The 258,388-nt window shown below is 38.7% G+C and overlaps 4 protein-coding genes across 6 annotated transcripts; 3 read left to right on the top strand and 1 right to left on the bottom strand.

The window, feature by feature from the left end:
• The first annotated feature begins 8,962 nt into the window (after window positions 1-8,962).
• Window positions 8,963-14,544, top strand: LOC114646067 (islet amyloid polypeptide). The gene is made up of 4 exons (XM_028794053.2): window positions 8,963-9,071; window positions 10,350-10,462; window positions 10,737-10,871; window positions 14,283-14,544. The coding sequence occupies exons 2-4, from the start codon at window positions 10,383-10,385 to the stop codon at window positions 14,470-14,472; spliced, it is 405 nt and encodes a 134-aa protein (XP_028649886.1). The 5' UTR covers window positions 8,963-9,071; window positions 10,350-10,382; the 3' UTR covers window positions 14,473-14,544.
• Window positions 14,545-44,961: 30,417 nt separating this feature from the next.
• pyroxd1 (pyridine nucleotide-disulphide oxidoreductase domain 1) lies at window positions 44,962-106,922 on the top strand. The gene is made up of 12 exons (XM_028806703.2): window positions 44,962-45,230; window positions 58,022-58,102; window positions 69,294-69,413; window positions 74,896-75,024; window positions 77,829-77,902; window positions 78,723-78,883; window positions 97,474-97,574; window positions 99,973-100,111; window positions 100,440-100,552; window positions 103,787-103,906; window positions 103,999-104,136; window positions 106,212-106,922. The coding sequence occupies exons 1-12, from the start codon at window positions 45,156-45,158 to the stop codon at window positions 106,458-106,460; spliced, it is 1,500 nt and encodes a 499-aa protein (XP_028662536.1). The 5' UTR covers window positions 44,962-45,155; the 3' UTR covers window positions 106,461-106,922.
• Window positions 106,923-108,491: 1,569 nt separating this feature from the next.
• Window positions 108,492-182,423, bottom strand: recql (RecQ helicase-like). 2 transcript variants are annotated; one of them, XM_028806690.2, is made up of 16 exons: window positions 182,226-182,423; window positions 166,631-166,698; window positions 166,333-166,530; window positions 162,204-162,383; window positions 156,874-156,980; window positions 142,938-143,136; window positions 141,341-141,507; window positions 139,732-139,813; window positions 138,936-139,084; window positions 138,444-138,561; window positions 137,306-137,444; window positions 128,086-128,177; window positions 117,125-117,344; window positions 115,871-116,000; window positions 109,736-109,925; window positions 109,324-109,466 (listed from the first exon to the last, which is right to left on the bottom strand). In XM_028806690.2, exons 2-15 carry the CDS (start codon window positions 166,644-166,646, stop codon window positions 109,761-109,763), a joined length of 1,962 nt encoding a protein of 653 aa, XP_028662523.1. In that variant the 5' UTR covers window positions 166,647-166,698; window positions 182,226-182,423; the 3' UTR covers window positions 109,324-109,466; window positions 109,736-109,760. The 2 variants fall into 2 exon arrangements, with proteins under 2 accessions (XP_028662515.1, XP_028662523.1); XM_028806682.2 differs by lacking the exon at window positions 109,736-109,925 and having other exon boundaries at window positions 108,492-109,466.
• Window positions 182,424-182,659: 236 nt separating this feature from the next.
• On the top strand, window positions 182,660-211,571 carry golt1ba (golgi transport 1Ba). 2 transcript variants are annotated; one of them, XM_051923599.1, is made up of 6 exons: window positions 182,660-182,831; window positions 183,516-183,607; window positions 202,500-202,678; window positions 205,357-205,438; window positions 205,664-205,698; window positions 210,706-211,571. In XM_051923599.1, the coding sequence occupies exons 1-5, from the start codon at window positions 182,807-182,809 to the stop codon at window positions 205,670-205,672; spliced, it is 387 nt and encodes a 128-aa protein (XP_051779559.1). In that variant the 5' UTR covers window positions 182,660-182,806; the 3' UTR covers window positions 205,673-205,698; window positions 210,706-211,571. The 2 variants fall into 2 exon arrangements, with proteins under 2 accessions (XP_051779559.1, XP_028662548.1); XM_028806715.2 differs by lacking the exon at window positions 205,664-205,698 and having other exon boundaries at window positions 182,661-182,831.
• The last annotated feature ends 46,817 nt before the right edge of the window (window positions 211,572-258,388 follow it).

Here is a 258,388-nt window from a genome sequence, read left to right on the forward strand (position 1 = left end):
TCTCATAATTGGACACACCTGTCTATGAAGTTCAAGGCTTAACAAGCTAATCCAACCAATTTGGTGTTGCAAGTAATCAGTATTGAGCAGTTACATGCATTCAAATCAGCAACATTACAAGGGAACTCAAAGTTTTGCACAGCCAGTTTTTCACATTTGATTTAATTTCATACAACTAAATACTCCTTCACTACAAATCTTTGTTCGGAAAACACCCCAGTACTCAGATGTTCATAGGAAATGAAAGACATATCACTGTTATCTTTTTTGTTGAAAGTAGAGTAAACTATTATGCTGGCTGAGCCAAACTTTTTCATATGACTGTATGTATATTTCATAGCAATTTCACAAACTAATATTGAAAATCTCCAAAGTACTCCAGCTGTGGCTTATTGATATGAGCATAAATGTAATAACCAACAAATGAATGGGTGTGGTACTCCATTTCAAAAGATCAATCCTGTTTGATGATGGGAAAACAAGACACGTTGCTAACAGAGGAGTTAAAATGGTAGCACCTGTGGTAAAGAAAATGACAGAGAAAATGCAAATTAATATAACTTTCAACATTAATAACACTTGAAAAATGAAAAAGAATATGTCTTCAAGATACAAAAATTAAAGGTATAATGACAGAGCAGTGGGTAGCGCTGCTGCCTCGCAGTTAGGAGAATCGGGTTCACTTCCCGTGTCCTCCCTGCGTGGAGTTTGCATGTTCTCCCCGTGTCTGTGTGGGTTTCCTCCCATAGTCCAAAGACATGCAGGTTAGGTGCATTGGCGATTCTAAATTGTCCCTAATGCGTGCTTGGTGTGTGGGTGTGTGTGTGTGCACGCCCTGCCCAGGGTTTGTTTCCTGCCTTGTGCCCTGTGTTGGCTGGGATTGGCTCCAGCAGACCCCTGTGACCCTGTAGTTAGGATATAGCGGGTTGGATAATGGATAGATGGATAATGACAAGAGCCCCCAAATCTTGGCACCTTTGTAATGTGAATCGAGCATATCTCTGTTGCTCTCTGGCAGAATGTTTCCATTAACACCTCAGTTGTCATTGACAAAGGAGCTGTCAACCATTTACTGTTGCTTTACAAGTGCAGTTGGGTCCCTTGCTTTTATTGTGATGGATTTATTCACTGTCTTTGCAAACCCTCTCCAATTTTCAGAGCGCACAGTAACAAGGGAATAGAAAAGATCGCGATAAAAGATTTGGGCCATCACCATGATAACCCCATATGATTGAATGGTTTTAAACAAAGAAAACACTCAACAATTGCAGAAACATCTTCACAGATATGAGTTCATAACAGAACTTCCGCAAGATGGCAGATTTTTAGGTTTGAAGTCCTTCTGGCAGGAAGAGGCGGGTCCAAGTTGACAGACACTGAAAGTCACATCAGTGGTGTTATAGCTGTCAATCATCTGGTCTGCAGAGGGAGGAAGAGAAAATGCATTAGCTTACAGTGGTAATCCCTGAGGTGGCAGGGACATACAATCACCAGAATCCTTAACCTGTCCCCTATATACACACATGTGAGAACAGTTAGGCCCTTCAATTTTCTCAATTACTCAAATTATAACACATTTGTTATCCATATTGAGCATGTTCACCATGCAGTTTAACCAATGCTTCTAATATATCCTAGCAATCTATTTGTCGAACTTCTAATTTCTTCCCTTCTTTCTAGCCTGATATAGTCCATTGCTTCTCACTTACAATTCATACCAGATTCTCCTGAAACCTTATTGAAAATAACTGCCAGTGTTTCAGTAAATTTACCTTTCACTTTATTGTGTTTTAATTTCAAAGTTTTTAGCTTCTGGATAGGCTTCTTTTTACTCTTTCTCATGCTTCTTACCAAAAGATCACTTAATTTGACCCAAAATTGTAATGCACAGTCATTTTCCATTGAGCACCCTTACATTTATCTATCTGTTTCTTCTTACTACAAGGTAGACTTTTGTTTTCCTTACATTGGAGGTTTCAGCTACTAATTTCTACCCTACATGTCTAAACAGGATAGTATATATAATATTCACTAAATTCCAGACCATCCTAGATAACATTTGAGACCAGAGATTTTAAGAGATTGTTATACCGTAGTACATCTATTATTATGATAACACAAACTAAGCCTTTGTTATGGTCAAGTTCAGCAGTGGTTGATGACTGATAGCTGCTGTATAGACAACTTCTATGTTAAACTGCAGTCTTTGCTGCTTATTAACACTGAAGCAAGCAGTTCTTGGTATCTTCTTACATTTCAGTAAATGATACACAGATACAACAGCCATTATTCTGAAGTGTCTTTGGTGCTTTGCAAATTTTGTTATGCCTAAATAACTCTTTTGTTAAGATCTTATTAGATAGCAGTATTTGACTAATACATTCACCTACTATTCTCTTTTTGAAACTGTATCGTACCTTCCTCCATGATGTTTCTTACACCACATCAAATTCCCTTTCAATCATTTTTACAAAATTTTCTTTCCTTTTCTTGTCTTGTTAACCTGTGCGGCATATTCTGACACTTGTTCATCATGTCAATACCCACTGATGTCAAATACTTTATCCACAAATTGTAAAGTAGCAAATGCATCATCCTCAGCTGTTACTATTGCTGCCCTCATGTCAGGAAAATATATACCTGTTGCCTGCCACACTAAACACTGACTTTCATTCCATTTCTTCAATATTTCTCAATTTATCACATTCTCATTTAATGTTTCTACTATTCCAACTGTAATCCTTACTATTTCTTATATACACCCCCTTTCATTCAGTACCTCCGTTTCTTTTTCTGCCCCATGGTGGAATCATACCTATGCATTTATGAGACTGAAAGAAATGTTTTGTTTTGTTTTTTTACATCAAGTTCATGATTACACCATTCTTCTTTGGTTACTTTTATAAAAGGCAGAACAACCAGTGCTGACCAAACCCCAGATTTTACAGTTTCCTATCCCTCTTTACACAGGCTTTAAAATATTAATAAATACATGTCAAAATATTTTAATAAAGTGACTCACAGATCTCTGTTTCTTCACTCATGGTAACATTTAGAAGATGAGGCCTACTATGTCTGCACTGGACCCCATGTCCACCACACTTATCAAAGCCTTCATTCAAGCCATAATCCCAACTGTTATGACAATAATAAATACACCCCATTCCATCGGCTCTGTGACATCTACTTTTAAAATCACTTCTGTAACCCCAAGTCTGGTCTTGATGGTGACAATGTGAACAATTTTTAGGTTTTCTTTCACTTACATTTCTGTCTACAGTTGTCAAGCGTGCTGTGGCCTCCCAACTCACCAATTACTTAATTTGTAACAAATTTATGAAGCTGTTTCCATCTGCTTTCAGAGCACTGCACAGTTGTGAAACTGCTCTATTTTGACTAACTAATGATTTGCTAATGGCAGCGGACTGTGGACAAACCACTATATTAATTCTGTTAGATCATAGACCAGCATTTGATACTGTCAAGCATGATGATCTGCTGTCTAGAATGGAGAACATGCTGGTATTTCAGGCACTGCCCTCTAGTGGTTTAAGTCATATCTCACTGATAGGCAAGAGTTTGTTAGTCCTGGCAACTGCAGGTCCACCTCAACACCAGCCACACAATGAATTTTTCAAGGCTCTGTCCTTGGACCATTGCACTTCTGTATCTACATGCTTCCCCTTGACCATATAACTCCTAGCTTTAGACTGGGTTATCATTATTATGTAGATGATGCTCAGGTCTATTTAAGTGGTAAAAGTGAAAGTTCATTAGAGCTTTCACAGCTAACAACTTCCCTCAGTGAAATTTAAACCAGGATGAAATATAACTCTTTAAAATTGATCTGTAACAAAACCAAAGCCATGCTAATTGGCACTAAAGCTCCGCTTAAGTTGTCTTCTTAGTGATGATGTCATCAGACTTTCTTCTTCTGCTAGAAATCTTGGTGTTATTTTTAATTCATCACATTAAAAAACGTTCTTACTTCCTCCACTGTAACATATTCCATGTTTACTCATTCATCTCCTTTTCCAATGCTAAGAAACTTGTCCGTGCTTTTTTTCGTTGCATCGACTACTGTAACTCCCTCCTGGCAGGTGCCCTTTCCAGTCTGTTATCACAGCTCCAGTTGGTTTAAAACGCTGCTGCAAGAGTCCTTACACAGACCCGCAACATCATCCATTCAGCTACCTTCACTGGCTCCCTGCATCTTATAGTATTGAATGTAAAATTTGATTAATAAATCATAAAACTTTAAATAGTCAAACATTGGGCTACATCAGAACCTCTATCACTGTGATCCTGTTCACCTACTAAGGTACTCTGATTCTGGTAATCTTGTTGTGCCCCAAAATGCTTGTTATGCTATGTGGGAGACACAAACTTCAGCTCTATTGTACCGAAACTTTAGGAATGACCTTCCAAAGTTAATGAGATCAGCTGATTCAATTCATTCTTCTAAAAACAACTTAAAACTCATTTGTTCATGATGGCATTTAACTGACCTGAAATTCTGGTCCTTTTTTTAGATTACCCTCTCTGTCTCTACGATCAGGATGATTTGTGTTTGTATCACAAATGATGAACAACAGAGCTGCTCTGCCCTGTATGCACATCATGCACTGTGCATGAGGCCTATGATCAAACCGATTTTTTTCACACACCACTGCAGTTCAGGAGCTACTGTACATGGGACAGCCAATTGGATTTCACATTTTTATCACTTGGTTTACTTGACTTGAGTCAGATCACCCTCCCTTAACCCCAATCTTAAACCATAGTTCTTATCGCGTAACCTTGCTGTTGTGTAATGTACAACAACAACCTCCTCACTAGAGTGGAGCTCTGGAAGTCTTAGAATCTACTGGTTATTGATATTTCATGAATCATCAGATTTACATTGTTGACAGTTGGCTGTTATGATAATTTTCTGTTATCAAGCAGAGATATTGTTTTAAGTCAACAACAGTCAGGAGCCCAGAAAAGACAAAAAAATGAAAGCATGAAGAAGCAGTACATGCATGTGGTTATGTTTAGAAATCTAAATTTCTCCAACTTCCAGTAAGCTAGCTAACGTTACATCCGTGCCACTACACTAAAGCTATTTACTGGAATTACAGTGTAGAAACAATCGCATTGTGTGTAATAGTTTTAATGTCAAGATATTATCTGATGTTACAGTACCTAGCTGACACATGGCTGTGGATTACTAATTACCATCATAAAGACTTCTGGACCGCTACACATTGTGAAAGTGAGGACATGTTTGTACTTTCACCAACACACATGCTTTTGGTCTTACTAGTTAGTTATTTGCTAAACTGTGGAAGAGCGCCATGCAAGCAGGTTGACATACAAAAAGAGCAATTACCTTAGGTTACGACCCCCGTATCCCTGTAGTTAGGATATAGTGGGTTGGATAATGGATGGATGGATGGGTAAATTCAATTGTTGGTTAATTTTATTGGTAGCTAATGTTACTGATTTAGTTAATGCCTGATTGCTAGCTGCTGTTGTTGGAAGGACAAAATTAAGTTTTGATAAATTCATAAGTGTACATGGTACATTCAGATGTTCATTTTTTAAATATCTAATTATTCAGCTTCATTTTGAACCAGTATTTACTGCACAACATAGGTTTATTAAGCACATTCAGCAGAAGTTGTAGTTTTTGTTGTATTTTACATTACTTTTATTATTGTTAGTAGTAGGAGATAGATAGATAGATAGATAGATAGATAGATAGATAGATAGATAGATAGATAGATGGATACTTTATTAATCCCAAGGGGAAATTCACAAATAGTAGTAGTATTTCATATATTATTATTAGTAGTAGTAGTAGAATTATTAAAATTGTTGTATTTGTTGTTATTGTATCAGATGTCACAAGTGATACTGTTGGAAGTATCAAGTAACAAAGATTAACAGTACATTGGTACTGTGGACCATTATTGTTTTTATTAGTAATTATGCCTTATTAATAAAGGAAACAATTCAATCGGTATACCATTTCCATTGAACAGTGTTAAAATCAGGCAGTGTGGTGTAGTGGTTAAGGTTTTGGCCTTCAAATCCTGAGGTTGTGGGTTCAAATCCTGCTACTGACACTGTGAGGCTATGAGTCAAATCACTTGACCTGCCTGTAGTCCAGTTGCAGAACCAAAGAAAATGTAACCACCTGTATCATAAATGTTGTAAGCTGGCCTGGATAAATGTGTTAGCTAAATAAGTAAATGTAAAGCAATTCTTCTGGATTGCAGCAACCCTTCCAGTTACCAGTTTTTCAAAACTTAAGCTCATCAAGACATACTTGAGGTCATCCATGGCACAACAATATATATATATAGACTGCCTGGCTATCATCGGCATCAACTCAAACTTTCCACAGAAGCTGCTGTGTGATGACATCATACTTTGCTTCAATAAACTTTATGTATACAATTATTATTGCATATGCCAGGCTGTTCACACTGAATTTCTGTGACGCACTTTGAGCATGGGAAAGGTGCTATATAAATAAAACATAATAAATAATAATAATAATAATTATTATTTTTTTTTTTTATTAATCAAAGACCAGATGCATTATTCAAAACATGACACCAGTTCAACACCCTTAATAACTAGGATAAAGAGGATATGGGTGGCAAAGTCGATATTAAGGATGCTAGTGTTAAGCCTAAGGGTACCAATAGCAACCGTTACCAACAACCATGCAGGCCAGTTGGGTAACTATTTCATCACCCCCCTGCCACCATCACTCTACACAACAATGCTCTATCACTCTTACAACAAACTCATATCAATTAATGGCATCTTTACCACCCTAAGCTGAGCTTACCCCTTGAGATGGCTGTAAGAACAGCAATGATGGAAATGAGTGAAAAGTCTATAAACTGAAATAGTCTGAGAAATGTCCATAAAATGAAAAGCAAAATCCAAAATATACGTGGACAGAGAGGTAAACTGAAAGAAAGGGCAGAAAGTTAAGTTAAGTTAAAAGCCTTCCTAAATAGATGAGTTTTAAGTTGTTTTTTAAAAGAATGAATGGAGTCAGCTGATCTAATTAATTTCGGGATGTCATTCCAAAGTCTGGGTGCTATGGAGCTGAAGGCCTTGTCACCCATAGAGTGCAGGTTAGTGTGAGGCACAATAAGATTACCAGAATCAGAGGACCTTAGTATGTGAACAGGAGCATAGTGATAGAGAAGGTCACTGATGTAGTCCGGTGCAAGGCCATTTAAAGCTTTGTAGGTTATTAATAGAATTTTATATTCAATCCTGTAAGACACAGGGAGCCAGTGAAGGCGAAGCAGGATGGTTGTTATGTGCTCGCTGCTGCTGGTTTGTGTAAGGACTCTTGCAGCAGAGTTTTGAATCAACTGGAGCTGTGATGTAAGATTAGAAGGGGCACCTGCCAGCAGCGAGTTACAATAATTGATGCAGGATGTGATAAAAGCATAGATAAGTTTCTCAGCATTAGAAAAAGAGAGGAATGAGTGAACACGGGATATGTTACGGAGGTGAAAGTAAGAAAGTTTCTTAATGTGGTTTATGTGGGCGGAATAAGAAAGGGAGGAATCAAAAATGATACCAAGGTTCCTTGCATCAGAAGAAGGTCTGATGAGAACACCGTCAAGAGTGACTGAAAAGGAGCTCATTTTCTTAAGTAGCGCTTTAGGGCCAATTTGCAGGAGTTCAGTTTTGTTGCAATTTAATTATAAAGAGTTCTGCTCCATCCAGGTTTTAATATCACTGAGGCAGGTTGTGAGCTGAGAAAACTCTGATGAAGTTGCACTTTTGACATTGAAATAGAGTTGAGTGTCATCTGCATAATAATGTTAACCCAGTCCATAGCTACGAATAATATGGCCAAGGGGAAGCATATAAATTCAGAAGAGAGGAGGGCCGAGGACAGAGCCCTGAGGAACTCCTTGTGTGACTGGCGCTGATCTAGATCTGCTGTTGCCAAGACTAACAAACTCTTGCCTATCAGTCAGATAGGACTTGAACCACTGGTTGGCAGTGCCAGAGATACCCAGCATGTTCTCCATTCTGGACAGTAGAATGTCATGTCTGACAGTGTCAAATGCTGCACTGAGGTCTAACAGAATTAATATGCTGGTTTGTCCAGAGTCTGCTGCCATAAGCAAATCATTGGTTACCCAGCAGACCAGTTTCATAGCTATGCTGCACCCTGAAACCAGACTGAAAGGGTTCCATCAAATTATTAGAGGTTAAGTAATTGTTGAGCCGTGAGGCTACAACATGCTCAAGGACTTTTAACAGAAAAGGTATGTGGGAAATAGGCCGAAAATTGTTAAGATCGTCGCCATCAAGACCAGACTTTTTTAACATGGGGGTTCCACCATAACCTGACAACTTGTGTTTTGATTAAGGCACAAAGCTCTCAAGAACATAGAAAAGACATCAAAAATCCACATAGAACAAGTGGATGATGAACATTTGTTTTCTGCTGTAATACTGCAGTGGTACTCATTGCACTACTATGCCATCCTTCAAGCTGGAAACATAGCTATACAGAGACATTTTAACATTGGCCATTGGTGTACTGCATTTAAATGAAAGTCTTTGGCCCCATCACAGAAGTATGCTGCTGGCATTTGGGTTAATACAGAGAATTTAAATGTAAAAACTGTATTTCACCTATTAAGCAGCAGTTTCAGAGCCTCTGCTGGGAGTCTCATGTCCGTCACAGTGGTCGTCAGCACTCAGTCACTCAGTGACAGAAAGAGGAAGCACAACACCTCCACGCACACTCATTTGAGATGATATATTAATGTGCAATCATGATAATGTGACATGTGCATTGACCTGCCATGTGGCTCCTGCTTCTCGCCACAACCTCCACCGATATAAATCCAAATAACAAGCTATATTTGGAATGGGTGATGTCACCAATGCTCAAAGTGTGAAAGATATATAAGACCAACACTGCTATCCAGACATGAGATTCAGAGCCAAGTGCAGCATCACAGGGGGACCTGCAGCAGAATCAAACTGAATCAGCTGTCTGGCTGCACTTCCACACAGAAGTACAACAAGTAAGTAAGTAAGGAAGCTGGAGAGGATCTGCTTCTATGCTGGAGCAGACATACATGCCAAAACTACTCAGCTGCCTGCTTTCTCATTTCATTACTGTGTTCATATATCTGTAAAGAAGGGGTGGGAGGATAGGAAACTGAAATCAGGAGAAAGAAAAAAAACTTTTCAGATATTTATATCTAATAACATGGGTCTCTTATTATGTACATATATTTATTTACTGTAGATGAAACAAATGGATCAATGTGTTTGAAATGTTAATTAAAATAATACAACTTTAGATATAACCTTTTTGGTTCTAATTCTCTTTTATGCCATCATACCTGAGTAAAAAAGTAAGATTAAAATTGTGCATGTAAAACCTTGGTGACTGTATATAAAAGCAATCATGAAATCTATGCAAAATGCATATTGGTATATACATAAAAGTGGAATATGTACGTGGACATAGATCTTAAAAAAAACAATATAAGAATGTCTAATATTTTGGCATTTCAGTACACTAAAACTTTTAATGTTTATTGGGTAAATTATTTTTATAAATTAATAAATGATGAGATTTCCCTCTGAGTCTCTAAATTTGATCTATAATTTCATCTCCAGCAAAACTGCAAAAAAGATAAAAGACTGAAAAAAGGCAATATTTAAGTAGAATAACTGAATACATAGATACAAATATATATATATATATATATATATATATATATATATATATATTTAAATTACTCTGTGATGCATTGGCATTCAGTAAAGGTTGGTTCCTGCCTTGTGCCTCGAACTGTTGGAATTAGCTCCAGCTTCCTGAAACAATGCAATAGATAAAACATGCACAGAAAATTGACGAAAAATATATTTGCAGGAACCTTTCTCAGAATGTTTGCTTTCTTGAAAAATTCTCTTATTATCATGACATTCTAATTCCATTTGTCCTGGTGAGGGCTACAGTTGTACATCAATGCTATTATAAATATATACTATCACATTTTAAAGCTTTTAGTATTTTGTAAATTCAAATTCTTGTTTATTTTGGAATTTATATTATTTTTTGCTGTATTTGTATTTAATCATGCTTTTGTGCATCTTTTCTTAAAATCATTTAGAAACTTGATTTAAGTTAATATTGCAAAGTTTAAAATGATAGATAGATAGATAGATAGATAGATAGATAATGTATATGCTCCACAACCCTAAAATGGATAGGCACCTCTGAAAATGGATACATTAAGTTACATTGCATTGCAAAAAATATTCTATTTTACATTTCTTTTACTTTGCAGAGCTGCAGAATTACTCTGGACACGCAGTAGACAATGTACTGCTTGAAGCTCCCTACTTTGTTGATGTTACTCTCTGTAGCTCTGAACTGTCTTAACACCGCACCAACAAACAGGTCAGTTTGTTTTCTTTCTTTCTTTCTTTCTTTCTTTCTTTCTTTCTTTCTTTCTTTCTTTCTTTCTTTCTTTCTTTCTTTCTTTCTTTCTTTCTTCAGTGAAGTTCTATTCAAGTACCTGGTTAAAGGTAGGTTGCAGTTGAAAACAGAAAACTATCTAATCCTCTCTTCACTTTATTAGCTGAGACATTGTCAGCAAAAATGTATCATCATCTGCTTTATTTTTTCACACTTGTTTTTGAAGATCATAGGTTGTCTTTATCTCATTTTATAGATACTCCACTGTTTCTAGGGAACAATTGGATATAGATCCACAGAGGGAGAACTGGTTGTTTCCTGGCTTTTCCAAAAATTCATTTCTCAGTTTTTCTGCTGCATTTCCAGTAAAGGAACCACTAACAGAAACCAGGTATGTTAGCTTGACTGTTACCTCTCTGTTAATTCTCAAATATTGCTGGCTTCTTTGTATGCCAAAGCAGATCTATAGCATATCCTAAACGTAACTAATTGAAATGCTTATTGAATTCAATTAGCATTATTTCACTGCTCTGCAAATCCCCTTTAGCTTAGAACTGATGTACTTTAGGATAAACAGGTTTGGAGATTAAGTGATGTGCTCATATTACAAAGCTAAACTTTACCTTAATAAGGCAGTGAACAGTTTTTAATAATATTAATATTATTTTTAATATCAACTTATCAAAAAAAATAATACATTTATAATGAGAAGTAACTGTACTCCTTTGATTTAATATGTTGTTTTTAAATCCATGAAAAACATTTAGCTTTTTAATTTGTGCTTTAATTTAATAAATACTGTATATATCTTTTAGTTTGTATTTTCATGGAAAGAGAGTAATTTCCTCTATTCCTGTCTAACAAGGTCAGCTTGTTATACATTTCCTCTACAATAACGGATGGCTATTTTTGCCAATTTTTTTATCTTGTTGTTTTATACTTTTTATTTACCTTCACTAGAAAAATGTAAATAATAATTTCCCTAATGAGCTTTATCTGCTATGGTTGTTTCTAATTAAAAGATAAATGCTTCCTCTAGCCTTCTCTAACAAGGTTTATCGTACACATAGTCACTCTCAATAGCCTTACTGAGCCTGCTTAATTATTACTAAAATTACCTGAAAATAAAAATAGATTTTTTTCTTGCCCTCTCTTATTAACTCACAGCTGATCTATAAGTCGAAGCATGCTCAAATAAAATGTTTATTTTTGCTTCCTTGCTGCTTTATTTTATGCATTAAAAATTGCCAACTTACCCCTTTGTCTGTGGTTTTTACTTCATGAAATACTTCCATTGCCTGTAGTTGTCTGTTACCAATTAATTAGTTTTAGATTATCATAAATAAAATTGAATAATAAAAAATAATAATTCTTTACATTTATATAGCGCTTTTCTCACCACTCAAAATCGCTCTCCACACAGGGAGGACCTGAGATGCAAACCCATTTGATTTGCTTAATCTTTTCAGTCTAGCTGGACATTTATTTATTTATTATCATTATCATTATTATTATTATTATTTATTATTACATTCAGGATTTTTGAGTAGATAAAGTTATGTATTATTATTGTCCCTTTATATAGTCATTGGAGTTGGGCAATTAAGCACTTTATTAATCATTTCAGTGCATATTGTACGTGATAGTAAAATTTGATTTGTTTGAATATGATTTGGTCATATTGCCATAAGACAATATGGCTGAAAGACCTTTTCTTCTTGTTGAGTCTTTTTGCTTTTGACCACCTTTTATTTAAACTTGATTAAAGTGACAGTATGTAGTTTTTAAGAACAATATCACTGATACTATAAAGCTAAACGATAATGATAAAAACTTTTAAGCACTCCCCCAATTATCTTTCTTGTCTCTCTCTGAGAAGCTCAATGTGTAGTGCTTTTTTATTTATATATATTAATTAATGAATATATGTAAGTTAATAAAATCAAATAAAACACCCTGTGCATGACCTATCCTGCCTCATGGCTACTACTGCAGCTCTCCCAAGAATGTGAATTAGTTCGTGCAGCTTGAAAAAGTTATATTATATTATAAAATGATTATTGTGTAGCTCTGAACAGCACTCCAAGTATAAAATCTGTAAGCAGACAAGAGTCACTCTACCCTGCAGAGTGGTTCAAGTGTGCTACTTTTCACGTAGGTGTAAAAGATGCTGAAAACAGAGCAGGCAGGCACAGTCGGCAGGTTTACTTAGAGAGAAAGGTGAGCTTCATTGCCTTCACCCCTTACTCACATGTATTGTATTGTCTCATGTATAAACGCAATTCTGTTAATAAACTATTAACAATTTCAGCACTCTAAGAATGCTAGAATGATGTGAATCTTGGATTAATTGGTACTAGGAAATGAAAATCAGAAACTTTAAACATTCAATATAATGTAATGAGTGTTTATGTAAACATTATGTTGGCATAGTAGTGAGCTGTGCTGTCAGGCACTGCCTGTGTGGAGCTTGCATGTTCTCCCCATGTCTATATTGACTTTCCTCTAACATTGAAAAACTTGTGTGTTACATATTATAAATTGACCAGTGAACAGCAATGGATCTGCCTTAACTAGGTAAATGAGATAAATAAAAAATGGAAGGATGGACATGTATATGTTCATATGTTATTTTTGCCTGTCTGTTGTCTGTAGACACAATTTCACAGTCAAGTGAAAATGTTTAAAAAATTTGAGCTCATCTGCTACATTTTCGAAGACTTAAGTGGTTCTTGAAATTAAAAGTAACTGGAAACCATGTGAAATATTTCCCTGATTCTAATGTAACATACATACCATTCTCAGACCCCTTTAATCCAATTGCAGGGAATAAGAGCCTATTCCAGCAGCATTGTGCCTAAGGCAAGAACCAAGCCTAGATAGGGTGCCAGTCCATTACATGGCCCATTCATGCATAAACCCACCGATATTCCTACTTTTTAATTATATTATTACTAGCTGTGTAAGCCCGTGCTGTAAAAAGCCTGGGCTCCTAGAAACCGTGGATTCTGGCACTTCAATCAATCAATTGCATCGGTTGTGCATTAGCAGCTAAGCGAGTTTCTCTCTCCTTGGATGTTTCATTTTGCCGATGTGCTTGCCTCACTTGTGTATTAGCAGCTAAGCAAGTTTCGATTGGTGATATAGTCGATTTCTTTGAGCTTCATGCTGAAACTTCCTCAGATCTCTCCTTTTTGCTTTGCATTACTAGACACCTTTTCTCCTGGTAAACAAATCATCTGCCTCATCGACTGACACTCATTTGGAGTTAATAGTCACTCTTAAACATCTATCGTTACTTGACAGTATTGAGTCCTGGCTGCCTTGAGCACATTATATACCTGCTGTCCACCTCTGATACTTAGGGCTGCTGTTGTGATTCTTGTAATTGCCTGAATACACCCAATCTCAGTTTTCCTGTTGGAAAAAAAACACTGCTGCTCCTGTAAACGAACCATAAGTCTGCACTTGGAAAGCTCAGGAGACCCCCCAGATTGTGTACCCCATATGTTGCTGCCTATGATCGAATCCCCAGTTTCCCCAAAGACAATACCTGGACCCACTGCACTCCTCCAGTTTCCAGGCTAAGACTGGAAATCTTTGCCTCTCTTTTGTTAAAACCCATTTCTTTGTTGGGATTAAACATTTCCAAGTTCAGTCTTCTAGGACATAAACTCCATAGTAACCACCTCTCTAATACCGTTCACTTTAGAAGGTTACAAATAAAATAATGCTAATTCATTTCCTAATACCCAGTAAACTAATTTAATGCTTTTTCCTTTTTCTTGTATTGTTATTTCAGCCATCACATGGAAAAACGGAAGTGTAACACAGCAACGTGTGTGACGCAACGCTTGGCAGACTATTTAATCCGATCAAGCAGCAACAAGGGCATGCTATATGCTCCAACAAATGTGGGCTCTAACACCTATGGCAAGAGGGACAGCATGGAACCATTGATTCAAGAGCCTTTGAAATATCTACAATATTAGCGGAGAATGTAGGGCCCTTCCAACAATGTATAACATATATTATTTTCTTTGTAAAATAAAATGCGAGATATATTCTGTTGTTTTTAATTGTAAGTTAATAGTGCCTTTCTTGGTGTGATATTAATGGGTGAATTTACTATACACATTACTTTAAAAGAATGTGCTGTTTTTAAGGTATTCATTTGTTATGCATTGTATGGCTTTATTTTATAGCTCCCATAGTAGAGAAACATTATAAAAACATCAGAAAATTACACATTACAGCCAATAACACATGTGTTGGTCTATCCTTAAATGTTAAACCAAATGGTATTCTAAATTCAATCAAAAACTTTTTTTCACAATAAGACTTGCAATTCATGCACTTCCCTTGTGATCCTTTATGCAGTTTGTTGTGTGTTAGTTTCAGTGTTGTATGATGTACTCTGCAGTCATACTTGAGTAAAAATAGAGTTGCCGTCCTGTAAAGTTACTCAAGTAAAAGTAAAGTTTAGCCATGAGAAAACTACTGCAGTAAACGTTGAAAGTATCCAGTATTAATTATTCTTAAGTTTAAGCAAATATAGGATCTCTCCCCATTTTTCATCCATGCATTAATTTTTGAAACCTGCTTATCCAGAGCAGGGTCTTGGGGAAGCTGGAGCAAGCTGGAGCACAAGGTAGGAACAATCCCTGGAGAGAGCACCAGCCTATCGCAGGATGAACACACACACACACATGTATCAGGGGCTAGTTCAGCATTGCCACTCCACCGAACCAGCATGTCTTTCGGATGTGTCAGGAAACCCACACAAACTTGATGAGAACATGCAGACTTCATAAGGGGAGCAGCAGGGACTTCAACCCCAGTCCCCTTGTTGCAATGCAGCAACTCCTCCATACCACGCCCCATTCTCTGAAGTTTTCGAACACTTAAAATAGTTCAGATTGCCTTCTTTTTGCATGTAATTTCTACTACAATCAACTAAAATAGGAGCCAAGTACCTTCAGCTTGAAGCAATGAGACTTTCTGTGAGATGACATCTTAATGTTTGTATCTTAATTTAGTTGGGTAGGTGCTAATAGGAGATGGGTGCAGTCTTTCCTCCCCCTTTAAGAAGAAGCTAATCCATTCTTCAAAACCCCTTCATAAAGTAAATTTTCATAATGCAAGCATCAAGTTACAGTTTCAATGGAAAACATTTTTAATGTCCCCTGGCCCCATTTCTGTTCAAATAGCAACATACTACATGAATATTGATTTAATAGAATGAATTTATTTAATTGAAACATTAATCATGAAGGTCTTGAAGCTGTAACCCATCAGAGGGTAACCTACAAAACTGGATCTCAGGTTTGTCAACCAGCAGGAGACACAAGAGTACAGACAATAGAAGAATACTCCACATGGATTAAGAACATAAATGGAGTCCCTCAGGGATCTGTCCTTGGTCTGTTACCTTTTCTGATTTATATTAATGACATAGGTTTTGGTATAGTTAGTAAATTTGTGGAATTTTCAAATGATACTAAACTAGGAGCAATAGCAGAAACAGGGAAGGCAGCAAAAATAATTCAGAAAGTCTTAGACAAAGCTCCAGAATTGGGGAAACCTTGGAAAATGCTTTTTAATGTAAAAAAGTTCTAAGTGCTACACTAGGAAGAAAGGGATGTTATTCTAAATACAAAATAGGCGACACTGTCCTAAAGTAATGCATCCTCTGAAAATGATTTAGGGGTTTTTGCTGACACAACATTTTCATCATCGAAGCAATGTGCAGAAGCAAGTAAAAAGGCAAAGAAAATGTTAGGTTATATCATTAAAACTACTGAATATAAATCAAGGGATGTTAATAGTGAGAACACATCTGGAGTAGTATTTCCAGTTCTGGTTACCACACAACAAGGAAGACATTAAAGCTTTGCAGAGAAGAGTAGCTAGGTGCATCCCAAGACTCAAGGACATGTCGTACTCTGACAGATTCAAAGAATTAAACCTGTTTAGTCTTGAGGAGAGGAGACTGCATTGGGGCCTAATCCAAGTCTTCAAATTTCTTAAGGGCATTGATAAAGTAGATCCAGCAGAATTCTTTTAACTTAATGGTGTGACCACAGGGGGGCACAACTGAGCTCCAAACCCAAGACACAGTACTACAACACACATTTTAGAATAAAACAAAATATATTTATTCTTCCAAGCACCTCTTCACAAATTAAACAATAATAAACAATTCCTAATGTTGAGTGTTGCCCGCTGCCTCCCAGCCCTGACTCCAATGAGGCAGTAGACTCCTTTTAAGTTGGACCCACAAATACTTCCAGCGTCATGCTGTGTCCTCGTGGAAGCACTTCTAGACCATAGAAAAAGTAGAGAGGTCTTCCACGAAAAGTGCCCTCTATCAATCCCCAGGCACCATGACAGGGCTGCACTTCTAGAATCCAAGTCCTAAGCACCCCTGCTGGCGACCCGATTGACTTAACATACGAAGATCACTGCCACTTAGTGTATGGAATGGAACCACTCACAATCCTCAGCTTTTCTCCATTCATCCAATAAATCATACCAGCTGGGTACAAATTTATTTCCTTGCTCCGCCAGCCAATCCACTTGTGTCAGTACACTGTCCTTCCATCCGGATAAAGATCTATCTTATGATCTGGCCGGGATCCAACTACTATTTCTTGGGCTTTTTCAAGTAGTTCATGATCTGCTTTGGATGCATGAAGCCTAGGATAATGTAAGGGCAAGGTGGGTAAACCACAGCACAGGAACATACAAGAACACCTTACTGCAGCCTGAAGATTTGTCCCAAACAGTGTGGCAGGCTGCCTTGTGGACAATGCCACAACAGAGCATCATCAGCTGTGGAAATTACTGTGAGTGGGATTGCACGTCACCAACGCCCATCCCCTCCCCAAACATTCAGCCCCACCTCATTCTGGAGGTTGAGGCAAGGTGTATGAGAAATGACTACATAGATGATCAAGATTCTTCAAACTGTATATATGATATATATGTTTTAAGATTCTTCATATATGCAAACTTTCCCAAAGCCCATATTTTAAGAAATTGACTGAGTAAAGCACTGTACATATTTGTGTAGGCCATTTGTTTTTTAAATACTAAAGCATAACAGGAAAACATCTTTTAATACATGTAAACATACACAGTAAATATGCAGCATAATATATGTAACTGGATTACATGTGCACTATACATACAAATCTATATATATAAAATCCCTATGTGCGTCCAGGTGTCCGTGTGTGGGTGTCTTCTGATGAAGTGCACATGCGCGGGGCACGGTGTGATATTACTGTCAGAGAAAGTTAGAGGCGTTTTACGGAAATACAAACCAGTATTACTGCGAGAGGAAATTAAAGGTACACAATACAGTGACGCATATTACAGCCACATACAAGCCAGTATTACTGTCAGAGGAGATTAAAGGCATATTACTGACGCGCACGCCTGTATTACCGCCAGAGAAAATTAAAGGTATATTACAGACGTACAAGCCAGCGGACGTACAAGACGGTATCCTTCAATAAGGGTGCGCACAAAAAGACGAGCCTCAAAAGGGCGACCTCAATTGGGCGCAGCAAATAAAGGCGCGCTCAATTGAGGTCACCTTTTTGAAGTTCGCCTTTTTGTGCTCGCCCTTATTGAATACAGCCGTACAAGACAGTATCACTGTCACAGAAAATTAAAGACACACAATACACGGCGGCAGCCCACGAAGAACGGTCAGCTCAGCAAGTAAACATCAACAAAAGAAAGGCTGAAATAAAGAAAAATACGACCAACAAAAAGAATGAGGTCAAAGTCCCTTGCCATTTAATATAGACTGTTCCTACTAATGTTTATGCACTACTGTTCTAGCGCCTGTTATTATAACGAGCTAAATGACTAGTATATATATATACTAGTGAGCTGTGCCCCCTACTTGCTTCGCTGAACCGGGGCACGCTTTATGCTTGCCATTTCGCATCTCTGCCGCTTACATTGTAAAGGGGGAGAGGAGGGGTGGCTGAACGCATGCTAAGGATATGCGGACCAATCAGCTGCTACTACTGAGCTGCGTGTTCTGCATGTTGCGCTGCACGACGATCATTTAAAAGCCTGTACAGCAGCTGCTTGTGCCGTGGTGTGTGATCTGCAGGTTGTGCTGCTCGTTGATCATTTAAAAGCCTATACAGCAGCTGTCCTTTTGTCTTGCGGAACGTTAAAGTGTCTCCGAGAAATTGTTTGTAAGTAGGGCGTGATGTACAAGTAGTCTTGTGGGACTTTAAAGTGTCTCTCCGACATGATCACGTCTCGACCCAAGATTTTTTTATATAAGATATATATATTGCTAAGGGGCAAATGAGCAGAGAAGAAAAACCTTGGTGACAAACCAGGCCAATTCGTTTAATGCTAAAGTGGTAGCACAAGAACAGAAAACAGGCTCACATACTGCCTGGTTAGCCTGTTTGACTTCTCAATCTTTAATACTCTCTCCAGCTGATCAGTTTCCGAGATTTCCAGTCTGCTTCTCAACTGACGCTGTTCCTTCCTGGGATGTTGGTATTTATAAGGCTTGACCAGAAGGGGTGGGGTTTTCAGGAATGTTGTGGGCAGAGCTTAGTTTCCCACACTAAGTGTTTTCTCACTACTGCAGAGGGGAAGAGAGATAATACATTTATCTCTTACACTTACTGCAAGCATCAGTAGACTCCGATGGATGATTCTCAGACGCTCATGGGTGACAATATATAAACTAGCTGTGTTAAACTGGGTTTGCCTGGGAAATTTCCTAAGACAATGGTGATAAACCTGTCCTTTAAACATTTGGCATGAGATTGCCTTTGAAGATTGTTTGCACCAAATAATGTCATTTGAAATACTTATATATATATATATATATATATATATATATATATATATATATATATATATATATATATATATATATATATATATATATATATATCTATACTAATAAAAGGCAAAGCCCTCACTGACTGACTGACTGACTGACTGACTGACTGACTCACTCATCACTAATTCTCCAACTTCCCGTGTAGGTAGAAGTCTGAAATTTGGCAGGCTCATTCCTTACAGCTTACTTACAAAAGTTAGGCAGGTTTTATTTTGAAATTCTACGCGTAATGGTCATAACTGGAACCTGTTTGACTGACTCATTCATCACTAATTCTCCAACTTCCCGTGTAGGTAGAAGGCTGAAATTTGGCGGGCTCATTCCTTACAGCTTACTTACAAAAGTTAGGCAGGTTTCATTTCGAAATTCTACGTGTAATGGTCATAACTGGAACCTGTTTTTGTCCATATACTCTAATGGAGGAGGCGGAGTCACGTATCGCATCATCACGTATTACGCCTCCTACGTAATCACGTGAACTGAAAACGAGGAAGAGATTTACAGCACAAGTCAAACGCGGGAACGAAGGTAAATGACGTTAATTGTTGACTGTCTTTTAATACTGTGTACTTGTTGAGTGTCTTTTACTGTGGTTGTACTGTCAATAATGCATCACCGTAATGTGATTCACCTATGCTGTATAATTTGGACGTGTAAGGATGACGTTCGTTTAATACGGATCGTTCGCCCGTGTCACTCTGGGGTCCCCCACTATTAATACGGAGCTCCTTCCGCACTATTATGCGGTGCATTATGGACCACTGCGGACTCTGTAGTGTTTCCCGTTTCACTTTGTATCTCGGTCAGCTGCTTCCATATTATGCTGTATAGTTATCACGTGTCAGGATGACGAACCTTTAAGACGGAGTGTCCGTTTATTCTTATTACCCATCAGGTGTTGTGCCTGTGTTTTGTGTGGTTGCACTGTTAATATTGTATCACTGTAATGTGATTCAAATATGTCGTGGAGTCCGCATTTGTGGGGTTTCTGTATTACATCGTGTTTTTGCTTGCGGGTTATTAGAGGTGCGTGGATCATGCTGTGTAGTGTGTTTGCGTACCATCTTGCGCTTTCCGTACTCCAATTGATTTGTGAACCTTTCTGGACTCCGTAGTCTGTCCTGTTTTACTCTGGGGTGGGGTGCTGACTCCTGTTGTTTGTGTGGTTGTGTCGTTCGTAGTCTCTGTGGACTCCGTAGTCTGTGGGGGGGGTTTGTGTGGCGCCTGCGTGTTGTTCGTAGTCTGTCCCGTTTCACTCTGGAGCTGGGGTTTTGTATGACGCCTGCGCACTTCGTAGTCTCTCCCGTTTCACTGTGGAGAGGGGGGCTTTGTGTGGCGCCTGCGCACTATGTCTCCTGCATCCACGGGCATACCTGCTTCCATATCCGGTTTATCATTCTCGGTTAGTAATACAGATATGTACATATGTACTGTATATATATATATATATATATATATATATATATATATATATATATGTATGTAGATATGTAAATTTGTATATGTATATGTGGATGTGTATATGTATGTATATACAGTATATGTAGATTTGTATGTATATGTATATATATGTTTACATAACCTCTTTAACACACTACTTCTCCGCTGCGAAGCGCGGTATTTTGCTAGTATATATATATATATATATATATATATGTAGTACTAGGGTGTTGTACCGTGTTAGCCATTATGAATGTAGAGAAAAGCCAAGCAAAATGACACCTTTTATTGGCTAACTAGAAAGATTACAATATGCAAGCTTTCGAGGCAACTCAGGCCCCTTCTTCAGGCAAGATGCAATCAGCCTGAAGAAGGGGCCTGAGTTGCCTCGAAAGCTTGCATATTGTAATCTTTCTAGTTAGCCAATAAAAGGTGTCATTTTGCTTGGCTTTTCTCTCTCTCTCTCTCTATATATATATATATATATATATTATTCTCAAGGGCTTTGTACCCAATACTTAGGAACAGTGTTGCTTAATGAAATTGTCCTATTATTACTGGCAATGAAACGGTATCACTGCCAGTTTCTCAACCATCTGAGCACTTCACAGCTTGACTCCTGTCATGTATTATGGCAGCTCTCTTTTACAAAATATAAATTCAATATTAGGATTCAGCGGGTTAGATAATGGATGGATGGAAATTCAATATTATTACAATGATGCTTCTACTAAGATCTACTTTGGATATATACAATAGCAGTGTGACACTTTTGTAACTTTCATTTTAACATGGATGTGTGTTCTTATGTTTGGCAGAGAACAAAGCTACTCATCTTTCCTTTCAAAGAGAAGCATTCATTTGCAGTAAGTCAGATTTTCCAACAATGTATTTTTACTGGCTTAGAATGCATTACATTTCTGAAAATGTAATTAATTAAAGCAACTACTGTGAAATGAATCAGAATTATTTTGTCTTTTTTCTCTCTCTTCATCCTGTAAAGCACTTTGAGCTACATCATTTGCATGTGCTATATAAATATATATTGTTGTTGTTGTTATTAGTATGTCGCATTGAAATCAGAAAGAACATTTTTTTATGGTACGCTGGCTGGAGATGTGTCTGCATACATCTAAGGCACTACTTGTTGGAGATTATTTTCTCATGAGAGATTGTGCTTGGTACAAAGGCCACATTGGTGATTTGAAACATAAAATCTAGATTACAGAGAATTGCTCATACTTGGCTTTTTCCTTCCATTTTAAACGTGACATAAAATCTTCCGAGTATATTGCTCAGTGGCTCTTTAAAGAACACACTCAGTTTAGGAGTTGACTTTAGAAATACAGTAGTAAGCTTTTTTAAAATTGTGACTGTGACCACTTTCAAAAGGCATTCTTCTTGTAATACAGACTCAAAATCTTTACTTACTGTTTACTACATCATGTAAGTCACCATCCAAACATTTAACTGAAAATAGTTAAATCAGCTCAGCTTAAACTCTTCACGATATAATAGGCCAAATATTCTAGGATCAAACCTTTACACCGAGAGATGCATACAGTACAGTGCAGCTACATGTGAGCAGATGAACAGTCATTCATATATTCATACAAAAGTGAGACTGTCAAGTGTCTCACTATCCCAAAGTGCGTGCGAGTAGATTCAGGCTTTTGATTTAGATGGCTCCTGACTTGATGCTCGTGATTGGCCATTTGTTAACAAATGTAAAAGCAAGATGTGAAAGCTACAACTTCAGCTTTCTAAAGGTCTTCCGCTTTGTTTAGGACTCTTGTGAATTTTCACAACCTTGACAACCTCTCATCTGGCAGGGTGAGATTTTCCTAGCACAGAATTTTCCACTCACACAAGTGTGAAAAGCCTCCTTTTTCTCATTTCTTAGATTTTTTTTTGCTTTGTTTGTTTGAGGTAAGCTGGCATTGTGCTTATCAGCTTAGTAAATCAATCAATTCTGCACTAAAACCATTAACACCTTATGCCTAGAGAAGTGTATTGAAACAGTGTGGCAGGGTTCAGGCTTAATTATCTGCAGAATAGAAAGCTCTTATTGCTGAATGGAGAGCATCATCATTATAGCTGTTTTCGGAGGAAAATTTTAAAATTGACCCAGTTGTGTTTTCTCTGCTGTATTTCTTATAAGATTCAGTGAATCAATCAATGAATCAATTATCCAAAATGATTTTTGTAACACATTATATATTGTAATTTGCTTCACAGGCCAATTAAGCCTAAAATATGAAAACTCAGAAATTTTCGCCTGGAAGTTACAGCTCAAATCCCGTCATCGCCATGGCCCCCAATTATTCTACCTGCTCATTAATTATGAGGAAAACTAATGTATCTCAGTAAAATGTGTTAGCTTGCATTAAGCAATTTGGAATATAGTAACAACAGGTAAAAGGAATTAAATCAAATAAAACCTGATTGAAGAACATAGCATTTGAAAAAATAACACAGTTCAGGCTGCCTCAAAAAGACCTGCATATCTGTGCATTTGATGTACTGAAGGCAGCACAAGAAATAGTCAGTCAGTCATTGTCTATCCCACTTAGTCCTGAACAGGGTCACAGAGGTCTGCTGGAGCCTATCCCAGCTAGCATAGGGCACAAGGCAGGAGCAAACCCTGGACAGGGTGCCAGTCCATCACAGGGAGAACTCACACATTCACACACACACATCAAGCACACACTAGGGCCAATTTAGTATCACCAATCCACCTAACCTGCATGTTTTTGGACTGTGGGAGAAAGCCGAAGCACCCAAAAGAAACCCATGCAAATACGGGGAAAATATGTAAACTCCACGCAGGGAGGACATGGGACATTAACCCTGGTCTCATTACTAAGAGGCAACAGTGCTACCACTATGACCCCGTGCCACCCGCACAGGAAACAGCTGAAAAATATTCTAAAGAAAATATTGTTATGAACTGTTTCATGAAACATTTTTTCAGACTGCAGACAAAACTGGGCTTACAGTTTGAATTGTAATGTGTATTGCTGAAAGCTTTCAATTTTCCTTTTTGTTTTTAGTGTTTTCAAAGTATGTCTTCCATCATTGACTTCTGCTTTTAGTTATAAGTTCTATTTTTGTTTCATATATGGGATTTGTTCACCTAAAATTTTATCTATAAAGAACTCTACCAGTTGTGAAAGACCAGCCTTGGCACAGACAGACATGAACTCCAAATCTTCAAAACACGCACCCTTTATTGTGCAACACACAACACCACCACAGTGTACAAATCACCACACTATACTCTGCCCTTTTCCTTCCTTCACCCACCTCTACTCTTCACTCCTCTCTCGCAAGCTCTGTCCTCTTCCACCAGACTCAGGCTCCCTGAGTAGTGGCCGCAGGCTCCTTTTATAACCTTCCCGGAAGTGCTCCAGGTGGTAATTGACCTAATTAGGCTGCACTTCCAGGTGTGGCTGCACTCCAGCCCTCACGGGCCCGTTAAGCCATGCAGCTCCTCTGGGTGGTGGCCACAGAGCCCAACAGGTCTGAGCCTTGAAGTCCCATGCCTGTGGCCCCCAGTGTAACCCAGGAGGGTTGCCACCACGTGCTGCGGGGGATGTAGTGTGCATCCCATGGCTGCTCCCCCAAATAAACCAAACTTTTATTTTCTTCAGCTCGAGGGCACGTCTTCCCCGTGAACCCCCCAGCCACAACACAGTCCCAAGCACAAGACACACAATACTTCTTTCTCTTTCTCTCTCTCTCTTCCACCACCACTCCTCCACAAGCTTTGTCCTCCTTCCTCCTTCCACCCGACTCTGGCCGTTAAGTGGTGGTTGCTGGCTCCTTTTATGGCCCACCCCGAAGTGCTCAAGGTGCTTGATCACCTGTTTCTGGTTGCACTCCCGGGTGTGGCAAAAGATTAGTCCAGATGGGCTCAGGGACCCATACTGCGCCCCCTGGCGGCCAACCCAGACCCCAACAGGGCTGTGGAGAACTCCAAGCCCTGCGAGAGACTGAGGCACCGCTCCAACCCACTATTTCCCATTTAGCTGAAAAGCTGAAATTTGGCAAAATGGTACAGCTAGGGCTATATGTATCCACTAAGGACCACATCCAGGACCACTTACTGCTTTTCACCCAGTGCTGCTAAGATAGACCTCTGGCTTTGATGAAAACATTTTAAAATGTAAAAATAAATGGAATAATGTTTTAACTTGTATTTTCCCCTAAATCTGATATAGTTCTCTGAGCCTACCCTCAGTAAAGAGAGCTATAAAAAATGTAACTGAATTTAATTTATTTGACTTCATGGTAGGTCTCACTGTAAAAGATGAAGCTGATGAAATGATATTTAAATTGCATTGTAAATCCCTTTATATTCACATCACTGGCTTCCACTGGTGGCTGCTACGTGCCACCCTCAACCAGGACACAAATGTTAATCCCTTTAACTACAGTCACATGTATCTCTAGACATTTCATCAATCCTTGAAGTGCCCTGAATTAATCTTTGTAAACTGTTGGATCCACCGCTGGCAAATATTTTAGGCAAGAATAATCCAAGACCAAAAAATTACTTGTAATTTTGTAGCTTAATCAGCGAGTGTTCATTTTGGTGTTGCCATGCCTAGAACATTTTTCTCCTGTAAAGACCCCCTTTAGGAACAAATTTTTAAGCAGTATCCTTTTAATAAAATAAAAAAGAGGTTTGGGTTAGTGGGTAGTACTGACTTTTCAACTCTACTTTTAAATACAGTGTTGCAGGCTGGGAAAAAATAAATTACCTTGGGCAACATCAAAAGAGTGTCATGCTGCTTACCGACAGGGAAATGCCTTGACAAGAAACTGGTGCTAATTGTGGAGTAAGTGAAAAACAAAAATCCTTCACATTAGTGGGCTTGTCATGTGCAATTAATGAAATGAAATGGGAAAAAAAGATTCATAACAGGAAGTCATGACGTAAGCATGCTAAAAACATTCATGAAAGATTAGTTTTGCCAGTCCTTTATCTTTACCTTTTGTAACGTCATTTTCTGGGACACCATGGCTGGGTGACACGATACCACAATCAGCTTGTTTTTGTCATGGTCTTTTGATTACTGTATTTAACATGTCATAAATAATTAAAATGGATTCAAAAGAATGGCCATGTCTTGCTTCTCACCTGGACCCTACCAAATGCATTTGCAATGCCCAGTGAGTCCTGGGAAAATGTATAAGAACAAGAACCTTTAGCAGTTCATTCTAATCAGATTTCAGTATAAAAGAATGTTATTTTGCTCTATAGAAAAAGCATTCATTGAGTTCACCTCTCATGGAACTGAGATCAGTTGCATGCTGGGTCACTGAGACTGTGACATTTTTACACTGTGCATGTCTATGTGTTTTTTCAGTATACTCTAAATTCCTCTCTGTTAAAGACATGCATATTAGGTTAAGTAAATTTGCTTTGCACAAGCGAGTGTGGAAATAAGTGTCTGTTTCAGAATTATTCTTGTCTTGCACACAATACTACCTGGAAAGATTCCAGTTCCCTATAACCATATAACAAACAAAATAAACTTAAAAGATGGATACATGGATTGACAGAGTTGTGAATAAGCTACTCTGGTTGTCTACCCACAGTTATAACTGTGATACCTCCATATTATGCATCTACTTGTTTTGTCCTGGGTTTGTCCATTCTGCCTGTGAATACGTCCATCTCATAGTGTTCCATCAAGGAAAAAAATGAAGGGTTTAAGCCATTCAGCATTCAGAGAGATATTACCTGTTCATGCAGGTCTGTTATATTCTAATAATACATATACTGCCTGACTCTGTCCATAACTTTGGCAATTGCAAGTGAACTTCATAGATGGTTAGCAATATATAGTGCATCCAAAACTACAACTTACTTGATAATAACATGCTGCACTTACAGATGTTAAGGCTCTATGTTCGAGTGTTAAGCTAACTGCTTGCTGGTGGTGTTTTCCACAATATCGACATTCAATGGAATGAGCTAAAATGGGAAACCTACGTCATGTGTTATAAATGGACAGCAGGAGCAGGTGGCTAAGAGACACAAATATGAAAGAGGTATGTGTATACAATACACCAAAACATTTCAAATTTGTGTCACCCGTTAAGGACTACACATCAGCGCTGTCACAAGTAATTCCATATCAGTGATTCCCTGACACCCACTCATCCACTATTTTATACAGGTCCACAGTCTCAAGGACCAACTGTTGACAGCCCACAGAAAACCTGTCACATTTGTCATAGCTCTTGGTTGCTCTGAGCAAGAAGATCTAGACTGGTGACAAGGAAGCATTATTCCCATCATAATTTATTTCTTTCTTTTGGCAGAAGGGGCAATAGTGTAAAATAGAGAAGCAAAGGACTCTTTTGCAATTTTTTTTTTGTGGAACCGAGAAACCACTGCAACAGAAGAGTAAATGTCCTTCCCACAAGTCATCTATCTATTATCAAACTCCAGATCAGGATTGCATTGGATGCAAGGCAGGAACCACATCCATGCATTCAGCTGTCAAGTTTATACCTCAAGGGGGTAAACACTAAGTAAAAGAAAACTGAACGTGGATGTCAGTTAAATCTAAGTACGCACAAAGGAAAAAAATCTAATTTATACTGTGTGAATGTAGTCATTTCAGGAGTCAAAAATAATTCACGTACAATAAAAACTGATCAAATATATATTTTATGCATAAAACATAGTATGCAGCTCAGTTATAGACGTAGCAAAAAGTTAATAACCCAAGAGAACAAAAAATCATTTGCAATTCAATTTAGTTATTAACAGGAGGAGTTAAATTCTTGATTATTATTTAATCATGTTGTCTTATTCTGAACTCTTTCTTTTAACTATAATCTTTTACACGTATTCATGCAATCTCCTTTTCAATCAGTCAGTAAAAAAACTTCCTTTGTCCAATTCAAGCAGCCCTGGGCTGCACCAGGGGTAAGGCAGGAAGCATGAAGCAACCTTTAGACTTGCAACCCATTACAGAGTACACTCACACACACAGAAACACACACTCTCAAATTTCAATTAGTACAATTAAGATTTGACATTCCTTTAATTTATTTTCCTTCCGATCATTTTAATATTTTGTAGGCATTAAAACCTTAACCATTTTGAACTAAGTACTTTACTTAGTAAAAAGTAATTTAAAAAAATTATTATTACTAAGGTGCAACAGCTTGTGAAAAGTGAATATATACCTGTAGTTAATATTAAGATACAGCTTGCACAGTACAGATACACTTTAGAAAAGAGAGAGAGAGATTAGGAGCACACGCTGATACAGCACATTGCTGCACCCAACACATGACAAACCAACTCAGGATCCCAGATTAGGACCTGAGTGCAGCCATGCATGGGTGACACCTCAGCACCACACTAGTTCACTTGGAATGGAACAGTGTGAGGTTTTTTAGGGTTGCTGGAGTGCCAATTCTGCTACCAACCCCTAGGTTTTTTCCCTGCAGGTTAGAGGGCCTACATGCAGGGCTGGATGCAGATTAACTTCTGTGAGGAACAGCCCGGACACAGACAGGTAGACATGATGTTTCTTCACCACACACGTTTATTGACAACTATTATATACAACAGAAGTGAACAAACCCAGTGCCTCAGCACCAATCACCCCTTAAGTCCTGGCCACACTCACAATGCTTTTCACAGTCTCTGGTCCGCCTCCACTCCTCTCCACCAAGTTTTGTCCTCTTCCACCCGACTCTTGCCCCTGACTGGAGGGAGGCGGCCCCTTTTATACACTCTGGATGGGCTCCAGGTGCATCCTAAGGGCTTCTGTAGCCACACCCCTGTGTGGTGGAAGCTCTGTTGGTGTATCCGGAAGTCCACCGGGTGTCCCCAAACTCTCCCCCCCAGCACTCCCAAGGCATTGGGGCGCCCCCTGGCGGTGACCACGGGCCCCTGCAGGGTTCAGCTTCCAAGCTCTGTACCCGTGGTCCCCAAGGCAACCAGGGAGGACGCCCCCTCGTGTCCTGGAGGAGGCACAAGCCCTCCTCCGCTCCTCCTGGGCGTCCCGGCCGGGTGACAAACCCAGCCGGGTACCACACATCATACTCAGGACGGAGCAATTGCAGGTTAAGGGCCCTGCTCAAGGGCCCAACAAAGTACAGTCACATTTTGGTGTTTATGGGATTTGAACCGGCAACCTTCCGATTGCCAGTGGAAATCCCTAGCCCTCAGAGCCACCACTCCACCCTACTATAGAAAAGAATAAAGAAATGTATTTAAATTTCAGGGGCGGCACAATGGCTAATGTAGTTATTGTCTGTGTGAAGTTTACACTTTCTCCTGATGTCTGTGTGAGTTTTCTCCACATTCTCTGGTTTTACTTTTATATCCTAAAGATGTGCAGGCCAGGTTACTTGGTGACTTTATAAACTGAGACCTTTGTTTTGAAACAATTATCACTAATTTTAAATTTAAATTATCTTCATGTTGCATCCATTCTATTTTAAATATAAAATGTATGCAGATAATATGTTATTTAAGAACAAGGCAGGCTGTATATGAACTCACATATCTGTGGGTAACACCTTTGGTTGGCTTGTCTTATTGTAAATGTGAGTGAGAGAGCATGCCAGAATTTTTCAGTTAAACAAGAAAAAAATTGTAACCTGCTATACAATATATATATATATATATATATATTATATATATATATATATATATATATATATATATATATATATATATATATATATATATATATATATATATATAGAGTAACAAGGCGCTATACAGTGGGTACGGAAAGTATTCAGACCCCCTTCAATTTTTCACTCTTTGTCATATTGCAGCCATTAGCTAAAATCATTTAAATTAAATTTTTCCCTCATTAATGTACACACAGCACCCCATATTGACAGACAAAAAAAAAGAATTTTTGAAATTGTTGCAGATTTATTAAAAAAGAAAAACTGAAATATCACATAGCCCTAAGTATTCAGACCCTTTGCTCAGTATTTAGTAGAAGCACCCTTTTGAGCTAATACAGTCATGAGTCTTCTTGGGAAAGATGCAACAAGTTTTTCACTCCTGGATTTGGGGATCCTCTGCCATTCCTCCTTGCAGATCCTCTCCAGTTCTGTCAGGTTGGATGGTAAACGTTGGTGGACAGCCATTTTTAGGTCTCTCCAGAGATGCTCAATTGGGTTTAAGTCAGGGCTCTGGCTGGGCCATTCAAGAACAGTCACAGAGTTGTTGTGAAGCCACTCCTTCGTTATTTTAGCTGTGTGCTTAGGGTCATTGTCTTGTTGGAAGGTAAACCTTCTGCCCAGTCTGAGGTCCTTAGCACTCTGGAGAAGGTTTTTGTCCAGGATATCCCTGTACTTGGCCGCATTCATCTTTCCCTCGATTGCAACCAGTCGTTCTGTCCCTGCAGCTGAAAAACACCCCCACAGCATGATGCTGCCACCGCCATGCTTCACTGTGGGGACTGTATTGGACAAGTGATGAGCAGTGCCTGGTTGTCTCCACACATACCTCAGTGCAAGACACATGACAGCCCGCATGGAGTTTGCTAAAAGACACCTGAAGAACTCTGAGATGGTGAGAAATAAGATTCTCTGGTCTGATGAGACCAAGATAGAACTTTTTGGCCTTAATTCTAAGCGGTATGTGTGGAGACAACCAGGCACTGCTCATCACTTGTCCAATACAGTCCCCACAGTGAAGCATGGCGGTGGCAGCATCATGCTGTGGGGGTGTTTTTCAGCTGCAGGGACAGGACGACTGGTTACAATCGAGGGAAAGATGAATGCGGCCAAGTACAGGGATATCCAGGACAAAAACCTTCTCCAGAGTGCCAAGGACCTCAGACTGGGCCGAAGGTTTACCTTCCAACAAGACAATGACCCTAAGCACACAGCTAAAATAACGAAGGAGTGGCTTCACAACAACTCTGTGACTGTTCTTGAAAGGCCCAGCCAGAGCCCTGACTTAAACCCAATTGAGCATCACTGGAGAGACCTAAAAATGGCTGTCCACCAACGTTTACCATCCAACCTGACAGAACTGGAGAGGATCTGCAAGGAGGAATGGCAGAGGATCCTCAAATCCAGGTGTGAAAAACTTGTTGCATCTTTCCCAAGAAGACTCATGGCTGTATTAGCTCAAAAGGGTGCTTCTACTAAATACTGAGCAAAGGGTCTGAATACTTAGGACCATGTGATATTTCAGTTTTTCTTTTTTAATAAATCTGCAACAATTTCAAAAATTCTTTTTTTTGTCTGTCAATATGAGGTGCTGTGTGTACATTAATGAGGGAAAAAATGAATTTAAATGATTTTATCAAATGGCAGCAATATGACAAAGAGTGAAAGATTGAAGGGGGTCTGAATACTTTCCGTACCCACTGTATAGGCGCCTGACCCGGCACAGAGAGACACAGAGGCACGTATGAACCACAAAGACTTTTTATTTTTCTTCACCTGTGGGCACACATCTTCCCCGTGACCCACAGGCAATACACAGTCCCAAAACACTTCTACAACACAACACTCTTTTTCTTTACCACCACTCCTCCTCAGGCTTAGTCCTCCTCCTCCCGACTCTGGCTCCTCGAGTGGTGGTGGCTAGCCCTTTTTATATCCCACCCGGAAGCATTCCAGGTGCTTGACCACCTGGTCCTAATTGCCCTTCCGGGTGGGGCTGAAGATACGTCCACCTGGGCTGCTGATTCCATGCAGCTCCCCCTAGCGGCCATCCGAGCCCCCAACCAGGCTGTGGAGGACTCCATCTCCCATGGAGCCCCCCCTGGGAGGCTGCCACCAAGCGTCCCGGGGGAGGTATTGAGCTGCCCATGGTTGCTCCCCCGGAACAGATGCAGAAGGGGTGTCCCTGCCGGGCATGGGACCCAGCTGTCCACCACAATATATATATATATATATATATATATATATATTCACGGCATTCGTAGTCTGTGTCACAATCTGATTGTATGGGTGGTTACCTACCAGGTAACGCTTGTGGTTGGCCAGCAATCTGCTAACATCTGCCACGGTGCCCTCAGTTTGTGAGGAGCAGATCATAGAATGGTTGATATAGTTTACTGTCAAATAAATGCAAAGAGTACACGACACGTGTTTCGCCCTCATTCTGGGCTCATCAGGTGTACACACTCCACTGCACTCCCTCTCGGGAATCGAACCTCGGACGTCAGCGTCAGAGGCGATGCCCCTAATGTTGCGCCACGGCGTGTGGTTCATTTATTTGACAGCATGTAGATCGGGGTAATTACATTCACGGCATTCGTAGTCTGTGTCACAATCTGATTGTATGGGTGGTTACCTACCAGGTAACGCCTGTGGTTGGCCAGCAATCTGCTAACATCCGCCACGGTGCCCTCAGTTTGTGAGGAGCAGATCATAGAATGGTTGAAATAGTTATATATATATATATATATATATATATATATATATGGAAGAGAAGGTCTGTGATGCGGTTTGCATATTTGCAGCTGGAGATCCACAAAGAGAGACAATGAATCACATATCATAAAGTAGTTTTTTATTCCTGAGCTTTCAGCCCCTACCAGGGGCCTTCATCAGAGGATAATGCTTAGACTTACAAGAATCAAAGGCAATATATAGCAAAAGTTACTTGGAGGAGGGGCGGCAAGGTGGGCAGGGCTAAGTCAGTGTGAACGGGGGGGGGGGAGGGGTTATTGGTTGTAAAGATTTTATTTATTATGCACATGTTCTTCTTAAGTCTACATATGCTGGATTTATGACATTTGGACAATCCAGCCAGCCAAGGGCGCAAGGCAGGAAACAAACCCTGGGCAGGGCACCAGCCCACCACAGGCCACACACACACACACCAAGCACACACTAGGGACAATTTAGAATTGCCAATGCACCTAACCTGCATGTCTTTGGACTCTGGGAGGAAACTGGAGCACCCGGAGGAAACCCACGCAGACACTGGGAGAACATGCAAACTCCATGCAGGGAGGACCCAGTAAACGAACCCAGGTCTCCTAACTGCAAGGCAGCAGTGCTACCCACTGCACCACCGTGCCGCCCTATATACATACATATATATATATATATATATATATATATATATATATATATATATATATATATATATATATATATATATATATATATATATAAAATAGATTCCGATTGTTTCAAATGGTAAGAATTTAGGGAAACACACGGAATTTATCTTTTGAGGAACATTTTGAAAAGACAAAGACCTCAAAAGCAGGGTCCCCTTAAGTGCTGGGCCTGGGATGGCCACCCCACTTGCCACCCCCAAACGCTGCTCTTGTTAGGAAGTATATTTTACTGTTTGGTAATGAAAACTTTTCTATAAAGTAACAAAACATAATTTTCAAACCCTTTTAACTGAATTCAAGTAATTAGGCCTCAACCCATTGGAGCTTGTGGTGTAAAACTGAAACCAACCCTGGAAAAAGTGTCAGTTCATCATAGGGCCTACACACAGATCCACACTTATGCTAGGTCAAATAACTAAGTCAACAAGTGTTTGGGGATGTGTGACTTATGAAAATACTCCTCTGTTTTCTATAATTCATTAACTCATCCATCCAAAATGCAGAATACCTACAGGATCCATTTAATCTAGAATACAGTTCAGTCTTGCTCAAAAAAACTGAAATAGAATATATAGAATAACATGGGCAAATTATGTTCAGAACCCACCATCATTCTTCATTATTTGTTTCCTTTTAGTCCTGGTGATGCTGTATAGTGTGCAAGTATTTGTCTTTAAACCAAAAAAATTATTTTCTGAGTCAAAACTGTCTCGGTCTACCTTCCTGTTTACCTTCTACACAGCAGACGTTTAATACAATACCAGCACTTGCCTTGTAAGAAATTTTAAGATGACTCCTCCATCATAGGCTGCATTAAGGAGACATTTCAGAGTACAAGAAAGTGAACTTAATGTTCCGGTGCAGGGACAACAACTTGCAACTCAACATTAGTAAGACAAAAGAGCTGGTGGTAGACTTTTGATGTGCCAAGATGCCTCAGAGACCAGTCAAGGGCCATAGCAGACTGTACTTCCTAAGGCAAATCAGGTCTTCTGGTGTTTGATGGAAATGTCCTCTCAGTCCATATTAGCCAGTGAGTTGTTCTACACTGCAGTGTCCTGGGAAACAACTTGAACTCAAAAGAACCACAATGCCTAAACAAAGTCATCAGGAAAGCTTGCTCTTTCACAGGGTGAACCCTGGGACACACTGGAAACTGTTGTGGAAAAGCAAAATATTGGATGCCATCATGACAAATCCCCTACATCCACTCCAGGAAGTGCTCTGTTGGAGCACTTTTGGCCAAAGGCCAAAGGCTCATTTCACCATGGTGTGCTAAGAAGCACCTCTGGGGGTCTTTTCTGCCCACTTTTCTTTCAACCCGATGTGCTTTTTAAGTTTATTTATTGATTGATTGATTGATTGATCGATCGATTGGCTGTATTACTTGTTTTGTGAGTCTTTAACCTTATTTTTTATGTTTCTGCTTCTGAATTTCACCATGGGATTAATAAAGTTGATCTCATCTAATCTAATCGAAAATATTTTCTTCAAGAAATTGTGCTATCACAAAAAATAAAATTAAAAACACTGAATAGTAAGGGTGCCCTGCACTAGACTGGTGTCCCATCCAGGGTTGCTTCCTGTCTTGCATACGATGTTACCAACCATGGTTAGGCTTCACCATGGATTGCCTCATTTTAATTTATGGTATATTTTAGGGTCTTAAACACAAGGTAGCATAAACTAATTTAAAAAAATGTTAATTGTTTCCAAATGCAGAGAGGATTTGAGAAAAGAAATATGACTATATGAAAAATGTAATTAATTTTAACTAGATGATTTTTGCTCAACATCACTTCACACAAGGTTAGAAGGTCCAAGAAAGACATGCGTCACTGCACTAACAGTCTATAAGTACCAAACACTTAAAAGCTCAATACTAGCACATAGAAGAGATCAACATTATTCATCCTTTCTGAAGGAATACAATTTTGTGCCAGACATCAAACCACTTCAGATTTTACAGTACCCTTAGTCTTACTACTTTGTATTCTTTTTGTTCTTATTACTATCATTCCTTTTTTAAAAAGGGCATTTCAATCAATGAGAGATCACAATCCTCTGCCTTTTTGGGAAAGTTTATACCAGAGTACTGGAACAGGAACTTTATCCAACAAATGAGCTTCAGATCCAGGAAGAACAATGTCTGTTCAATTCTGGCTGTACAGTACTGGACCAGTTCTTTAGACTTGCAGAGGTATTTGGGGGTCAAGTGAATTAGCCAGTCCCGGCTACATGTGTTTTGTGGATTTGTAAAAGTTTACGTTACATTTATTTATTTGGCTGATGCCTTTATCCTATGCGACTTACAACATTTATAATACAATTGGTTACATTTCTTTTAGCTTTCCAATTGGAGCACAGGCAGGTCAAGCAACTTGTTCAGGGTCACACATTGTCAGGGGTGCGATTAGAACTCACAACCTCTGGGTATGAAGTCCAAAGCTTTAACCACTACATCGCACTGCCTTCCTCAAAGGCTTATGACATTGAACTATGTTGTATATTGTAGAAACTGTGAATGTTCAAAGAAGGCATTGGACTCCATCAAGTATGCAGTTTGTATCAGCTACTGTTTAAAATTTTCATTAACAGTATATTATGGTTCAGCCAAAGAAATAATAATATCTAGTATGGGAAAGTACAATTTGCAGATGATGATGTCCACTTGACCTTATTAGATTGTGATCCCTGGTGTGCACTAGAACAATTTGTTCCCGAATGTGATACAAGTGGAATGAGAAATAGCACCTCCAAATCTAAGGTTACTAGGGGGCTCCGCCCCCTGCTCGCTTCGCTCGCCAACCCCTGGTGTTGGGAATGACAAAGAGCGTGATGTATGAATGAGATATAGAATAGTGTGACGGTGTAGATGATGCAAATAGAAATCAAACAATAAAGTGTGTGGCACAGTGTAAAGGTTTATTTGAAAATGTCTTTGTACACGCCGTTTAAGTGTAAAAGGTAATTCCAGCTCAGAACTTGTAAGGTCATTTAAGATGGTTATTGTTGTGATCAGAGTCAAGTTTGTCAGAGCTTAGAAAGAGTTGTGTCTCTCCAGGAAGTAATGGAATGACTTGGGTATTTATGTTTTCCACATTAATATTTTTTGGACATAATATAGTGCGTTGTGTTAAAAGGGGCATTTGGTCTAATGAGATTGCTGTTCCAAATGTCTCTGTAACTAAGTCGTCGCAGATAAAGGCTTGAGGAATTGTAATAATATGTGGCTGAAGTCCATCTGTATTGGTGAGTGTACCATCTCTCAGTTGTAATAAGCAATTGTTATGATCTGGTTCTGGACATCGTATCTTTTTTACTAACTGTATCTTTTGAAAGTAATGCCAATTGTCTGCGTATTTTAAGGTGCACTGAACAATAGCTGAGTGCATGGCATCTGGAAGAATAGCTAATCACTGTCTAAAATCTCCTCCTCATAAAAGTACCTTTCCTCCAAATCGAATATTATTATTCATAAACGTTTGTAGAAGTTTATGAATGGTGTTGAGTAAGTGACTTCATGTCATTGAACATTCATCAATAAACAACATTTTTTCAAGACGGATGTCACGTGCAGTGCCACCGTTAATGTTCATAGTGGATACCGATTTGTAGGATCTAATGCAGTTGATAAAGATTTAAATTTCAGGTACATCGTCAGTTATAAGCTTCTGTAGATATTCAGTATATGAATGTAAAGAAGGCAGTCTAATTTGACCCTTTTGACAACAACGTGTAAATGTATAACTTGTATTGCCAGTTGTTTCTTCAGGGAAGTGAACTGAATGACAATGATTGCAAATGACATTCATTAATCCGAATGAATTTTCCTGGTGTATGTTTTCCTTGTGCCGTTTGAGAGGCGCGTTGTTGCATGTGTAGTATTTGGGACGTGTTGTTTTGGAGCTGTAATCGATTTGCCTGTGCTGTGTGAGAAGCTCGTTGTAGCCTTCGCTGCCATTAACGTATGTCTGAGACGGGAGGTGTTTCGTTTTGAATCCGTGCCTGTTGCGATGCAACACTTTGATTGATAGATTGCGTAATGTGGATCTAGGATGTAGATTTGTGCATATTTGCGTTGTTGATTTGTTTCAGGGTGCACTGTTCCAATGCGATGCAGTATTTGTGCACATATGCGAAAGCAGTATGGTCCATTGCCTTTTGGTGGCCTGATATTTACTCCGGTATATGCAAAAGCAAATGAACTATTGTAGGATCTAATGCAGTTCATAAAGTTTTTACTTTTAGGTACATCGTTAGTTAGAAGCTTTAGTTGAGCTTTGCGTTTTTGGAGTCGAGACATTTTTTCTTTTAGAAATATGGATAAGTAATAAGGAGTATTGCACTCACTGTTAATATGGAGCCTTTTCTGCGGTTGAATGGTTAATAGTGCCTTATTGTAATGAGATCCACCTATGCTGCATAGCCGTCTATTTTGTTGTTTCTTTCGTGTTCGTGTGTTTGTTCCTGTTATCATTTCCTTTTCGTTTTGTACCCGTGACCGTGTATTCATGACTTGTTTCTTTCTCAGCATGCGAAATATGGATAAGTAATAAGGAGGATCGCAGTCACTGTTAATATGTTTCCTTTTCTGCAGTTGAACGGTTAATAGTGCTTTATTGTAAGGAGATCCACCTATGCTGTCTAGTGTGAAGGTGTTGACGTTCACTTTAGAATATGTGGCTTTGGGTGTCACTTCTTATGGATGTGTGTGTGTGGATGAGGATTGTTGTTGCGCGAGCGTCTTCTTTCTTTTTGTGTTCCTGTGTCTTGTTTGAATCCCCCTCTTTGTGTGTGTCCCGTCCGTTGCTTGTAGGGTCTGTGGGGTGGTTTTGTGTTCTTTTTTTTGTGTTCCATGGGCTTGTTGAATCCCCCTCTTGGTGTGTGTCCCGTCCGGTGCCTGTAGTGGGGGTGCCTTGCTGTTGTGCGCGAGCCTCTTTTTTTTTTTTTTTTTTTTGGGTCTAGTTTCGTGTGCAATGTGTTTCGTGCTTTGCTTGCGTTTGAATACTTTTTTATGTGCCTTTTCCTTTTTTCGGTGCTCTTTGCGCCTCATTTCTCCATTTTTCCTGTGCTCACTCCTTTTTTCTGTGTTCTTGTCCGCCTCTCGCGGCCCCTCATCCGCCTCTCTCGCCCTCTTTTGTCCGCCTTTCTCGGCTCCTCAGCCGACTCTCGCAGACTCTTTTTGCGCCTGCGCAGTACGTCTTTTTGCAGCTACGGCCCATTGCCGGATGTGCCTGCGTCCATCATCCGGTTTAGCATTCTCGGTTAGTAATTGAACCATGTTGTATATTGTAGAAACTGTGAATGTTCAAAGAAGGCATTGGACTCCATCAAGTATGCAGTTTGTATCAGCTACTGTTTAAAATTTTCATTAACAGTATATTATGGTTCAGCCAAAGAAATAATAATATCTAGTATGGGAAAGTACAATTTGCAGATGATGATGTCCACTTGACCTTATTAGATTGTGATCCCTGGTGTGCACTAGAACAATTTGTTCCCGAATGTGATACAAGTGGAATGAGAAATAGCACCTCCAAATCTAAGGTTATGGCCCGCTCCTGGAAAGAAGTAGCTCTTTCTCTCCAGGTAAGTGGTGAGCAGTTGTCGAATGCAGAGGAGTTCAAGTGCTTTGGAATCATGAATGTGTGAAGAAATCATAGTGAAATAGAGCAATGGATTGTTGCAGTAGTAATTTTGTGAAATGGGAAAAATAGTTGTTGGTTGAAGCTGTAGATTTTTGATTTTGATTTGATGTATGAGTTAGTCAACTTCACCATTGTCACATATAATTATAAGCTTTACGTAGTACCTGAAAGTGTGAATATATGTAGTTTAAATGATTGTGTGACTATTTGTTAGCCAAACTTACAAGTGAGAAGTGAAAGAACTGCCAGATAGGATACTACTCCTCTGGGACACAGTTGTATTTGTGACATAGCAGGTTTGGGGCTCATGCATTTGATATAAATAAATAATGCACTCGTCTTTTCAGGTGGGGCATAGGTAACATGGCGGATGTGGGAGTGGGTGATCCTGCATTCACGTGTATATGTGCAGGACTAATCTGTTCCCTCGTTTGTGCTGGAGCCAAGACTGCTGCACCTGCGTCCCACAGGGTTTTAATAGGGAACCAAGGCATTAGAGAAAAAAGTAAAGAGAGAGAAAAGAGTGATGAGGAATTTTTATTTTTTATTTATATAAAATGGAGGTTAAAGGAAAGGAGAGAGAGGCAGGAATGGGACAGAGACAGTATGGTATATGAGAAGAAAGAGCAGACAGGAAAATGAGCCCTCGACAAATGCTCAAGAGTGGAGCAGAGGTGTTGCTCCTGCTGAGCACCCTTATGAACAGGAGAGACCAAGTACTTTGGGAGGCTTCCATGGCAGCTGAACGAGCAGCGAGGAGAAAAACAGGGAACAGAGAACAGGAACCCAAGCTAGATTTAAGGGTTGTCTACGCTGCTGGTAGATGTCTCTTCATGCTCAGCAATTCGGAAAGGATAAGCCAGTTTTTAGAGAGAAGCTCAAAGGCTGATGGTTTTTAAAGAAGGATGATTTCTGCCCATGATTTTAACCTCTTTTTTTATTAGATTTATTTTTTGACATTTTATCCTCCACCACTCACTTGATTTTATCATGGATTATTTATTTATTGAAGAATTGAAGAGTACTGAACTATTTGCACCCAGGTTTTGGTTACAACCAATCCCTTTCTGACTGTATGTGTCATGTGTACATTATCAATAGTTCTGGGTTCAAGGAGTTCAAGAAGCTACTAAGGAATGTGGTGCTGACTCGGATCATCACAGTATTTCATTGTAAAAAGAAGGATGTAAAAAGAAGGATGTGGACATGCATACAGTCCGAATTACAGGGTGATGATAGGGACACACCACCTTCACAAATTGATTTTCCTGAATGCATGAAGAAGTTGTGCCCTAAATTCCTACAACAAAAGGATATCAGTCTGTCTTGATGGGTACCAGAGAAAGACTGAAACCACTGAAAAGACTGTTGGAAATGGAATAGATCTTACAGTAACCAGGGTTAACACCCTCCTGGTGTATATGATAATAAAAAAAACAACTTCAAAACAATCTAAACTCAAGAATAGTCTAAACCAAAAATAGATAAGTAAATTAAAAAATAAAAGCAAGTTAGATAATATATTTCTTTCAGTGGGTGCGACGAAGATGGACAGGATTAGAAATGAGTACATTAGAGGGTCAGCTCAAGTTGGATGGTTGGGAGACAAAGTCAGAGAGGAGAGAGTGCATTGGTTTGGACATGTGTAGATGAGAGATGCTGAGCATATTGGGAGAAGGATGCTAAGGATAGAGCTGCCAGGGAAGAGGAAAAGAGGAATGCCTAAGCGAAGGTTTATGGATGTGGTGAGAGAGGACATGCAGGTGGAGGGTGTAATAGAATAAGATGCAGAGGACAGAAAGATATGGAAGAAGATGATCCGCTGTGGCAACCCCTAATGGGAGCAGCTGAAAGAAGAAGTGTTAAAGAAAGTAACATTAATTCTAAGAGAGGATAAACCTGGGTGAGCAATGCTGTAAGGCTGTTATATCACTGCTTTAGTGTTAAAAATTGTTCTAGGAATCTCCACCTCAAAATAACCCACAGCTCTGCAGTCACGTTGTCCAGCAGAAATTATTTCTTTCAAAATGGGTTAAGAGATAAATTGGATGTGTCTAAAAAATTAACACATATTGCAGAAGGGAGATACACCCAGATGGCATGTGCTGGAGGCCACTAATAATATGTAATGTATGAAGTACACAAACCATTAAAATATCAATGATGATGTTATGTAGGAGACAGCTTCATGCTTTTGTGGCATATCTTCTCTGAAGTTGCTTAAACAAAGCAAATTGGCATTTAGGGATTCTGGAACATAATGATGCTTTCCTAAATATAGTATCCCAACAGTAAGATTGGCTGTTGCAATCACTAAGGGGCAGGTGTGGGTTAATTTAAATTTTAGGTAGTATATATTACAGAATAAATAGTAAATTAGTAAATACATGAAACCAATCTGTTACCCGACTGCAAGAGAATTTAAATTTGAAATAACTGCTATACGTGGGTTTGGAAATGGATGAATTTATGAGTGAATTAATGATATAGTAAATCTGGGTAGTGATACAGGGGGTTGCTCAAGGACAATTGTGTAGTATTAGAAGCCCTGTTGAGGTGTTTGAGGTTTTCTAGGCCACTAGGGAGCAGTGTGTTGCGGCCTCACATCTGTACTGGGGAGGATATTCAATCTGGCCTTGGCCAGTGCACTTCTACAATAAGGCTAATGTGGTCAGGTGCAGCTAGAGGAAGTTCTGCAACCCCAGAGATTGATGATGGCAACCTGGAACATGAAATTGATTACAGAGGAGAACTAAGATGCAGTCTGGGGCACAGTAGGCCTAGTGAGCTTAGAACTGGGAAGCAGCTGGTGACAGTGACTCCACAGGAGGAAGGAAAGCCAGAGTGTTGGATGGTGAGAAGGGAGAACTTAAGTGACAGAATAGCCAGGGATTACTGCTGTTTAGTTAGATCCAGAGGGCTATGGTATTTATTGCTTTACTCTTTTTTTTTGTACTTTTTTATCCCCTTGCAATTTGTATATTTATTACTATTCGGTTTGTTATTATTTTCTCTCTTCTTGTCTTTTTGTCTTTTTAACTCTTATTCCTCACACTGAGTCGATTGCACCTTCAATTTCGTTGTTCCTTTGTAAAAGTGACAATGACAATAAAGATCTATCTATCTATCTATCTATCTATCTATCTATCTATCTATCTATCTATCTATCTATCTATCTATCTATCTATCTATCTATCTATCTATCTATCTATCTATCTATCTATCTATCTATCTATCTATCTATCTATCTATCTATCTATCTATCTATCTATCCAGTCTTTCATTAATAAAACCCCTTTTCTTTTTGTAATTTTGAACTCCAGTGTTGCTGTTTGGTGTATAGGGACACCTCGAGAGCCTCCTGCAGTCCACAATGTATATTTGAAAGATTTTTAAATAAAGGGTTAACAAAGTTAGCCTATAAAGTGGCCTAAAGGTGGAGATAAAAGAAAAAGCAAGAGAAAAGGGCATAAAACAGGAAAATTATTTCCTATAACATGCTCAGCTTTAAAGTAGTGACCGGAACACTAGGCGCATGGATCTCTCTGCTTGACCAATGTGATCTGACCACCAGTTAACAGACCTCCAGTTTTAAAGACTGGGGTAAAAGAATACCACTTAAATGTTTATCTGAGCATTCTTTACACACTGTGCTTCATGCCAAAAAAGAGACCAAATTAATTAAATGTTCAATGAATATCAAAAGCACAGCTCTTCTATGGATATAGTGTTCTAAGTTTGAATTCCATGCTTCTCTCCATGTCTACATTGGTTTTCATATCACATCCCTAAAGAATTATGTGCTAGGTTAACTGAAAATTTCTGTATTGGCCCCTTATAAATGTATGCATGGGATTTTGCATGAGTGGCTCCTTTAATGTATGGTCACCCTGTCCAGAGTTGTGTCCTACCTTGTGCACATTATTGGTGGGATAGACTCCAGCCCCTGGCTGAATTTAAATATAAAATGTCAGTGCCTTGGTTGCCAAAATGTACATACCCATGGTAAGGGAGGTTGTTAAGCAGGCTTAGATTTATCAAGACACATTCCATATCACACACAAAATTACCTTTTCAGTACCTGTTGTTAATCAAATTAATTTTAATGAGTCCTAAATAAAATGAACTGACATTTGACAATTTCTTTGAAGATTTCTTGATCACATAGATAACAATGGTTCATAGTCAGTCATTGTCCAACCCACTATATCCTAACACAGGGTCACAGGGGTCTGCTGGAGCCAATCCAGCCAGCACAGGGCGCAAGGCAGGAACAAATCCCCAGGCCGAGCACCAGCCCACCTCAGGGCACACACACACACACACACACACACACACAGACACACACACACACACAGACACACACAGACACACACACACACACCTATACACCAAGCACACACTAGGCACAATTTAGGATCGACAGTGCACTTAACCTGCATGTCTTTGGACTGTGGGAGGAAACCAGAGCACCCGGAGGAAACCCACTCAGACATGAGGAGAACATGCAAACTCCACGCAGGGAGGACCCAGGAAGCGAACCCACGTCTCCTTACTGCGAGGCAGCAGCTAATCAGGACAGTAGAATTTGGAAATAAAATGCTTAAATGTATGAAGAAATTTGTGTGGCATTTATACTTTTTAAATGTTGCATGGTGCTCTCATTTGTTGAATCAACATTAATTCTTGGTGTTTTTTGTTTGTTTTTTGTTACCTTTTTCTTTGTTTTATATTTTTATTACATAGTATTTATAAACGGTCTATAGAATGCTGGGCTATATATGAATACATTTAATTGAACTGAATTTTATATACTGAGACAGGATTTTACAACAGCTTAACAGTCAGTATCAAGAAAAAGTTTTTTTTTTCTCACTGTTTATTATTTCTTATTAAATTAAGTCACATTTACATTTAAATAATTTGGTTTTCTGCTTGCTTCTAAACTATTACAATACATTATATAATTTTAGTTAGATATGTGAATGTTAATATTTGCCTATTTATACTCAGAAAGTGCCATAGGGAGTCCATTTAGCATTAGGCCACCTCAGTCCGATTAAACAACAAAGCACTAAGCTGAGGGTTTCACTTATGCCAGACCAGAAAAAAAATGGAGTACTAGTAAAGGAAACATTCATTTAACTATAACATTTTTAGATCAGGTTTATCCATTTCAGAGTAAGACAGGTGGGCTGGAGCCCATCCTGATGGCAATATGTGCAAGTCATGAAACAATCAAACATCAAACCATTTTTTCTTTGCAGGATATGGAAATTTAACTTCAGTGACATTTTTAAAATATAAATTTTGGGGAAATGTAAAAGACATTTTGAGAAGACAAATGTTAAATGTAAAAAATGTTCTGATTTTCTTTCGATAAACTCTTGGTTTAAGTGTGGCATGTTGGTTAAGGATTTGGACTTCAAATCCTGTTAATGACACTGTGTGACCATAAGCAAGTTGCTCACCTGCCTGTGCTCTGAATTTGAAAAAAAAAAAACAACAAAATAAATCTAACCAATTGTATCTCAAATGTTGCATCAACCAAATAATTAATTATAAATTAATAAATATTTTATTTTTTTAAAGATTGCTTCAAGCTTAGGTACATGTTATTTTAGACCAGGGGTTGCAAACTCAGTTCTTGGTGACCATCATACGGTCCAGTTTTCTGCATGCTCCCAGCACATATGTACCAGGAAATCAGTAACAGTGCACTAACTCATTTGGACCCCATATGCCCCTTGGGTGCACAATTTGATGGGTCTCGTATGGGTTACCAGTGTGGGACCCATATTTTGATCTATATGGGACACAATTTGAGATCATATGGTCTTGCTAAATGAGTTGATAGCAATTAGCGTCACCAGTTTAACATGACCTGCATACTTTAGGGAATGTAGGAGGAAAGCTGGTGTACCTGGAAGATAAAGCCATCCAGACTTAGGGTGAACATGCAAACTCCCCATGGATGACAAGTGAGCACAGGATAATAAATCCAGATGGTGATCCCTTGTAACTGCAGCACTAAAACCTGCTGTACTAGACATGCATCCATGATTGAATGTGTTTGTTGTGTGGTGGGTGCGGCAACGCGCTGTAATCAGCGCATGCTCCCAACCTAAACATCATTTAAATTTGGTAAAAGCAAATTACACCCAGGAATTACACCCATACCAACACAGAAAAAACAATAAAAGAAAGACAACACGACAGAATGTTAACCTTGCATCGAACACTGCAAATGCAATGAATTCTGTAAAAATTTGACTATTACTAGAGCAACAGAATAGCATATAGAATTTCCAGAATATGAATGAAGCACAGACTGACGTTTTCCGTCGCTGCCAGTCTGCCTGCGTCCGGTTGCTAAGCAACTGCATGGACCACGAGCTCGAGCTATTTTGTCCCATTTAGCAGTCCGTAGCAGACTCGTGTCGCAACATGCTGAGCCGGAAGAATATGAGAAGAGTGGAGTTATGAAGTTGCTTTAAGACTATTTATACATGTTTATATTTTTCGACAAATCTTAACGTTGTCAGAAGTAGCTTTTGCAAAGCGGCACCTATCTGGCTTAATGAGTGTTTGCTGACGTAATGGAGGAAAGAGAACAGCGCTACGAGTTTATCATTGTAGGAGGGGGCATCGCAGGTGTTACTTGCGCCCAACAGGTAAGCTGGAATGCCAAAAATAAGAAATGTATGTTAGCAACGTCAGAGACACGATTGAGTTATCTAACCAAATAAAACTTGTGCCAAGTAGTGTGTTATATAGACCACGAGAAAGTGTACAGCCAAGCAGAACAGAGTTGGTCACCCCTTAAAAGTTGTAGTAAGGCTGTTAGAACATTTGCTTTGACAACTAGGGACTTCTTCTATGAATCAGGACAAGAGACCTTTAGAGGGATGCGTATGTGTAAAAAACGTGGTAGGGGTATTATAGTGCAAGTTTAAAGTCATGTTTGCAAAGTAACAGTTTTTCTACACATGTATAGTGATAATGGTATGATAGATCAGACAGTGATTAAGACATCAGCCAGGGGAGGACCAAAGTTAGAAGAATTTTGGTGCAATAACTGCGATATAATTTGTTTCTCAGTTAAATGTATGATCCATTTAATAGCACTTCACAACACATTCAGCACCCATGTCAATGCATTTGTTCATGTGATAAACCCATTTTTCAAAATCCTGCTGACAATCGTCTTTTTCAAGTTCTTGAGCTATAGTTTGACTGTTGTGATGGACCTCTTTTCAGTACTGAAACGGCATGCCACAAAGCAGTTGCTTGATTTTTGGGAAGAGCCAGAAGTCGCAAGGTGCCAGGTCTGGGGAGTAAGGAGGAGACTCAAAGAGGTTGATGCCAGTCTTTGTTGAAGTCAAACAGCTTCTTGGAATGGTGCACTGGTTGTGAAAGGTGAAGTCGCAAAGAGGTGGTTTGGGGCAACCAATCTCTAGCTGCTTAAAAAAACGGGTCAAACAAGTTTCTATATAGGCGTCTGATATCATTGATGTTACTGTCTGTCAAATGGAATTGCCTCAACAAGGTCATCATGATGGAAGAAGATGGTGAACATGACTTTTATCGTTAACTTCATATGTAAAGCTTTGACAGGAAGCGCTTGGCCTTTCTTGGTCCACACCATGGACTTTTCCTTGGTTTCAGCAACCATTTTGTAGAACCAAGCCTCATCTCCAGTCACCAGATTCTTGAACGTCAGCAAAATCCATGAGAAACCTTTGCCAGAATTTGACTTGATGTCCCTTTCTTTCTGCGCTAAGCAGGAAAGGCACCCATTTTTTAGATTTCTTTCGTGTAATCCAACCACTTGTGAAGATGGAAATGGAGGATGGAGTAAATGTCTTTTGAAGGATGAAACATGCAAGGAAAAAAATTAAATTGGCATACAAAAATTTTAACACCAAAATTTTTGGTGGACTCGTGAAAAAGGGAGTGGTAAAGTTATCTTAGGAGTGGCAGTTCAGTAGCCGTATAACCTGTAACCATTTTGAATGAATTCCAGACTACACCTATAGAGGGAGCTGAGCACAAATAGGTACAATCTAGCCTTCCTAAGAAGGAAGTATGGAAGTATGAGAGTGTGTTCTGCTCACTGATGTATATGACCAGCTCCTCAGATTTGTTCATTTGGCACCATTCTATCTGTAATCTGGCCGATTGTGTTAATTCAGAGCAGGACATTGCATAAAGGTCCTAAGTGGGTAAAGAGTACAGCAGTGGGCATGTTACACTGCCTGTTGGCCGTGTTAAGGAACAGTGGGCAGGAAGTGATGCTGGCATTGCACAAGTGCATGGGTTAACCAGTTACTGCAATGATAACTCCCAAAATGCAATTCCATTTGGTGTCATCTAATTTCTCGTTTAAGTACTTGGTAATCAGTTGTGATGGAATGATAATATTAAATGTTGAACTACAGTGCATTCAGAAAGTATGCAGGTCTCTTCACGGTTTTTCATATTTTTTGTGTTTCAGCCTTATGCTAAAATCATTTAAACTATTTTTTTCTTATTAAGCAGCACAAAATATCCCAGAATGGCAACACGAAAACAGGACTTTACAAAAATTTCCTAATGTATTAAAAAATAATCACATTTACACAAGTATTCAGACCTTTACTTAGTGCTTTATTGAAGCACTGTTGGCAGTGCTTACACCCTGAAGTCTTCAGATTTCGAGACTTTCTGCCATTCTTCTTTCCAGATCCTCTGAAACACCCTTAGGTTGGATGGAGATTGTTGAAGGCAGCTATTTTCAGTTCTCTTCAGAGATGTTTGATTGAGTTCAAATTTGGGCTCTAAGGGACAGTTCTCTTTGCTTTGTGCTTAAAAGTCACTGTCCTTTTGGAAAGTGAAACCTCGTCTCAGTCTTAGCTGGTTGTCATTAAGGACACCTTAGTACTTTACTCCTTTTAGCTCTTCCTTGAATTGGACTAGTCTGCCAATTCCTTTTTCTGAAAAACATCCTACAGCATGATGCTGCTACACTCGTGCTTCACTGTTCCAATGGTATTGCACAGGGAAGAGCAGAGCGTGGTTTCTTCTAGACATGTATTTATTTTAATATATTTTTTAAGTTTTAATAGTCACATGTATGAATAGTAATTGTCTTACTATATGGTTACATTTACTTCACCTCCATATCTGCACATAAATGGAAAACTCTAGGTTCATAATACTCTTCCTAAAATATATAATGATAAATACATAACGAAGCAATTAAGCTAATTGTTCTCACAAGCCTTCTAAACATCCCTTTTTATTAGCTAGAAGAAAGGGAAAAAGTATTTTGATTACTCTATTGCTTATTTGTAGATTTCAGAATTCCTCCTCAAACTCCCCATGTCTAAAATATTCTACTTCATTCTTCATGTCCTGCACAATTGATAGGGCTCGTTTATACTTCATGCTCAGAACGCGTATGCGCCCGCATCATGGCTGCCACTCGTTCCCAGTGTTCATTTGTTGCGTCCTCTTAGCAGGTCCTCAGAAATTAATGTGACGCGTGCGCGAGTTGCTGTACCAGCAAAAAGTTGTGGGGTGCAGTGTGCTAAAAGTTGGAATGTGATGTCAGAGTCTCTGGTTACTATCTAAATGTGACAGAAAGCCGCTTTGCGGATCCTATGAGATCGATGTGCGCGCTTCGATGTTTGATGACTGTTTCGATGTGGTGAAGCAAAATGCCGACATACAAATTCATTCGTGGTGCTTTTATATTCAAGCGTTGCATATTCCCGATTGTAATGACACGATACATTTTAAAAGTCTCACATACCGTCTTCTGTGCCGTCTTTTTTTTCTGGAGCTTCCTCCTGACCTGACAGCAATAGATCGCCACACAGAACACATTAAATGTATGATATTCCAACTGTCTGCACATTTTAAAATCCTAAGATTTATACTTTATCACTTTCATGATGAAATACAATAAAATATGTATGTTACATTTTACAGATAAATCATTAATTTCATTTAAATAATGAACACTGTTAATTACACACATGGGGGGTGACACGCTGGCAGAGCAGTAGCACTGCTGTCTCGCAGGGAGTCACGTCGCTGGTATTCTCTGCCTGGAGTTTGCATGTTTTCCTGCTGGGTTTCCACATTGTGCTCCGGTTTCCTTCCAAACATATGCAGATTTGGTGACACTAAAATGACGCCAGTGTATGTGAATGCTTGTATTCACCTTGTGATGAGCTGATGCCCGTCCAGGGATTGTTTCTGCCTCGTGCCCAATGCTTGCTGGAATGGACACATCCCTGGATTGATGGAATTAATCATTAAACATGCTTTTCAGAGATATTGCGGTAAGATGTCATTGGAATTTAATGGATGTACCAGGCAATTCACAACACAGCGAAGCCGAACCGCTTCTCACCATGATAATATCTCGCACTGCCACCTGGTGGATTCCTCCCTATTTACGTAAAGTACTCGCGCAAGTATAAACAATACAGTGGAACCCCGGGTTACGAGTTTAATCTGTTCCAGAACCGAGCTCGTAACCCGATCTGCTCGTAACCCGAACGAATTTTCCCCCATTTAAAATAATGGAAATGAGATTAATCCGTTCCAGCCCTCCCAAAAAGTCCCCAAAATATCATAAATAATAGAAAAAAACAATGTTTTTAAATAAGAAACAAACATCAAAATACTGTATTAGTAAATATAGTTAAATAAAAGATAAACCAACTTAAGAAAATGTAACCTTACCTTGGCGGCAGATAACGGAGAGCGGCTGAGGAAGGAGGGAGGAAGGAGGGAGGGAGGACTGGCTGCATTTTCGGCACCTTCACATCAAAAAAAACTAAAATTGCACTTGTAAAAAGTAAAATTGCAATTGTAAAAAAATAAACTTTCTTAACTTTAAACTTAGCCTAACACTTAACATTACGTCCGTATGATTTTTTTTTATGCTAATCATCTGTTTTTGCCTTTTTGGCTGCACTTTCGGCACCTTCACTTATAGCAGTTTCAGTTTTAGTATAAAGATACCTATGCAACGACGTTTGCTTTTGCCTGCTTTTTAAAAGCTTACGGAAGTGAGCCAAGCAGGTGTCATCATAATTTGCTGCAGAACGACTAGTTGCAACTTTTTCTGGATGTTTCTTTTCAATGAAACTTGTAACCTTCTCCCACATTCCCAGCACTTCTTTAATTTCACTTGTCGAAATTTCCTCTGTCTCGACCTCCTCCTCACTACCGCTGATCTCTTGCAGAGCCTCCGTACGTTGCATGTCCTGCAGCTCAAGCAACTCCTGTGTTGAGAGTTCCTCCTCATGTTCCTCGACAAGCTCGTTGATATCACCCTCGTCAACCTGCAGACCCATCGACTTGCCGAGGGACACGATTTCATGCACTGGATCTACGTCGGGCACGTTGGTCTCGGTCTCAGTCTCGGTCTCGGTCTCGGTATCAAGACCAAATCCTTCAAAGTCCTTCGCTGCAACCGCATCAGGCCATAACTTCTTCCATGCAGAATTCAGTGTTCTTCTGGTCACTTCTTTCCACGCCAGGTCAATCATGCGTAGGCATTGCACGATGTTGAAATGTTCTTTCCAGAACTCTCGGAGTGTTAGCTCCGTATTTTCTGTCACATCGAAGCATCGTTTGAACAGATGCTTTGTGTAGAGCTTTTTGAAATTGGAAATGACCTGCTGATCCATCGGTTGCAGGATTGAAGTCGTGTTGGGTGGGAGGTAGAGGACTTTTATGAATTGATATTCTTCCCGGATGTTGTCTTGGAGACTGGGCGGGTGGGCTGGAGCATTGTCGAGGACGAGTAACGCTTGCAGAGGCAGTTTGTTTTCTTGAAGATACTTCTTCACCGCAGGTCCAAAGCAGAGATTTACCCAGTCGATGAAGAACTGCCGCGTAACCCATGCCTTTGGATTGGCGCGCCACATCACTTGCAGTTTTTCTTTAAGAATCCTGTGAGTCTTAAAGGCTCGAGGATTCTCTGAATGATAGACTAGCAGTGGCTTCACTTTAAAGTCACCGCTAGCATTTGCACACAATGCAAGGGTGAGGCGGTCCTTCATCGGCTTATGTCCTGGCATCTTCGTCTCCTCTGCTGTGATGTACGTCCTACGGGGCATTTTCTTCCAAAAAAGCCCTGTCTCGTCGCAATTAAAAACTTGCTGGGGGATGTAACATTCTGCCTCGATGAGCTGCGCGAAACGTGTGATGAACTCGCCAGCTGCCTTCTGGTCTGCACTTACTGCCTCGCCATGTCTTACGACAGAGTGAATGCCTGATCGCTTCTTAAATCTGTCGAACCATCCATGACTAGCCTTGAATTCTGGTTCTACTACATCCGTAGATGTGGATGGTTCTTTCTGCTTCAGGTCATTGTAAATGATGCGAGCTTTCTCGCTTATGACTGTTTCAGTAAGCATATCTCCTGCCAACTCTTTCTCTTTTATCCACAATAACAGCAGGTTTTCCATTTCTTCGTGGATAGCCGACCTTTGCTGTGTAATTACGGTCATGCCTTTTGCTACTTTTACACTCTTTATGGTCTCCTTTTGCTTTAGTATTGTGCATATCGTGGACGTACTGCGGTCGTAAATTTTGGCGAGTTCCATCACATGCACACCTCTCTCATGCTTTTCTATAATTTCCTGCTTCAACTCGACTGACAGCATCCTATTCTTCTTGCTGCTGTCCTTTCCACTTCCTACCTTCTTTGAAGACATGGTTAATGCCCAATATGTATGATATGGCTCTGGGTAGAAGGGGTAGAGGTTTCCGGGTAAGAAAGTCAAAGCGGAAACTAGCGGTGACGTTTCGGAGCTCGGCTCGTAAAACGGGCAGGCCTCGTAAACCGGGCAGAAATTTTGCTCGGATCGCGGCTCGTAAACCGAATTACTCGTATACCGAGCTGCTTGTAAACCGGGGTTCCACTGTACAACGCTTGCGTAGCAGGAGTGACCGCTGCAGCATGCGTCGCGTTGCGTGAAGTATAAACCTGGCCATATACAGCTGTGAGATTCAGGGCTTACTGTCAATCCCATTACACATCTCTTGGCAATTTCTTCTTTTGCTTTCTAGTGTCTACAACCAGGAACCCTCCCTCCAGACTGTATGTGAACTTTATCCATATACATTTAATAATGGTCTTTTGCTACTGCTAACTTGTCAGCACCTCTACAAGTCAGGAAATAAAAGTAAAATCATGTTCTTGACGTCAGTCTTCAACCATTTTGGTTAAGATTTCTTGAAGGTTCCACCAGGATAGCCTTTTGATTATGCAACAACTGTCATATTCTTTTTTTGCAATGGAAATTTGACTTGGAATACATGATTGCCCCCCCCGCAAGACCAAAATTCTGCTTGAGATAATAATGCTAATGCATTTAAAATCCTTTACCTTAATGTAATGCATGGAAGAATAATACCAATCCATTTTCCATAAAATTTTGATGTATGAAATGTACTACAGTCAGTCAATCCTTATGGTTTATTTGATAAGTTAAAGGAACATCTTTAATTTTACACAATAAAATTGTCGGTTGCAGGGTCTTAGGTTATTTTGATTCAATTTATTCAGACAGCTTTTATGAGAAAATATGAAAGAAACTGACAGCTAAATAGATGGGCTGCTTGTTTCGTGCTGGGTTGACCCTTCATTGATTGGTCACATTAAGAAATGTGTTGCTCCCTGAAGGCTCATGACATTGCCTCCACGCACATGCACTTACCCCAAATAATCCTCCAATTTTGCCAACCACACTTGCATGTCTGATAATAGATGAAAGGTAAATGCCAATTATCTCATTTTAGTGAACAAGTTAAACAATAGAAAAATAGCAGTTAATTTAATAAAGTTAGGAAATGCAAAACAGGGAAAATAAATACCAGTATTCAGGTAGATGCAATAATGCAATAATGTTCTATTCTATGAATAACTACTTAATAATGTACTTTCAGCTTCAGATATTTTCCATCCCTCATATTTTCTGTAACTGTTTTCTTAATAGAAACTGATTCCATAGAGGGAAAGGAAAAAACCCACATAATGATGCATTATTTATACAATTACAGTGTCTAGCGTGTTTTAGCCGGGCGCTGCGCCCGGCTTTCATCTTGTAATGTCTACAGGCACAGGCAGATCTAATGATCTGCAGAGATGGCAAGGGACGAGCGGGCGGGTGGGCAAATATTTTAGAAGCAGGATTGCATGTGGCGAGGGGAGAGGCGCAGGGCGGGGCGGGATGTTCCCGATCACTTAATGCTGAACAAGCTAATAGTGGGGACGAGGTGGAGTGGAGTTCACAAGCAAAGAGTATGGGGAGGTGGGCTTTCAAGAGGGGGCTGTACAAGGTAATAGTGGGGGCAGGGCAGCTTAAAACAGTAGCAAGGAGTATGGAGAGGTGGGCGGGCGAGAGGGGGCTGTACATGCTAATAGTGGGAGCGGAGGGGCAGTTTACAAGCAGAGAGGATGACTGATGAAATAAAAAAAGTCTAGTGGAACCAGCCTGTCAGATATCAGAAAAAGGGTGTCAGGAAGTGACGTCTCTGTCCTCAGTGTCAGTGCAGTCTGTGTAGTGCTGCTAAGCGTACAGCTGCTCTCTTCTTGTTCAGTACATAGCAAACCAATATATATACGGTTGTTTAAGCATTAGGTGTGTTCTGTGTGCAAAAATCCTTGTAGCACTCACTGTTGTTCCTGTTAAAGTGACTCCCTCTACTGTTTTTATATTTGCTTATACTGAAGGTTTTGTTAAAGTGACCCCATCTGCCGTTCTTATATTTGCTCATATTTGGACCTGCGTCAATATTGCAAAAAGTGTGCAGTAACTCTTGCAGCATACACTGTGTCCTGAACAAAAGTTTTGTCACCGAATTGCTGAGGGTTTTGTTAAAGTGACCCATCTGCCATTCCTTTTTTTTGTTCATATCTTGCCCTGCCGTAGTGCAAGTGTGCATTGAATATCCAACAGGCTCCCACTTTCCCACTCAAAAATCTTATTCATAGGTACTTTTAATTTTTTCCACACGTTTTACCAACATGAGTAAAAAAAGGTTTCAGAAAACAACACTGCTCAGTTTTTTCAGAAAAGAGACGTCACAAACTAATGAAGGTGCAGTGTCAACTCCTGTTGTGACAATTTCAGACAAAGGCATTGCAGAGGCTGGTCCATCCTCTTCAGTACACACTCTGCCAATTGATAAATCTAAGCACCACTTATCCGGTATAAGTAAGCAATGGTTTAAAGATTTTGATTGGCTAATAGTTAAAGAAAATGGTATGTGGTGCTCATTGTGGATGAAATATTCAAACAAACACCCCCCCCAAGGAGGGAGTTACCTTGGGTAAACGTGCCATGCACAAGAATTCGAAAAGAAAGCTTGCTGGACCATGAAAAAAGTAAAATGCACATTGAGTCTTCTGTTGACCTTTTAGGAAAGCGTGTACTAGAGCAAACTGGAATCGGTCAAATTGAAAGATCTGTATCTGTGTTAAATAACTTACAGAGAGATGCCTTTGTGGGAACACTGTAAAGAAATGGGTTGTTCCTTTTTACAACATCTCAATGTTGGTAAAAATGCACATTACACCTCTGGATGTCTTAGCATCAGAAATAAAGTCTAACATACTGAAAAATATACATGCTGAAAGAAACATGTGATGAAACCACAGACATCTCAGTTGTAAAACAATTAATTATTTATATTAAATATGTTTGCCAGGTCACTAAAGAGGTCAGAATTAGTTTTGTATCAACCCGCAATATGATTGATGGCAAAGTGGAGACTATAACCAACACACTGAGTGAGACTATGGACACTCTAGGCTTGAAAACTGCTAATTTGGGTCAGATGGAGCAGTTGTTATGATTGGGAAACAGAAAGGTGTGGCAAAACTCCTTAAAGATAAAACATTTGGACTGTTGGTCAACTGCCACTGTGTAAACCACCAATTGGTCCGTGCAAGTGCCCAAGTAGCAGCTGCTGTACCTTATTTATCAAAACTGAACGACATCTTAAGACAGCTGTTCTATTTCTTCCAAAATTCTTCAGTTGGATGGCTGGTTTAATAGAAATTCAAAATATTCTGAACATTCCCCAGATTAAGCTGAAAATGGCCGGTGACACTAGATGGCTGTCTCATGACTTTGCAGTGCAGTCACTACGAACGAAATGACATTACAGCTGGAGGATTAATTAAATGTATTAAAACGTACAATTTTGTTTCCTCTCTGATGATGTTTTCAGATTTATTACCTTTGTTGTCCAACTCATCTAAGGCTTGGCAAAGGCAAGATGTCAAGTTTGCCTGCCACAAAATTGTCCATCATGGAGTTGAAAGACACTCCTGGGAGATCTTTTCAAAGCCTTCATCATTGTCTGACAGAAGAATGGTCAGATCTCTGCATTGTTTATACACAGAGTGATGTAATGTCATTCAAAACTGCAATATATGATAAATACCTAGAGACAGTTGTCAAGCACCTAGATGCAGGATTCTCTGACATGCCAATTATTTCCAGCTTTTCAAACGTTTTCAATGCAGAAACTCACGACTCAAGTGAGTCTGCTGAAATTCATTTTGGTAATTACTCCAAAAATGGTAGCCCTCCAATTTTAAAATATAAAAGTAGCAGGCAAGAATGGACAGTTTTGTCAAAAATGATCAGAAATCAATCATACAAAGACTTCAGTCCAAAACAGATTTTACTAAAAACGGCAACGACAACAGAGCTCAAATAGTCGTTTCCAAATTTAGCCAAACTAGCTCATATTGGGCTAGTGATCCCAGTGAACACAGCTGAATGTGAAAGGGGGGTTTCTGCACTTAAAAGGATCAAGACATGTTTGAGAAATCTCATGAATCAAAGCATGCTAAATAATCTCATGCTGATCTCCTTGGAGGGCCCAGATCATGGGGACTTTGATTATGGGAAAGCTGCAGGCAACTGAGCCTCCAGGATGAAAAGAAGAATAAATATTTAACTGAAGACGCCTTCTGCATATGCAAGTTGGCTATTTTTAAATTTTTCTTCATTAGGTTTCCCATACTTTTTTTTCATTGTTTTCACTTTTCTTCCCGATAGTGACAATACTTGTGCCTCTTGGTTTATGTCATAAGAATTGTTGTTTAAAATTTGTGTCAAAACTTAAAAAAGGAAGCCATATTGAGCATTGGAAAATAATTAATAATAATTAACTAATAAAAATAGTGCACATTTAATTTTTCCCACCACCAAATTTCCCCGTCCCACCCCACCCAGCTATTTTTTTATGCCACCTGGCTGGAAAAACTTTCTGGGGAGAACACTGAATTACTTTATCCTTATGCTGTGTATTATTTTCCTTTCTCCAGTTCATTTCAGTGCCCTTTGTGGGTGCATTGCTTTTCCCACTTTTGTGATAGTATTGACCCTGGCATCTTCTACTGGACACTTTGTTATTTAGCCTTGGATGCTGCTTATTTCACCAATATATTACACATTTTTGTCTAACATATACTGTAGTTCATCATTTTTATCATATCATATTTTTACATCACTGTATCATTTTACTCAAGCCTGCAGTGTTTTCCAGAAGTCCAAGTACATGAGATTGGTAATACTGAACTTTCTGTTTAGGTGCTGAGGAAACATTAGTTAATGTAGTCACTGTCCATGAGTTCTTCATATGTTAAGCATTTTATATGTAGGAGTTGGAGATTTTTGTTGTATTTGTTTGTATTTAACATATCTGGTATTTATTTTTAACTATTTGTTTAATTAACCTCTCTAGAGTACTGCTTCATGATTTCACAGTTTGTACCTTCTACCTGTGTTCTTTCTTTCCACCTTCCAAAGACATCCATTTTCGGTTAGTTAGCATCTCTAATTTTTTCCACATGACTGAAACCTTTTCCACATGACTGAAACCACTGCCTCATGCCTGATTGGCTGCTGGCTGTAAGCTGATTAGGCATTGGCTCCCAATGATCCTGATCTGGGTAAGGTGATTATAAATCGGATCGATGGTTGGATTGATTATAATATTTCATTGTGGGAAAAAATCAGATTATTTAATGTGCTAATGAGTCCACATCTGGAGCATCATGTTATTGTCTCCTAAACATACTACAAAATACATAGCAGCTTTTGATGTCATTCAGAGAAGAACAATCAAGTACATTCTTGGACTAAAAGGCATATTCAGCTCTGACAGGATAAGGGAATATATTTCTTTAGTCTTGTGCAGAGAGGGCTATGTGTAAACCTAATCTATGACTTTAAAATTCCCAAAAGAACTGATTAAAGTGATCTTTCTGAATTGTTTCATTTCAGTAGTGAATCATGTACTCAGAAATAATGGTGAAAGAGAAGGAGAAGTGCATTCAAAATGAAAATCAGGAAGCATTCAAAGGGTCTGACATGCACTACCCAGATACTATATGTGTTTGAAGCAGACACCATCACTTTTTAAAAAAAATGTCTTGATGAGATTTTGGGATAGCTTATGTAGCAACTAACTTTATAAGCATGATGGATTGAATTGATTCTTGTTTGTCTTATTGTGTTGTGCCCAAAATAAGATGGTAATCATGTGTTGCTTTTAGGGGATAGTGATCATGCTGCCATTTCTTGTTTTTATCATTGCTGTCATACTTATGAAGTTCCCTTTTTCAGAGACATTTAAATTTGATCGTAATGAGGCAATTAGCACATTTATACCTGGTTTACTAGGCATTTATACAGCTACATCAAAAAGAAGAATATCAAACCTGTCCCCTAACTTGATGTCAAATCTGATGGATCTGGATGCATACCTTTATTTCCTCCTCTAATGTTCACACCCCTTGCTTTATTTTTCTTTCGGTGATACTGGAAATTCTACTATTTGATTATGAGGGGAAGTGATTTGCTTAGGCATGCATACAGAAGGCTTTTTCTGTATTTAAAACATTGTCATAGTGAACTTATTGACATGAACAACAATTTAGGGTACTGTGACATTTTATTGGTTTATGTTTTGGTTTTTATTTGTCTACAGAATGCATTGTATTGTTCAGAACATTTGAGGAAGTGAATTGTCTTTTAATAAAATCAATCAAAATCCTCAAACCATCAAAGATTGACCACTTTATTTGTTTTTTATTCTACTTAAGCTAGTTCCAATTCATTAACTGCATTTAAACTCCTCTGAAAGAACCAACGTAATTTCATGTAACATATTCTTGAATGTTTGTCCTTAGTAGACCCTAGAGGAAAAGATACATTTCTGTTACTTAGAAGCTTCAGGTGAATGAGTACTGGACGAGACTGTATAATACAGAGGATTATTGTGACAGTTCCCTCTATACAGTGGTGACATTCTCAAGCTTATATTGTCATTTATATTCATGAGTACTTGTTTCTTAATCAGAAGTGTTTCTTGAATCAGTATGACATCATGTGAAGTGTGGTAAATCAAATTAACATCTTAATATTTTTTACAGCTTGCCTCTCAGTTTCCATCAGATGTGGTTCTGCTTCTTTCTGCTTCACGTTTAATCAAGGCTGTAACAAATTTTAAACAGGTAAGGTAGAAGCATATCTTGGACCGCCGCCATGGTGATCTTTTTTTAGACTGGTGTAATTTCAGCAGACTTATATTTACAGTACTTATGATCATTTAAATAGTTTTCTTTTAAAGCTACAGTGTTTGGATTAGAAAGATGATGTCCCTAAAAAATTAAGTTTATTAATAGGCTTTAAATTGCAAAGTGAGAAGTGGCAGGTGGCAAATGACCTTACCTTTCACAGGTTAGTGTACTTGGGATGCTGCCATCTTGTTTGGTCACGGCTGGTGTCGTATGCTAGAGATTATGTGACAAGAAATGTTAGTAGCTAAATTAAGAAACCGTTTTACTGCTTGGGTTTTGTAATTTTTTTAAGTGCTTTTTAATTTTGATCAGTATGAAAGGCTCTAAACAAAATCAACTTTATTGCTTTTACCTGTATATTATCAATGTACTAAATGTAAAAAATGACATGTTGAAAGTTGTTTGCCTTTAGAAAGTATTTAATATGAAAATAATATATAATTTTTTTTTGTTAACTTGTACATAATTTTTGTGATTGTAGTTTAATACTGTGAGTTAGGACTTGCCAGTACATCATAATTTATGATTAAATCAGTAGCTCTTATGTATATTTAATGTTGAGCAATAATGTTGTCAAGTAACTGTATATCTTGTCCTTCCTTTATGGGAAAACTACAGATCTAATTTAGAAACAATACAGATTTTGAAGAAAAATTATACATATATTAAAAAAAAGAATGAGATGTAGGCAATGGTGTTGTTTTAAGCACAGTCAAGTTAACAAGACCATATGTGATGTTTCATTTAAATTTTTTTCTCTGTAATGCATAGCTGAAACATATAGGCTGCACCATTATCAGTCTTTAAACTGTTAAAGACTTTGAATTTTTTTTTTGCATTTCTCTGTTTCCATTAATATTTACCTTCTACATTAGCACATCTCATATTTGCAAAGGCTCACACACAGCACTTATATTGGTCCTCAACACTATAAAACCATAAATATATAGAAACAAAGTGTTGGACACTAACCAAATGTGACTATTTTCCAGTTTCGAATTATAGCACCCACATGTTTCGTTTTTATGAAAATTTATATTCATTTATTTGCTTTCAGGTTCTAAATTCAACTTAGTAAAACATCTGAAAAAAAAAACATCCAGTGCCCTCCATAATGTTTAGGACAAAGACACATTTTCCTCTGATGTACCCCTCAGTTAAAACAATTAAAATGTGATTAAAGTGCACATTGCAGACTTTAATCTAAGAGTATCTGCATACATTTTGGTTCAAACCATGAAGAAATTGCAGTAGTTTTTCCACATGGACCCCATCATTTCTGGGCTCCATAATGTTTGTGACATAGCAATGATCGGTATATTAAAGCAGTCATATATAGTACTTTGTTGCAAATCCCTTGCGTGCAATACCTGCTTGAAGTCTGCGAGTCATAGACACCACCAGGTGCTGAATATCTTCTGTGGTGATGCATTGCCATGCTTCCGAAGCAACCATCTGTAGCCCCTGCTTGTTTCAGGGGCGTATTCCCTTTCTCTTCAGTATATGGAAGGCATGCTCAATTTGATTTAAATCCGGTTACTGGCTTTTCCATTTAAGAATTTAAGAATTTTTTAGCTTTGTAAAATTCCTGTGTTGCTTTAGTAGTATGTTTGGGATTATTATCTTGTTGTAAGATGAAGCACTGTCCAATGAGCTTTGAGGCATTTACTGGAACGTGAGCAGATAAGATGTTTCTGTACACCTCAGAATTCATTCTATGACTTCTGTCACCAGTTACATCATAAATGAAGATAAGTGTGCCAGTACCTGTGGAAGTCATACCTCCCTAAGTCATAATATCCTCACCACCATATTTAACAGATGAGGTGTTCTGCTTTGGATCTTGGGTAGTACCTTTTGGTTTTAATACTTGCTCATCACTATGATACAGCATCTTGCAGTGTGTCCTCTGTATTCCTGTTAATAAATTTTTATGTGGATAGAAGTCTCAGACACATACACATCTGCCTCATGCAGACTGTTTCTGATCTGTTGGACAGGCATTTTGGGCTTTTTTTACTTTGTTTTTACCATAGTGAAGATTCTTCTGTCATCAGCAGTGGAGGTCTTCCTTGGCCTACCAGTCCTGCTGTGATTACTGAGTTCACAAGTGTGTTCTTTCTTCTTAATGATATTCTAGACAAATGCTTTAGGTAATACTAAGGTTTTACCAATGTATGTAATGGTTTTTTCTTGTTTTCAGCATCACAATGGCTTCTTCGACTTTCATTGGTACAGCTCTTATCCTTGTGTTGAACAATGGCGACTACAGACTCCAAAGGTAGTCTGTAGGTAGAAGCAAGCCTAGGTATCTCATGCCTGCAATGAAACACACCTGAGTAATCACAAACTCTTGTGATGCCAATTGTCCCAAACATTTTGGTGTCCTGAAGAGGGTGGAACATGTATAAAAAGTGTTGTAATTTCTACATGGTGTGACTGAAATATACACAAATACCCTTAAATGAAAGTCTGTGATGTCCAGTTTCAAATCTGTATTGTTTGATTTGTAATATTAAACTGTAGCAGGTAAATCAAGGAAAAATGTGTCTTTGTCCCAAACATTATCGAGGGCACTATGTAGGATTTGAACATGTACAGTTTATTTAAACTGCAAGCTTACCTGCGTTAAGGAAACACACAGGATGCACTGCTTACCATCCTGGTTTCTTCTGCAAAGATGACTTTAAATTTCAGGTGCCTTCTTGTTTAGATGTGATATTTAGTGTGAATACCTTCCTTATTGGTAGTGTCTCATTTAACTTTGCAAAACACTTTTAAAACTGACATTCTGTAAAAATAAGAAAATGAGGGGTCTGAGGTGGGATGACAACAGTTTCTTATATCAGTTTTAAATGTAGTGAGGCGCATGTAGTGTTGCAGTAAATGGGCAATGTTAGAACTAGATTAATTAGTGTGAATGTTTCCAGATCTTCAGGACTTTTATACTCTAAATAACATATTCAGTTTAATTTACATTATTCTTTTATATTGCTTCAGTGTACAAAGGCATAGATTGCTTACAGAGGTTTCCACCTTAATAAAAGGACAAGTGTCTGTCTGGGTGTTTAATGGGCTACTATATCTCTGCTATCCAACAGATGGCACTTTTACAAATCCTGTACCAAAAAGCAGACTCACTGCACTATAAACATTAACACTTAGGTCGACATTATTACTTAGGCTTCAACCTGTCTTAGATGGGTAGCACAGTTAGTATAAATATAATAAAATTAACATTAAAGTAAAAAAAAAAAATAAACACACATCAAATTAAATAAACAGTTAAACAGAAATTGGTTTCATTGGTTAAATGTAAACAAAGGTATGCTGTTATACAGTATATTCCTATTAATGCAAGAGCTGAGCTAAGGCCAGTTGACTGAGTAGAGAAGGAAACAAAAATTCCAGTGAACATTATAACTAGAGAAAGCACACCTTTGGAGCCTTCATAACCCTTAATGTCAGAAAAGTTTAAAGTTTTGCTGACTTATGCCAGACCACAATGCTTCCCCTTTTGTATGCACATGCTGTGGTCCATGACTATGTAAACTCTAGTAAAATTTGATTATTAGGTTTTGTGCCAGTAGCCAAGTGCCACAGCAGTATACCAATGCATTTCTACTTCTAATGATACTGCCCAAAATGACTACCAACCAAAGACTGATTGAAGGTAAATATTTTGTCATGTGTAAAGTCCTGAGCTACCTCAGGAAATACCTTTGCAGATATGTTTTGTATACAATTCACCTTCTGTCATCATTGTATCTGTCTGCATGAAACAACCTGGTTCCCAGTACACCAAATCTGTTGAAATTTGACATACTTACACTTTAAGGAAATTTATTGTAAAAATTATTTTCAGTCAGATATTGACATATTTCCAAACTCATCATTCTTAAAACAGAGAAATATTCTGTGTAACTTTTGACAATTATGGATTAGTATATCTTTTCAGATTTCCCAAAGGACAGGTTGCTTTAACTGGAATATTTTGTATATGATAGTCTTTTACTCATTTGACTGCCACTCCTGCCAGCAAAATTGTGAAATACCTATTGAGATTCTTCCCGTAGAAGCAACTCCTGTGGTTGCATTACAGGTTGCATGATCATCAGTTGTAGCAGTTCACTTCTCCCACTCCTTGAAATCACAGCAGGTAAGTTACATGAAGGTCCTGACTGTATTAGTAAAAAATACAGGCAGCTTGTGTAGAAATGAATAAAAGAGGAAATGAGCTACCTAGCCATAGCTTGATGACACGTTATTCATACAGTGAATAAACATGTACTCGTGATTTCCATTATACCTAAAACAAAAACCTGTACTATACTATTAAAAACCTCACAGCTACATTTATACATTATAAGGATTCAATATTTCTCTGACACTATAATTTATTTGCAAAGCTGAGCAATAATCTCCTGTTCTTTACAGTTGGATTCAGTCAACACTTTTAGCTTAAAACTTTAAACAGTACTTCAAAATATTTGAATGCTAGGAAATTTAAACTACAATTTTCAAAAGACCCTTCAAAAACAACAACTAACAACAGGACATCAATCAATTAAATTTTTTCATCACATGCTATTGTAAAGTGCTATTAACAAACATTTTATATACAGTGGAACCTCGGGTCACGACCGTAATTCATTCCAAAACTCTAGTCGCAACCCGATTTGGTCGTGACCCGAAGTAATTTCCCCATAGGATTGTATGTAAATACAATTAATCCGTTCCGGACCGTACAAGCTGTATGTAAATATATATACGCTCGCTCGTGCTCGCTCACTCCTTGCGCTGTCTCTGTCTCTCGCAATCACTCTCGCTCCTCGCGCTGTCTCTCGTATGTAAATATATATGCTCGCTCGCACTCTCTCTCTCTCTCTCGCTCGCTCCTTGCGCTCTCTCTCTCTCGCTCGCTCCTTGCGCTTTCTCTCTCTCTCTCTGTCTCGCTCCTTGCGCTCTCTCTCTCTCTCTGTCTCGCTCCTTGCGCTCTCTCTCTCTCTCGCTCGCTCCTTGCGCTCTCTCTCTCTCTCTGTCTCGCGCTCGCTCCTCGTGCTCTCGCCCTCACGCTCTCTCTCGCTCACTCCTCGTGCTCTCGCCCTCACGCTCTCTCTCGCTCGCTCCTCGTGCTCTCGCCCTCGCGCTCTTTCTTGCTCGCTCCTTGCGCTCTCGCCCTCGCGCTCTCTCTCACTCGCGCTCTCTCTCGCTTGCACTCTCTCTCTCTCTCTCTCCCGCTCCTCTCGCTTGCGCTCTCTCTCTCCCGCTCCTCTCGCTTGCGCTCTCTCTCTCCCGCTCCTCTCGCTTGCGCTCTCTCTCTCCCGCTCCTCTCGCTTGCGCTCTCTCTCTCTCGCTCCTTGCGCTCGCTCTCTGTCTCTCTCTCGCTCGCGCTCTCTCTCTCTTACGCTCTATCTCTCTTGTGCTCTCTCTCGCTGCACAGGGAGAGACAGAACACGTGTGGAAATTATCGGCGTGTACAAACCGGAAGGGAAATTGGCTTTTTCGTCACTCGAGTGTGTGGTCGTGAACAGATGCAAAAGTTTGGCAAACTTTTTGGTCGTAACCCGATTTGTACGTGGTCCAAGGCATTCGTGACCCGAGGTTCCACTGTATTCTGTTATAAATGTTATTACAGTTTATTATTAGTGTTATTTTTTAATATGACTCTTTACGAAAAATATTTAATGAACAAAATGTGATAAGTAACTGTTTGATGAAGTTACTAAAAAACTGAAAATGCTTCAACTTGCAAAGTTAAAGTCTGTGAATGGACCTGATCATTATGTCTTGTGTAAGCTTTCTTTTTTGTGTATTGCTTCTGTGTTTATTGCACAATCCAGATTACTGTCTTGGTGCACCACTAGGTACTTGCACAGTATTCTTTAACCCCGGATAAAGATTAGAGTTAAGGCAGCCTTGCTTTTTCTTAAAAGCTCTACCTTCTTTAGTAGTTTTACTAATTTTTAGAATGTTTTAAATACTGGCATTTTGAGGGATTATAAAGTTCACTCTCCAAGGTGTGCATTTATATGTTCTTTTGTGTAAAGGGGAAGGCAATGTCATTTAAAGCTTTATACAGTAGATATAAAAATCACAGATTTTTTTGTAATAAAAAAATGAAACCAAGATAAATTCTGTCAGAACTTATTCCACCTTTATTGCAAAATTGCAATATATACAAAAAGGTGAAAACAAATCAGAAACTGTTTAGTAAAAAAAGGAAAAGAAAATACTACAAAAACCTGGTTGCATTATTGTGCACACCTCCTAAAGTAATAAAGTAAGACTATCAGTTTGGCACATCTGGACTTGGCAATTTTTGCCTATTCCTCCTTGTAAAAAGTTTCCAGATCTGTCATATTACAAGGGCATCTCCTGTGCACAGCTCTCTTCAGGTCACCACACAGATTTTCAGTTGGCTTAAGGTCTGGACTCTGGCTGGACCATTCCAGAACATTGATCCTCCTTTGATGAAGCCATTGCTTTGTTGATTTTGATGTATGTTTTGGGTTATTGTCATGCTGAAAACGAAGTCCCTCTTCATCTTTAGCTTCCTAGCAGTTGCTTGAAGGTTTTGTTCCTAAGTAGACTGACACTTGGAGCTATTCATGATTCCATCCACCTTGACTAAAGCCCCAATTCCAGCCAAAGAAAAGCAGCTCCAAAGCATTATGCTGCCTCCACCATGTTTCACAGTGGGTATGGTATTCTTTTGATGATGTGCTGTGTTATTTATGCACCAAACATACCTTTTTGAATTGCGGCTAAATAGTTTAACAACCTTGGTCTCATCAGGCCGTAATACATTTTTTCTAAATGGTTGTGCGAGACCTTTTTGCAAAGTTTGTTTTTCTTACCCCACAACCCAAGCATATGAAGAATACAACTGATTTTTGTCACATGTAGGGAACAATCAGTACTTGCCAGGAAATCCTGCAGCTCTCTTTAATGTTGCTGTAGGCCTCTTGGTGGCCTCTCTGACCAGTTTTTTTCTTGTCTTCTCATCAGTCATGGAGGGATATCCTAATCATGGTAGAGTCACTGTTGAGCAATATTTTAATGCTCCATGGGATGTTTAATGCTTTAGACACTTTTTTGTACCCTGTCCTGATTGATATCTTTCAATGATGAAATCCCGTTCATGTTTTAAAAGGTCTTTGCAGACCATGGCTTTTGGAGTATGTTGCAACCAAGAGGATATTGGAATAATCCTACAGGAACGGCCAAAGTTTATGTGAGCTCAGTCAAAGCCACTTTAATTGAAGTCAGGTGTATAGTAAATATTATTTGAGATGAGACTTATTGTGATTGGCTGATTCTGAACGCAGCCACATCCTTGATTATTAAAGGGTGTGCACACTAATACAACCAAGTTTTTGTATGATCCCACCCCCCTTTTCACTAAACAGTTTCTGATTTATTTTCATGTTGGAAGGTAGATTTTCAGTTTGGCCTTAAATGTATTAGTCAGTGTAATGACTTATGCATAACCATATAATTTCAGTTTTTCTTAGCACTAGTAATGATTCTAACAGCAGCACAGACTCCTTGTGACCCAAAACTGGATAAGCAGGTTAGAAGATGGGTAGATGGATAAAATGATAGAAATATAATGATTTAAATGTTCTGTGAATAAAGAATTGCAGTATTCAGTTTTGCTTGAATTAACTTTGTATTCTGCATAGTGATTAACTATCTAAGCTTCTTATTTTGTAAATAAAAAACAAATTATGACACATGCAGTTATATGAGTGCTAAATGTTATATATGCAGCTGGAGATCCACAAAGGGAGAAAAATGAATCACGTATCATAAAGTACTTTTTATTCCTGAGCTTTCAAAAAAAAAAAAAAGAAAAGAACCTACTTTATGATATGTGATTCATTTTTCTCCCTTTGTGGATCTCCAGCTGCAAATATGCAAACCATATCACAGACCTTCTCTTGCATATATATATATATATATATATATATATATATATATATATATATATATATATATACAGTCATGGCCGAAATTAACGCCACCCCTGGAATTTTCACAGAAAATGCACCATTTCTCCCAGAAAATTATTGCAATTACAAATGTTTTTGTATATACATGTTTATTTCCTTTATGTGCATTGGAACAACACAAAAAAACAGAGAAAAAAAGCCAACTCTGACATCATGTCACACAGAACTCCAAAAATGGGCCGGACAAAATTATTGCCACCCTTTCAAAATTGTGGGTAAATCGTTTTATTTCAAGCATATGATGCTCGTTTGAACTCACCTGTGGCAAGAAACAGGTGCTGGCAATATAGCAATCACACCTGAAGCCAGTTAAAATAGAGAAAAGTTGACTCAACCTTTCTGTTGTGTGTCTGAGTGTGCCACACTAAGCATGGAGAACAGAAAGAAGAGCAGAGAATTGTCTGAGGACTTGAGAACAAAAATTGTGGAAAAATATCAACAATCTCAAGGCTACAAGTCCATCTCCAGAGATCTTCATGTTCCTTTGTCCACTGTGCGCAACATAATCAAGAAGTTCACAACACATGGCACTGTAGCTAATCTCCCTGGACGTGGACGGAAGAGAAAAATTGATAAAAGACTGCAACGAAGGATAGTCCGAATGGTGGATATACAACCCCAATCAACTTCAAAACATATTCAAGCTGTTCTGCAGACTCAGGATGCAACAGTGTCAGCTTGAACTATCCGTCGACATCTGAACGAAATGAAACACTATGGCAGGAGAGCCAGGAGGACCCCACTGCTGACACAGAAACATAAAAAAGCCAGATTGGAGTTTGCCAAAATGTACTTGAGGAAGCCAAAATCCTTCTGAGCAAACGTCTTGTGGACAGATGAGACCAAGGTAGAGCTTTTTGGTAAAGCTCATCATTCTACTGTTTACAGAAAACAGAATGAGGCCTACGAAGAAAAGAACACAGTACCTACAGTCAAACATGGTGGAGGTTCTAAGATGTTTTGGGGGTGTTTTGCTGCCATGAAATCTTAAGACTACCAAAAGATATTGGGGCGCAATGTAGGGCCCAGTGTCAGAAAGCTGGGTCTGCATCAGAGGTCATGGGTGTTCCAGCAGGACAATGACCCCAAACATACCTCTAAAAGCACTCAGAAATGGTTGAAGACAAAGAGCTGGAGAGTTCTGAAGTGGCCAGCAATGAGTCCGGATCTAAATTTGATTGAACACTTATGGAGAGATCTCAAAATTGCTGTTGGGATAAGGCGCCCTTCAAATCTGAGAAACCTTGAGCAGTTTGCAAAAGAAGAGTGGTCGGAAATTCCAGTTGAGAGGTGTAACAAGCTTGTTGATGGTTATAGGAAGCGCTTGATTTAGTTATTTTTTCTAAAGGGCGTGCAACCAGATATTAAGTAGAGGGTGCCAATAATTTTGTCCAGCCTGGTTTTTGAGTTTTGTGTGAAATGATGTCAGATTTGGATTTTTTTCCTCTGTTTTTTTGTGTTGTTCCAATGCACATAAAGGAAATAAACATGTGTATACCAAAATATTTGTAATTGCAACAATTTTCTGGGAGAAATGGTGCATTTTCAAGGAAAATTCCAGGGGTGCCGATAATTTCGGCCATGACTGTGTGTGTGTGTGTGTGTGTGTATGTATGTATGTATGTATGTATGTGTGTATATATATATATATATATATATATATATATATATATATATATATAAACAAAGGTGTATATCAAGACAGAAAATATATTAAAGAATTTTTTGGCATTTTTAGGCAGAAAATTTGTGACATTTTAGCAAAGGCTTTTGCCATGTATGTTAGGGTATGCATCTATTTGTACCCCATCTTTCTCAGGATTGGAACTCACACTATCATATTAAAATGAACATATTTCATTTGCTTTGAAATTTTAAAATCAGATGCTTTCTCAATGCCCCTCAATAGATTCCTCTATTCAAATTTCCCTATAGCAGATAATCAGTGAAACTTCATTTCATACAACATATTTTCCATAGTACACCATTACAAGGTAATTTACAAGCAACGTCAGATATAATTCATAGCAGCTAAATAAAGATGAGCTTTACAAACTGGTGCGTTTAAAATTTTACTGAAAATATTGTAATATTCTGGCAACCAATCTTTCCCCAATATCCTTAGATGCTAATAAAAAGATCAGAGGCAAGCAAGTGATATAACCTATAGTGATACTGGTTGTATAACTTGGTCATGCCTTTTAGTCTGGGAAAGTGAGAATACACCTGACTGAGCTTCTGTGTACCATGTTTAATTTTTGCTTTGTCCTTTTTCAGTGGCCAGATCTGTATAGAGTATTTCAGACATGGTCTCAATGACATGTTATAGACACAACAGTGTTTTCAACATACAGTAGCATAACATTTTATTTTACATTGTGTCATGCATGTTGCCTAGAAGATGAAAATATTGATGTGATGTAAGTCTTTTCAGAATTTGGTTTGTAGATCAGTATTAGCCATCTTTTTTGATAATTAATGACCCTTAGATCTCCATGAACTGTGTGCTTGTCTATATTAAGTTTTATTTCCTTCAGTGCTTCTGAATTGCTTTTATTGACCTGTTAGTACATACTATCTGTCCAATTTTGGTATGATCTGTAAATTTATCTCGTCAGAATTGTTATTATTAATATAAATTAGCAAGGGTATCCTAGAGATATATCACATGATCTCAGTTCATGTGTAGCTTTTGCCTGTATTTGTTTTCTTTCTTCATTTGTATAAACAGTCTGAAATCTAGGTTGTAAGTTAGCAGTGATACCATTGGCTTCTAGCTTCAAAATGAATCTTCACTACAAAATAACAAATGCATTTTACAAGTTTGTTATTTTTTTATTATTTTTTTCTGCTACTTCAGCAACCTTTTTAAGTACATTTATTTCTGTCCGTATTTTTCATAACCTTATGCAAAAAAGTAGAAAGGATTATTGGTCTATAATTGCAGGGATCAATTTTTATTTCTTCCTGTCGTTTGGAGTTGTATTTGTACATTTGTAGTCATCAGATTCTTCTTAAATCAGAAGTGATTAAAGGAATGTGCATACATAAATTTGTATAAATATTGCCTTTCATTTTCATGCAGTATGTGAATCTTTTGTTTGAAGGTCTCAAAAACTCTGGAAAAATTTGACATTGAAGAGCAATCAGCAAGTGTCTTTCAAGAAAGCTACCCCAATATTCTAGTCATCGAGTCCACCGTAACAGAACTAAACACAGCTCAACATGTAAGAAACTCCTTTCAGTACAACTCCTCTTTATCTTTGGAATTTTTTATATTTTCAGTTAAAGAAGTGTTCCATTTAAATTTCTGTTGTCCCAGTGCCTTAAACAGAGGGACTGTTTTGACTGAAAGAATCGGCCTTCTTGACATTCAGAGTAATTATCTGTCAAAGTTTGCCTTGTACCGCTTGATGATTTCTTTTTTGTTTACTTACACTTAGAAATAAATCTACCTTTTTGTTATTAAGAAAACACATGAAAATGTCCATCTTTAATTTATTTGACCAGCGTTAAGAACATCGGTGGAAATGATCAAACCCACTTTTTTATTCTAGGTAAAATGTTGTTCGGATCAAACTTCAGTCTCATTACTTTGCATCAGTTGTAATGTTTATATGAATGTATAAATCTAGATTAGCACTCAGACCAATTGTTAATGAAATATTAAGATGCATGGAATTTTAGCCATTGTCTAAATCATACTGCATATTGTATTCTGCAAACACATACAGTATACATTAAACATGCCTCCTAGTGACTAGTTGATGGTATTTCACGAGATGCCATGACTTCTCTTCGAATTAGTACTGTGTTTAGCCAAGTTTTTTACTACATAAAGTAATATATATGTTTTGGAATAGTATTATTCCATTTTTATTTAGGAAATACTACATACAATTAGTATGTTACTACAAAGAATAAAAAAATGACAAATTTCATAATATTTAAATATCTTGGCTGGGAAAAACACAAAATTTACCAAATTCAAATGATCCCATCACATGAATAAACTCTAAAAGGTTATTACTGTACATACTCAAGCTGTGACAAACATCTTTTTGGAGGAGTGACAGGGCATTTTGCTAATTGATGCTAGGATAGGTGTTTTTTCCTTTAATCACAAAAAGGAGAATCTAGAAATTGGACAAACTAATGGATATTCTAATATTCATTGTTTTAAAAATAGTACATTGCTTTGTAGCAATTTCCAGATAAGTGAATGCAATCATCACCATTCTTGTTTTGTTTTTAATTATATCATAATGTTCAATTTGAACTTTAACATTAAAAAAATGCTAAGATATTAAGTCTTTACATGTTGTATATTCATTCCCTCCTTGCTGTTTCCATAAGGAAAGTAGGTGTGCACAACATTTGGCCTGCAGGCAAAAGAAAGTGTACCAATAAATGTCATTTATTAAATTTATTTTAAAAAACAATTTTAAAATAATTCTCAGTTTTACCACACTCCCAAGTGCACAGCTTATATTTGGAAATTACAGTAGGCATTTGATGTAGTCTGCAAAAACAGGGTTTTACTTATTTTCATATGATATCGTCTAGCTTTAGTCACATTAAAATTTTGAATAGTTAAAAATGCAGGACAAGCTGTCAGTTATAAATGATAATAAGTATAGAAATTATTTAGCCTTGTACATGTCATTTTTCATGAAATCTGCCCTTACTCTGTACGAATACTTAAAAAAACATGTTTTGAAAAATTCAGAGTAACCCAAAATTGACTATTACAAATTTACATTTTTTTTGTAAAAAATATCTACATTAAATTTGTAGTTATGAGTACTAATAAGACATAGATAAATAGCTAGAATCTCTAGAGAGTAAAATGTTATGCCTTTTACTAGGCTAAGGTTTTCTTCGGCTATGGACAAATATAGCTAATTTTATAATCTTTCCTCCAAACACACTCACCTCAAAATAGGCAATAGGAGGACAAATCACTAAACCATTAAAGAACACTTAGGTTGACTTTTTATAGATATGTTTCTTATTTGTTAATGAGTAAATATATTTGTAAGATTAGTGAGTGTGAGGAGTAAGTGTTGAGGAAAAGTGGGAATAAAGTGAAAGACAGTCTGTTTTGAAGAGCAATTGGGTAGCTGTTCTTAGAAAATGTGAAAGAAGCTATCATGATAAGACAGATTTTTTTTTCCTTGAATGGAGCATGTTGTTGCCTAGCAAAACTATCTTTGCACCTAGTGTTCATTTTGACCTTGCAAAATTATCAGATGTCAGTGTTGGGTCAGATTTTTTCCCTCACATACTGCATTAACCACATTAGAGTGGGAAGCTTACTGCATTAAGTGAAGTGCATTGAAGTAATAGTGACTCATTTGCTTATTAAAAGCAAAGCAGCTTTTGCTGTTAATAATGGCCTTTGTTAAATATTGTAAACATGAGAAAATTATTTCCAGTATTTCAAATAAAGGGTTAATAGTATTTTATGATGAAATTTCACAGCTGCTGGGAGATGCCTGTGAGTTAAATCAAATTTAATTAGGAATACAGTGTGATTCATGCAAGGCCAGTAATGAATTAATTAAACAAAACAAACCCATAAATGTGTCCTTAGTTGGACACATTTTTATTTGTATATCTTATGTGTGTTTAGCTACAAATGAAGTTTATATGCATATTAAAGACAATGAAGTAAACAAAACAAAAAAAATCAAGTTTGGTCAGATCGTTTAAAAAATTTAAAGGCATTTACTTTTCTTGAGAAGACAGTTTAGAGACACTTAAGAATAACAAACAGAACAAATGAATTTTTGTCTAACTACCAGATTTAAAATGTATATCCGGATCTGCAGCCTTATGTGTTCTTGTCCTGTCTTTGAGGTAGGATAGGCATTTTCCTATTTCTTTTTTTTCACAAAGCCACACCCTGTAACCTCCTAATTTTCTCTGTGTCACTGTCTCTCTCTCTATACACACACACACACACCTTTGCTGACTTCATCCCACCAGTGAGTACTATCAGAATTTTTCTGTACATACAGTATTGAATTTTAAACCATCAAGGCATTTGTGCGAGATGCCGCATTGCTAGCCTTTATTACAATAGGGTAGCGTAGCTTATCTGTACTTTGCTTCAAGGAAAAAAAGTCTAAGGACTTTTAGTCCATTTAGTATAGCAACGTTTCCAAATTTTGGTAACACTTCAAGCCTTTCCTTACTTTCATATTCTGTCTATGAAAGTCATGTACAGGAAACAAGACAGGATGCATCACTTGCAGACACATGCTTACTTTGAATGTGCTCAACTTAATGGCAAGTATGCAAATTAAACTTGTACCCCACAAATTCTAGGAGAGTAAGTCATGTAGCAAAACCAGGAAAATCTACAAGTAAGTCCTCAAAGTATATGTAAACAGGATTGGTAAACTTCATTAATGCCTGTAATAATTGTGTAAAGACAGAATTGGTCCACATTCTACACCCAAAACAGAATTTGCATTTCACCTCCTTGAATATAAGGTTCAAATATCAGGTGGAGTCTCCATTCACATACCCCCGCATCAGCCTTCCTAGGGAGACTGGAAAGTGTGATTCTTTAATAATGTTAACATATTCTGTTGTTCCAATTTATAATATTAGGACCATCACCTCAGGCTGCCAGTCCTAAGGACATTGTCCTATGTTTTTATAAAAAACTGAAGAGACATGTCAGCCAAAACATCCGCACAATATTCCATGCTTTCACCATCTCTGGTTGGATTTCATCCACACCTGTGGCCTTGCCACTATGGAGCTATTTAACCACCCCAGTAACCTCTGCCACAATAAGGAACCCAGGGTCAACAAATGTTTTTGACAGTGTCTTTTCAAGGAAATGTAATTATGCTTGATTTATGAGTTCCTCAAAGTGTTTCTTTCACTTGATGATATCACCAAGTTGAGACCGTTTCTCACACTCTCGCCAAGAACAGCCAAACAAATTTCCACCACCCTTTTAAAAAGTTGTTTGCCACAGCTTCGAGGCCACCCGAACGTTATACTCTATGGCCTCACATGGGCCTTTGCTTCGGCCACTGCTACCTTTTTGAGCTAGTGGTATCTCTCAATTAAATGTAAATGCAGTTCTCCTAATATTGTGTGGAAGAGCCCTTTTTTGAACCTGATGTCTTCCCTCATCATTGGTGTCCACTAACCAGCCTTAGGATTTCAGTTATGGCACATGCTAACAGTTCTTTAGCCAAAGCTGCACTGGACACAGTCTGTTTAAATGCAATGTCCTTGACCACTCCAGAGATGCTGGATCATCTCCTTGGAAGGTGAAAGCTGAACTCATTCCAAAATGAGACACGTGCTAATAATTCCTACCATACCCTCTCCTCGTACTTGGATTTTTAGGCCTGGCCAGCTGATCCCATATTTGTTTATGCCAGCTAACAATCAGATGAGAGGTAATAACCTTTTTTTAGCCTAAGCATCCAAAATATACAACCTGAAATCAGATGACAGAGTTATAAAGTTCATCATTGACCCTTGGCAAAAGGTACTGTGGTAGCAAGTGCACTAACATGAAAAACCTTTTGTTTAAACAATGTGTTAACTAGTGTCAATCCTTGACTAGCATTGAAGTACAAGTATAGTCCACTTCTTGGATTCAGATCTGATAGGACATTCCCATGAATTTTACCTCAGTCGTTTCCTGCGTAAACATTAAAGTCTCCCAGTAGGACTACAGCGTTAGAATATGATACCCTTTCAGGGACCTGATTTAATGCCTGTAAAAAGAGTGAATACTCTGAAATGTTATTTAGTGTATAGATTCAAAAAACAGTCAACATTTTGCAACTCTGCAGCTTAAAGTCATATGGATGCCACCCACTTGTCCACCAGAGCTTATACAAATTGCACAGTGCCCCCCTCCACAGCAAAGAATGTACAGTACTTCCTACTTCTCAAGAGCCAGCTCCATTTGCCATGGACTAATCCCTGTGTTTGGATCCATCCATTACTTGCTTGTCACATGACAGACATAACCATAACCTTGCCTTGTGAGTGATAAACACAGATGGCAGCTTTACACAGTTTTTTTTATGGTTGATTTTGAGCTGGCTACATGGCTAATGAAACATTAACAAGTACAAGTGCAAAAATATCAAAAGTAAAAGTTAATGTAGTATTTTGCCTCATTTTAACTTGTTAATCTTGATTCCAGATTACATATCGATACAGCAAAGCTAACAGTTTTAATTTTGCTATTCCAGTAGTTGTAGAGGTCACTGTAATATGCGTTTCAGTTTAGATTAAATGTTTAGCTGGTCTATCAGGATGTTCATAGGTACTAAAAATAGATTTTCTTTCAAGGAAGGTTTTTGGGCAGATCCTTCCTGGTCATACTGTATTTGGCAAAGGAGTTTTCATAACAATTAGTCACTTTTTACTGCAAGAAAATCTCCTTAAGGAAATGTTTTAATACATTCCTTTAATTGGATTTATGTGTGATTATTTCTGCATCTATATTTGTGTCAACTTTTTACAAAGGTAAGGTGAAACTTGGTCCCATCAGTATTTCATACAATAGTTATATATGGTGCTTGTATGCACAACAATAAATAGACATTCCATTATTGTGCATCCTTTAGTTGTTTTAGTTTAACTGTCTTCTTTCTATGTGGTGCCAGCAAGTGTAAAATACCCTATGTTTACTTAAATATTTTTTTATCTATAATTTAGAGAGTTACTGCAGAAAATGGCAAAGAATATGTGTATGGACAATTATGCATATGTGCTGGAGCCAGACCTAAACTAATTCAGCAAAATAACCCTTATGTGCTTGGAATTCGAGACACTGACACTGCAAAGGTTAGTACTGGAGACTGGTTTACTTGAACAATTATGCAAATGATAAACTACTTATGGAAATTCATCATATTATGCGAAGCAAACCATTAATATCTTAATTGTGAACTAACTTACACAAGGCCAGTTTTGGTGTACTTTGGAATACCAAAGGGACCATCAATAATCATGAACCAAGGATGAGCCTGGCAATGCAGTGCTGCTTCTAATAAATAAATCATTCCAATAAAAACAGTGATGAAGGTGGAGGTTAAAAGCATCAATAAATAAATAAATCCAAAACAGGGTTAAAAGCCAGGTTAAAATGTAGTCAGGACTTTCACTTTAAAATATATTAAGAGCCTTTGTGCTTCTTTGTAAAATTCATGTCCCTGCTGCTGTCCCCTTCTGTTTTTTCAGCCCACAGAGCCACCTGCCGACAAGTACAGTCAACCCTTACATGAGCTTACTCCCCAATCTCACAGCCAGTGCTGGGGTACCCCAAACCCAAATTGTTTCCCTCCTCACTATCCTTCAGTGTCTGTCACTTCCATCATCTATCACATGGTCTCCACTGGGAAGCCACTCTGAGTGGTTGGCAGGGTCACTCCTGCTCCCTCCTTTTGGGGCCACTACCCAATCACTTGCTACATGCTCTTGCACCTGCTTATTCCAATCCTGACTCTCCATTCACTTTTATTTCTGGGTAACGTCTGTTTATTTTCTCATTTATATTTTCTTTGTCTTCCTCCTGTCTCCCACACTCAGGCTCTCCATTATATCTCCATGGGCGTGGTGTCCTAATTATGACCCATGGATGATCAATGAGGAAATTGAAACTAACCGCACCATCATATGAAAGTGGGATCAGCACCAGTCTCTTCATCAAACATCCCTGGGCTGCACGAACAGGCACATCCACAGTGCTCTGAGCCATACATTTTTATTTAAAAACCTGCCCCAAGCCATAACATTTTCATCACCATGCTTTATTGCTGGTATGAGGTTCTTCTGGTCAAATGCCATCTTTGGTTTTCACCAAAAATGTTACATGGTACTGTGGCCAAATAACTTTGCCTCTTTTAGTAGAAGATTAATGCATTTTGACATCAGCAGTGGCAAGAACTACATGTAGGTCCCATTATGAAGTTCTGGGGTTTTTAGAGACTTTTTTGAGCATTTTGCATTCTGCTCTTAAGCTTAACTTGCTGGAGTGGCCTGGCCTGGAAAGAACACCTGGTGCACCTGATTCTAATTATATGTATTAGATGTAGTCATAAATGTAGATTGTACTTAATTTTTCCTCATGAAAAATAAGCATTTATGTTTATTTAAATTGTGCAGTGGACTTCAGAATGTAAATATAATATAATGTTTGTTGTATTATATACCTTTAGCTATAAATACAGGTTAAATTAAGATCAAATTTCGATATTGAATGTCCACATATAAAAAAACCCCACACATTTCATGGTTATGTACTTACTTTTTCGTATGATGTATGAAAGAGCAGTGCATCATTATTAACATTGACAGCTACATCCCATAGCATTTTGCTGGTGTGCTTATCCAGTCTTCAAAAGGTTAAAAGTAAAATAAAATACATAATTATAATAATTTATTCTCTTAAAATTAAAAAAAGGATTTTAGCTGTTATGTGTGCTTTCTTATATCCCCAGATGTTTTGTTTATTCTTAAATTTAAGTGTAAAATTGGAATCTTTCACACTTCATACATATACTGATCAGCCACAACATTAAAACCACCTGCCTAATATGAGTAGGTTCCCCTTTGTGCTGCCAAAGCAGTTCTTGCCCATATAGACACGGACTTCACAAGGTGTCCTTTGGTATCTGTCACCAAGACATTAGCAGCAGATCCTTTAAATCCTGTAATTTGCGAGGTGGGACTTCCATGAATTGGACTTGTTTTTCCACAACATCCGCTCTTTGTTATTTTCCTCAAACCATTCTTGAATAATTTTTGCAGTGTGGCAGGGTGCATTGTCCTGCTTAAAGAGGCTATTGCCATTGCCAAGAAGGGGTGTTTCATCAGACCAGGCTGCCTTCTTCTATTGGACTATGGCCCAATTATGGTAAGTGCCCATTGTAGATGCTTTCAGTGTTAGCCTTTGGACGGCATGTGTAGTCTGACAGGTCTGTGGTTATGGAGCAAGCTGCAATACACTGTGTGTTCTGACTCTTTTCTCTCATGGCCAGCATTAAGTTTTTCAGCAGTTTATGCTACAGTAGCTGTTCTGTGGGATCAGACTACTGCCAGGCTAGCCTTCATTCCCCATGTGCATCAAAGAGCCTTGTGCACCCATGACCCTGTCAGCAGTTCACCAGTTGGCCTTCTTTGGACCACTTTTGGTAAATATTAACCACTGCATACCAGGAACACCCCACTAGACCTGCCATTTTGGAGATGCTCTGGCCCAGTTGTCTAGCCATCTATATTTGGCTCTTGTCAAAGTCATTCAGGTCCTTCCATTTGCCCATTTTTCCTGTTTCCAATACATTGCCCACAAGAACTGACTGTTCACTTGCTCCTTAATATATCCCACCCTTTGACAGGTGTTCATTGTAATGATGTAATCAGTGTTACTCACTTCACCTGTCAGTGATTTTAACATTGTGGCTGATCAGTGTATATTGTACACAGAATGTTTTGACTGTGCATTTACCATCTGGCCATGGTACCATGCTCTAATGTAAAAACTGTAGCTTTCCTAACACTTGACACTAACTCCAATAGTTAGATTTGACTCTTCCTTCCATGCATATAGCTCTTATTTTTATTTTTTTTAATTTTTTTTTTTTTTGAAGGAATTTCAGAAACGTTTGTCGGATGCCAGAAGAGTCATTGTGGTTGGTAATGGAGGCATTGCTTTGGAGCTTGTGTAAGTTAAAGGAAAGCAAACATTAAAATCCAAAACATAACATGTCCTGGAATGTCAGTAGAAGCTTGAGATAGTAGTTCATCTTCATTTAAGTTTTATGAACTACTGAAAAATATAATCACAAATACAGTAGGCAAAGATTTATTTCTATCCATGCAAGTGTTTTATTATACTTGGGAAGCATGAACTGTCAGCTTTTGTTTTGTACCAAAAGGAAAGTAAAACAAGTAGGTGGTATATACCTTGTGGGTACATAGGAAAGTTTGTGTTTTAAATTAAAATTTCTAGTTTCTAAGTAAGTTTTGTTTTGACTCCAGAGTAAACTTTGAAGGGCCATCTACAAAAATACTAATACTCTCACAATTTACATCTAACAGTTGTTGAATTTGAACATAATTTATATTCCAAAAAAAGAACAGAATTCTTGAACTGTCTTACAACCATCCAAGATCACAAGGTGGCTGGAGTCAGAAACCAAAAATATATGTACTCTGTATATGTATGTTGCTAACAATGTGGTTGTATATCCATTTGTTTCCTGTACGCGCTTATTCTAATTGAATGTTATGGAGAAAATAGGCATGGAAAAATACTTTTTATTAAAGAAAAATTGCATTGTGATATATTACTTTAATTATACAGTTGCTACTAGAATTCAGGTTACATTAGTGTTTCAGAGGCATAGACTGAAAAAACACCAAGGCCGATAGCTTTATTCAGAATGGAGGATAATTTGTCATTTGTTTTTCAGTATAGGCTTCATTTTTGAGATTTAATTTTTCTGTGAATATATGCTGTGGCTTTTTCTGTTTTACTCCAGTTATGAAATAGAAGGTTGTGAGGTCATTTGGGCAATCAAAGACAAAGATATTGGTAACACATTCTTTGATCCAGGAGCAGCACAATTCTTGTTGCCAAGCCTGATGGGAGAGAAACCTGATGTTCTCCTGCAGTGTAAACGCACTAAGTTCACCACAGAAGGTAATAAGTACTTATTACTACTTTTTTTAAATACTGTTCTGTCCAGATAATCTTTATATACAGTGGAACCTCGATTATCCGGTCTTCAATTAACCGTGCATTTGGTTATCCGGGATCGCCTAGAAAAAAAGTGTGAGACATCACAAGACCGCCAAGATTTTGCCACCAAGAATTCCGACTACAGGAATGTACATTACGTTTGTCACAGCTTAAGTTTTCTTTGTCGATGGGTTTCTGAGAATTATTCTAAAAGGATTGAAAGTACAGTATAGCATCTGTGCACCAGCCAGGTGATCCCCTGCTATGAAAAACCGTTACACTTAATCCGATGCAGAGGACTCGTTGTGAACACTCTCCCTCCCCTTTTTCCAAATTCAGACGACTGCCAATAAGTTTTGTATGGGTCGCACGGTCCGTGTACGCGATGCCTTGTTCTGGGTTCATTCAGTTGGTGTCCACACCTTGAGGTTAGAAAGCGGTTTTGCGTAAGTTCGTGCCGAAATGTCGGGGTCCAGTGCGGGAGCAAAAAGAAAAAGAGTTGTTTTGTCAATTGCTACGAAACTGCAAATTGTTGAACGTGCTGAAAAGGGGGAATCAATTGCTAAGCTTTCATCAGAATTTAACATAGGAAATCAAACAGTGCGTGATGTTGTTCGGAAGAAAGATGAACTCTACAAGTTCGTAACTTCATCCGATACATTTAACTGGATGAGTGCGAGCAAGACAACAAAGGGTTCAAAATTTGACGATCTGGATAGAGCTGTGTTCGAATGGTTCAAGCAAAAACGCGCCGTGGGATGTCCTGTATCCGGGTCATTGCTGCTCGAAAAAGCAAAATGGTTTCACTGTGAGATGAAGATTCCTGAACCATTTGCTGCGTCTCAAGGATGGCTGCAATGTTTCAAATCTCGCCATGGAATTAGACAGTTGGATATCCAAGTTGAGAAACTAAGCAGTGATTCTGACACTGCAGCACTATACGTAACAGAATTTAAACGTCTTGTCGAGGCTTTCTTGAGCAGGAAGCGGATTCAAATTTTAGTGACAGCCTAACACTTCGCAAGCTCTGCACGTCAATAAAAGTGAAGCGCTGCAAGAACACAAAGCAGCGTCTCCTGTCTGATTTTGTCAAGAAAACTTCATAAACAACACAAGAAAGGTAAGAATTTCACTGTACAGCACCTATTCTAGCATTTGTGAATTTTTATAATTATTTTCGATTATCAGTGATTTTTGATTATCCAGATGATGGCCGCCGGTCATTAAACCGGATAATTGAGGTTGTACTGTATTATTCTTGTTTTTTAATAGTACTAGGGGGCTCCGCGCCAGCTCGCTTCGCTTGCCCACCCCTGGGTTTGTTTAACCGGATATACAATGTAAAGAGATTGTTATTTTCATGGGAATTGTTACATATACATTATTTTCACTTTTACTTTAAAACTTTAGTAAAAACAATATTTTGAATTAACTTTTCTTCAAGATTGCATTGAATTTTGATTCTGTGTTTGGGCTTACATCGAGACAACGCAACGTATAACTGCCTATGAGTGAATATCGTTTCTTTCTCTCTAATAAATAAAATTTCTTTTTAGAATGTTTGTCCATGCTCTTTCTTCTTTGCTTTGTCGTTGATGTATCATCTAGAACGTATAAAATTATTGTCCTGATAAAATTTATGAGCTGAGAGCACAGTAAGTGTGTCTGCCAAAAGCATTCACACGACTAAGAGCTGAGAGCACAGGAACTGTGTCTGACAAAAGTATTCACATGACTGAGATTAGATGACCATGGTCTTGTTTGAAAATAGTTGTAAGTAGGGCATGACTTGAAAGAATCTCATGTTAAAAGTCTCCGTCTCATGGGACTTCATACTGCGCCATCATTTTTAGAATCTTTTAATTCTCGCTGGCAACACGAATTAGACAATCTACAAGTCTCCGACTTAAAGTTTAAATCTGAACAATATATTCGATCTCTTTTCGCTGTTCCGTAATTTCACTGAGTAATAATTTCCGTTTGTTTGCACTAATGCGATCTTTACTATCCTTTTTTTGAGACTTTTGAATTTTCGTACATCCATTATCTCTAACCTGCTCTGCATGTGTACCGTGCCAGCGTTTTTGGAATCTTATAATTCTTGCGGATATGCCTCTTCATTGGGAAGAAACATTACTTTTTTTTTCCCTGATGGCAACACGAATTAGATGATCTACAAGTCTCTGACTTAAAGTTTAAATCCGAACAATACATTCTATCTCTTTTCGCTGTTCCATTATTTCACTGAGTAATAATTTCCATTTGTTTGCACTAATGCAATCTTTCCTATCCTTTTTTTTTTTGAGACTTTCGAATTTTAGTACTTCCTTATCTCTAACTTGCTCTACATGTGTACCTTGCCAACATTTGTGAATTCTTTACGACGTTCTACTTTGTTATCTACTCTTTGTCCTTTATTTCCGGCCCTGGGTGTGGTTAAATCTCTTTCTCGTGAGACGTATAAGTGTCTCTCTGAGAAAATCACGTCTCGTTTCCTTTCAAGATTTTTTTTTAATAATAGAGAGAAAATAAAGTAGCTTACATAGTGAGTTTTAAAGAATTTTTAATAATTTGGGTCAAAGCAATACTTTTTGATGTGTATGTTGCAGGGGTTTGTAGCATAGTATAATTAAGCTTCTTATTGCCTTCTAGTACCTAGTATGAAGCTCTTATCATCGCCTCATTGTCTTTTATTTTTCTGAAGATTTTTTTTTTTACTGGTAATGTACTTATCAATTGTTTACTCCAGTTTTCCCACCACCATTCAATCAAAGCTCATATAATGTATTTCATAGGGTTCTTTAAATAAACCTACAGATAAAAGGAATCACTTATTGCATGATTACTTCACTGATTTCTCCCTACCTTATTTGATAAGGAATATTGGATCACTTCCCTTCTAAAATTAACTGAGCTTTCCTTTTTTCCCCAACCTTCTCTTGTTTTTTTCTACTGTTTGTGAATGAGCTTATAGATAGATAGATAGATAGATAGATAGATAGATAGATAGATAGATAGATAGATAGATACTTTATTAATCCCAGTGGGAAATTCACATTCTCCAGCAGCAGCAGCATACTGATACAATAAACAGTATTAAATTAAAGATTGATCTCAATCTGTCAGTGGAGCAGGACAGTGACAGCAGTCTGTCGCTGAAGCTGCTTCTCTGTCTGGAGATGATACTATTTAGTGGATGCAGTGGATTCTCTATAATTGATAGGAGCCTGCTGAGCGCCCGTTGCTCTGCCACAGATGTTAAACTGTTCAGCTCCATGCCAACAATAGAGCCTGCCTTCCTCACCAGTTTGTCCAGGCGTGAGGCGTCTTTCTTCTTAATGCTGCCTCCCCAGCACACCACCGCGTAGAAGAGGGCGCTCGCCACAACTGTCTGATAGAACATCTGCAGCATCTTATTGCAGATGTTGAAGGACGCCAGCCTTCTAAGAAAGTATAGTCGGCTCTGTCCTTTCTTGCACAGAGCATCAGTATTGGCAGTCCAGTCTAATTTATCATCCAGCTGCACTCCCAGATATTTATAGATCTGCACCATCTGCACACAGTCACCTTTGATGATCATGGGGTCCATGAGGGGTCTGGGCCTCCTAAAATCCACCACCAGCTCCTTTAACCAAAGTACTCATGTTATATATGCTCTTTTTGGTTCTTCCTAAAGATATTCTCAGTAGTTTCTGTTAGTGAATTTTGACTCTGACCTAAAGGTCTCTGAATTCTAAAAATGTCAAATTTTGCTGCCACCAGCTGGCTTAAGCCACATTGGACCTTCCAGATATAAGATAATTTAAAGGACCATTTAGGTGCTATATACCTACAAAATCTCTGCCCTTCTTTACCCTGTTCTGAGTTGTTGAATACCCTAGGTGACCTTGTTACATCAATGGCACAGTGTTCAGCCCATAGACGCATGCTCAGTACCAGGACAGGCCCTGGGCCCCTGAAACCATGAATTGGATTAATCAAATATATATGTAGAGTAAGTAGTGATGAGAATTATACTGGCCAGGACCGTATTTCCTGTGGGAAGACATTGTAGTGGTATCAGCTAATGGTTAAATAAATTTACAATATATGTCAAATCTCTAGTATGAGTGTTTTTAACCAATTGACACTAACATTTTTTTTTTCTGTGAACACTATTCAAGATCTTCAATAATGCAAATAAAATGTAATGATAGTCTGGAGAAAATATTTTGTTTTAGATATCCAGATAAAGAACTTTTAAAGTTCCTTAAAAGTGATAAGGACAAAATATAATTTTAATAGTAGCAGAGATGTCTCTTTCTAGGATAACCTTAAGGCTGGTTATTTTTGAGTTTTGGAATAGCTGCCAGAATCCAGCATTCAAGCAGAAACAGTCCAGCTGTTGTGATAGAGAAAGTACAGAAAACACTGTTTTTTCTGGTGTTACTTCTGCTCACCAACAAGTCACTGTCACAGTCTTCCAGGAGGTGGACTCAAGATTAATGCAGAGTATGACTTATCCATGAGTATTCTTCTCTCTCCGTCATGCATACTTGAACTTTGCAGTTCCAGCTGTCCCGCAATATCCTCCTCTGCTGCACTAGGGATGCAGTTTCTTGACTAGCAGTAAACTAATGTAGTGTTTATACGCTTATTTTTGTATGGTGAATTTTACTGCTGTCCTGAAGCATAATATGTTTCTGTTACAACACAATTTACATAGTATTACAATTTAATCAAAGGCAAAGAGTATGTCTTATATTCATTTCATACCCTGCATTTTTGTCATTTTAAGCCTGTCTGTGCCCCATGTTTTGTAGACAACTTCGCTTAAAACATAAATAACCTTTTATCAAATGTACAGATTTTTTCCCTGTGGTCTACAGCTATATGTTACACCTCTGGTTCTACTCCTGTTTTGTCCATTCTTACACTTGCCAACCTTTAGAGATATACATTTCACAGCTGCAATGCACTTGTACCTAGGACTATAGTCCACCACCTTAAGACTTCACCCAGGTTTGACTGCCACTGAAGCATATTTCATTCACCCTTGATTGCTCTGGCAATTCCTACCCCTTAGTGGCAAAAATAAAGTAATACATACAAGCAGGAAAGCAGGCTTAATAAGCTTTAATCTTTACTTCTATAATTTTTTTCCCCACTGGTATTATTTTTTTTTTTTATTGGTATTTATTTTGTTTACTAGCATCATTGAGGATTGCATCTAAATTTCATTGTACTGTTGTGTAATAACAATAAAGTTATTATTATTTAAACACTTACTCCACTAGTGTAGTAATAACATACCATTGTGCCATGCTGCTTGTTAATGATTCCTCTAGGCCTGGGTTGCAGTGGCACAACATCTATCTGTATGGAAGCAAAAGCAGGAAATAATGAGGATGGTGGAAATTTCATTAGAACTATTGAGGAACATCAATGACTTAGAAATTTGATGTTTGGGTTATTTCTTTATTTTTATTCTATTTGATTTCTCTCTAAAAGGAATATGGGATGGGGAGGGTTGCATCTTTGGTTGAAAAATGCAGAACATTTCTAAAACATGTACCTGAATTCTTTAAAAACAAACAAACAAAAAGATACACGACCAAACATTAGGAACATCATAAGAATTATTCTTGTGCATATGAAGTAATTTCCTTATGGGAAAAATGTTTCATATGAGACATCAAATATCATATGTTTCCCCTTCCCATCCCATTATATTTTAATCATTCACTTGAATTCATCAATTCAGTTTTATGGCTGCAGCTTTTTCGTTGTTTGATATAAAGTGTAGTCAAAGTAAAATTATGGAACTATAAATACCATGGAAATGTATTGTGCCTGATTATTCTGTGCATATTTTTATATTTGAACAGACAGTTATTAAATATGATGTTCTTTTGTGTGTTTCTTTCCACATTTAGTGGTTAAGGTTTTTGATTTTATCAAGAAGAAAAATGAAAATATCTTTCCAGTGCAATAAATTACAACATAAAGGCATACTTTTTTTTTTAGAATTTCTAATGAGGCTGCATGGCAATAACATTATAAATGCATTATGCAAATGACAGGGAAACATACGTTTCCTTTATTTTTTGACATTTGATGGCGTTAGAATAATATCAAATATTACTTTTAAAGAAGTCAGTCCCTCACAGAACATCTTCATAGTGACTCATTCATACTGAGCCATTTCAAAGATGTCGGCTAACCTAATGTGCACATATTTAGGATCCTGAAGGAAAATAAGCAACTCGTAGGGGGGGCGGATGACGGGGGATGACAAAACCATGGAGCGAACATAGAAACACCACAGAGACAGACAGTGAACAAACCCACTCCCATGGAAGTATAAGGCCGCAGTGTTACCTGTAAGTGCTTCACATGAAGTGATTAATTCCAAGGCCCTTAAACCTCTTGCTGCTCTCTAGATAAAGACAGGAAATCTGTCTCACCTGTTGTGGCGTTCAACAATCAGGCATACATCCATGTATCCATTTTCTGTGTGGTCTTATCATGGCAAGACTGTGAAGAGCTTGATGATATTCTAATAGCAGAAGACGGAATGTAGAAACTAAGCTTGAATTCTTGATGTGGCATTCCACAGAACAAACCACAATCATACGTGTCTGGATCGAGTTTGAATCCTGGTTTTAGAGAACATTTGTGGAAATTATTATTCTCTGTATGTTCATGTGGGTTTCCCCCCATGTTCAAAAGAAATGAAATTACTGTATATACTCACTTATAAATCGGGTCTTGAAATCCGAAAAATCCCCGACTTATACGCCTGTTCAAAAATGCGACACATTTTTTTTTTTTACATCTTCTTGCCTCCTCCAATCTTGTATCAATTTCTCAGACACATCAAATATTGTTATAGCAGTGCACTTACCAATTGCTTTCGCTACTTCAACAAAGTTTAATTTAAAACCAGCTTCATATTTTCTTCTGATCGAACGCTCCATCGCAGATAAGGGATGGTCTTACGGTAAAGGTGTATGAGGGTGTGAGATACAAAAATCACAAATCGGTGCAGATGTTGCTTTAGAATAGTTCGGGGTATTACCGTGTGGTCACGCAGGCACAATAGAGTGGGCGGGAGAGAGAGAGGTTAGGAGCACACGCAGATACAGCGCATTGCCGCACCCACACAGAATAAAAAGTCAAATGGCAGCTGTAAACTGGTCCAGTCTAAGTCTAGGTATTTGTATAACTGTGTCATGTTATAAACTAGTACACCTTGTTTGTATGGGTCTTGACTTACATTTATTTCTACCAGAAAGTGTCAAAATCCCAGTGTCTATATACTGGAAAATTGTCTTCAAACAATGCTTATGTAGACTTTGAAACCTTTACATTCCATTATATTATTACAAGAACTGTTAAAGTGTCAAATTAGCTGTCATGCTATAGGCTGTTCTTAGCTTATTTAGAAAATGTAAAACTGATGAGAAATCACTTATTATCAGAAGTGAAAATATCCAAACCTTATTTGACCAGTATCATATCTACCTAATTCTGTTCAGGGTTGCTGGAGTAGCACAAGGCAGAAATTTCCATTGCTTGGCACACTCATGTGCACCTCTACTTTCATTCTTACAAGATCAATAGAGAGTTGCAAATTAACCTAACTGACTTAATCCAGTTCAGACTTGTAGAGCATCATTTGGTGCAAGTAAAAGCCAACTGTAAATTTAAAAAGCAGCTATAATATTGCAGATATTGTTGTCAGTCACTACACACCCTTTGCATCACACAATTTACATTTTTTCTGTGTGGGATCGTCACATTGATGCTTGCCGTCAGAGTTGTGCTGAAGTGATTCTATTCCTGTGAAAATTAACATCTTCAGAAACTAATGACAAAATTAGAATGGCTTTTTGTTGTGGTCACAGCATTTTACATTATTCAGGGAATAGGGGCCACGGTTTGCTGTATTCAGTTCATCGTCTGCAACATATCTATTAGTATCCAGCCTGAGATTGCCATGTTTAAAGCTGTCAGCAGTCTTGTGCCAAACCAATTAGCACAAGTTTCTGTTTCAGAAAATTCTATTACATCAATATTCTAGTTCAAATTGACACAATGAAAAAGACATACAGTGTGCTTGGTGGTTCGATTGACATCTATATAAATTGTGTTAGAATGAGTGTGGCTATGTGCATGAGCATCCTTGTGATGAACTGGCATTAAGTCCATAGATGTCTACTGCCTAATTCTTACATTTCAGGTTAATTAAAACAATAATAGGTATAGTCTTTTTAGAAATTATAACTAAAATAATATGCAAATAGAGCATGTAGACTTCACCCAATGTATATAAACCAGGAGACCATATTTCACATGTGTTCTTGCCATTGTTTGTATGGACACAGGAATTCTGTTTCTAAAACACTACTTTAGAGGTCCCCTCATGCGATATGGTTAATGGTTACTGTTAGTATGTAACGTCAGATGGAGATTAGAGTGTGTGTAAAAGCTAAGTTATCTGAACAAAGTTCTGATTCTGAGCTCAAATGAGCTGTGAATCTCTACCAAAAAAAATCAAATAGTAATGACTGATGTCTAAATTTGAGCATTATAAACCTGTTCATTCATATATGTTTAAGGAAAGTTCATATATTTATGTGATGATTAATTCTCAGAAAGAGTTTTCTTCAGAAGCTGAAACATGCATTTTGATTTCTGTATGTATCATTGTAGCCTCATTGGAAGGCAGCCAAGGAAGGAGCGGGCCTCCAGTAAACCTCATGAGTGGGAGAGATACTATGTTTTCCGATGTGTTAGAGAACTAGCACTAGTAATGTCTGCTGAGTAATGCTGTAAAATAAAGAAACAAAGTAAAAATCTACGAACATATTGTATTGACACTGGCTTTCCATCATCCAGAACTGATATTAGCACTGAGTCAGCAACAGTGTTAGATAGAATTTAATGTTCAATTGAGCAGCATTGTTGTCAGCTGCAGGGTAGCCTATAAAACCTCCCTGTGTGGATAGCGCTTTGAGTACTGAGAAAAGCGCTATATAAATGTAATGAATTATTATTATTAAAAGACAAACTAAAGCAAGTGGTCATTCTAAGGATAACCAGCTAAGAGAACAACATAGTGGCACCAGGCATCAAGAAACATTCAGATACTCCAAAAAGAAATATTTTTACAGGTAAGAAATTGCATTCAGTATATCATAAAATATGAATGTGCTGACTAAGTTGAGAAAACTGTAAATATTTTAATAATATGTATAATTATTCTATTACCTGTCTTTGACAGGTACTGTAGCTAGTAATTTAATATACTTGTTCTCTCTTGCTCTATGTGAACCTAGGTGCCTTTCCTCTGTACGTGTATTTGCATGTTTGAACATCTCTTAACTGGTGCTCCCTCTCTCAAGTGTGTTCCCATAGAGCTTGCTTCTCAGACCCTGTTTGTCATTATTTTCAAGGCACCATTCTCGCGTCCTGCCTGGTTTTATAATTTTAATCTTTGAAGGGACTCTTTCAGCATGCAGCTTTATTTCTCCTCATGCATCTCACACTTGTACTTCCCCTATCATCATGTCACCAAAACCAAACTGACCAATCAGATTGCTCAGAGGACCTGGACACACCATAGTGTTTTATTATATAGTAGAGTCAGGGGAGTTTACTAATTATTTAATTTTTAAAAAGCAGCACCACATGCAGAAGATGGGGGACAGTGTCCCACTGGCCCTTAATGTAGAGATGCCACTATACATAATCCCTTATTTTGACAAAGTACTAAATATTTGAATAAAGAGAATATATAATTTAATTCCACAATAGTCTTACTTTGTATGGAAGGGAATGAGGGCTTAGGAACATACAGTAGTTAGGGTAGGGTATCCAGGGATTGGGAAATGAGGGACTAGTCCTAGCATCCTTGGCTAATTTCTCACATTTTCTCATTTTTCTGTCTATTTTTCTGACCTTAGCTCTTGGAAAACAAATTAAAATAACCTGGAGTGAGCATAGCCCTCTTCCTAACCTGTTTTTTGTCAGTAGTAATGCTATAAATAGGATGCTATGTATTTTGCACATGTATTAAGTATTTGTGCCCCATTGTAACGAGGCAGTTATGGTTTTTTGGGCAAACTGAAGAAAACATATTTTAGGATTAGATACACACACTCTTTCTGTTTTAATTTATGGTATTTTATGTAGGCTTTTGTATGTATTTTATATTTGTGTGCTTTCTTCAATGGGGTGTTGCTGCTTCATGGTGTTTGGACTCAATTTGATTTTAGGGTGTCCTTTCTGTGAATTTCGAATCTTCTTCCTGTTTTAGTTTCACCAATGATATCAAAAGAACCAACATAAATTGACCAGGGGTGAGTTAGGGTTTATGGATGAATGTATTTTGTTATGCATTCTTTTCATCCCAGTCTGGTTCCTGCTTTACAATGCATGATGCAAGGACAGTACTTCTGCTCTCTGCAAATACACATTTGAAAAATAGATCATACAAGGTATAGATTATCTTTCAAGGTAAATAAAATGATATTGCATCTATCACCTTGAAATTTCAGTAGTGGGACTGAGTGCAATATGAACTTTAATTATTTTAAGACCAGGGGCCTCATGTATAAACGGTGCGTACGCACAGAAATGTTGCATACGAACGTTTCCACGCTCAAATCACGATGTATAAAACCTAAACTTGGCATAAAGCCACACACATTTCCATGGTACCTCATACCCTGGCGTATGCAATTTCTCTGCTCAGTTTTGCAGACTGGCGGCACCCAGTGTCAAAGTAGTTGCTACTGTTCCTGTGTAGTTTCCCTTTCTTTCTTAGACCCACATTCCTGACGCGGCTTTATAAATACACTGAAATTAACTGTATATTGTTTATTAGTGTAATGCATCTGATTGTAATTAACCTGTAGCAATATAATGGTCCAGGGAATAGCCATAGTATTCCAAATACCATAACTGCTTTAGCATAGTTACTCTTACTGCATCATCTTCTCCTTTCAGCTGCTCCCGTTACGGGTTGCCACAGCGGATCATCTTTTTCCATATTACTCTCACTGCACCACTCGGAGTATTTATATCACTGTATCTGAGTGGGGAATCACAGCAGCAGCTGATTGGAAAGAGAATTATCGGGATACAGCATCAAGCACAAGCTGCGTCAGCCACGGCAAAATGCTACAGAGACTTTCCTGTACGGACCTCGCGGTTCAGAAACAGTTTCATCCCAAGAACTATAAATGCACTCAATCAAGTGCTCCTTGTAGAACTGTTTGTACTTATAAGTACAATTACCCCACTGTAAACTTGCACTACAGTTATAATATTGCACAACCTGCGCCACTTTATAAAACAAGTATGATGACGATATCATTTTTAAGATGAAATGCAGCAAAATATGTTGATTATAGTATACAGATAAAACTAACTCCAGTTAAATAATCTGTGTTGTTAATAATTAAACATGTGAGGACACGGTGCCGCAGCGCTAGCTAGTTCACGGATTGCTCCTGCCTTGCGCTGTATTCTTGCTGGTGCTGACGCGACACTGGAAGGATAGACAGATAGAATAATTAAACATGTACTACGAAGATATTTCCATGTTCCTTAAAAGTTTTGAAGAATCGGCGTTCTAAGCTTATTGATGGCTTAACGTCTATTACAGAGCTGATTGTGTGGCAATTGGGTATTTGGAGAAAGAAAAGTAAGGACAGGAATTGGAGGTTAGTATGTTTGAAAGAGACAGTACTTCTGTAATAAATTATTTCATCAAAGGTCGCGCATGGCGCAGCAAGCCTCTTGCGTGAGATATGAACAATCACTGCGCCACCATGTTCCCATGTTTAATAACATGCTTTCATTCCTATCATCATGAAAAAGATACCACGTATACATCTCAGTATTTTAATTATTCAGAGAGCTGTAATATCACAAATGTAATGGACTCTGTGTCCTGTTGGAGAAAGAGAAAGAACAGAAGCACGTAGTGATTCACACACATAGAAGATCAAACACAGAACAAAGCATTTAACATGCTACTTTAGTTACGATGGGATTTGAGAAACTAGTAAAATAAACGATTTTAAGATGAAGTTTATGATGTTCTACTTTAATGAAAAAATATACTACGTGATTAAAGTGGAAATTTCGAGATTAAAGTTGACATTTCGTGCTTTTTTCCCACTGTGTGCCTATTTTTTTTCTCTGTACCCTAATAAGCTTTCATATGACACTCAGACGGTGGGCTACGACTCGCCTTTTCACGGCGACTTTGATACGTGACAACTTCTTTTTTTATTTCAGGCACTGTGCGACTTTGTGAACTTGAGCTTTCGAGTTTCTCCGACACTATGTCACTCGATCATCTTCCTTTTGTTGATTATATCACTGTTTAAACCAACAAATAGTACGTTTTTCCTTTGCCTCCACTTAGTATTCGCTGAAATTCTTATATTTTTCCCCGTGCTTTTCCCATTATCTTTTCACAGAAGGCTGAGTTTAAGGGCTATATATATTGATTTGCATATTCAAAGAGGCATTATTCTGGGAGGAGTTGGCGTGGGACAGATGGCAAGTGCGTTACTTTTCACGCTGATCGGGATTTATGTAGCGGAAGAACGTGGAAGTTTGCGTACGCACAGATTCCTGCATCTGGATTTTTCTGTGCGTACGCATATTCCTGCTTTTGTGCTTACATCATGTTATAGTGTGAGTTCTAAGCACGGCGTTATACATGAGGCCCCAGGTCCCTTATAAAGTGGACTGCATTCCTGAATGCCATGGTGAAGATTTTTTCAACACCATATTACAAATCATTATGCCTCTGCAGGGATATTAGTAAATGTTTTCAAGTCAAACATTATAAACTGGAGAGACAGTTTTGTTTTTCATATTTCTGTCCATCTACCCATCTATCCATTCCTGTACCTCCTCTGTGTAATTCAGGTTGAAAGTGGACCCCATGCCTGCAGCATCTGGCATGAGGCAGCAACCCACCCTGAAAATTACACCAGTCCATCTCAGTGGCTCATTCATGCACATAGCCTGCTCACTTAGTTTAGAGTCCACAGCTAACCAATATATCTTTGCATTTTGGGTGTAACACCAGCATAGTTTTTAAAGAACTTACCAAGACAGAAGGTGTACATGAAAACATAACACAGATAGTTTCAGGGCTCTGTCACCTACAGCTGTGAAGCAGCAATGTTAACTATTGCTACACTTTACAAAGGTATACTGTTGTAAATTACAAAATTATGCAAAATATTGTGTTACTGCATTTGATAAGTGTGTTGGCTCTTTGTTATATCAAGATTTAATGTTTAGATGATGTGATTTGCATTGCTTTCATTTGTTATGTTGTTGCACATTTTTTAAAAAGCACGTTCACACAGAATTTGTTGCTGATATACATGTCATGAACAAATGCAATGCTGCCATCTTGTGGGTGTTTCGTGCACTGTTTCAAATCAATAATGCTTTATTGGCATGATAAATGTTCACGTGTTGGCAAAACAAGGACAGCTCGTCCAGTTCCATACGAACTGAGTAGTGTACTATAAATTAAATAAAGATATTCACAATGTATATTTTAAATGTATACATGCTTGTGTGTTATTAAATAGAATAGTAATAGTAAATGTAGTAAATATCCAGCACTCCAAAAATATAAACTTTATTTGAATGCAGACACTGAGAGAAAAGTCAAGAGTTATATTAGTTTCAGTAAGGAGCAACTTCACTGACCTTTACTGGCTTTACTCCTTGTGAAGGTGCTGTGTTGCTGCATTGCGTTTAATCTTGAAAGTTTCTGTTTGTTATTATTATTTTATTTATCATTAGCAGAGTAGTGGTTTGTTTTGTCAGTGTAACTGATTTTCATCTCCTTAGATAATATTCTTGTGTATGGCAGTAGATGTAAACAACTGTGTAAAGTAATTCATAGTGCATAAAGAGACTTAGAGATATATAAAATCAAATTTGAGGGACATAATCACATAACAAGCTGTTCTGTACATACAGTATGCTGAGGCTGAAGGTCTGATGAGTGTAAAACTACCCGCTCCATACCCCATAAGATGAGGATCAGTAGTTGGGTGAATACCTAGATGTTTTTGAAGATCACTACAAACAGAAGGTCACAGTAACCCATAATCTGGTAAAGATCGGTATATAAGTTAAAGTCCCTAAATAAAAACAAGATACATCAGTGCAAACAGGCTGTTCAAAACTATGTAAAAGAATTGCACAGAGACAAGACAAGCTGAAATGAGGGTGTTTGCCATTACCATTGGGAAGATGAGTGGGATCTAGGGCTATGGTTACTCCTGCCATGATGGATTAAATGCATTAAACGAGGGATATATACAAAGAACTTTCATACCTATTGGTGATGAGTCACTGATGTTATAGGGCAGTTCTCATTATACAGCTTCTGGGACCATATTTAAGTCAGTGATACTATGAACTCTCTTAAATATAAGGATGTTTGTAGAAAAGCTAGTTGTCTCTGTGAGAAAGCTTTTTTTTTATATAAAGGCAAAAAGCCAAGCATTTAAGCATAGTTTAGGTTTTATCAGCAATTTTGTCCAGAGCCAGAGATGACACCTAATCATAATTTATTCTATATTTTCAGACATGCATCTGCAAAAAGAAAAATAGGTACAGTGTATTTCCATTCTGAAAAAAAGAAAACGAGACACAACATTTCGGCAGTATAGGTGTGTGACTGGGAAGAAAGAGCAGGATACATACATAAGGAGGGGAAGGACACAACAAAGCTGGGGGAGATAAAAGAGCAAAATAAGAGAGAGGGACCAAAAATCATCTATTCTAGATAAGGGTGGAGGAGATTAAAATGTTAATTGTTCAGTTACTGCTGGGTAACTGTGTGATCCCAGTTTGAGTATGTGTTTAGCCTGTTCTGTTATTCAATGGTGCAGTTGAAATCCTGTGACAAATAAGAAAAGAGAAATCAGCGTGTCTATGATCAAGGAGTGTAAAGTGTACTACAGTAGGCTTAGTGGGGGGGGGGGACACTTTGTTTTTAATGATTCAGCATTCTCCTTGAAACAGTCTACAAGTTCTCTGTTTGTTGCGCCTATGTGGAATACCTGACACATTTTTTACAAAAAATGTTGCAATCACCCACCTCATTTTAAATTTCCCAGAGGGACCACATTTAATGTACAGTGAATATAAAAGAAGAGTGTCTTTTTCCTTAAGTAAAGTAAAACATTTTTGGTTACTCCAAGACAGTGTCATAAAAAGGGATATTACAGTAGTTTATTTTGGTATTTTAGCAGTTTTAGAAGAGCAAAAGTGTATTTAGGACAGGTTTTAGTAAAATATAAGATATAGCAATGACGAATATGCATCATTTGCAATTTTGTTAAGTTTTCACCAATGAAGGATTCATTGTGATGCTATTCACACCAAAAAAAATTAATGCTAGTTACTGCTATGCATTTCAAAGTTTAAAAAGACTGAAAACCTATATATTTTGATGTCTGGGCAACATTTTCCCTAGAGTATTAAAACACATCCTTAATTATGTATATGCACTGTTAGCGTGTATTTTTCAGAGGTCACTGCAAACTCAGTGAATTCTAGTGACTGAAGCCTTTATCCAGGATTGTGCTGTCCCTAATAATAACAGACTAGTTAGTTTTAGTGGGTGATTTTTAAGATGCAATAGAGTAACACCTATGCAGCAACAGCCTGGGGTTTTATGGGGAGGTATCAAAACATTTTAACAGTAGTAAAGCATATATCATGTACCTTTAATTTTTGATATGATACCTAAACATGAAGTTGAAAACAAGAAACAGATCATATCATATCATGGTGTGCAGACAGGCTCAGAAATGATAGTATAAGGAAACCCCAGGCATAGTCAAGTAGAGTCCAGTAGAGGGGTTTTTTTTAGTTGATGTAAATTTACAAATAATAAATTAGAAGAATTACAAAATGCCATATAGTCAGCAAAATATTTAGAGATGGACGTAAATACAATTCACACTTTACAAGATGTGTAACTAATGAATTTAGCGCAATACTGTATTGTCAAATCCAGTTCCAGGTAGCTGGGGAGGGTAAAGCCTTTCCAAGCAGCCTCTAACGCAAGGTAGGAAACAACACTTGACGGGCACCACCATTACAAGGCAAATATACTCACCAGTTAACCCAAGACAAACATTATGGAGATCTGGAAGGAAAACAAAGAACCAGTGAAAACATCGGACCTATGTGCTTGGAATGTTTAAATTCCAACAACAACTGGGCACAAGACACTCTGTGATCTGTGAGGCAGCAGCACTAACCATTGTTCCACCCCTTTTTATCTGAATTTATTGTGAAGAACTGTCAAATTTTACATACAAGAAAGTAAAAATTGAGAAAGCCACATACTTGGTATGTGCAGAAGTTAAAAGTATAGCTAATGAAGTAGACATGCATTTCTTTGTGAACTCGTTGCTTTCCTCAGCCAGTGTAAAGACGTGTGTGGCTAAAAAGGATGCAGGGTTTTTAGCATGTGGTTTGCAAGTCAAGAAAAAAAATATGCTCAAACTATATAAAGAATTTGTGAGATCGCCTGCTTACTTGCATTCTCTGTTTTACAAAGCATACACAAGTATATAAGAGTGTATTTTTTTAAATTCTGAAAATGATTTGTTAGACTTAAGCTATTAATTTACTTAATATGTTAGGTCATAGTAACATGTTGAGCATCTTCACATCTCATATTGCTATTTGGTGGATATGTGATGACAAACTGTGTTGGGCTTAATGGTCTGTACTGATCAAACCTAAAATATCCTCTTTAATAAAACCCCTGTGTGCATCCAATGTCCGTGTGTGTGTGTCTCTTCTGGTGAAGTGCGCATCCGCGGGGCACGGTGTGATGCTTCAAAGGCCGCCTGACGCATCACACAAGACAGAGAGGGCGGAACCTATAAAATATTGCGCGGCCGATCCAATCGGATTTCTGGAAATGAGGTAAGACTTAAAACAAAAGGCATGTAAAATCCAATCAGGTACTGAGAAGCGGAGACCAGCTTCCCCAAAGAGGTGGGATTAGTGTTTGTGGTTGTGCAAGTGTTCACTCTGAGGATGTCAGATTTGCGATTAAGAAGCCTGGCCCGCTAAAGTGTCAGTTGTTGAAGGGGTTTTCCTAAATATACGAATTTTCATGATATAATAGGATGACTTTTAAAATTAGAATTATTTTCGCGCACATAAAATCCGTTGCTGGGGAGACGCCACACATACAATGATCAGCTGCATGCCAGCAGAGATTTAAATACTTGCTGGGGAACTGCACAGTACTTGCTGGGGAAACGCCACAAGCATGATTATCAACTCCACGCCACACATTACATCAGCTGCTGGGGAGAATCTGCTGATTGCCCACTGTTGTGACAGAAAATTAAACGCATATTACGGACATCAAAGCCAGTATTACTGTCAGAGAAAATTACTGGCATTTTACGGAAATACAAACCAGTATTACTGCGAGAGAAAATTAAAGGCACACAATACAGTTATGCATATTACAGCCACATACAAGTCAGTATTATTGTAACAGAAAACATTACGGACGTACAAGCCTGTATTCCTGTGACTGTCTAGTAACAACATGCCACCCAAAAAAGAAGAAAAAGATAATGAGCATCAGAAAAATGCTAAAAGAGAAAGACTCGGAAGAACAAATAGATCTATAGAGGAACAGGAAAATGAGCGTAAAGAAAATTCTCAGAGAATGCACTACTGTTCTAACGCCCGTTATTGTAACGGGCTTAATGTCTAGTATGTCTATATTTTAATACCACTACATTTCTTATTGCTGAATAGTTTATTGGGGATTATTTGAAAGTAAAGTATAAAATACTGAATGTGCAAACTGCCTAATTTTGGAGACACCATATGCACAATAATAATTAGCTGTGCCATTAGTGTGACCCTCTATATTAACCATACAGCACTAGGTGCTCCAGTGTGCTCTGTGCTACAAATCCAGATAGGTTTTAGATGTCTTAGTGGCTGAACAATTGTGACGCATATTTGTATAACTTCTACATTTCTGTTGTATCACAGTCTAAAGACATGTGACATGGATTAGTAATGGAAAACTGGTCCTCTGCAGTGTGTGTATGTCTGAGTATGTGTGTGTTGATATTATTCAGCATCAGGTTCCTGCCAGTCACTGTTTCTTTCTGGGATAGGCACCAGGTTGTCATGACCCTGTGCTGGAAAAACAGTAGTAAGAAAGTGGATAAATAGGTGGATTGTGGGGGTTTTACTGTTGTTACGTACTCTATTACACATTGTAAATTATATTGTCCCTCTGAACAAACTCTGTTTTTAAACAAGAAGCAACTGCAAGTGCTTAGGATTATCACTGACTAAGCAGGGTTTAATGTTTGCACTAATTAATATAATTATACTGTACCTTCATACATGTATTTAAGGAGAATTTAAAAGGCTATAAATGATGAGACACAGAATGCGTTTGTGTATATATACTATTGCCTTCTCTCAACTAAAGTAATTTGTTGCAGGTGGTGACCAACAGATGGACTCTTCTACCACAAATAGAACTCTAGGTAGTGCCCTGGGGCCAGACTGGCATGAAGGAATGAAACTGAAAGGAACAAGACAGGTACAGTAGAAGACAAACACAAGGTCTGAAAAGAAAGAAAGTTTTTTTTTCTACAGATTGCCGTTATGTCTGAAAATATAACATTTATTATGTTGGACTCGTCTCATGCACGGAGCAGCAAAATATACAGTATACTGATTTGTAGTGTGGGTGCGTTGTAGAAAGCATTTTCATGCTTGCTGTTTATTCTTGAATTGTGCAATACTTTTAATTTGTAATGTCCTTTTTTATAATTGAACACATTTCATGAAACAGGTATATTTAGTCAGTTGGGAAATAATCTTTTAAGATGCAAGGCGAAAAAACTTTGCAGTTGGACTTTGAACTTAGAGAGGGAGAGGCAAGTTCGTTGTACAACATGGACGTCACTAGGAGAATAAAACTGAAAAGTAAAATAAATAGCAGTAACTTTTACAAGTAGCCAAAATTTACACCTGGTGTTACAGACTCAAATCAAATGTATGTTTTTATTATATTATAGTAGTAATGATAATAATAGCAGCTCACTACTCAAAACACAAAGCAGCAGGACTCGAACCTGCAGCCTTTCAGTTATAAGGCATCAGCTCATACCACTGCACTATCCAGGTATATGTATTCGCTTTTTATCAATTGATGTTTGAGCATGGGTTTGTAACTCATTGAGAGCAATATGTAAATTGAATGTTTTTTTTTGTTTTTTTTTTTAACTTTGGTTATATTCTTGAATAAAAGCACATGTTTATTTGATATTTAGACTAAAGTCTTCACACGTTATACACTTCACGTCATTAAGAGTATAACATGGAAAAAGTTTCTGCTTTAGGTGTGTGTTCAGCATTTCTTGCCTCGGATTTCCTTTCATCCTATACTTACCCAGATCTTTGTAGACATGGAACACACATGAAATGCATGTATTCCAAATAATGATATATTGTATTATTTATCCTATGCAACTCCAGGCATATCACAAGCAGATAAACAGACTTGAGCTAGAGGAACTTTTTTCCCCCCACGAGTTGAGCTCCGTCAACAGGGGGTTTGGAGGAATGGGACAGCAGGCTGCTTACTGCTTATATTGATTTACACATTTACAAAACAAAAGATGTTGATGGAGAGGTGTGAAGGGATTTAAGGTGAGCTGGGATTATGAGTTCTTTCGTAGGCTTCAGGGATTCTAGTGTTACGTAGCTGTCTGGTCATCCTGATAAGACAGAGCACCATGACTTCAAAATAAATAATGTAAAAAAAAAAAATGCTAAGGTACAGCAGAAGGAGAAGCAAAGGGAATTCCTAAAAATGCAGCTCCCTTTTCCAAGTAGCCAGCAATGCAAGTTACAGCTGGCTGGTCTCAGAAATGCTAACATAACTATAGCAGCTATAGTTTGGGTGGAATGGTGACCACCACTGACCAGTAATGTACAACAGTATGCCCACTAGGAGCAGGTTTGACAGCAAGGAACTCTTTGACACTTGTTATAGATAGATAGATGGATACTTTATTAATCCCAAGGGGAAATTTACTTTACAGCCTTATATGATGGCTGAGAAGAGCAGTCACCTGACAAGTTACTTAAAGACAAAATGCCCTCATTTGTAAAATATAACAAGGCATGTCCATTGAACTTCTTTGCTAATAACGTGAAAATACACATCACTTACTCATCAAATGCAAAATCATTGAGTTTGGTGAGTCACATGTTGATAATGGATATAAAGTATGGTTGGATGAAGTTTCTCACATATTGTACATTTTCATTACGAAAAACAAAACTTTAATGCCTTGAAGCAGAAGTTTGTATACTGATGTGTGTTTAATAATACGAGTATCCTGAACTCAAGCACAACCAAATCTTAGTTCTTCCTGACATTTTAGAAACTTATTTGTCACATTTCCTTCACCAGTTGATGGGGCCAGCATGATTTAACACTTGCACTAAGTACATGCTCATAGTTCAATAACGTTTGCTGGCATAAATTCTTGGCATTTATGAGGCGGTCTCAATGGACTGCAGTGAAAAGAGGAGGTGCTTGTAACAGTTTGGGTAGACAACACTGCACACTGGGACCTGGAAAGCTCATTCTGTAAGGGAAAAGTGTAAGAGCAAATATCAGAGAAGCTGGAAGAAATGGGTATCATGCTCACTCACTCAGAAAGTACAGGCAAAAAGAAGCCATTTGCACTATATTTTCCATGTGGTGACTATCCAAATATTTGTCACTTATGAGATAAATGATGTACAACTAACAACTCCTTTAACATTCTACCTTATAATGGAAACACACTGGAATCCATGTTGGTAGCCTTCTTCAGGGTTCTAAAGCAGAATTACATGTGCATAAAAGCTTTAGTATAGCTTAGAAATGACAAGTAGTTTTCAGTTTCAACTAGACCATGTAAACCCCTCTTTATTTCCAGGTTTTTCACAAGGTTCACATTGAATACCAGTGTGAAGTTGATCAGCTTTACCTTAAGGACGACTTCTTAAAATTGAAGAAAACAGCCATAGCATTTCCGGAAAACAAAGAGGAGGAAAAGATATCCAAACCAGATAATGGTTAGTGTTAATAGTTGTGTTTAAGCATTTTAACCATAAAATACTCAAATGTGCAGTTACATATTGTAACTTTTGTAGTTAATGATGTTACAAATTTTGGAAATCATGACAGCCAATTGCTGGATATGAGTGTCAGTCATGCTTTGTAGTTCAAGGCAAGAAAGAATTAAATGTAAGAGGCTGTTTACCTTGAGTGTCAGAATTTACAAATACACTTAAAGAGTAGTCTGCATTATTAACAGAGAATTAAGAGATGGTAAAGCCTACCTTAGATATACAGAAAGCCTTTTATAGATTCTAGACATCATTCCAGTTTTATTCCTTACAGATCTCTGGCCAGTATACATCTGCCTCACCAATGGGAAGATCTATGGCTGTGATTTCATTGTCAGTGCAACTGGTGTTGTCCCAAATATTGAGCCCTTTGTCAAAGACGCTACTGTGAGCATCACTATTTCATAAATATATCTGGTTTAGTCCTTTATTAAAATGTCTGCTTTTTTGCATTATTGTGCTAATCAATTAACTATATTGCTAAGTTAACCCATTTTAAATGGTAGCTCTATTTCTTATTGGCTGTTCTCAGGGCAGCTCACTTGTGATTTTTACTGTAGCAATTCGTAAACATGTCTTCAGGGTTTTATTCTAACAAATAGTTGCTTTTAAGGAGGCATGTTATTGGTTGCGGTATGATGCTTTTATTCTTTTGGATCAATAAATTAACAAAAGCAACTTTTATATTTTTTAAAGTAAGATTGAGTAGGTTTTAGGATGATGTTATATTCGTGCAATTTATGCTTGCAGTGTTTATTCACCTGAACTACACAGCCTAAAAGTAACAAGGCAACCGAGAACAATGCTTTTGTGCCAAAATATAGTGGAATTAATAAGAGCATTCGTGCTTTGATAATCTTAGGGTGACACAATCCTGCAGTGGTTATTACTGCTACTGCAACGGGTACCGTGCCATGGGCTCAAATCTCTTTCCCAGTATCAGCCTGTCTACTTGGGTTTTCCTCCCATATCCCCTAAGACACATGTGTTAGGTTAAGTGGCCCTTGAGAGTCTGGGTGGCATGATAGACTGGCACCCTGCCTAGGTCTGATTCCTGCCTAGGCTGCCAAAGTAGACTCTGGCCTTCCTTGACTCAGAATTGGATTAGGTTGGTTTTGAGCAAATTATGTTACAGTGTCTTGTTTGGCTGGTCTTGCGTTCCAGTTTTAATACAGTAAGCCTTCTAATTTCTTCATTTAAACTGATCTGTACTTTTTACAACAGCAGTGGGTACATCAGCAGTGTACATAATTTTAGCACAGTTCTGAGAAGTAAAAACTACTGAACATTGTGCCTTAACAATTTACAGAGTATTTTATGAAGTCACTGTTTAGAATGCCTTAGGATATATGCAGTTTATTAATAAAGTTTCATGTGATGCATTATTATGGTCTGTACTTCTTGTATTTAGAGATTATAATCTTTCTATTATAAAAAAAAAAATATCCTGGGAGAGAGAGACTAGGGAGACGAGATGTGATCTTCATGTGAAGATCACGGAAGACACTTAAAAGACCCACGAGAGAGAAAGAGATTGGCCACGGAGTGTCTTGCGGGGACCTTAAACATGAGACTTTGTGCCAGGAGATTGTCCCAGGACTGTCTCGCGGGGACGTAGAACATGAGATTCTTGCAAGACACGCCCTACTTACAACCAATATCAAAAAAGACCACGGGCAGCAAAACACTCAGTCATATAAAGACTTTGAGCACACAGATCCAGGGCTCTCAGTGCATATAAAGCGTATAAGGACAATATGTTATTGATGAAACGTTGACGACTAAGCGAAGATGAAAGAGCAGAATGGAGAAAAGAGACTCAAAAGCGTTGGAGAGAAAAAAATGCAAAAAAGAAAAATAATCTAGGTGCAGATTTAAAAATTAAGGAAAGTAATTATCAGCCCGGAACAAGTGGAATTGAAAAAAAGCACGTCCAATCAGGCACAGAATTAAAAGACAGAGTAAAAAACAAAGTAGAACTTCATAAAGACATTCAAAAACATTGACGCTATACACATGAAGAAAGGCTGGAAAAAAAAAAAAAAAAAACGATGGCACGATACACATGTAGAGAAAGTTAAAGAATATGAAAGCAGGAAAATTAGAAAGTATAAAAAAAAAAGTAAAGATCGCAGTAGCGCAAACAAATGGAAATTATTACTCGAAAAAAGGGAAAATAATCACCACTGACCAGGTGTCATTGGAAAAAAAAAAGCAGGACAAAGCGAGGTCAGAAATAAAAGACAAAAAGTAGAAAACAAAGTAAAACGTCATAAAGAGGTTAAAAAACAAGGGGGCCAAACACATGCACAGCAGGTTAGAGAATGAAAACAGTGGAATTCAAAAGACTCAAAAAAAAAAAAAAACATAGGGGCGAAACACATGCAGAGCAAGATACAGAATATGAAAGCAGAAAAAAAACGAAAGTGTCAAAACAAAGAAAGTAAACATCACATTAGCACAAACAATGAGAAATTATTACTCAGAGAAATAAAGAAAAGGCGAAAAGAGGTCGACTATATGGACACAGGTGATATGTCAGAAGTATGTAAATATTGTAAGGCTTTGAAGTTTAAGTCAGAGAATTTCAAAAACGGGGTTTACCTCACATGCATTTATTGGTTAACGTCTGATGATGTCGATCGCTTTGTCTGTGCTGAAATTCCAAACAGAGAAACCTATCCTGAATTATGGTACAAAGTCATTAAACACATGTCTCACTGACCTCATTTAAAAGATTCAGCATGTTGAGACTCGAAAGATTCCAAATATTGTTTTTACATAAGTTCTGAAATAAAAGTGAAACTAATGAAATAGCAACAATTCAAAGAAAAAAAAATCTTATATGAGTGTGTATCCGGAAAACCAAACATGGGGGTTGGTGAGCGATGCGAGCAGGGGGCGAAGCCCCCTAGTTTTCATAAAAAAAAAAAAAAATCCATTCTAGTTGTAAAAGCCAGTGTTCCTAAAATTAACCATGTCGGAACTTCTCTTCTTATTTAGTAATGCTGGTGTGTATTTGAGTGGATTGTTATTGTTCTTTGTTACACAGCGTAATAGTTCTTGAGCTGCTGTAAAAAAACAACATTTCCCTCTTGGGACAAATAGAATCCTATCTAGAGCTTGACCTGTGTGACAAATTTGTTATTCCATTAAGTGGTAGTTGGGAACAGAATTTAAACTTAAACTTAAGATAATTAGACAAGCTTTTTTTCCATTTTAAATATTGTTTTTTAGGGCCACACTAAATTTGTGTTTTAATATACATTTGTATTCACTTGGAGGAGTTCTACCGTTCTTTCTAGAATCAGAGATAAATAATAGCTCAGGGTGTCAGACGTGTTGACTGATTGAGGCCATTGCATACTCTGTCTTGTGATCCTCATTTTCCTGTGTAGCTCCTGGCTTTCCAAGTGAGGCAGAAGAGTGTAGAACATTAAATGATGTCCTCACACTCTCTTGCCTTTTGTGTGGTTTCCTATATGAATACATATTGTAGCAAATGTCACTAAAGGTAACAAGTTATGATCATTCTATTATCCTGTGGTTAAAAATTTCACTCATCTCTTCTTCATGGAGACCAAACTTTTTGATAAAACCTACCTCTTTTTTTGGACACAGCTGGAAGTAATTGGCAGTGGCATCAAAGTTGACGATCATATGCGCACTACGACTACAGACGTGTATGCAGCAGGTGATATCTGTACCACCTCGTGGCAACCAAGTCCACACTGGCAGCAGGTATTGAAATGATAAAGAAAACGTCATGTTTTGTACCATGACTGCATGTGGACATGTTTTAGGTTTAAGAGTGCTGTAATTTGTTTCTGCAGATGAGATTGTGGACCCAGGCCAGACAAATGGGATGGTATGCAGCTAAATGTATGACAGCAGACAGGCAAGGGGAATCCATTGATATGGACTTCTGCTTTGAACTTTTTGCTCATATCACCAAATTCTTCAATTATAAGGTAAGGGTAGAAGATGAACTGATCACCAAAAGGCATAAAGTTAAAGACGACACAAGATTAGTGTATTGTTTGTGTTTTGTACAATTGTACAGGGAAAAATGTAAGGAAGCTCAGGAAGGACAATCATCACAAATTAAGCATATTTGAATGTGACAAAAATATGCAAAAATTGAAATGATTAATACTTTAGTATTTTGCCCATCTTTACAAATGTGATAGGCACTATGCAAAAGTTTGGGCACCCCAAGATATCTGAGGTCTCAGATCTTAATTACCTCATTAGAGCTTTGGCTTGTTCAGTCACCTTTAGGAAACCCCCCCCCCAGGTGATGCAAATTGCATAGCTGTTTAAATTCCTGGACTCCTCAAACCCTGTCCCAACAATCAGCAGCCATGGGCTCCTCTAAGCAGCTGCTTAGCACACTGGAAAAATAAAACAATTGATGCTCACAAAGCAGAAGGCGGCTACAAGAAGAGAGCAAAGCATTTTCAGGTAGCTGTTTCATCAGTTTGTGATGTTATTAAGAAGTGGAAGTTAACAGGACCAGTGATAGTCTGGAAGAACAAGAAAACTTTCTGATAGAACTGCTCATTGGATTAGGAGAAAGGGAAATAATACCCCCATATGACTACAAAAGACCTTCAAGGAAGATTTTGCAGACACTGGAGTGGTGGTGTACTGTACTGCTGTGCAGCTATACATGAACAAATATGACATTCATGGTGGACTCAAGCAGAAGAAAACCTTTCCTGCGTCTTAGCTACAAACTTCAGCACTTTAGTTTGCAAATGAACAAGCCTGATGCATTTTGGAAACAAGTCCTGTGGACGATGAAGTCAAAATCGAAGTTTTTGGCCATAATGTGCCGAATTCTAGGAAAAGAACACCTCTCCAACCATTAAGCATGGGTGTGGATCGATCATGCTTTTTGGGCTTGTGTTACAGCCAGTGGCACAGGGAACATGTTATTGGTAGGGGGAACAATTCAAATAAATACCAGCAAATTCTGGAAGCATACATCACACCATCAATAAAAGTTGTAGTTAAAAAGAGGACAGGTCCTACAACAAGACAATGATACGAAACACACCTTAAAATCTACAATGGAATACCTCAAGAGGTGGAAGCTGCCGGTTTGCCATGGTCCACACAGTCCCCCCAACTTAAACATCATTGAAAATCTGTGGAGAGATCTCAAAAGAGCAGTGAATGCAAGATGGACCAAGAATCTTGCAGAATTAAAAGCCTTTTGCAAGGAAAAATGGGTGAAAATACCTTAAGTAATTACTGAAAGACTCTCAACTTGGATACAAAAAGCGTTTACAAGTTGTGATACTTGCCAAAGTGGGTGTTACTAAGTACTGACCATTTCAGGTGCCCAAACTTTTGCATGCCACTGTAAATAGATTTATATTGGACACTTAAGCAAGGCTGTTATTTGTGTGACTGTGATTCACAGAAGCCACCTGAATCTGGACTAGATGAAAGTTTTTCAGGTCTGTGAGAACAATTTTTTAAATTGGGCTAAATTGAACGAGTGTTTATTATACTTAAGATTCAGGAAGCATTAGTGATGGGAGTGCATATGTTCATACCATTCACAAAACAGGATTGCTATATACAAACATTCATTAACTTTAAAAATTCCAAATTTACTTTACGTGAAGAATCCATTTCCTTTTGCTGATAATTTTTATAGGGTTTTTAGGCCACTCAGCAAATTAAATGCTGGCAAGAAGTGGTAAAAGAAAACCTTCACTCTGCTCACATCCTTCCAAGTCTTTAGACCGTATGACACAGACTTTCATTAGCCAGCTTCCTTTAGCTGTAACCAAATAACTTCTTGTAATGGAGTGTTTCAGAACAGAGAATCTCTTTAAAAGATGTGTTGTCAAAACTCGTTCTGAGTGCTTTTGTGACATAAACCTGCATTGTGTGCTTCAGCAACCGCATTTTATGATACTGCAGGAAAGCAAACTTTCAGAAAGTTTGGATTGGATTCTTTAATTTATACTGTTAAGAGATTCTAAAGTACTAATTCAACTGCTACAGAAACTTTATTTCTTTTCAACAGGTGGTCCTTTTAGGCAAGTACAATGGTCAAGACTTGGGCACAGACCAGGAGCTGATGGTGCGATGCACTAGTGGACAGGAATATGTTAAAGTAGTCATGCAGCGGGGTAAAATGATGGGAGCAGTGCTTATTGGGGATACAGACCTAGAAGAGACCTTTGAAAACCTTATCTTAAATCAGATGGATTTATCTGCCTATGGGGAAGACCTTCTTAACCCTGGTATTGATATAGAAGACTACTTTGACTAAAGAGTTAAAAAAAAAAAATCTCTTCTTAAAAACAGGCAGATGAAATCCATAATACTGCATAAACCAGTTCTCACTAGACGTGGTGTTCTTCAAGACCCAGGTAAAGGTACTCTGTCATGCTTATGTGGTGGGAGTCTGACATGCAGTTACCTTGAAGCTCTTAAAGATTCAGAAGTTGGACTTGAGTTTATTAGCCAACTTTGGAATCACAGAACTGGAAGTGTACATTTATTATCACTTAAATAATCACTGCCTGTGAACATAAGCCAACTTAGATTTAAACATGTCAGCTTTATGACCTTAAGTATAAAGTAAAATTAAAAGGACAGGCTAAAGCAGACATATATAAAGAGTACTTACTGACTGATGTACAGGAGAGAAACTTCAGTATTTTTTTATGAAACAGATGGATTTTTCTGTGAATTGAGGATAAGAGATAATAAAATACTAATGAAAAATTAAAGCACTTTCACTTTTCTTTCTCTCATGCCTGGCATTGGCAGATTTGGTCAGCAGCAATGTTATAAGAATTTACCAGCTAGATTCAATCATAAACTTTAATTAACCTTTTTTATAATTTAGATTCAATCATAACCTCATATATTTGGAATTAAAAAAAATCCATGCTTTCAAAAGGCGACCCTACGAAGACCTAAATCAGAAGGCGGCATGGCTCTATTTAATTTTCAATTTTATTACTGGGTGGCAAACATACAAGCTATAAAAACCTGGACTTTGACACAAATAGATAAACACACACAAGCCTGGTCTGCAATAGAAATGAAATCCTGCAGTACCTCTTTATATTCCTTGCTTTGTGCACCAGTAAATACAAGGTATCGTCAATACACTAACAGCCCAATTGTCCTTCATTCATTCAGAATATGGAACCAATGTAGGGAGCACTTCAAGTTAGAGAATATGTTAACCACCTTTTTCCACCCTCTCAAACTTAATAGTTTTTAATGTTTGGAAAACATATGGGATTAAACCATTTACAGATTTGTGTCTTTGCATCCTATGAACAATTACACTCCAAAATGTAATCTCCCATCAATGCAATTTTTCTAATATCTCCAAATTAGAAACTATGCTAAATGAAATCTGACCAATTTTCCTCACCTACCACCTATTTCTATTCTACATGATATACTGATCAGTCTTAGGGACTCGCAACAGCATTTCTATAATATATAAAAACATTTTAAAGTCCCTTCCTTTCAAAGATTCCAGAGTACAGTGTGAAAAGGATCTCTTACTCAGTGGAAGGCAGCCATGCACAGAATTCACTCGAGCTCCATATGTGCAAAGCATTAAATCATTCAACTTAAAATCTTTTATCAAGCACATCTCTCTTGTTTAAAATTGTCCAAAATGTTTCCAGGGCAGGATCCAACATGTGAACGTTGCAATCGAGCTCCAGCCTCACTGGGCCACATGTTTTGGCTGTGTACCAAATTAACATCATTCGGGACAAAAATCTTTAAATGCTTTTCAGACAGCCTTGGTGTCACAATCCCTCCTAATCCACTAACAGCTGTGTTTGGTGTACTCCCAGATGGGCTTAAAGTGGAGAAGGACAAACAAACTGTAATTGCCTTTACTTCACTATTGGCACGCAGACTTGTCGTGCTCAACTGGAAGAATCCTAGCCCACCTCTGTTAAGTCAGTGAGTAATTTTTTGTTATATATTATCTGAAATTGGAAAAAATCAAATTCTCACTTAGAGGATCTGTGCAGAACTTTTTTAAAACCTGGCAGGACCTAATCAATAACATTTTAGAATAAGCATTTATACTGGGGGTTAAAGACTCCTTTCTCTCTTTACTATTCTCACCAGTTTTACTCTGGCTGTTGGCCTTCCTCTCTTTCTCATAGGTGGGGGTTGATTTGAATTTAGTTTTGTTAAGTTTGATTTGATTGTATGGAATGTTATATGCTTTTAACAAATTCAATAAAAGATAAAAAAAAAAAAATACCAGCAAAAGATAAAAATTGTTTTGTGGTAGAATCAGAAAAGTAGTGTAGTGTAAGAATACAAAAACATTTGTATTTTATTGAATTTTACAACTTGGGTACAGATCATTGAGCCACACTGAACAGTGCAGATCTACTTGGACAGCATTTGGTAATGTATTCCAGTCCAATGTGCCAAGCTGTACTGACTTTATATGCAGAAGCCAGAAGTGCTTGAGACTTTGTAGGGCTTGGACCTGTTGGGAGAAATGGTTGGACCTCTTCAGCTTTCAAAGCTCAGTGCCTTTGGCAGGGGCTATCCTGTAGCTTAGTCTCCTATTAATTGGCCACAATGCTCAGGAGCGGAGATTCTCTTAGGGAGTGCCCTGATTTGGGGGTTATGCACAGTGATCAATAAGTCACTTCCTTATGAAATATTTTCTCCGCATACTAACACGTGTCCAAAGGCTCCTTGCACCACGAGCTAAGGAAGGCCCACATCCGAGTCTAAAATTTTTTAGAAGACTCTTGTCACAGCGTACAGCGTGAGACTCCAAATCCTGGAGGTTTTCCCTTGAAATATAATTAATTCTCTGCAGCTGTTTGCAGTAGTAACTGCGTAAGTCACTCAGTTCCTCAACTGCTGCTGCAGACATTATGGAAGCTTCAGATGCAGTGCTGCTTAGGTTTTCTTTTGGAGGACACTTTCCCTGGTGGGAACTGTCCTTCATTTGGCAGGATATTTTCTTCTTTTTGGGAGTGCTTATCTTTTGTTTACCTTGAAGAGGTGAAATCTCGTTGTTGATTTGTACTTCAACCTCAATTGCCGCCTGTTCAGTGTCACTCTGTGTCATATACCCATTTGGCAGATTCTCCTGTTTGGCTATCCTTATAATGCTGATTTCTGGCAGCTTCTCTTCAGACAGGTTAACATCAGTAGGTGGCAGTTTAGGTTTTTTTGAAGACCGTTTCTTTTTCACAAAGGGTTTGTTGTTGCTGGCTCCTGAAGGAGATTCCTCCACTCCAGGTTTAGACGCCAAATCTTCTTCCTAAGGAAAGAGCACTAAAGAATTAGAAACTGTGATTTACAGCAACTTAGAGCATGCACCTTCATGCATTATTCCATCATGCACCACCGTGAGTTAGTTTACATGCAGTAGCATGAATGGTCCCATGCACAATACGCATACTCACAGGCAGCAGTGTTCAGCTTTTTTTTTTTTTTCTTTGTTGGGTGGGAAAAAAAAGTAAACAAGCAACTGCCTTTTGTGAAAAATAAATGTATATAGAGATAGTGGAAATACTTAATACACTGTACTTTTTTGGTTCTTCTGGATGCTCAGTCAAAGGACCTCTGTCTTGATCCTTTTGGCCTTGGCGTGGTCCTCATGTTGTGGTCTCTTTCGATCACCCCCCTCCTTCTTTACTCCTGAACTACTTTTACCTCCTCCTTGTTTGCTTGTGCACGGGGACAGGGACCTGGGCTTGCTTGCCTGAGGGGGCTGTGCCTGTGGATTATTGGTACAACCCAAAACTGTAAAAACTTGTTTTGAAAAAGGCACTAAGAAATGAGGGGGTTAAGTCTCAGTGTTAACAGTCAAAATCAAAGCACAAAATCAGCAAAATAATGTCTGCCTGAGGTAATGCAGCACACTACATCCAGTGCTGCTGTGTGGATTGGAATGCCCAGCTCTTCCACAGAAAAATCTGAAATTAATTACCTTGCAGAGGGAGAGGGAGCAAGCAGTGAGAAGCACAGGCAAAGTGGCAAAGAAAGCCTTACGCATGAAAATTCGTTTAACTTAAGTATTTTAGGACTGCACTAGCTCTTTCATTCTTTGTCTGCACTATTGCTTGCATACTCAAATACCATCAGAAACCATACTTGTACACCAAAAGACACGAGCGATTGTAATTAATACTGTGAGAGACAATCTGTTGTACTCCACCTCTGAATATCTCATTAACATTCAACATTTCTATAAATTAGAGGATCAAGCTTTCTTAAAATATATGCTGTTTCACATATAACATTTATGTTACAAGGGTAGTCATGAGAAGTTGATCAAAATGATACATTTTATTGGCTAATTAGAACTAAGATTACAGTATGCAAGCTTTTAAGGCAACTCAGGCCCCAATTACATCTTGCCTGAAGAAGGGGCCCGATTTGTCTTGAAAGCTTGCATACTGTAATCTTAGTTCTAGTTAGCCAATAAAAGGTGTCATTTTTATCGACTTCTCACTTCATCCATAATGGCTAACATGGTACAACACCCTAGACCTAAGGCTAGTCACGATGAATTAAGCAAAAGAAACAGAAAGCAGGCTCAGAATATTTTGCCTCTAGTAAGACAAGAAGTTCAAAACCTTTACATATAATGAAAATGCAACAGATTCAAAATGAAACTAACAATTTTTAGTTTTAGCTCAAATCTAGCCCTTTTGCTGTTCCAAGTGCAAAAAGAAATTTAGAATTAAAGTGTTGTATGAACTTAATGAGGCGGTTGTTGTCAGAAAACTCTTATCAGGGAGTGGGACAAGGAGACCATAATTTTATTTTTTAAGCAGCAAGGTAGAAAAATTAAGCTTTCTGGAAACAGAAAAGTAGCCAATTATTACATTGATGATTGGCAATTCAAAAATCATAGAACACATATTTTGAGGCGTTATTAGGTGGAGACAAATAATTTTTTTTGTTTTATGAATCCTTCCATTACTTTTCAGCTTTTTACTTATATATAAAAAGATCAGTTTCCTAACACATTTCCATACCACTGTTGTTACTATCATAGGACTAAAAAAAAAAAAAAAATCATATGTCAAAACAAAATGGCAGCTTCATTAAGAGTACAATAAGTTCAATTACAAATAACTCTTGTGACATGAATCGCACTGAACAGTGTTAAATGTGTTCATGAAAGATCTGGTACAGCTCTAAATTATGTAAATGAAATCACAATCAACAACAGTGCTACAGTCTACATTTTGAAATTGCACTTACAACTTTCATAATAAACACTTTCATGGAATATTATTTTATTGAATGTGCATTTTTTTCTCTTTTATGTTTTGGGCCTGTAGGTAGCAATAAAATTCAATCAGTATTCAGTGCCTCATTGTGGTATGCAATTGAATAAGCTTTGCACATAACCTTCTTATGAAATATTTTTTTATACAATGTGTACCATTATGTTATTCCTTGTTTTTCCTTTTTTATTATATGTTCAAATTTCTTGTAATTTGTTTTCACTATTATGCTGTCACCCATGGGATTAGGTTTTGCCAGCAAAAAGCTAATAAACTTTTATGAGAGATTTCTAGCAAAAATGGTGACACTCCTAGTTAAACACTATGTAGTCAGTTTATTGTATGAAAATAATATTTCAGAGTTACAAAATGTGTTACCAAATCTTGGCACTTGGAAAAGCCTGAACAACTGCTGGTTTCCTCAGCTCTGGACTTTTGAATTGTTGTCCACCATAGCCTTCCACCCTCCTCATTTCTGCACATCCTGACAGAATCTGGAGAACGTAATGGCTGGAGTACCAACAGCACTAACTGCTGCATTCATCTTCATCAACTTTTCATTTAGGATGCCCAGAAAAGCCTGGTGTGGAATGTATGCTAAATGATCATGCAATACAAGTTAAGTAAAAAATTATAATCTGTGCCGAGATTGTTTTTTTTTTTTCCTTTTCTTTATTGTTGTGATTATTTTGTCACTGTTAAGGTTTTAAGGAAGTACTGTGAACAGAATAGCCTTTCCATAGTGTGTGTCCCAACACTAAACCTGGTACAATTTGTGGAGTAAATGCTCTAATTGACATAACACCTTATAATGAAAACTGGAAAACTACAATTTCTTGTAGTATGAGCCAAATTATACTGAATTAACATACTTTCACTGTAACAAATTTTCAAATAACAATTGAGAGGCCCTGAGAGAAGTCTAATTTTCAATATAAAACACCAGAGAAAAATTTTAAACTGACTGCCAGTCTACTTGAGTAAAGTGGAGAATATCTGTATGAATTAAAAATACATCAGTAATTGTGCAAAGGCAAATTAGTTAACAAAAATACGTAAGGAACAGAAATCGAGAGATGTAGCAAGCCATGAAGAACAGAGGCTGAAATAATGTTATACAGGAGAAGTAGAAATATGCTCATGCACTTTGTAGTCTAAGATAGAAGTACCAGCTTTGCTATGAAGTAAATTTACAACCAGCAATTACAAACAGAACTATAAAATGTGCACTCTATATTTACTACTGCTACATAATATTGCAACATTATAGTGCTATTGTGAATTTTCAGTTTCCTGTTTACGTATTTCACCAAAAAAAACAAACACAACAAAGAAAAAAAAAACAAATAAAAAACCTGATTTTTGTGCAGTTCAAGTGAAGTCCAGAAAAAAAGGAAGGAGTGACTGAAATAGGAAAAGGAGGGGAAAAAGTGAGCAGAAGAAATGCAATGACAGTAATAAACTAATTCTTTCACAATAATACATAATAATATATGTACTATGAAGCCAAAACACAGACACACGTAGGATATGGTTAGTTATATGTATTGTTTGAAGTGTATTTTTTGCTGGTATTATTTCACCAGCAGTTTGCCATGCTTTTACTAAAAATGACAAGAATGCAGTATTACAAATGAGAGGAGATGTGTAATACTGAACAACTTCAGAAATGGAATGCCCTATATTAAGGATGCAAAAGTAAGTGTGCTGCCACTTCATAGCTCTAATTTGATTCATGTCTCGGGTCCAGCTATAGTGTGTCCACCCCGTGTTTTGCATGGGATTTCTGGAATAAGGTAGTTTCTTCAAATAGCTTAAAGTCTGAATAACATCTCAAAATCTGAATGGCGTGACTGTGCTACACTAATTCAGAACTCCTTCCTGATGCATCATAGAGGCTACCCAGATAGGCCATAGCTCCATGCAAACTTGCACTTGAAAAGAACGTGTTCAGAAAATGTATGAATTGGTTCCTTTTGACATTATGATTGTCTCTACGTCAAGAGTAGACCATAGCTGAAAAGGCCTGGTTGAGTCAAGTTCAAATGCTTTATTTAACATCATTACATCAAATAAGGAAAAATGAATTTAGTATATACTATACATGCTGATCCACATCTACCTTTAGCAAACTCAACAGTTTTGTATGTTTACCAGTGGATATTTACCACGACATTTTGGGTTTCCACAGAATTCTACAGATCCTTAAGAGGATCCAATAAGTTAAATCTGACCCTGCCTATATGAGCCAAAAGCAGTTTTTTATGTGTAGACCAACATGGCCAGAGACTGAGGACTTAAAAATTAAGCACCCGCTTATTAAATGTAAAAAGGTGTTACTGTATGTAGCTGGTTGTGTGTGTGTGGGCTGTGTTTAATAAACCTTCACAAGTGCCCCTGGCTGTATTATATCACAAAAAAAGGATAACTGGATGAACAGGTGCCCTGTGATGGAGGTAGAGGAAATGAGGCACAGAAAGGCCAAAGACGACATGTTTGGAGGTGGTTGTGGATAACATGAGAAGAATGGGTCTCACCCTAAAGGACATGAAGGGCTGTGGAGATTGGAGGAAATAGATTTGAGGGGTAAACCATGAAAATGGCCATTAAATGATGATGGGTGCTGCTGCTTCAAGCCACTCCTTCCAAAAGATATAAGTAAAATATATACAAATTAACAAAATTGGGACAATGCAAAAGTCAATACTACTGCTTCACAACTCGGGTTTAAAACCTTGCTGGATCACTGCAGAGTTTGTGTTCTCCTAGGTGTACTGCAAGTATGAATAAAGGAGGGTGTAGGCGTGTATGATAACATCCACAATGCTATAAACAAAGTTTAAAAACAAAAGGGAAGGGTGACACAACATGCATCCAGTTCTTCCTTGCTATGTTGTATCTCACCATGAATTTCAAATATAGCAGACAGCTAAACAAAACACAACAACAAGGACTATTACAATGTTTAGTACAAAATTCGTATAAATGAAGAGAACATACATCAGAGTCAGAATCATTTTTGAGGACCCTCCAATTCATTGGCTGTACTACATTTGTGTGCCTCTGTAAAATGTAGGTCGTGCCACTAGAGGTTAGGAGCACGTGCTGATACAGCACATTGCCGCACCCACCACATGACGAGCCATCTCAGTATTCCAGATTGGGACCCGAGTGTAGTCATGCAATGGGTGACACCTCAGCACCACACTAGTTCAGATGGAATGGAACCAGTGTGAGGTTTTTTTTATGGTGGCCGGAGTACAATTAGTGTTGGTTTAAATAGTAAAAGTGTAAAAACAAGCTCATTTTTCCTCTGTATGAATGGCTGTTCCAATGTGATAAGATTATTAGATTTAGTTACGGGAGGAGTTTTTTTTTAAATGTATCCTTTTTTCCATTGCTTTTTTGTATGGGATGTATCCACATATTTCCTTTAGACTTTCAAGGGCAACCTCCTGTGACCTTATATGTTATTTATTTAAAATCTGAATAGTCGCTTGCTTTGACACACACAAGCAAAAGAAGCTCAGGAAATGTGGAGATATAGGCAGAGTATGCTACTGGGAATAATCTCATGTGACAGACATGAAAGTGACTGAGCAATTCGTTTAGGAAATGCTCGGCTTAAAAAGTAACTGTCCCTCGTTGAAATTTTGTTAAGTACTGTTTACCATATTGCTACCCCAACAAAGTGGAATTAACACATGCTGGGAGTTTGTGGGGCATATTGTGGTGGTAACTGACTTGGATCAGAAGTTATAGTGTAAATAGATCCTTACATTAAGCTAAACATGTTATATTTCCTTGAAGTTTTGTTCCTCTGAATATTACTTTGCACTCTAACCATAAACACTGCCGGCTTTTTTCATTTCCTTTTTGACTTGAAACACTCTGAATGTTTGATGCTGGTTTTAGAGAAAACTAAACAAACTCAAAGGGTTGCATGGCCCCCACTGGTTTGTCAAGCTCCTCATATTCTTAAACAATTTAAGAGTAACAGTGACACGCCTTAGACATTTGAATACCAAAGAGGCAATGCACCATGGACCTGCAGTGATCCTTTCTTACACTATTATATATTGCACCTTTCCAAAGTGAATATTATCCTATGTTGTTATACCTGGTATAGCCCGACTGTTCACACTTTTACTTTAACCCTGCACAATGACATGCTAATGGTCAGACACTGAGGCAGTGGTGGGGTCTGAGTTAAGAGTTAGCAGTTTATCCTACCAGGATACATTTCCTGTTTTAAGTATGCATTATGTGACTACTGCTTTCTCAAAATTTTAAAGTAACACCTATTTATAAACAGTTTCAGGATCTTAAAAGACATGTAGCTTCTTAAAGGATTGTTGAGCCTCAAGAGTTCTACACCGCAAAATCTTTTACATAATAAAAGACTGGCAATAAAAGCACTCACTGAATTACTGGGTTTGCAGCGGGTTCTCATTTTCATGATGACTGTGTGCTTTTCATTTTTCAGTAAGTCAGCCTTGGGTCCCAGTTTAATGTAGGAAATGGTTGCATATGGAGTAAAGCTGAAGTCTTCTCTGCTCAGACAAAAAAAAAAGACAAGTAGAATTTTTATCATATCAGTTAAGTGCTCACTAAATTAGTATCTTAGAGTAAATGGACTAAAATAAAAAAAAAATCATGTAGTAATTTAAACCAATCAGAGAAAACAGAGAGGCTGGGCATGGACTCACCTTGCCCTTGTATATTCTAATGTTACTTGTAACAGAGAAGTAACCAAAAAGCAGAAAACAAAACAAGAAAACCCCTGCCAGTCCAATAAAATCTTTTTTTTTTTCTTTCAGAAGAGGGCTCCCACTTTAACATTCCCTTATTTTCACTATACTGCTCACCGTTCCTCACTTGTGGATGACCCATTTTCTGCTTCATTCCAACCCCATGCATATGACACTCGCACCAGGCAGCCATTTGTACTCCTGTCAGATTTAAACCTGGTGTCTTAGGGCAACCTGAACATGGAGCCTTCTGGCAACCCCCTACCTTGTCTCCATCTTATAAGCCTTCTAGTTGATCAGTGGGAGGTATTTGGCAGAGCAACACATTTAAATTTAGAGTAGAATACATTAAAGTTTATTACAAAATATTCTGTGGTCCTGAATAATGTCACAATAAAGTATGCCTTCTGCCCAGGACATATACAACACTTGCTGCCTTAGAGAGGCAAACAGCAGTAGTAAAAATCACTACCATCCTGCACAATCACTTTGCGGTCTTCTCCATTCTGGCAAATGGTAAAGGACCACAAGCACTCACATTACTAGCTCCAATGGTAGGGTTTTCCATCAGGTCATGAGGTTACTCAACTGATCAACTGACAATCAGTATATATTATCTAATATTGCATATAATGTATGATGTTGTATTCACTGTCTATAGTACTGTGTAACTAGCTGCCATGTCATGCAAATCAGAATTTCATTTTATGAAAACATGACAGTCTTAAGACTTGAACAAGCAGGTAATCTGGTGAATATAATGAAGGTGTTTCTTTTCAATCAATCACCAAATGGAATTCTGTTCTCTCACAAATCAAAGTAAAATATCAAGTACGGTATTTAAATAACAGACTAAATCCACTTCTTCTTGGCATCTTTCAATATCAGAAAGAGAAGTGCCACAGACACTCTCTTGAATTATATACCTCAAGTACTGGTGCACAAGCAGGTAAGCAATGACTGCTTCCATCTCCAGCCGGGACAGTTTGGGTGGAGCCACACACGAGACACGGTTTTTGGCAGCACCTTTTCCCAGCCATGAGTCGATTAGCTTCAGGGGAGTCAGTTTTTCATCAATTTGCTGTGTATGTTGAAGTATCTTAACCAAATTCCTTCCATGGTCTGCTACATCCACCGCCTCACAGGCTGCACAAAGGAAGTAAGAATTACAAGATATAGCAGAGTAAAATTTAAGAATTTTATAGTTCTAAAACTAAGATAAGCACAGTTCCCATAAACAGGTTGGCATCATACTGTTTTAAGGCTTGCTGCCTCTGCTCTTCTGGCTCAGTATCTGCTGGCAATGAGTACCAAAATGTCTGCACTGTTCCAACCAGTAACCATTCTGAAGGACCACTACTACTCATTTTCAGGGATCAAAATATGGTCCATATAAATTTTGGCTCAAAATAAATAAGATGGCAAAGGAGATAATAAAATAAAAATACTGTCTATTGTCTACCAAAAAATACTAACAAAAACTACTACTATTGAAAATATTTTGAGCAGCATAATATCATTTTCACCCTACCCACATATTGTTCATGCAGATGAAGGACTGTGAAAGCACCGCTGGGTGACATAGCAGCACTGGTATAGGTTCATGCACAACTGACATTTACTGTAAACACTGTATATTGTCTTATCTTGATAGTCAGAACCAGCTCAGGTTGGATGGTTGGTAGACAAAGTCAGAGAGGCGAGATTGCGTTGGTTTGGACATGTGCAGAGGAGAGATGCTGGGTATATTGGGAAAAGGATGTTAAGGATGGAGCTGCCAGGTAAGAGGTAAACAAGAAGGCCTAAGAGAAGGTTTATAGATGTGGTGAGAGAGGACATGAAGGTGGGGGGTGTGACAGAGCAAGATTGAGAAATAAGGTAGATATGGAAAAACATAATCCACTGCAGCAACCCCTAATGGGGTTGTGTAATGATACACAAAAGAAATGATAAGCTGCTTCAGGATATAAAAGACCAAGAGATAATAAAGTTTACATAATAACTTTGCTGAAACCTTTAAAGAAATTCTACCTAGAACTGATGAAAATACAGGAGAATATGAGTAAGTCTGAGAATAAAGTTAGTATCCTTGGTGCTCAGCTTGAAGAAGTTAAGCAAACGTTTATAACTGGTATTGAAGAAGTTGAACAAATGACATCTACTGCAATGCAAAGTGCTCAGTGATAAACTAGCTGTGCTGGAAGATAGATAGAGAAGGAACAACATCAGAATCGAAAGTCTCCTTGAAAACCATCAAAAGTCCAAACCCAGTGAAATTCATAGCTGAATTATTCTCTAAAATAATTGGAGAGGACTTTAAATCGGACACTGAGATCTCAGTAGCTTACCACATACGTGGATTGAATACCTTAAAACCGAAAATCCTGTGTCATATACGTGTGCTTAGGGGGTAGCCAATGGGTCCAAATGGGGATGAAAGTACAAGAGATAGGGGATTGGAAACAAGCACTAATTCTTTTTTCCCTCTTTCAAAAGAGCAACAGAAGAATAACCATTATTTTCTACTTCTGTCTCCCTTTCGATGACATCACTTCCGGCTCCAACAGATGACATCACTTCCACCCACAACCCCCTGGGGACATCACTTCTGGCTCCAACCAATGACGTCACTTCTGGCTTCAATAGATGATGTCACTGCTATTTCCTCTGATAACGTCATTTCCCTTTCCTCTAATTTCTCCCTTCTTGCCGTTTCAAGATAAAAACTCCATCCGGTCTATATTTTAGTTGTCTATTGTAATCCCTACAAAGAAACCATTATCAGTAATTTTTAACTACTCAGCACTCCAGACATTATACGGGGAGGCTTCCCCAAATCTTTATACTTGTTTTCTCTGCTCATTTCTTGACACCTGATTGTCTGTTTTGACAAACTACGAGTTAAAGAAAATTTGATGTTGATTCTCAGACAGAAAGAGGAGACTGATCTTGACATCATTTAAAAGATGATCATGAGTCATATCGTGTCTTGGTAAGGCAAAGAAGATTCTGGTTGTAACCTGGTCTATTTTTAATGCGACATTTGCTGTACGTTCTATTTCCTTTTTGGCCAGCTTTTTTTCTTTTAAATCATAGTAATGAAATTTCTTCTTTTAAATATATGTACATTTTGGTAACCTCTAAGTAACTAGTTATTTACAGCGTTATCAGACTTTCTTTTATTTTTGGCCAAGGGGACTGTTTAACACATACCTTAAATTTATTGTATCTGTACTGTACTATCATATGTTCTCTTCATTTCCAAGGGGACTACTTAACATCATTCCCTAGATGTATTGAATCTGGACTGTATCATCATAAGATATCTCAATTTTAATCTTTACCACACTGTTACTGGGTGTTTTTGTTTCATTTTGGACATGCTCTATCTCTTGGCATGTCAGAGGACTCGGACTTTGCGAAGTGTGGTGTAGCCTCACTTAGGGTGGAAAAACTTAATTAACTTCTTATTTATCCTTTTTATTTTTTTTTAACTGTGTAGACTTTACCAGAATGCCTCAAATCCCACTGCCTTAACACTGTTTATAAAGGTACTGTACTTTAACCGCGATAAACGAGGGTCGACTTTATAATCAGTTCCAGACTCTACTGCGATAAATGAATTTCCGCGAAGTAGGATTCTTTATTTATAAATCGAATATTTTTGCAGTTAGAGCATAGTTATCCTGTTTACGACCTTCTAAATACGTTTTTTTAACATTATTATAACATTATTACAGCCCTCTAGACATGAAATAACACCCTTGTAGAGACAGGGACTTTTAAACACTGCAAACATTTGTCTCTTTTTCAAAAGTTTAATCTGTGCTCCATGACAAGACAGAGATGACAGTTCCGTCTCACAATTAAAAGAATGCAAACATATCTTCCTCTTCAAAGGAGTGCGCGTCAGGAGCAGATAATGTCAGAGAAAAAGAGAGACAGAGAGAAAAGCAAACAATCAACAAACAATAGATGCTGTTTGGCTTTTAAGTATGCAAAGCACATCCCCTCCCCCATACCCCCACCCCCACCCAACAAAGCAGCCGTAAGGAATGAAGGTAGTCTTTCAGCATTTTTTAGAGGAGCAACCGTATCCTCTAGGCCAGTGTGCAAACAGCCCCTCTGCTCACACCCTTTCTGTCAGGAGCAGAGAATGTCAGATAATGTCAGAGAGAGAGAGAGAAAAGCAAACAATCAAAAATCAATAGGTGCTATTCGGGCTTTTAAGTATGCGAAGCATTGAGCGGGAAGCATATCATATATCATTGAGGAGTTTTATTTAATACATAATACGTGCTCTGATTGGGTAGCTTCTCAGCCATCCGCCAGTAGCGTCCCTTGTATGAAATCAACTGGGCAAACCAACTGAGGAAGCATGTACCATAAATTAAAAGACCCACTGTCCGCAGAAATCCGCGAACTAGCGAAAAATCCGTGATATATATTTAGATATGCTTACATATAAAATCCGCGATAGAGTGAAGCCGCGAAAGTTGAAGCGCAATATAGCGAGGGATCACTGTAACTTATTTCCACCTTCCCTTGTATATCTATAACCTCAGGCAATAACAGTTGAACCTCGGGTCATGACTGTAATTTGTTCCAAAACTCTGGTCGCAACCCGATTTGGCAGTGACCCGAAGTAATTTCCCCCATAGGATTGTATGTAAATACAATTAATCCGTTCCGGACCATATGAGCTGTATGTAAATATATATATTTTTTAAGATTTTTAAGCACAAAAATAGTTAGCTATACCATAGAGTGCACAGTGGAATAGTAAACTAAATGTTTACTTCTTCTGTAATGTTTGCTTCTTCTGCTTGGGCTCTCATGCTCTCTCTCTCGCTTGCTCTCTCGTGCTCTCATTCTCGCTCTCTCTCTCTATTGCTTGCTTGCTGCACAGGGAATGCACAAGGAGAGACTGAACACGTGCGGAAATCATCTGCGCGTACGAACCGGAAGGGAAACTGGCTTGTTCGTCATCCGAGTGTGTGGTTGTAAACAGATGCAAAAGTTTGGCAAACATTTTGGTCGTAACCCGATTTGTACGTGGTCCGAGACGTTTGTGACCCGAGGTTCCACTGTATATAGAGTAAAAGACAAGCAGGAGTTAAGCTACAAGTTTAAATAATGTGTTATTTATAATATTCATAAAATAATAATAATAAGCAAACTACATGTGAATACTGGCATCCATACAACTTGATAAATGCTAGATGTGTAGTTTCAGGTGACACACAGACTTGTAGTTACTTAAATGTCTCTAGTTAAGTCATCATTTCTACTCAGTTTTCTTCAAGATAGGCTGCATGCCTATCTCAATATGGCTGGTGTATTGTGCTTCTCAGTGTGCTGTTGCTATGGTGTGTGAGAGAGAGGGAGGGAAGGTAAAGCAAACAAATGTATAGATTCTCTGTTCAAATCCTTACATCTATAGGTTGCCTTCATACAGAATGGCCTCTGATTCAAAACTAATCCCAAACAACTTTAGACCATCAGAATTTTGGTACAACTCATCCCCCAGTCTCATTGATTATGGATTTGTGGACAGCTTTTAAGTTCTCAGTCCAAACACAGTCACTCTTGCCAAGCTGATCTGATGCTCCAGTTGGCCTTCCTGTGGGGGGTGAGAGTATGTTCTGCAGAGAATCACTTGCCAAACTAGTTTGAGGTACTCCCCCAAACCCTTCCATAAAATTCACATCTTGAGTCAGTCCTAAAGACTCAGGGGGGCAGGTTATTTATTCAGAAATCAAAGCATTGCTGTTCTCATCAATGGAATCCTGAAACAATAACACTACACTTGCTTTGTCTGACTCACAAATAAAGATATACAAAATATTTATCAACTTACATATAAAATTTCATTCCACAGCAAGTGCAAACAATACTTAACAACAATATGAAATCATGGCTAAAGCTATTGTATGAAACAACATATTACTTTTACTTAAGTTTACAAAATGTCCTCAGAAGGTTCAAAAGCAGTGTCTCTCTGACCAAACAGTGGTCTTTGTGAGCTGGAATGTTAAAGGTCTCAATCATGATCTAAAGAGGAAAAAAATATTTTCTCACCTAACAGGTCTAAATGCCAAGATAGTATTTTTACAGAAGACTCACTTAATTAATAAAGTAAGGTCCAGTTTCACTTACAAAGAGATTGCATTTTGCCAAATCTTTCACTTTAGCTACACACTGAAAACTAGAGGTGACAGAATCTTAATACACAAAACAGGCAAATCAGACATAATATTTGATCCTGAAGGGCGATACGTCATGGTGATGGGTAATGTATTTCAACCTAAAGTAATTTTGATAAATATTTACGCACCTAATGTGGATAACAGAGATTTCATCCAAAATGCATTTGCATCTATTCCTAATGTGAACACTCATAAAACTAAAATGGCCGGAAACTTTAATTGCATTTTAAATCCTAACATGGATAGGTCTTCGTCTACAGTGCTGATAACACTGCAAAAATAATCACACAGTTTGTAATGGATCATAAATTATCAGACCCATAGAGATTTTTAAATCCAAACTTCACAGCATATTCTTTCCTCTCACCAGTAAATCACAGTTACTCAAGAACAGATTATTTCTTTATTGATAATTAATTGCCCACTATCAAATGTTTCGCCCCTATGTCCATGGAGCTTAAAATCACTGTGCCCTATATACTCATATCGTAGCTGTCTTCTTAACCCCTGTCATTAACTGACGAGGAATACTCTGGGAAACGCTGAGGGCTTTTTAAGAGAACAGTTTATTTCATATCTTTCCCACAAAAATAAATTCAAAACCAAGAAAGAGTCAGAGCTAATCAACGAAATTACCAAACTAGATCAAAAAATATGCCAGGTTCTCCAAATGAGGTACAATATAGTAAAAGACAGGTTTTGCAATCAGAATTTAATCTCCTGACAACAAAAGAAATGGAACTCAACTTCATATTGCGACATCAATACTATGAACACAGAGAGAAGGCAAATAAGATCTTAGCTCACCAAATCAACAAGCAAGTTTGCAACACAATAACAGAAATTACCAACACAGATGGAGATAAAATCATTGACCATAACAAAATAACCCACACATTTAGAGAATACTATAAGTCCTTATATTCTACCCAGTTTAAAGATGATAAGACACAACCTGAGTTTTTTGAAGCATTACAAATACCACAGCTAGAAACTCTTAGTGCAGAAGAACTGGATAAAGCTCCAACAGTCTCAGAATTACTATATGCTATAAACTCACTCCAGTGTGGGAAAACAGGAGGCATGATGCCTACCCAGTGGAATTTTACAAAAACAAAACAAAAAAAAAAACAACTTTCAAATAAGTTAGCTCCACTGCTATTAGCAACACTTATAAAAGCTAGAGATAACAAAATTTTACCTCAAAACTTTTGCCAAGCATTAATTATCATATTTTCAAGCAAAAATAAGTACTTATTACAATGTGCATTATACAGACCAATTTCACTTCTGAGTAATGATGTTAACATACTCTCCAAAGTTCTATCTATAAGGATTAAGAGAGTGCTTTCCTCCGTAATAAACAAAACTAAACCAGATTTATTAAAGACAGAAACTTAGCTTCTACTCTTCGACATTTGTTTAATGTAATATGCTCAACCATAAAATCTAACACACCAGACATCTTACTATCTTTGGATGCAGAAAAAGCATCTGACGTGGCTGAATGGGACTACCTATTCACCACATTGCACAAATTTGCATATGTGCATGGATCAAACTACTCAATAGCTAGTCCAGAAGCTTCTGTTTGTATTAACATTATTTCAAACTACTTTAAACTAGAACGTGATATGGGACAAGGATGCCCCCATCACCATTGCTCTTTGCAGTCGCCATTGGCCATTCCCTTTTGAAATGTATCAAGAGATAAAGGGAATTACCAGAGAAGGACTTAAACAGAAAATATCACTATATGCAGATGATATGGTACTGTATATATCAGACCCACAAAACCGCCACACCAGCAGTCCTCAATTCTCTAGGAGAATTTCAGAAGATATCCGGACTCAGATAATTTGAATAAAAGTGTGCCTTTTCCAGTGAATTCTGTGGCACACAATATTAGACACATTCCCATTTATTTTAGCAGATCACTTCAAATACCTAGGGGTAAACATTTACATAAATGTAGATATTTTTTAACAAAATTTTGTTGTCTGCATGGAAAAAAAAATGAAACAAGATGTGAACAGATTGTCTACCCTTAATCTCACATTAGCAGGGAGAATCAGTACTATAAAGATGAATATCATTCCCAAGCTTCTATTTCTGGCCATCTCCATATTCATTAACAAATTGTTCTTTAAGAAATTAGATTTAATTATAACCCGATTTATTTGGATTTTGAAACATCTGTGTATCCAAAGGGCAATTCTACAAAGACCTAAAGCAGAAGGTGGCATGGCACTACCAAACTTTCAATTTGATTACTGGGCGGTAAATATACAAGCGATAGAGATCTGGACACAAATTAATGAATATACACAAGCTTGGTCTGTAGTAGGAATACAATCTTGCTGTACTTCTTTATGTGCCCTGCTTTGTGCCCCAGTAAATACAAATTATCGTCAATATACTGATAATCTAATTGCCCATCACTCACTCAGAATATGGAATGCATGAGTCACTTTAAGACACAGAAGCTATTATCTATTGCATCATTACATGATAAATACCTTTTCTTACCATCTCAAACCTACACAGTATTTAATGTTTGGAAAATGTCCAGGATTAAAACACTTAGATGTTTGTATAGATAATGTCTTTGCATCTTATGAACAATTAAACTTCAAATTTAACTTCCCATCAACACAATTTTTCCAAATTCAAATCAGAAACTTCACTAAAAAGAACCTGCATCATTTTCCTCACCTCCCACCCATTTCCATTCCAGAGGCAATACTAATCAGTCTTGAAGACTCTCAATAATATATAAAAACATCTTAAAGTCTCATCCTTTCAAAGATCCCAGGGTACGATGGAAAAAGAATCTTTTACTTAACGTCTCAGAAAAGGAGTTGAAGGCAGCCATGCACAGAATACATTCCAGCTCCATATGCACAAAGCATTCAATCATCCAACTTAAAATATTTTATCAACCACATTTATCTTGTTTAAATTGTCCAAAATGTACCCAGGTCAAGATTCAACATGTGAACGTTGCAATTTAGCTCCAGCCTTGCTGGGCCACATGTTTTGGGTGTGCAACAAATTAGCATCATTTTGGACTAAAATCTCTGAATGCCTATCAGATAGCCTTGAAGTCACAATCACTCCTAACACATTAACAGCTGTGTTCGGTGGACTCCTGGATGGGCGTTAAGTGCAAATTGATTGTAATTGCTTATACCACACTACTAGCTTGTAGACTTCTTGCTCAACTGGAAGAATCCCAGCCCACCTGTTATAAGTAACTGATGTTCTGTACTATCTAAAATTGGAAAAAAAAATTGAATTCTCAATTAGAGGATCTGTTAAAAACTTTTTTAAAAAACATGTCAAGATCTAACGTATATTTTCGAATCTAATCCGCACCCTTCTTAAATTTTCAGAGGTCTAAAACAAAACAAAAACAAAAAAATAAAAAAATTTTAAAAATTGGATACAGATTCGAATCGCTTGCAGATTAGATTCATAGTCGAGAGCTGTACGTGCTGCAAGAACAATATATTTACGCTATTACACCTCTTGGGATAGGTGTTTCAGCTGAAAGGAAAGGAATTGAAAATAAAAGAGAAAAAACATCAATCTCTATTATTTAATCAGACTCGCCGTCATCACTCATAACTGAATTGTTGTCCGTGCTCACTATCATCTTTATCTTCACCATCATTCTCCTTTGGATCTGTCCAAAGCATTGTGTATGCAACACTCCTTGAAAGATCTGACGATAATGCTCTCCAGGGTGGATTCCCATGCAATAGATACTCACCACACTACTTCTGAAGAAACTGCGCATTTGATTTTTCAGACTGGCAAGGGGCGGTTGATGGAAAGGTGTGGTGCAGATTAGAACCGCAAACTAAATTTTTTTCATTTAAGAAATCAGCAAAAACTGAATGAGGATTAGATTAGAAAATATACGGTAATTAATCAAATCTTAGAATAAGCATTTATATCAGGGAAAAAGACATTCTCCACTCTCTGTTGTTAAGATTTGCTCATGTTGTAGTCTCTCCTCTTTTTCTCTCGGGCAGGGACTGATTTATGGTTTGTTAAGTTTGACATGATTGTATGTGTAACAACCGATCTTAAAAAGTGAATGTTTAATGTTAAATGCATATAGTGTTGGATTACTTTCTATAGAATGTCAGATTTTCATAGTTACTAAGAATATGGTATAGCCTTTACTCCCTGTAAGTTAACATGAGATAGAACTTTCTTAGCTATATCTGTAGAACAGTGTTAATTAAGCCAGTGACGAAATAGTTCTACTGCTAGCATGGACTGTTAGATAGGTTTATAAAAGAAATAGGAGATGGCATACAGTTTTCTGACTGTTTCACTTGCTTAATGTTCCTAAACTATGACTGCATGAACAAACTTAGACAAATGAAACAAGACACATAAGCCTTAAACAGATTTTTTCTTTTCCTTTAATATAATTTTTTTTCTATTTTTGTGTGAACTGGTTTGCTTTGAAATGTTACGAAAACCTTTAAAACGAAGATATTTGGTCTGTGGAATTATTTGAATATGTGTCACACTGTTTCTTGAATCATCCTATGAAGTAAACTGAAAGCTGTAGAACTTTATCCAAAATTACCAAACACAACTACAGTATGGAATTGTTTTCTTCAAATAATATCAATAAAATTAAATAATAAAGTAGTGCAGACCATGGTTGAAGAAAAGCTAAAAAAGAATTGGGATCATTTGATTTGAATAAGCAACTTAGTGTGATATTAAAATACAAAATGCATTTTAGTAAGGTGGATCAATTGACAATACAACCAGTCCTCAATTACTTGTCTTCATCAGATTCTTTGATGATACAAATTGGAGCTTTGAAAACATGCACCAGGCCTGACAAGCCACTGTAGTAACACATGTGGAGGAAGATATTGATAAAGCATTATTGTAGATGCTAGATTAAAGAGGAACAGTTCATAAGAGTGTGGTATCCACCTTTAAGCATGTGATGAATGCAGTTCAGTATATGAAGGAGCTCCAAAGATGAATACCAGTGCCAGACTCATTTTAAATGTCTTAAAACATGGACTTAAAATGTCATTCTAGGAAAACAAATTCTACTGTAAAAGGAAAATGCATTTCCAGTGTGGAGCATCAAAGAGTTCTCTAGAGAAGCAAAGAAAACCACTCACTATGGGCTATTTTGGCACCCCTACAAAATATGTAATGCACAAAAAACCTTCAAAAAACCTTCAAAAAAACCTTGATCTGATAGAAGCTGACTTTGATCCTGGTAACCTCTGGACAAAGGTAGTTACTGCCGCCAATACTTCACTTTTGCAGAAGGTGGCCCTACTGACTCTCATCAAGTTTGTTAAGAGACTGTATTTTGTATAATAAACAATTAAAAGAACATATACACCAGCACACTCAACAGTGTATACTCATCAGTTCCAGAGTCTGGCCGGGACTCTTTTTTGCTGACTTTAAAGTCTGACTGATTATTGTCTAGACTTTGTGTAAATATATAAATGTGTTTATTAATGTTCATAAATATGCTTTATAACTTTATGCACCTATTTCGGCAGTTTGTTTTATTCTGATATACTTTAAAGTTTAATGATAGTGTGCTGCAAGTACAAAATGATAGCAGAAATAAAGCATTGAATTTGTGTCACATACTTAATTGAGCATAAACCTACTGGCATCATCATGACAGCTATCACACATTTCGTTGCACTGTTTGGAGTCCCAGACTTCATCAAAATGCTGTGCTATCAGAGTTCGACGGCACCTAAATGGAAAGGAGACAGGACACTTAATTAGTATTTTTTTAACATGCTGCAGCTTCATTTTGTAACAGCTTGGGGAGTGGAGATACAGGTAAGAAGAACCATCTAGTATGAATATAAAAAATACAAGCTCTCCAAAAATCAGCTGGTCCTAAACATGACTAACTGCATTAGCAATTAGATTTGAAAAATTTCTTGGGCTTCTGTCGAGTCCTTTTTGTATACAATCTGCTACCCATATATTCGCAAAGTTCAACACTGAAATTAAGGAATGTAAATTTTACATTAAATACATATAAAACTAACAACTATGGAGAAAAACATCTAATAATCATTATCCTTCATGTACAAATATGAAGTATATTAGTTTTTCTGATGTGACAGAACAACACAGCAGTTAACACTGCTGCCTCACTACAGCAGCATCTGAAATTTGATATCTAATCTGCATATTCTCCCTGTGTCTGATTAGTTTTCCTCTCACATCTCAAAAGGTATGTGCGACACTCATACTTGCACTGATCAAAAACCCGGTAATGCTCACACAGATGCTAGTGTGAAAACATAAAAAGATGTAATTGAACAAAATGTATGTGTGTACAGAAAATAGGACAGAATGATGAAACTTGTTTGTGTTTTGCGTACGTGACAAAAAGCATGTATACTTTCTGGAAGTTTCTTTTGATGATGTGTGTGACAAGAAAATATACCTTTAGGGTAATGACTTTACAAAATTGGAAAAGTACAATGAGTCAGGACGCTATTTTTTGCTTACGTGGTCAACGATCAGGAGATTAGAAAGGTATAAAAGAACAAGGACATCTGCGCTCGAGGCAGATGAAGTGCGGTGTCCTAGGACTGTGTTTCTCTGACATTTTACCTTTGCCTGGTATGTATTAATAAAAGGTTTTGACTAATTTTAATTTTCTTCTCTGTCTTCAGTCACAAAAAGTGTCCACAGTTTTTTGGCGCCCGGACGTGGGGCAAGAGACGGCCGGTCGACTCCTCCAGCGAGACCATTTCAGTGATCCGTCTTACCAGCGGACTGCCGTCAACTTGAGATCTCCGGCAGCAGAGCATGCAGCTCCGGCAAAAGTTAGGACTGCCCTGTCCTGAAACAGTTCTTGCGTGAGGAGTCCCTGGTCTCCTCTTTGCTACATCCACGGTGACTGAACGGATTTCCAGACAGAGCTTGCACACTTCCAGGCTGGGGTAAGCACCGGGGGATTTCCGAACATTTTTTATTTTCTAAATAACGGGAGGGCGAGTTTCCTGTTGACCGTCTAGTCATACTCATATCTCAACGGGTTGCTTAAGGTGATGGAGACTTGAACCGAATCGGACACGAAGTCACCTGAGCTGGAATCCGGGGATGTGAGCGGACAGGCTAACGGGACGAGTAACGGGGTGGTATGGAAATATAAACCGAAAAGAGCACAGATTACAGGATTGCTGTTAGGACGGAATGATACGTAGCGCTATGGAAGATATGTAGCTATGGAAGATATGTAGCGCTATGGGAAAATAAATAAATCTACATACGGAATAAGCAACAAAACCGTGTTCTCCTGGGAACTGGATCAGTACCGATAGTTAGGTGTCTCCCCTTGAAACTAAGAAGGGAACAGTTTAGGTTTAGTGAGTGGCACACTTAATGCCTCGCTGATTCATACGTACAAGGGATTAGGCGAATCAGTATATAGTTGGAAAATTAAATACAGAACCCGGGAGAGCAAGGGGACATAATGGGAACTTATAACAGTAAGCCTGTTAATCGCCGCACAGGGGGATCAAAATCATTAATGCTGGAAGAATTATTTTCGGAGGATCAACAGACGCCCCGTAAAAATGGGTCTCCTAGAAAATTTATAGAAAAGAAGACAGGTTTAGATTTCAAGAAGGCATGTAAGAAATGGAATAGACAGAGTGGTGGGCGTTGGCCGATAGAGGGGACAGGAGATGTAAGTGAAATACAGGAAGTCAGGAAGATCCTGTGTAGGAATAAGCAGGGTTGTTATAATAGTGGACCGTATCGAATGGATATGTTCGATAGATGGGAATTAGTAATAAAAGACAGAAATTTAGAAGCAGTACAGAAACAGAATGAATTGTTGCGGGCAAATGAGGGAAAGGCTAAAAAGGAGAAAGAGGAATTGCTAATTACATTACAAAAAGTTCAGACAGGCACTGAACCACAGGCAGATGGGAGGGAAAGGAAGAATAATCCAAATAAAGACCCCCTTTAAGAATCCTTTTATTCCCTCTCCCTTTAATCCCAATGTTAATTCCTACTCTTGCTACGCCTGTGGTGAAACTGGACATTTTCGTCGACAGTGCCCTCACAGACAGCAACAGCCCCCACCTCCCCTTATTCCACCTGTTTTCTCTGACACCCCTGACCAACCATACTGGCCATAGGAAAACACAGGGACCTCCAGTTACTCTTTTCAACTACCTTTGCTCATGACTGAAAAAGGTTTTTTCTGTTCAACCCCCAAGTTGTTGTGTCAAATTACCCCTTATCCCAAACCCTCTTTTGCAGCATGGACTTTAGATATTTCCCCACACACCATTCTCCTCAAAGCCCTACATTCTTTTTCCCCTTGTCTTTTTCCCAATTTACAGGCCCCTGACATTTTACACTGTACTGCCCAATACTTCCCTATAGAAGTAGACACCACCTGGCTAGAATCTTTCCTTACTTCTGGTACTTGCCCCGAAACCCTTCACATCTACTGTGTTTTTATTTCATCCACAAAGGCAGCTGCTTCTGTTCATCTTACATGCTCACAGCACATATATTATCTTGGCGGCACAGTGCCTCATATTTCCTTAGCTAAATCACACACTGTTAAATGGGGGGAAATAGGGCCATGGGTGGAAAAATGCCTTGAAAGAACAGACTGGTTACAAGTTACTCCAGGTATTTTTGATACTTCTGACCATTTAATAACTAAAGTGGTGTTTCAAACTGATTTTTTAGTACATCGCGCTTTGTGCCGTCCTTCCTCTTTTGCTTGTTCATTGCAAACCACTTTCCCTTCTTGGCTCTCTATGCTCCCTGATTCACTATGGTCCCAGGGAAAGAATGATTATGGAAGGATAGCCCATTGTGAGCCTCTGGTGATCCACCCGAAATCCTCCTTCCGCCCGCACCGTGCCCAGTATCCTCTGTCTCCCGAAGCAGAGGCTGGCATCTCCGCCGTACATTCCGATCTCGTCAAACGCGGTGCCATTATTCCAATCGAATACTCTCCAGTCAATTCCCCCATTCTACCTGTAAAAAAGGCTGACGGTTCATGGCGTTTCGTACAAGATTTGCGACAAGTGAATTCTGCTATCTTCCCTAGGGCCCCTATCGTCCCTAATCCCTCCACTATCCTCTCCACTATCCCTCCTTCCGCTCGGTACTTCTCCGTTATTGACCTAGCAAATGCTTTCTTTTCTATCCCTGTTCACCCTGATTCTCAATTTTGGTTTGCTTTTACTTTCCAAAACCGCCGTTGGACATGGACCGTCATGCCTCAGGGATACACTGAAGCCCCTTGTGTTTATGGACAAGCTCTTGCCCAAAATTTAGAAGGCTTTTGGCCGGAAAGAGGTAGTACATTGATACAGTATGTAGATGACATAATGATATGTAGCGCTACGGAAGAAGATTGTACAATAGATACCCAGAAATTGTTGCTGTTTTTGGGGGACAATGGCCATAAAGTTTCTAAAGTTAAGCTGCAGCTAATCAAAACAACTGTAAAATATCTAGGTCATGACATTACGTATGGAACAAGAGCTCTCTCTAGCGATCGCATTACAGCCATCCAAAATCTTCCTAGACCGGTCACAAAACAACAGGTTATGTCTGTTTTAGGAATTCTGGGCTACTGCAGACAGTGGGTTCTAAATTTTACTGAAAGAGCACAGCCGTTGCAACAATTGGCTAATACTCCTGGCATTCCCCTTTCTGGCCAGGTCCAATGGAATGAATTGGCTGAAAAGGCTCTCTGTGACCTCAAAGCTTCTCTTCTATCTGCGCCCGCGCTAGGTTTGCCTGATCATTCTCGTCCATTCACTTTGTTCGTGGACGAAAAGCAGGGATTTATGAATGCAGTACTGACGCAACAACATGGAGATAAACAAAGACCGGTGGCTTATTTTTCTAAAAAACTGGATCCAGTGGCCACAGCACTTCCTCCGTGTCTTCGTGCTGTGGCTGCAACAACAGAAGCTGTATTAGCAAGCACGGATGTAGTTCTCATGAGCCCCCTAACAGTTAAAGTGCCTCACGCTGTACATTCTATCCTAGTACAAGCCAAAACTTCACATCTCACTACTGCTAGGGCAATACACTATCAGAATGTACTTTGTACTTTGTCAAATGTTACAATTGAAAGATGCTCCACTTTGAATCCAGCCACTCTTCTCCCAATTAACAACGAAGGAGAACCACATAATTGCCATGACGAAATAGCACAGGTTGTAAAACCTAGAGTAGATCTACAGGAAACACCTTTAGAAACTGGAGAAATGATTTTTGTGGATGGATGTTCCTTGCGATTGAAAAATGGAGCACCCTCAACTAGTTACGCAGTGGTCCAAGGGGACCGCCTGCTGGAAGCAAATCGAATTTCATCAAGCTTAAGTGCACAAGCAGCTGAACTCATAGCACTCACTCGAGCATGTCAGCTGTCCGAAGGGAAGATCGTAACAATTTATACAGATTCCAGGTATGCTTTTGGAGTCTGCCATGATCATGGAGCATTATGGAAACTAAGGGGATTTAAGACCAGTACTGGCAAACCCATCCAACATCAGAAATTGATCGAATCCCTTTTAGAAGCTATAACCAAACCATCGAAGCTAGCGATTGTTAAATGTCAAGCTCACACAGGAAAACAGGATCCTGTTAGCAAAGGGAATGAATTAGCTGACCACTTTGCTAAAGAGGCTGCATATAATAACACACCAATTTCTTTATTCCAACAGAGAAATGACCAGGACCCTGATAATCAAATTATTTCTTTACAGAGTGCAGCCACGGATATCGAAAGGAGAAAATGGTCCAAAGAAGGGTCCCTCTCTGATGGAGTCTGGACTCATAAACACACTAACAAACCTTTTCTCCCAAAAGCCTCTTTCCCAGGAATGGCAAAAATCGCCCATGGCCTCGATCACGCAGGAAGAGATGCCATGGTTCGAGATGTTGAAAAACATTGGGAAGCTGTAGGTTTCTCTACATATGCAGAGCAATTTTGCAGACGCTGTGCAATATGTCAAAAGTTTAATGTGGGAAAAGGTACCCAGGTAAGTCCCGCCGTTACCCCTAATCCAATGGGTCCGTTTGAACACCTCCAAATGGATTTCATTGAACTAACCCCGTCTAAAGGGTACCGATATTGTCTTGTGATTGTCGATGTGTTCTCCCGATGGGTAGAGGCTTTCCCTTCAAAACACAGCGATGCCAAAACAGTAGCTAAAGCACTAATTAAAGAGATTATTCCAAGATGGGGTATCCCTCAAAAGTTACAAACAGATAATGGCACTCATTTTGTGAACTCAGTTATAAATGAATTAACCACCTGGCTCCAAATTAATGTGCACCATTATTGTAAATACCATCCCCAAAGCGGAGGCATCGTAGAACGATGTAATGGCACTTTAAAAGCTAAACTCGCAAAAATTTGTGAACAAACTAATTTATCATGGCCGGATGCACTACCCTTAGCTTTAATGGGACTAAGGGGACGGACACACCGACAACTGGGATTATCGCCGTTTGAGATTCTGACCGGACGTCCCATGCCTGTTGGCATGGTTGTAGGAAATGTGAATTTGCATACTGTGGACAATGATCTTCTCTCTAGTCTTGCAGGTTTACGAACCTCGTTGAAGGAAATCCACCAGCAGGTTAATCAAGCCTGGAGGACCAGTCCCCTTTCCAAGGATTTACCAATTCCTTTGGGCACCTGGATCCTGGTTCGAGATACTCGGAGGAAACACTGGCATCAGCCTAGGTGGAGAGGACCATTTCAAATTCTTCTATCCACACCACACGCCGTGAAAGTTGAAGGACTGCCTGCCTGGATTCACGCCTCACATTGCAAGAGATGGCACCCTTGATTGCTGTGCTACTATGCTTTTCTTTTCCCTTGTCTACTGCCCTGGTCACCTTGACTTTCCCGTTGGGAATTACCACATCAGTGCAGTTTGATTTCTGCTCTATTATCAACTGTGGAACTGGTCGACAAGCCCAGTGGACCGGATCTGACAAATACGTGTGTATGAGGGGAAGTGACTGCGACAACTGGCAATGGGTTTTTGCTAACACTGGAACTGAGGACTGGGGTTATCAACCTTTTGAGGCCCAAAAATACGGTTTGAAAAATCGGTTTTCTATCATAAAAGGACATGCCTCTCATGAATGTGCTGACAACCATTGTAACCCCTTGATCATTACTTTGAAGAACCCCTCTTTGCATGACTCAGGTATTTATGTATTAGGGGCATATGTATCTGGAACAGACCCTTTAGGGAGATTTCTAATTAAGATTGACAATCCTGTTACTAACACCCCTCATTCTCTGGCACACACACCCATCTCCCCAACCTTTGGTTCAGATTTTTCTCCTGTTAAGATTATGAATATTTCCACCCTTTCATCCACTTTTTCAGTAGAAACTGGTTATGGGAATCAGAATAGATGGTTGCAGTGGGTTCTCTATTCAGCTAAGCAAGTTAATCGTTCTCATTGTTATGCGTGTGCTGCAGCCCGTCCTCATTTAGCTACAGTCCCTTTCCCATTATCTAACATTTCTGACCCCGTGGGGTTGCCCTGCCTTCTGTACTTATTTACTATTTCCAAGAAACCCCTCTCTGGTTCAAAGTGTTCTAATCTATCTATTCTTTTTCCCCCCACCCGTCACATGGATACCCCTATGTTTCAAACTCACGAAGGCAATTATCCAATTAGTTACTAATATCTCCTTACATGGCCCTGGAGTATACATAGATGCTATTGGAGTCCCTAGGGGTGTCCCAGACAGATTTAAAGCTAGGGATCAAGTTGCTGCCGGTTTTGAATCTATCATACCCCAAATTACTATTAATAGGCATACATGAACAGCTTGATCGTACTTCTCTGATGACTTGGCAAAATCGTCTAGCCCTGGACATGTTACTTGCAGAAAAGGGAGGTGTCTGTGCTATGTTTGGTGATGCTTGTTGTACATATGTTCCAAATAATACCGCGCCAGATGGATCAATAACTCGTGCATTGGCAGGCCTCACTGCTCTCTCTAAAGAACTTTCCACTAATTCTGGCATTACAAATCCTTGGGATCAGTGGTTTGCATCCTCCTTTGGATCCTGGGGACAATGGATAAGATCTGTTTTCATTTCTTTGGTTGTGACATTTTGTCTCCTCCTCCTGGTTGGTTGTTGTATTATCCCTTTGTTTCGTTATATAATATCTAAGTACTTTACCGCCTCTATGGAAAGGGCATATATGCTACATGAGGAGCGCATGTCTCATATAGCTTCTTCCATTTTCTCTCCCCCTTCCCCTACATCAACCATTTCAAGATAGAATTATATTGCCCACATCATTTTGTTCAAAAAGGGAGGAGTGTGAAAACATAAAAAGATGTAATTGAACAAAATGTATGTGTGTACAGAAAATAGGACAGAATGATGAAACTTGTTTGTGTTTTGCGTACGTGACAAAAAGCATGTATACTTTCTGGAAGTTTCTTTTGATGATGTGTGTGACAAGAAAATATACCTTTAGGGTAATGACTTTACAAAATTGGAAAAGTACAATGAGTCAGGACGCTATTTTTTGCTTACGTGGTCAACGATCAGGAGATTAGAAAGGTATAAAAGAACAAGGACATCTGCGCTCGAGGCAGATGAAGTGCGGTGTCCTAGGACTGTGTTTCTCTGACATTTTACCTTTGCCTGGTATGTATTAATAAAAGGTTTTGACTAATTTTAATTTTCTTCTCTGTCTTCAGTCACAAAAAGTGTCCACACTAGAGAGCAATCTCTATATATAATCTTCGTTTGGATCTTGATCTTTGTTTGTCCGTGAACGAATGAGAAGAAGAAGCACTAGATGGCAGTAGAGAGACAGCTAAAACATAGGCATTACATTAAGAATCTCCTCCAGGCTTATAGTACTGAAGACTGTAGTCCTCCAGTCACACCTCAAAACACAGACATTCAAACTAAACAAATTGTTGTGCTTTAAATTAACTAATCTTTATATATAATCTTCATTTGGATCTTGATCTTTGTATGTCCGCGAATTCATGTTCCCTTGACAATGCCTTGGTTGTTACTTTTCTTTACAAACACTGTCGATACCACTCTTTGTGTTTAGATCTGGCATCGACACCTGCTTCGTTGACGAGACTGTGTTTTTTTCTGTTTCTATCCACCGTCGTTGGCAGCACTTCGTCCAAATCGAATGTTCACCCGCTTCTTGGAGTCGGCAGTCAGAGTATATAAGTCGGACACACTTCTGTGATTTTCCATCAGTCGGCGTTTGGAGTTCAAGAAAGAAACATTGGTTCTTCCTTACTCTTTGGATTGCCACAAAGCAACCTGCGAGATTGAAGAAAGGTTGAGAAGAGATCGTGAGAGGAAACGACAGCGTCGTGAAAACGAGACGGACTGTGAACGGAGAGAAGCAGAAATGCTCCTCCACCACCACATAATTACTATTCGGACAGTGATTCCAAGTAGGCCGTTCCTATCAAATCAATATCCAAGGGTTTTGTTTTGTAATTTTGTTTCCCTTATAAAAATCATAATGCTGTGCGACGAAGGGCCCAGTTCATGACTGGCAGCCGCGTTGAAACAGGGAGCCCTTCACAGACAACTTTAACACTCGCAACGTAGTTGTGCGCACATGGCTAGTAAACTAATATAAAGTGGATCATTTCAGTGCAATCCCCAAATTCAGGACCTAAGGAGCATAATAAGAAATTGCTAATTGATGCCACCCTAAGTAACTCAACTGGTCACAGCCGAATGGAAAACCTCAAACTCATATTATACACACTGTGAACATGTACATAAGTTCTTGTTTGCTTTAAGAATTGTTGTGCCTGTTCTGATGATGTTCTATTACCTCTGTACATCAAGACAATAAGTCACCATCTGATAGAGCTTCTGCTGTCCAACATTCTCCATCACAACCATGGAACTGACTTTGAAGATATCTCCAAAGCTGTAATACAAGATACAATCAGCTCTCTCGTCATCTCGACCTAAAAATGATAAGAATGTGGTCAATCACGAGCAGAGAAGACTGTCCAGCAAACAATAAGATACAAAATCAAATTACTCCTTATTATGATCATTCATGTCAAAATAGCATAAATAAGCATATAATGAGGAAACAAAGACACTTCCAATGAGTATTATGTGAGCCCTTTGATATTTTTTACTGATCGATACATTAAAGCTTTAGTGCACTTTCATTTTTTTCTGCAAAGTATTTTATGGTATAAAACTGGTACTATTTTTAAAGTCAATGTTAATGTACCTTTCCCACTACATATCAACAGGAACTGTACTTTTTAATTTGCAAATTACACACGTGTGGACAAGAGAGACTTTTAGCACTTATACTTTGTTTAAATACCTGTAAGTAAGGGTTTTTCATGCAATGCATAATCAGCAATGTTATAGATAACTACAAAATTTCAATAAATATCAAAGAAACAACAATTTTCCTGCATGAGCAAATCTTACAATTATTTTTTTATATGGATTGACAGTCTCCTAAGAAAGAGAGGTTGGGAACATGCGCTGAAACAGCACATTGCCGCTCCCACCACACGACAAACCACCTGGAGGATCCTCCAATTTAGAACCTTTGTTAAGGGCCTTGCTCAAGGACCCAATGGAGTGGAATCACTTCTGGCATTTACAGGATTTGAACTGGCAACCTTCCGATTGCCAGTTGCAGATTCATAGCCTAAGAGCCACCACTCCGCCCCAGTCCCCTAAACAATGTTAATAAGTTAAATAAACATTTAGAAACCATATGCTGTTTACAGCAATTGTGAAATAGGAATACTAGATTCATAGGAACTAAGTTAAATGTGACCACAGTCACCAGGGTAGATGTACAAGACTTAATACACTGTATATTTTCAATGCTACTTACACCTCTCAACACCAAAATATTTAACAATATTTCCTAGATAACTGCTCCTTAGATATATGCATTAGTACTTTCATCAAATATGTCTGAATTCTACCTGCACGACCGCTCTCTTGGTAGTAGTTTTCCATTGACTTGCTCAGTGAGTGGTGAATGACAAACCGTACATCTGGCTTATCGATGCCCATCCCAAATGCTACAGTAGCCACTACAATCTGAAAGAAAAAAAAGTTTGCAGTAAATACATGAGGCTATATAGATACATTAAACAAAGACTGCAGGGAATGAAAAAGTTTCATTTTGACTCTTTAAGGTCCTTGTTCAGGCTACACAAATTCTCTTTTTAAAGTTTTTCAAGAAAAAAAAATCTTTGCCTTTCTCTACTACATCATTTTTGTTTTTGATGAATTTTGATGAATCTAAATATAATTTTAATTGTTACAACATGGGCTCCCTGAACCTCAAGTTTTGCAAATTACCTAACCTGCCAAATTTGCAGCCTTTTAAAAGATGGAACACACTAAGCAAATGACCTTGCAAAACCTTTAAAGATCTCACAGAATCTTCTAATGTCTAAATACCTTTTTACCTGGATCTGGTTAGATGTCCATTTTCTATGTACACTGGATTTATCTGAGGCTTCCATATTAGCATGATAAGGCATTGCTTTAATCCCCAGTTTTTGAAGGTTTAATGAAACACATTCAGAGTCCTTTTGGGAAAAACAATAAATGATTCCTGCAATGGAGGAAAGAAAAAAAATATATTTGAGAAAAAATGTGCAAATTATAATAACAAAATACCTGAATGCAAGATATGTGCAATACCAATAATATCACCACACCAGATCAATCCCAGTTAGATCCTAACTTGACAAGAGTCTGCAGTGATGCTCACTTTCACTATACTTTAGTACAACAACAACAACATTTATTTATATAGCACATTTTCATACAAATAATGTAGCTCAAAGTGCTTTACATGATGAAGAAAAGAAAAATAAAAGACAAAGTGAGAATTAAAATAAGACAACACTATTTAACATAGAGTAAGAGTAAGGTCCGATGGCCAGGGGGGACAGAAAAAACAAAAAAAACTCCAGACAGCTGGAGAGAAAAAAATAAAATCTGTAGGGGTTCCAGACCATGAGACCGCCCAGCCCCCTCTGGTTCACTTGTGCTGGCTGACCTTAACCCACTTTCATTATATGGGATGAATTCAACTTGGCTAAACCCAATCACATTAGAACAAAATAACCTTGGTCAACAAAACACTAACGTGCTTGAGCCAAGATGAGTCAGCAGTGTGAAAACAATAGTAGAGAATAATTTGTCTACTCCCCATTCAGTTCAACTTTATTTAAGGTGTGAGATTTTGGTGCCTACCTGACTGATTCTTGTATCTTTGGTTAATCAGTCTTACAATGTCCTCGGTAAAATCTTCACTGCTTGAAGGTTTCTGGCGCACCTTGTATCAGAGGGGAAAAATAGTTTTTGCATAGTGATGAGTATAAAAAGCCAAATAATGGAGTCCTAAACACAGTACAGTTTTGGACATGTGAATGTATGTGTATTTTATATTATATTATATACTAGCCAACCCGTGGCGTAGCATACGCCTCATAATTATGTATTGATGGGTGAACACATCCTGAAAGACACAGTTGTCCAAATGGGGTGGGTTTGAGGATATGACTGTAAGTGAATGAAAGCCGCGAGCGACCGCGGCAGGGCCGATCTGAGGACCTCACTAAACCATCCAATCGGTAGTAGCGATGGGCAGTGTGTACAAAGGGCAGGGACGTAATCAGTGCGAGCTTATGACCGGCATTTACTGGGAATTCCTCGATCGTGTGGAACAATTGCAAGCCCTGGTCCCCATCACGAATGGGGTTCAATGGCTTACCCACGCCTCTCGGCGCCGGGTACACACAGGTTGATCCATTCAGTGTAGGCGCGTGCAGCCCCGGACATCTAAGGGCATCACAGACCTATTATTGCTCAATCTCACGTGGCTGAAAGCCACTTGTCCCTCTAAGAAGTTGGACGCTGACCGCTCGGGGGTCGCGTAACTATTTAGCAGGAGGGAGTCAAGTTTCAGCGTATCCCATGGTCTCTGTCTTAGTGAATTGTTGGTGGGCGGGGCTCTGTGAGTTGGCAGGTGTGGCTCTGGCTCTGTCTTGCGTGCTTCCATGGTTGTCTTGCATGCGAAGTGGTGGATTACCTAAACAAAAGCCGAAAAGAACAATGAAAAGTCAACATGGCTCAGAGGTGCATGTGGACTGTAGCAGAGACGAAAGCAACTGGGGCAGTGTTTGGTGAGCTCTTGCGAGTGGGCACATGACCAGGCGCGGATGTGAATCACTGTATGCAGCGTGTAGAACAGTTTGCAAGGGGTATCTCATGGTCTTAGAGTTGGTGGGTGGGTCTCTGTGAGTTGGTGGGCGTGGCTTCGTCGTGCGTATCCCATGGTCTCTGTCTTAGTGAATTGTTGGTGGGCGGGGCTCTGGCTCTGTCTTGCGTGCTCCATGGTGTCTTGCTTGCCTTAGTGAATTATATATATATATATATATATATATATATATAAATAAAATATTACATACAGTATATACGATTTGTGCAATTAGTTAGCAGCAAACACAAAAAGCATGTTTCAAATGAACAGTACTAAACATTTATGGATTGCGCTGTCTTAGGCTGGAGTTTTACCCATCTAGGGAGTTATCAGAATCAAAAACAAGTTCTGACATTTATTATATTTTTTCACCAACATGGTATATTGATATGTAAAATATTTTTTTTCTGTTTTGCATGAAAATTAAAGTCATGTTAAATATGAAGATAAAAAAATTTACTTTTTTGTCTGAAAACAAAATGAAATTATTCAACAATTCCTCCTTGAACCTGCAAAGATAAAAAAACAAACCCCCAAAAAAAAGCAGCTAACAAAAATATGCAACGTACAGTATGTACTTTTGGCCATTGCCATACGTACCTCATAATAAAGGTTCGGCCTATTGAATGAGGCAGTAAGCGTAATGACTTTGTCTAAGCAGAGGATTTTCTGGCAGTCCTTCAGAACACTACTCGTGGCAGTGGCAGTCAGACCAATCACTGGCACATTTGGAAACTGGCGCTTCAGGATACCAAGAACTTTGTAATCTGTTAATAACAAGTTAATAACAGAACAATACATACATTGAATAAGTCACCAAGTGATGTAGTAGATACTAGTACTTTGCACTCCCTCAAATCTTGACTTGACGTTATGAAAAAGTTAAAAGAAATTGAAGAGCTACTGTATGTTGTGCTAAATACTTTATGTATATTCTTATTTTCATGAAAGAATCACAGTAAAATAAATAATTACATTTATTTAAACACTTTTGTAAAGGCAGCATTCTAAAAGGTGAAAGATTTTTAAAAGCAGATACCTTTTTGAGAGTTAAGTCTGGGGGCTGCCAAATAAACAGGGCCTATTAAAGCGAACTGAGTCATTTGTTGTGTGATTTTGGGCTCTACAATATAAACTGTTGCTGTTGTCCACCTATTTAATCTTTGACAAACTGTTTAACTCAGTTTAGGGTCACAGGGCAAAGCCCTGTTCTGGAAGAACTGAGAGCAAAACACCTATGGGGGGGTAATAAGCACATGGCAGCTCAAACTCTCTCACACACACACACACACACACACACACACACACACACACACACACACACACAGATTTACATTTACTCGTACAGGCTAATTGAGAGTCACTAATCACCATGCATATCTGTAAAATTTGGGAGGAAAAGTGGAGTACGCAACATTGAGAAATGTAAAAAATCTGTCAGTTCCACACAGACAGTTACCAGGCCTGGAACACAGAAGGAGGCATGATGTTATCTATGGCCACTAAAAGGTAGCATATGGGGTTTTTGGATAATTCATCAACTTCAATGTGCACTATAGGAAACCTTAAGATGACATAAAAATGAAACATAGTAACATTTCACATAATCACAACTGGGAGAAAAAGCTGTCGGAATCTGGAGTGTAAATTAAGGAGAGTAAATGGACATACTTGTCAAGATGGAATTAAACAGGATTGCTTTTGGTTATGTTGTATTTTTTTGTTTACCATCACTGGGAGTATAGACCAAAAATCTAAATAATTTAGATTTTTTTTTTTTTATAAATTTTATTGTAATCATTCCATACAAATAGATCAATTGTTACAAAAATAGGATTGAAAACAAATCAACCCCCACCTTTGTTTTGAAATTTTTGATGGTAATTGTTATGCCCTTTACCATATGAAATAATGTGATAGCTGGGTGTAACCAATGGCACCAGTATTGGATACAGGTAGCATAATTATTAGGTTACTGAAGTAATGATTATACATGTAAACTGTTTTTTTTAAAATGGAACAGCCAGTAGTATTTTATGTAACACTTCAGAAAAGCAAATAAAAATAGCCTGTATTTTCAGGATGTACTTAAATGCTTATGCTGCAATAACTGCACTCACACGATTTTATTCAAGACTTCACAATCATCTCGTTACAGCATGGACCATCATTGATAAGGAAGTTCATAATGACAGACCTGGCCTGAAGTCGTGCCCCCACTGGCTGCAGCAATGTACCTCGTCCACTGCAATTCTACTTAGGCGTCCAAGGTGATAAGCCTTCTCTAGCTTTGACATAAAAAGTTTGCTCTTAGAAATCTTCTCAGGGGTCACATAGAGAAGCTTAAAGTCAGATGATTTGTTCAGCATAGCATTCTGAACCCATTTGGCATGTTCCTGGAAACAGGAGAAACAAGGATATAAAATATTTACAAATACAAATTTTATTTCTTCCTGTGACAGAACATCCTAAATGAGCACACAAAAAAACTAAAACACAACTTGATGCTTTGTTGATAAGGTTGTTTCACAATGTTACACATTAATAGCACCTGACAAGACATAGTTTTCCAGACTCCATAAAATCCTGAAAAGAGGACATCCTCACTTCTCTTCTACTTTCATAAATCAGTCAAGCTACCATCATTTGAGTGACAGCCTATCTTTTTTTACAGTCATTTCTAATGCAGGATTGATAGGAACTTGGGAACAGGGTGATTGTCATAGGGGGGTTAACTGAAACATAACAACAAGTGTCTACAAATAAATCCATCTTACTTTTTAGCATTCTGTAACAGCAACCAGCGCAGTTCCACTTGCCTTATCAGTTTTAAAATACAATTTTCAGCATAGTCATAAAAGAACAGTCTCCTCAGCCTCCCCCCAAGAGACCACAAAGGAGGATGAATCTTGGCAAGCAACAGTTGATGGCATTGTCTGCATTGATTTTCTTCCAAATACTGGTGGCTTTTCTTCCACATCCCCAATAACACGTGTAAGGTTAACTGGAGACTTGTAATCGGCGCCATGCAAGTGTGCGTGCGTAGAAGAGTTGGCCTATTGATGAACTGGGTGTCTTGTTAAAAAATTAAAGCTCTTCTTCTGATGTAGCAGTTATCCTACCATTATATAAATGCTAGAGAAACTGGAGCCTATCCCAGCAGTGTTAGATACAAGTCAGGAACCAGCGATGTTCACTCACTCACTCACCCTTACACAATCATACCCAAAAAAAAAAAAAAAAAAAAGTATTTGGGAGTCCACATGAAATACAGCACAGTGTTTTTAAATATGAGTAATACCTACTTTATAGAAATTATTTAAGGATCAACATTATCTGTCACTGTTACCCAGAATTGTACAAAATTCACACATTACTAGTATATCTGAAAAAAATTAACACTTTTACTGTTTTATGGAACTTATGCATTGACTTAGTGATAGTGTTGCTTTGTCTACCCCATTCCCATCAAAAGCACATTTTATTTCCCAGTCTATTAATTCAATCATTTATTTCCTCTTGATTCAGTGATCAATGTTTAAGTCAGTCTAGAATCAAGAAGCAATTACAAAATCTATTTAAGTTTTAGCTTAAATTCCACCTTATATCTTTTTAAGAACATCATACAAAGTCAAGTCAAGTCAAGCTGGGGAGCATGCACTGGTACAGTGTGTTGCCGCACCCACTACACGTTGAAACAGCTCGGGATCCCAGTTGGCAACCCCCCAGGCAGACACGCGGTCCAGTCCTACCCTCCGGAAATGACCCTCTATCTGCCGCAGCCAGGTGTTAAGTGGGCGACCCCTTGGCCTGGTCCAGCCACTTGGGTCCCTACAATTAGGATCTTATGAGCCAGATCACCCTCTGGGAAACGCGCCACATGGCCGTAGTAGCGTAACAGACGCTCCCTCACAGCGCAGGTAATGTGCCTCATTCGGGACTCCATGAGCAACCGCTCATTCGACACAAAGTCAAACCAACAGTACCCAAGGATTTTCCGGAGAGACACAGTACCAAAGGAGTCCAGTCTTTGTCTCAGGTCACTGGATAGAGTCCATGTCTCACAACCATATAGTAAGACAGGAAGGACCAGGACTCTAAAGACTTGGACCTTCGTCCTTTTGCATAGATATCGGAAGCGCCACACACCCCTTTTCAGTGACCTCATGACCCCCCCATGCTCTCCCAAACCATCTACTGACTTCACAGGAAAGGTCACCAGAGACATGAATGTCACTGCCAAGGTAAGTAAACCTCTCAACAAGGTCAACACTCTCTCCGCAAACAGACACACTGCTGATGGCTGTGCCCAAGAGGTCATTAAAGGCCTGGATCTTGGTTTTTATCCAGGACACTTGCAAGCCCAGTCACTCAGACTCCTCACTCAGTTTCTCGAGCGCCCTGATCAGAGCTTCCATTGACTCTGCAAAGATCATAGCATCGTCAGCAAAGTCAAGATCCGTGAATCTTTCTTCAACAGATGCCCCACAGCCACTGGACCCCCGACCTTCCCCAACACCCAGTCCATACAACCATTGAACAGAGTAGGAGCAAGAACACACCCCTGACGAACCCCAGAATCAACTGGGAAAAACGCAGAGGTCCTGCCTCCACTCTGCACAGCACTCACAGTACCAGTATACAGGCCAGCCATGATATCCAGCAATCTCGGGGGGGATCCTGAGAACCCTCAGGATGTCCCACAGGGCAGCATGATCAACTGAGTCGAACGCTTTGCGAAAATCGACAAAGGCTGCAAAGAAACTCTGCCGATATTCACGTTTGCGCTCTATGAGAACCCTCAGTGCCAGGATGCGGTCGATGGGAGACTTTTTAGGCGTAAAACCAGACTGTTCCGGTCGCTGGTAGGTGAGCAAGTGATCACTGATCCTATTGAGGACGACCCTAGCAAGGATCTTACCCGGCAACGAGAGTAGTGTTATCCCCCTGTAGTTGCTGCAATCCAGGCGATCACCCTTCCCTTTCCAGATAGGGACGACAAGTCCCATTTTCCAGGCAGTTGGGATGATGCCAGTCTCCCAAATGTAAGAAAAGATTGCATGCAATGCCAGGAGGGCAGCCTTACCACCAGCCTGGAGAAGTTCACTCCGGATACCACAGATCCCTGCAGCCTTTGTGACATTGGACACCATCGGAAGAAGCCAATCCTCTACAGCAACAGCTACTTCCTGAGTATGACAGCCATTAGACCGACCAGACCAATAAAAGGTGTATCCACCTACAGAGATCTGGCCAGTCCCCAGTCTGCGCACCTCAGAGTGTGTCGCCACTGAAATGCGGAGTTTATGCAGCTCCTCCGACAGCAGACGAAGATGATCATCTTACCGGAGAGCCAAGACGTTCCATGCGCCTACCCATGTGGGCCACCTCAAATTGGGACCCAAGTGCTGCTGTGCAGCGGGTGACGCCTGAGCACCACACCAGTTCCGATCCCCAACAGACCTGACCCTATTGGCTTTCCAACGGTTTCGACTCTTCCGGGGATGGGGCTCCCAAGGGCTTTCCCCCATCCCCTTCATGATGCGAGCAGCCTTTCTATGGGCGGCTGCTGCGGAGCTACTCCCGTGGAGAACAAAAAGGAGTTCTTTCTGTAGTCTCTGAGCTTTGTGAAGTTTTTTTTTTTTTAATACAGTGGCTGGAGTGCTCATCCTGCCACCAACCCCCATGATTTCCCTGCAATTTTGAGGACCGCTTGCAGGGCCGGATGCAGTTTAACGTCATACCCAGGACACGATACAAATATGCATACAAAGATGCATAATTTTTTTGGGCCCTTCATACTAATTTTTGGCTTGCATTTTCACCCAAAGACTTATAAATCTACTCAAGAGCCATAATGATATCTTGCAGTCTTGTTAAGGAATTCACCTTTTAAAAAGCTATGTACAGTTTGATTAATTATATCAATGAATTTGTTTTTCTGTGACAATTTTACTGTTCGTCATTAACTCAAGTAGCATTTTAAAAATGTAGTTATTTATAATTAAACATGGCATAGTCCTCTTAAATCTTAACATTTTACTCCATATATTCCCAATATATCAAATAATTAGCCAGGATTTGCAACAGTGGTAGGAACCAATCAAGAACAAGCAAAAGAAGGACAGGATATAGAAACAGAGGAAAGTTTGTCAGATCCACTTTGTTATGAAGAAATTAACTAGAGTCTGTATTTTTCCTCCTTCTAAGGCAGAGGTGGCGAACTCCAGGCCTCGAGTGCCGCAGGTTTTCATTCTTACCATCTTCTTAATTAGTGACCAGTTTTTGCTGCTGATTACTTCTTTTAATTAACTTGACTCAGGCCCCATAGTTGTTTCTTTTTCTTTAATTAGCAGCCAAACAATAATAAGACACAAAACAAGCCACCACATGACCAGGGTGGTATTTTTCGTACATGGATTACTCGTTTAGCCAGATGTAACTGTTGACGATTTGGCACGATCCTGGATCTGTCGGTTTTTGCAAAACTCTTGTTGGATGTGTTGTCAGAGCAGCACATCCAAATCCTCAAACCTGCTCGGAGCAGGTTTGTTCTATGTAAACAAGGATTAGCTCACACACTTAATCAGTGTCCGTGCATGGAATTCATTCAGTCATGGCTTCACCGTTCATGAATGAGCAACCAATTGATATCGGTGCACAAATTATAAGAAGAGAATTTCATAAAGAGAGGGTTTTGCACGATCGGCAAGATCCTTTATTGCTCCCGGAGGAAATTCTTTTCGAAAGATACCGCTTTAGCCGAGGGGGAATATTGTACCTCAAAAGATTTATTAGCACCTTATATTCGAAGTCAAACTCAGCGAAGTCGGGCTCTCACAACCATACAGACAGTATGCATTGCTTTGGGGTTTTTTGCAAGCAGCACTTTTTTTTTTTTTATATACTGTAGGCGATGCGGAAAAAGCTATCTAAAAGTGCAGTTTGCCAGGCAATTCGTAAAGTTTGTTTGGCTCTGAAATATTTCCTTTGGGTTTTCATAGTGTTTCCTGGACACATGTGTGTGCAGACAATAAAAGAGGCATTTCATGTCATTGCAGGTAGGTAATACACAGGCAAAAACACCCACAGTTCCATAAAGAATCTCACAATCAGCCTAGATTCTCATTACCCAGAATTTCCAAATGTGATTGGGGCACATGGGACTGATCAGAGTGGATGGAGTTTGATCAAGCATTATTTGGAAAATGTACCTCTCCTCCTGATGAATAATCAGACACAGTGTCTTCATCAAATATTTGACCTTCGTCAATATTTCGTTGGTCAGACACAAGTTCTAGGGATATGACATTCCCTGCAACTGACCCAAAAAAAAAGAGGGCTATATGGAACATACCTATGGCACACATTGAGGACAAATACAGTAATCCCTCACTTATCGCGGGAGATAGGTTCCAAGGCCGACCGCGATAACTGAATTTCCACGAAGTAGGGACATCATATTTATTTAACGTGTATTTGGACATTTTTAAACCCTCCCTGTATTGTTTACAACCCATATTAATTAATATTAACTCTATTAATAACAGGGACAACTGCTAAGCAATATGAAATCGGTAGATAAGTTTACACTTACTGTATAGCGAAGTACACGTAGCTAAATATGACGTGATGATGGTGATGAATATGCTGCGTAGTAAAAATGACGACGATGAAGGTGATAATCCCCTGAATGCAGTAGCAAGAGCACGTTCATGCTGAATGAGTGAGATGAGACTTCCTGGTTAATGCAGCACTCCGTCGCTGAGCCAATCAGCAGCACACAGGAACTTAAGTGCGTGCTCTGATTGGGTAGCTTCTCAGCCAACCGCCAATAGCATCTCTTGTATGAAATCAACTGGGCAAACCAACTGAGGAAGCAAATACCAGAAGTAAAAAGACCCATTGTCCACAGAAACCTGCGAAGCAGCGAAAAATCTGCGTTATATATTTACATATGCTTACATATAAAATCCGCGAAGTCGTGAATCCGCGAAAAGTGGACCGCGAAGTAGCGAGGGATTACTGTATATGCAATGACCATCCTTTACCTGAAATGAAGTGACCACTACATCCTGCCACTGGTTCTGGGGAAGAGCTTCCCCTTGGAATGCCCTCAGAAACAGGGCGCTGGGCATTTTGCTGGATAGCCAACTCTTCTGCAGGGGTTAGTTCTGGACCACCACCTGTTTTTTGCTTGTCTGCCTTCTTATTAGCTTTAAAATTAATGTTTTTTATATTATATATGATTATTTATGTCAACAATTCTTTAAATAGTTATATACCAATATTTACCAGTTTGAAGTATATTCTTGTACTTCACTTTAACCTGTTCCCATGTTCTCCTTGTGCTCACGTTTGATCTGGAATTATGACATATTAAATAATAATTAATCTGACACATACGAAATGAAACACTGCATTCAGTAAGTACAATGCACACTTAGCGTTTAATTTGTCGGCCACTTTTTTGCCAGCCGTATTTTCTGGTTTGGGCTGCTTTTGCAGTGTTATCCCTTGTGCATATTAAATCTTGAAATTCTTCATGTCCTTTGAATAAAAGGTCCTGCTCCGCTTGTGCGAAAAAAAATGTGGCCGTTTTTTCATCATTTTGTTACAGCCTATCAAAGACTTGCTGATCATATTTTCTAGACTCAATATATATGGGTTTTTCCATCAGCACGGGCACGCGCATTCATCTCGGATGATTAGATCCAGTTAGACTAAATCTACTACACGGCTGCGTTTGAAAAACCGACTTATCCCGGATGAGTTTCACCAGCATTAACTCATCCAAGATGAGGCATCTGATCTCGGATGATTTAAGCGACATACGGAAAATACCCCCCAGCTCCCCTGTGCCCATTACACAATATCTGAAATTAAAGAGAGGTGATGGTCTTGGTAAGGTTGATCTCTCAGGTCACCAAAACATTTTGACGGTGCTCTTAGAAAGAACAGAAAAACATCAGTTTTCGAAATGTGTGCTGTGGCAGAATGTGAGCAGCAACAAGCCATAGAATTAAATAACGGGTTTATTTAACAGCAAGAATTGGCTTCTCATTAGGAAAGTGATTGGAGTGAAACTGGTTCGAGTTTGAAGCCCCAGTTTAGCTGGTCATCTGTTAGCTTGTTTCACATCTCATTTCTGTTTGACTGTCATTTAATGAAGAAAGGAATCAATTCAGAGGGCTGAACTCTTCTAACAGGGCTATTAAAGTGATGGGGGAAAAAGTTAATTAGCAGTGAAAACTGGTCACGGATTAGGAAAAGGGTTAGAATGAAAACCTGTAGCCACTGCGGCACTCCAGGCCTAAAAAAGTTTGAGAACCCCTGGTATAGAGGTAGCTGTAGTATGGGAAAGCATTTGAATGTACAAACCAAAATTGTTTTTGAAAATGAAAGCAAAAACAAAAATGAAAACTATAAATAAAAAAAAATTTTCTAAATCTAAAATAAAATAATTAACATAAATGAGACTAAAATATTAAGGTATACAAAACCAATGAAAGAGCTGAAAAGACTAAGATCACATAATAAATTACAAAAAATAGTTTTAGTTTTCATCACAAATGGACTTTTGCACAAGTTACCCTAGCCTGTTAGGGTACCTAACATTAATATATAAATATATGAATAAATATTGGTTCTTTGTTTTTCAAAGAAATATTACTGCCACTAAACATTCTCTTTAATGCATTTACTGTTATCCCTGAGAACTCATCCACAGGGGGCTACACACACACAATCATTCTAGAGTTTACTCATTACTAAAAAACTGCTGATAGTAACTGTAGCAAGGTTAGCTAAATACTTGCATTCTCAACATAAAATTCATGAAGATGATAGATCATTTTCTTGTTATAACAGTGATAGCTCTTCAGAAATGACAAGTGACAGTATGATAAATTCTACCTATAGTGATAGTGAAGCATATGAAGGTGAGGAGGAGGAGGAGAATAATACACAAACAAAAAAATGCTGGAAAGAGACCAAGGATCTGTGAAATGACGGGTGGCTACAGCAGGGTATACTTATCACTTCATTTGCATGGATTCATCATTGTGTGTGGTGCATGGCAAATTCAAGTTTTGATTTTTTAAACTTTCTGGCCTTTTTTTTTCTGTTTAATATTTTCGATACACGTTTGACTGAACCCTCAGATACGGTGGGCTGACTGTACATGATTTATTTCTTTTTTTATTTTAGGAGCTGTAGTTTAAAAGTATTCAGTATTACATTTTATACGCATACTGCATACTTGAAAACATCTTTAAAAACATACTGCAAGCTGAATCCTACATACTTATTTTTGTATTCTGGATACGCAGCTCTGGTAATTGAAGTGTGCTGGTCAACAAAACGTTTATGTAAAACATGCTATGGAAAGGAGATCATGGGTGAAAACCCTTTCAGATTACATATTGGTTGTATACATTTTGTTGACAACATCTTACCTGTCACTTTACACAGTAGTGAGAAATCCCTTTTGAAAAATACCGCAAATCTTTGATGGATTGACAGAGAGGTTCTTTAGAGTCTACACACCTAAACAGAATGCTGTTGTGGACAATTCATTTATGCTTTGGAAAGGTTGTTTGGCAATACAAGAATACATATATCTTATAATTACTTGGCTGTATGTCTACAGAACAACAGGTAAAGTTTTTTGGAAGGTTTACAAAGATTATCTACAATCTACGAACTGGTAAAAAGTCAAACCACGTTTCTGTTTTAATTTTATTTTTAATCTATATTTAATTTTTTCTTATTTCTACAATAACAGCTGAAAATACTGGATATTGCAAAAACAAGTTGGTGCCCGAACAATTGTTTCCTTTCTCACTCTCTTTGTTCTTAACATTTAACACTATAATTTTAAGTTTGGACATTGCATATTCTCTTGCTCTAATTTTTTATATATATAAGTATTTGAACAGTGACACAATTTTCATAATTTTTGCTCTGTAAGCCACCACAATGGATTTGAAATAAAGCAGTCATTATGTGATTGAAGTGTAAATGTTCATGTTTAATTTATGGGGTATACCAAAACTATCATATGAGCTATTTAGAAAAGAGACATTTTTATACACGGTCTCCCTATTTTCAGTGGCTCAAAAGTATTTGAACAAACTAACATAATCAGAAAGATCATTTTCAATATTTGGCCAAATCTCAGTAGATAGTATAGACCTGCACACTTCAGAATTCATCCTGCGACATCTGCCAGCAGTCACATAATCAATAAACACCAGTGACCAACTTCCACTGGCAGTCAGGCATGCCCATGCCATAATACTGCCTCCACCATGTTTCACAGATAGTGTGGTATGCATTGGATCATGAGCCACTCCCTTTCTTCTCCATACTCTTCTCTTTCCATCACTCTGGCACACATTGATCTTAGTTTCCTTTGTACAAAGAAAAATTGGACAGGTTTTAAAAAAAAAATGCTTTCTGGCAAAATCTAATCTGCTTTTCCTATGCTTGATGTTTACCAGTGGTTTGCACCGTGTGGTAAAACCTTTATATTTACTTTCATGAAGTTTTCTCGTGATTGTAGACTTTGGCAATGATAGGACTACCGGAGAGTGTTCTTGGTTTGGCTATATGTTGTGAAGGGGTTGTTCTTCACCTAGGAGAGAATTCTGCAATCAACCTGCACCATTGTCTTCTGTGATTGCCCAGGCCTTCTGGAGTTGCTGAGCTCACCACTGCATTCCTTCTTTTTAAGAATATTCCAAATGGTTGACTTGACCACTCCTGGCGTTACTGCTATCTATTTAAAGGGCTTGTTTTGTTTTCTCAGCCTAATGATGGACTGTTTTTATTTGTGTGGACATCTCTTTGGACCTCATACTGAGAGTTCACAGTGACACCTTCCAAATGCAAATGCCACACTGGGAATCAATTTCAGACCTTTCACAGTATCTGCTTAATAGTTAATGAAATAATGAGGAAACTGCTCCCCATCTGGCTATGGAATAGCTTGTCAGCCAAATGTCCAAATACTTTCAAGCCCTTAAAAATAGAGGGACTGTGTATAAAAATGTCTGTTATTTTTAAACAGTTTATATATTTTTGGTAAACCCCTTAAATTAAAGCTGAAAATCTATAATTCAGTCACTAAATGACGGCTTTATTAGAAATCCATTGTGGTAGCGTAGAGAGTCAAAATTATGAAAAAAATTAATTCACCAGACAATGCTTACAGAGGAGATGGCAGAAACCCTAGCAAACAATCGACTCCAACATGACGACCCCCCCAACCCCCATCCAACATCCCACCTGGCACACACTTTCTTATCATCACAGGGTATCAGGAGGTACAGGGTACAGCACGTATTCTGTCCAGAGCAGGAATCCAAGAAGCACACAAGCTCACAAACATGCGATGTATAGTCCCTTTTAATGTAAAGGCAAGAAACCAGCAGCAAAGACCCGGAACACGGATTACAACATACCATGTAATGCATGTCCAGCAGTATACGTGGGGCAGATATCAAAAATGCCACACGTACACAGGAACATCGCAATGTAGTCAGAAGAAAGGACCCATAATCTCTGATTTACACACATACAAGTTCAACCGGACACGCATTTAAATAGGACTCGGTGCAAGTAAAATTCAAGCCTAATGCTAAAAGTGCCAGAGAACTGGCTGAGACGTGGCTATCCAATGAAAACACCATTAATAGACATTTGGACATGAACCCTGCATATGCAGGCTTGAAAAGAAGAACATGCAAATAATAAATAAGACTTTATGACCAACAACCCCCATATACCTATCATCCCCTCTTATTTGCTATATATCGCCTTGGGTTTCTGTAAGTTTAACCACCTTTCCTCTGATGATGATTCCTGGTAGGAATGGAAAGCTTAGGAAGAAAAAACTATTTTAAGATAAGTGTTTCATTTGGTTGTTTTGTGGATTTCCAGCTTTTATATATATATACATTATACATATACATATATATATATATATATATATATATATATATATATATATATATATATATATATATATATATATATATATATATACATATACATATACATATACATATACATATACATATACATATACATATATATATATATATATATATATACACATACACAGACATACACAGTGCATCCGGAAAGTATTCACAGCGCATCACTTTTTCCACACTTTGTTATGTTACAGCCTTATTCCAAAATGGATTAAATTCCTTTTTTTCCTCAGAATTCTACACACAACACCCCATAATGACAACGTGAAAAACGTTTACTTGAGGTTTTTGCAAATTTATTAAAAATAAAAAAAACTGAGAAATCACATGTACATAAGTATTCACAGCCTTTGCTCAATACTTTGTCGATGCACCTTTGGCAGCAATTACAGCCTCAAGTCTTTTTGAATATGATGCCACACGCTTGGCACACCTATCCTTGGCCAGTTTCACCCATTCCTCTTTGCAGCACCTCTCAAGCTCCATCAGGTTGGATGAGAAGCGTCAGTGCACAGCCATTTTAAGATCTCTCCAGAGATGTTCAATCAGATTCAAGTCTGGGCTCTGGCTGGGCCACTCAAGGACATTCACAGAGTTGTCCTGAAGTCACTCCTTTGATATCTTGGCTGTGTGCTTAGGGTCGTTGTCCTGCTGAAAGATGAACCGTTGCCCCAGTCTGAGGTCAAGAGCGCTCTGGAGCAGGTTTTCATCCAGGATGTCTCTGTACATTGCTGCAGTCATCTTTCCCTTTATCCTGACTAGTCTCCCAGTCCCTGCCGCTGAAAAACATCCCCACAGCATGATGCTGCCATCACCATGCTTCACTGTAGGGATGGTATTGGCCTGGTGATGAGTGGTGCCTAGTTTCCTCCAAACGTGACGCCTGGCCCTGGCATTCACACCAAAGAGTTCAATCATTGTCTCATCAGACCAGAGAATTTTCTTTCTCATGGTCTGAGAGTCCTTCAGGTGCCTTTTGGCAAACTCCAGGCGGGCTGCCATGTGCCTTTTACTAAGGAGTGGCTTCCGTCTGGCCACTCTACCATACAGGCCTGATTGGTGGATTGCTGCAGAGATGGTTGTCCTTCTGGAAGGTTCTCCTTTCTCCACAGAGGACCTCTGGAGCTCTGACAGAGTGACAATCGGGTTCTTGGTCACCTCCCTGACTAAGGCCCTTCTCCCCCAATCGCTCAGTTTAGATGGTGGCCAGCTCTAGGAAGAGTCCTGGTGGTTTTGAACTTCTTCCGCTTACGGATGATGGAGGCCACTGTGCTCATTGGGACCTTCAAAGCAGCAGAAATTTTTCTGTAACCTTCCCCAGATATGTGCCTCAAGACAATCCTGTCTCAGAGGTCTACAGACAATTCCTTTTGACTTCATGCTTGGTTTGTGCTCTGACATGAACTGTCAACTGTGGGACCTTATATAGACAGGTGTGTGCCTTTCCAAATCAACTGAATGTACCACAGGTGGACTCCAATTAAGCTGCAGTACTGTGCAAAAGTTTTAGGCAGGTGTGAAAAAATGCTGTAAACAAAGAATACTTTCAGAAATATAAATAATGATTGTTTATTGTTATCAATTTACAAAATGCAAAGTGAACGCACAAAAGAAAAATCTAAATCAAATCAATATTTGGTGTTACTACCTTTTGCCTTCAAACCAGCATCAATTCTTATAGGTACACTTGCACAAAGTCAGGGATTTTGTAGGATTATAGTCAGGTGTATGATCAACCAATTATACCAAACAGGTGCTAATGATCATCACAGTCATTAACTGAAACAGAAACAGCTGTGTAGGAGGCTTAAAACTGGGTGAGGAACAGCCAAACTCTGCTACCAAGGTGAGGTTGTGGAAGACAGTTTCATGTCATGGCAAGATTGAGCACAGCAACAAGACACAAGGTAGTTATACTGCATCAGCAAGGTCTCTCCCAGACAAAGATTTCAAAGCAGACTGGGGTTTCAAGATGTTCTGTTCAAGCTCTTTTGAAGAAGCACAAAGAAAACGGGCAACGTTGAGGATCGTAGACGCAGTGGTCGGCCAAGGAAACTTAGTGCAGCAGATGAAAGACACATCAAGCTTATTACCCTTCGAAATCGGAAGATGTTCAGCAGTGCCATCAGCTCAGAACTGGCAGAAACCAGTGGGACCCAGGTACACCCATCTACTGTCTGGAGAAGTCTGGCCAGAAGTGGTCTTCATGGAAGAGTTGCAGCCAAAATGCCATACCTCCGACGTGGAAACAAGGCCAAGCGACTCAAGTATGCCTGAAAACATAGGAACTGGGGTGCAGAAAAAGGGCAGCAAGTGCTCTGGACTGATGAGTCAAAATGTGAAATATTTGGCTGTAGCAGAAAGCAGTTTGTTCGTTGAAGGGCTGGAGAGCGGTACAATAATGAGTGTCTGCAGGCAACAGTGAAGCATGGTGGAGGTTCCTTCAATGTTTGGGGCTGCATTTCTGCAAATGGAGTTGAAGATTTGGTCAGGATTAATGGTGTTCTCAATGCTGAGAAATACAGGCAGATACTTATCCATCATGCAATACCATCAGGGAGGCATATGATTGACCCCAAATTTATTCTGCAGCAGGACAACAACCCCAAACATACAGCCAAAGTCATTAAGAACTATCTTCAGCATAAAGAAGAACAAGAATTCTTCGAAGTGATGGTATGCACTGATCTCAACATCATCGAGTGTGTCTGGGATTACATGAAGAGACAGAAGGATGTGAGGAAGCCTACATCCACAGAAGATCTGTGGTTAGTTCTCCAAGATGTTTGGAACAACCTACCAGCCAAGTTCCTTCAAAAACTGTGTGCAAGTGTACCTAGAAGAATTGATGCTGTTTTGAAGGCAAAGGGTGCTCACACCAAATATTGATTTGATTTAGATTTCTCTTTTGTTCATTCACTGCATTTTGTTGATTGATGAAAATAAATGATTAACACTTCCATTTTTGAAAGCGTCCTTTGTTTACAGCATTTTTTTTCACACCTGCCTAAAACTTTTGCATAGTACTGTATATATTATATACAGTATACACATTTATTATATATATATATATATATTTTATATATAAGGATTTTATAATAACCTTGACATAGACATCAAAATCATAGCTACCTTGGAGCTGGAAGCATTAAGTGTGGCAGCCGAAATCCCCAACTTTTCTAGAAACATGATCTGATCTTCCATCAAAGAGACTAATGGTGCAATCACCAGTGTAAATCCTGGAAAATAAGGAACATAATGTGTTAAAGACATATTCTGGGAAGACTTTCCAAATTTTACCACTGTTATTGAAGAAATAAGAAAGGCTTAATTAACTTGATAATTTCTGCCAATTTAAACAAGTTTAGCCTTTACAGATCATTGCAGCCACTGTCCTGCCATGCACATTTAAAAACAAAGATCAAATGTATATGTATGTGTTTATTAAAAACATAATTGTATTAAATGTTGAACATTTAAAAAAAATAAAAAAGTTTTGAATTCACCCACTTCCATTATTCTGTATCCCACTAAGTGGTACTGCAATTTTTTTAACAAAACATGGGACCTAGAAATGCAGGTGCTTAATGACATCACCCACAGGTTGGATCTTGCCCTGAGTACATTTTAAATGAGATATATACATCAACATTTAACAAACTGTTCTTCAATTATGTTGTATTTGGCACATTTTGAAATAGACTGCATTATATGAACAGCTGCGTTTTGTTCTCTCTCTGAAATTTTAGTTAAGAGATTCTCTTTCCATAGTTGTCTAAGCTCAAATTCCTTGAGGTTTTTTTTATATACTCTGGCGATGCTATCTGAATTAACCAGTAGGACCTCAAAGGCAGACAGAAATAAAAGATGAAGGAAGTTGGGTAGGTTTCTTTAAATAAAGTTTCTAATTTGTACATACTGTTAGTTACCAGATTTTTACAAGTAGGCATATCTCTACCTCACCTTCACACACATTCTAAACTCCAACGCATTATAGTTCACATGACAGTTGTGTGAGTATAAACCAGGCTGAGCAACATTTCTCACTCTAGTGAGGCTTCAGTTGCGGATGGGAATGGACAAAATGAGCCATTTTAGCAACTTTGCCACCTTATCGTGGTAGAGGGGTTTGCGTGTCCCAATGATCCTAGGAGCTCTGTTGTCCGGGGCTTTATGCCCCTGGTAGGGCCACCCAAGGCAAACTGGTCCTAGGTGAGGGATGAGACAAAGTGCGGTTCAACAGACCTCCTATGACAAATAAAAAATTTGGACGGCATTTTCCCTTGCCCGGACGCGGGTCACCGGGGCCCCCCCCTGGAGCCAGGCCTGGAGGTGGGGCTCGTTGGCGAGCGCCTGGTGGCCGGGCTTGCACCCATGGGGCTCGGCCGGGCACAGCCCAAAGAGGCAACGTGGGTCCCCCTTCCCATGGGCTCACCACCTATGGGAGGGACCAAGGAGGTCGGGTGCAGTGTGAGTTGGGTGGTGGCCGAAGGCGGGGACCTTGGCGGTCCGATCCTCGGCTACAGAAGCTGGCTCTTGGGACGTGGAATGTCACCTCTCTGAAGGGGAAGGAGCCTGAGCTTGTGCGTGAGGTTGAGAGGTTCCGGCTAGATATAGTCGGGCTCACCTCAACGCACAGCTTAGACTCTGGAACCAATCTCCTTGAGAGGGGCTGGACTCTCTACCACTCTGGAGTTGCCCCCGGTGAAAGGCGCCGAGCGGGTGTGGGTATACTTATTGCCCCCCGACTTGGAGCCTGTACATTGGGGTTTACCCCGGTAGACAAGAGGGTAGCCTCCCTCCGCCTTCGGGTGGGGGGGACGGGTCCTAACTGTTGTTTGTGCGTATGCACCGAACAGCAGTTCAGAGTATCCACCCTTTTTGGAGTCCCTAGAGGGTGTGCTAGAGGGCATACCTTCTGGGGACTCCCTCGTACTGCTCGGGGACTTCAATGCTCACGTGGGCAATGACAGTGAGACCTGGAAGGGCGTGATTGGGAGGAATGGCCCCCCCGATCAGAACCCGAGTGGTGTTTTGTTATTCGACTTCTGTGCTCGTCACGGATTGTCCATAACAAACACCATGTTCAAGCATAGGGGTGTTTCATATGTGCACTTGGCACCAGGACACCCTAGGCCTCAGTTCGATGATCGACTTTGTGGTCGTGTCGTCGGACTTGCGGCCACATGTCTTGGACACTCGGGTGAAGAGAGGGGCGGAGCTATCAACTGATCACCACCTGGTGGTGAGTTGGCTTCGATGGTGGGGGAGGATGCCGGTCAGGCCTGGTAGGCCCAAACGTGTTGTGAGGGTCTGCTGGGAACGTCTGGCAGAGCCCCATGTCAGAAGTAGCTTCAACTCCCACCTCCGGCAGAACTTCGACCATGTCCCGAGGGAGGTGGGGGACATTGAGTCCGAATGGGCCATGTTCCGTGTCTCTATTGTTGAGGCGGCTGACCGGAGCTGTGGCCGTAAGGTGGTCGGTGCCTGTCGTGGCGGCAATCCCCGAACCCGTTGGTGGACACCGGCGGTGAGGGATGCCGTCAAGCTGAAGAAGGAGTCCTACCGGTCCCTTTTGTCCTGTGGAACTCTGGAGGCAGCTAATAGGTACCGGCAGGCCAAGCGGAATGCAGCTTCGGTGGTTGCTGAGGCAAAAACTCGGGCATGGGAGGAGTTTGGGGAGGCCATGGAGAACAACTTTCGGACGGCTTCGAGGAGATTCTGGTCCACCGTCCGGCGTCTCAGGAGGGGGAAGCAGTGCAGTGTCAACACTGTATATGGTGGTGATGGTGCGCTGCTGACCTCGACTTGGGACGTTGTGGGTCGGTGGGGGGGAGTACTTCGAAGACCTCCTCAATCCCAATAACATGCCTTCCAATGAGGAAGCAGAGCCTGGGGACTCGGAGGTGGGCTTCCCCATCTCTGGGACTGAGGTCACCGAGGTGGTCAAAAAACTCCTTGGTGGCAGGGCCCCGGGGGTGGATGAGATACGCCCGGAGTTCCTCAAGGCTCTGGATGTTGTAGGGCTGTCTTGGTTGACACGTCTCTACAACATCGCATGGACTTCAGGGACAGTGCCTCTGGATTGGCAGACCGGGGTGGTGGTCCCCCTCTTTAAGAAGGGGGACCGGAGGGTGTGTTCCAACTACAGAGGGATCACACTCCTCAGCCTCCCTGGAAAAGTCTATTCGGGGGTTCTGGAGAGGAGGGTCCATCGGATAGTTGAACCTCGGATTCAGGAGGAACAGTGTGGTTTTCGTCCTGGTCGCGGAACAGTGGACCAGCTCTACACCCTTAGCAGAGTCCTGGAGGGTGCATGGGAGTTCGCCCAACCAGTCTACATGTGTTTTGTGGACTTGGAAAAGGTGTTCGACCGTGTTCCTCGGGGGATCCTGTGGGGGGTGCTCCGGGAGTATGGAGTACCGGACCCCCTGATAAGGGCGGTTCGGTCCCTGTACAACCGATGTCAGAGCTTGGTCCGCATTGCCGGCAGTAAGTCGAACCCGTTTCCAGTGAGAGTTGGACTCCGCCAGGGCTGCCCTTTGTCACCGATTCTGTTCATAACTTTTATGGACAGAATTTCTAGGCGCAGCCAGGGTGTTGAGGGGGTCCGGTTTGGTGGACTCAGGATTGGGTCACTGCTTTTTGCAGATGATGTTGTCCTGTTTGCTTCATCAGGCCGTGATCTTCAGCTCTTTCTGGATCGGTTCGCAGCTGAGTGTGAAGCGGCTGGGATGGGAATCAGCACCTCCAAATCCGAGACCATGGTCCTCAGCCGGAGAAGGGTGGAGTGCCCTCTCAGGGTTGGGAGCGAGATCCTGCCTCAAGTGGAGGAGTTCAAGTATCTTGGGGTCTTGTTCACGAGTGAGGGAAGAATGGAGCGTGAGATCGACAGGCGGATCGGTGCGGCGTCCGCAGTGATGCGGGCTCTGCATAGGTCTGTCGTGGTGAAAAAGGAGCTGAGCCATAAGGCAAAGCTCTCAATTTACCGGTCGATCTATGTTCCTACCCTAACCTATGGTCATGAGCTATGGGTAGTGACCGAAAGAACGAGATCACGAATACAAGCGGCTGAAATGAGTTTCCTCCGCAGGGTGTCTGGGCTCTCTCTTAAAGATAGGGTGAGAAGCTCAGTCATCCGGGAGGGGCTCAGAGTAAAGCCGCTGCTCCTCCGCATCGAGAAGAGTCAGATGAGGTGGCTCGGGCATCTGATCAGGATGCCTCCTGGACGCCTCCCTGGGGAGGTGTTCCGGGCACGTCCAACCGGGAGGAGGCCCCGGGGAAGACCCAGGACACGCTGGAGGGACTATGTCTCCCGGCTGGCCTGGGAACGCCTCGGGATTCTTCCGGAAGAGCTAGAAGAAGTGGCCGGGGAGAGGGAAGTCTGGGCATCTCTGCTCAAGCTGCTGCCCCCGCGACCCGACCTCGGATAAGCGGAAGAGAATGGATGGATGGATGGTCTGAAAAGCAAAAAACTACAAGCGATAGGTGATCCTATGGATGAAAAAAAACTTGTAGATTATAGGGGTTAAAGGAGAATGGTTAGAATCATATAAGTAAACAGACAGCCCACAGCTAGGCAAGTCACATTCTAACTCAACACTGCCATGTAGATTTTCAATTTAGAACACATTACTTAACAGACATTGTATTGAATGGACTACAACAGCTTTTCTTTAGGTTGCCTGCAGCAGAGGGCAGCACAGCATGTGAAATACTGGACTTTTTAATTAGGTATGTTTGCAATAAAATGCTAGCATCTATTATCATCATCTGTAAAGCAGATTAACATTCTGTGTGATGTCAAGTACTGATTACTTTACATTTTCAAATTTTTTTGAGAGAGGTTATTTCAACTGATAGTATATACAGCATAGTGGTTAAGGATTTGCTCTTCAAACCCCGGCAATGTGAGTTCAAATCCAACTATTGACACTGTGTGTCCATGAGCAAATCACTTCACCTGTCTGTGCTCCAATCAGAAAAACAAAAGAAATGTTATGTTTTTCAAATGTTTTAGGTCACCTTGGATAAATGTGTCAGCCAATTAAGTTAATAACTTGTATACTGTCTTCTTTACCCAACTGATAGCCACTCCTGACAGCAGAACAGATTCCCAATACAAGTCTCAATTCAGAGTGCCTCAATCTCTGCAATACCTATGAAGGTTCCCTCCTTCTTGATGCCATACCAGGTACAGTTGAGTAATTTTCCTACCAGTAAAAGTACAGAAATGGAAGTATGGAAAACAAATTTTCTTGTTACTTATCTATAAATGATTAAAAAGGACACTACCTAAGACTTTACCCAATTCTTCCATTTGTGTGTATTTAGCACAATGAAAATGAGAAGCAAAACCTCCAAATAAATAGTCATCTTATCCGTTTACCAATTTTACATACACAATTAAACTTTAAAACTAATATGACAAATAACAAATGTTAGTCAATAATAAGCCATACCATCTGAGCAGACTGCAGGTAGTTGGTAGCACAAACTTTTTCCTCCCCCAGTGGGCATGATGAGGAAAATGTCTTTTCTTGACATTGTAATGTTGATTGTCTGCAGCTGTAGAGGCCGGAAATTTGACAATTTGAAGACATCAACAAGTGCACTTTGAATTTTCTGGGACCATGGGAAATCTATTGAAAAGAATATACATTTCATATTTAAAAGGCATGGAAGTTGGATAATAATAATATTTTGCATATATCTGGTTCATGTACAGTGCATCCGAAAAGTATTTCAGCGCATCATTTTTTCCACATTTTGTTATGTTACAGCCTTATTCCAAAATGGATTAAATTCATTTTTTTCCTCAGAATTCTATACACAACACCCCATAATGACAACCTGAAAAAACTTTACTTGAGATTTTTGCAAATTTATTAAAAATAAAACAATTGAGAAAGCACATGTACATAAGTATTCACAGCCTTTGCCATGAAGCTCAAAATTGAGCTCAGGTGCATCCTGTTTCCCCTGATCATCCTTGAGAGGTTTCTGCAGCTTAATTGGAGTCCACCTGTGGTAAATTCAGTTGATTGGACATGATTTGGAAAGGCACACACCTGTCTATATAAGGTCCCACAGTTGACAGTTCATGCTTGGTTTGTGCCCTGACATGAAGTCAAAGGAATTGTCTGTAGACCTCCGAGACAGGATTGTTTCAAGGCACATATCTGGGGAAGGTTACAGAAAAATTTCTGCTGCTTTGAAGGTCCCAATGAGCACAGTGGCCTCCATCATCCGTAAGTGGAAGAAGTTCGAAACCACCAGGACTCTTCCTAGAGCTGGCCGGCCATCTAAACTGAGCGATCGGGGGAGAAGGGCCTTAGTCAGGGAGGTGACCAAGAACCCGATGGTCACTCTGTCAGAGCTCCAGAGGTCCTCTATGGAGAGAGGAGAATCTTCCAGAAGGACAACCATCTCTGCAGCAATCCACCAATCAGGCCTGTATGGTAGAGTGGCCAGACGGAAGCCACTCCTTAGTAAAAGGCACATGGCAGCCCGCCTGGAGTTTGCCAAAAGGCACCTGAAGGACTCTCAGATCATGAGAAAGAAAATTCTTTGGTCTGATGAGACAAAGACTGAACTCTTTGGTGTGAATTCCAGGCGTCACGTTTGGAGGAAACCAGGCACCGCTCATCACCAGGCCAATACTATCCCTACAGTGAAGCATGGTATTGGCAGCATCATGCTGTGGGGATGTTTTTCAGCGGCAGGGACTGAGAGACTAGTCAGGATAAAGGGAAAGATGACTGCAGCAATGTACAGAGACATCCTGGATGAAAACCCGCTCCAGGGCGCTCTTGACCTCACACTGGGGCGACGGTTCATTTTTCAGCAGGACAACGACCCTAAGCACACAGCCAAGATATCAAAGGAGTGGCTTCAGGGCAACTCTGTGAATGTCCTTGAGTGGCCCAGCCAGAGCCCAGACTTGAATCCGATTGAAAATCTCTGGAGAGATCTTAAAATGGCTGTGCACCGACACTTACCATCCAACCTGATGGAGCTTGAGAGGTGCTGCAAAGAGGAATGGGCGAAACTGGCCAAGGATGGGTGTGCCAAGCTTGTGGCATCATATTCAAAAAGACTTGAGGCTGTAATTACTGCCAAAGGTGCATTGACAAAGTATTGAACAAAGGCTGTGAATACTTATGTACATGTGATTTCTCAGTTTTTTTTATTTTTAATAAAATGCAAAAACCTCAAGTAAACTTTTTTCACGTTGTCATTATGGGGTGTCGTGTGTAGAATTCTGAGGAAAAAAATGAATTTAATCCATTTTGGAATAAGGCTGTAACATAACAAATGTGGAAAAAGTGATGCGCTGTGAATACTTTCCGGATGTACTGTAGCTAGGCAACTTAAGTGATTTATGTTCTCATAGTGTAATGTAACCTTTACACTGTACCAAAAAATTGTAATAGTTTTACAAGATAACAGTGGTTCCAAACATGCAAATTGGAGAGTAGTTTCTGGAGGATTATGGAAAAGCATTTTTAAATGGCCAGGGTCACTGTTTAAAATGCTTAAGTTTAAAAATCCCAGTTTCATTTTGATGTACCTATGAATAGCATCACAAACTGCTGGAGAAAAAAATGACAATCCTTTCCCAAACTAAAATAAAAACCAGAACCTAATTGATAATCACTAATCAAAGTTATGTATGTTCTATCTTGATTTAATTTTTGTTTTGCGGAAATTTGTTTTTCAGTAATTTACTCATCCATTTCTGTATTAAGTTATTGAATTAATGGTAAATGTTAACAGCCAATTTAAGATTTATTTCTAAGTTTACCATAATTTTGTTGCCTTTCTAAACCAAGTATGTGGAGAAATATTTTCACCATTTCTGCACACTAGATTTTTATACTCACAAATCCGAAAACACCCAAAAGGATACCCTAAATGCATTTAACCATTTTTTTTTTAAGAAACCGAATCACTATGTACATTTTTAGCTATAGTAATCAAATTCTTCCAGTGAAATCTGATTTATCTGAAGCCCCATTCACAGTAACCACTCAGAATTATAACATTTTCAATTAACTAGATTTGGTATTCTGTTTCACTTTGCATTTTTAACACAGTTTGACTCTACTTGTTAATATTAATATACAATAATTTGTGGCATCCAAAGACATGCAAAACATATTTTGTAAATAAAATTACATTGAATTTTAAAATGAACACTTCCCACTTGTTGTTAATGCACTTTTCATAGGTCTTTAACTTAATTCTTGCAGTGTACCTACTGGTGGACTCATTGGAACTAAAGCAATGTGACAACCTATAAAAAAGCTTACACTTGGATGTACATGGAAATAAAATGACTGTTGTTTCGCTATACGTTTTAAAAGTGACCTTCTTCATGCACATGCAATGCATTTTGTAACACATAACCAAGATCCAGCTCAACTAACTGGACTGATCACTTTTCTTTGTCTTGGCAAAACTACTAAAGACATATTAAGCCATAATATGAATTCACACTTTACAGTAACAGATAAATTCCTGAAAAGAAAAAAAAAATAATGAGACTACTTATCTAAAGAATAAGGCGAGGAAAAAAGTGTTCAAGAAACGTTAATGAAAGTTACATTTACTGCTGGATTTGCTAAAAGTGTCAACAATCCATTCACTTTTACACTCAGCTGAGTAACAACTCAGTTTGGAGTTCGGTAAAAGGAGAATTATAGTAGTTGTATTAACAATTCAGCTGGATCGAAACTCCCAACTTTTCAAGCACACTCCTGCAATGTTCTTGCACTACAGATCCCACAGTATCTAGCTACTACTCCTAATATCTTGACGTGGTGCATGACACTGGGCATTCTTTCTATTTCGCCAGCACAACAACATAAAATATTCCCATAAGAGCTGGAATCAAGGTCCACAGTCACACTGCTGAAGCAGATATTTTTTAATCATCTATGAAAATATTTGATGTGCTGATTGGCTCAAAGTCCAAAATGCAAAGTCTGGAAAAAGCAAGAAGGAGTTGAATAATCTCCCCTTGGTCACACACAGGTAATATTTCAATGGAACATTAAACATAATGAGCCCATCACTTAAACCTCTGAACTACATTAAGCATGGAAAACAAAGACTATAAGATAAACAGGACAAGAGGACCTTCACAGATACATTTTTCTATGTATCTAGAAATCACTATACTGTACTCTTTAAAATTATAAGCTTTCCACCTAAAAATTTGAAAATCAGCATAATAAGTCTCATTTCCTTATTTTAGAAGTAAGCATCACATCTATCATACCTTTAGTTACAACTTTTTACTGAGTTAAGCTCTAAAAAAATGCCAAACAGTTAATTATAGTTCTCCATTATCGAAACTGATACTGTATACACTGTACACACATATATACTAATTTTAGAAATGTTTACTCTACAGTGTAATGCACATCAATTTCAAATATTTTCTGGATTGGCAATTGGAGAATGTGTGCATTCAGTATAACTGTCCCCTTGTTTTTGCAAAATCTTTTTTGTGCCACACAAGGACAACCTAAAAGCATCTTTGAATTTCTAAGTCAATTATATGAACATTCAAATAAAACACACCTTTCTTCTTGTAGATTTGCAAATCCAGCTCCTCTTTACTGCTTGACGCACCATCATTTTCTTTCAGGGTTTGATCAAGCTTTTTCTTAAGCCGACTCTTGTAAGCGATCAGCTCATTTCTTCTTTCTTCCAAATCACTTATCTGAAGCTCAAGTGCAGTCAGTTCACTGTTTATGGAGTCCAGCTCCTTTTTTATCTCTGCAAAAAAAAAAAAATTGTTTCGTATGCAATGTCAAAAATCCTAATACTCTTAGTTCTGTAACCAATTTACAGTATTATTAACAAAAGAACAACTTACCAGCAATATCTGCCATTTGATAAGGGCAGAGGTGAAATAAACATTAGTTGTATTCAAAGATTTAATTCCTGCAAAAGAAAAAATACATTGTTCATTACATTTCATTATGAATATGGGTAATTAAAAACAAACTAATGTGAGACTAAAGTAACAGGCATAAAGAAAGTAAAACTTTTTTTTAAGTGGGTAATTAAAAACAAACTAATGTGAGACTAAAGTAACAGGCATAAAGAAAGTAAAACTTTTTTTTAAGTTGTATGTTTTATCAACCTGTACTAATCATGTTCTTTAACAAAATGCTTACGCTGGCTAAATAAACGTTGGAGAACTCAATACATTTGTAATTGAGCTGAAGAGACAGAATATACTGTATCCCTTTATAAGAGTCAGTACTTTACAGTTGTATTACACCACAATGTGATCTTTTCATATTAGCACAGAACAGAAGATTGTGGTCAGATGATGACATTTAAAAAAATCTCATCCCGTCAGACGTACCATCATACTAGTGTCTGATCCTACTGAATCTTAAAAATGCTTCCTGATGAAACATTGTGCATTCTGTCGTTGCTGAAGAGCACAAGGCAAGTGTTACCACAAAATGCTTTAAAGATGCTAATTTCTATTAGGAACACAACAATATGCAGCTTACTGCAATAAAGTGCACAAGGATGAATCCAACAGGAAAATGATGGTAAATTTACTTGTGCAAACACAAGACTTTGCCTTCTTTTCTTAACATCTGTGAAACATTATACACTACTTTAACAAAACAAAAAAGGAAACTGGTCATAAACTGCTGTACATAAACTGACGCATCATAAACACATCTGCGGCTTACATCACTTCAATATACTGTAGTCATGACAGCTCCTGAGAAATGTCAAACTACTGTATAAATAAAAGCTTCTTGGTCACTCAAAAAACATTCACTGTTTATAGAAGTCAGACAAAATGAACACTTGCTTGTACTAACAAAGCTCCATCAGAGACAGCTGCCATAATTAGAGTGAATTTCTTCCTAATAATTATGACATGTATAAAGCTAACCTTGAAATTTAATAGTGTATCTGCACCAACTTATTTTTGTACTCGGTTATTCTGATGAAGGACACAAGAAGCAATAGGTATAGTAAAGGAAATGGCTCTGGATAGGACAACAGGACTTCATAGGTACTTAATTTTAAAGTATTACAATACTAAATACAATCTGAACATGGGATTACACTATACATCTAGCAAAGTGATAAACAAAAAAGTTCAAATTTACAATGAAGTATTCAAATAATATTGCCCAAGTTCACCTCTCTGCTGCTGTGCAGCCTTCAATAACAGTTGTATGGAATTAAAAAAATATATAATTTACTAAAATTTACACTGACACAGGTCCAAAACACAACCTAAAGTCAATGGAGCAATGTGCAAGATATATTAGCTACAGTATGTATGACACTTTGATATAAAAATTATTATTATTATTATTTTTTTTTAATTGTGTAATGTCAACTGAGATAAACTAAGAAATTCATTGTACTTCCCTTTTATCATTGCAGATCACAACATCACAAGTAAATATAAAGCTCTTTTTCAACAAAATTTTGCTGTTTGCATGTTTCAACTCCAACATCACTATGAAACAGCACACTTACTAGTGCAGTCTGCTTTGATTTACAATTCTAAAACTTTTCTGGACATAGTCCTTTATGAGAGTTTGCTTTTCAGTTACCAGTTACTTAGTCAGTAATTGTCTTATGCACATGTCCTTTTATTACATATTACTGTAGGGGACTTTACATTTTGATTGGTTTGATCAAATAATTCCTCTGCGTTGCTATTGTTTGAAACAAGGAGCTTTTTTGCTTACCCATAAGCAGTTAAAGTCTTGTAGCTATGAAATTCACCACCAACTTAGGCACATTTGGCTACAAAATTTTAATGTGGCATTCCAGTTCTCTCAATGCATTAACTGTACACATAAAAAAACAACATCTGATTTATTAAAATTTTATTTTTTTATACAAAATGATTCATTTAAGAAAAAATATATTTTTGGTGTTTTCCTTTACAAGGTTTGAGGAACTAAGAGAATAACTAAACAATGGTATAAAAATGGGGTTTGGACTACACCAGGTAAGCAGATTTATGATTTCTAATAAGAAAAACTAGTAATGTATTTTAATGCATTCTTACTGATCATGACACCTGAGGGTGATGACATTTTGCAAATTGGTTGGACATGCAAGTAAGAATTTCACTCTATGATATACATATGAATACACTTCTACTACTAATGCTACTACAACTACCTCTTTTTTCTCGTGCAATCAGCAGTGCCAATAATTGCTCAAGGCAGGGTGAGTAAAATATATACCAAATCAGAATACACTTGTTAATGTGGATCTTGGGGGCTAAGAACTGGAAGCACATTTTAATTTAAAAGCACTGTAAGCCTGGTGTCAAAAGTAATTAAAATCATAAACAGGCAGTACGTTTCCTACTGCTACTTCAAAACAACTTGGCTACAAACATTTTATGAACATTGCAAGACATTAGAATTAACTGTTTACATAACCTAAAAGGTTACAAACTGTGATTTACACAATTACATAATTAAAGATAATTCAAATAATCCTGCTTTGTAATGGTCTTATTGTCCGAGTATCACACTAGCTTGTATATGATTATCTGTCTCCTGAAACGATTATCAATTTACGGCTTAGCTCAGTGGTACAATTAATTTGCAGCATACATAAAATACTGTGCAATGACTATTCACTGTATTTCCCTGGCTCATATATTTTGTTAATGCAAGAGAGCTTTCAAAGTTTTTGCCAGAAATACAAATGCACATACAAACATCAAATGAAAGCACATAAAATATTCATATTTTGTAGTTTTGTACTGCATATTTAATACAGCAATAAATATTCACCAAACAGTAATGTTAAAATAAAATGAAAAAAGTTGGGCAAAAGAAAGAGCTTAAATTTGTTGCATTTGAATTGTCAGCAAGTCAAGAAGCACTTGTTACTAGGATGGAGAACCTTCTTAAAAATGATAAGAAGCAAATATCACTTCTGTCTCACTAGTAAAACTCATTGATTACTTCTGTCAGTTTCCTCCATGACAGGAATTTTATAACACATATTAACTAGCAAAAGTTATACAACATTACTTTCCCCATTAGTTGAAATCCATATACAATTTTCAGAAGCTGAAGAGGATTTAGTTATACTGTAACATTCACAAGCCTTGATACATGTGAATATGAGCATGCAATTGATTCAGAACACAAACTTAGGCATAACTTTGTACATAAATGTCCTCCCAAAGTACTCTTAAGTTCATTTTGAAATATCTGCACAATATACATTTACATATTTATCCATTGATTGGCTGCCTTATTTGTCCTGTGAGTCTACATCCTTGTTTTTTAGGTTTCTGTTGCTGTATGCATCTGAATTTCGCCATGAAATAAATTTATCTAATCAAATCTAATATAGTCTAATAAAATAACTATAAAAAAAATTAAAAAAAACGAGACAACCTCACTAAAAGGTGCCATTTTCGCTGGACCTTTCTTGGCTTTCTCTGAACTGGGTAACACCTACATAGCAAAAGCCTCATTCACATAATGAGACAGCTAATTTCAAAATGGGGTCACATGATACTGAACCCTTATCCTTTCAAAAAGCTGATGCAAGGCGGTGAAACCAACCTTGAACAAGGCGTCAGTCCAACAAACATCATACTTATTCATACAGGGCCAATTTATATGCTATAGTAAGTCTAGTGAAAGTGAAAGGAAGACTTAGTATTCACTGAAAACCCATGTGGAAACAGGTAGGGCATGCCTAGTGCCCAGGCCAGGACTTCAACCCAGATCTCGAGTTATAAAACAACATTAACAGATAAGATTATACGTGACACCACCCTACCCCCACCAAGTCTGCAATTTACTTCAGTCTACATTACAGGTTCCTAACTTATTACTGACATTAATATTTTCAACACTCACCTGCAAGTACTCATCACAGATGCTAGTTATATTTTATTTATTTTAATCCGAGGCTTATTACAGCACTTAATTGAAATCTTCCTTTAATAAAATGGGTTCATCCCGTTAACACATTGTGAAGTCAAAAATATATGACATTATATCTCTTTGCATTTTTCAAGTTCAGTTTTGCTCCATCTTAGAGTCAGGTGTTAGAGGTTAACTGTTGACTGTAAAAGGGGCTGATAGGAGCGAGTATAACGGACTGCAATAAGCTAGCTCTCCTATGCTTGGTCCCTTCTTACTACCCTGTGCTGCTTGAAACTCCGTAGTCAGAAATTGGATAATTGGATAATTTTCACTCCATAATTGTATAAAAACAAAAAGGCATTTGTTGTGTCTTGTAAAAGTTTTTCACAGGCCAGTAGATTAAAATTTCCATTATGATTTAAAAAAACAACTGAAAAGAATTTAAGGTGTGCTGAAACAGTGGTCTGAAAAGGACAATAAAAAATAAACACAGCAGTCAGCAGCTATCATGATTTTTTCTTCCAATTTGAAGATATTAAAAGAATGCATCCTGTCTTAGAAGCTAAAACACTGAAGGGAAATTTCCTACATGATTTGGTGCTGAGCAGCTTGTAGTATGCAACAGGCTGGATAACCTCAGTTTGACTGTCTACTCATGGATCTGGCCTCTTTTTATAAGGCATGGAAAAAAGGAAGTTAACAGTGGAGCACACAGTGTTCTTTAAATACAAGTAGCAATATAGATTAACAACTTCCATTAATGGTGAATCAGAAAATGTAAACAAGGATGCATAACAATATAGATTAACAACTTCCATTAATGGTGAATCAGAAAATGTAAACAAGGATGCATGCAACTCAGTTTAGTGTTGTACTTGTATTTATCCATTAAGCAATTTCTATAATTTTCTTGTTTTTATTGGCACAATGGGCCTAGGCCTATTCTGTCAGGACTTGGCTCAAGATAGGAACTAGCACTGGATGAACAAACCATTCCTCACATAACTGGGCACACTCATTCAGACACTGTATACATGGCAATACTATTACTACTAAAAATCACCATTTAGATAAAAATTCTGCATGTATTTGGGTTATGGTAAGAAAGACTAGTGTATTCCCATTATTTACAGAAAAATCTTAAAATATATTCCTCAGCAAAGATGGCCTTACTTTTACAAATGTATCATAATCATTAAACAAACAATATGTTTGTAAATACTCAATGATGTTCACCATTATAGTTACTTTTAGATAAAAATCAAACAAATTAACAAGTAAAACAAAAAATAACGTGATGCCCTCGAGGATTTTTTTAAAGCATGTTCATATTAGTGGCAGCTGGTGAAAACAAATTTGGGTGCAGGGCACAGTTTTTGGGGGTACAAACTGAAGCAGCACTTATATATTATACAGTGCCTTTCACATCTATCTGTTTGTCTATCTATCCGATCATTCTACATGTTCTTGTGGTCATCATTGCTGTGCCAGTTCACATCTTGGCCTGTCCAGTACCAGACCCATAGGACAAATCCAGTCTAAAATGTATTATACCCTTTCCAACATGCTGCCAAAATTGATGCCAGCTTTCAGATTTCTACTGTGCTCTAAAACTTCCGTCTATGACATCCACAGTCTTCCCATAACTTGACCTGTAGATGTGGAAGCGAACAGGTGCATCTGCCACCCAAAGTTTATGCCATAACGGTTTCTAAATTGCTCAATTTTCTGCCAACTTGCCTGGTGTTCCCCATTCTGCCAAAACCCACATCAATATTTTCCACACCCCCACTGCCGCAATCTTCCAAAAACGTGCATTTCCGTCTGTCCTATAGCACATCCATAGCATAAGTCCAGTCCAAATCTTATTATCCGTCTACTAATGGAGTACCCAGTCCTTGGCCATTTCTATTGTATTCCATAAATACACATAATAAAATCACTAGTCCTCTGATTGTTCTCACATCTTGCATCCCAGTTTATCATTTATCACATCCATACAGTCAATCGCACCCTAACTTTATTCGACAATTGCTGCCATTCTGTGCAGTCCTATGCAAGCTTACCAGGCTTACATCACCTAAGCACAATGTCACACTGTAAGGCCCACAGACCGCCACATCTTGAAACATAACTCCTGCCCCAAATCTGTCTTGTACTCTGTCTTTACGATCAGGAAGCCTATATTTTCTTAAACATAAATTTTGCCCTCCTTTCCTACAGGCCTAAACATTTCTCAATTACTTTGATTTAACCAAGTTATTTCATGAAGCCTTCCAAACAAACAACAAAAAAACAAAACAAAACAGCCTCATGCTATTGTCTATATCAGTTTGCCAAACTTTTTTCTGTAGTGGCACATTTTTTGTAACCAAAATCATTCCAAGGTACTCCATCTTACTAACCACAAACACATTATATCTCATACACATGCTCAACTGCCTAAAGGGGTGGGAATAGCGGAGAAGCGGTTAAAAAAGCAGCTCCGAGATTAGCATTCACAGACTTGGCACTTAGAGAGCCCTTTGGTGGCATCTCCAAGCTGCTTTGCCCTTTTGCCCATCCCACTCTGTCTCAGAGGCAACTATCCAACAGTGCTATGAGGCTCACTGGCGACCACACACCCAGGACAGATGGACTCTAGCAGCCTGGAGACGTGTCTGAAGTGCACCAAGTGCTCTGTCTGCAAAAAAGCAATCACGGAGCTGCTTTGATGCCAGGTTCTCCAGGTAGACCTATCCTCCTAAGACAGGTCTCAACCACCTGCGGAACTTGCCCCTCTCAGGTTTAGACCAGACACACTTAATTCCATAGCACACCTGGATAGCTCTCACGGTGCACAACTATGCCTCAGCACACTGGTTGAAAAACACTGCTTCAGATGACCACGGTTACTTTCATGCCACTTGCATATTTCAGAAAGACAGTTTAGGTTTCACACCCCCATCGTTGTCCACAACACTTCAACACTTTGGAACAGCAAACAGGGAAGGCAAAAAAGGCATTACTTACACCACATCCAGTTCACCACCTCTGTTTGTCATAACAAGAGGGGAAAAGGTCTGTGTGTAGGCTTGCTCTCGATCAATTGCCTGCTGCTGAAATCTTAAGTCAGGTTTGTCCAGTCCAAGCTCCTTTATCTATTTATAAAGGGTTATTTCATTAAAGAAATATAACCCGAGTTTTCTTTGATTTCTGAAGTTCCACTTGAAGTTGCCATCTCCATAAAGTCACACTCTTTCATCTGTAGTTACTGTATGTTAATGGCTGTGTGAACTATGAATCATTGACGTGAACTTGAAATAGACAATTGTCAATGCACTATCAATTGTTGACAATCACATTAAAGAAACCTAAAACAATACTAATTAGCTGCCAATAAAAGTGGGGATGTCTGTGGCGCAGAGAGCTGCATCCCTGGAAAAATCTGAAAGCAACAAATTAAAGGGCAGCCTCAGATCACGTGCTTGCCAAAAGATCAGGGACTTGCACACACTCTAATTTGGCCAGTGCCCTTCACTCAGGAAATATAGGTATTCACAAAGAAATTAAACAAGTACAAGAAGGAAACCATTTTTAATGGATGCTGACATGTACTGACACTAGACATGTGGTGCAAAGAAATTTATTTTGTGATTATTTTCAATTACCTAATTAATTTAAGTACCGTTTTTTTTAAATATTTGGAATGGGGGGTGGCGCGCCACATTACAAACAGCTACTGGTTCATATATATTATCAAAACAGTTGCTCAAAATAACAACAGAAAATCATCTACAGAAAAGAAAAACATGACCTGAACAAAAATGTTTCTTCAAAATTTATTAAGGGATTTTAAAGGAATACTCCACTTTAGGTTTTTTTTTTTGTCCTGTGTGTTTCTTTCCCGAAGCAGTTTGAAGTGATAGCCGAGAAATATTTTTAATCTTATGTTTCTGGCAAAATGTGAATCAAAGTAGAATAGGTGTCTATGAAGATCAATGCTACACCACAATAAACAATACTAAAACCATCCAGAAAAATGGATGCACATTTAAATGGTCAGTCGTATTTCAGTAAGATCCATTTTAGTTCATAACAGCATTTTCTGAATATGATTTATGTAACATTTCATTAAAAATACATGTGTCCAAGAAATAGTAAGTGTAGTGGAAAGCAAAAAATATTTTGTAGATTGTCTTTATAGAATGCATTTGACCAATATTTACTTCACCTTTGAAAATAATAATGTTTAAGGGGAAACTTACCAGATCAGATAAGACTTCTGCATTCAGATATTTAGCTCCTAGCTGAAATTACCAAATCAGAACAAAGCAGAAACTGAGCAGCTGGTTCTGGAAATGGGGGTGTTGGGTTTGGTTTGGCTTTGCATCACTTAGGTTGTAACTGATTCTACCAGAGTAACCCTCACCTAAGATGAGTGCAAAGCTACTGCTTTGATACTCTACATGTGACATCAGATTTAGCTGGATATGTAGAATGTATAAGTAGGGCTACCAACTCTCTCTCTCTGGAAATGAGGACATTTGTGTCAAAAAATAAGGACTTTTGAGATTGTACAAGGGTGAATTTTGGCATTCATAGGGAAAGACAGTCTTAAGGTTTTTTTAAAATGACATAAACCTTTATTAACAGTTTATCACTATAATTATATGATCGCCATCCATTATCCAACCCGCTATATCCTAACTACAGGGTCACGGGGATCTGCTGGAGCCAATCCCAGCCAACACAGGGCGCAAGGCAGGAAACAAACCCCAAGCAGGGCGCCAGCCCAACACAGGGCACACACACACACACACACACACACACACACTGGGGACAATTTAGGATCGCCAATGCACCTAACCTGCATGTTTGGACTGTGGGAGGAAACCAGAGCACCCAGAGGAAACTCACGCAGACACAGGGAGAACATGCAAACTCCACGCAGGGAGGACCCGGGAAGTGAACCTGGGTCTCCTAACTGCGAGGCAGCAGCGCCACTGTGCCACCCTAATAACAATATTTTCCATTAAAATATTACAAAGCAGTACTTACTCGCACTTAAACACGACAGACTGTAAAAAAAAAGAATCGAAAATAAAATCTCACATTTTGATTTTGAATAAATTAACTTAGTTATGGTGAATTAGGATTACAAATAATTAAGGAAAGGAACATCATTTATAATGAACTGTCTACTTGCCAAGAAGATAAAACTGAATTCAAAAGATGAAGTGAAAAAGTCAAGTTGAACAGATATTGACTATTCTCGTCAATATCTGCACTGTTTACTACCAGAAAGTAAAGATTCTGGGAAAAAATTGTGCGCACTACTTCTGCAAATGCTGATTGGTGTACGGCTTTCAAATTTTACCAATATTAAGGATATGGAGATTTTCAAATTTTAGGAGCCAAAATTCCAGACAATTTCAAAATGTTATCATTTCCTCCCATACAGTCCATGGCATGTTAAAAATGAAGACATGTCTGGGAAAATGAGGATGGTTGGCAGCCCTATGTATGAGCCTCTGGAAGGACGACATGTTTTAGCAGCATAAGCAACCATTCCCCTTCCAGGTCGACAGCCTGGGAGAATGCAGGAGACCGAGATGAAAAGGTCAAAGAATGAATGGAGACGAATGGCTAAGATGAAAGGACATAAACAGACCCTCCCTAGTCCAAGAGTTGTTTCAAGGATGATCAAACTGAACTTAAATTATAAAAGAAATAAAATGTCTCCCTGCTGCTCCATTCATGAATAAAGCCATGTTGTCCGTTTCTGCCATTCCATCCAAGGTACATGCCAGACCATATCAGACCAGAGACCATTCACAATACAGTACAGTAGAGTCTCGCTTATCCGACATAAACGGGCCGGCAGAACGTCGGATAAGCGAAAATGTCGGATAATGGGAGGTGTTAAGAAAAAGACAAAGTTAAAAGTCAAACTATGTTATAATTTTACACATTACGAACCTAATAATCATGTTTTACAACAAAACAACAGAAAAAATTAACTGAAAAAATGAACTTAGCAACAAAAAATAGACTACGCAGTTCTTGTTGCCGATTGATGCGTTTTTTTGGTTTTTTTTTGCGGTGGGACGTCAGATAATACGGAATGTCGGATAAGCGAGACTCTACTGTAGTACGCAAGGATATTATTGTCACATTAATTTTACTCTGTTTATATAGCTAAATATACTTTTATTTTATATAAAGATGCTGAAGAAAAACAATAAATTAAACATATTGCCGCCTCCTCCTCTCCTCCCAGCAGCCCCAAATTGAGGTAGTAGGCTTGTTTTATGTAGCTCCGGGAGTACTTCCGGTGTCCCATAAACGTGGTCCAGAAACACTTCTAGGTGAGGTGGGAGCCCGACAAAGTGGGCTCCCCAGACCCTGCAGCACCCCTGGCGGCAATCCTAGAACCCAACAGGGCTGAGCAAACAAACTAATTCCCAGCGTGCCCTGTGGAAATCTGTGCTGCTGTTGCAACCCAGGGAGCTGCCACCTAACAATCTGGGGAAGAAAATGCCCTGTGCATGCTCTCTTCCCCCAGTCCTTCCATTATGAAGGAGTCCCGGCCGAGTTAGGGTCCCAGCCATCTGACACAATATAAAAAAAATATATAACAACCAACCAACCACACCCCAAAACCACCATGTTAAATGAAGGTAGTTCCAACAACATCCTGGGGTCAGAATGATTCATTCATTGGAATATTAGTACAGAGTGAATCATTTCTGTTCCCAAGTTAAAAGCATTAGTCAGGATGATGTAACATGGACAGATTCAGTCAGCATTTCAATGACTGTATAAAAATTTTTAACACAGTTAAAAACATAGTTTTAAATGTAATGTGCTTGCTTTTTTACCATTACTCACTCATTTTCATTCCCGCTCCTGCCTTTTCCACTATGTCCGATTATAACTGGTGAAAACTGTCCAGCATTAAAATAGCATCTGAAATCATAAGTTTAAACTTGTTCTCCAAAGTAAACAAATGCTACGGTACCTAGCATGGCTTGTCATTCTATCCATGCATTTGTTGGGCACAATTAGAAACCATAACTTAATCAATGAACAAAAGTGTAACTTTCTCTCCTGTCTGTTCTGATACTGTATCTAATTGCCTGGAGTTATACATGTAAAAGAAAGGGGACACATTTAACTAGAATAGCAGTCAATCATGACAGTTACTAGGCTTGTAAGAGTACACATACAGTCATGGCCGAAATTATCGGCACCCCTGGAATTTTCCTTGAAAATGCACCATATCTCCCAGAAAATTGCTGCAATTACAAATGTTTTGGTATACACGTGTTTATTTCCTTTATGTGCATTGGAACAACACAAAAAAAACAGAGGAAAAAAAGCCAAATCTGACATTATTTATTTCACACAAAACTCAAAAACCGGGCTGCACAAAATTATTGGCACCCTCTACTTAATATTTGGTTGCACGCCCTTTGGAAAAAAATAACTGAAATCAAGCGCTTCCTATAATCATTAACAAGCTTGTTACACCTCTCAACTGTAATTTCCGACCACTCTTCTTTTGCAAACTGCTCAAGGTTTCTCAGATTTGAAGGGCGCCTTCTCCCAACAGCAATTTTGAGATCTCTCCATAAGTGTTCAATCGGATTTAGATCCGGACTCATTGCTGGCCACTTCAGAACTCTCCAGCGCTTTGTCTTCAACCATTTCTGAGTGCTTTTAGAGGTATGTTTGGGGTCATTGTCCTGCTGGAACACCCATGACCTCTGACGCAGACCCAGCTTTCTGACACTGGGCCCTACATTGCGCCCCAATATCTTTTGGTAGTCTTAAGATTTCATGATGCCTTGCACACAGTCAAGGAATCCAGTGCCAGAGGCAGCAAAACATCCCCAAAACATCTTAGAACCTCCACCATGTTTGACTGTAGGTACTGTGTTCTTTTCTTCGTAGGCCTCATTCCGTTTTCTGTAAACAGTAGAATGATGAGCTTTACCAAAAAGCTCTACCTTGGTCTCATCTGTCCACAAGACATTCGCCCAGAAGGATTTTGGCTTCTTCAAGTACATTTTGGCAAACTCCAGTATGGCTTTTTTATGTTTCTGTGTCAGCAGCGGGGTCCTCCTGGCTCTCCTGCCATAGTGTTTCATTTCGTTCAGATGTCGACGGATGGTTCAAGCTGACACTGTTGCACCCTGAGTCTGCCGAACAGCTTGAATATGTTTTGAAGTTGATTGTGGTTGTTTATCCACCATTCGGACTATCCTTCGTTGCAGTCTTTTATCAATTTTTCTCTTCCGTCCACGTCCAGGGAGATTAGCTACAGTGCCATGTGTTGTGAACTTCTTGATTATGTTGCGCACAGTGGACAAAGGAACATGAAGATCTCTGGAGATGGCCTTGTAGCCTTGAGAGTGCTGATATTTTTCCACAATTTTTGTTCTCAAGTCCTCAAACAATTCTCTGCTCTTCTTTCTGTTCTCCATGCTTAGTGTGGCACACTCAGACACACAAAAGAAAGGTTGAGTCATCTTCTCTCCATTTTAATTGGCTTCAGGTGTGATTGCTATATTGCCAGCACCTGTTCTTGCCACAGGTGAGTTCAAACGAGTATCATATGCTTGAAATAAAACGATTTACCCACAATTTTGAAAGGGTGCCAATAATTTTGTCCGGCCCATTTTTGGAGTTCTGTGTGACAAGATTTGGCTTTTTTTCTCTCTGTTTTTTTGTGTTGTTCCAATGCACATAAAGGAAATAAACATGTATATACAAAAACATTTGTAATTGCAATAATTTTCTGGGAGAAATGGTGCATTTTCTGGGAAAATTCCAGGGGTGCCGATAATTTCAGCCATGACTGTACAAGGGCTGTAGATCGGGTTTGGGGCATTCTGTTAAGATCAACTTAATAGAGTCTAAAAGGGGAAACAGAGCCACATTAGGAACTCACAACTGCAAAACAGTTGTCATACAAGTAGATAACTTGACATGTGGATTATTAGACATAATGAAGACATGTAATTTGACATTGGCTTTTTAGTCAAAGGTTATGTTAAACCTGATGGCTTCAGTTTCTGAGCTTGTTGCATGAATATGTCAATTTAAATGACTAGAAATTGATGGGGATGTCAAATTACCAGACTGCTTGATGGCATTCCAGCACAGTTCACACATCCAAAGACTCATATGCTCATCCCTTTTTCTGACAGCCAATAATGTGCTGCTTGATGAGGCCAGTGCTGTATGAAGAGTTTCCAGGTACAGTAAGTTTAGCCATAATCTTGTCCCTTTTTGTGTTCTTTTTTTCCATTTTGCGGTGGTACTTAATGATTCATCTTAGCTGCATTATATGTATTATGTTTTCGGGTGGGCACCCATTGGCTGTCAGCTCTTATGCTCAAACACCACACCCCTGCGCCTTATGACAAAACCAAGCCTATTAGATTGCTATAGAGTAGATAAAATACACTACACAACACACAAATTTAAGTGAAATATCCTTAAGCACCATAATCACACTCCTCTGATAGTGCCAGTGATTTACACCTTTTTTCACTGCCCAGAAACTGTGTGTCAACAGAAGAATGTACTGTATAAAAAAGCTGAAGCATATCTCATTTCTGCCAAGTGACTGCACAGCAACAATAAACAATCATACTTCACTGCTTGCCCTGTGGTGGGCTGGTGCCCTGCCCAGTATTTGTTCCTGCCTTGTGCCCTGTGTTGGCTGGGATTGGCTCCAGCAGAACCCCAACCCGTTATATCCTAACACAGGGTCACGGATAATGACTCACTGAATAACTTCACTGCTTTGGACGTCTGCTTCCATTTCACTCCTTTTAACTGAAGTGATGCCACTTTTGCAGCATATCAAAGTGTACCAACACGGCAAACTTTAAATGCACAAACATGAAAATAATAGATAACACATTTGGAGTCTAATCTATAACTTCAGTAACAACGGCAAAAATCATATAACAGCACTAGGAAAACAGCAAATATGCACACGGAGAGCCAAGTAATACCCTACTGATTGGGAAGTTTGGTTCCCTGTCTACACCCACAGCTAACAGAACAGGCTTCTGAAACTCACAACAGTGTAATGGAATAATTGAAAAAGTTGCTTCAAAAGACTGAATGAATGGAAAAAGGATAATACAATCCTAAAATCATAGAGAGCAATGGTTCCTTGTATGTTTTCAATTTCCATCATCAAAAAGGCAATACCTTGTTTTACATATGTCGGCCTCTTTTGTTAAGTCTTGTTCAAAAAGTTGTGATACTGTGTCTACTACACCATCAGTGTTGTCCAGGTGTCTCTTAAATCAGATACTTTAAAATTTAACTATTATTACTTGTATGTTATCATTGAGAAACTTTTGCAATACTATTTGTTTCTGTAAAAATGACCTTGACAAGTGCCATTAAATTTTACTGTATGCTACATTTGTGTCTGCTATTCATTTCTTTGAATGTTGGCATGTTTATATTACTTGTTTAAACCCTTTTAGGTCATTTAACTATACATATTTTCCTACACTGAGACCCATGTCCCTGTAACAAAACACGATGCTAATGTCGGGGAAGGGAGTTTGGGCTGACTTAATTGTACCAGAGTAGTGGCTCTGAGTCTAAGGATCTACACTGGTATCTAGAAGATTGCCATCCCATTACTGCCAGAAGGGATCCTACTCTGCTGGTCCCATGAGTAAGGCCCTAAAAATTGTGCTGCACAATTGCTGACCCTGCGCTCTTAATCCCAAAGGTCAGGCAAAAACAATTTCCCCATGGGGATTTACAAAGTACCGGTATATCAGATAAAAAAAAAAATCAATGCTAGTTCTCATTAATTAAACAAATCACAAGGATGCCTCTATAACTACACACCTAAAATTACATCTGCGTAGCAAGTCTTCATCTCTTGTTTTACATAATCCATCATACCACATCTTCACCTAAGTGCCCATCAAAATATCACCTTATTCATCATTAATACCTCAATACAGTGTTGGACAACTTTTTCTCCATTGCCATTCAGGCTTAGCTAAATGTACTTACTTTAAAAAAAAGTACTGTTTGCGTGCATATTGCACACTGTTTCGCGTGTTAATTTGACTTTCCTGTACAATATTAACAGCGCATCTAGTTTCCTACCTGGATCTGTGCTAAATCATAATAAATTCAGATGTTTGAAAAGCACATCATGTTAAGTGTACAGAAATCAAAATTGGCGCTGAAAAAGTGAAAAAAATACAGTATTCCATTTTCTGTGTGATGCACATGTTTGGAACATGCGGTTCGGCTAAAAGGGCCGTAAAATAAATAATTATATAAAAACGAAAGAAAAAAGAGCTCCACACAGGAATGGCAAGCTACCAGGAAATGTACGTAAGAACTGAATAAAAAAGTAAACCCACATTGTGGCATACATTCGTTACAAGCCCACATTAGCTCTTTGGATGAATCGTTTGTTTCACTAAATGTTAACTTGTTTAGAACAACGCGGTAAGTAAATTATAAACAAGTTCCGTTTTTCAGTCTCATATTTCGTAGTATATATATGGAGCATTGTACACTTACCTTGTGAACACCGGCCTATCTCTACTTGAATCATTCAGCCCTTCCCACTTCTCTCTTCTCCTATACGAGACTAGTTCGTTACACTTGACGAAAGGGTCCTTGCGTTGCTATAAACAAATGAAAGCAGAAGGCTGCTTGTTTCTCATTGGCTTTCTATTACAGGCTAGAAACCGCCATTTTGGCTCTCATGACATGAAACAGGCGCTCGTTGAGTAATTTATTGAGTCACTCATATAAGTCAAGATAGCAAAATAAACGTATCCCATTTTCCGAATAATCCAATTTTGCCTCTTATATTGATTTTATAAGATGTTTATTGGCATAAAACATGATAACAGAATTTGTTTAGCGCCAACATGGTGTGCACGCAGACCCAATGGCTTTTCACTTTGATTGGCTCGCCTTTTTCCTCCTCGCAATCCAATTAGCACAAGGCTTACTATGAAGTGGAGGTTTCCGGAAGACGTGGCGGCTGTTGATGTGCAACGCCAGGTTGTCACTGTCAGCTGAAGTCTGTTTGCGGCGTTTTTGGGGAGTTCGTGGGAATTGTGGTTGATATTTTTATTTAGTCAATTGCAACTATGATTTCCTTATCGGATTCTCAAAGTAAGATGTTTTAGGTGCTCTTTCTATGGGTGGGAATTACTTAAATAGTGTGGTGTAAATATGAATGAAGTGGAGGCCTGACCGTGTGATTTATATTTAGCAGCCAGCTGCAAATATACTGTATCAACATTAAGCTCACACCAGCGATCTGGTGGTTTCCTTTAAGTTTACCATTTTTATTTGTACTTACAACTGAGATATTATATTAATAACCCCATAAGCATAATTTAGATTTAATAAAACAAGATAGGAGATGTAGACTTTTGAGTATGTTCCAGTCCAAGTCAATGTAGTTGTTACCAGCTTTGAGTTTTATTTTGTGCTGTTAGAAAAGTATTTATTGTTGTTTCTGAAATGTCACATTTTCTTACAGGTTTAAGTCTTTTAAGACGGTTTATTATTTTGTTTAAAACCGTTAACCCACAGTTTTGCTGCCTTTTCTTTTAACTTACTCTGTAAAGGTAAAAATCAGTTTGTCTTTAAATACCGCAAAGTGTTAGTTACGTAAAATGGGAAGATGAAAAGCCATTGTCCGAATTTAATACACAATTTTTAAGTGGAGTATTTTTGAAGGCAAATGTCTTATCTTTAGATAATAGGGTTACTTGACATGATTTAACACAGTTATTATGAATTCAGCCAGAAGCTTCAGATAGAATTTTGTATATTTATCTTTTCCTACAGAAATTGGAATGGGGCTAACGGGTTTTGGAGTGTTCTTCCTGTTTTTCGGCATGATCCTGTTTTTTGATAAAGCCCTTCTTGCAATAGGAAACGTAAGTTTGTTTTTGTCTTTTTTGAGGTGTGGAGTAAAAGGGGAAATATACATCACTGAAAATATATTATCTCTTAAATATTACATGTAAATTTATTTAACAAAAAGCTTTGAATGAATGAATGAATGAATGGTATGGGTAATATGGGTTGTGGAAGATTGAAAGTGTATATTCATTCAGCTGTAAGTTGTTTTTATTTTTTTTTGTCATTCCTTTTGTTTAGTCAGTCTCTGTAAATATTATTTTTGTTTTCTTGATGGGTCTCATAATCTTTAGAGAAAGTTGAATTCAATAGCTTTCAAAAAAAAAGTGTGATCAGGGGGCCTATTCATGTAGAGCTATATGCAAGGCGTTAAACCGCCCTGGAGAGCCAGTCCATCACAGGGCCTACATCCATATGGAGACAGCTGGGACTCTTCAGTTACCTAAACTTGCATGTCTATGGTGGTATATGGAAGGAAAACAGTTGCAGAAAATTGTAGAATGTGCTAAATTCACACAGGAAGTGTCTGGCACGAGATTCAGTTCAAGAACACGGGATTTGAGATTTTGTAATGCTACCCACTCTGCCACATAAAGTATAAGTAGGAGGAAAACACTCCCTCCGAAGCCCTTTGACTATTTTTTTTTCCAAAGATGCAGAATATTCATATATACTGTGAGCATTATAGAGAGCAAATTTTAACATGTACTGTAATAAAGATTGAACATACTAAATTCACAAGAAACTGTCCAACTTGGGATTAGCTCCAAAGATCCTGGATATGTGGAGCAGCAGCATTACCTTACCCACTGTGTCACCCAAGATGAAAAACACTGAAAAAAATCTCTGCCAAGACCTTTGATTATTTTTTTTTAAAAGAACTAGGAGACTCAATCACAATACAAGGGACATGGTGAGCATCTTCATCATTTCCTGTGATGAAATCTGATTTCAGTTTCTTAAAGATCAGTGCACTAGAAGTATGTCTACTTTGTTTTTTAAATAATATATTTTTAAATTATTTTATTGACTTTGTTTCATCATTAATAGCATAACTTATAGCTCAGTAAGATGTACAGTACTATATCAGACTCACATCAGATAACATTGTGTATGGTCTCTGCTATGAAAGCATTTAGTAAAATGTATCATGCTTTTAGTAAATCTGCACCAGTTGGCACATTTTTTGGTATTTCTATGTAATACATTGTTCCTGGGTCTTTCCCCCAGAACAACCTGAATACTTTGCTGCATTGACTCAACTGAAAGTGCAGCTAATTGGTACTGACCCCTGTTGATTCCAGTGTGTCCCCTATTTGGTCCATAGTATCGAACAGTATGCTTAGAATAGCTCATTCATCGTGCCTGTCTTATACTCGGTGTATACTGGATTAAGTTAATTCACTTTCATGTTCCAGGAGCCATTCTGAGACTTTTCTTGCCTTTGTACTTTAGGTCACTGGGATTACACTTGTTTGTTTTTATGAACAGTCTCCTTTTTAGCTGCAGGACCATGAAACACTAGAGGTTAATTGTCAAATGTGTACAGAGATATAGCCACAAAACATCTACATTAAGTACACAGGTTTATTACATTACTTTAGCCCGCTCTTTCTCAGAATAGTGTACACACACATTCATTTACTTTTCAATTGGATTCAAGTCGGGTGATTGACTGGGACATTCTCGCAGCTTTATTTTCTTTCTCTGAAACCAATTGAGAATTTCCTTGGCAGTGTGTTTGGGATCATTGTCTTACTGAAATGTCCACCCTTTGTTCATCTTCAGCATCCTGGTAGATGATAGCAGATTATTTTCAAGAATGTCCTGGTACATTTCTCCATTCATCCTTCCTTCAATTATATGAAGTCTGGTATGGGGTTTTTGGGGTGATATGCAGTGCAATGACATCCAGAAACTTCAATTTTGGTCACATATGATCAGACTATATTCACCTAGAATTTCCTTGGCTTGTCCAAATGTTTTGCAGCAAACTTTAAATGAGCTTCAACAGGCTTTTTCTTCAGCAGTGTTGTGTGGTGAGTGTGCATAGAGGTCATGGCGATTGAGTGCATTACTTATTGTTTTCTTTTAAACAACTGTACTTGCTAATTCCAGGGGCCTCATGTATAACGGCGTGCGTAGAACTCGCACTATAACATGGCGTAAGCACAAAAGCGGGATTGTGCGTATGCACAGAAAAATCCAGATGCAGGAATCTGTGCGCACGCAGACTTCCATGTTCTTACGCTACATAAATCCCGATCAGCGTGAAAAGTAACGCACATGCACGCACCTTCTGTCCCGCCCCAACTCCTCCCAGAATTACGCCTCTTTGAATATGCAAATCAGTATAAATAGCCTTCTGTGAAAAGAGAATGAGAAAAGCACAGGGGAAAATATAAGAATTTCAGTGAATACCAAGTGGAGGCAAAGGAAAAACGTACTATTTGTTGGTTTAAACAGTGCTATAATCAACAAAAAGGAAGTTGATCGAGTGACATAGTGTCGGAGAAACTCGAAAGCTCAAGTTCACAAAGTCGCACAGTGTCCGAAATAAAAAAGAAATCGCATATCAAATTCGCCGTGAAAAGGCAAGTCATAGCCCACCGTCTTGAGTGTCATTTGAAAGCTTATTAGGGTACAGACAAAAAAAATAGGCACACAGTGGGGAAAAAAGCATGAAATGTCAACTTTAATCTCAAAATGTCCACTTTAATCACGTAGTTTATTTTGCCATTAAAGTAGAACATCATAAACTTTATCTTAAAATCGTTTAATTTACTAGTTTCTCAAATCCCATTGTAACTAAAGTAGCACATTAAATGCTTTGTTCTGTATTTGATCTTCTATGTGTGTGAATCCCTACCTGCTTCTTAAACGGCCTTTCTTTTTCTCCGACAGGACACATAATCCATTACATTCGTGATATTACAGCTCTCTGAATAATTAAAATACTGAGATGTATACATGATATCTTTTTCATGATGATAGGAATGAAAGCATGTTATTAAACATGGGAACACGGTGGCGCAGTGATTGTTCATGTCTCATGCAAGATGCTTGCTGGACCATGCGCGACCTTCGAGGAAATAATTTATTGCAGCAGTACTGTCTCTTTCAAACGTACTAACCTCCAATTCCTGTTCTTACTTTTCTTTCTGTAAATACCCAATCGCCACACAATCAGCTCTGTAGTAGACGTGAAACCATCTGTAAGCTTAGAACGCCGATTCTTCAGAACTTTTAAGGAACATTGAAATATCTTCGTACTACATGTTTAATTATTCTATCCGTCTATTCTTCCATTGTTGCGTCAGCACCAGCAATAATACAGCGCAAGGCAGGAGTTATCCGTGAACTAGCTAGCGCTGCGGCACCGTGTCCTCGCATGTTTAATTATTAACAATACAGATTATTTAAATGAAGTTAAAGTTTTATCTGTATAATATAATCAACATATTTTGCTGCATTTCATCTTAAAAATGATATCGTCATCAATATGTAAATACGCGCTTTATAAAGTGGTGCAAGTTGTGTAATATTATAACTGTATCCCAAGTTTACAGTGAGGTGATTGTACTTATAAGTCCAAACAGTTCTACAAGGAGCACTTGATGGACTGATTTAGTGCATTTATAGTTCTTGGGATGAAACTTTTTCTAAACGGGAAAGTCTCTGAAACGTTTTGCCATGGCTGAGGCAGCGTCTGCTTCATGCTGTGTACCGGTAATTCTCTTTCCGAACAGCTGCTGCTGTGATTCCCCACTCAGATACAGTGATATAAATACTCCGAGTGGTGCAGTGAGAGTAATATGGAAAAAGATGATCTGCTGTGGCAACCCTTAACGGGAGCAGCTGAAAGAAGAACAAGATGCATTGAGAGTAACAACGCTAAAGCAGTTATGGTATTTGGAATACTATGGCTATTCCCTGGACCATTATATTGCTGCATGTTAATTACAATCAGATGCATTACACTAATAAACAATATGCAGTTAGTTTCAGTGTATTTATAAAGCCGCGCCAGGAATGTGGATCTAAGAAAAAAAGGGTGACCACACAGGAACAGTAGCATTGCTTTGACGCTGGGTGCCGCCAGTCTGCAAAACCGAGCAGAGAAATTGCGTACACCAAGGCATGAGGTACAGTGGAAAAGAGCGTGGCTTTATGCCAAGTTTAGGTTTTATACATCGCGATTTGAACGTGGAAACGTTCGTACGCAACATTTCTGTGTGTACGCACCATTTATACATGAGGCCCCAGGTCTTTTTGAAGCTCTCCACGAGTGGTACTTGAGTCTTGGACAACTCTTCTGATTATTCTTTTGACTCCTCTGTCAGAAATCTTGCGAGGAGCACCTGGACGTGGCTGGTTTATGGTGAAATGATGTTCTTTCTACTTGTGGATTATGGCCCCAGTGGTCCTCCTTGGAACATTCAGAAGTTTAGAAATATGTCTGTAACCAATGCCATCAGTATGTTTTGCAACAATAAGGCTGCGAATGTCTTGAGAGAGCTCTTTACTTTTTACCCATCAAAGGAGTGCGCGTCAGGAGCAGAGAATGTCAGAGAGAGAGAGAGAGAGAGAGAAAAAAAAGCAAACAATCAAAAATCAATAGGGCTGTTTGGCTTTTAAGTATGCGAAGCACCGCCGGACAAACCAGCTGCAAGGAAGAGAGCAATGTGAAGGTAGTCTTTCAGCATTTTTTTTAGAGGAGCATCCGTATCCTCTAGACCAGTGCTCCGCAACCTTTTCTCACCTACGACACACCAAAGTTCTTCCTAGAATTCCGCGGCATGTCAAAAGCTAAAATATATAGCAGTGGCGTAGCTGGGGGGCGGTCTGCTCCGAGCGCCAGCTATTTAGGGGCGTCCAAACTACGGTAGTTTCCTTTTTTTTTTTCCTTGAGGAAGCGCAAAAAAAATTTCTTTCAGCTTTTTCACTGCCCCGGACAACATGATCTCCAGCTACGCCACTGATATATAGATATTAATTTAATACACAAATTTTACAATAAATTTTCATTTTTTATTATAAGTATACATACATAACTATACTATATTTACTTTTATGCAATCTTAACAATTATTATAACATAATGACTGATTAATGTGATACCTGCGCTTGTTTCAATGAACACAAAAGTTTTATATTCGGCTCAATATTTGACAGCGCAACCCGAAGTTCTTGGTCAAGATCTTTTAAGCATGACCGCTTATCATTTTTAATTAACACAAGAGTTGTTTGTCTTTTTGGCGTAACTGGGATGGTTTGAATTTAGATGGCGATTTAGTTTACTGGGTGCCATTGCCTCGTTTGATAGCTGATCGCCGCAAATGATGCATTGTGGCTTTGGAGCCGTTTCGTCACCACACCACGAGAATCCATATCGAATGTAGTCATCGTTGTACTTCCTTTTCACAATCTTCTTTGTTTTTTTTTGTTTTTTTTTTTGCAACACTTGTGCTGGGTTCTTCATCATCTGTACGTGAAGACGAATCTCTACGTCGGCTTGAATTGAATCTAGGTGAGGGCACGGAGCACTCTGCCTATCAAAGCATACTACGCAGTTGTCTGGCAACTACATAGGGCCTACGTCATAGGTGCCAGGCGATGGGATTTATTATTTCAGAGAAATGACACATAAAATTATGAAACCTTTAAAAGGCTATTTACGCGAATATTTCATTGCACGTATTCTCGTTATTGTGTTTCTAAGGAGGACCGTTGAAATATTATTTAGTTAGAAAATTGTCTTATTTGACGGCGTCACACCTGTATCGGCTCAAGGCACACCAGTGTGCCGTGGCACACCGGTTGCGGAGCACTGCTCTAGACCAGTGTGCGAACAGCCCCTCTGCTCACACCCACTCCGTCAGGAGCAGAGAATGTCAGAGAGAGTGAGAGAGACAAAGAAAAACAAACAATCAAAAATCAATACGTGCCGTTCAAGCTTTGAAGTATGCGAAGCACCGTGTGGGAAGCATGTCGCTTGACAAAGCCGGAAGGGAGCAATCTATATATATATATATATATATATATATATAATTCACAAAGTCACCGCCAAAGGGGAAGACACCCATGAAAGCACGCACACCAAAACAAGACAACCATGAAAGCACGCAGGAAGAGGCGTGGATTCACTAAGCCGCCGACAAGTAGGAAAGAGCCTCGCCCACCAATTCTATGACCATTGGATACGACGACAACTCACAGAGCCACGCCCACTAACTGGGACGCGACACCTCCGATAAAACGGCATCATTTATGTTCATCTGTTGTATTCTACGCATGGACCTCTGAGCCACCTTGAGTTGGGGGCAGCAAGTCTTTGATAGGCTGCAACAAAATGATGAAAGTACGGGCGCATTTTTTCACACAAGCTGTGTGTGTGTGGGTGGGTGTTAGTTAATTTGTTACTCGAAGGATTTCAAGATTTAATATGCACAGGCGGTAACACTGCAAATGCAGCCCAAACGAACCAAAAATCTTCCACAGTCTCCTTACTGTAAAGCAGCAACACTACCACTGCGTTACAAGACAGAGAATGCAGTTAAAGAATGCACCAGTCTCGATTTTACTTTCACTTCTGTTTGGACAACTGTGTCGTTCAGAAAGTGTTCACCCATCAATACATAATTATGCGACATATGATACGCCGTGAGTTGGCAAGAGCCACGAGTGTTCAGCGGTGTTTCCCAAATTCGGTCCTGCTGAACCCCTGTGGCTGAAGTGTTTTGTTCCAACCAGATTCCTAATCATTAATGCCGGTGAAACTCATCAGGGATAAATCGGTTTTTCAAACACAGTCGTGTAGCAGATTAGCTGGATGTAATAATCCGAGATGAATGCGCACCTCCGCGCTGAGTGAAAACACAATGTATATTGCTGCAACAAAATGATGAAAGAACGGGCGCATTTTTTTCACACAAGCTGAGTGGGTGGGTGTGTGTTAGTTAATTAGTTATTCAAAAGAATTCAAGATTTAATATGCACAAGCGGTAACACTGCAAAAACAGCCCAAACCAGGAAAGACAGCTGGCAAAAAGTCACCAACAAACTAAACGCGTGTACATTGTACTTACTGAAAGCAGCGTTACGGATTTTACAAATGTTCATTTTTTTCCCTCTGCTTAAAAAGCATAGAAAAAGCGGCGTATACTACGCCTCGGGTTGGTTTGCAGCGTGTAAAACAGTTTGTTTGTCGCGGATAATTTGCTATCCACACAAGGAGGAACCAGGAAGCGAACCCACAATCTTCCACTGTCTCCTTACTGCAAAGCAGCCGTACTATGTAGCTGCAAAAAAATAAAAGCAATACGAGTTTTAACAGACGTCATTGAAGTGTATCATAAGTTTCTGTAACGTTAATAAAAATGGCCAGGAAGTGTCACTACAGAGGTGAGTGTTGAATGCTTCGAAGCTTCGATACGATTTCCGACACAATTGCTTCAAACGTGTTGATGCTTCGTGAGGTTTCGGCGTCCTTCCCCTCTCCTCCGGATTTTTCAAATGTTAATTTTTTCCCTGTGCTTAAAAATCATTAAAAACCCAGCCTGATTATGCGGCGTATGGTACGCCGCGGGTTGGCTAGTGTGAAGATAATCTTTCAGCATTTTTAGACGAGTGTCCGTATCGTCTAGGGGTGCAAACAGCCCCACTGCTCACACCCCCTCTGTCAGGAGCAGAGAATGTCAGAGCAAGAGAGAGAGAAAAGTAAACAATCGAAAATCAATACGTGCTGTTTCATCTTTTAAGTATGCGAAGCACCGTGCAGAAAGCATATCACTTGATAAAGCAGCCACATGTAAGCCCAGCAAGGATGGCAGCAATGTGAAGGTAATCTTTCAGCATTTTTTGAGGAGCGGCCGTATCCTCTAGGGGTGCTAATAGCCCCCGTGCTCACAATATATTTCAGGAGTTTTATTTAATACGTAATACGCGCTCTGGTTGGGTAGCTTCTCAGCCATCTGCCAATAGCGTCCCTTGTATGAAATCAACTGGGCAAACCAACTGAGGAAGCATGTACCAGAAATTAAAAGGCCCATTGTCCGCAGAAATCCGCGAACCAGCAAAAAATCCGCGATATATATTTAAATATGTTTACATATAAAATCCACGATAGAGTGAAGCCGCGAAAGTCGAAGCGCGATATAGCGAGGGATTACTGTACAGTATATTATTAGCAGCTGGAGATCCACAAAGGGAGATTAAAGTCTGTTAATGGCGTTTTTGTCTGATAGCCAAGATTCAGCCAGTTCTCTGGCACTTTTATTGCTGGCCTTAAATCTTACTTGTACATTGTCCCAGTTAAACGTATGTCCTGTTGATTTTGTATGTGTTATAGACAGACATTTGTACATAAACCCAGCATATGCAAACTTAAGTAGAACATGTTCATAATAAATAAAACGTTATGACCTGTAACCCAATCCCCCACCCCCCACTCCCCACCCCCAACGAATTGTGCTATATATTGCCTTTGATTCTTGTAAGTCTAAGCATTATCCTCTGATGAAGGCTTCTGGTAGGGGCTGAAAGCTCAGGAATAAAAACTACTTTATGATACATGATTCATTTTCTCCCTTTGTAATCTCCAGCTGCTGATATGCAAACCGTATCACAGACCTTCGCTTCCAACAGTATATTATGTATATACAATATATATTTTGACTTTAAACTTTATAACTAGGCAAAAGGACACTTCGTACTACGAACATTTTTAATCTGTGAAATTAAAGATGTCATCCCATAGCTCTACTGATTGTACAACACATTGTAAATTATTTTCCAAAAGCCACATAAAAATACTTAACCTGATAATGTGCTGGGTCTTTGAACCAGGTTATTTTTTTTTTTCTGTTTTTACCTCCTTTTGACATTTCTTTCCCATTGACATTATTTCCTGGCCAGTCTTTCCCTGACAGGTTTGCTATTCATTAACCATCTGTATTTGTCAGAGATCTGTTCTGCTTAAACATACGGTTTATTGTAAAATTACTTAAGGATATTCCTTCAATACCAAATTCCATTCTCTGGGCACCACAAAGTGGGTGTACTTTTTTGTATATTTTATAAAACTAGGGGGCTTCGCCCCCTGCTCACTTTGCGCGCCAACCCCCATGTTAGGTTTTCCAGACACACTTTTAAGATTTTTTTTTTCTTTGAATTGTTGCCATTTCATTAGTTTCACTTTTATTTCAGAACTTATGTAAAAACAATATTTGGAATCTTTCGAGTCCAAATATGCTGAATCTTTTAAATGAGGTCAGTGAGACATGTGTTTAATGACTTTGTCAGGTTAGAAATAATGAAAACTGGAATTCAAAAGACCCCAAAAAAATGTAGACGCAAAACACATGCAGAGCAAGATACAGAATATGAAAGCAACCAAAAAACAAAAGTGTCAAAAACAAGTAAACATCGCATTAGCGCCAAAAACGAGAAATTATTACTCGGAGAAATAACTAAAAGGCGAATAGAGGTCGAGTATATGGACATAGGTGATATGTCAGAAGTATGTAAATATTGTAAGGCTTTGACTTTTAAGTCAGAGAATTTCAAAAACGTGTTTACCTCACATGCATTTATTGGTTACTTTGCCAAAATAATTATTAACTGATGATGATCTAGATCCTTTGTCTGTGCTGAAATTCCAAACAGAGAAACCTGTCCTGAATTATCTCTAGCCTGCTCTGCTGGTGTTTGTCCCTTTTTGTTTTGTAACCTCTTTATGACGTTTTACTTTGTTTTCTACTCTGACCTCGCTTTGTCCTGCTTTTTTTCCAAAGACACCTGGTCCGTGGTAATTATTTTCCCTTTTTCGAGTATTAATTTCTGTTTGTTTGCACTACTGCGATCTTTACTTTCTTTTTTTATACTTTCTAATTTTGCTACTTTCATATTCTTTAACATTCTCCACATTTGAATCGCGCAAACTTTTTTTTTTTTTGGAGCATTTCGAATTGCTCGTTTCATAATCTGCTCTGCATGTGTATAGCGCCAACGTTTGTGAACGTCTTTATGAAGTTCTACTTTGTCTTTTAATTCTGAGCCCGATTGGACGTGCTTTGTTTCAATTCCACTTGTTACGGGCTAATAATTACTTGCCTTATTTTCTGAATTTGCACCTAGATTATTTTTTTTTCTTTCCAACGCTTTTGAGTCTCTTTTCACCACGCTGATTTCTTCTTCGCTTATTCGTCGATGTTTCATTTATAACGCTTTATATGCGCTGAGACCCTGGATCTGTATGTCCTCAAATCCTTCACAAGACTGAATGTTTTGCTGCCCCATTGTCCTGTTTCATAGATTATAAGTAGGGCATGTCTTGCAAGAATCTCATGTTCTACGTTATCGCGAGATGGTCCCGGGTCAATCTCTTGGCACAATGTCGCACCGTGGCAGGTCTTTCATCTCGCGGGTCTTTTAAATGTCTTCCGAGAAGATCACGTATTGCCACTTTTGCTTTCCAGGACAGGATTTCTTTTTATAATAGAGAGATATGTAGTTATTACATTTCACTCTAGTCTTGTGACTTTCCTTTGCTGTTATGTGACCCAGTTTCAAGTTTAACACTAGAATCCCTGATGCTGACGAAAAAAGTCATAATGCCGGGCCACCTTAAATTCCTTTGCACCTTTCCATTAACATCTTTGTTTTGCAAATGTGTAAATCAGCACAAGCAGCAAGCAGCCTGCTATCCCATTCCCCACCAACTCAGCTAAAGTCAGTTTCAAAGTTCTCCCAGTTCAAGTCTGTTTATCTGGCTGTGAAGTACCATGAATTGTATAGAGTAAATATATCATTATTTGGAATACATACAATTCATATGTGTTCCGTGTCTACAACAAACTGGGTAAATGTAGGATGGCAAGAAATGTTGAACACATAACTAAAACAGAAACTTTTTCACATTCTACTAATAATTGGGAAAATGCTGATGTGAACTGTATAATGTGTGAAGACTGAAGTCCAAATATCAAATAAACAATTTTGTTAAAGGTATAACAAAGTAAGTGTGCTTTTATTCAAGAATTTAACCAAAGAAAAAGAAATTATTCAATGTACATGTTGCTGTCAATGAATAAAAACTGAAGCCCAACAATTAAATGACAGAAAGTTGACATATCTGCTTGGCTGGTGTAGATAAGAGCAGCTGCTACGTAAGCAAAAGGTTGCTATTTATTATTATTATAACATAATAAAATCATACGTTTGATTCGAGTCTGAAACACCCATGGTAAATTTTTACTACTTGTAAAAGTTAGCGTTTTTTTTGTTTTTTTTTAATTCAGTTGTATTCTCTCAGTCACATTCACGTGGTACAATGAACTTGCCTCTCCCTCTCTGAGTTGATGGCATTTATCGCCATTCTTTTCACAAGAGCAGCGATGACCACAGTTGGTGCTGTGGTTGATGCCTACTCAGAACTATTTGTTGTACCAGCAGTCAAAGATACAATGCACTGTGACCACTATCAGACTATCATGCGGAATTTGCGCTTTGACAACAAAGACAACCATACAGAATGTATGAAAAACAACAGATTTGCTGTGATCTCGGACATGTGGCAGCGTTTTGTTGAGAACTGTGTTTTGAGTTACAACCCAGGGCAATGTAACTGTTGATGAGTAACTGATTCCAACCAATGTCCATTGTCCTTTCTTGCAATACATCTCAACCAAGCCTGACAAATTTGGAGACAAAGCACATGTGCTGTGCAACTCTTTAATTAAGAAAAGATCCCAGTTGTCCCACGGTAGAAAGACTTTCTGAGACTGTGGTCATAAAGCTTATGGAGCCATTTCTGGACAAAGGCAGAATCATAACAACAGACAACTACTTCATGGTGCTAGACAACTACTTCATGGTGCTTCTTAGAACTTCCACCTACAGCTAAAGTCCTTTCAATATGCGATCAATTCTCCACGCTAGTGTTTAGATCTGGCAGTGCCATGCTGACGGTGTATGTGCCCAAAACGAAGTCGCTTGTCTGCATTCTCAGGACAGTTCACCATAATGTGGAGATTGGGTAAGATCAGAAAAAAACATGTTAAAATGATAACTCATGTTCAAATGACATAGCGTTTTTCAAATAGTGACATTTTCATGTATGAATGTGTGTGTGCGTGCTTGAGAGTGGCAGAGACAGATTTTTTTGTCATTCAAGTGGTTTCTGGAATGTAAAAAAGACTTTCGCAAAGGTATAACTAAACAAGTGTGCTTTTATTCAAGAATAAAACAGAATAACAAAAAATTCAAGTGACAACAAGATACCAAGAAGACATTATTCACCAGCATTTGTGTTTATGCTTATATTGCTTCAGTGATATCTTTTACAGGTAGCAAAAATTTACTACGGGTGTTACAAAATCAAATCAAATGTATATTTTTATTATAGTAGTAGTAGTAATAATAGCAGCAGCTCACTACTCAAAACGAGGAGAGTACAGGCTTGAACCCACAACCTTTTGCTTACATGGCAGCAGCTCTTACATCTACACCAGGCAAGCATTTCTTTTTGCTTGTTATATTCTTGAATAAAACGCATTTATTTTGTTATTAAACGCTTTCAAAAAAAGTATATTTGGTCTTCACTGTTCACACATTATACACTTCACGTCAGCATTTTGCCAATTATTATTAGAACTAGGGGTGGGCGATATGACCAAAATTCTATATCACGGTATTTTTCTAAATTATCCCGGTTTCACGGTTGTAGCAGTGCTACTGAATAAGAACTGCATCTCCCAGCAGTCCTGTGAGGGGCTGCTGGGGTCAAAGGTGGTCAAAGGAGGTTAAAAGAAGGGCAGAGGGCAAAAGGAAAAAAAAGTTGTTTTGTTGTGGTACGTGGTATGTTGCATTTCTCTGTCGTTCCGTCTGCTGTTTAACTGAGCCATATTTAATCATTGTGTCCTGGACTGTATTCATTTGTTGGGTTCTGGTTCGTCTGTCTACCTGTGTTCTGAGGTCTGCGTTTGGATTTCATTTGCTTTCCCGTAAGAAAAGGAGCGCTTCTGAACAATCCATCCGACTTCATCCTTTCAGCAACTACCGGTAGGACTGTGTTTTCCTTCACCCTTTCAACCTACAGATCGCTGGACTTAATTTCGTCACCTCCCATTTTTCATCCGGTTTGGTTTTCATGGACTTTGCTGTGTGGTGTTTGTGTGTATATATGTTAAATGTAATATCGCCGAAGGGGTCAGGGGTGGTATTGCTGTTTTCATTTAGTTAATTTTGTTTCATTATATTCTTAATTGTTTACCCTTCCCAGTGTGCATTATTGGTCTCTGTAGAGAGTGTGTGTGGGTCAATCCAAGGCTGGGGACGTTCCTGGGGTCTCCTCTATTAAAATAAATAAATCACCGTCACCTTTGACGGTGTGAATCTTAGCGGCCCCTGACCTCTACACGGTATTCAACGGTATTTTTTTCCCCAAGCATGAGTGGATGTTAACCACATTTCCCACTGCAGTAGACTGGCTAAGAATAACCTCTTCCACTGTCAAGAGCATTCTACATTGTACAAAAAAAAACATTTTAATGTGCACACAAGTATTAATACAGGTTTGCATGGCCCCATAAAGTGATAGTTTTCAAGGGGGTGGCACTAATGAAGAGAAGGAATCACATTGCATGACAGATGCAGTCAAAATATAGAACCTTTTTATTGAACAAATTTTGCAAAAACTTGAACTATAATTTTGACAACATATTTTCAACCATCCAAAGAGGCATTTAGACTTAGTAAAATATCCAGAAGTGCTTGTCAAAAGTAGTATTGCACTGAACATGTCTTAGAAAAGGAATAAATAGTAAATATTTTTTGTAAACCAGCTACACTTTCAGTTATTGTTAATCTTGATACTGACATGTTAAAGTGACTTTTTAAACAACTTTACCATCATTAAACTGCATAATATTTAAACTAATAAATAATAACAATAAAATAAATAATACTATTATTACTGATAGTTGCACTATTACTTCAAGGCTTCAAGCCCAGGTGCATTACATAGTATTCACCAAATTAAAATAAAACAAGTGCAACTTGGTGATGACATCTTTACCAACTGAACCGTCATTTAGGCAAACTGCATTAATATGGACCTTGCTTCAAGCTAATCTATATGCATAAATAATAAAACTGCAACTTGCATTTATAATGCTATTTGTGGTATAGCCCTACGGAATCGTATTAGGGCCATGGTGAAGAAAAAAAAAATACGGACACAGGGAAGAAAAAAACAAACTATATGTCGAGAATACATTTCCACTTTATTCTCGCCATTTATGTTGAGATTAAAGTCGACATTTCCACTTTATTCTCATAGTTTACTTCATAATTAAAGTAGAATGTCGTAAACTAAACTTCTTCTTAAAATCAATGTTTAATTTACTAGATTTTGTCAAACCCCGTCATAAGTTAATGCAGCACATTAAGTGCTTTGTGATAAGTGTTCCCCGACCCAGTTGTTAATCACTACGCTTCTTAAACTGACTTCCTCCACACTAAGAGGAGACAGCGATCACCGCACAGAATCCATTCACTTCATGATATTCCTGCTTTCTGAAAATTTTGAATGCTAAGATAAATACTTGATACCATTTTCATGATGAAATGCATTAAAGCAGGTATTAAACATGCACGGTAGTGAGGCGGTAGTGCTGCTCCCTCGCAGTAAGGGGTCCCCAAGGTGTATGTTCAGTGTAGAGAACTTAATGGCAGGTGTGACGAGGCTCCAAAAAACTGGATGTATGAATGGGTATCACACAGGTTTAACTTAAATATTGTGTAAATGTTGGGTTTGTGATCTGGTGGTCGGAGACACGAACACGGAATTCAATGCATGTTCTTCTGAGCTGGCTTTTTTTATTGCACGCGTGCTGTCTCTATCTGACGTACCAAAACCCCAGTTCCTATCCTTCCTTTTTGTTTCTCCACATAACCAATCACCACACGATAAACGTCTTTGTGAAATTAAAACTAGTTATAAACTTGGCCCACGGAGTGTTCAGAACTTTAAAAATATCTTTTGTTATACATGTTTAATTATGCCATCCATTCAGGGTTGCGCCCATCCCTGAATGAGTCGCCAGCACATCACAGGGTGAATATGAGCAAAACATACACTAGCAGGGTCAATATAGCATAACAAAACCCCACATCCTACATGACTTTGAAAGGAAACTGAAGCACACCGCGTAAACCCACCAGAAAAACATGCAAATGCAAGGCAGGGTACACCCGAGACACCCTTGCTGCGAGGCAGCAGTGCAACCTCCACGCTGCCGTGCCCCCACATGATTAATGCATGCTTTAATGCATTTCACCATGAAATTTATATTAAGTATATATCTTAGCATTCTAAATGTTCAGAGAGCAGGAATGTCATGAAGTGTGGCGATCGCTGCCGGCGCCTCCTCTTAGTGCAAGAGGAAGTCAGTTTAAGAAGCTCGGGGAACACTTAACACAAAGCATTTAATGTGCTATATAACTTATGATGGGGTTTGAGAAAATCTAGTAAATTAAATATTCATTTTACGATGAAGTTTAGTTTATGATGTTCTACTTTAATGACAAATTACGAGAATAAAGGCAACATGTCGACTTTAATCTTGACATAAACGGCGAGAATAAAGTAGAAATGTCGAGAATTAAGTCAATATGTCGACTTTATTCTCGTCATAAGCGTCAAGATTAAAGTGGAAATGTCGAGAATAAAGTCAACATGTCGTCTCACTATTACACAGTTATCAGGTACATTACACTGTATTGAAAACAAATAAAACAATTACAACTAGGCTTGCAGTATTATCCAGTAGTATAGAAACAGTATTTACACATTTGAACATAATGGTCCTCATCTGACCTTTTAAAACCAAAGTATCTCCAGGCAACGGACGTGACTCCTTCTTCTGTGTCATCATTTTCAACTTTATCGTCAGCTACAGCTTCAGTTTCGGAATGTTCTCTGTCCATTTTCACCACGCAATACCTACATTACCAGTACCTATTTAGTGGTGTAGCAGTGAGAAAGGTCCCCACTTGAACAGTTTCCCGCTGCGCCACGTTCCGAACGTCATTTAGGCAATTTAAACCGGTGTTGCAGTATAAGAAAAATCCATATCATAAAAAAAAAAAAAAAAACAGTTTTCGGTATAAACCGATATACCGTCCAGCACTAATCAGAACATGAAAATAGTTTTCTGTTTTAGTTGTGTGCAACATTTCTTGCCTCGCATTTCCTGTCATCCTACATTTACCCAGATCATTGTAGACACAGAACACATGTAAAATGTATGTACAGTACACCCCCAAAATTCTCGGGGGTTACGTTCCTAGAGCACCCACGAATTGTGCAAAACTGTGACTTTTGGATGTGGTTAAAAATTGCCTTTTAAATGCCTATTTTTATAGTTTAAACCATAAATGCAGTATGCCCCCAAAGCACTTTAATTTCGTTGCAAACTCAGCTTAATACATTAATGCATTACGTAAAAAAAACCTTAATACATTACCTAAAAACAGAATGTAAAGGTAAACCCGTATACTGTACAGTACTATACTGCTATGTCTCCCGCGGTGCTAGAATGTAAAATACCGATGTTACTGCTATACATACTGTATTTCATGCAAGCGTGTTTTTTTTGGTATGTGCTGTCACTTTCTTTGTTATAAGTAGAGTAAATACATAATAATTTCATTTAATTAAAATACAGTAAAATGTACGGGTACTCACCAATGATGAATGATATTGATGATGATGAAGATGAAGCAGCTGTGCAGTACGATGCATCCATCCATCCATTTTCCAACCCGCTGAATCCGAATACAGGGTCACGGGGGTCTGCTGGAGCCAATCCCAGCCAACACAGGGCACAAGGCAGGAACCAATCCCAGGCAGGGTGCCAACCCACCGCAGGACACACACAAACACACCCACACACCAAGCACACACTAGGGCCAATTTAGAATCGCCAATCCACCTAACCTGCATGTCTTACGATGCAGAGGATTTAAAACTCCTCGGGTGGCGCCTCTTCTTCATGCGCTTCAGGAGGAGTCGTATCTTTGGACAGGTCTTCTTCTGGTGGGGTTTTGTGCTGGCTTTTCTTTATAGGTTTCAGGAACATTGTGATGGGAAGTTGCTACATTGTCTCCTGTAGCAAACTGCTGGTACAATTTCCGTGCTTTCTCACGGATGATGTTACCGTCCAAGGGGATGTTCTTCTTCCTGCAGTCGGTGATCCACAATGCCAAGACAGATTCCATCCTGATGATATTTTTATTCCTTACGGTCGTTACCTTTTTGACACTATCACAGAAACTTATAGATACGGTACTCCAGATCACTGCTTCGTTCTTCTTTATGTAGCGTGCGGTGCTTTTATTAATGCCATAGTGGCGCGCTACTGCAGCATAACTTTTTAGTTCCTGGAGCAAATCCAGTAGTTCAACCTTCTCCTGGAGTGTTTTAAACTACTTCTGGTGCTTAGGCTCAGTGCCAGAAGCCTTAGAAGGTGCAGGGCGTTTCGGCAACATCTTGTGCATTTAAGAATAACAAAATGAATACAATAACAAAATGGAAAACTGGAGAACACTCAGCTGGAGAAGCATCACAGGGCAGCAGTCAATCAGCAGCAAGGAGAAATGAATAACGCTCTCGGATTGGCTACTTTCACCATCCCAAACCGCTTTTCCCTCAGCGGTTGCTTCCTGTTCTCTCTACAGCACAGTATTGCCTTCGGAAAAAGCCATAAAAAATTGCGGAGAATATTTCTGCTTTCCGCTAACAATTAATAGTTAGGTTTTAAGGTAAAATCGGTGAACGACTGAGTCCGCGAACCCTGAACCGTGACTTTGCGAGGGCCTACTATATTCCAAATAACGATATATTATTTACCCTATACAATTCATGACATCTCACACCCAGATAAACAGAGTTGAGCTGGGAGAACTTTGCAACTGAAACTGACTTCAGCTGAGTCGGTGGGGGATGGGATAGCAGGCTGCTTGTGCTAATTTACACATTTGCAAAACAAAGACGTTGATGGAGAGGTTACGAAGGAATTTAATGTGGGCCCAGCATTACGACTTTTTTTTGTAGGCTTCAGGGATTCTAATGTTAAATGTTGTCCTTGCAGAAAATAAAGCACCAGAAAACAAATTCAGTCAGCACAAAGTAAAGGAATGCTTGCTAGTTTATAACTATCTTCTTTGACCCTGAATAAATCACATTAACAAAGCATGGAAACAAATTGAATAAAGTTGCTGATTGTTTTATTTTTTTAATTTTTTTTTGAGCACATTTTTATGTATTTCTATACTTTTGTGACAAAGACTAAGATACTTGTATTTCATATAAGTAGGTACCCAATTAAATTGTTAGTGCTGACAAGTAAATGAAATAGTGCTTTTTTTCTGATGACAATATGACATTTTAATGTTACAAAAATATATTTCAGAGCCCCGTTTGTTGATGCTCATTTGTGTCTGTAATGTTCCCTTTAAAGGCCACATCTTTTTTTTTTTTTTTTTTTTCCCCCATTACAATATACATTCAGAAGTTCAAAGCTAATAATATCAGTTGTAAATGCTTATATAAAATGTGCATTTCTGTTTCAATTATATCATTTTCTTTCTCCGCTTTTCTATTGTAGTGACCTTTAAGGCTTCTTTGTTTAGTCAGAAAATACTTCAAATAGTTTGTAATGTGCCAGTGCTTTTCATAGCCTGCCATTGTATATGAGCAGAATGCTCGCTGATCTGTCCAGCCATGAGCTTTAAAGTAGCTCTCATCACTAGTACCATTTGCCATTGTAGTTAAGCTACATAAAGTTGCATGAATCACCATATTAGACTTGTAATCTACCTTTTTTTTTTTTTTTTCTTCCTCAGATTTTGTTTGTGGCAGGTTTATCATTTGTAATCGGCTTGGAAAGGACTTTCAGATTCTTCTTTCAGAAGCACAAAATGAAAGCTACAGGATTCTTTTTGGGGGGTGTCTTGGTGGTGCTGATAGGATGGCCTGTAATCGGAATGGTTCTTGAAATATATGGCTTTTTTCTTTTGTTCAGGTAAGAGGATTTTTGAAGTATTTGTTTAAAAAAAAAAAATAAGAAATTAGAACTCTAGTCCCACATCACCATTATTTGACATAAATATAGCAAACATAATAATGAATGTACATATTATTTATTTGCAGCATTTTTATTTATTATTTCCCTCAGTTAGTGAGCAGACTTGTTAAGTGACCCCTAAACCCCAAACCCAGACACATGTGGCTGGATAGTGACCAACCACTGTTACCTGTAGTCCACGTTATTTATCAAATTGTAGAAATTCTTTCATTTCCCATTATTTATTCATTCATTATAAAACCATACTTTAGACTGTCCAGGTTTCAGATTCTTACCTTGTACTTAGCTATTTATGAGACCCATAATGAAACCGTGTTTTTGAGTATGTAGAAGGAAGCTAATGCATATGCCATAGTGGCCTCTTTTTTATGTACTGTTGGCATGGGCAACAATTTATTTTCCATGTGTTTGTCTTAAACTGTGCTTTGGATCAGTTGTTGTTCTTGTTTTAATAACAAGGCAAAAAGTATAAATATCAGTTTTTGTTTTGTTTAAAATCATTTTCATGTCTTAAATGTAAATAGGGTAATGGTATAGCATCAGTTCAGAAAGAAAGCAAGTTAAGCAAAAGTAAAAAATCACGGCTTTTTAATTACCCCAAAATTCAAATACTCATATTAAAAACAAGTGTATATTCAAATGAATATTATATATTCTGAATGCTACATGTAAAATACATTTGTGCCATATGTGCAGCTCTTTTTTTTTTATATAATTTTATTATCAATATTTTTACTTTTTTGTTCAGCTTGTGCTGGTAAAGCATGAAGTGTTTACAACTAAAGTGCATTTTCAAGTGTTTCAAGCAAATGTAACACTTGAAAATACAGCCTTTCACAAAAATGGGGTTCATTGCAAGTGTAAAGTAATATAATCAAAGGTAATGTGAAACCAGGTACATTCCTGTAATCCATGTAAGAAATGCATTCAAAACTGCCCACTGGTTGCTGAAATTGGCGATTCTAAATTGGCCCTAGCGTGTGCTTGGTGTGTGGGTGTGTTTGTGTGTGTCCTGCGGTGGGTTGGCACCCTGCCCAGGATTGTTTCCTGCCTTGTGCCCTGTGTTGGCTGGGATTGGCTCCAGCAGACCCCCGTGACCCTGTGTTCGGATTCAGCGGGTTGGAAAATGGATGGATGGATGGTTGCTGAAACATGTTATATACTATCATTCATTACACTTTCTTTTTTCCAAAAGTCTTAACAGTTTTAGCATAAAACAGCAATGAGTTGTGAGAAGGTGTAGGAGTGACTTTCACCATGCTATTAGATTCAAGAGCATAGAAGTGGTGGTAGGAAAAACTGTCCAATAATATTCTATAAATGAGACGTAATTAAGAGGCCAAAGGCTGTACGTTTCAATGATGGTACAACTAGAAATGCATATAAGTTGGTCATGAAAGTGATGTGTAATGTATTCCATAGTGTGTCTAGAGCAGGAATGTCGAACTCCGGTCCTGGAGGGCCACAGTAGCTGCAGGTTTTCATTCTAACCCTTTTCCTAATCAGTGACCTGTTTTCACTGCTAATTAACTTCTTTTCCTTTCATTTTAATAGCCTTGTTTTTAAGGATTCAGTCCTCTGAATTGATTCATTTCTTCATTAAATTGCAGCCAAACAGAAATGAGATGTGAAACGAGCCAACAGATGACCAGCTAAATTGGGGCTTCAAACTCCAACCAATTTCACTCCAATCAGTTTCTTAATGAGAAGCTGATTCTTGCTGTTAATTAAACCCGTTATTTAATTTCATAGCTTGTTGCTGCTTTCATTCTGCCACAGCAGACATTTCCGAAACTGTTGATTTTCTGTTTTTTCTAAGAACACTGTCAAAATGTTTTGGTGACCTGAGAGATCAACCTTACCGAGACCATCACCTTTCTTTATTTTCAGATATTGTGTGATGGGCACAGGTGAGCTGGTCAAGTGGTGGCTTCTTTTGTGTCTCATTATTATTTGGCTGCTAATTAAGGAAAATGAGTCAACTAAGGGGCCCGAGTCAAGTTAATTAAAATTAAGTCAAAAGAAGTTAATTAGCAGCAAAAACTGAGCACTAATGAAGAAGATGGTTAGAATGAAAATCTGCAGTGACTGCGGCCCTCCAGGACTGGAGTTCGACACCCGTGGTCTAGAGTAATATAACATGGAAATAAATATGAGGGGGGAAAAAATTCGAATGGTACTTTTTTGCATCCATAGAATTTTTTTGAAATGCATTTGATTTATACAATAATAGTATCATCCATCCATCCATTTTCCAACCCACTGAATCCGAACACAGGGTCACGGGGGTCTGCTGGAGCCAATCCCAGCCAACACCGGGCACAAGGCAGGAACCAATCCCAGGCAGGGTGCCAACCCACCGCAGCAATAATAGTATCATTCTGCTGAAATTTCAAGAATACTTTACCCAGACTGGGTAACATTGCAGAAAACTGAAATCGAATGAGTATGAGGTTTCAGGTAACAGTGTCTTCCTGGCACTTTTGCACTCAGTTTAGCATTTCTTTCTATCCAATTATGAACTTGTATTCGCAATGTTGGTTGCCTAATTTTCGTTTGAAAAACTGATAATTTGTTGTTTGTGAGACAAAATTAAATTTGTTGATCTATTACAGAGGGTTCTTTCCTGTGGTCATTGGATTTATAAGAAGAATACCAATATTGGGGTCCTTGTTGAATTTACCTGGAATCAGCTCGGTAAGTTTTTAACTTCTCTAATAGTAAATAAACAATATATGAAAAAAAATTAGACTTGTTGGATTTTTAGACAGACTCTGGTGAAATACCTATAAAGTAAACAGAAGTCTTTTAAAATTAGCCTAAGCCAGTGTTCTTATTCTGTTATGTTAGGTAAGTGTACTTGTTTTAAGTGAAAACTCATGTTATATAAGTAAGTAATTTTGTAATGTGTGTTTTTTAAAGCCTACGTAAGGCTGGGAAGGAAATCTGCAATAATGGTCAGTTTTTTTTTTTATCTTTATTTTTACCCCGATTTGTATAGGTTTTAAAGTTGCATGATTATTTTTGTTGATGCAGTTTGATTTTTTTTTTTTTATTTATTTATTTTTTTTTTTTATGTGGCGGTTGAATATTTGAAACTCTTCATGGACTTGGCTTTTCACAGCATTTCACAGATGCAGTTGTTAATGAAAGCCACTGACCATGGCACCAGAGAGTGGTGATGTGTTACACATTCAACTAAGAATTTCACTGAATGTTGTACATGTGACAATATGACTAAGTTTTTACCCTGCCATGTTTCCACATGAATTATGCACATTTAATGGCTGTCACCAGTTAACCTTGTGCATGTTTTTGAAATTTGAGAGGTGAACCAGAGTAAGAGGGGAAAAAAATCCTTTGGCATGATAGTAAATTGCTAACTTCACAAAGATACTGACTTGTCCAGGATTCTATCCTAGTTCCCTAGAGCTGCAAACTAGCAGTGCTGACCAATATACACCTATGCTGCTCACATATGTTAATATATTTTAATAGGTAGACTCCATTCAGTGCATTTACCTGACAATAACACTTAACACCATTTATAACAAATCCACTGAGCAATGAAGTATGCAATTGCACTGGAGGTCTTGACAGAGGTGATAAATTACCTACTACAGTCTGCTGAAAATTTCACTTTTCTACAGCTATTCTCAGGATAATTTTGAAAATTATATCATTGTCATCACAGTTAAATACTGTTGAAACTCCTGTTTTTTGTGTTTTCTATTTCTTGTTTGTATCACTGGTTTTGGAAGAACTACACCAATAATTGGTAAAGTAGAATTTCTGTCATTGCTTTCCTAGACTTCCTAGACACTTACTAACTTAATTTATGCCTATTTTCAGGTAACAGATAATTTAAAGTGACAAGAATACAGTTTTTAGGCCATGGCTGATCCTTTTATAGTCCAGCATATCAGTGGTATAAAATAGCTTGTTTGTCAAAATTCTTGGAAAAATGTATACATAACCTGCTAAAAAGTATATCTTAATGCTTTATTATTCATGCTGGTAGCACAAAACTATGTAACTATATGCATACACACTTTTCCAAAATGTGCAGTACCATCACAGGAATATTCTTCACTGTGAAGTGGATAAATCTGATAGATTTTAAACCTTCTCTTTCATATTTGTTCTGGGATTTTATTGGTCATAATTGTAGACTGGTGGGGAAGAACTTTATTTTTTTAAAAATGCTTTCCCTTAACACTTGTTTATGGTAAATTAGTATGTACAGTGGAACCTTGGTTCACGAACGTCACGGTACACGTACAAATCGGTTTACAACCAAAAAGTTCGCCAAACTTTTGCCTCGGTTCACGACCACACACTCGGTATACGAACAAGCCAGTTTCCCTTTCGGTTTGTACATGTTCAGTCTCTCCCTGTGCATTTCCTGTGCTGCGAGCAAGAGAGAGAGCGAGAGAGCGCGCGACACACACACACACACACACACCCACACATACAGGCGCGAGAGAGACAGACGCACACACACAGGCAGCGCGAGAGAGAGAGAGCTGGACGCATAAGGTAGGAAGGCAGTTAAAGAATGCAGTGGGCTTGATTTTGTTTTCACTTCTGTTTACAGCGATCGGTTCGTAGCGTGCATTGTTGCAATGTTACTTCTCTTGGTGGTTTATTACATTACGGATTTTTTCAAATGTTCATTTTTTTCCCTGTGCTTGAAACTCATTTAAAAAAAAAAAAAAAAAAAGTGTTTTTAGCCAGCAGTTGGTAGTGCTATAGCGCAAACTATTACAATGTTAGTTTTCTCTGTTGTTCAAGGTTTTCTCTGTGTTATTCAATGTTTTTACATTTAGTTTACTATTACGCTGTGCATTCTATGGTTTAATTAACTATATTTGTGCTTAAAAATTTAAAAAAATTATATATATTTACATACAGGTCGTATGTTCTGGAACAGATTAATTGTATTTACATAAATCCTATGGGGGAAATTGCTTCGGTTCACGACCAAATCAGTTAATGGCCAGAGTTTTGGAACGAATTATGGTCATGAACCGAGGTTCCACTGTATAGGTTTGACTTACCGTTAAAGAGAAGCTAAACTATTCTTACACATTTGTGGAATTCAGAATTTAAATCCTGATCAGGGTATTGTATCTATGGAGTTTTTTTATTCTTCATGTGTCTACATTGGTCTTCTTCCCTCATCCTAAAAATGTGTAAATTAGGTTAATCCAAATTTTTCCTGAATCTATACTAATATAAGGCAAAGCCCTCACTGACTCACTCATCACTAGTTCTCCAACTTCCCGTGTAGGTAGAAGGCTGAAATTTGGCAGGCTCATTCCTTACAGCTTACTTACAAAAGTTAAGCAGGTTTCATTTTGAAATTCTACGCGTAACGTCATAATTGTCAACAACGTACGCCATGTTAAACTTTCTTATTTATAGCCCCATCTTCACGAAATTTGGTAGGCGGCTTCCCTGTGCTAACCGAAACCGATGTATGTACTTATTTCGGTGGTATGACGCCACTGTCGGTTGCCATATTGAACTTTCCAACAGTGTTTGCTACATATGGGCCCATCTTCAAGAAATTTGGTACACTGGTTCCCAACGCTAACTGAATCCTACTTACGTACATATATACATCCATAGCCTGTAGCTCGGTTGCCGTGTGAGGTGGCGTTGGGTCCCCCAACCCCAAGCCTCCCACGTAGTTGGCTGCCTGCCTATATAAGGCCGTCTGTCGCTCCGGTCTCTTCATTCCCTTCCTTGCTTCGCCACGATATTCACGTCTCCCTGCTGATAACTGCAGCCTTTTAATTTAATCCACGGCTTCTCCGCTGTTTTATTGTTCGTTTATTACGATTATAGTTATTGTGTATTAGGCTTAGTTTACATTGTTCAGGTACCCATTTCCTTTATCGTTCCAACTGTACCCCCATTAACATGTCTATCGAGGTGATCATCATCGATCAAAGAACTGTCACTTACCGAGTGGTTTCCAAGCCCGGAGATGGCGCCTGCCTTTTCCATTCTCTTTGTTACATATTGCACGGCCATATCAGGCTCACTCTTGATATCCGGAAGAACATTGTGTCTTATGTATTGAATGACTGGGACAGGTTCAAGGTGTGGACTGATGATGGTACAGGAGATAATTATACTACACAGGAGCACTATAAGAGTGAAATGCTTAAGCCCTTCACCTATGGTTCTGCATGTGAGTTGATGGCTGCCGCTGAATTGTTCAGTTGTCGCTTTCAAGTGTACCGAAAAGTCCAAATATTTTACACCTTTGGACAACCGCCAATGCCTCTTACAAAGTCTTCTTCAAAATGTTTACCCCAATCTACGAAATCTCCACGAAAACGACATGTCATGGTTGAGGGAGAGAGCTATCCTGACACCAAGAAATGACATGACTACGACTATAAACCACATTTTACTTCAAGAACTACCTTCACAACCAAAAACATATCAGTCTGTGGATTCAGTTGTTGAAGTGGAAGACACGGTGCACTATCCGGTAGAGTTTCTCCACACTCTGAATCCTCCAGGCACTCCTGAGCATAATCTAATTTTGAAGGTTGGGGTACCAATAATGTTACTGAGACACTTACAGCCACCAAAACTTTGTAACGGCACGAGACTTCAGGTCATGTGTCTGCAAAAGAACCTAATTGAGGCAACTATTTTTACTGGCAGTGGCTCAGGGGAGAGAGTTTTTATTCCTTGCATCCCCGTTATATACCCTTTTATCTCCCATTTCAATTCAAACGCCTCCAATTTCCAGTAAGGCTCTGCTTCACAATGGCAATTAATAAGTCTCAGGGACAGACCCTACAAAAGGTTGGCATTGATTTGAGGCAAGATTGCTTTTCACATGGCCAAGTGTATGTTGCATGCTCAAGAGTAAGCTCAGCGCACAGCTTGGTCATATTACAACCGGAGGGCTGAACTGACAATGTGGTATACAAACAGATCCTTAACAAATAATTATTGGTATATTTTCCCTCAGTTTAAAAAGGTTTACTTTTCTTCTTAATAAAAACGTTAAGGCAGTACTTCGCCGTTGCGGAGCGCAGGTATTTTGCTAGTTATGAATAAATGTGGGTGAGCACAGAAGCTTACCCTATGATGGATTGGTACCTTGTGCTGGTTTGACAGCTGCCTTGTGCCCCGTGCCTCCAGGATAGGAACTGTTTACCTACAACCTTGAACAGGACAAGTGGGTTAAAATAATGAGGAATACAATATATTTTATTTACAGTATCTAATTTAGTTGCTCATCTTACGTTTCATAAAAGGTGACCCTGCCACTTCACAAAGCCTGGACCCCAGGTTTGATTCCAAGCTAAATTTACGTATTTTTGCAGTTTTTCATGAGTCTTTCTTCCATAGGGTATGGTTTCTTCATGCTAGCCTTGTGCTGTTTCATTGTCCTTTTGAGATAGTGTATTCACAAAATTTAAAAAGTAATGTTCTTCTTTGAATTTTTTCACCAACGTGACCAACTTGTCATATTTAATTCCACCACTGTCTTGCTTTTATTACTTTATTTTTGTCATTAGTTTGATAAATGTAAACATCAGTCATAATGGATATCTTTCAGTTTGCCATTAATTTTTGTGAATAATCAAAATGTGTTTGCAACATTATTCTTCCCATTATTGATTAAAGAATAAGGATACCAAATAGTTCTCACCTGTTTTTGCAGATGTTGCTGCAATTACTCTTATCAGTTAAAGTTTACTCTGGACTGACAGATGTGTCAGCAGCACTTTTAATACAAGTTATTTAATGAATGTAGCTGAATATGTATAAGGTTAATGTAATGAAACTTAAAAAAAAAAAAAACAGCATTTTTATTGCATAATGTACCTGGTTCCATTCATTATCATTCCTGTAGCATTGAAGAGATTTGATAGTTTTTGAACTCCATGTATAATTTTTATTTTTATTTTTTTGCTTTTGTTTTTCAGTTTGTGGACAAAGCTGGTGACAGTGGTAATATGGTATAACACTGACTAACCAACAACTTTTATATATGAATATATTTATAACATTACACAAAACAGTAACTGTAACCTTCCCTTCTGCATAATCCAATGGAATATCTATTACCGCAGACTGTTTCCTTCATTCAAAGCTGTCAGGGTTTAATCTGTCCCAACTTCCATTTTTATCATAATTTATCGACTGAAATGTTCAAGTATGTTCCGAGGAGGTTCTTTCTCACTGTCAAGGAAGCTGGTTACAAATTCCATCATGTTAACATTAAATGAAAATGAAGGAGAATGGCAAAAAAAGAAACAAAACTTTTATACAAAGTTCAGCACAATGTGCTCATCTTTTTACTGTACAAGTGGTGTTGTTGTGTTGAAAATAATTATATGGATCTTTTGAGGCCAAGAAAAGAAACTTTATTTTTATTCTCTTATGAATAATTTTTGCAAGGCGTTGTTTTTTGTTTGAAGAAGAGCAAATTTCTGCAACCCAATACTGTTGTACTACACTTTGGGGAATATGTTACAAAGATAGCAAGCCATATTGTTTACAGCTGGCAATCTTCTTTGCTTTCTTTAGCAGAAAGTGTCTATACTGCGTAAAAATGACATTTTATTTAAAAAGTGCCAGAAAAAACAATTATGTTGTTGGTGACTTTTATTTTTTTAAATATAAATCTCCTTTATATTATAAACTATAATGCATCCTTGGGGAATGTACAAGGGTTTGACCTCATTAGGATATTTTTAATTAAGATCTTCTTTAACACTGTACAGTATTAAGGAGAAAACTTTCATTGTTAAGCTGTAAGGATTTTTGTAAATACACATTTGAAAGAAAATTTGTGTTTTGTGGTTTTTAAGACAATCAAAATAAACACTATCTTTGCAAGAGAACTGTACTATTATGTGTTGTACTGATGGCTGATTTACACCTATGACTAGAAGTGAAAAGGGTGTGCTATACAAGATCAAAGCACAAAGAATGGTTTGGGTAAAAATACCATGCAGCCTGCTGACATGAGGAGTTTGCATCATATTATTAAGGCAGAGTTAATATGCATAAAATACCTTGAAATGTTTTTAACACTCTTCAGGTTTTTAACTAAAATTTAATACACATCGAGTATGCCTGATCTGAAATATCTGGGACCAGAAATATTACTGATATTTTCAGATTGTGAAATATTTGCATATACATAATGAGATCTTGAAGGACATCCTTGATAAGTAGAGAGATGCAGCCAAACCAGCAAAATCACAACTCGTAAATACAATAATTCATAACACCATGTCATTATTGTAACGTGTTGATATGACAAACATGTTATACCTCAAAAGTGATAAATATGCTATATAGACTATTTCAGCTGCCTTTTAAGAGGGCCAATGCTACGTATTTACACTGAACTTTTTTGGTTTTTCATCAGTTTATGTCTGCTCCCTGTTGTCACTTCTCAGGTATCTGGCCAACAGGTCAGAAATATCGCTACCAACCTTCACTCCATCATTGCCACTGTGCTGGAAATTTGTTAAACATATGATGAGTCACTAAATCCAATTTTCGTATGGTGTGGGGTGTACATACGTAAAACCGAACATGATTTTTCCAACATAAAAAGGTAATTTGCAGCAGTGTCCGGTTTTCCTAACATAATTGGAGCAATTTGCTGTACTCCAATCGCATTATCAGCAACTAGCAAGAATTAAGCTGCTTTTGTTAACTGTTAAGCAGTGACATTAAATTACAGAAGACTTGTATGTTAATTGTAACAATGCCGAATAGTACTTTTGAATGCAGGTGTTATCTTGTTGTCTCACTGGGGACAAAGATTGTCAACTGTGTTTTGTTGCTTAGTCCATCACACACTCTTAAAAAAAAAAATTAAGGTGCCAAAGTGGTTCTTCAGCACAGTGCAATAGAAGAAACATTATTGTTTCCCAAAATAGCCGTCCACATGAAGGTTCCAGAAAGAACCTTTATTTACTTAGATGCATAACAGTTTCCATACAGTAAACAACCATTAGTAGATGGTAATTGATTTGCGAAATTCCAGTGGGTTGTGATTTTAAAAGGACATTTGCTACATTAAATAACACAGGCCAAGTCTAGGCTTGCTTAATCTGTAGGTAGACAATAAAGTGTAGATTTCAGTTTTTTTCCACATTTGAGGAAGTTTTGCCACAGAGGATGCACAAACCAGTGTTACTTTGCGCCGGTCCCAAACCTGGATAAATGGGGAGGATTACGTCAGGAAAGGCATCCGGTGTAAAATTTTGCAAATCAAATATGCAGACAACAATACAAATTTCCATACCGGATCAGTCGAGCCTCGGGTTAACAATGACCACCACCAGTAATGTTAGTCAACAGGGTGTTGGCGGAAATTGGGCTACTGTTAGCCGAAGGAGAAGAAGAGGGGGGAAGAGACATGTCCAGAGGCAGGAGGAGAGGAGGAAGGTAAAGAGAGTGGAACTGAGGGTAGGAACTTTGAATGTTGGCAGTATGACTGGTAAGGGGAGAGAGCTAGCCGATATGATGGAAAGAAGGAAGGTAGATATATTGTGCATGCAAGAGACTAAATGGAAGGGGAGTAAGACCAGGTGGATCAGAGGTGGATTCAAATTGTTCTATCATGGTGTGGATGGGAGGAGAAATGGAGTAGGGGTTATTCTCAAGGAACAGTATGTCAAGAGTGTTTAGGAGGTGAAAAGAGTGTCAGGCAGAGTAATGATTTATGAAGCTGGAGATTGGAGGTGTGATGATGAATTTTGTTAGTGCATATGCACCACAAGTTGGGTGTGCAATGGGTGAGAAAGAAGATTTTTGGAGTGAGTTGGATGAAGTGATGAACAGTGTACCCAAAAGACAAAGTGGTGATTGGAGCAGATTTCAATGGGCATGTTGGTGAAGGGAACAGTGGAGACGAGGAGGTGATGGGTAGGTATGGTGTCAAGGAGAGGAATGAAGAAGGTCAGAGGATAGTGGATTTTGCCAAAAGGATGGACATGGCTGTGGTGAATACATATTTTAAGAAGAGGGAGGAACATAGGGTTATGTACAAGAGTGGAGGAAGATGCACACAGGTAGATTACATCCTATGCAGAAGACTTGATCTGAAGGAGATTGAAGACTGCAAAGTGGTGGCAGGGGAAAGTGTAGTTAAGCAGCATAGGATGGTGGTCTGTAGGATGACGTTGGCGATCAAGAGGAGGAAGAGAGTGAGGGCAGAGCCAAGGATCAAATGGTGGAAGTTGAAAAAGGAAGACTGCAAGGTTGAGTTTAGGGAGGAGGTGAGACAGGCACTGGGTGGCAGTGAAGAGTTACCAGACAGCTGGGAAACTACAGCAGTTGTAGTAAGGGTGACAGCAAGAAGGGTGCTTGGCATGACATCTGGAAAGAGGAAGGAGGAAAAGGAAACCTGGTGGTGGAATGAGGAAGTACAGGAGAGTACAGTAATCCCTCCTCCATCGCGGGGGTTGCGTTCCAGAGACACCCACGAAATAAGAAAATCCACGAAGTAGAAACCATATGTTTATATGGTTATTTTTATATTGTCATGCTTGGGTCACAGATTTGCGCAGAAACACAGGAGGTTGTAGAGAGACAGGAATGCTATTCAAACACTGCAAACAAACATTTGTCTCTTTCAAAAGTTTAAACTGTGCTCCATGACAAGACAGAGATGACAGTTCTGTCTCACAATTAAAAGAATGCAAACATATCTTCCTCTTCAAAGGAGTGCGCATCAGGAGCACAGACTGTCAGAAAGACAGAGGAAAGCAAACCAAATCAATAGGGCTGTTTGGCTTTTAAGTATGCGAAGCACGCCGGTACAAAGCTGTTGAAGGCGGCAGCTCACACCCCCTCCGTCAGGAGCAGGGAGAGAGAGACAGAGAAAAACAAACAGTCAAAAATCAATACGTGCCCTTCGAGCTTTTAAGTATGCGAAGCACCCTGCAGCATGTCGCTTCAGGAAGCAGCTGCACAGAAGATAGCAACGTGAAGATAATCTTTCAGCATTTTTAGACGAGCGTCCGTATCGTCTAGGTGTGCGAACAGCCCCCCTGCTCACACCCCCTACGTCAGGATCAGAGAAAGTCAGCGCAAGAGAGAGAGAGAGAGAAAAGTAAGTTGGGTAGCTTCTCAGCCATCTGCCAATAGCGTCCCTTGTATGAAATCAACTGGGCAAACCAACTGAGGAAGCATGTACCAGAATTTAAAAGACCCATTGTCCTCAGAAATCCGCGAACCAGCAAAAAATCCGCGATATATATTTAAATATGCTTACATATGAAATCCGCGATAGAGTGAAGCCGCGAAAGGCGAAGCGCGATATAGCGAGGGATCACTGTATACAGAGGAAGATGATGGCAAAGAAGAAGTGGGATAGCCAGAGAGATGCACAAAGTAGACAAGAGTACAAGGAGATGAGGTGCAAGTTGAAGAGAGAGGTGGCTAAGGAAAAGGCGTATGATGAGTTGTATGAGAGGTTGGACACTAAGGAGGGAGAACAGGACCTGTACCGACTGGCTAGACAGAGGGACCGAGCTGGGAAAGATGTGCAGCAGGTTAGGGTGATAAAGGATAAAGATGGAAATGTACTCACAAGCGAGGGGAGTGTGTTGAGTGGATGGAAAGAGTACTTTGAGAGGCTGATGAATGAAGAGAACGAGAGAGAGAAGAGGTTGGATGATGTGAAGATAGTGAAATCAGGAAGTGCAACAGATTAGCAAGGCGGAAGTAAGGACAGCTATAAAGAGGATGAAAAATGGAAAGGCCATTGGTCCAGAAGACATACCTGTGGAAGCATGGAGGTGTTTAGGAGAGATGGCAGTGGAGTTTTTAATCAGATTGTTTAATGGAATCTTGGAAAGTGAGCGGATGCCTGACGAGTGGAGAAGAAGTGTACTGGTGCTGATATTTAAGAATAAGGGGGATGTGCAGGACTGCAGTAACTATAGGGGAATAAAATTGATGAGCCACAGCATGAAGTTATGGGAATGAGTAGTGGAAGCTAGGTTAAGACGTGAGGTGATGATTAGTGAGCAGCAGTATGGTTTCATGCCAAGAAAGAGCACCACAGATGCAATGTTTGCTCTGAGGATGTTGATTGAGAAGTTTAGAGAAGGCCAGAAGAAGTTGCATTGCGTCTTTGTGGACCTGGAGAAAGAATATGACAGGGTGCCTTGAGAGGAGCTGTGGTATTGTATGAGGAAGTCAGGAGTGGCAAAGAAGTACGTAAGAGTTGTACAGGATATGTACAAGGTGAAGTGTGACAGCGGTGAGGTCTGCAGTAGGAGTGATGGATGCATTCAACATGGAGGTGGGATTACATCAGGGATCGGCTCTGAGCCCTTTCTTATTTGCAATGGTGATGGACAGGTTGACAGACAAGATTAGACAGGAGTCCCTGTGGACTATGATGTTTGCTGATGACATTGTGATCTGTGGCAATAGTAGGGAGCAGGTTGAGAAGACCCTGGAAAGGTGGAGATATGCTCCTTCCTCCATGGAGATGAGAAGAATGAAAGTCAGTAGGAACAAGACAGAATACATGTGTGTAAATGAGAGGGAGGTCAGTGGAATGGTGGGGATGCAGGGAGTAGAGTTGGCAAAGGTGGATGAGTTTAAATACTTGGGATCAACAGTACAGAGTAATGGGGATTGTGGAAGAGAGGTGAAAAAGAGAGTGCAGGCAGGGTGGAGAAGAGTGTCAGGAGTATCAGCAAGAGTGTATCAGAAAGAGTGAAAGGGAAGGTTTACAGGACGGTAGTGAGACCAGCTATGTTATATGGGTTGAAGACGGTGGCACTGACCAGAAAGCAGGAGACAGAGCTGGATGTAGCAGAGTTAAAGATTTGCATTGGGTGTGACGAGGATGGATAGGATTAGAAATGAGTACATTAAAGGGTCAGCTCAAGTTGGACAGTTGGGAGACAAAGTCAGAGAGGCGAGATTGCGTTAGTTTGGACATTTGCAGAGGAGAGATGCTGGGTATATTGGGAGAAGGATGCTAAGGATAGAGCTGCCAGGCAAGAGAAAAAGAGGAAGGCCTAAGAGAAGGTTTACGGATGGGGTGAGAGAGGACATGCAGGTGATGGGTGTAACAGAACAAGATGCAGAGGACAGAAAGATATGGAAGAAGATGATCCGCTGTGGCGACCCCTAACGGGAGCAGCCGAAAGAAGAAGAGGAAGTTTTTTTTAAGAGTGCAAAGAACCAACTTCATGTGCAGAGAAACCTTCCCAGAATGAAATGGTGCTTTATCAAGCAATGTTTCTACGAGGAATCATGCAACTCAGTAAAGAACCATGAAGTGTTATTAAAGAACCATTTTTGTAAGAGTTCAGGATAAACATGCATTAGCAGCCAATTTAGCAGTGCTAATCCAACAAACGTAAATGTATTTGGACTTTTTTGGAAGAAACCAGAGCACCTAGTGGTAATCTATATTCACAATATGATGCCCTACCCAGAGTTTCCTTTTACTTCCCAATGTTACCAGGTTAGCTTCTGGCCCCTTTGTGATATTGTAATGGATACCTGCAAGTTCAGAAAATAAACAAATGTAAAAACTCCACACTCACGTATACCGGTTCTCTATTTAATGCCCAAAATAAATAAAGAACTAACCTTCCATGATGTCATATAGGACCTGCAAATTGTTCAATAATATAATCTATTATCCAGTTTATTGATTTTAATATAAAACACTTTGTCCGTCTATCAAAATCATATATTAAAGCTTCTATAAATTTTATGCCCAAGTTAAATTAGACCCCTTTTAAACCGTAATTCTATTCTGGTCACATTTGGAATTGAATCACTTTACACTGATATTCCCCAAAAGGCACCTGTAACTACAATCTATTAGACTCTTAACCAATGGTCAGCTTTTGTGTTTTGGTACCTTAATTTTATTCGTCAATTAACAAGTTTGGCTATGCAACAGAATTTTTTTAACATTTGAAAACATAATATAGTGTCAACTTGAGGGAGTAGCAATGAATGGAGCTTTCAGTCACCCACATCTTGAACCTGTATGTCTGTCAATTTGAGGAGTCTTTTATTTTTTTCAGCTAGTAACTGGTTCCATCGTTAAATCTCTTTGTCCTTCCAATTCATTGACAATGTCTTCTTAGTCTGGTTACATATTCACTTCACTTATCAATAAATGTGACAGTAATTTAAGATTTGCACTTGAATACAGCATTTTCACCATTCATATTTTAGACACTTCTGTGACCAAACTAGATATACAATTATCTTTCTGATGGTACCATAAACCCACTGACAGGAAAACACTTCTACAGGCTTCTGTGTTTCAGCCTTGCTATTTGATTAACAACTTTTCAATTGGCCAGCTTTTTCTCCTGTGCAGGATATGTTTGGATACTAATGATTCTGCATAGAAATCAGAAGATTTACAGCAATGACTTATCGACAAGGAATATCAACAAAAATATATAAAATCAGCTTATAAAAGAGCCCTTAGTATACTGTACATAGAGGTCTACTTTTATGGTCCTTGCCTAAAAGAAATTCTGACAGACTAATATTCACTCAAATCTATTTACCAGGTGTGAGAAAGTTAAACAGAATTTTAAAACAATGGCATATTTTGCAGTTACCAGGCTCTTGTGAACTTTCCATATTTGTTTTTTCCCACAACAAAAATGTACAGTAGTCAAAATATCAAATTTGGAATGTGACAATCAGTTAAACACCATGTATGGATCAATCTTGAAAAATATCTGATTAAACTGCAGTTGCTGCAGTAAAATTTAAAAAAATGTAGCAGAGTAAATGTAAAATGGTATACATATAATACTGACACATTGTTCCATCTGTAATATGAAAATGGTTATTTATATTTTATTTTGCCCATATTTTTATTTTGGTAAAAATTCAACTGTGTATATACAGCAGAATCTTGGAACACAAATGTGTGCTTGCTCTACATAGAAGCGCAACTGTGGTATGCTAATATCGAAATAATTAAACCACACCCCCCAAAGATGGAGATTACAACGATCTCCTATTAAGGAGGAATTCTGGATTTATAAAATTGTAAACAGTTACCCCAGGTGGACTCATTGAACTATTTGAATCAAGTTATTTTCTCTGAACAGAGAAACTATTAAGACTTGGTTATTGTGATTCTTTATTACTGAGGTAAGACTTTTCTTTGTTTTCTGTCAACTTTTGTCAGACCCTATATGTGTAAGTGATTACTCAGTAGTATTGAGTCTTTTCTTCTTTATCATATGTGCCCTATAGTTTAACTGTCATTTACAAATGTTTTCAAGTCGAGATTTACCTTAAACTATCTGGTTAGCCCTGTCATGGTTGGTCATATCTATAATTTGAAATTTGTTTAAGCACATATTACTTTAATCACTCCAGTACAGTTAGGTCCATAAATATTTGAACAGAGACAACTTTTTTCTAATTTTGGTTCTGTACATTACCACAATGAATTTTAAATGAAACAACTCAGATGCAGTTGAAGTGCAGACTTTCAGCTTTAATTCAGTGGGGTGAACAAAACGATTGCATAAAAATGTAAGGCAACTGAAGCAATTTTTTAACACAATCCCTTCATTTAAGGGGCTCAAAAGTAATTGGACAATTGACTCAAAGGCTATTTCATGGGCAGGTGTGGGCAAGTCCATTGCTATGTCATTATCAATTAAGCGGATAAAAGGCCTGGAGTTAATTTGAGGTGTGGTGCTTGCATGTGGAAGATTTTGCTGTGAACAGACAACATGCAGTCAAAGGAGATCTCCATGCAAGTGAAAGAAGCCATCCTTAAGCTGCGAAAATAGAAAAAAACAATCAGAGAAATTGCTACAATATTACGAGTGGCAAAATCTATAGTTTGGTACATCCTGAGAAAGAAAGCAAGCACTGGTGAACTCGGCAACGCAAAATGACCTGGACGTCCACGGAAGACAACAGTGTGGTGGATGATCGCAGAATCATTTCCATGGTGAAGAGAAACCCCTTCACAACAGCCAACCAAGTGAACAACACTCTCCAGGGGGTAGGCATATCGATATCCAAGTCTACCATAAAGAGAAGACTGCATGAAAGTAAATACAGAGGGTGCACTGCAAGGTGCAAGCCACTCATAAGCCTCAAGAATAGAAAGGCTAGATAGATAGATAGATAGATACTTTATTAATCCCAATGGGAAATTCACATTCTTCAGCAGCAGCATACTGATACAATAAATAATATTAAATTAAAGAATGATAATAATGCAGGTGAAAAACAGATACAATAACTATGTATAATGTTAAATGTTAACGTTTACCCCCCCGGATGGAATTAAAGAGTCACATAGTTTGGGGGAGGAACGATCTCCTCAATCTGTCAGTGGAGCAGGACAGTGACAGCAGTCTGTCGCTGAAGTTGCTCTTCTGTCTGGAGATGATACTATTAAGTGGATGCAGTGGATTCTCCATAATTGATAGGAGCCTGCTGAGCACCCTTCGCTCTGCCACAGATGTTAAACTGTCCAGCCCCATGCCAACAATAGAGCTTGCCTTCCTCACCAGTTTGTCCAGACGTGAGGCGTCTTTCCTCTTAATGCTGCCTCCCCAGCACACCACTGCGTAGAAGAGGGCGCTCGCCACAACTGTCTGATAGAACATCTGCAGCATCTTATTGCAGATGTTGAAGGACGCCAGCCTTCTAAGGTAGTATAACCGGCTCTGTCCTTTCTTGCACAGCACATCAGTATTGGCAGTCCAGTCTAATTTATCATCCAGCTGCACTCCCAGATATTTATAGGTCGCACCATCTGCACACAGTCACCTTTGATGATCACTGGGTCTATGAGGGGTCTGGGCCTCCTAAAATCCACCACCAGCTCTTTGGTTTTGCTGGTGTTCAGGTGTAGGTGGTTTGAGTCGCACCATTTAACAAAGTCATTGATTAGGTCCCTATACTCCTCCTCCAGCCCATTCCTGATGCAGCCCACGATAGCAGTGTCATCAGCGAACTTTTGCACATGGCAGGACTCTGAGTTGTATTGGAAGTCCGATGTATATAGGCTGAACAGGACCGGAGAAAGTACAGTCCCCTGTGGCGCTCCTGTGTTGCTGACCACAATGTCAGACGTGCAGTTCCCAAGACGCACATACTGAGGTCTGTCTTTAAGATAGTCCACGATCCATGCCACTAGGTATGAATCTAATCCCATCTCTGTCAGCTTGTCCCTAAGGAGCAGAGGTTGGATTGTGTTGAAGGCGCTAGAGAAGTCTAGAAACATAATTCTTACAGCACCACTGCCTCTGTCCAAGTGAGAGAGGGATCGGTGTAGCATATAGATGATGGCATCCTCTGCTCCCACCTTCTCCTGATATGCAAACTGCAGAGGGTCAAGGGCGTGGTGGTACCCCGCTTCGAGCTGCAGCCAGTGATGGACTTTGCTAAAGAACATCTAAAAAAGCCAGCACAGTTCTGGAAAAACATTCTTTGGACAGATGAAACCAAGATCAACCTCTACCAGAATAATGGCAAGAAAAAAGTATTGTGCAGTATTATTTGGTTTGTAATACATTTTCTGTATTTTCTATTTGAAAGTTCCTAAGATGGTGGCACGGTGGCGCAGTGGGTAGCGCTGCTGCCTCGCAGTTGGGAGATCTGGGGACCCGGGTTCACTTCCCGGGTCCTCCCTGCGTGGAGTTTGCATGTTCTCCCCGTGTCTGCGTGGGTTTCCTCCGGGCGCTCCGGTTTCCTCCCACAGTCCAAAGACATGCAGGTCAGGTGGATTGGCGATTCTCAATTGGCCCTAGTGTGTGCTTGGTGTGTGGGTGTGTTTGTGTGTGTCCTGCGGTGGGTTGGCACCCTGCCCGGGATTGGTTCCCTGCCTTGTGCCCTGTGTTGGCTGGGATTGGCTCCAGCAGACCCCCGTGACCCTGTGTTCGGATTCAGCGGGTTGGAAAATGGATGGATGGAAGTTCCTAAGATAAATATGACTTTGTTTGTTGATATTTGAGTACAAATGTTTGTTGTATAATATTATTTTGAGAAAAACAAAATAATAACAAATTGTAATAAACAGTGTTTTTATTCTGGTGATATACAGTGGAACCTCGGTTCACGAACGTCTCGGTACACGTACAAATTGGTTTACAACCAAAAAGTTCGCCAAACTTTTGCCTCGGTTCATGGCCACACACTCGGTATACGAACAAGCCAGTTTCCCTTTCGGTTTGTGTGCGCCTATGATTTCCGCACGTGTTGCATTGTTCTCGGTCAGACGTGCGTGCGCGCTTTCGCTTTGAACTTTGTGCTGTATTTCATTTCCCTTCCGGTTCGTACGCGCCGATTACTGTATTTAAGCACGTGTTCAGCCTCTCCCTGTTCATTGTTCTCAGTCAGACATGCGTGCTTTACCTGTGAACTCTTTGTGCTCTACAGTATTTCGTGTGCTTTTGCAGTTAACCATGGCTTCTAAGCAAGTGAAGAGTGGTGAGAAGAAAGTTTTGCAGAAAATTGAAATCGAAGTAAAGAAAGAAATTATTGAAAAGTATGAGCGTAGCGTTCGTGTTACTGATCTTGCCACCGAGTACAAGAAGTCAAAATCTACAATTTCAACTATTCTAAAGCAGAAAAATCTATTGAAACAGCTGATGTTGCAAAAGGAGTTACAGCGTTAACCAGGCAGAGGCCTCAAGTGCTGGAAGAGGTGGAAAAACTGTTACTAGTGTGGCTGAATGAGAAGCAACTTGCAGGGGATAGCGTAAGCAAGGCGATGTTATGCGAGAAAGCCAGGAAGATTCATGGCGATTTGCTGCAAAACTATCCTTCTACAAGTGGCGAAAGTGAGGAATTTAAAGCCAGTAGAGGATGGTTTGAAAAGTTTCGCAAGAGAAGTGGCATTCATAGTGTGGTAAGGCATGGAGAGGCTGCTAGTTCCGACGCTGAAGCTGCAAAAGAATTCGAGACAAATTTCACAAAATTAGTGGAGGACAAAGGCTACATCCCACAACAAGTCTTCAACTGCGACAAGACCGGATTGTTCTCCACCCAGTTCCTCCTCACTTCATGCCAGAACTCGACTCATGCAAGGTTAGTTTTCTTGGTGGTTTATGGTTAGTTTTTGTGTTACGGATTTTTCAAATGTTCATTTTTCGGTTCGTAGCGTGAATTGTTGCAATGTTACTTTTCTCTTTTTTCATTTTTTTCCCTGTGCTTAAAACTTATTAAAAAAAAGTGTTTACAGTGAGTGGTTCGTAGCGTGATTTGTTGCAATGTTACTTTTCTTGGTGGTTTATTAAATTACAGGTTTTTCAAATGTTTTTCAAAGTATTTAGTCAGCCACCAATTGTGCAAGTTCTCCCACTTAAAAAGATGAGAGAGGCCTGTAATTTTCATCTTAGGTATACCTCAGCTATGAGAGACAAAATGAGAAAAAAAAATCCAGAAAATCACATTGTCTGATTTTTAAAGAATTTATTTGCAAATTATGGTGGAAAATAAGTATTTGGTCACCTACAAACAAGCAAGATTTCTGGCTCTCACAGACCTGTAACTTCTTCTGTAAGAGGCTCCTCTGTCCTCCACTTGTTACCTGTATTAATGGCACCTGTTTGAACTCATTATCAATATAAAAGACACCTGTCCACAACCTCAAACAGTCACACTCCAAACACCACTATGGCCAAGACCAAAGAGCTGTCAAAGGACACCAGAAACAAAATTGTAGACCTGCACCAGGCTGGGAAGACTGAATCTGCAATAGGTAAGCAGCTTGGTTTGAAGAAATCAACTGTGGGAGCAATTATTAGAAAATGGAAGACATACAAGACCACTGATAATCTCCCTCGATCTGGGGCTCCACACAAGATCTCACCCCGTGGGGTCAAAATGATCACAAGTACGTGAGCAAAAATCCCAGAACCACACGGGGGTACCTAGTAAATGACCTGCAGAGACCTGGGACCAAAGTAACAAAGGCTACCATCAGTAACACACTACGCCGCCAGGGACTCAAATCCTGCAGTGCCAGACGTGTCCCCCTGCTTAAGCCAGTACATGTGAAGGCCCGTCTGAAATTTGCTAGAGAGCATTTGGATGATCCAGAAGAGGACTGGGAGAATGTCATATGGTCAGATGAAACCAAAATAGAACTTTTTGGTAAAAACTCTACTCGTCGTGTTTGGAGGAGAAAGAATGCTGAGTTGCATCCAAAGAACACCATACGTACTGTAAAGCATGGGGGTAGAAACATCATGCTTTGGGGCTGTTTTTCTGCAAATGGACCAGGACGACTGATCCGTGTAAAGGAAAGAATGAATGGGGCCATGTATCGTCAGATTTTGAGTGAAAACCTCCTTCCATCAGCAAGGACATTGAAGATGAAACATGGCTGGGTCTTTCAGCATGACAATGATCCCAAACACACCACCCGGGTAATGAAGGAGTGGCTTTGTAAGAAGCATTTCAAGGTCCTGGAGTGGCCTAGCCAGTCTCCAGATCTCAACCCCATAGAAAATCTTTGGAGGGAGTTGAAAGTCTGTGTTGCCCAGCGACAGTCCCAAAACATCACTGCTCTAGAGGAGATCTGCATGGAGGAATGGGCCAAAATACCAGCAACAGTGTGTGAAAACCTTGTTAAGACTTACAGAAAACGTTTGACCTCTGTTATTGCCAACAAAGGGTATATAACAAAGTATTGTGATGAACTTTTGTCATTGACCAAATACTTTTTTTCCACCATAATTTGCAAATAAATTCTTCAAAAATCAGACAATGTGATTTTCTGGATTTTTTTTTCTCATTTTATCTCTCATAGTTGAGGCATACCTATGATGAAAATTATAGGCCTCTCTCATCTTTTTAAGTGGGAGAACTTGCACAATTGGTGGCTGACTAAATACTTTTTTGCCCCATTGTATATTTGTGCTTAAAAATCTTTAAAAAAATATATATTTACATACAGTTCGTACGGTCTGGAATGGATTAATTGTATGTACATAAATCCTATGGGGGAAATTGCTTCAGTTCACGACCAAATCAGTTTACGACCAGAGTTTTGGAACGAATTATGGTCGTGAACCGAGGTTCCACTGTAGTAAATTTTTTATCATGGGGTCAAATTGACTGTCAATGCACCTTTTTTATGGTACCAGAGCAGTAGTTTGACAGGCAGGTGTCTTTTGTATAGAAGGTTTGGCCAGCATGACAATAACTCATAGGAATGACAATGTGTTTTCCAAGAGACAGAATTCTGGGATTTATGAAAATAAGATTGAGGAATGCTGGGAGATATGCAAATGTAAAAGAAAATACTAAAAAGTGTGTTATTTTATCTATGTGTACATTCAAGCTCAGATAATCTAACTAGTGTGCACATGATTGAAAGAAGATGTGAAATAGGTGCTTGGGAACTTTACAGTCAACATGCTTCTTATTCAGCTGAACGTAATTTCACTCACAAGTAACAAGACCAAGGAAAATTATGAGTTATCTGATTTTTCCTGATATACACTAACTAGTGATGGGCATTTTGATTCACATGATTTATCTATTTAAAAAAACCTTATATAAATTGCAAATTAATATTTTATTAATTTATTTATTATATATTATTTATTTATTGAATTATATTTAATATGCTGGTAATTCTTATTGTATAATATTAACCTCTTTGAAAGCACAAAGCGTAACAATGTAGTGAAAATACATAATTTAAACAAAGCACTAAGTTAGAGAGTCATAAATGAACAAGAATTGTGTGACTTGTTCTTAGATAATGGTTCATTGATTCATTTCACAAATAAAATGAATAAAAATCATCAGCTTGTTCACAAAACAAATGAAGAAGATGTCACAAGCTGTCTACTAAAGCAGGTGGCCTGCTAGTAGTTCAGGACCGACTAAGACCAAGGGTATATAATATGAGAGGCAGATGTACAACAAAGGGTAGATTTTTATTCACCGGTAATTAAACAAACCTCACAATTCTTGGTGTAAATATTTATATGGGAAAAGTGAGTGATGAACTAAACAACAAAAAATGTAGACCAGAGTCAAAACAATTCTTCTTGGGCGAATTAAAAAAATAAATAAATAAAAGATGGAGTGAGAAAAAGAAAATAAAACGTATGCTCTTACCCTGATATTTATTCGGTCTGTTTCAGTCCAGTAAAAGTTATTAGTCTCTTTAAAAATAAGCAAAAACTACAAAAAAACTGGGCTCTGTTCAATCCATAAATACAACTCCTCGAAAACAAAAATTCTTAGGAGCTGTTTTTGGTTCACAGGAATCTCACCTGTATTTGTGGTGCACCTGACACATACTAACCCTGTCTCTCAAGTCTCCACGATGGATTAGAAAAATCTCCCCCTCTTGTGGCCACATCTCTACTTATAATTACGACTTCATTCTCCCATGCAGCATGAATTCACACAGGGAGACACCATTGCACTCCTGTAGGGGAAACTGCACACCTCAAACAAACATCAAAGTTTCAACAAACAAAATAAACATAGTCGATCATTAACGTAACAAAACACAATTCCACCTCACCTTGAGGTTACTAAGAAAAAAAAAAGATAAACACTATGGTGAACATCCACTGCTGTAAAAATGGACTCCCCTGTAACTGTCTTTCTAGATTCCCAGACATCCGCGATTGTGCTTAGCCTCGGCGCCAGCTTTAAAACACTGGCCAGTAAACATCGAATATTATGTGCAAGGGCTGTAGCTGAAATGAACGGCGGAATGTCTGAAAAATACAGAAACAACCTGCCAGTAAGTCCAAAACCTTGTTACATAGTTTGTTTTCACTGTAAACCCACTGACAATTATTTATTTCTATTCACGTTAATGCTTGCGGAGTGTCTTGCGGCTGTCCATCTGGTTGCACAGTGCTGCATTGATGTCCTGGTGAGGCTATCAGGTCACACAAGAATCTTGTGACTTGTTCTCGGGTAATGATTCCTTTTGAACTCAAAAGAATAAACGATACATACACATTGCATTTAATGAGCCATAAAAAATGTGTGTTAAAGTAAGGTCAAAAATTGTGTTCCTTTATTCTGTTTAAAACAATTCCAATAACAAAATGTACCAAACAAACAATTAGAACATTCAAATGCAAATGTGCTGTTATTGTATGGTACTTTGTTTAATGAACAAATGATTATTTAAAGAGTTCTCATTTGCCATTAATGATTTAGTTCTAACTAGAAAGTATCAAAAGTGAAGTGAACGAGAATCATGAATTAGATGGGTGGTACTGGCACATGCTCTTTAAACATCTAAAGAAAAGAGGCTGATGATATCACGTGTGCACTTTTAGTATTTAAATGAAAGGGTCTAATGGCATCACACATGTGCTTAGTAGTTACTTCCATGATTTGATTCTCATGATTCACTGAAAAGAGTCATTCCAAAAGTGTGAATCATTTGTGAATCACCCATCAATAGAAATAACTTACTAAAATCATCAATCCATGGTGTAAGAGAGGCACTTCTGGCTTGCAACACACCGACCAACAAACAGATACATAATTTTAATATGAGAGAGAGAGTAAGAAATGCTTTTTAATCTGAGATATACTTGAGGGAGAGCTGTGAGAGAAACAATTTTGAAGACTCAAAAAAACATGATGCTGTCATTACACAAAGGTATGGTGCCACCATTAAAATGAAACTGTAACCCAACAGAGATATGTGTTAAGTGTAAAGAAGAAAAAAGGCTGAACAGTGATGTGTACCTTTAAGAAACACCGAATCATTCAGGCTGTATTTTTTCTTTTATTTTAACTTCTGGTCTTTGATGTACCTGGCTTCTCTGCAAATAAACTAAAGCTTAAAATTAAAGAAAGTTAGGGTGTTACCTCCCTGGAACTGTCTTGTTTACTGGCAACTCTACCCCAAGTGATGACTGTTAATATAGCAAGCTGTGCTCATTTGGATTTTACTCTTTCTGAGGTAGCAATCGGAAATGAAGCTGAAAGATATAGGTAACCTAGTAGGAGCAGGGTTACCAGACCTCTGTTGGAACCGTGGTTCTCAAGTTCAGTCCCGGTGGCCCCTTGTGGCTGCTGCTTTTTGTTACAACTAATTATGCAATCAGGGAGTCATTTTATGTGTAATTGATCTCATTGTTTAATTTGCTGACCTTTTTATTTCATCTCTTGTTTTTGCGTTCAGAAAACTGCAGTACTATGAGCTTTATACTTATAAGCAATTAAGAAATATTTGTATTTTTCCCATATCTTTAAATAATTAACTCTGTTATGTGATTTTCTATTAATTCACTTATTCTATGTAGTTCACTTGCTGAATTGTATTTGACAACTAATGTCCAGCAGAGCAGACACCAGGGCAAATAACTCCTAAATGCTAAAGGACAGATATTTAATTGTTATCCCCATATGTTCTTGTTATTAAAAATGTCCTTACAAAACAGAATATTAAAAATAAGAAAATATTAAAAAGCAAAAAGAATGAATTGTTAACCATCTGGCACAAAAATCTTGCTTCATTCAGTAAACAGTTGTTATTATTCTGGTTTGATTTAAAACAAAGAGACTGGGATTAACAGCTTGCTTAACTATGGTAGGAGTCCAATTAGAAGAAGAAGTTGGTTGCGACTAAAATCTGAAGCCACAGGGGGCCTCAAGGACTGAACTTGAGAACCATTAAGTTGGTTGAGTTTGAAAGCCTTTTGAGAGTAGCCAGTCCAAATCCTGTCAAAGGTAGCGATCTGGGAGCAGACCGTGTTCTGTAGATCCCAGCAGGAACATGTGTTCAGGTTCCAGACAAACTTGAAGCTATTGTATCCTCTGCCATTTTTAAGGTTTCTTTAGAGCAGGGGTTCTCAATGTCGGTCCTGGGGGCCCACTGTGGCTGCAGGTTTTTGTTCCAACCAGCTTCTATTTTTAATTGGACTCCTGGGCTAATTAAGTGAACTGTTATTTGTCAAATTCTGTGTTTTGGGAAAAATATAGAAATTAGAAAACTAAGTGTAGTATATTAAAATGTACCAAGCAGTTATATTGGAATAATGTATTTTGTTTTCTTTTTAACAATATTTTCATCTTTATTTTCATTCTGTTTTTTGCAGAGTGTTCTAATTGTTTAATTAATTCATTATTTTCTAATTAATGGGTCTAATGCTGAAGTAGTTGCAGCCTTGTTGTTTGCCTGGCTGTCTGCTCCGCTGGTTGTCATTATTAGGATACAATGAAGGGAGCAAACTGCACAGAGAAAGGGCAAAATAGAATGAAATCAACAAAAGGCTGTTAAGCATTTAAATCTCTAGCAAAAGCAGAAATGTTCCTAAATGTCTTATAAATGTAAAACATGCTGTGGTGCTTTCTTAATGAAGAATAAGTGAAGAGAAAAAAAAATGTCTGCTAATTAATTGAGCTCAGTGTTATCAGATGTTGTCCCTGATTAGGAATCTGGTTGGAACAAAAACCTGAAGCCACAGTGGGCCCCCAGGACTGACATTGAGAACCCCTGCTTTAGAGGTTGGTGTAGAACCCTTTACAAAGGTAGCCTGCCCTTGTTGAGGATTTCAGAGGTAAGTGTTGTGGGGTGTAAATGTAAAACAAGGTTAATAATTTCAGGATTAATTTTTCCACCAATAAAAAGAACCTTTGGAGGCTAAAGTTCCTTTCACGGATATTTTCGTGATAAATCAGCACTGAAATAAAGTTAATTTTTCAATAAATCCTTCTTTTCGCATTTTGATATATTGTAAAACTTGCAATGCTGTTTTTACAAGAAAATACCAAGAAACTCTATCCCTCTATGCATTCTGTGAGACAAAAATTTAATTTGTTTCTATAATTTATTAACTTTCCTAATCTACTTACTGCAGTGCAAGACGACTGAATATTGAGAAAGCTACTTAAATTATCTGCAATAGGTCCTTCTACTGTTTTAACCCAATTATCTAAGCTATGGTTAAGAGAAGCAATGGACAAAAATCACGAACGTGATAATAATTACAGAAGAGAAAGATAAAGCAGAAATATCCTTTTTTTAAAACTAATTTAGATAGATGGATGGATAACGCTTTATTTATCATCAAGGGAAAAGGCAAACTTTACAGAAGATCAAAAATATAAATATACATTTAATTTCTTTTTTGCAAACACGTGTAGCAAGACAACTATATGTTAGGCAAAAGCTTCCTGCTGGCCTAACTGAACAGTGTTGTTTATTAGTTAACACTGTTTTAACTAATGCATAATAAAATCAGCAGGCTGAAATCTATCCAAAGATCAAATAACATCAAAGGAGAAGAAATTCAGTTATGCCAGCTTTTAGTGTGCGTGAAGGAGCAAAGGTCACATCTAACAGCATTACCTATGGCTCTAAGCCTTTTCATTTATTCTGTGTGAATATTCTAATTGAGTTAAAACACATTATAAAAACAATACTGCAGCTGAGAAGAGGCGTGAAGCAGAAGAAATAAAGGTACAATTATGTAAATATATTGACAAGGAGAAAATAAAAAACAAGCTTAATTTATTTAAAAGTCAGTTTTGATTATTTCACACCAGGACATGTTAAAATCCTGGGGATGGAGTGAGATGCAGACTCTGAGCTTAGATTTAACCTCTGGCCTTTGGTTTCATGTCGGTGTTGAGTGAGTGGCATTTGAATGCTTCTGGAAGTTGTATCTTGTGACAGAGGAAATGCAGCAAACATCTGAAATCTGAGAAGGGTATTCATTAGAGAAGGATAAGCAAGCGAGATTATTGGCTAAAAGTTGCTTATAAGTGCTATGTAACGGTTTCAAACTCCGTTCCTGGGGAGATAGAGTCCAGTGGCCACAGATTTTCATTCTAGTTCATTTCTTAATTGGAAGCTAATTATTTCTGTTAATTGAAATTGCTTTTCATTAGAATTATTTTACAAAGGAGATTAAGAACTTTTGTCTCAACTTGAAACTGACATTCTTGCTTTGTAAGTGGTTAAACATTACCACTGCTGTATTAAAATAAGTTTCTATTATTTTTGGTTTATAGTGCATGTTTTACTTGTTTTAGGCCCAAGTCCAAACACCGCAATATCAAGTATCACTGAATTTCTACCACTAAAGAACAATATGCCCTCAGAGATTCACTCTCACCTACTTAACGTGTTACAGATCCAGTCTCCCTTCATTTGCCACAGTCAAGAGATGAACTGCAGAATTACATTATGGCATGGAGTCTCTCTAAAATAACCTGGCTGGCCTTTGACTGTGATGACAGAAGAAAATTTGAAACCTTGTAACAAAATATAATAGAGATTCCAAGAGAGCCTACGACATAGCAGACACCATAGGGATTACTTAGGGGTCATCTTAATCCATTTTTCACAAACAATTACATTGACACATTGTCACATCCAATGTTCCAAGGAGAATCTGAAGCTACTTAATTTGGACTGGGAGATATTAAGAGTTGTTTCATAACTGTGGATGAACCTTTTATACATCCTTGGCCAGATCTACATCCGGAGTTCCTGGATACGCGCCCTGGGAGCCTGGTCAGTAAGAGACCTAAGTATACGTGAGGGAAAAAAAATTGCCGACATTGTTCAGCAACATCCAAAGTGAGCTCTCCTCAAAGCAATTCATGTATATCAGCACACCGAGACTCCAAGTGGAACCAATGCTCTTCCTATTGATATATGTATATCGGTGGAGTCAAAACTTTCAGGGGGACCACCGCTGTCAACTTATTCATGTTCTTCAGCTTGTTTAAAAGTTAGTGTGGGGTTCCCCCCACTTGAATATTAAACCTGTGAAAAACAGTTAAAGTATTGCAAGAAGGATGAAGAAACCAACAGAAGGAGTAACAGCAATTACTTGTTTCCATTACTAAGTGAAGTTGACCATATCGTTCATTTTGATTTATTTTAATTCAATCCCTGTGTCTGATTTAGTATTGACCTATGTGATATTCATAGCCATTTAGTATTTGTGTGTGCTGTGTTGGGTAATGAGGTAATTTGAGGGGACCTTTAGAGCTTTGACATCCTAGGAGCTGTGGAGTCTTAATCTGGCCATGGATACATCACTATGAGCCAGAGTACAAACAGCAGTCAAAGCAGTGGAAGCATGGTGATTCTCCATCACCAAAGACATTCTGGTTCCAACCCTGAGTTAGCAGAATTATGTTCACTTTTTTCTATGCTGCTGGGGATGTAAAGTAGTCCATATTAATCACACTGCTGAAACGGCCCACATAACCAGTGAAGATTATGCTCACTTGTTTTATTCCGTTGCTCTTCTGCATCATGACCATGCTCCCACTCATACGGCATGGGTTGCAAGGGCTGCTTGACAAAACTGTTGATTCAAGGAGATGCCACACCTAACCTAATCTCTAGACATTGATCAATGTGACTGCCAACCTTTCCCCAATCTGATGAACTACCTCCATGAGACATGCTATGCCAATTATGAAGATATCAATTGAGCTAGAGAAAGATTTTAATTGAGTAGCACAGAAAAGCTTAATGAAAGTTATAGTATATATTATTGTCATACATCTGTACTTATGCACCCCCGAATTAATATTTTATAAATTCTGGAATTTTTTATATGTATTTTTCTCATTTTTTGTTATTTTTGTTGTTATGATGGTGATGTCCGCAGACTGCCATTTTGTCTGTATTTCCTTGTCTACCATTTTGTGGAAAGTTTCATGAGAACAGCCACCATTTTTATGGTTGCTATGGTCATAGCCAGTCACATGATATGGAAATCACATGATTAATTTTGTCATCATGTTCTACCTATATGAAATGGCAGTGTACAGTAGCTCATTATCTGAAAGCAAAAGAAGAAAAAAAAAGTTAGTGGCAAAAGAATGGTAAGCATTAGGCCCTTTCTTTTGACATGGCTTTTCTGGTTTTCACTCAGGTTTTATAATTGTGTTTTAACAGTTGAAAGTATCGTTTATATCACTGATGTATCTTTTGGATTATGAAGTCCAGAATTATTATCTATTTGGCAAAGTAGGTAGTGTACAACCATAACACAGGCCTCACAGCTCAACTAATGTCTACACGTGACAGGAAATGAGTGTGATAATTTTTTAATTTTTTTTTTTCAGTAAGGAATTTTTAAACACTAAATGAGAGGCAGACACATGCTGAACTAACACAGTAAATGATTTGAGACAAGGACTAAACAGCTTTACACCTGTCTCAATGGCATGAATTCTGGAAGTCACAAAACGCCATTTTTTCAGAAAACGCCATTACTTTATTTCAGAAGTAACAAGAAGGTCTGCACCAGGAATGCTATGTCAACAAGACATTTTGGTGATCCGAATGTGACTGCAGAATATGTTTTAAACATCACTCACTGCTGCTGTCTTCTCTTGTGTAAGAAGTTGTATGCGTGCTTGTGGACAAGAAGACAACAGAAGACAAACACTATCTGGAATACTAGCTTTGCTATGATAGATAGATAGATAGATAGATAGATAGATAGATAGATAGATAGATAGATAGATAGATAGATAGATAGATAGATAGATACTTTATTAATCCCAATATGATGCTCCTGGGAATGATGTCCCTACCTAACCCATTGGTAATGTAAAAACACAGTATCTCTCCCTCGCTCTGGACTTTGTGTTTGTGTGAGTGTGATTTAGTTCAATGTAATATCTACTTGGTGTGATTGCATAATCATGTTTTAGTGTGAATATGGTGTGACCTCCTAGAATTCCATCCATCCATTTCCCAACCCGCTGAATCCGAACACAGGGTCACGGGGGTCTGCTGGAGCCAATCCCAGCCAACACAGGGCACAAGGCAGGAACCAATCCCGGGCAGGGTGCCAACCCACCGCAGGACACACACAAACACACCCACACACCAAGCACACACTAGGGCCAATTTAGAATTGCCAATCCACCTAACCTGCATGTCTTTGGACTGTGGGAGGAAACCGGAGCGCCCGGAGGAAGCCCACGCAGACACGGGGAGAACATGCAAACTCCACGCAGGGAGGACCCAGGAAGCGAACCCAGGTCCCCAGGTGTCCCAACTGCGAGGCAGCAGCGCTACCCACTGCGCCACCGTGCCGCCCCCTCCTAGAACTTTCAAGGGAAAATCTTCACTCTCAATACAAGATCTTAAAACAGGTTAATATAATAGGACATAGTGGTGTTGCCCTCTCTTGTTAGGCATGGCACTTGAGATTTATGGCTGCAGCTGAAGTCTCTTCATTGACACCTAATCCTTAACCTCATTTAAGGTGTGAGTTTCACTGATGCCACAGTAGGCCTCTCTTTGGAATGTGCTTTCTAGGACTGCATTTTATAAGACTTCCCGATGACACTGGTCACACAAAGATGGACGTAACTTGACCTTTGCCAACCTTGATGGGCAAGATTTTGCACCATTTATAAATCAAAAAATTGGATTTATATTTAATTAAGAAACTAATTGGAAAATGTCCACTCATTTTTTTGATAAACAATTGTAAGAATTGGTTAAATCAATCTTTGTCAGCACTCTGCCTGGCTTTAATTATTCTAATGACTATTTTTTTTTTAGTTCTGTTTTGATATTTTGGGGTTTATTTTTCTTATTTCATATACAGTACTTCATCTTGGAGTTTTCTTATAGTTTATTTTATCATTATAATGATGACATTGTGTCACCATTTTGTGTTGCAGTTTTTCATTGAAATTCACAAGTTCACATGAGATTTTTCAGCCACAGCTGTTTTGTGTATGGAAATGGTATCTGTTGCTACAATATGCCAGAGCTACATGTGAAGTCATTGTACATTTAAGATGATATTGTGGTATGTTCAACATCCAGTTTATGCATATTTCTAAATACATGCTATCTAAAGGTTAACAGTTTTCTAGTTAAATGATTATTACTGTTATAGACAGGACTTTTTTGCTTTCATTTTTCTCCAGGATTTTTGACACTTATTTGAATTGATACCAAATTTTTTTCCATCCATGTTTGACATTTGCTTGTTTACATGTCAATTATTTTGCATTCTACTTTGTGTTCAGTTCTATTTCCTTGTTCAACACTCTTTCTTTGGGCTGCAAGCTCATTACACCTATTGCCAAGGGTATCTACATAACAAAGTTACCCTTCTAGTTCAAAGTTCAATCAAATGTCTGTCTTATTAATCATTATTTTTAAGCATTTTGTAACCTTTCCCTTTGTTCTTTAGAATATATATATGTATATATATATATTTATTTATTTTTCTTCGATTGTTTTTGAGCTAGTTTAATTCAAATTTTGCATTTTTTTGTTAATTAGGCATTATATCAAGGATGTATTTATGTTATAGTATTTTTGCATCTTTCAAAGATGCCATGTAGGATTTTCATGGGAGCCACCATTTTGTGAAAATTTTATTTAGCAATTGCAACAGTGTTGCTAAGTTAGGACAGCCTTGTTCTCAATGGAGGACACAGAGAGGCTGTATAGAAAAGCAATTCATCTGTTTAGGTGATGACAACAGACATTCTTTTGCCACTTTGTGTGGAACCTCAAACACTTTAACTAAAGTCAAGAGAAAGAAAAGCATCTGGATCAAGAAAAAGCATGGATAATAGGCTTCAGTTTGTGCCTTGGGATGCTCTTCATGGATCCTGGAAAAGTGTTGCCTCCATCGCTTGAGAGGTCAGGAATCAAACCATATGCACAGCATCCATTTTAGGACATTTTCCTACCTCAGGCAATACTCTGTCTTTCCTTCTCACCTTTGATAAAACTCTGTCCTCAATCAGAAATAAATGCTTTTCATATTTTTACTGTCTGACAAAATACAATGCTTTCCCCTCCCTCCAACCTCCGACACAAAACATGAAAAACACAATCAAGAGGTTTTGGAAGTGGGTGAGGCAGTCATCAGTCATGTTTATGATGTAAACAGTTAACTCTCAAAAATTGTTACTACAGAATAACCATTAGGGTGTTGATTTCTGTCTATCAATCATTTTTTGTTAAACATTCTTTCTTTATGTGTGTGAAAATACATTTTGGACAACCAATTTTGTTATCCAATTGATGCGTTTTCCTTGTATTTAACTTTGTAATTATCATAAAGAAAACTGATATCTTAACTCATATATTTCTAGCTATTGGCATTACCATAAGTTAAAATAATGATCTGGTTGAAGGATGAGTCTTTATCTTTATAAGTTTTTCTTCCTGAAATTAATAGTCAAAGTAAACTAACCTGCCATTAATTCAGTGCAGTGTATCAGACCATTTTCTTCTACTTTATAATATAGAAATAATGATAGAAAACACTCATGAGAAGCATATTGTTAAAAAAACGCGTCGACTCATCAGCAGCTTTAAAACTTACAAACATTCTAAGCAATCAGTCCATTTATAGTGCCAACTATAATAGCGAAGATAATGTAAATAATAAGGTGGAAAGATTTAATACTAAAGTGAGAGCTGCTGTTGACATAGTTGCACCTGAAAAGACAGTTAAAAAATCTTCTGGCATTGTTATACCATGGAAGACCCAAAGAGTGTCTGATTTAAAGAGAACATGCCGTAGAGCTGAGCATAAATGGAGGAAGACTAAACTAACTATCCACTATGAAATATTAAAAGTTAAAATAACAGAATACAATAACACAGTCCGTCTTGAGAGGCGCTGCTATTTCTCTAAGATTATAAATAACAATGCTAGTAATCCCAGAGTCTTATTTTCGACGATTGATCGTCTGTTAAACCCAGGTAACTCAAAGGAATGCCTCCTAAGTACTTCCAGTAAAACCTGTGAGGCTATTGCTGTATTTTTCAATCAAAAAATTAATGATATTAGAAATAACATAGTATATCTCCCCAACACTAAGGATCCTCCTAAACCCCAGTATTCCGTTATAAACAAATTAAACTCTTTCACTAGGATAGATTTACCTGATTTACATAAAATTATTTCTCAAATGAAACCCTCCACCTGCGTCCTTGACCCAATACCAATAAATTTTTTCAAAGAGGTATCGGGCGTGCTAATTGATAATGTTCTTGACATAGTAAATTCGTCATTAGATACGGGGGTCTTCCCAGACTGTCTTAAGACTGCTGTAGTCAAACCCCAACTTAAGAAAAATAATCTCAACCCCTCTGCTCTTGAAAATTTTAGACCCAACTCTAACCTGCCTTTCTTAAGTAAAATTCTAGAGAAGGCAGTCATTATGCAGTTAAATGAGCACCTCAATAAACATGCTATTCTTGATAAATTTCAGTCAGGTTTTAGAACAAATCACAGCACAGAAACTGCACTCGTTAAAGTAGTAAATGATTTGCGGGTAAATGCAGACAGAGGCCATTTATCTGTTCTCATCCTCTTAGATCTGAGTGCCGCATTTGACACCATCGATCATAATATTCTTAGAAATCGCCTTAATCAATGGGTGGGCCTCTCTGGTAGTGTCTTAAATTGGTTTGAATCCTACCTGGCAGGGAGAAAATTCTTTGTTAGTTGTGGTAATTATAATTCAAAGACACATGATATCCTCTATGGTGTTCCACAAGGCTCTATCCTGGGTCCGCTGCTCTTCTCAATCTACATGCTTCCATTAGGTCAGATTATCTCGGGGCACAACGTGAGCTACCACAGCTATGCTGATGACACACAGCTGTATTTATCAATTGCACCTGATGACCCCGATTCTCTTGATTCGCTAACACAATGTCTAACTTGTATCTCAGAATGGATGAATAGTAACTTTCTCAAGTTAAATAAAGAGAAAACCGAAATCTTAGTGACTGGCAATAATGGATACAATGAGGCTATAAGAAATAAACTGGATACATTAGGATTAAAAGTCAAAACGGAGGTAAAAAGCTTAGGGGTAACTGTTGACTGTAATCTAAATTTTAAATCGCATATTAATCAGATCACTAGGGCAGCATTTTTTCACTTAAGAAACATAGCAAAAGTTAGACCTCTTATATCATTGAAAGATGCTGAGAAATTAGTTCACGCGTTTGTTTTCAGTCGACTAGATTACTGTAACACACTCCTCTCAGGACTACCCAAAAAAGACATAAATCATTTGCAACTAGTGTGGAATGCAGCTGCTAGAATCCTAACCAGGAAAAGAAAATCCGAGCACATCTCTCCAGTTTTGATGTCACTACACTGGTTACCTGTGTCATTCAGGATTGACTTTAAAATTCTGCTTATGGTTTATAAAGCCTTAAATAATCTTGCCCCATCTTATATATCGGAATGTCTGACGTCTTATATTCCAAATCGTAACCTCAGATCCTCAACTGAGTGTCTCCTTAGAATTCCAAGAGCAAAACTTAAAAGAAGTGGTGAGGCGGTCTTCTGCTGTTATGCACCTAAAATCTGGAATAGCCTGCCAATAGGAATTCACCAGGCTAATACAGCGGAGCACTTTAAAAAACTGCTGAAAACACATTACTTTAACATGGCCTTCTCATAACTTCACTGTAATTTAAATCCTGATACTCTGTATATCCAATTCATTATAATAACTTTTCATGGTGGCTCTAAAATCTGTACTAACCCCTACTCTCTCTTCTGTTTTCTTTTCCGGTGTCCTTTTGGTGGTGGCTTGTGCCACCACCATCTACGCAAAGTACCATGATGTTCCAACAATGATGGATGGATTAAAAGCCAGAAGTCTGTATGACCATCAGCATCAAGTGATTCCGTGAGAACCCTAACTACAAAGAGGACTATTTCATTTATGTTAGGTAGAATGCCCAGAGGGGACTGGGCGGTCTCGTGGCCTGGAACCCCTACAGATTTTATTTTTTTCTCCAGCCTTCTGGAGTTTTTTTTTGTTTGTTTTTTCTGTCCACCCTGGCCATCGGACCTTACTCCTTTTCTATGTTAACTAATGTTGTCTTATTTTAATTTCTTATTTTGTCTGTTATTTTTCTTTTCTTCATTATGTAAAGCACTTTGAGCTACTTTTTGTATGAAAATGTGCTATATAAATAAATGTTGTTGTTGTAAATTATGCATGCAACAAACAAATCCTCATAGGGGAGCATTGTGGGTAGGAAAAGCAAGTATAAGCAAACTGTGAAGAAAATGAATGCTGCTATCAAGACAAGCAGATGTTGAAAATTTCACAGCTACATAAGATTGAATCCAGTGGTCAAGACATGAGATCTACAGTATAATGCAAGCATTCAAGTGCTGGCCCTGGATGAATAATGTTTCCTTGAGTAATCCTTTAGACAACAATTAAGGAAAGAGAATAATCATACATTACTGCCTTCCTCGGTAGGGGAGTGGCGATTAAACTATAGGCTAAACTTAGATTTATGTTTTATGTTTTGTATTGTTCATTATTGTCTTGTACCTGTTTATACCTACATAGTTTAATCTGCTTTTAAACATATGTTATTAATAAACTGTATTATATTTTGTTAAACTGAACACACTGCATTATATTTTTGTAGCAAGCTTGTCTGGGTTATTTGTTGAAAAAATTATCTATCAATATTTCTGAATCATAAACAGAGAAAATGATGGTGGATTTGTGTATACCTTTGACAATTTATGAATGTTGTTCATAAATTGAAACATATCTTTTCATAGTTGTGGTGTCCTGGCTAAAACTTAAAATATAAATATTTCAAACTATTTTGGCAAACATTAAACTAAAGATAATTAAAGCATCCCCTTCTTATTACAATGCCTTATAATACCTTTATCCGACTTATTGTAAAAAGCACTTATCTTGGCAAATATTCATACCCTGACATCCATCTATTATGGGTAGCTGTAGCATTGGTACATGACAGGAACTAGCTCTAGATGGGATACTGGTGTGTCACAGGCACATTTATAGATCCATTTTAGAGTTCCTATTCATAATTAGGTACACATTTTTGTGAGGCAACGAGACAATCAAAAGATCCATCCATAGATTATCCAACCCACTATATCCTAACTACAGGGTCATGGGGGTCTGCTGGAGCCAATCCCAGCCAACACAGGGCACAAGGCAGGAAATAAACCCCAGGCAGGGCACCAGCCCACCGCAGGGCACACACACACCCACCCACCAAGCACACACTAGGGACAATATAGGATTGCCAATGCACCTAACCTACATGTCTTTGGACTGTGGGAGGAAACCGGAGCACCCGGAAGAAACCCAAGCAGACACTGGGAGAACATGCAAACTCCATGCAGGTTGGACCTGGGAAACGAACTCAGGTCTCCAAACTGCAAGGCAGCAGCGCTACCACTGCGCCACCATCAAAAGATCCGTCCATGTATTAATTTGTTTGAAAACTCGCTTAATCCAGATAGCCTATGTGAAAACTGTAGACTTGTGGTAATCTTTTCATGCTTTACTTTGAGGAAACAAACCAAAGAAAAGTGACCCAAAAGAGAGGTGTAACAGAGCATATCTGCATCAGCAGTAGAGAGCAGGAAGGATCAGGAGCTGTGCAATGATTTCATAAGTGGTACAATGCGTGATGGGAAAAGTTTGAAAGGTTTTTCTTTTTGAGACGAGTGGACAGGAATGCTGAGAGTTTATTTCTTCACCAAAGACAAGTGTATTCATAGACATTGAATGTAAGAGCAGTATTAGTGGATTATGGCTGGCAGCTTTTAAGGCTGCAGTGAACTCAAAAAATAAGAACAAAGTAATGAATCTAGCATTAGCAGCAAGGGAGAAGGACAGAAGTAAATAATCATCCATCCACATTTAGATCCTTCTGTTTTTCAACCCACACCATTTTCTTCAATTTAGTGTTGTCGGGAATTGGAGCCTAGAGTATGTTGGCTGTATTGGGCACAAGAATGGAACCCATTCTGGACAAGGTGCCAGTCCATTGCAGCACACATACATATAATTTTTTATGGTCACCAATTCAACAAAACAAATGTTTTTAAATGTGAGAAGATAGCCATAGTTTTTTTTCAGGTAATGTAAAAACCTAAAATTTCAAAATAATGTATGAAATAATGTTTGATTAATTGAATCTAGGTGTTGAAATGATGGCACTATGAATGGCACTTTTGTCCGACAATTCCAGAGATCTGAGTTCACATCCTGGTCCAGATGATGTCTTATATGGAGTTTGAATGTTCTCTCAGTGTCCAAATGAGTTTTCCGTGGATAATCTGTATTCTTCTCACATTAAGTCAAGTTATCTGTACCTCATAATTAGCTTGTTAAGCATGAGTGTAAGTGTATGCCCCATGATGGACTGCTGTCCCATAAAAGACTGGTTACTCCTATAGAGTCAAGCTCCCCATGATGATAAATGCTTCATTAAGTAGTAGTTGACTAGTGCACTCAGTTTGTTTATGCTGGTCATTGCTTGAGGTAAAGGCTTTGCATGTTAAATATGCAGTGTGGAAGTATCCATCACTGAAGCAAGGCCCCTCAAACCCATTTGTCTGGGTGCTAAGGATTATTCATTAGAGAAGAAAAAAATCAAATGCACAGTGCTAAATTGCATTCTTTTAAAATTTATTTTATTGATTTTGTAAATTATATTACAGTGAATAAGACAAATCAATTACAAAAGCAATCAGTACTAATTCCAATGCATGTATGTTAAATATTAATCAGTTTCAGGATTTTATGCTCACAGTGTTGTCCAACGCTGCTCCCATGTGTCCTGCTGCCACCAGTCAGGCCAGAAGAATTGGACTGTTCTCCTACTAGTCAATCACACCCTGCTCCTCGCTATTACCATCATAGGCACCTTTAGTGTGTGCTTGTGTGTTCTCGTTCTCCCTTAAGTGACAGCACCTGCTACCTTTTAGGTGATCAAGTATAACTTTTTTTTTTAATTAATTCCTTTTATTTCAGCACACAACTCAATCAAACAAATGAAAATAACACAGCGGGTGTAATAGTATATTTAGAAAACAGTCCATGAACCTCAGCATTCAATGCCCAACCAAACCAGAAGTCTTCATGATTAGAGAGTCTTGTCTAAAATGGCTGTTTATAAACAATAAAACAGCAAGTAAAAGAGAAAAAATGTAACTTCTGAAGGTATTTATAATCATCACCAAACAAAAGCGGTTGGGGCTGCTGCATTACTGCTCTAGAATCCTGGGTTTGAATGTTGACCTGAGCACCATCTGCGTGCAGATTGTATGTTTTCATTTCTAACAAGGGACAGAAAGACTGTAAGAGAGCATGCCACTGTGTAATATGATACTGTGATCGTTGCAATAGAAGTCAGAATCCTGTTTGGTCTCTCGGATGGAGGAAGTTCCCTGTAACTCAAGTGGACAAGCTGCTGCTCATTTTACCCAGAGAAATAACAAGAGTGTCAGAGTGTTTAAACACAGTATGAGATGAGCAATATCTAAATGAACCTCCTCTGAGCTCAGATTGTTGAATGATAAAAAACTGTTTATCAAAGAGCTTAAACTGGAATTAAAAAAAAATAAATGAATAAAATAAATATCAGTTTTTTTACAACAATTTTCTTTAAGACATTGCTTAACCTTCAGCCATCACACTCTTTCTTTACATGTACTCACATTGAATGTTTAACCATTATTACCTAAGGATAGTATCTTTTCAATAACTATCCCAAAATAATAACAATAAAACTTAGAATAATGATAAACAAATATTTTCTCAATTTCTTCCTATTCATAAATCTATTTTTCTTTTTACTCCAGAAAGCCCTTTCTTTTTACTTTTTTTTCACAACAAGTGAAAGTTAATAAGTACAACACCAAAGACACATTTCACTCATAGATCTTTCCTCTTTTTACAGCTTCTTTTAAGAATAGTCAAAAGAGTACCATTTTGTAAAATCCTAAACAGTAGTTTGTTCATCATATTTCTGTACCCTTCACTGAAGATTGGTCACTGATTGGCAAGGCAAACTGTGACTCTATCTCTCTTAGCCCCTCAACTACAACACACTGCTATTTGTAGAAACTGCCATGAGGAAGTTTTGTCAGAGTGTATGAATGGGCAACCACCCTTTCATTATCTCTCTCTCTCCTGTCTGACGAAAAAAAGAAATAATCCTCCATGTGGGCTGAATAGGTACTCCTGTAAGTACAATTGGCACTCCAGTGACTGTTTTTGCTTTCCCTGCTTCCCTTCCTTCCACCTTATAAACAAGACAGCTCTATTGTACATAGCCTGTTTTCCCTTGGCTTCCAGGTGGGCATCTTCATACAGGTCGACTATGTCACACTCCGCTGCTTGTTTAACAGGCACTTGGGAACTAAAACCACAGTCCTTCCATCTTGACAGCAGCATGCTATGTGAAGTCACTCAATTTCTTCTTCTTCTATGTGGACAATATTAGGTTTACAGTTGTGAGTATGCAAAACAGAAGAGTTTATTCTTGCATTATTAAAATTACTGTATTATATGTTTGTATTACGTGTCTTTTCATTTGTCTTTTTCTTATTGTCTTATTAAAGTGTGCTTGAATGTAGCAAGTAGAGTACAAGAATGTTTCAATAGTGAAGGCTGGCAATTTGAGCACATACGAGATTGTACCTAACTGCACTGTGCCACTGTGACATTGTTTTGAATTAATCTCTTATATATATTTCTCTTCTGGTTCGTCCTGCTTCCACTTCAAAACCGGTCCTGCCCACATGCAGCCAACACGGCATTTCTCAATTCCTATTCGTCCTCTTCCAAACCCTTCCACACACTGCCTGCGGCTCCTCTTCAAAACCGGTCCCGCCCACACGCAGCCGACACGGCATTTCTCGATTCTTATTCGTCCTCTTCCAAACCCTTCCTCACGCTGCCTGAGGCTCCTCTTCAAAGAATACAACTCTTCTTTAGCGTTTGCTTCCATGGGTGCACAGATAACTCAACCTCCAGGCCACTGACCATACTGTTTTAAAATACACGGGCAAATTTATCACCAAATCTCTTATATATATTTCTCTTCTGGTTCATCCTGCTTCCTGTTCAAAAGCGGTCCTGCCCACACACAGCCGACACAGCATTTCTTGATTCTTATTCGTCCTCTTCCAAACCCTTCCCCACGCTGCCTGCGGCTCCTCTTCAAAACTGGTCCCGCCCACACACAGCCGACACGGCATTTCTTGATTGCTATTTGTCCTCTTCCAAACCCTTCCCCATGCTGCATGCGGTTCCTTTTCAAAGAATACAACTCTTCTCTAGCGTTTGCCTCCATGGGTGCACAGATAACTTAACCTCCTGGCCCCGGACCATACTGTTTTAAAGTACACGGGCAAATTTATCACCAAATCTCTCCACTATACGCTAACACTTCTATCTCTCCAGGATATGGACAGTTGTATGTTTTTGACACAGCGCAAGCTATTGAAGTATGCTTACAAAATAAAGCAAACTCTGCATGCAGCAAAAATTTACTTCTCCAGCTAGATTCCATGCTCAGAACCATCAGCCCCTTTGCTATATCACACAAACACATGCACGAAATCGCTCAGTCCAATCCAACAGCATCTGTACGAATGGTTTTCAAGGAAAACCCCAGGCAGGATTTATGACGATACAATGTCCCGACGTGTCAAACCGATGTTGCAGTGATTTTCATCGGAGAAGGTGGCAACTCCTGTAAACAGATTTCAACGCTCAATATGAATTGAGATCCTATGGTTTACCCTCTTTTATTCCCTTACAGAGACATTGGCTGGCACAAAGATTTATAACATGTTCCCGATAAAAGAACTGCCAAGTGAATAAGGCTTACTCAATGCCAATTTTACGCGTACAGATTAGCAATGAGGAATACATTTAGTATTTTGCACTCCAGCGGCAAACTATTCTAACAGTACTTCGTAGATGTGTATGTTTAAACAGAGGGCGCGCATCTCAACTATCTCAGATTACATCAACAAGATCTGCGCGTGGAGCAATACAAAGGACTATCAGACGCACTGCAAGCAAATGCTTGAAAATAACAACGTACGTGTAGGCAAAATGATCATATTACCGTCCACATTTCCAGGAAGTCCAAGATACATGCAACAAAACTATCAGGATGCCATGGCCATAGTATGTAAATTCGGAAAGCCTGATTTATTTATCACTTTTACATGTAATCCTGCTTGGCTGGAAATTCTACATGCACTGTAGGATACCCAAAGACCAGAGCACAGACCTGATATTGTAGTACGAGTCTTTTGGATTAAGCTGCAGGAATTACTTAGAGACATTCTACAACAACATCTTTTTGGGGTTGTTAATGATTATATTTACGTAATCGAATTTCAGAAGCGCAGCCTTCCTCATGCCCACATGCTGTTTACTCGTCACAATAATTCTAAAATAAGAACCAAAGATGACATTGATAAATATGTCACTGCTGAACTCCCTAACCCTAACACTGACCCTAAGTTATTTGAAATTGTTATTAAATAAGAACTTGCTGCAATAGCAATACTGAGCGTCACAAACGACGATTCTCTACATATTAACAACAAAGTTCTTAATCTTATACATGGTGAAAAAGTGACCTTCAAGAGTGTAGATACAGTAGTCAGTGACGATCCTAATGATCAACTAACGTACCCACAAGGGTTTTTACACACCCTCACACCAACTGGCATGCCTCCCCATATCCGTCATATGAAGGTAGGAGCTGTAGTTATGCTCCTTCGAAATATTATGCCATCAAAAGGTCTTTGCAACAGAACAAGACTCATCGTTACCCAAATACATACAAATGTTATTGAGTGCAAACTGATCGCTATCCAAAATTCTGAAACAATCTTCATTCCTAGAATCTCTCTACTTCCTTCCAACACCAATCTCCCTTTTAAATTTAAACGCACACAATTCCCACTCAGTCTTGCCTTCTCCATGACTATCAACAAGTCCCAAGGACAAACATTTGCAAAGATTTGCGTTAATCTACAACAACTAGTCTTCAGCCACGGTCAGTTGTATGTGGCTTCTTCTAGAGTTAGATCTTTCGACTCATTATCTGTCGTCTCCACCAAAACACCTATTCACAACTGTGTCTTTCAAGAAGTATTTATTTCTTCTTGATTTCTGAATTCCTTTCTCACCGTTTTCCGTTCCTATTCTTACACCACCGTATACTACGGCAGGCGTCGGTTAGTAAAGTTAATAAAGCTATTGAGTTAATAACGCTATTGTAATAATCCTAACCTGCTTCTCTTTTTCCAACTGTAAACCTACTTTTGCCTCTTCTTCTTCATTCAGCTGTTCCCGTTAGGGGTTGCCACAGCGGATCATCTTCTTCCATATCTTTCTGTCCTCTGCATCTTGCTCTGTTACACCCATCACCTGCATGTCCTCTCTCACCACATCCATAAACCTCCTCTTAGGCCTTCCTCTTTTCCTCTTCCCTGGGAGCTCTATCCTTAGCATCCTTCTCCCAATATACCCAGCATCTCTCCTCTGCACATGTCCAAACCAACGCAATCTCACCTCTCTGACTTTGTCTCCCAACCGTCCAACTTGAGCTGACCCTCTAATTGCTCATTTCTAATCCTATCCATCCTTGTCACTCCCAATGCAAATCTTAGCATCTTTAACTCTGCTACCTCCAGCTCTGTCTCCTGCTTTCTGGTCAGTGCCACCGTCTCCAACCCATATAACATTGCTGGTCTCACTACCGTCCTGTAGACGTTCCCTGTCACTCTTGCCAGGGCTGGATTAAGGTGAGTGCTATTGATGCTGCAGCATTAGGCCCATTCCTGAAATAGGCCCAGATGAAAACAGACGAGTGAGTGTCGAATGCACATGCACCAATGATGGCGAGAAAAAAATAGGCCTTTTTTGTGCTGCAGCATTAGGCCCAATTTTGTCTTAATCTGGCCCTGACTCTTGCTGATACCCATCTCTCACAAATTACGTCTGACACTCTTCTCCACCCATTCCACCCTGCCTGTACTCTCTTTTTCACCTCTCTTCCACAATCCCCATTACTCTGTACTGTTGATCCCAATTATTTAAACTCATCCACCTTTGCCAAATCTACTCCTTGCATCCACACCATTCCACTGACCTCCGTCTCATTTACACACATGTATTCTGTCTTGTTCCTACTGACCTTCATTCCTCTCCTCTCTAGAGCATATCTCCACCTCTCCAGGGTCTCCTCAACTTGCTCCCTACTATCTCTACAGATCACAGTGTCATCAGCAAACATCATAGGCCACGGGGACTCCTGTCTAATCTCGTCTGTCAACCTGTCCATCACCACTGCAAATAAGAAAGGGCTACCCTTGTATATATTGTCTTGCCTGCACATCAGAGGACCTCCTCACAAGCTCAGTCGAGGTATATAATAACTCACTGAGATGAGAAGGGGTGATGCTGCTAACATTGTCATCTTCTTCTTTCTTCACAGTGCTGAGAAGCTGTCCAGTGTGGGAACTGACCCCACCCCTTCTGGTCCAGTCACCATAAAACCCCGGGCATCTCGGAAAGTAGCATTACTGACTTGAGTGACCCACGGGATGGAGCTCCACTAGAAGTGACTAGACTGTCCAGCCCGCTTATACTATTTAAATGTCTGAGTTTTCCTGCATTCCAAAGAGCATTTGTTTTTGTTCTTTTTTGTTTTGCTTTGTCAACTGACAATAAAAGGGCAACCTTGTTGGTGCCTCAAAATTACTTCATGTTTCAGAACTGTCACTCATGCACCCTGCCACAATATGTATATATACACGATTGACACACTCAGTGCCATTTACCTGAACATTTGCATCCCCATAATGGGGATCAAAAATTGTTATACCCACAGTCACTGTTGCTCTGAGACAATGCTTCCTGATGTTCTACCAGCAGATCAATCAGTTGCTGCACTTGTCCTTGGTTCAATCTCCCCAGATTGCACTGAAATTTGCAAGGACCTGGCATTTTCTGCTACTGGCTTTAAGGCTTGTGCCAAGGCTCTCATGTGCAACATTCCATTGCCCTTCTGTACAGTACAGGTTCTTAAACTATGGATCACGACCCATCTTCGGTTGTGTGTTATCTGGATTTGGGTTGTGGAGATTTGTGAATCAAAATATTGCATGATGGGAAAGGGTCACACCCATGTTGCAGTGTGCCTTGCAATGGGGCGCTGCAGGTAGTTTTAGTAAAAGCCATTGATCTTCTATGATCAGTGTCCACTCCTTACCCTGGGTCTCAAAGATAGAAAATTGATAAAGCAATCATCTCCTTTGAGAACCATTTATTTTGGCTTACTAAGCTATGCTACTCAAGCTTGAGGGAACAGCTTAACTGCCTTCTTGCTGAGGCTGAGAACACTCACAGGAACCTTCTCATTTGATGCTAGTGCCAGCACATTTGCCAAAAGTAGCCCACATGGCAAAGTTGCCCTTTGTGATAACCTCCATTAATATCTGACATTTCAGCTTGGGTGGCACTCTACAGAGAGCCTCTATTACGTTCTCACAAAATGGAGTAATTATGATAGATTGTCTACCAGGTAACTTGACATTACCAGTCTACCTTTTTCTAGTTGTGCTAGGACATGTCTTAAACTAACAGCCCATCCTTTTCTCTCCTTTCATTTGAGCAGGTCTTGGAGCTCACCAATCATGTTTATGCCAATAATTCATGGGACTACTTCCATATCTCTCACATTCATAGAGACATCTCAAAGCAGAAAAACACAATTTCCTAATTGTGTCTTCCCCATGAACTTAATGTCAACTTCAAGACACCCAATTACTGGTATATCAAGGCCATTTGCAGCTGTCAGTCTGACCCAGGTGACAAAGCACAATCTCTTCTCCAAGTGTTCCCTATAATGTGCTTCCAATATTGTTACCTTGGAACCAATGTCTAAGAGACAGTTGATTTTTGCACCATCAATTGTCACTTTAATGGTAAGGCATTCTCTAAAGACACTGCTATTTCAAGGTTTTACTCTTCACTCTTTCACAGGGAGACTGATCTACACCCTACCATGGACCTGTCAGCAACCACCAGCAGGCCAACAACAGCAATATCTCTAGCAGTGTTGACTTCACTTGGGGAAGACTTTTCTGGTCTCACCTTTCATTCTACTACTTCCCTTTGTTGACATACCCTACTAGTATGCTGGGCAGGCTGCAAATATAAAAGAAGAACATTCCTGCATTGTTTTTTTCAGAGCCAGCTCTGCTGCTGCTTACCTTTTTCTTTTTCAGGTACTGCTTTGAATAGCTCTTCTTGGTGAGTAACATCTCTAATGTTAGCTGTGAGGTGGCCTCTCCAGCAGCACCACTGACATCTCCACTATTATAATTTCTAAGTGCTATTGCAGGACCTTTCTCCTCTTCAGACCAAGTGATCACTGACTGCATGTGGTGTATGAAGCTTATGTTTTTGCTGTTCTTTAGTTTGCTTCTTCATTTCCCCGTACAAGAAGCCATCTCTGAGGCCCAAGATGAATTGTTCTTTCAGGACTGCCTCAACATCAACAACATGGCTTGAGTCACAATGTTGTATTTTTTTGCACATTTTTTGAATATCTCTCACAGGTCATATGCAAAGGCACGAGTCGTACTGGTATCAGCTTCCTTTCATAGAACGCCTATAGTCTGGTGTCAATAGGAACCTTATCTCCATTAGCTTCCTACAGAACTGAGAAGATCTCAGCAACAACCTCACTCAGCATAACCTTAACAGTGTGTTTTGCCTCACCTTTAACGTGGTGCCTAAGTATCTTTATTTGTTCTCCTTCCAGTATTTTAGACACTTTGAAGGAAGACTTTATGGGTGCTATCTATTCCTCTACACATTTATTCAGAGATGTGCACCCATTAATGTCTGGGAATATCCACTCTCTGGGTATATAAATTGTGTCTGGAGACTTCTGAGCAGCAGCTTGCCTTACAGTGCCTCCTTTTTTTGGTCCTGTCTAGATTGTATCAAGACACTGGATTGTTCAGATAGACCAAGTCCTCAAACTCTTTGTGCAATCTTGCCAATTTGGCCATATTAATGAACTCAGTGAATAGGCAGGATAACAAGAGGGTTACCTATTTTTGCAAAAGCTTAAACATGCAGAAATATACCCTTTTTTGTGGGTGTCAAAATGTGACAGAGAGAAATAACCAAAGTGTCAGAGCTTGTCTGAGAGTGAGTATACTGTATATGAGCAGAGCAATAACTACATGAACCCCTCAGAATCAAGACCTTTGAATGATAAAAACAAATTACTGCTAGATAATAAATATACAGTGCATACGGAAAGTATTCACAGCGCATCACTTTTTCCACATTTTGTTATGTTACAGCCTTATTCCAAAATGGATTAAATTCATTTTTTTCCTCAGAATTCTACACACAACACCCCATAATGACAACGTGAAAAAAGTTTACTTGAGGTTTTTGCAAATTTATTAAAAATAAAAAAATTGAGAAAGCACATGTACATAAGTGTTCACAGCCTTTGCCGTGAAGCTCGAAATTGAGCTCAGGTGCATCCTGTTTCCCCTGATCATCCTTGAGATGTTTCTGCAGCTTAATTGGAGTCCACCTGTGGTAAATTCAGTTGACTGGGCATGATTTGGAAAGGCACACACCTGTCTATATAAGGTCCCACAGTTGACAGTTCATGTCAGAGCACAAACCAAGCATGAAGTCAAAGGAATTGTCTGTAGACCTCCAAGACAGGATTGTCTTGAGGCACATATCTGGGGAAGGTTACAGAAAAATTTCTGCTGCTTTGAAGGTCCCAATGAGCACAGTGGCCTCCATCATCCGTAAGCGGAAGAAGTTCAAAACCACCAGGACTCTTCCTAGAGCTGGCCGCCATCTAAACTGAGCGATTGGGGGAGAAGGGCCTTAGTCAGGGAGGTGACCAAGAACCCGACTGTCACTCTGTCAGAGCTCCAGAGGTCCTCTGTGGAGAGAGGAGAACCTTCCAGAAGGACAACCATCTCTGCAGCAATCCACCAATCAGGCCTGTATGGTAGAGTGGCCAGACGGAAGCCACTCCTTTGTAAAAGGCACATGGCAGCCCGCCTGGAGTTTGCCAAAAGGCACCTGAAGGACTCTTAGACCATGAGAAACAAAATTCTCTGATCTGATGAGACAAAGATTGAGCTCTTTGGTGTGAATACCAGGCGTCACGTTTGGAGGAAACCTGGCACCATCCCTACAGTGAAGCATAGTGGTGGCAGCATCATGCTGTGGGGATGTTTTTCAGCAGCAGGAACTGGGAGACTAGTCAGGATAAAGGGAAAGATGACTGCAGCAATGTACAGAGACATCCTGGATGAAAACCTGCTCCAGAGCGCTCTTGACCTCAGACTGGGGCGACGGTTCATCTTTCAGCAGGACAACGACCCTAAGCACACAGCCAAGGTATCAAAGGAGTGGCTTCAGGACAACTCTGTGAATGTCCTTGAGTGGCCCAGCCAGAGCCCAGACTTGAATCTGATTGAACATCTCTGGAGAGATCTTAAAATGGCTGTGCACCGACACTTCCCATCCAACCTGATGGAGCTTGAGAGGTGCTGCAAAGAGGAATGGGCGAAACTGGCCAAGGATAGGTGTGCCAAGCTTGTGGCATCATATTCAAAAAGACTTGAGGCTGTAATTGCTGCCAAAGGTGCATCGACAAAGTATTGAGCAAAGGCTGTGAATACTTATGTACATGTGATTTCTCAGTTTTTTTATTTTTAATAAATTTGCAAAAACCTCAAGTAAACTTTTTCACGTTGTCATTATGGGGTGTTGTGTGTAGAATTCTGAGGGAAAAAAAATGAATTTAATCCATTTTGGAATAAGGCTGTAACATAATAAAAGGTGGAAAAAGTGATGCGCTGTGAATACTTTCTGGATGCACTGTAAATATCAGTTTTTAGAACACTTTTCTTTAAGACATTTCTTAACCTTGAGTCATTACACTCTTTCTGTATATGTCTGAATGTTTAATGACAATTACCTTAGGAGAGCACCTGCTTGAAAAATTTTCCAAAATAACAATTATAAAAAAGGTAAATTAATCAGACATACAGTAGTAATGAAATCAACAGAGTAGCAATGAACAAATGATATTTTCTTGATTTCTCCCTTTAGACCAAACTTATTTTTTTCTTCCTGCAGAAGGCCCATAGCAAGTGACAGTTAATAACTCCTCATCTTTTACATCTTCTTATAAGAACAGCCAAATGAGCCCCTACTGTATTCTTAACATATACGCACAAATGATTCAATCGGCACCACTTGCAGGAATATCTATGTCCCTGACAAAACTTTTTTCTTCCTCTTCATTTTCTTAGTTTCACCAAAACTCCTCTCCCTCTGTCTTCTGGTCACATTCCCCCTGAATGCCTTCTGATTTACTTATTTAAAATAGAGCAAAAGAATGTATTTCCCAGTAAACGTACTGATGTGGAGACCTTGAGTTTGAGGACAACCTCTGTGAAAGTCTGAAATGGAAAGGGGCAGCGCTGCAAGTGATTTCTCAGCAGTGACATCTCAGCATTCCAATATTCATCCAAAGACGTGCATACTTGGTTAATTGATGTATAAATTGTTCCTTTATAATTGAATATGGATAGTTTTTTTGCAGAAGCCTGCCCTGTGGTCAGGGCTAGGAAGCTAAAATACGAAGAGTGACTGCCATCCTCTCAGACAATCAAACTGTGCTTGAACTGGGTGTTAGAATAATAATAATAATAATTCTTTATGTAGTGTTTTTCTCACCACTCTGACTCTGTAGTGAGTGGGGAGGCACTTCAGCTACCACTAATGTGTAGTAACCACCATTTTTGCACCAGTACACTCACCAACATTAGCTGTTAAGTGGTAAAGGGGTGAGAGAGATAGCCAATTAGAGACAGGGAATGACTATGGGGCCAAAATGACTTGGCCATTGAGGGCAATTTAGCCTGGACACAGGGATTCACCGTGGTCATTACAAAGGATGCAAAGTGATCGTTTATGACCACTGAGAGTCAGGACCTTGGTTATACATCTCATCCAAAGGATGGAGCCATGTTTACAGCACAACATCCCTGACACTGCACTGGGGCATTGGAATCCACATTCAGACTACAGGGTAAGTGCCACCTGTTGGCCTCACCAGCACCTCTTCTAGCAGCAACCCAAACTTTCCAAGATGGTTTCCCATCCAAGTACTGGCCATGCCTGAACATGCTTTGCTTTAAGTGGATGACTGCTTCTGAAGTGCATGTGGTATGAGGTCTAAAGTTAGCCTCTAATGGTGCTCTCTGGAGTCAACTACACTTCTTTTGACCACCCTTTGGAGTCAACAATACCAACTTAGAACTCCAGGGTGGAGACTCCAGAATTCAGAGATACATATTTGGAAATTGTTAGGTATGTCATATTGACCAAATGGTGCCACCTACTGACTAAGAGAATATCAACGTGTTAAGTGCCAAAAATTTAAATCCATTTTGGCCACACTATTTGTGTCGCAGTCTACACACCAGCTTTATGTGTAAGTACAAACAGGGCTGCAGTCAGCGCTTTGGTTCTTCATACAAGAGTATTTTTTTTTACATTATGACATAATAATACAAAAAATGCAAGTTACATACATATCAATTGCCTAATTTATATATTGCTTCTATAAATGGTAATGCAAACTTTTCATTTTAAAAGGTTCAAATATTTCAGAGTTGCAGTTTCCATCATTTCACTCCGCTTGAGCTTCAGAGAATCAGAATCTCGTTTGTGCATTTCAAACCGACACGTTAGTAACTGATAGTGTTGCTTGAATTTTCCATATTATTCACATGTTATATTGTTTATATATTGATTGTCATTTTGTAACGTTTTGTTAATTTCTGTAATGGAATTAAAGTGTCAGTCATGGGTTCAATGTTTATTAAATGTTTCTGAAGTTTGCACTGCATGTGTTTAGTTGAGATGGATCCAGCTGCAGACCTCCGTAGCTCTGCGATTCAGTAGCTCCGCTGGACAGCCAATTGGATTGCAGGTTTTTGTCACTTGGTTTACCTGACATGAGTCAGATAACCTTAACCATAGTGTAACCAGGCGTTATTACACTGTATAATATAAAGCAACAACCTCCTCAATGGAGTGGAGCTCTGGAGTTCGACAGCAAGAGTCTATTGGTTTAGATGGAAAGGAAAGGCTCAGATCAGCTTACACAGCAGAGGTTTGAAACTGATTAGATATTTAGGGAAGCGTGTGGGATGAATGAATCACCTGAGCTTTGTTTCAGTTTCACCATCACAAAACTTAATAAAAATACATATTTTGGTCAGACAGAAGCAGTGAAGAGATTATACATTTGTATTGTTATTATTTTGTGTGTTTTATTGATTTTATGATAATTGCTTTTATTTTTCTCACATTTATATTAACAATAACTAGGGGGTTCAGCCCCCTGCTCACTTCTCTCGCCAACCCCCAGGCGGGTGCTACGTGCTAGCCACTTTACAAATCTGCCGCTCGCGTATGGGGAAGCAGATGTACAATTTAAACAGATTGTTATTTTCATGGGAATTGTTACATATGCATAATAGAACTAACTATTTTACATTACAGCGAGTAATTAACCATAGTAAATAATAGTAAAACATAATAAATTGAAAGAAAATTTGGTATTCGTTTCGTTATACATTTTCGTTCTGTTCGGATTTGAAATTAACACGCAAATACTTTTTAAACTTACACTTTTACTGTAAAACTTCATTAAAAATAGTTTTTTGAATTAACTTTTCGTCAACATCACATTGAATTTTGATTCCGTGTTTGGACTTACATTGTGACAATGCAATGTATAACTGCCTGTAAGTGAATATTGTTTCTTTCTCTCTGATAAATAAACCGACTTTTTCAAATGTTTGTCCCTGTGATTTGTTCATTATCATAGCAAAAGCTATTCTAACAGGAAACTGTAAAAGTTTTAATACAAATGGCATATCAAGATCTTCTTTGCTGTCTAATGTTATCTGCGGAAGATGTACTAAATTACCTTTCTTGTCGCCTGTTAAAATTTTGCATGTCCAAATTGTTCGACAGTTTGCAATACAACTAATCTTGTCCTATTGCAGAGCCCATCACTCAGACATAAATTACACAGTAACATTATGATACATCCTTCTTTCAACAGTAATTCGGCAGGTGGAAGATCGAATGGTGTTAACGGTTGTAGATATTCTACGGGATATTGTAAGTTGATGTTTTCATCTTCTGCACCATCACCATCAACTGTTTCAACATAATCTATTGATATGCATTTAACCAATTTGCCGTGTAACCAATTGACAATTTTTGCGTTAATTTGTTTGACTTCATCGTTTCTCTGTGATAGGATTGCCTACGTACTCATTTCTTCTGTTGATAACCCTTTGGGATGTAATTATTCAATAAGATTTGGACATAATATGTCTTCTTTTATTGGGAGCTTAAAGCATAAAAGTTTATAAGAGCTGAGAGTGCTGGAACTGTGTATGACAAATTCATTCACACGATTGAGAGGTGAGAGGACCGTGGGCATGGTTGAAAATGGTTGAGAGGAGGGTGGGACTTGAAAAAATCTCTTGTCAATAGTCTCGTCTCAACATTTTCTTTTATAATAGAGAGATATTTATTTTTTAATGTATTATTTTGCCCATTGTTAAAATTATGTACTGTATTGTGGAAGTATTGCATATAAACGCTACATCGCGACACGTTCCGCATGCAGATTTAGGGCATTGATTCATGCCTATAAGAATAGGAGTGGCAAAAAAGTGACTTATGCAGGGCTGGTGCCTGCTTTGCTTCCAGTTCTGCCATTATAGGTTCTGTCATTCTATGACCTTGAACTGGGTTAAAAATAAATGTAGTTTACAAAAAATGTTTTAATTCATTTTAACCTTATACCTTATGCCCTCTATACTATATATGATGAGAACATCGGCAAGACTTTTCATTTGATATAGAAAGTGCAAATCCATGTGTTCCACATGGGTTATATATCCATTTTTATGCTGCTTTCTACAATTATTTTTGCTATATTTATATAGATCTTGACAATTATAATTTTGTAATTTTTGATGTAAAATGTTTTTCATCTTTCTGAATTGTGCCCCCTAATGTTTGACTATCTGACTACAGTAAGGTAAAAGGTAAAGTGTATCTGCGAGTGCTGCACCGGTTTCATTTCAGAGCTATACTTTCTGTTGTGCACACTCTTAAAAATAACAGTCCCTTTGTTGAAAAGACCATATCTTCACATTGTATAAGTTTGGAAGAAATTAATAAATAGAATTTGGACATCTTCATCCATCCCTGACCGGATGTGTGCAGTGGTTGTAATTTAACCCGAACCAACAAAAATCTTCACTACACCCTTAATGGCACTTGGCAGGGAAGTGCGGTTCCTCATAGCACCACTGCTTGACAGAGAACCATTTCATGAAGGCTTCTTTGCTTATGAAACTGGTTCTTTGCCTTTATAAAAGTTTCATAAAATGTGGAGAAAACAGAAATATTTGATGTATAGACTACTTAGCAGGATACTAACATATCAAGAATAGCTGAACTAATACCCTGTGTTATTTTAAAATTATGATCCCGCTGGTATTTCACAAATCGGTTAGCATTTGTGGAATCTGCTATGAGTTCAGGTTTTCTTGATCATTTACTATCCTACTAAATAGCCTATACATTAAATATTTCTGTTTTGTTCACACATTAGAAGCGTTTTGCAAAGACCAAAGAAACAAGTTTCATATACAAGGAATATTCACAGAATGAAATGCTTTTTTGTCCAGTAATAGTAGTTCTGCAAGGAACCACACAACCCAGAACAGTGCCATCAAAGAACCGTTATTCTTGTAACAAGGTATCTTAGGAACAAAAAAAAGTGGATGGAAGCAGACTTCTATTTAAAAAAAATCAGTATTCTCTGCAGCTGTTAGCATATGATAGAGCCAAATAAAAACAAAAACAATCTTGGTTCCACTCACATATCCTCCCAGATCTTGAATTTTTAATTTTATAAACACTACTTTCTAACACAATACAACTTAACAGAAAAATGAACATTGCAAGTCTAAATGTACACACATCCCTGAACATTTACTCGTAATTGACAACATAACTTTACATTCTTAAGAGTGTAGGACAACCTGATACAATAGAATAAAAGGCAGGAATACGGAAGCTTTAAGGGTTTGCCACACTACATCTATTAGTCTCTTGTTGCTATGTAACACAAGCAAGCTTTTTGTTAAGGTTTATACGAGTGACTGAAGATGCGCTCAGGTAGCCCCGATTGCTAATATTAATCCTCTGTGGCACCGAGTTTGTGCACAGCACCTCCCTTTTACCTCCAATCTGACACGTGTAGAGCCCACCCAAACAAAAAAAAGAAGAAAAGACCTAACGTGTGTAATGTCCAAGTGCCCGTTTATTTGTCGTCGTTAACACGGTATCGCTTTTACATGCAAAGAACACCTTTCAAGTGAATTGTCTCTTTGTGTCAAGCTGCGACCACATCGAAAGAAAAAAGCTTTTTGCAGTTATTTATGTATTGTTTTTTCAAAAGACGTCAAGGTGGATGCAGGCATTGATGGGTTACCAGGCGTTGATCAAAACTGAACAAAAAAAAAATAAAAAATTGGAGTAGCTGACCACAAGTCGCAAATCTAGTGCAGATCACTGCTGACAGGCTCTTTCCACCCAGATGGACGTTATTGTCCGCTGGGGATGTTCTGACGTGCCCATCGATTACATGCCAGGGGGCGCCTCTACTAGTTCTGAAATTTTGTAAGGAAAATGTCACCTTTGACGTCACATCACGGTAATCTGGATCGTTAAAAATGGCTGGGAGTGCAGTACGGGGCAAATTAAGACTTTAACTCAAATGCCAAAAAGCGATTCCAATTCAATGGAGTTCAGAAAATCTGGGACGATTCATGACCCAGCAAGCTGATTATCGCCATCGTTTCTGTGAAGCCGTTTAAAAGCGTTTACCTTAGCACGGCCTTGTTTCTTCTTTACTGTGACATTCGACTGGTTTGAGTTCAAACCATTTCGATGGTTGTTCCTTAATATCTCAAAAGATAAACGCATCAATAGCGAAAAAAAATAATTTCGCATCACGCTTTTAGTAAATGCTCACAATGTTTTTATCACAACAAACCCCAATCCTTATTATTCGGCCGTTTGTTTTCATTCCCAACGCGTCCTCAATCAGTAACAAACTGATTCTGTTTTTACCAAACACCACGCACTTATTTTACAAAGGTGAACATATTTTAACGAGATACGGCTGTTGCTATTATATAACCTTAATTTGGATGTTTATATCGTACAATGTGAGGGGCTAATTGTCGGCCCAGGGTGCTCAGTTTTTCCTCGTACAATCCAAAGTCGTGCGCGTTTCATACAGTAGTTACCTTTCATTTCTTTCTTGTGCGCGCCCATCGATTAACTGGCGCCCATTACCGAGTTGATTCAAGCCTTTCGTCCACTGGTACGACTGAATGGAAGGGTTCAAATCCGGACTGGCACTCTAGCCAGCAAAGGAAGCAACCAGTTTAAATACAGTCTAGTTGTCGGACCAATCAGATTCATTTTCGGAAATGTGTCAATGAGTGAGGGCGGCGCCAAATGTGTGCCGTATGCTGGCTTGAAGGTCCAGTCCAGGGTAGGCGCCCGCAGCCCCTAAAAATGCACAGAGTGGCTTTGGAAAAGTGAAGGATATACAAATGCTCTTATAATAAACATATTTTAAATACCAGTCATGTATTTTCT

This window comes from Erpetoichthys calabaricus, chromosome 1, assembly GCF_900747795.2.
Source record: "Erpetoichthys calabaricus chromosome 1, fErpCal1.3, whole genome shotgun sequence".
Taxonomy (NCBI): domain Eukaryota; kingdom Metazoa; phylum Chordata; class Cladistia; order Polypteriformes; family Polypteridae; genus Erpetoichthys; species Erpetoichthys calabaricus.

Bases quoted from the DNA above. Each gene is read 5' to 3' on its own strand.
- LOC114646067 (XM_028794053.2), top strand. From the start codon at position 10,383: ATGTACTGCTTGAAGCTCCCTACTTTGTTGATGTTACTCTCTGTAGCT. The intron at 10,463-10,736 runs GTCAGTTTGTTT...CTCATTTTATAG, and splicing joins AACACCGCACCAACAAACAG to ATACTCCACTGTTTCTAGGG. The intron at 10,872-14,282 runs GTATGTTAGCTT...TTGTTATTTCAG, and splicing joins GAACCACTAACAGAAACCAG to CCATCACATGGAAAAACGGA.
- golt1ba (XM_028806715.2), top strand. From the start codon at position 182,807: ATGATTTCCTTATCGGATTCTCAAA. The intron at 183,608-202,499 runs GTAAGTTTGTTT...TTTCTTCCTCAG, and splicing joins CCCTTCTTGCAATAGGAAAC to ATTTTGTTTGTGGCAGGTTT. The intron at 202,679-205,356 runs GTAAGAGGATTT...GATCTATTACAG, and splicing joins GGCTTTTTTCTTTTGTTCAG to AGGGTTCTTTCCTGTGGTCA.
- recql (XM_028806682.2), bottom strand. The intron at 162,384-166,332 runs GTGTGTTTTATT...TCTTTTCAATAG, and splicing joins GCAAATCTACAAGAAGAAAG to ATTTCCCATGGTCCCAGAAA. The intron at 143,137-156,873 runs GTAGCTATGATT...TCCTGTTTCCAG, and splicing joins TTAATGCTTCCAGCTCCAAG to GAACATGCCAAATGGGTTCA.
- pyroxd1 (XM_028806703.2), top strand. From the start codon at position 45,156: ATGGAGGAAAGAGAACAGCGCTACGAGTTTATCATTGTAGGAGGGGGC. The intron at 45,231-58,021 runs GTAAGCTGGAAT...TATTTTTTACAG, and splicing joins GTGTTACTTGCGCCCAACAG to CTTGCCTCTCAGTTTCCATC. The intron at 58,103-69,293 runs GTAAGGTAGAAG...TTTTGTTTGAAG, and splicing joins CTGTAACAAATTTTAAACAG to GTCTCAAAAACTCTGGAAAA.